Source organism: Giraffa tippelskirchi, chromosome 11 (genome assembly GCF_054371585.1).
Source record: "Giraffa tippelskirchi isolate mGirTip1 chromosome 11, T2T-mGirTip1v1.2.pri, whole genome shotgun sequence".
In the NCBI taxonomy this organism is placed as follows: Eukaryota; Metazoa; Chordata; class Mammalia; order Artiodactyla; family Giraffidae; genus Giraffa; species Giraffa tippelskirchi.
The window spans coordinates 96,799,005-97,036,643 of record NC_137285.1 but is presented as its reverse complement, the minus strand read 5'-3'; the positions used below and the strand labels follow the sequence as shown (position 1 = coordinate 97,036,643).

Here is a 237,639-nt window from a genome sequence, read left to right as displayed (position 1 = left end):
AGAGTGAAGGAGAAGACAGAATCCTACAGCATTTGTTTTACACTCACAGGAGTGAGCAAATGGAGAAATGCAAAAAGAAATGCAAGAAGGCAAAGTGGTTGTCTGAGGAGACTTTAAAAATAGCTGAGGAAAGAAGAGAAGAGAAAGGCAGAGAAGAAAGGGAAACACACTCAACTGAATGCAGTCTCAGAGAATAGCAAGGAGAGATAAGAAGGCCTTCTTAAATGAACAACACAAAGAAATAGAGGAAAACAATAAAATGGGAAAGACTAGAGATCTCTTCAAGAAAATTGGTGATATCAAGGATGAGCAGGATAAAGGACAGAAATGGTAAGGACCTAACAGAAGGAGAAGAGATTAAGACGAGGTGGCAAAAATACATAGAAGAACTATCTAAGAAAGATCTTAATGACATGGATAACCATGATGGTGTGGTCGCTCACCTAGAGGTGAACATGCTGGAGAGTGTGAAGTGAAGTGGGCCTTAGGAAGCGTTACAACAAACAAAGCTAGTGGAGGTGATGGTATTCTAGCTGAGCTGTTACAATTCTAAAATATGATGCTGTTAAAGTGCTACACTCAACATGCCGGCAAATTTGGCAAACTCAGCAGTGGCCACAGGACTGGAAATGGTCAGTTTTCATCCCAATCCCCAAAAATGGCAATGCAAAACAATGTTTCAACTACTCTACAATTGCACTCCTTTCACATGCTAACAAGATAATGCTGAAAATCCTCCAAGCTAGGTTTCAGCAGTCCATGAACTGAGAACTTCTAGATGTACAGGCTGGGTTTCAAAGAGGTAGAGGAACCAGAGATGAAACTGTGAACATTCACTGGATCATAGAGAAAGCGAGGGAGTTCCAGAAAAACATATGCTTCATTGATTAGTAAAGCCTTTAACTATTTGGATCACAGCAAATTGTGGAAAATTCTTAAAAAGATGGGAGTACCAGCCTATCTTACTTTTCTCCTAAGAAACCTGTATGTGCATCAAGAAGCAACAGTTAGATGGAGAACAGTGTGGAAATTCCTTAAAAAACTGGAAATAGAACTGCCATATGACCCAGCCATCCCACTGCTGGACATATACACCAAGGAAACCAGCCTTGAAAGAGACACGTGTACCCCAATGTTCATTGCAGCACTGTTTACAATAGGTAGGACATGAAAGCAACCTAGATGTCCAATGGCCAATGAATGGATAAGAAAGTTGAGGTACATATACACAATGGAATATTACTCAGCTATTAAAAAGAACGCAATTGAGTCAATTCTAATAAGGTGGATGAAACTGGAGCCTATTATACAGAGTGAAGTAAGTCAGAAAGAAAAACACCAATATAGTATATTCACACATATATATGGAATTTAGAAAGATGGTAACAATGACCTGTGTGCAAGACAGCAAAAGAGACACAGATATAAAGAACAGACTTTTGGACTCTTTGGGAGAAGGCGAGGGTGGGATGATTTGAGAGAATAGCCTTGAAACATGTATATTACCATACGTGAAATAGATGACCAGTCCAAGGTTGATGCATGAAACAGGGCACTCAAAGCCAGTGCACTGGGATGACCCAGAGGGATGGGATGGGGAGGGAGGTGGGAGGGGGGTTTGGGGTGGGAGGGACACATGTAGACCCATGGCTGATTCATGACAATGTATGGCAAAAATCATCACAATATTGTAAAGTAATTAGTCTCCAATTAAAATAAATTAATAATAATAAAAAAGAAACAACAGTTAGAACTGGGCATGGAACAACTGACTGGTTCAAAATTGGAAAAGGGATACGACAAGGCTGTATAATGTCACCCTGCTTATTTAACTTATATGCAGAGTACATCATGCAAAATGCCAGGCCTGATGAATCACAAGCTGGAATCAAGATTGCCAGGAGAAAGATGAACAACATCAGATATGCAGATAATAACACTCTAATGGCAGAAAATGAGGAGGAACTAAAGAGCTTCTTGATAGGGGTGGGGGGAGAAGAGGAAAGTGAAAAACTGGCTTGAAACTCAACATCAAAAAGAAAACTAAGATAACGGCAACTGGTCCCATCATTTCCTGGCAAATAGAAGGGGAAAAGTGGGAGCAGTGACAGATTTTGTTTTCTTGGGCTCCACAATCCAAAAAGTGACTGCAGCTATGAAATTAAAAGTCACTTGCTCCTTGGAAGGAAATGTATGACAAACCTAGACAATGTATTAAAAAGCACAAACATCACTTTGCTGACAAAGGTCCTCATAGTCAAAATTACGGTTTTTCCAGTTTTCATGTACAGCTGAAGGCTAAGCGCTGAAGAACTGATGCTTTTGAATTGTTGTGGAGAAGACTCTGGAGAGTCCCTTGGATAGCAAGGAGATCAAACCAGTCAGTCCTAAGGGAAATCAATCCTGAATATTCATTGGAAGGACTGATGCTGAAGCTGAAGCTCCAATACTTCGGCCACCTGATAGGAGGAGTCAACTCACTGGAAAAGATCCTGATGCTGGGAAAGACTGAGTGCAGGAGGAGAAGGGGGCGGTAGAGGATGAAGTGGTTGAATAGCATTGAAGACTCGGTGGACATGAATTTGAGGAAACTGTGGAAGTTGGTGAAGGACAGAGAGACCTGGCGTGCTGCAGTCCATGGGGTCACAAAGAGTCAGGCATGACTGAAAGACTGAACAACAACAATGACAAAATACTTCTCCTCCAAGAAGGAGAGGCCAGAGAAATAAAAGGAGCATGGATCAAGAGGGAAAAATATTTTTTAAATCAAGGGAAAATTGAGCTTAGAGGAGGAGAATTTCAAGAAGGAGGGAGTACTTTCAATCCCTGAAAAGATGTCATGCAAGATCAAGATGAAAAGAATTCTTTAGATTTAGCCATGAAGAGATAATGGATGATCTTTGCAGAGGATTTCAGAGTACTGAGGGTGGAAGCCAAACTAGTGTGAGTGGGAAGAGGTGAAGAAAAGTGAGTATAGACTGTTCTTTCAAGAAATTTGTCTGTGAAGGAACGAAGATAGAAGAGGATGCAGAGTCAAGAAAAGTTTGGTGTTGTTCTATTTTCACTGGTGGAAGTTGAAGCATGTGGGGGGAAGAGTAAGAAGAGAGAAAGATTGAAATAAACTGATTAGGCATCATCTGTAGAAGGCAATGAAATTTGAATGCAAGAGTCAGGAGATGAGATGCCTCCTGTACTCTGATGTGGGGGGTGGGGAGGAAGCAGGGGCAACTTTGGCTGCAGGTAAGTGGGTAGTTGGCAGTCCAGGAAGTTTCCTCTGTGAAGTAGAATGCAGAGTGAAAGTGGAGGAATAGAAAGGTATCTATGAGTTGTGAGAGCTTAAAAATCTACTCTGAGAATGGGAGAGGAAATTGATTAGGACCCTGAGCAATATGAATCTCCAGTGGAGGTGAAAAAACCATAAATTGGTAGAAACATCAATCCACATGGTCATGGGACTTTGTTTTCTTTAATTAATTCATTCATTTTTATTTTACTTTTGATTGTGCTGGGTCTGTTGCTGCACATGGGCTTTCTCTAGTGGCGGTGAGTGGGGGCTACTCTTTGCTGTGTTTCACTGGCTTCTTTTGTTGTGAAGCACAGGCTTGAGGCATGTGGGCTCCAGTAGTTGTGGCACACAAGCTTAGTTGTTCTGAGGCATGTGGAATCTTCTTGGACTGGGGATCAAACCCATGTTGTCATGGGACTATTTGCAACCACGTTTGGTAGCATTGTTGTCAGATTGATATAGGGCTTGAGTTTGCTGGGTGAATCTTACAGAATGTCAAGGGAGTTGAGGATTTGGCAAGAAAATTGCTAAAAACAATTATCATGTAGTTGGGATATATAGGAAAAAAACAGGAAGACTGGTGGGCCAATGGAGGGCTCAAGAGTCTGGAGCATAAATGAGAGCGGAGTCAGTACACGAAAGATCTTGAGAAAGAGTTATGTCTATGCTGATATGTTTAAGCTAGATGTTGTTTTAGATGAGCCTAAGATCCAGGGGATATCTTCAAGAATGGGTGATTAGAGTGAGGAGAAATGATCTACCTCTTTCCCCGCTGTATTCCCAGTTACTTCACACAATGCCTGGAACACAGTAAGTTTTTAATATATATGTGTTAAAAAAAATGAATACAAATTCTTTATTTTCTATTCCCAGTATATTATACCAATTGTCTTCCTCACATATTTCATTAGTTAACTATAATTATGATAAATTCTCTGAAAGAAAACTACTGCTTGCTATGAGATTGTATAACATGGGGTCCTGATTTAGTCTGGGAGTGGGGGTCAAGAAGTTTTCCTAAGGAAGTGATATTTAAGGTAGGATCTGAAGAATCAGTATGAGTAAGTCAGGGGATTACAGGTGGGGGGAATCCTACCACTGAAAGTGAAAAGATGTCTAAATATCTTGAGGTGGGAAAAAGCTGAAAATATTCCAACTGAATAGTAAGAATGGAGATAGAGGAATGGGTCTGAAGGGGTAGGTTAGGATCATATCACATGAGGTCCTATATATGTAGATCTTGAAGTACATTTTGATCCATTAGACTTGAATTGGGAAAAGTTGACATGCTATTGTTGTTAGCTTATAAATATTAAAAAGAATTATAATGTTACATGGATGTGTGATTTTACACAGTGAAATTTGAAAGCTGAAAGATTACATTCGTCTAAGAAGTCTCCCTCCAGCAGCCACCACTTCCTTCTACACCAACTTATTCCTTTGGATTGAACAAAGCACATGAGATAGCCTTCCAAAAACCACTATCAAAATGCGCTTAGGTTACCTGGAGAGAAAGTCTCTAGGCCTTCTTTGCTATTTTTTTCCCCACTAGCTTTCATGATTGGGTTAATTAGGTTTTTGCATAGGGAAAATATAAGCATATTAATGGAATGCGAAGAAGGCAAGGAGGAGCAGAGACCTTTGGCTGACAACAGGGAAGCGAGGCTCAGGCAGGCAAGCATTGTTAACCGAGATTTTGAATTTTGGGCTGTCCTGTTGAAGCTAAAGTTTCAGGGAATACTTGTTTTCACAATTTGTCTAATATAAATCTATGTAACCTCTAATTTTGCTAGAATAGAGGATTACCACAGGCTGGCTGCTGATCCAAGATCATTTTGGAGGAACTATACGAAATAACAGGGAAAAAACTCCAGAGAAATTCCCAGGGACAACGAAGCCTGTTTAGAACAGATATGCGTGTGTGTGTGTGTGTGTGTGTGTGTGTGTGTGTGTGTGTGTGTGTGTACACCTGAAGCCTGGGGCAGAAGACTTGTGTGGAAATTAGCAGTAGAGGCCCAGACCTCTGGTGTAAGTATTCTTGAGGATAACAACCAGGGCATAACAGAAGCCAGAGTATAGAAAACTGGTGGACACTGACTGACTCTGAACATTTACTCACATCTCCTTCTGCTCCCCACTCTCTCTAGCACCTAGGAGTACTTCCTTTTAAGGCTGCTTCTCCCTTTGGGGTGCAGGGTGGGCTGAGTCTAAAAGTAGGGACCTGGTCTTAAGAGTTACTTGGCAGCATGGAACCCAGCCTAAGCAACTAATCAAGTAGTTTAGTGCTTGGAACTCTCTGACCCTAAGGTTACCCCTTTTCTCTCCCCTTGATCTTCCTGGATGTTTACACAGACTGGAATCTACCCTTTGGTCTTTTCTCATGCCAAATGTGAAGACAGAACAGCTGATACCATCAGAGAAATATATGCTCAAAGGCCAAAGCAATGAGATATTTCAAGAGCATAACTATGTCAAAAGAAAGTAACAACCTGGATTACAGATGCCACCAGAAGAAAATACATTAAATCCAATGGTTAACAGACATAAAATAAGCATAATAAGTAATTTATAAGGAAATCATAAAAGTCAAGAGGAAATACTGGACATGAAAAATATGTATGTAATAGTAGAAAGAACAGAATAGACATAGCTAAAAAAAATTAGTGAGCTAGAAGGTCAGATTAAGGAGCTCTTCTGGAAGGAAGGAGAGAAGAATAAAGAAAAATGTAAAATAAAAACTAAGAGATAAAGAAGACTGAATTGGAATGTGACCTTCAACTTACAGAAAATAGGATTGTCAGAAGAGAAAAATAAAAATGGAGAAGAGGAAATATTTGAAGAAATGTAAAAAATTTATCAGAATTAAAGAAAGATGAAAGATCTTATATGTATGCAGTTCCATAAGGAAATGGAGGTTTTACAGGCAAAAATAAAATTCTAAAAGTTTCTAGAGAGATGGAGCAGATCAACTACAAAGGAACGAGAATCACCAGGATCTCAGGTTTTCCAAGAGCAACAGGAGACAATGGTAATATTTTTAAAGTATTGAAAAGATACTTTAAGCCTAAATTTATGTCCAGCCAAATTGTCATTTAACTTTGAGGGTATCATAATATTTTCAGGCATATTAGGCCTCAAAAGTTTGTCACAAAAAGACCCCATATTTAAAACAGTGTTGGAAAAAGTCCTCAAATAAGGAAAGAAGCAAATCCAGGAGATGCTACTAGAAGTGTATGAAGTAAAGATAATTAAATACCTGGATGAAGTTTGGTGTTGTGTTTCAAAAATAACCAAAGACCAAAGAAAAGAAAACGAGAAGGATGTCTACCATAACCTAGACTTAAATTTTATACAATATTGAAGGTGGTGTCTTTAAGTTAGACATTTTTAAGATAGAAAAAATAAAACAATAAATTTAAAGAAAGTAGAAGGAAGGAGATGAGAGAACAGCCAAAATTAATGAAATAGGAAATAAAAATTATACAGATCAACAGGACTAAAAGTTGGTTCTTCGAAAAAAACTAATAAAATAGGCAAGCCAATGGCAAGAGTGTTCTAGGGAAAAAGTAATTTAAAAACTAGTATTTTCTTATCACCTTTAAATCTCAACTCTAAAACCTCAGATGACTGGAGCATGAATGAGATAAGAACAAAATGTGTCATGTTATTGTTTACAATATCATCTCCATACTGTACAAACACATTTGAAGAAAATGGGCAAATTCCTGGAAAAATATAGTCTACCAATTGAATTAAGAAGAAAGAGAAGGGCTTCATAGTGTTATAACTTTAAGAAATTAAAGCAATTTTATTTATTTTTTTTTTAGTTTCTTTTTTTTTATTAGTTTTATTTATTATTTTCTATTTTTTAACTTTACAATATTGTATTTGTTTTGCCATACATTGACATGAATCCACCATGGGTGTACATGTTTTCCCCTTCCAGAACCCCCCTCCCACCTCCCTCCCCATCCCATCCCTCCAGGTCATCCCGCTGCACCAGCCCCGAGTACCCTGTATCATGCATTGAACCTGGACTGGCGACTCGTTTCACATATGATAAATTACATGTAAAGCAATTTTATTTATTTATTTATTTTTCTTTTTAATCTATTTTTTATTTTTTATTTATTTATTTTTTTTTTTACTTTACAATATTGTAGTAGTTTTTGCCATACATTGACATGAATCAGCCATGGGTTTACGTGTGTTCCCCTTCCTGGACCCCCCACCCACCTCCTTCCCCATCCTATCCCTCTGGGTCATCCCATTGCCCCGGCCCTGAGCCCTTGTCTCATGCATCGAACATGGAATGGTGTTCTGTTTCACATATGATAATATACATGTTTCAATGCTATTCTCCCAGAACGTCCCACCCTCACCTTCTCCCTCAGAGTCCATAAAATTGTTCTATGCATCTGTGTCTCTTATTCTGTCTCGCATATAGGGTTATCGTTACCATCTTTCAAATTCCATATATATGCATTAGTATACTGTATTGTTGTTTTTCTTTCTGGCTCACTTCACTCTGTATAATGGGCTCCAGTTTCATCCATCTCAGTAGAACCGATTCAAATGTATTTTTTTTAATGGCTGAGTAATATTCCATTGTGTATATGTACCACAGCTTCCTTATCCATTCATCTGCTGATGGACATCTAGGTTGCTTCCATGTCCTGGCTATTGTAAACAGTGCTGCAATGAACATTGGGTTACACGCGTCTCTTTCAATTCTGGTTTCCTCGGTGTATATGCCCAGCAGTGGGATTGCTGGGTCATATGGCAGTTCTATTCCCAGTTTTTTAAGGAATCTCCACACTGTTCTCCATAGTGGCTGTACTAGTTTGCATTCCCACCAACAGTGTAAGAGGGTTCCCTTTTCTCCACACCCTCTCCAGCATTTATTGCTTGTAGACTTTTGGATAGCAGCCATTCTGACTGGTGTGAAATGATACCTCATTGTGGTTTTGATTTGCATTTCTCTAATAATAAGTGATGTTGAGCATCTTTTCATGTGTTTGTTAGCCATCTGTATTTCTTCTTTGGAGAAATGTCTGTTTAGTTCTTTGGCCCATTTTTTGATTGGGTCGTTTATTTTTCTGGAATTCAGCTGCAGAAGTTGCTTGTATATTTTTGAGATTAATTGTTTGTCTGTTGCTTCATTTGCTATTATTTTCTCCCATTCTGAAGGCTGTCTTTTCACCTTGCTTATAGTTTCCTTTGTTGTGCAAAAGCTTTTAATTTTAATTAGGTCCCATTTGTTTATTTTTGCTTTTATTTCCAATATTCTGGGAGGTGGGTCATGGAGGATCCTGCTGTGATTTATGTCGGAGAGTGGTAAAGCAATTTTAAAAATCATCTCACCAATAAAATTTTGGGCCAAGTGGTTTTGCAGACAATTCTACTAAACTTTAAAGGAACATATTATATTAAACTTGTACAAACTATAGCAAAAACTAGAAAAAGAGAGAATACTCCCAACTCACTTATGAGGCCATATAATCTTGATCTTCAAATAAGGAAAGGGCAATATGAGAAAAGAGAATTATAGATTATTTCCTTAGGGTTATAAGTATAGAAAGCCTATTTGCCAACTAAGTCCCAAAGTATACAAAGTAAAATATATCATGTAATGTTTTCCCCAAAATGCAGGTAGATTCATAGAAAATCCATAAACATAGTTCACATTAACAGTTTCAAGGACAAAAGCAGTATAGTTGTCTTTAAAGATTTGGAGAAATATTTCATAGAAAATGAGCATAAATTCATGATAAAAATTCTTAGCAAATCAAGAATTTGCTTAACCTAATGAAGGACAGTTATGTTATGGAAAACATTATACTTATGGGGAATCAATAGTAGTATTTCATTTAACATCAAGAATGATTAAGGGTGCCCAGTATCATCGTTTCTATTCAACTTGGTATTGACAATTTTAGCTAATGCAATAAGGCAAGAAAAAGAAAGCAGAGGCATAAAGATTGAAAAAGAAATAAAATTGCCAGTTATTTGCTGATGACATGATTGCCTCACAGAAAATCAAAGACACCAGGGGCAAAGTATTATATTATTCGAAATAATAAGAAAATTTAGCAAATTCAGTATATTTCTATACCCCAGCATCAAATAACCATAAAATGTATTAGTAATTTAAAAGAAGACATTACTTATGATGTATTTCAAAAATCAGATATATAGGAATAAAATTTCTTTAAAAGATGTGAAGGACCTCCTTGGAGAAATTTAAAACTATTGAGATTCATTAAAGAAATCCTAAGGAAATGAAGAGCAATACTATGATATATATTTCTTATTTCTTAAATGGAAAAAACTTTAATATTGTATTTCAATTCTCCTCATATTGGCTCATAGACTTAATGCAATTCCACAAAAATTTCAGTAGAATTTTAATGAAAATTCATAATTTATTCTAAAGCATACATATAGTGTGATGTGCTAAGTCACTTCAGTTGTGTCCAACTCTGTGCCACTCTGTGGACATAGTGTGCCAGGCCCCTCTGCCCTCGGTATTCTTCAGGCAAGAAAACTGGAATGGGTTGCCACGCCCTCCTCCAAGGGATCTTCCCAACCCAGAGGCTGAACCAGCATCTCTTATGTCTCCTGCATTGGCAGGCGGGTTCTTTACCACTAGTGCCAACTGTGATACTTGTTCAGAAAAATTAACTTTGGGGCGGGTAAAAACTCAGAAGATGGCCCATGTACTATATATGTGGTACTTCTGTATATGATAGATGTGGCATGACAGAGTAATGGGGAGTGGAGAAATTGCTCAATAAATAAATTTGTAATAACTGGTTACCTATAATGGAAAAAAATATTGATTACTACCTCATGTCATTTGAAAAAAATGAAATCCAGATAAATTAAAGACTTAAATGTCAAATGTTAACTTTTATAAATTTTATTAGAAAATATAGGTAAATATATTTCTGAACTTGAGGTAGGGAAGCATTTATTAAAGACACATAAAAAGCCTCTAACCATAAAAGAAAATATCAATAAATCTGGCTGCATTGAAATTAAGACTTGAACACCAAAGAAAAGATCAGTAAATCTGGCTGCATTAAAATCAAGATCTGAACACCAAAAGATATCTTACAAAAAGAAAAGAGAGCAGGTACCAACTGGAAGAGGATGTCTGCAACCCAATTAACCAACAAAGGACTAATAACAAGAATATATAGAGGTTTCCTCAAATTAGTGAGGAAACCCAGACAATCCAATAGAAAATGGGCAAGAAATACAAATAAGAATTTCACAGAGGAGAAAACACAGATTATCAATGAATCATTATGAGAAGGTCAACTTCATTATTTATTGGAGAAGGCATATTAAAATCACAATGATACCAACTTATACCCATTCAATGGGCAGAAATTAAGAAATGGGACAATGCCACATATTGGAGAGAATGTGAATTAAATGGGTGTTTCATACAAACTGTTGGGAGTGTAAATGGGTATTACCACTTTGCAAAGTTTGTCATTATCTAATATTGAACATTTCCATATCCTGTAACCCAGCAATTCTACTGTTAGGAATATACCCAAGAAAAACTATGTACAATAGGAGAGTTAAACAAGAATGTTCCCAGCAGCACTTACTGTATTCTTACTACTAGTAGGATAAATATCTGCAACAACCCACATACTTCTCAATAGAAAATAGAAAAATAAATAGTGGTAATTTCACACCATGGCATGTTATATAGCAAATAAAAAACTGCAAGCAAAATTATGAATAACCTGAGCAATAGACTTTTTTAAAAAATGAAATTCCCTAAGATTTTGTAGAACTGACACTTTTATAATGTTGAAAATAAAACTAAAAAATATAATTATTAGGAAATACATATATGTGATAAAGCTATTAATTTCAAAACAAATTATAATAATAACTGCAAGATCCAAGGAAGGGGAAGTAGAGGAGTAGACTGGGGAGAAGTCCAAAGGTGGGCGTAAATGATTGTTAATGTTCTAATTCTTGTATTTGGGTGGTTGGTTCATATGTGTTTATCTTATTAATAATAAACAAATTCATAAATGGGTACATAGTTTATATAAATAAAAACAAAAGAGGACCATTTTTAGACCAGTGATGAGTTACGAATCAAAGATAATCCAATTCTGGTCAGCTGAGAGCATGAACAACGTTAACTCCCTCACTATGTTTTGCTTTTGTTGTTAGTTATCAATAATCCGCCTGACAATCCTATTTTGAGTTGCTACTATGATCTCCTTTTTATGGATGCACCAAGCTAGCATGTGGTAGATTCCAGAACTTGAAATCTCATCTGTTTGACTCTAGGGCCTAGCCCTTAACAACGGGGTTAGGCTCCTGGTCATGAAGATTGTTTTAATCACTAGGATACCAACCTCCAGTAATTGTTCTGCTGAGGATAACAGTCTCTAGATATGTGAAGGTAAGAGTTCACCAAAGAGTTCATTTAAGCATTTTGCCAAAGTATGCCATGGCAAGTTGAGGAATTTGCACATGTGTGTCATAATGGAAAAACCACGCTAAAATGAAGTATCATTGAGTGTGAGGAATTTGAATGCAAGAGAACTCGAGTGAGAACTGTCCTGCACTGTTGGGAGGGAGTGATTCACTCCGCTAGTCTGCATAATGCTCCTTCCTCATATGCCCACGCAGGAATGTAAAGATACAGAGAGAACGTTCACAAAACCTTTTAGTAGTTCTCAGTGTCCCCTACACCTGATGTATTCTGCTTTGTGACCTCACCCAGGCGCCCTTCTTTCTGGTTTCTTGTGTTTTTGAAGAATGTCAAATATGAAGCCCAGGCCCCCTCTGCTGGTCGGCCACATTTTGACATATTGAGTAAATGCCTTCCTAAATAGGGATCCATCCATCCTGTCAGGGAAGATAATTTGATGCTTATTTCAAGTGCCCCGATTTTTTGGAGGGCAGAGCTGATAGTGAGAAAGAGAGAGGAGTATATATATTTTTTGTGAAGAACACAGAATGTCACCAAGAAGCTGGTTTGTGGGCAGATGTCATAGAATGACTTGTACAGAAACTTTGGGGGAAGAAGACTGGAGGTGTGGAGATCAGCTTTAGAGGCAGCATCTGTAGTCTTTGCTTTTCCACTTAAAAGTGTATTAATTTTCTTTGACTCATCATCAAAGTTAAATTTATTAGGTAAACCCACAGACAGACATCTCTTTTGGGTATATCTCTACCCCATTGCCCTTGAGACTGGTGTTCTCCTCTCCTTCCTGTGTTTACATGCCAAATCTATTCATCAGAGTAAAATGAGGACTTCTGAGGGCAGAAATCACATTTAATTTTCTGTCAGGTTCAGCCCCTAACTCCCAAATAGTGCATACCACATGGTAAATAACAATTATGCTACTTAGCTACCCTTCTCAAATTGCCATGTAAGGACAGAAAACATCCCCATCCAGTAGCCCAGAGAAATCCAAATCAAAAGGATGAAAGAAGATGCTGACCACTCCCCAGAAGACTAAATACAGTAATTTTATTGTTGGGCCCATAATCACTATTTGACCGGAAACATTTCAGGATATGTTAGTTCCAAGATGTTGAAGTTCAATAATCAAATTCAGAAAACATCTATTAAAACGACTTCCCTTCTCCTCCACCCTGAACCTCCAAATCCTTAAACACTAAAGAGGGCAAAACAAGGTGGTTCTTTTATTCTTTTGGATTCACAAGACCCTAACAGAAATTCAGAAGCAACTCTGAGCATCAAGAAGCAAACAGAAGGCTGCAGGTTCTGTGGGCCAGGAGCCAGGAGTCCCAGGTTCTGGTCTCAGCTTCACCAAATGGTGGCTAGGTTAGCACTGCAGAATCACCTTGGTTTCTTAGTGCTTCAGTCTCTTTACTGGTAAGCTAGTAATAATCATATCTGCAGTATCTACTAACCTCACTGGGTAGGTAGGTAATGCATGAGAAAGCATTTTGTGAACTCTGTCCCTAGGTTCTCTTCTCATTCTGTATTCTCTCCAGAACAGAGTGGAGGGGATCACGTCACACCCACTCTATTCCGTCACGTCTACATACTGGAGACTTCTGACAGCTCTCTGACTGGGCCAAGCGAGGCCTACCCTGGCTTTAGAGGCCTACTCTGGCTTTCAGAACCTCGCCCCCACCGTAAATTATTAAAGAGCACGTGGCACTCAGCGTTGACATAGCATGGCCATAAGCCTACATATCCACTTCAAAATATTTTTATTGGAGTCAAGTTGATTTACAACGTTCTGTTTATTTCTGCTGTACAGCAAAGTGAATTAGTTATATGTAAACGTATATCCATTCTTTTTTATATTCTTTTCCCATATAAGCCATTACAGAATACTGAGTAGTTTCCTGTGCTATACAGTAGGTCCTTACACGTTATCTATTTTATACCTAGTAGTGTGTATATGTCAATTCCAATCTCCCAGTTTATCTCTCCCATATCCCCCTCCCCCCATGTTTGTTTTCTACATCTGTGACTCTACTTGTGTTTTGCAGATAAATTCATTTGTATCCATTTTTTAAGATTCCACACATTAATGATATCATGTGACATCGGTCACCCTAAATATCCACTTTTATAACTAACACTGTTTGTGTGTGTGTTAAATTAGTCATATCTGACTCTTTGCAGCCCCATGAACTCCTCTGTCCATGAATTTTCCAGGCAAGAATACTAGAGCGAGTCGCCATTTCCTGCTCCAGGGGATCTTTTTGACCCAGGGATCGAACTTGCATCTCCTATGTCTTCTGCATTGGCAAGTGGATTCTTTACCAACAGCACCACCTGGGAAGCCCAGCTAGCACTGTTTGCCCCCAGGAATATGTTTTCCGACATCTCTGGCCTTGTGTCATCACAACAGAAGATGGCTCCCTTGGAATGTTTGGAAGTTTTGTGGGTTGTGCTTTCCCAAAGATGGGGTCCCACAGTGCTGGGAAGTGTGGGGAGCATAGGGTGATGGAAATACTTGAATAAGAGGAAATACAAATTAATCAGTTTTTCAGACTTCTCTTTCAACACGAATGAATACATTTTTCCATATCCAATTATTGGTCTCTAATACTGCTATATCACCAGATGGTCACCGAAATCCGATTGATTATATTCTTTGCAGCCAAAGATGGAGAAGCTCTATACAGTCAGCAAAAACAAGACCGGGAGCTGACTGTGGGTCAGATCATGAACTCCTTATTGCCAAATTCAGACATAAATTGAAGAAAGTAGGGAAAACCATTAGACCATTCAGGTATGACCTAGATCAAATCCCTTATGACTATATAGTGCAAGTGAGAAATAGATAGAAGGGACTAGATGTGATAGACAGAGTGCCTGATAAACTATGGATGGAGGTTCGTGACCTTGTACAGGAGACAGGAATCAAGACCATCCCCATGGAAAAGAAATGCAAAGAAGCAAAATGGCTGTCTGAGGAGGCCTTACAAATAGCTGTGAGAAGAAGAGGGGTGAAAGGCAATGGAGAAAAGGAAAGATATTCCCATTTGAATGCAGAGTTCCAAAGAATAGCAAGGAGAGATAAGAAAGCCTTTCTCAGCAATCTATGCAAAGAAATAGAGGAAAACAACAGAATGGGAAAGACTAGAGATCTCTTCAAGGAAATTAGAGATACCACGGGAACATTTCATGCAAGATCAGTTCAGTTCAGTCGCTCAGTCATGTCAGAATCTTTGCAACCCCATGAAGTGCAGCACGACAGGCCTCCCTGTCCATCACCAACTCCCTAAGTCCACCCAAACCCATGTCCATCGAGTCAATGATGCCATCCAGCCATCTCATCCTCCATCATCCCCTTCTCTGCCTGCCCTCAATCTTTCCCAGCATCAGGGTCTTTTCCAATGAGTCAGCTCTTCACATCAGGTGGCCAAAGTATTGGAGTTTCAGCTTCAACATCAGTCCTTCCAATGAACACCCAGGACTGATCTCCTTTAGGATGGACTGGTTGGATCTCCTTGCAGTCCAAGGGACTCTCAAGAGTCTTCTCCAACACCACAGTTCAAAAACATCAATTCTTCGGTACTCAGCTTTCTTTAGAGTCCAACTCTCACATCCATACATGACTACTGGAAAAACCATAGCCTTGACCTTTGTTGGCAAAGTAATGTCTCTGCTTTTTAATATGCTATCTAGGTTGGTCATAACTTTCCTTCCAAGGAGTAAGCGTCTTTTAATTTTATGGCTGCAATCACCATCTGCAGTGATTTTGGAGCCCAGAAAAATAAAGTCAGCCACTGTTTCCACTGTTTCCCCATCCATTTCCCATGAAGTGATGGGACCAGATGCCATGATCTTAGTTTTCTGAATGTTGAGCTTTAAGCCAACTTTTTCACTCTTTTCTTTCACTTTCATCAAGAAGCTTTTTAGTTCTTCTTCACTTTTTGTCATAAGGGTGGTGTCATCTGCATATCTGAGGTTATTGATATTTCTCCTGGCAATCTTGATTCCAGCTTGTGCTTCTTCCAGCCCAGCGTTTCTCATGATGTACTCTGCATATAAGTTAAATAAGCAGGGTGAAAATATACAGCCTTGACGTACTCCTTCTCCTATTTGGAACCAGTCTGTTGTTCCATGTCCAGTTCTAACTGTTGCTTCCTGACCTGCATGCAGGTTTCTCAAGAGGCAGGTCTGGATCTGGATCTTCACGACCCAGATAATCATGATGGTGTGATCACTCACCTAGAGCCAGACATCCTGGAGTGTGAAGTCAAGTGGGCCTTAGGAAGCATCACTGTAAAGAAAGCTACGGGAGGTGATGGAATTCCAGTTGAGCTATTTCAAATCCTAAAATATGATGCTGTGAAAGCGCTGCACTCAGTATGCCAGCAAATTTGGAAAACTCAGCAATAGCCACAGGACTGGAAAAGGTCAGTTTTCATTCCAATCCCAAAGAAAGGCCATGCCAGAAAATGTTCAGACTACCACACAATTTCACTCATCTCACATGCTAGCAAAGTAATGCTCAAAATTCTCCAAGCCAGGCTTCAACAGTATGAGAACAGAAAACTTCCAGATGTTCAAGCTGGATTTAGAAAAGGCAGAGGAACCAGAGATCAAATTGCCAACATCCGATGGATCATCGAAAAAGCAAGAGAGTTCCAGAAAAATATCTATTTCTGCTTTATTGACTATGCCAAAGCCTTTGACTGTGTGGATCACTATAAACTGTGGAAGATTCTGAAAGAGATGGGAATACCAGACCGCCTGACCTGTATGCAAGTCAGGAAACAACAGTTAGAACTGGACATGGAACAACAGACTGGTTCCAAACAGGAAAAGGAGTATGTCAAGGCTGTATATTGTCACCCTGCTTATTTAACTTATATGCAGAGTACATCATGAGAAACGCTGGGCTGGAAGAAGCACAAGCTGGAATCAAGATTGCCAGGAGAAATATCAATAACCTCAGATATGCAGATGACACCACCCTTATGGCAGAAAGCAAAGCGGAACTAAAAAGCCTCTTGATGAAAGTGAGAGAGGAGAGTGAAAAAGTTGGCTTAAAGCTCAACATTCAGAAAACTAAGATCATGGCATCTGGTCCCATCATTCCATGGGAAATAGATGGGGAAACAGTGGAAACAGTGTCAGACTTTACTTTTTTGGGCTCCAGAATCACTGCTGATGGTGACTGCAGCCATGAAATTAAAAGACGCTTACTCCTTGGAAGGAAGGTTATGGCCAACCTAGATAGCATGTTTAAAAGCAGAGACATTACTTTGCCAACAAAAGTCCGTCTAGTCAAGGCTATGGTTTTTCCAGTGGTCATGTATGGATGTGAGAGTTGGACGGTGAAGAAAGCTGAGCGCCGCAGAGTTGATGCTTTTGAACTGTGGTGTTGGAGAAGACTCTTGAGAGTCCCTTGGACTGCAAGGAGATCCAATCAATCCATCCTAAAAGAGATCAATCCTGGGTGTTCATTGGAAGGTCTGATGTTGAAGCTGAAGCTCCAATACTTTGGCCACCTCATGCGAAGGGTTGACTCACTGGAAAAGACCCTAATGCTGGGTAGGATTGGGGGCGGGAGGAGAAGGGGACGACAGAGGATGAGATGGTTGGAGGGCATCACCGACTCGATGAACATGGGTTTGGGTGGACTCCGGGAGTTGGTGATGGACAGAGAGGCCTGGCGTGCTGCAATTCATGGGGTCGCAGAGAGTCGGACACGACTGAGCGACTGAACTGAACTGAACTGAACTACTCCTTGGAAGGAAAGTTATGACCAACCTAGATAGCATATTAAAAAGCAGAGACATTACTTTGCCAACAAAGGTCCATCTAGTCAAGGCTATGGTTTTTCCAGTAGTCATGTATGGATGTGAGCATTGGACTGTGAAGAAAGCTGAGTGCCGAAGAATTGATGTTTTTGAACTGTGGTGTTGGAGAAGACTCTTGAGAGTCCCTTGGACTGCAAGGAGATCCAACCAGTCCATCCTAAAGGAGATCAGTCCTGGGTGTTCATTGGAAGGACTGATGTTGAAGCTGAAACTCCAATACTTTGGCCACCTGATGTGAAGAGCTGACTCATTGGAAAAGACCCTGATGCTGGGAAGGATTGGGGACAGGAGGAGAAGGGGACGACAGAGGATGAGATGGCTGGATGGCATCATTGACTCGATGGACATGGGTTTGAGTAAACTCCAGGAGTTGATGATGGAGAGGGAGGCCTGGCGTGCTGTGATTCACGGGGTTGCAACAAGTCAGACACAACTGAGCGACTGAACTGAACTGAATACTGCTAAGTGTACACATGTCTTACTTCTTTTGTGTTCACAGATTTAGGATGATTTCACACCTATTTGTGAAGAGGTCAAATCAGTCAATCCTAAAGGAAATCAACCCTGAATATTCATTGGAAGGACTGATACTGAAGCTGAAGCTCTAATACTCTGGCCACCTGATGTGAGGAGCCAACTCATTAGAAAAGACCCTGATGCTGGGAGAGATGGAGGGCAGGAGAAGGGGGCATCAGAGGATGAAGTGGTTGTGTGGCATCACCAATCCAATGGACATGAGTTTGATCAAACTCTAGGGGATAGTGAAGGACAGGGAAGCCAGGCATTGCTGCAGTCCATGGGGTCGCAAAGAGTCGGACATGACCTAGGGACTGAACAACAAAGGTTCTTTTGAAATAAAAGTCGCTCAGTCATGTCCGACTCTTTGTGACCCCACGGACTATACAGTCCATGGAATTCTCCAGGCCAGAATAGTGGAGTGGGTAGCTTTCCCCATCTCCAGGGGATCTTCCCAACCCAAGGATCGAATCCAGATTTCCCACTTTGCAGGCGGATTCTTTACCAGCTGAGCCACAAGGGAAGCCCTGGGAATCTCCAAACTTGGAACTGAAACCAGAAGTGAGAGGTGTCTTCGGACAGCTAAAAGATACAGGCGAAAATTAGCAGTGCTCCCTTTGCACAGGTCTGTGCTCTGAGTTCTCACTTTCTTTGAGGCACTATGACATCCTAAGTGAACTCCATTCTCCTTTCTGTTCCTCTCTGCTCTATTTTCTCAGTTCTGCAACATGAGAGTGGTAACCCTAGGGAGAAGAGTCAGGAAAAAAAAACAAGCATGTTAGGAGTTAAGCGGCTTCACCCCAGTTCTGCCTTGGTACTGAGTAATTGTGAAAAACTCGGCACAAATTCACTGAACTTTGCTTGGCCCCCGTTTCCTCATTTATAAATGAGAGTTTTGGTCTCTAGATGATCCCTAACTTTCCTTCTAATTCTAATGTTCTGGATTATTTTTGAGCACTTTCCTGCAAAGTTTTCCTTTTCCACTGAAGAGTAAATGGAAGCACTACTCACCCACCTTCAGTAGAAAACACTTGTTCGGTTGCTCTTCCAAAGCACTGTGTCCTCCCTCCTTCCTTTTTGCCAATAGCCAGGCAGCCTCACACTAGGTTGGCCAAAGTAGGGCCATCTCAACAGAGTAGAAGAGTTCAACTAGCCAACCCCCTTAGAAGAGAATTGACCTGGTCTCATTTGTGCCACACACAAAAACAAGCCATCAAGCTGGTGACATGGTGTAACTCCTCACTCCTCTTCAAATGAAGGATTTTAAGAGAATTTTGTCAGTCCCTCCCCAGGCATACTAACCTTGTCCAACCATCAGTTATTATCTCTGTCAGTGCTTCTTAAACCTTTCCATTGAAAATGCACATAGCACCACACACACACACGCACACACACTCACATACCTGTGTGTGCAAATGTACACCCCTGGGAAATGGCCCAACACAATCTATAGGAAACAAACATTCTCCAAAGTCCTGTGTCTATCTTATTTGTTTTAATCTCACAACTACTCTGTTTTTCATATATAAATAAAAACTTAAGGGAAATTTTGTACTCCTGAAGATATAGTCTATTCAAGAAAGACTTTAAGAAAAATCTCCCCCCACTCCTCAATTATGGAACATCTCTCACATTTCCATTTGGAAAAACTCCACTTGAGAAAATTATGTAGTAGATTTTTGCTCTGAGGCAGAATTCATACTCTTGAAGGTGATTTATTATTTTTTAATTTGCATTTTCTCTACTCCATCAATCAATATTTATGAAGCATCTATTATTTTTCTTGCTCTCATTTTAGTAAAGTCACTAAGCTGTTATAATGAAGATATTCACAAGATTTGTGCTTTTGTGACAATAATGACATAAAAGTAAAATGTAAGTGTATTCAAACTGTATAAAATGTTACTATATTTTCACCATAAAAGTAAACTAACTGTAAGAATAAAAATGTAGAATTATTTTTCATATATTATCAAATAAGTTACATCTCTTCTAAAATATTCAAAAGCATCTATTAAAAGAAAAACATAAATTAAAAAGGATAAATGTCAACTTTTTGAGGGAGGCATTTGCAAGATCTTAGCTGCTGAACCAGGTGGAATCCAGGCCCTTGGCAGTAAGAGCACAGGGTCTTAACTACTGGACTGCAAGGAAATATCCAATGTCAACATTTTAAATCAAATATTTTAAATTTAATTTTTGAAAATGTAATTAAATTTTACTAAACGGTTTATAAAATGATTCTTCATTCAGAATTTACTGTCATTCTAGTTGCCAATGCAAATTATTGGTATCATGCTTCATAAATGTTTTAATTAGACCTTCACATATACAATTTAAGAGGATATAAATCACATAACATTGCAAAATATTTCTCAGCCACCATGTGCATACAAGTTTCTCAGGAGGCAGGTCAGGTGGTCTGGTATTACCATCTCTTTAAGAATTTTCCTCAGTTTGCTGTTATCCACACAGTCAAAGGCTTTAGTATATTCAATGAAGCAGAAGTAGATATTTTTTGGAATTCCCTTGCTTTCTCCATGATCCAATGAATGTTGGCAAATTTGATCCCTGGTTCTTCTATCTCTTCAAAACCCAGCTTGTACGTGTGAATTCTTGGTTCAAATACTGCTGAAGCCTAGCTTGAAGCATTTTGAGCATAACCTTGCTAGCATGTGAAATGAATGCAATTGTATGGTAGTTTAAACATTCTTTGGCATTGCTCTTCTTTGGGATTAGAATGAAAAATGACCTTTTCCAGTTCTGTGGGCACAGCTGAGTTTTCCAAACTTGCTGACATATCACGTGTAGCACTTTCACAGCATCGTCTTTTAGGATTTTAAATAGCTTAGCTGGAATTCCATCACCTCCATTAGTTTTGTCTGTAGTAATGCTTCCTAAGGCCCACTTGACTTCACACTCCAATATGTCCGGCTCTAGGTGAGAGACCACATCACTGTAGTTATCCAGGTTATTAAGACCTTTCTTATATGGTTCCTTTGTGTATTGTTGCTGCCTCTTCTCAGTCTCTTCTCCTTCTGTTAGGTCCTTACCATTTCTGTCCTTTATCCTGCCTATCCTTGCATGAAATGTTCCTTTGATAGCTGCAATTTTCTTGAAAGGATCTCTAGTTTTTCCCCTTCTGTTGTTTTCCTCTATTTCTTTGCATTGTTCATTTAAGAAGGCCTTCCTATCTCTCTTTGCTATTCTCTGCATTCAGTTGTTTCCATTTCCATATATGTTTCCATTTCTTTCTTGCCTTTTTCTTCTCTTCTTTCCTCAGCTATTTTTTTAAGCCTCCTCAGACAACCACTTTGCCTTTCTTACATTTCTTTTTCTTTGGGGTGGTTTTGGTCACTGCATCTTATATAATGTTATGAACCTCCATCTGTAATTCTTCTGGCACTATGTCTACCAGATCTAATCCCTTGAATCTATTTGTCACCACCACTCTATAATCATAAGGGATTTGATTTAGGTCATACCTGAATGGCCTAGTGGTTTTCCCTACTTTCTTCAATTTAAGCCTGAATTTTGCAAGAAGGAGCTCATGATCTGAGCCACAGTCAGCTCCAGGTCTTGTTTTTGCTGACTGTAGGTGTACATTATAATGTTATGTTAGAGTAAAATGAACATGTTTCAGCAATCTTGTGTCTTCAGGATGGGTAGAGCATACTCATGCTCATATGCAAAGACAAGCATGATAACTGTCAACAAAATTTATTCACAGCTTTTTATCTATTTTAAAACACACTTTAAGGGATAAATTAAAGATCCCTGGAGATCTGTCAATGCCCCAATTGTCCATACTATTACTACTCTCAGGGCGATTGTTGATTAAATCTCTATAAAATATTTATGTATTATGTCTCACTTGCCTTCTTGTAGATACTGTTAGTTATTATAGTACTTTAATCCAAGCCATTCAGTCCTGTCATGAAGAGATGTTTTCCTCTTTCCTTAACAGTTGTCTAAATACCCCTGTTATTACGCTATTGACCAGTGATGGAATCTTCTGAGAGAAACATTGAAAGAATCATAACCTCAGGAAAGGCCTGCAGCTGTACTCTTCACTGTTGATACTAAGTGGGATAGATTCACAGGTATAGGCTTTCCACTCTGATGTCACCAAGTGTGTGATTAAATGATGACTGAGGATTTCCAGGACTTTTTTTTTTTTAGTTTGAAAGCAGATGATTTTGTGACAGTAGTTGCCCAATTATACACGAAGATTATAAAATAAAAAATTAATTATCTAGTCTCTGTTCATCGCTCAGTTGTGTTTGACTCTTCGTGACCTCACAGACTGCAGCATGCCAGGCTTCCCTGTCCTTCACTATCTTCTGGAGTTTGCTCAAACTCATGTCCATTGAGTCGGTGATGCCACCCAAACATCTCATCCTCTGTCACCAACTTCTCCTCCTGCCTTCAATCTTTCCCAGCATCAGGGTCTTTTCCAATGAGTTGGCTCTTCGAATCAGGTGGCCAAAGTACTGGAGCTTCAGCTTCAGCATCAGTCCTTCCAATGAATATTCAGGACTGATTTCCTTTAGGGTTTACTGGTTTGATCTCCTTGCTGTCCAAAGGACTCTCTAGAGTCTTCTCCATCTAGGATGGAAGAAAATTAAGATTAAAAGGTTGTTTGTGGATAGTGTTCTATTTTCTATTGGGCAAATAAGAACATCCTTTTCTTCCCGATTTACCACTAATTTTTGCTTTAACGAGTTAACTCTGTTCAAAGTAGAACAAAACATTTTTAAGGGGTGTCCTATTGCCACTGGTTCCCCAGAGTTCAGAAAAAATCTATAAAATATCTTAGAAAATGGATAATATAATAATAAATCAAGAGGAAAATCTAAGAAAAATATTTTTTAAAGTTACAACAGTTTATTTTATGTAAAAGATTGAAATATAATTGACATATAACATTCTATTAGTTTTGGAGTACAACATAATGATTTCATATTTGTGTAAGCTGCAAAATAATAACCAAAAAAAGTGATTCTGAGGACAATAGTAACACATACTGATTGGCTTTGTCTGTAAAACTACACAGAACAATGATTATTTCTCAAAGTGCCATTTACTTTTACTTTACTTTTTCATGACCACGTCATTATTTACACAGGTTCAGAACAAATCTATCCTTTTCCTATGGAGATTTGATAAAAATTTGTAACAGAAATGTCACATTCAAAACCAAATCTCATTTAATTAGGTATGATAAGGTCACTATTAAGAAACAAGGACTGCTCTGGAATATTTGGAAAAGATGCCTATAGAATCTTTCCAGAAAACTTTCCTGACTCATGCTCTATGACTAGTGGAATCTCAGCCATATGGTTAATAAAGAATGTTACCTCCTGGACTTCCTTGGTGATCCAGTGGTTAAGAATCTGTCTGCCAATGCAGGGGACACGAATTTGATCCCTGATCTGGGAGGATTCCACAAGCCTCGGGGCAACTAAGCCTATGCTCCGCAGCTACTGAAGTCCTTGTTCTAGAGCCTGTGCTCTGCAACAAGAGAAAAGAGAAAGTGAAAGTTGCTCAGTCATGTCCGACTCTTTGCGACCCCATGGACTATACAGTCCGTGGACTTCTCCAGGCCAGAATAGTGGAGTGGGTAAACTTTCCTTTCTCCAGGGGCTCTTCCCAACCCAGGGATCGAACCCAGGTCTCCCGCATTGCAGGCGGATTCTTTACCAGCTGAGCCACCAGGGAAGCCCACAAGAGAAGCCACCACAATGAGAAGCCCACGAACTTCAACAAAGAGTAGCCCCAGCTTACTGCCTCTAGGGAAAGCCCGTGCATGCCTGCGTGCTAAGTGTCTTCAGTCGTGTCTGACTGTGTGACCCCATGGACTGTAGCCAGCCTCCTCTGTCCATGGGATTCTCCAGGCAAGAATACTGGAGTTGGTTGCTGTGCCCTCCTCTGGGGGATCTTCCTGACCCAGGGAGCAAACCTGCATCTATTATGTCTCCTGCATTGGCAGGTGGATTCTTTAGCACTAGCGCCACCTGGGAAGCCCAGAGAAAGCCCAAGCATAGAGAAAAATACACAAATAATTAAAAAGAAGGCTACTTCCTGACAGGCCAGGAACACTAGCTTACTTGGAGATCTCAGAGAAGGAACTGCACCTCAGTTATACAGCTACTGAAGGTAAAGATCCATAGAGGCGAACTGGGTGCCTTTTGTTTTTAGACATAGAAAGGACAAGAGGATAACAGCGATTCAAATACAACACTATAACACCGATAGGATCAAAATATGACTAGGGGCTTTATGAAGCCTCTAAAGTGAAGTTGCTCAGTCGTGTCTGACTCTGTAACCCCATGGACTGTAGCCTACCAAGCTCCTCCGTCCATGGGATTTTCCAGGCAAGAGTACTGGAGTGGGCTGCCATTTCCTTCTTCAGCAGATCTTCCCAATGCAGCGATCGAAGCTGGGTCTCCCTCACTGTAGGCAGAAGCGTTTACCGTCTGAGCCACGAGGGAAGTATGATGCCTCTACATAGACATTAATGCACCACAAGGCTTTAGTTCTTTTGAACCATACAATAAGGAAACCTTTTCATATTAATCAACATCTCTTGTGTGCTGGGTGTGCTCAGCTATGTCCGACTCTTGCAACCCTATGAACTGTAGCCACCAGCCTCCTCTGTCCATGGGAGTCTCCAGGCAAGAATACTGGAGTGGATTGCTATTTCCTCCTCCAGGCGATCTTCCTGACCCATATCTCTTATGTCTCCTTGCACTAGCAGGTGTATTCTTTACCACTGAGCCACTTGGGAAGCCTCACACTTCTTATGACTCCTATATAAATTACACTGGCCAAATAGGAAAAATCCACCAAGTTAATGACATGAATCAGAAAGTCACTGAACAAACCTGTATGCTCAAGTTTATGCTTCAAGGGCAGGAACTCGCCAAGCAAGCGGGAGTAATACTCGTCCTGCTGGTCTCTTGACTTAGCACATCATGTACCACAGTCACAAACTCACCCCCAAACAAATCAAAAAAGAAATCCCAAATATTTGGCATTCTTAAACTAAAAAAAAACGCAGGTTATCTTAGCACTAGCCTCTGAACGAAGACCTAAGTAGGCCCTTCTTGTAAGCTGCTCAGAACCTAATGCAAACAACTTTATTCCTGAATTTTGCAATATTGATATCCACAGATCAAGGACAACCCTTGCAATATGATACAAACCGATAGTAATTTTGGCAACTTCTCATTTTTAATCTAGATACCTGCTATGTTCTTTGTTTGGAGAACACATTTGTTATGAAGTATCTTCTCCCTTGCTAAATAGTGAAAGCAAAAAGTCTTTCTTTAAGGGTTCTATGTCTTGAGTTCTCCTTTCACAATTGGTAAATGTTGAAGCTGGGCAAATGAATTCTCTCTGATTTGGTATATGCTTTTGAAGTGTTAGTCACTAAATCATGTCCGATTCTGCACAACCGCTTGGACTCTAGCCTGCCAGGCTTCTCTGTCCATGGGATTTCCCAGGTAAGAATGCTGGAGTGGGTTGCCATTCCCTTCTCCAGGGGATCTTCCCAACCCAGGGATCAAACCTGGGTCTTCTGCATTGCAGGCAGATTCTTTACCGCCTGAGCCACCAGGGAAGCCCTGTATATGCTCTTAGACTGTCATAATAAAAGTCAAAACTGTGCGAAACGGCTATACACCATATTAAAGAGATATTGTTGGTGCTTTCATGCAGAGACACAGGGCTTAGTCTGATTTTAGCTAGTTTCCAAACTTGAAGGCTACTTGGAAGCTGTGTTCAATTGTAAAGCACATGCTGCTGGTAGAAATGACAGATCATCACAACGATGGCACTGGAGTTGGCATCCTGGATCCAAGGAAAGTTATCTTTGTGGTAGTGAAACTGGTGTTTTCTAGCCTCCCTAGTGAGGTTAGGTTCTTTAATGTCAAACAAAAATGAAAGGAGCCAGAGTTTCCATATTATTTTCGGTGTTCAGTGTGCTTGTCAAAAATATATCCCAAAGCTATGGCAACTGAAAAATATTTGTTTTAATCAGTGTTTGGGAAACAAATGCTGGTAGTTGGCTTTAAGATTGGCTTCTTCAGCATTGATATTGGCAGATTTAATTCACAATAAAGTCCTACAGCACTTGTGTTGTTTTTTTAAAATCCCATATGGACTTACTCTGTAAAACCTCTTGGCACACTTGCTCATTTTTGTTTCCTGGAGGTTTCTTTGGATTTGTTTGGCTTGGTATCATGATTATTTATTATATTTTTCCTTGAAATACAAAAAGAAAGGACAAACTTGTTACATTTTGTGATCTGTATATTTAACAAGTATTTATTGATCTCCTACTGTGTACAAGACTTTATTCTTAGCATTCTGGAAAGATATAAAAATCCATCAGATAAATATTGTTATCCCAAGGTACTTTCAGCCCAGTCAGGAAGCCAAGTTATGAGCCAGGCATCCAACTAGGTGCTGGGAATGCCGAGGTGAACATATAAAGTTCCTGACTCTGTGCTACTCCACATAATTAAGACAGTACAGAAATCAGAGAAGGCCTTATGGAAAACGTATCCTTGATAATAGAGTCTTAAAAGACGTAGAGTTAACTAGGCAAAATTGAGTGGGGTGGAAGGTGTTTTTTTAGGGAGAGGAAACAGCTAATATGTATAGAGGTGGTGGGGTGGAGAAGACTCAGTGTCGTGTCTTTGCAGATCTAGAATCCGGACCTTCCCTGGGTTTCAGCGGTCTCAAGATAACTTTTCTGGTTGGTTGGCTCATTTCAGTAACCAAACAAGGTCCTCACAGTTCCTTTTAGTTAAGATTCCAATCCAACCCATTAGCTCACAGGAAATATTCACTGTGCTCTCTTTATCACACACACAAAAAAGGCAGCTCCAAGTTCCCCTAACGGCTGACAGCCTCCCAGCCCATCCAACGGGGCCAAGTCCCTTCTCTGAGCCTGAGGAAGGGATGATTCAGGGTGAGTTCTGTGTCAAGTGTGGCAACCTGCTGTACTGCCTTTTCCAGCTCACTTTATTCAAGACTCTTTTTCAAAAAAATATATCACTATTTTAAAATTTAAATGAAATTAAATTATTTTTGGGTGTGTTGGGTCTTTGCTGCTGTTCGGGCTTTTCTCTGGTTGCGGCAAGTGGGGGCTACTCTCTGGTTCTAGCGCACAGGCTTCTCATGGCGATGGCTCCTCTTGCTGCAAAGCACAGACTCTGGGGAAGGCAAGCTTCAGTGGTTACGGCTCCCGCGCCCTACAAGACAGGCTCAATAGCTGTGGTGCACAGACTGAGTGCTCTGGGGCAAGTGGGATCTTCCCGGATCAGGGATCAAGCCCGTGTCTCCTGCATTGGCAGGCAGATTCTTTATCACTGAGCCACCAGGGAAACCCTATTCAAGACTCTTTTATTCATTGTCTCTGGGGTAGGGCTTGGGGTGAAATATTGAGGACATATGTGGACAGGGGGCTTAGGGGTAGTTCCTCAGCCTTCATACCCCATAACTGATCTCAATCTTTAATAAAATTGGTTTTTAGAGATTCTGGATCTTGACAAAAACAAACAAAACAAAACTACCACCAAGCTTCTTTCTTTGCCCCTTTCCCTTTCCCATCTTTTATAGAATAAAGGGAAATGACCAAAACTCATGGCCTGAGATGAAGAGGGAGGCTACAATTTTTAGATTCAACTCTCCAGCCAGCAGAGGGAGGCCCTCTCTGGTATGAAGAACTAACGCCTTTATAGGGCATGCCTGAGAGTCTCAAAACTATAGAGCTCCAAATCCTGACCCTCCCAAGGGGTCATGTGGCCTCTGTGTGAGCTTTCTCAGAGACTGAAGACCTTACATATCTCATTGTTAGCAGCTATCCTCCTGTGTTTCACTGAAATCCCTCTCCCTGATCTCTCTTGCTGCACAGAATGTCTTGATTTGGGTGGTGTGCATGTGTATGTGTGTGTAGGACATATTCAATAAATCCATGACAGCTGGAAAATGCACTTTATTGCAGAAACAGTCTTGTTGCCTCATACAATTATATTAGAAGTGTTCAGCGCTCCTAACAGCTAGTATGCATTAGTCCTTCTCCACATGCTGTTCATTTCCCAGGGCTGCTGTAACAAAGTGCCACCGACTGGGAGGCTTAAACAACAGAAAAGTATTGTCTCCCAGTTCTGGAGGCTGGAAGTCTGAGATCAAGGTGCTGGCAGGCTTGGTTTCTTCCGAGTGCTGTGAGGTAGAATGTGTTCCCTGCCTCTGCCCTGGCTCCTGGTGATTGCTGGCCGTCTCTGGTGGTCCTTGGCTTGTAGAAGCATCACCCCAAGTCTGCCTTCCTTTTCACATGACGGCCTCCCTCTGTGAATGCCTGTATCCAAGTGTCCCCTTTGTATAAGGACACTGACCATATTAGATTAGAGTCCACCTGAGTAACTTCATTCGTGTGAACTAATTTTGTCTGCAATGACCCCATCTCCAAATAGGGTCACAGTGTGAGGCACTGGTGACTAGGACTTCAACATACGAATTTTGGACACAATTCAACCCATTAACATATGTCTATGCTTTGCATATATTTGTGATTTTATTCTCACAACACTTTTAGGTACGTAATGTTACCCTCACCCTTTCCCTTATTGTTTCAGAAAGTTACTTGTCAGAAACCAATAAATGTTAGCAGTAAGTAGAATTTCTATGCTATCCTAACACTGCCATCTGGTGGTGCAAACAATTAAAGCGGCGTCTAACTTCTAGCAAAAGTTGTTCAGTTGCTAAGTCGTTTCTGACTCTGCAACTTGCCTTACAGGAAATGTTCACTGACTTTTTTTCTGTAATTGCAACAGTTCAGCCAAATAAGTATGAATTCTGCTTGATATTGCTTTGCATCAAACACAATCCATATGAGAAAAATTAAGAACGGAATAGCAGAAATTTTGAGTCCTTGATGGGCTCTAAATTTTGCTAATTGAAATACATAGCTCATTATAGAAAACTCTTGAGTGACTAGCCTGTGATAATACATATTCAACAGCTTTGTATTTTTGGAAAAACCTATTTTGAAAAACTGGTTTCTCCTGATGCCCTTCCTCTGGTGAGTCAGTCTAGACACTGTTTCATTCTGCTGTTCAAACTCAGAATTCAAAAATAACTTTAATTAGCAATTATTGAGCTTCCCTGGTAATCCAGTGGTTAAGACTCTGCATTCCCAATGCAGAGGGCCCAGGTTCGATCCCTGGTTGGGGAACTAAGATTTGTGCATGCCTCATGGTGAGGCAAAAAAAGAAATTGGTAATTTCTAACCATTTACTGTTATTTAAAGGAAAAAAAGAGGCTGTAAAGAAGAATTGGCTTTGTTGCTTTTCCATCTCTGGGTGTGTAATTTCCTAGGCCTTCATTTGGTACCTCTCTCTGCAGTTTGCTCTCCACTATTATGTTATTCATTTATTATTTTATACTAGTGTGGTCTTCTGTTTATCCAGTGGGTTATAATGTATGACTATCATTATTTACTATTCTGATGCTTAAATTATCCCACATTTGGCCAATGCTGGCTGCTGTAAACTGGCTACTGTGATCTATGACCTATGACACATATCCAGGCCCCTCATTCTTGGATACTTCTTTGCTTTCCTGAAAAAAATCTTTTTTCCCAAGCTAATCAAGTATTTTTCCTACTCTGGACATGGAATCAGGCATTTTTTTCAAAGAGCCCTTTTGTAAATCAGCTATACTTCAATTTTAAAAAGGAACCCTGGTGTATTTTAGTGGAGAATGTTATTTAGAAGCCAGCTAGAGAATATATGTATGTGTATATATACGGTACGTTGGAAATCATGAAGTCACACCAGTATTTCAATCTAATACAAAAGCCCACTCCAATTTTTCTTTTTTTTTTTTTTTGTATCTGCAACTCCTTTCTCTTGTGGTGAGAAACTGGGCCCTTCTTACACTTCGTCTGCTTATTTATTTCATCACCTCCCTGTGTAACCCATCACTCATTGTCCCTGCTGCTCCATGGCACGTGTAGATGGCCTTCTCATCACTCGGGACACACCTGAGCCAGGTTTCTGCTCTAGATTAACCTCTTTCTTATCCTGCTCCGGCCTGACATGCCGATCTAAGCCACCAAGTCTCCCCATGTCCGTGGACATGGATGCTACCTTCCTCTGACTTACCTAATGGCTTTAGGACCGAAGTGCTCAAGAATAGGAGGGAAGGGAAAAGGAGGGAGACCAGAAAGGGCTGCACACAATTAAAAAAAAAAAAATTATAGCAAATTCTCTTTCACTCACCTGTGTTCTGATATAGCTTCGTCCCCTACTAGAATGTAAGCTCCATGAGAGGAACGTGTATCTGTCTTACTTACCATTTTATTTCTAGCACTTAGCATACATCCTGACACAAAGTAGATATGTGAAAACATTCTGAATAAAGGAATGGATGAATACCATGAGAAAATGAAGAACTTTATAGCTACCATGCTGGAAAATGTACATAATTACCAACCAACTTGTCTAAGCCTTAGCCTGACATCTGGCTGTGTGTCATGTCTGGCACAGTGTGTGGCAGGCACATAGTAGGTACTCAAGAAATTATTTAAAAAATAAAAACAATTTTTTTGGTTGCACTGTGTCTTCATTGCTGTGCTGGGGCTTCTCTAGTTGCAGCAGCGAGGGTTACTCTTCATTGCAGTGCACGGGCTTCTCACTGAGGTGGCTTCTCTTTTGGAGGATGGGCTCTAGAAGCATGGGCTTCAGTAATTTCGGCCTGTGGGCTCAACAGGTGTGGCTCACAGGCTTAACTGTTCTGTGGCATGTGGGATCTTCCCGAACCAGGAATCAAACCTGTGTCTCCAGCATTGGCAGGTGGATTCTTATCCACTGAACCACCAGGGAACTCCAGGAAATTATTTTAAAATGGAAAGACCCAAGGAATTATCTGATATATCCATTTCATCCATTGTGTGTCACAGTGAAGAAAAAGTTGGGAACTACAGCTTTAAATGATGAAATAGATCAACTAAATTTTCAAACAATACCAGGATGAGTAAGCTCAGTGTTCAATTTTTTTCAAAAGACTTTTTAAGGGACTTCTCAGATGGCACAATGGTAAAGAATCCTCCTGCCAATGCAGAAGATGCCAGAGACTTGGGTTTGATCCCTGGGTTGGGAAGATCCCCTGGAGAAGGAAATGGCAACCTGCTCCAGTATTCTTGTTTGGAAAATTAAATGGACAGAGGACCCTGGTAGGCTATAGTCTATGGGGTCACAAAGAGTCAAACACTACTGAGCATGCAATTATGCAAGATTTAAAAAAAGATATTTATTTGACTGTACCGGGTATTTCAAATCCTAAAATGTGATGCTGTTATAATGCTGCACTCAATATGCTAGCAAATTTGGAAAACTCAGCAGTGGACACAGGCTGGAAAAGGTCAGTTTACATTCCAATCCCAAAGAAAGGCAATGCCAAAGAATGTTCAAACTACGACACAATTGCACTCATCTCACATGCTAGCAAAGTAATACTCAAAATTCTCCAAGCTAGGTTTCAACAGTACGTGAACCAAGAACAACCAGATGTTCAAACTGGATTAGAAAAGGAAGAGAAACCAGAGATCAAATTGCCAACATCCACTGGATCATAGGAAAAGCAAGAGAATTCCAGAAAAACATCTTCTTCTGCTTCATTGACTATGCTAAAGCCTTTGACTGTGTGGATCACAACAAAGTGTGGAAAATTCTTCAAGAGATGGGAATACCAGACCACCTCACCTGCCTCCTGAGAAACCTGTATGCAGGTCAGGAAGCAACAGTTGGAACTGGACATGGAACAATGGACTGGTTCCAAATTGGGAAAAGAGTATGTCAAGGCTGCATATTGTCACCCTGCTTATTTAACTTCTATGCAGAGTACATCATGTAAAATGTCAGGCTGGATGAAGCACAAGCTGGAATCAAGATTGCTGGGAGAAATATCAATAACCTCAGATATGCAGATGACACCACTCTTATGGCAGAAAGTGAAGAGGAACTAAAGAACCTCTTGATGAAAGTGAAAGAGGGGAGTGAAAAAGATGACCTAAAACTCAACATTCAAAAAATGAAGATCATGGCATCCGGCCCCATCACTTCGTGGCAAATAGATGGGGAAACAATGGCAACGGTGACAGACTTTATGTTCTTGGGCTCCAAAATCACTGCAAACAGCGACTGCAGCCATGAAATGAAAAGACACTTGCTCTTTGGAAGAAAAGCTATGACAAACCAGGACAGCATATTAAAAAGCAGAGACATAACTTCTAGTCAAAGCTATGGTTTTTCCAGTAGTCGTGTATGGATGTGAGAGTTGGACTATAAAGAAAGCTGAGTTCCGAAGAATTGATGCTTTTAAACTGTGGTGTTGAAGAAGACTCTTGAGAGTCCCTTGGACAGCAAGGAGATCAAACCAGTCAATTGTAAACGAAATCAGTCCTGAATATTCATTGGAAGGACTGATGCTGAAGCTGAAACTCCAGCACTTTGGCCACCTGATATGAAGAACTGACTCACTGGAAAAGACCCTGATGCTGGGGAAGACTGAAGGCAGGAGGAGAAGAGGGTGACAGATGTTGAGATGGTTGGATGGGATCACCGACTCAATGGACATGAAATTGAGCAAGCTCCGGGAGTTGGTGATGGATAGAGAAGCCTGGTGTGCTGCAGTCCACTGGGTCTCAAAGAGTTGGACAGGACTGAACGACTGAACTGAACTGAAGCAGGTATTAGCTGTGGGCCACATGAGACTTTTAGTTGTGGCATGTGGGATCATGTTTTTTAGTTGCAGCATGCAAACTCTTAGTTGCAGCATGTGGGATCTAGCTCCCTGACCAAGGCTCAAACTCAGGCCCCTGCATTGGGAGCATGTAGTTTTCGCCACTGGATCACCAGGTAAGTTCCTCAATGTTTAATTTGAACGTAGCACTTAACATTTAGCAAGCCCTTGTTAAATTTGCGTGTGTGCTCAGTCATTCAGTAGTGTTTGGCTCTCTGTAATCCCATGCTAGGCTCCTGTGTCTGTGGAATTTTCCAGGCAAGAATACAGAGGTGGGTTGCCATTTCCTTCTCCAGGGTATCTTCCTGACCCAGGGATCGAACTTGCATTCCTGCAGGTGGATTCTTTACCACTGCGCCTCCTGGGAAGCCCACTTTCTCAAGGAGGCAAAAACATAAAAACAGGTACAAAGTTTATTATTAGGGACATAGTATGATATGTGGTAGAGCACATGCTTGTCGGCTTAGTCGCTAAGTCACATCTAACTCTTTGTGACTCCATGGACTGTAGCACACCAGGCTTCCCTGTCCTTCACTATCTCCAGGAGTTTGCTCAAACTCATGTCCATTGGGTTGGTGATGCTATCTAATCACCACATTCCCTGCCACCTTATTCTCCTTTTGCTTTCAGTCTTGCCCAGCAACAGGGTCTTTTCCAATGAGTCAGCTCTTCACATCAGATGGCCAAAGTATGGAGCTTCAGCTTCAGCAACAGTCTTTCAATAAATATTCAGAGTTGATTTCCTTTAGGATTGACTGGTCTGATCTCCTTGCAGTCCAAGGGACTCTCAAGAGTCTTCTTCAGCACCACAATTCAAAAGCACCAATTCTTCAGCACTCAGCTTTCTTTATGGTCTAACTCTCATATCTGTACATGACTCCTGGAAAAGCCATAGCTTTGACAATGTGGATCTTTGTTGGCAAAGTGATGTCTCTGCTTTTTCCTTCCAAGGAGCAAGTGTCTTTGAATTTCATGGCTGTAGTTACTGTCTGCAGTGATTTTGGAGCCCAAGAAAGTAAAATCTGTCACTGGTTCTGCTTTTTCCCCTTCTATTTGCCATGAAGTGACAGACCCAGATGCCATGATCTTTGTTTTTTAAATGTTGAGTTTCAATCTCACTTTTTCATTCTCCTCTTTCACCCTCATCAAGAGGCTCTTTAGTTCCTCTTTACTTTCTGCCATTAAAGTGGTATCATCTGCATATCTGAGCTTGTTGATATTTCCTCTGGCAATCTTGATACCAACTTGTATTTCATCTAGCCTGGCATTTTGCATGATGTACTCTGCATATGAATTAAATAAGCAGCATGACAATACACAGCCTTATCATACTTGTTTCCCAATTTTGGACCAGTCTAACTGTTGCTTCTTGACCTGCATATAGGTTTCTCAAGAGGCAGGTACAGTGGTCTGGTACTCCCACACTGGCTGTGAATAAACACAGAATAAGAGGAATAAACACAGAATAAGAGATCTGGGGGTCCCAGCAGAGATGACACTAATGAAAAGGGGGAGATGCAGAGCGTTATCTCTGATTATAACCTTAAGACTGAATCCTCATTTTAAGTTTTAGTGACGTGTGTGTGTGTGCGCACATGCACACACTCAGTTGTGTCAGACTCTTTGCGACCCCATGGACTGTAGCCCGCCGGGCTCCTCTGTCCATGGGATTCTCCAGGCAAGAATACTGGAGTGGGTGGCCATTTCCTTCTCCAGGGGATCTTCCAGACCCAGGGATCGAACCAGTGTCTCTGGCATCTCCTGCATTGACAGGCAGATTATTTACCACTAGTGCCACCAAATAAGTTGTTAATTCGCCAGCTTCTGTTTACTTGTCCCTATGCGTCCGTTTTCCCAGGTAGTGGGAGCACTTCCCAAACTAAAATAACTCAATTATCTTCCCCCAACACCAAGGTGGAGTGTGAAAACCACGTCCTCCAAACTTTCAAGCTGAAATATTTAGATGGATTGTACTTCACTCTGAAAGATGAACTGCTCATCCATCCAAGAAGTATTGATGGTTTAGTCTGCTCACAGCACTGCCTCGGGTGCAGGAAGTACTCGTCTGGCTGGGTGGATTGGACCCCAAGCTTCATGGAGCTTGCAGTCTAGTAGGGACCAGAGGACAGGGGGAAAGGGGAGGAAAAAGGGACACATCACTGAGCCAGGAAGTTTGATGCAAAATAGGAACTTCGATGTTTTGGACAATGGCTCGGTCCTTCAGACAATATGGTCACTCTTTCTTTTCTTTAACTTTTTACTTTATATTGGAGTATAGCTGGTTAAAAATGTTATGATAGGGTCACTCTTTTTACTTGAAATAGTGTTAACTGCACTGAACACACGTCCCTGAAGCAGGCATGAATGATGTTTTGTTATCCACCCTGCTCTCTGCCTTGGTAAGTCAGGCAATTGGCCATGATTAAAATCCACTACATTCGATACCACTCTGACCCAGATGAGCTTACTCTCTCTAGTTTGGGGCTCCATGTGTTAAGCAAAGTTACAAACCATTCAGAAACGAGATATATGAGGAATGTAAAAATAATAAAATTACTAAGTTGATGGTAGGATACTGCTGGTGTTTTAAATAATGACCTTCAGAGTTTCATATGGTAAATGACTGGTGTTAGGCTACTTTTCTCTGCATTTGAGTCTTAAAGTGTTTGAGATAGTCAGCTCCCCCAAACGAAAAAAAGGTAAAATCATTAGCATTATTTCTAATATTAATGCTGAGGCTGCAGTGAGACAAACATACAAACAGGACAGTGTGCAATATCAGGATTGGGAACACAGTTAAGCCGAGAAGCCTAGATTCAAACTTCATTTTTAGTTTCTAAATTGTTTCCAAGTTACGTATTTCTAAGTTTGGATGTCAAGAGAAAGAAAAAAAGGTCCCCGGAGGCCCCATGCAGAGGAAGGGCTGTAGACACAAACTGACTAACATTCTGCTTCTTGCTTTTTATTTGATTTGATTCTTTGGGAAAGAAAAAAAAACAAACAAACAGAAACAGATATAAGAATTGCTACGCGTAGGCCGGCCTGATGCTAGCATACGCCGGCTTTGAAAAGCTTATGAGATTTCTGTCTTTGTAATGATGTTTGCCGCTGTACTGAAGAAGAGGAACAGAACCCAGAGGTTAGTTTCCCAAGTCCCATAGCATCCCCGCCAAGGAAAGCACTCTCTTTTGAAAGTCAGTTATAACAATCAGGTATTTACTTTCTACCACGTGCCAGCCCCTGGGCAAGGTGCTTCTTAGAGGTTCCAGCCCGGTGAGGAGCTGGGTTAAGTGCCACAGCCCAAACCAGGACTCCAGCGGGGGCTCAAACCGTCTCATGCCCACCCCCAGGACCTGATCTGAGCCGTTTCAGAGATCTTTGAGTGTTTCTCTTATAGGAAAATCGCTTCTCTCTCCCTTCCCATTCTTGTCAGTTCAGGGTGCCTTCGAGCCTCCTAATAACCATATATTTCATTTTCCACCCATCCGGACTCCTTGCTCCTCCCCGCTCGGCCCGGGGAGAACCCGTACACGTCGTTGGTGACGAAGCCACTCTCCATGCTCACCAGCGTCACGAACCCGCTTTCAGACGGGTTCACGGCCACGTTTTCATAGTCACAGGACACGGCGTCGGGCGTGGCCTCTCCCGAGCGCGCTCGGAAGGAGATGTTCTTTAGGTCTGGGCGGGTCTCGGCCAGATCAGCTTCGCTCTGCTTTCGTATGACGTTGTAAACCTCCAGGTCCGGGCTGTTCCCAGGCTGAGGAGCCGGCCAGGTGGGGCGCTGCTCCTTAGCGCTGGGGTCCGGCTGCCCCCGCTTCCTAGGAAGACAGAGAACCAGGGCTGAGCAGACAAGGGGCCTGAGAATGTCCCCGGGCCCCTGTCCAGGCAGGAGAGGGTCATCCCTGCGCGGTCACTACGCTGCATTTCTCATCTGTATCAACCTACAGGGCAGGGTTTCAGGTGGGGCAAGAATGAACGAGGGAAGTGTTCTATCTGTCATTCACCGTGGTCTGAGTACAGAGCAGAACTGGTGATCCCAAGGTCCCCAGAGCCCCCAGAGGGTCTATGGAGAGAACTGCATGGGAGAAAAAAATGCCACATTAAAACAAATCCATCTCTAAGGGAAGTTGTCCTTTAATTCTGAATGTGGACAATCAAGCTGAGAAGAATAAGTAATATCTTTGACTTGCTCAACGGAAATCATAGATATTTTCATATTACATCACAGTTAATTTTTAAGATGCCTTAAAATATTTTGTGCTCATCTCGACTTCAATATTATGATAATTATACCTAAAGAAGCATTAATAAAGAAGACATTCATTTTTGGAAATATTTTGCTCATATTTTTGTGTTTGTGGCACAAAACGGTTAAAAGTGAGTAGACTCCAGCTTCAAGCCACAATTCCCAGATTGGGGTGAGCTGCTCAATAGATAGATAAGGAAGGGAAATCAAGAACCAACCACAGAGTAAGCAGTTAGAAAACATATTAGCAATTTTTTTAACCGAATTTTGGTTTTTTGGCCATATCAACATTTTTAAAATTTAGATTGGAAGATAATTGCATTACAATATTGTGTTGGTTTCTGCCATATATCAACATGAACCAGCCACAGGTATACCTATGTCCCCTCCTTCTTGCACCTCCCTACCACCTCCTATGAACTGAATTCTATTGATATTTTGGATTAAAAGGAATTGACTAATAAAAGTGATTAAAGGAAGAGATATTTTTGAGTGCTTATAATATACTCATTCTGCATGTATTAACTGCTTTAATTCTAGTAATTCTATAAGGAAGTTATTATTTTTTTTTATCTTTTGGCCACGCTGCATGGCATGTAGAATCTTAGTTCCCTGAACAGGGATTGAACCCCTACCCTCTGTGCCCGCAGCACAGAATCTTAACCGCTGGATCACCAGGGAAGTCCCTAAGGAATTATTATTAAATGAAGTAAGTTCTACATTGAAATCTTACTAGTTTATCTTAAGTTGGTCAGCAAAGGGAGTCAAGTCTTAAAATGTACCTTTGGTTTCCTGTCGTGAAGTGGCAATGCCACTTTCTTCTATGTAGACCATGATGATGGGGGATAAAAAGGTAGCTGAGAAGAGCTCTGGGTACCTCCAAAATGGTGGCTCCACGATCCACTAACAGGGGTGCTCTAAGCCACTTAAGGTAGCTATTTTGTAGCCATCTATACTTGTGTATTCAGGTAAAAGTCAATTAAAAGAATTTGGCTATTTTATTTTGAATGAAGTGGTTTAGTTTCAGAGGTTTGTCAGGAGGCTTTGGTACAGTCATTTTCATATGGCTCACTATTTATCCTTTACTCACCCAAAAACATTTCTGGAGTAAGAATGTACATGCATGAGAAAACTTTGCCGAGTGATGTGTGGATACACAGATGAATAATGCAGCCTCACCCCTCAAGTCATTTAAAATCTTCCACACTAAAAAATTAAAGAATGTAAGATCACTCTGTTAATTACAACTGAGTACAAATGCTTAGTACTTCTGAGTGCCCCGAACCCATCAGAAGATTTATTCACAAATCTGCAGAAGAGATTCTCTTGGAGCTGCCTTGCTTTTTAATGAAGTCCAAGTTCAGAAAACACAAAGGTTTACAGGATTAACATTTTACTTGCCTCCTTCTACAGATCCAAACCCAACATACACCTGTGGTGACCACAAGGAGGAGGAGAAGGAGAATGCTGGGGATTAGGATGTAGGCAAGATTCAAGGCAGCTTCTGAAAAGAAAAGCGCAGATAAAATGTAGTTATGGGTATGGTGTTTTCCTGAGTTCTATAAGTTGTTCTAGTGAATTACTGATTGTGACTCCTGGAATTGCAGTCAGTTGATTAGAAGTGCGGGTGACCTGGGGACCCCTGATCTTGTGGCTGATATCTGAAGCAAGGGCAGTCTGGGTGGGGACTGAGCCCTTAACCTGTAGGGTCTGTGTTAATTTGGGGTGGCTAGTGTCATGGCTGAATTGCAGTACTTCAATATCTTATTTCATTATATGGACACAGTAGATGCTCTTAGGTAGGTGAGAAAAATACTGTTACTTCTATTATATAAATAACTAAAGTGAAAAATTAAGTGTTTGTTTTCTTAAAATTACCCAGTGACAAAAACTCAGATCTTTCTCTTTTTTGTTTTGATTGAAATATAGTTGACATACAATATCATGTTAGTTTCAGATGTATCCTATATCGATTTGACATTTGCACACATGATTAAGTCTAGCTACCAGCCCAGATCTTCCTCTTGAAACTCAAGGTGAGAGTTGAGGTTGAAAGTCCATTAGCACTCCAGTTTATCACCCCATTTTCTTTTATCTTATATGTCCATTTCCTCTATTTGTCTTGTAAAGAAATATTAATCATGGCCTGGGTCTTTCTGCTCTTATTTCTCAACATTCATTCTCAATTCCCACCCCCTCCCCTCACCCCAACCCAAACAACTTCTAGGAGGTTCTCAAGTCTCTGACTGTCTTCCTGAAGACTTTTTACCTCCTGTCTCATCCAATCGCCCCAACTGTCTCAGGAAAACTCCCTTTGTATATTTCAGTGACAAAATCTAACATTTAATACAGTTTTCACAAGGCCGCAAGTGCGCTGTCTGTTTTCATATTTAAGCAGCTGTGGGAAGAACAAAGCAGGGTGCGTAACCATGGGGAATTTGTAATCAGGAGAGTCCCACTGTCTATTTTTCCCTGGGAGAGCTCTATATATACCTTTGCTTTCTTTCAGTGTTTCTGTGGCATCTTCTTTCTCTGTGTCTTCTGGAAGTATGGGGGTTGCTGGCTCTGTCCCTTCACCTGGAGAGAGACACAGGCACTTAGAACCTGGAGAAAGGCATTAACATCCAGATATTCTCTGAGGTCCTACCAGCTTTGGGGGGAGGTCAAAAAGCACTAGCTAAGTGACCAGTGCAGTCTATAATCACAGAAAGTGAAGAACTGAATTTGCTGACCGAGAGGTTTACTTTTCGTGATCTTTCTGGTATGACTCTTGCTGCCAAGAATGAAGTAGGAACACAACCAGCAGGCAGCTGACATCAAGGCCCATAAAGTACTGCAGAACACAGGCGAAGGGCCAATGATTCACTTTCAGGACCACAATGATCAGTTTGACTCACTTGTCTCATTAGATTGAATTATTCCTTTCATACTGTCAATAAGGATAAGTAACATCCCAAACTGATTTGTAATTGTTCCTTTTCACATAGTTGAAAGGCAACCCTAGAGAGTGAGATTAAATGAACCACGTGTCGTGTCTCGGTGTGACTTATACCCATCCAAAGAGTCGGTGTCTTTCCTTTGAGTAATCTGGTCTAAAGGGCATGTGACTCTAAACCTATGGAGAGGTTCTAAACCTGTGAAACAGCCCAAATGAACTCAAATCGCCAGTGACAGTCTTACCTCCAGTCCTTGTAGAAGGAACTGTTGGTTTCTCTGCAGCAGAAAGGAATGAGAGTAATAGGTGAATTGCCACACCATCTGAGTGAAACTGGCCAGGGCACAGTATACATTTAGCTGTTCATTCCGTCTTCCAACAAACTTCATTTCATGCTGTCAGACTCCAGAACCTGGTTAGTAAGTCCAAAGAATCCTTTCTGCACAAAGACTAGCCTTTCCCCAGCTTTGCTTGGACACTTTTTTAAAAAGCATTAAAACTTTTAAACACGAGAACTTCCAAATATACACAAAGGTGGAAAGATTGGTATAATGAACCCCTATGCAGTGTCAACGCTTATCAACATATGGCTAATCTGGTTTCAACAATAATCCCTATTCCTCCCTGGCTACACCCAGGCCTAAATATTCTATTCTATTTTATTCGATTCTGTTAGGCTGCACTGGGTCTTAGTTGTGGCTTGTGGGATCTAGTTTCCCTGACCAGAGAACAAACCCGGACCCTCTGCATTGGGAGCATGAAGTCTTAGCCACTGGACAACCAAGGAGGTCCCCTGAACTGTTTTAAAGCAATCCAAGACATTTTATCAGTTCCTACTGGGGATGTTTTAGAGCAATGAATACTGATCTCCAAGCAGTGGAGGTGGCTGGGGACTAAGTAGACCATGGCTGGCCCCAAAGCAGAGCGGTGATCTAGAACCTGAGCTATTTAAAATATTTCTAAGAGTCTCAGGATAGTCAGGCTCCACAACCTACAGTAATGTTTTTACTTCTGGCTTAAATTGTATCAGTCTTTTGTACTGGCAGTGACTCTTACACTGATCAGATACTCTGGGATCATAGAGTCAGAGTCTTTAAGGTCAGAATTTTAGAATTTATAGTCCTAAGGCTGGGATGGGCTTCCCTGGTGGCTAAGATGGTAAAGAATCTGCCTCCAATGCAGGCAACCTGGGTTCGATCCCTGGGTCGGGAAGACCCCCTGGAGAAGGAAATGATAACCCACTCCAGTATTCTTGCCTGGAAAATCTCATGGACAGAGGAGCCTGGTGGGCTGCATTCTGTGGGGTCGCACAGAGTCGCACATGACTGAGCGAATAACACGCATGCACAAGGCCAAGATGTCAAGGCTATTCTGAAGTTTTATTCAGAAGGGAAACTTTCAATCATATGTGCGTGTGTGCGTGTGTATGTGTGTAGAGGTGATGCAAATGCATTTATTTATTAAAAATGTCTGCTATATGATAGAAACACCGTTATGTTCTAAATGTTTTTATAAAAACAAACACAATGTATCCTGGTAATAGCCTTGTGAGTAAGTGCTATTCTGAATTTGTTCACAAGGAGACTCAGGTACAGGGAAACTAAGCAACTTACTCAAATCTCACAGCTAATTTGTAGCTGAACTGGGATTTGAATTTAAAAAATTCAGATGAAAATTTAAGATCACAAGGAGACAAACTCCATGCTAGATATTAGAGATACACTAGCAAATATAAATCTGTCCCAGCTCTCTAAGGAACTTACACTCTGCAGGAAGGCAATAAAATATAGAATTACAGGAGAATATTCATACATATTAATTTTGTGATATTATATTTCAATACAGCGTATATTCAATGACCTTACAGAAAATGATGCAGTCATTTTGTTGTCCCTCCATAGTTCAATTCACTGGGCAAAACTGCAGTGAACATGGCAAATTAATGCAGCATTTCCGTCAACGGCTGCAATGGTCTGTGACATTGCCTCAGATGATTTGTCTCTGATTTCCACTGAATGTGTCTATGCTTTTAGCCCACCCTGGAAGGAATCAAGCGTTCAGATCTGGCTGGCATGCTATCTACTCTATGTGGTCATGTTGTCAAATTTAGTTTTAGATGCCGTCTATGGGCGGACACGACTGAAGCGACTTAGCAGCAGCAGCAGCTGTCTTTCAACTGGTCACTTGCCCTCTGGTATAATACAATATTGTGCCATAATGTCGGAGCCATACCGGGTGACCTTCCCCTAGTCCATCAAGTGCAGGGTCAAACGTGTATTTCCAGACCTCATGCCAACCATATAGTGAAATGGACAAACTTGTCGACAGGCAGTGTATGTACTGTGTGTGTGAGGTGTTATGATCCTCATAGGAGGAACACTTAACCTGGTTTTGAGTTAAGCCCTGGAATGCTTCCCAGAGGAAGTGATTTTTTTTTTTAACTTATTTGGAAGTAATTTAAAATTTATGAAAATTTGAAAGACTACTGCAAAGAATTCTCATGTATCCTTCACCCAAATGTTATCATTTTATCACATTTAATTTATATAACTATTCTCTCTGTCTCTCTCTTTATAGATATCTTGATATATCTATGTTTCTATATCTAAGTCTATATATACACAGACACATATATATATTCACATACAGACACATGCATAACTTTTTTTCGGAGAGTAAATTGTAGCCATAGTTACCCTTTACTCCCTAAACACCTCAATGTGTATTTAAAACAGGACCGGGAGGGGCATACTCTATCATAACCATAGTACAATTATCAAAACCAAAATATTAACATTGATATGTATAATATCATCCAATCTACAGATCTTATTCAAATTCTGCCAACTGTCCTAAAAATGCCCTTTATAGAAGATTACCATTGTCATCATCAAAGATCCGACCCAGGACCATCTACTGTTGTTATGAGAGAAGGTGAAGCTTAACCTGAACCAGAAGGCTGAGAGTGAGTTGACTGGGAAAGAGGGAAGGATATTCCAAGCACCGGAAACAGCAGTGAAGGGATCATGGGGAATTTCACAAAACACAGAAGGGAACTGGATGGGGGAGGGAACAAAAGCGGTGAGAACTGGGGCTGCAGCGAGGCAAGGGTCCGATCGAGCCAATCCTTTCGTGGTGTGCTGAGGTACATGAACTTGTCCTGAGAAGGAGGAGGTGGTCTACAGAAAGGCAGTGTGTTAGCCTTCTTCCATGAGAAGGAGGAGGTGGTCTACAGAAAGGCAGTGCGTTAGCCTTCTTTCATGTGCCCACATCCCTCTGCTCAGTCTATTCTTGGTCCTTCTCTGTGTCCTGCGAGGCTGACCTCTGGGGATGTGTCCTGGGGCTCCCTTGTCCTTTGGTTCTTGATTGGACTTAACTAATAGGAGGCAGAAGCAGATTAGAGGGTAGGAGAAGAGACAGGTCCTAGCACTATTCCCCGGACCTCTCTCCCACATCATGGTGGTTGGACAGGACTGTGTTGTCTGGTTGGAGCTCCTGTTGGGTGGCTCCTCTTGCATGACTCTAAGATTTCTCTGAGTTCTGCTAAAACCATCCCCTCCCTTCACTCCTTGAAGCCTAGGGGTAGTAATAGCTTCCCACTGTAGCTGGTCCCTGGGCACGTCACCATCTCATGCTCTGTGTCCACACTTTGGTAAATACCATTTTACTATACTCCTCTCATTAAACCCTTTGACTATGCCATCTTTTTCCTGCCAGGACTCAGTCTAATACAGCCAACAGCACAATTAATAAACAAAATTATTTTTTAAAAAACTAACTGGTTCTAACCCCAAAATAAAAGGCTATGAAAACAAGTGCCAAAATCTCACATTTCAAAAAATGTTTAAGGTACAAAATTTTAAATCATGGCGATAATAGGATATAATGAACAAAAGTGATGGCGGCCAGTTTGTCATAAGTGCCTTGCTTTAATTGCTCTAAAAAAGTGCCCTGCCAAGTCAGCCTTGATCCTTGCAACCTCCCTGCCTGAGACAACTCTATTGTGGGGAAGACCAGGTCTCTGGAGAGAAGAATTCGTCTGAAGGGGTGAAGAGGGAGGAAAAACAACTTTAGCAGCAAAGGCACAGTCAAGCTCCAACAATTTTTAAATGACAGGATTGTTTAGTTCCCAATTAGATGTAACTAACAAGTCATTCTGCTCCTGTCAGGAAAAGATGCAGAATTGAGATCAAGTAGTTGGCTTCAGGGTGGTGAAAAACTTCAGTAACAGATCAAGAATCACTTCATGTTTAGATTGAAGTCTATCATAATGGAGGAATTTGGGAAACCCCAGAACAGTGAGTTTACAGGCTTGTAGCCAATTCAAAACCCTTAATAGATCTAGAAGAAAAAGCTAGCTAAGTTTGCAAGGTATATATAGAGGGTGGCCTAAGGAGTTTAAGCCTGCTCATCAAAGTGACTGCTATCTGCCCAGGATCAGTAAAATTGGCATATTTTATCATCTACCTCCTGTGGTCATTATCCTGTTTCCTTAAAGCCCCAGAAAATGGCTGGCAGGAGACAGGCAAGAAAAATGGCCAGCTTCCTTTCATATTTCTTCCATATTCCAAGCTCCTACAGTGTACAGCCTCACATATGGAGGGAATAAGAATTGTAACTGTCTACCTGGAAGGCTTTTTATTTCTTGAAGTTCTTATAATTCTTGCCTTATCATCCATAAATTAGACCCTTTCATTTCTTCATCTCTTAGCATCTAATACCCTCTCCTTTGCTAGAATTCCTCCTCAGTCAAGACATCTCCCTTTACAAGAATTCCCAAAGTTTAACACTGCTGGCATTTGCAACAAGCTTTCTCAGAGACTATGTGACAAATTCTTGGAACCAACAGCTGATTATGAAAAGAGAGAGGAGGCTGAGAATTCAGCCACATAACTTGGGAGAGGATTCATTACCATCAGAATATTTGCAGATGAAATTGTTCTTCATGGTACATCGGTCGTCATTCCACTGGAACATGTAAGGGCCCCCGATGCCGGCGGGGGCCGACGGCTGATGGTACATGACCACGCAGACCTCACTGCCGCAGGAAGGCTCATCCACATACCAGTTCCTGTAGGAAAGGGGTCAACAGTGGAGGCAACTGGAGAAAGATCCCGCAAGACTTCAAAGCCTTTGCTTTCCTATCAAGTTCCACCGAGCCAGGAACTTAAGAGAGAGGGAGGAATTGAAGTGCGGCCAATAAGGAGAACCATGCTTTCGAATATGGACATCACAATCAATCATCTGACATTTGCCACAGCCTCTTTGCAGGGAGGAATATATTACCATATGATGTCTGCAAAGTTATTATGAGAAAAAGCAGCCAGCAGGGCCAGTCTGGACAATCTTATTTCTTGTTTTGCTAACTGGGTTTTGTTTCTCTTTTTAAAGAAATCAGATGCACTGGGAGAGGCATGGCTTATTGCATCCAGAGCTCACCCTGCTTCCATCTCCCCATGCTTTTCAGTAGCCACAGCTGCCTTCTGAACTCTGAGGAGTGGATAGAATATTCAAGCATCTGAGGCTTCAAAGCAGGAGCCAGAGTTTGGGAAAAAGCAGGAGGCCCAGCTAGTCTTTTTCAGTTTTTAAGTTGTTTCTACTTCATCAGGCTGATGAGACCTTTTGTTAGCCTCCGCTGCGTGATTTCTTGTCTGTATCTCCCAGTTACCTGGATGGGGTGCACTGCAGCCCCAGTGGTACTTGGAATTAAATGGTGCTGCTGCCCAGTTAGATCTGTGGGTGCCAAGTTAAAGCCTTGGATTCCATAGATAGTTTAGAAGATGTGAGCACCCCGGCCATGTGCTGACTCAGGGCTGGGCTTTGTACTCTGCCTGGTTATTCACCCAAGCAGGTTGCTTCCAGGACCTAGCTCTGCCCTGATGCTCAGACTGTTTAGATGAGCCCTGCTGCTGTGCCTAGCTCTTGTCACAGCCCCTCCTTATGGACACCTAAGAGACAGCTCTCCGTGTACTACCCCAGGAGAGCTCTGCTTGAGTCTTGTGCTGCAGTTCACCAGAAGGAAAATCCTCTGCTGAACTCATTGGGTTGAATTTGCCTGGACGATAGCTGAGCTTGCAATGCTGTTTGGACACTGTCTGGGCAGCTGGGGTTCCTGACCAGGGCTGGGCTCTGCACCTCACTAGTCACCTCCAGGCAATTTTCCAACCTTGTTGATGGGCCTCCCACTTGTCTGTTCTCCTCCCCACTGGCCTTATGGCTTTATGTTAATTTATTTCACAGATAATGGAATGGATGGAATATGATGCCTGGCATCTAGTTTCTGGACTTGAGCCAGCTTTCAGGCTTGGAACTCACTGCTAGAAAGAGGAAGGACCCTGTGACACCCCAGTGGATGCAGATGGTGCGTGCATGCGAGCTAAGTTGCCTCGGTCATGTCCGACTCTTGACCCTGTGGACGGTAGCCCACCAGGCTCCCCTGTCCATGGGATTCTCCAGGCAAGAATACTGGAGTGGGTTGCTGCGACCTCCTCTAGGGGATCTTCCCAACCCAGGGATTGAACCTGAGTCTCTTACATTTCCTACACTGGCAGGTGGGTTCCTTACCACTAGTACCACCTGGGAAGCCCCAGGCGCACATGGTATTTTCCTCTATTCTGTCCAAGGGACCTATAGCCATTTATTCAAGGAACCATACACTGGGGGAAGAGGAACACCCTGATATCACACAGGCGGTTGGATGGAGTGTGCAAATTAACACCGTTACCCAAAGACTTGAAGTGCCATTAAGGTTACCCATTTGAGAGGGAGCGTAATGAGGCCAAGTATTAAATAGAGTTCTGGCTCAGGACTGAGGTAGGAGATAGATGGGTCCCCAGGCTGAACAGCTGGTGTTTGTCAAGCAAACTTGTGTTTGCTTGTGGCTGTGTTCTCACCCAGACACTCCAAGCACAAAGCTAGTGGCAGAAGCTGCGCTCTGCTGGAATGAAGGGATAAGATGACCACTCTTGAGGTCAAGGCAAAGTTCCCTGTCTGCCCATGGAAAGCTCATTGCAAAGTGAAAGTGAAAGTGAAGTCACTCAGTCGTGTCCAACTCTTTGCGTTGCGACCCCATGGACTGTAGCCTACCAGGTTTCTCTGTCCATGGGATTTTCCAGGCAAGAATACTGGAGTGGGTTGCCATTTCCTTCTCCAAGAGATCTTCCCAACCCAGGGATTGAACCCGGGTCTCCCGCATTGTAGGCAGATGGTTTACCACCTGAGCCACCAGGAAAGGCTTATAGTTGGGGGGGGGGGGTCAACGAAGGAGAGGGCCTATAATAAGTAGGTGTGTGGGGGACCACACACACCTACAGGCATCTGCGGTAGGATCCATCTTAACAAAAAGTTGTGCATGCATCTTGGGGAGGGTCCCAGGACCTGTCAGGTGTGAAAAAAGAAATAAGATAACTGGCCAAAGGTAAATTAAGACCCAGAAGGATTATCCTATATCAGTGATTTAAATCACATTTTTACTTCACCCCTCCTCATTAGAGAGGATTCCCACATCTTTTCTCTCCGGGTGTGTATTTCTGCCTAGCTGCTGACTTAAATAAACAAATTGCTTCTCTGTGTGTTTACCCATGCTTCCGTGGTAGCTCAGCGGTCAAGAATCTGCCTGCAAGGCAGGTGATGCAGGAGATGTGGGTTGAATTCCTGGGTCAGGAAGATCCCCTGGAGGAGGAAATGGCAACCCACTCCAATATTCTTGCCTGGAGAATGCCATGGACAGCGGAGCCTGGCGATCTACAGTCCATGGGGTCACGAAGAGTAGGACACGACTGAGCGACTGAGCACGCACCCATGCGCTCTCCCACGTGTTATGCTGTGTTTCTAATAATAAACCTGGTACCTGTTTTTATGTTTTTGTCTCTGTGAAAATGTACTCTTCAATGGGCCAGGGGAACTTTGCTTTTAGCCTCTAATCTCTGGTGGACTAGTGGCTAGGATTCCTGGTTTTCATCCAGGCTACGCAGGTCCTATTCCTGGGTAGAAAACTAAGATCTGTTTTCAGGGCTGCTCAGTGCTGTCTCTCTGAGATCAGGACCAGCTCACAGGGGGACCCATCCAGTGGTCATTCTCCAGTCTCAAAATATATGAATTGAAAACTTATGGGGTAAGAGTTATAATAGTGGAGAACGTCAAGTGGAAGCCTTGAAAACTGCATTCTTCCCTGTCTCTCCAAGATAGTAAACAGAAAACAATATCTTATCCAGGCAAACGTGACAGAAAGTAGTGCCGCCTCTAAAGACCTAGAAAATGCCAGGATGGTATTCCCTGTCACATCTCTATATAATTCACTAGTCTGGCCCCTGCAAAAATCAGGCAGATTCTGAAGGATGACGCTGGAGTAGCACAGACTCAACCATTGCAAGAAGCCTCCATTGCAGCTGCTATGCCACATGTAGCATCTTTGCTAGAGCTGGTTAACACGTCCTTGGGTACCTAGTATGAAGATTTGGTGAGTACATTCTTTTTCATCTGTATCAGAAAGAGAATCAGAAACAATCTGCATTCATTTGGAATGGACATCAATATATATTTATGGTCTTGCCCCAGGACGATACTACTTTTCCTACCCTCTGTCATAATATGACATGAAGGGAGACTTCCTGGATATCTTGCAGAAAATCACCTTGGTTCACCATATTGTTGAAAGTGAAAGTCTCTCAGTCAAGTACCACTCTTTGTGACCCCATGGACTATACAGTCCATGGAATTCTCCAGGCCAGAATACTGGAGTGGGTAGCCTATCCCTTCTCTAGCGGATCTTCCTGACCCAGGAATCGAACTGGAGTTTCCTGCATTTCAGATGGGTTCTTTACCAACTGAGCTATCAGGGAAGCCCCAAGGTTGGAGATGAATGCTATGAAGATTCAGGGGCCTGCTACTTCATGAAAATGTGTAGGTGTTTTGTAGTCTAGAGAATGCTGTAACACCTCTTTCAAGTTAAGGTTAAATTATTTCATCTCACAATAATTTGAAGCATCTTGCAATCATTTGAAGAAGGAAGCCTAGCATGTGGTGGGTCCCTTTGGGCTCTAGAGGTGGCTTATTTCATACCTGGGAATACTGTTCTGGTCTATATACCTGTTGACATGAAAGGCAGCTGTCTTTGAGTGGGGCAGAGCAAAAAAGGACTCTGAAGCAGTTCTAGGCTGTGATGGAAGCAGACCTCCCACTTGGGCCATATGATCCTATTATAAGAGGCATTGGTGGTGAGAAAAACAATGCCATGTAGCATCCGCGCAAGCTCCAATGAGAGAATCACAATGCAAACCCATAAGATTCTGTAGCAAGGCCATAATACCTGTAGCTAAAAAAAAAACACCTTTTGCAAGGAACTCTGGCTTGCTACTAGGCAAGGAGTACCAAGAGACCATACAATCCAACCTGCTCTGTGAAAGTGAGGTACTGTCAGACACACATAGTCAAAAGATTAGGTAGGAATCAACTCATTATAAGATGGAAGAGGTATATTTAGGACCAAAAGGCATGTACAAACAGAGCAGACCACCATGACATCTTCCTCTATTGTACCAGAGCCTATCCCTCAGCTTATACCTATAGCTGCATAAGGGAATCCCTTATGACCAGCTGGTAAAGGTAGCCTAAGCTTGGTTAGGTCAGCCAAGCATGGGGGGACAACTCCAAATGGGCAGCAGCGGTACTACAGCCTCACTCAGAGGTGGTTTTGAAAGGTCTAGTGGTAAAGAGACAACCTCCCAATGGCCAGAGCTTTGCTGATGTACCTACTTACCCACTTGGTATGGAAAGAGAAATTATTGGACATTAGACTAAGGCAAAGAGCTTGGTCAGCTGATCAGGAGTCTAAAAGGAGAAAGAGTGGGAGGCTGAGGACAAGGAGCTCTTGGATAGAGTGACGTGAACAGACATATGGGAGTAGGTATAAAGTATGAAAATCTACCATATGTTAAAGCCCAGCAAAAAGCCTCTAGCACAGAAGAGGCACTGACTAACCAGGAGATAAAACAGCTCAACCCGTGAGCAGCTGCCCCTGTGCTATGTAACAGACATATACTAGAGTGGCCATCGTGGCAGGAGCGAGGCCATGCATGGTCTCAGCAGTAGCTGTTCCCACTAACCAAGGCTGATCCAGCTACTGCCAAATCCAGCCTGCCAGGAACAGAGACTGGCCTAGCACTTGGTGGCAACTTGACCCCACTGGACCCCTTTCACCCTGAAAGGGGCAATGATTCATGTTGACAGGAATAGATAATCTGGATGTTGGTTTGCCTTTCCTACCTCAGGGCCTTAGCGTCACTATCCAAATACTTACACGGTCCTTGATCTACCAGCTCAGGATTCTAAATAAGATCTAATCAGACCAAAAAACCTAGTTTCTAGCAAAGGAGATGTGGGAGTAGGCAGGGGATTTACTAGTCGGACCACCTACTTTGCTCTCCTAAAGCTGCCAGTCTGACAGAATGATGAATGAGCTTGTTGAAAACACACCTGAAGCACTAACTTAGTGGCAATACTTGTGAGGAGGGGGCAACATCCTCCCAGATGCAGTGAAGACTTTGAATCATCGACCTTTGCATCCTGTGTCATGCAGGACTATTCTGTGGTCTGGAAGCCGAGGGGTGCAGAAGAAAAATTTGAAGCTAACAGAGGTTGGTTCATGAAGTTAAGGAAAGAAACTCCATAACATGAAAGTGCATGGTGAAGCAGTAGGTGCTGATTAGAAGATGAAGCAAGTTATCCAGAAGATCTAGCTGAAGATAACTCACAAAGGTGGCCTCACTAAACAACAGATTTTCAGTGTAGAATAAACAGCCTTTTAATGGAAGATACCATCTAGGACTTGCATAGTTTAGAGAGGAGAAGTCAACGTTTGGCTTCAAAGCTTCAAAGAGCAGGATGACTGGAGGGGATGTATGCGTGCATATCTGCTCAGGCTCCTCTGTCTGTGGAATTTTCTAGGCAAGAATACTGGCATGGGTTCCCATTTTCTACAACCCAGGGATCGAACCTGAGTCTCTTGCATCTCCTGTATTGGCAGGCAGATTCTTTACTACTGATGCCACCTAGGAAGCCCGATATATGTATACTTACAGCTGATTCACTTCGTTGTACAGCAGAAACTAACACAACATTGTAAAGCAATTATAGTCCAATAAAAAATATTTTTTAAAAATGTTGACACAGGGAATTTGCTGTATGGCTCAGGAAACTCAAACAGGGGCTCTGTATCAACCTAGAGGGGTGGGATGGGGAGAGAGATGGGAGGGAGCTTAAAAAGGGAAGGGATATATGTACACCTATGGCTGACTCATGTTGAGGTTTGACAGAAAACAGCAAAATTCTGTAAAGCAATTATCCTTCAATAAAAAAATTAAATAATAATAATAATAAAAAGCTGACACAGCCAGTGACTTTAAGTTGAAGCTAGTTTTCACCGATCATTTTGAAAATTCTAGGACCCTTAAGAAATATGCTAAATCTACTTGGCCTTTGCTGTATAAATGGGACAACAAAGCCTGGATGATAGCACAACTGTTCACAGCGTGATTTACTGAATATTTTAAGCCCCCTGTTGAGACCTACTATCAGAAAAACGATTCCTTTCCAAATATTACTGCTCCTTGACGGTGCACCTAGTCCCCCAAGTGCTCTCATGGAGACATACAATGAGATTATTGTCATTTTCATGCCTGCTAACACAACATCCATTCTGCAGTCCATGGATAAAGACGTAATTTTGATGTTCAAGCTTTAATCTTTAAGAAATACATTTCTCAAGGCTATAGCTTGCAAAAGGCAGAGAACCCTTGCTTACCATCCCTGGCAGTACCCACTTGGGGAATTTGTGCCTCTTGTCTCTGCAGTGTTGAGGCCTGTGGGTTTAGAGGGCCGGTACCCAAAGGAGAAATCCTTCCACCAGAAGATACACCACGAATGTTGTTGAACCAATGGCTGCCACTTGGACACCAAGGGATCCTTGTGTCCAAGAACCAGTAGGCAAGAAGAGTCATTGTCTTTGCAGGAGGTACTGACCCTAATCATGAGGTGAAGGTATCTCTGCTGTTATAGGCAGGGAGGGATACGTTTGGCACTCGGGTATCTGCTTGGGTACCTGCTGGTACACATGCGCTCCATTTTGATGGTAAATAGAAAAGTGAAATCACTCCAGACTGAGAAATTCAAGTTGACTAGGACTACACACTCCTCAGGAATAAGGGTCTGGGTCTTGCCACAAGGTAAGCAAGCCATTGAGGCTCCCCAAGAAGAGGTGACGGGAACCTAGACAGGATGGAGGAGGTGGGGGGGGTCAGTAAGTATAAGTCATGGCTCTGGGGACCAGCTGCAGTGGTGGAGAGGGTAGTTCCTCCTGCTAAGCTTCTTTTAAAAATGTTTCCCAGGGACACTTCCCTGGCATCCCAGTGGTGAAGAATCATGCCTTCCAATGCAGGGGACACAGGTTCGATCCCTGGTTGGGGAACTAAGATCCTGCATGCCACGGGCAACTAAGCTTGCCCTGACAGCTAGAGAGCCTGTGTGCCACAACTGGAGAAGCCTGAGCGCCACAATGAAGACCCAGAGCAGACAAACAAAAAAGTTTCTCCTGGAAAGAGAGGCCCATGAGAATCTTGGAGCAGATACTCCTGGAACTTAGGCGAAGGTGTGGATCAGAATAGCCAAATGGGTGGGCTTTGATAAATGCCGACATGCTGTCTTAAATGGAGTAGGTAAAAAGAGATATATTCTTATCTTCATTCTTTTGATTGAAAATGAGTTTAAACTTTTTCTCCATACGATTGTTTACCAGTTAGAGTGTCTATTTTGTGAACTGTTGGCTCAGATCTTTTGCTCAGGGGTTTTACTGACATTTAAACATTTAGTGTTTTACTGACTTATATATACTATTTATTGTAAAAAGATAATAACTGTTGAATTTGTTACAGCACATTTCCGGTCTTAAGTCTGCCTTTCAATTTTGATATTTTTTGACCTTTTTCCATGTCACTGCTTCCCTCAGGGAGGGATGATGGCAGTGCCATGGTGCTAGGGCGAGTATGTGAAGTGAGTCTAATACTGGGGGTTTAGAAGGGTCCTGCAAACCGCAAGCTTCTTTGTGTCCCCTCTTGGCCAATCTGGAGAATTAGATCTGGCTCTAATTTCTTGCCCGTCATCATAATTCCCTATTGTCTAAAGCCCTTCAGTCCCACAGGCCTTTAGTCTCTCACTGGGTCTGCAATCACACTCCTGGGCATATACTCAGAGAAAACCATAATTCAAAAGTATACATGTACCCCAGCGTTCACTGCAACAGTAGCCAAGACATGGAAGCAATGTAAATGTCCATCAACAGAGAAATGGATAAAAGATGTGGTACATATATGCAATGGAATATTACTTAGCCATGGAAAGAACAGAATAATGTCATTTGCAGCAACATGGATGAACATAGAGATTGTCACACTGAGTGAACTCAGTCAGACAGAGAAAGACAAATATCTTATGATATCATATATATGTGGAATCTTAAAAAAAATGGTACAAATGGACTTATTTACAAAATATAAATAGAGTTACAGATGTAGAAAACAAACTTATGGTTACTAAGGTGTAAGAGGGTGGAGGGAGGGAAAAAATGGGAGATTGGGATTGACATATACACACTGCTATATATAAAATAGATAACTAACAAGGACCAACTGTGTAGCACAGGGAATTTACTCAGTACTCCTTAATGACTTATAAGGGAAAGGTCTGAAAAAAGGGTGGATATATGTGTATGTATAACTGATTCACTTTGCTGTACATCTGAAACTAACACAATGGAAATCAACTATACTCTAATAAAAATTTAAAAAATCTCTCATTAGGGTTCTGGTTCAAAAGGCCAGGTAGCCAGAACTGCTGACATCATGCATTGTGTGCTATTGAAGCAGTGCTTCTGGGCCACCCTCCTGGGCAGAGCTCTCTGGATGTGAGCTGGGCCCAAGTTAAGGCTGATTTATCACCCTTGCCACACTGTTTCAGTCCGTGGCTGTGCCAGTGCTGCTATTCCCTTGGGGCTCTGCCCAGCTGGGCTTCTCTTCCTCCCTGACTGGCACCAGGAATCTAGCCTGCCTCTTTCTTGAGCTATGTCAAGTGAGCTAGCCGCTGTGAGTTCTGCACACTTACCTAAATGCTGCTGTGCTTCCATCGATCCAGGCATAAAGGTCCTGGCAGGCTGTGCCATTGCTTTGTTTGTCCTCACGCCTCCTGAGCCCAATCCAGAAATCGCCATCAGAAGCCAAGAGGTTTTCAATGAACTTTTCTATCAGTCTCTGTTCATCTTCAGACTCAATGCTCACTAGCTGGCCCCCATCCCTCCTGCAGGCTGCTCTGGCTTCCTCAAAGTTCAGTCTTCGAGAAGCATCACGGAAGTAAACGACTTTATAACAAGGCTTCTGGGTTCCTAACCGGCAGACTGGCTGACCTGGAGAAGAAAAGAAGCCTATCTATTTTAGTGGCCCCCAACACATGCTCAGATGGTAAAGAATCTGCCTGCAATACAGGAGACCTGGGTTCAATTCTTGGACAAGGAAGATGACCTAGAGAAGGAAATGGGTACCCACTCCAGTATTCTTGCCCGGAGAATTCCATGGACAGAGGAGCCTGGCAGGCTACAGTCCATGGGGTTGCAAAGAGTCGGACCCCACTGAGCGACTACCACTTAAAATATACCAGAGCGGAGATGCTTGGAGACATCTGAATGAAGCTGAGCAGGAATTCTGATACTGATCAGTGGACTGTTTTAGTGTCATTTAGGCTCTCAGAGCAAATTAACACCCCTTCCAGTGTGGAGACGCAGTGATTTAGACACTGATGCCTGAATCGTGTAGGACCTCCATGCTTTGTTTATTCCATTACAGATGATTGAAAAACATACACTTAAAATTAATCTTTGAAAGAGAGGTGGGTGAAGATTCAGTGTTTCATTAAAGGGACACAAACAACACTTTCATGCCATGTGGGAGTCTGTGGTTTAAAGTGAGTTATCTCTGTTTGGGGTTTCCTTCAGGTAAAAGAGGTATTCTGAAGTAAGGTATGGGCTTCTCAACCCTGGAACCCTCTGCCTAGGTAGCAGGACTGGGAATTCACCCAGTCTGTGGTATAAGCAGAAGCTATGAGCATCAGCTCCAGGGGGTTTTCTGCTACTGGTCTTGCTTAAAGACAACAGCTAAGGTTTGGTGAGCTCTTACTGTGTGTCCTGCATTACGCTAAGGGCTTTTACATTTACATACATACCTTATCTCACTGAACACCCATAGCAGTCCTCTGCTGCAGATGTTATTTATGCCTCATTTTACAGATGAGAAAACTGAGGCTCAGAGAAATTTGCTTGGCTAAGGTCACATAGGGCTACCCAAGTGGTGCTAGTCATAAAGAACCCGCCTGTCAATGCAGGAGACATAAGAGACAGGTGTTCGATTCCCCATGCCAACGCAGGCTCAGGTTGCCCTGGGGGCCTGTGTAATATGTCTCATCTGACTGACACCTGAACGGCTGAAGACAGTTAAAGACAAATGGATGGAATTCTACTGAGGACGGATTACAAACCCTTCACCAGTACACACTACCCTAGCTTGTGTCTGGGCTCCTGAAGCCACTTCTGATCTGTTCTGTTCAGTCACTAATTCATGTTCGACTCTTTGCAACCTCATGGACTGCAGCATGCCAGGCTTTCCTGTTCGTCGCCATCTCCTGGAGCATGAGTTGCTCAAACTCATGTCTATCGAGTTGGTGATGCCATGCAACCATCTCATCCTCTGTCATCCCCTTCTCCTCCTGCCCTCAATCTTTCCCAGCATCAGGGTCTTTTCCAATGAGTCAGGTCATTGCATCAGGTGGCAAAAGTACTGGAGATTCAGCTTCAGAATCAGGCCTTCCAATGAATATTCAGGATTGATTTCCTTTAGGATTGATTGGTTTGATCTCCTTGCTGTCCAAGGGACTCTCTAGAGTCTTCTCCAGCACCACAATTCAAAACCATCAATCTTTTGGCGGTCAGCCTTCCTTATGCTCCAACTCTCACACCCATATAAGACTACTGGAAAAACCATAGCTTTGACTATACGGACATTTGTCGGCAAAGTGACACGTCTGCTTTTTAATACACTGTCTAGGTTTGTCATAACTTTTCTTCCAAGGAGCAAGAGTCTTTTAATTTCATGACTGCAAATTCTACACCCAAAACATTAGCCTCATCGCTCCTGCATCCAGTCAGTACGTACTGAGTGTACACTTGGTACCTGGTGCTGTGCTAGGCACTGGGAATACAGAAACACATATGCTTCTGAGCCCACAGGAACACACAGCATATGTTTCTGGATCCAGCTGCGCAGTGAAAATCAGATTTCAACAAGGAGAACCCCTTGCAATGGAGAGCCAGTTCTTGGGCTCTGGATGTTAATTGCTGCTGCAGAGCGAGGAGTTGAAGATTTGTGTTTGGAAAACTCTTTCCAGCTCTCATAGAATGTTCTCATTTTCCTAACTTGTTTTGCAACTGTGCAGGGAGCCAGATAGCATTCGTTATTCCCCAAACTGCCCAGAGTATAGGGCAAAAGGCCGCAGACAGTGAACTGCATTTTCAGTGCTTAAATGGAAACAGGGCACATACAGATAATCCAGAGAGCTCTTGTGAATTCTTATTTTAAATTTCTTCTTTCAATGCTTTTGTAAAGAAATTCTTAATTGAAACACGTAAAAGGTTTGCATCTTCTCCTTTTCTCTGCCATTTTTCTCCTGTTGCTAACTAGAGAAACTCTAGCAGGACTGCTCCATCGGAAAATTAGGAGGCCTCAAAAGAGGAACATTCTCACTGAGGAGGTGTTCTGGAGACCTGATGACCACTGGCCAGAGTGGCTGTGCTTGGGATGCTCCCTGGGGAGAAGGCTGGGCCAGCTCAGCTTCTACCAGTCCTTAAAGGTGGCTCCAAATGAGGAAGCAGAGGAAAAACAAATGAGTCCCAGGAACCCCAAATCTGGAGGTGAATTTACTGGCAGCCTTCACTTTTTCATCGATGGATCATCAAGGTGACCATCATAATCCCCTAAACGGGGTTTCCCGTATGGCCCAGCCTGGCCACACATCCCCAGTCAGCCAGTGAGTGCCAGAGTGACACAGAGCTGGAAGAAGGCCCAGGGCTCATCTGGTCCCCTTGCCTTCAGGAAGTGTCTCTCATCTCTCACTTGCAGGAAAGGGAAGGGCGGGAGGGACTTCTGTTCCTCTCCACGGAGGACAGAGCCCGGGGAAGCGGTCACCCAAACAGCTGAACTCGGTTACCCTCCCATTTGCCGCGCGGCACCCCACCCCATCCTGAAACCAACTTTAGAGTCTCTCAATCAACTTCGGAAGCATAGTTAACTGATCGGAGGTTTTCTTTCTCCTGCATCCCTCGTGACTCATCTGTTGCCTACAAAGGCTACGAACGAAACCGGGGAAAGGGACACGGACATCGCCCTCCGCCGTCCTCCCCTCCGCCCCCGCCGGCCCCCGCCACGACATGCGGAACAAACGCAGGAGGCCAGAAGCCAGAGCCCTGTACCTCTTCTGAAGGCCAAGTCCGCGGCTGCAGTCACACGACAGGAGGAAGGAAGCCGAGAGTCATTCCCCTGAGTAAGGCGGGGCTTGTCCCGCGCTAACTAGGCTTCTTTCCGATCTAAGCGCTCTTATTCCGGGCGCGGGATCCTGCCACCCTCCCTACCCTCCATCAGAAGATACCAGGAGTAACAGGCTGGGTTCCCACGGCAGAGCTGAGCTGGACTCCCTACTGTACGCAACCCCCCACCCCACCCAGTCCGCGGGGACAGGAGACCTCCTCCCGGGGACTACTGAGACTCGCTCAATGGAGCAGACCGAGGGGCGCCTCCTGGAGCCGTTTGCTCACTGTCCCATCTAGCTTCCGTCTCCCGGTATCTGGTAACCCTGGGCGGGGAGTGGACGTCGAGCTGTCCAGGACACGCAGGGAACCGGCGCTGGGCTCAGCCGCCCGGCGATTGCTCCTCTAGAAGCAGCGGAAGCCGGTGGGGCTGAGTCCACTGGTGGGCCGGGGGCGCCGCCTCTCCACCCTCTCCTCGGAGGGCCAGAGAAGAGGCGCCGTGGCCCTGAAGACAGTCAGCCGCGGCCGGGGGGGCCGCGGGGGCCGCAGCCGAGCACGCCTGGGAACCAGCCCCCGCCCCAGCGCGCGCACTCACCGCTGAGCAGGCGACCCGTCGCGCCCCGGAGCCCCGCCAGCAGCGCGGCCAGCAGCACGGCCCGCGGCGCCGTTCCCCGCGGCATCGCCCGGCTCGGGTGCGCCTTCGGACCCCGGGGCGCTACGGCGGTGGAGCTGGCGGACCGGCAGCGGCGCGCTCCGCAACGCCAACGGCGGGCGGCTGCAGCATCTCCCCGACACCGACGGACCCGGCACCCGGAGGAGGCGGGGAGAGCGAGGAGCCAGCCTGTCGCCCCTCCGCCCCCGGGGACGTCACTGCGGAGAGGGCAGCCCCGCCGGCGGGCCCGCCCCCCAGAGCCTCCTCCAGCGCGCTCGGCGCCAGACACCCGGCCCGCCCCACTCGGAGCTTCCCGGGGACCTCCTGCGTTTGCCCGGGGAGCTGAGCCGAGAAAATCCCGGCCTGGCTTGTCCAAAATCCAGTGAAGAAGGCACTGGCTAAAAACCGACCGTATCTCGCCCCAACTCCTCGCAGCGTCCTCGGCTCCGCCTTTGGGCCCCGGGAGAAGCAAACTCCGAGACCTGCCGGGACTAAGGAGGCTGCTGTCCAGGCCTTCGGGGCTACGTCTAAGAAAGGAGTGGTGGACGCAGAGAACGGACTCGCACCTAGGCGGGGTGCCCACTGGCCAGGCAAGTTATGCTGCAGCGTGGATACCGTCCAGCGGAAGCTAAGTTGGAGTTTTAGCCGAGAGGAGAATAGTGGCTCTCCAAGAGCGTCCTTGAGACCAGCGAGAAAATAATACCGCTTTTTGCAGAGCACATGGGTGTGGGTGATGGTTCAGCTTCGTGGTAGAAAGGACGTGACCCTCTCCCCGTCCCCTCAGGAATGAGTGACCCTCGTTTCCTGTGGCAAAGCTTTCCTCAGAAACCCAGCCTCATGTGCGCTCCTTCTTCCAAGCTCTCACAATAGTCCTGTTTTACATTTGCACCTTGTTGAAACAAAATGTCTTCAAATATATTAAAATAATAAAAGTAAGACTCCTGTCCAAAAACTAAAGTGCTAAGTGCTGAAAGGTGGGTCTGATTTGCACACTCCCCCCGCCCTGCCCCCAAGCCCTATCTGGCCCACTGACTTCCGAGTTTTGGTCTCAGATGGAGCCATTGCAGTTTGAGACAAACAGGCCAGACTGATCACAGGCTGGGGCATCTGTTTTCAGTATCAGCTGACCTTTTGGGAAGCTCTGCTACTGCAGAAGGAGAAGGCAATGGCAACCCACTCCAGTACTCTTGCCTGGAAAATCCCATAGATGGAAGAGCCTGGTAGGCTGCAGTCCATGGGGTCGCTAGGAGTTGGACAGGACTGAGCGACTTCACTTTCAGTTTTCACTTTCATGCATTGGAGAAGGAAATGGCAACCCACTCCAGTGTTCTTGCCTGGAGAATCCCAGGGACGGAGGAGCCTGGTGGGCTGCCATCTACGGGGTCGCACAGAGTTGGACACGACTGAAGCGACTTAGCAGCAGCAGCAGCAGCTACTGCAGAAAGAACAGCACAGGCAGGAGGAGGGCTGACCTTTAAGGCAAGTTCATTTGCAGCCTGTCCTTATGTCTGAATTAGAATGTTTCATGTCCATCACACATTCTTTCTAGAAATTCCAGATTATCAAAACATCCAAAGAGAGGGCTGATATGGTGAGTAGAAGAACTTGATTTGGCAAGTCAAGATTTGAAATTGTTTCCGGTCCTGCTTTTTCCCACTTAATGTCTGTGGACTTCAGCAAGTTTCTTTGCCTAAATTTAACTCTTGGTAACAATAAAAATCACTTGTAAAGTTTTGATAAGGCAACTGGGTATGTAAGTGTGTAGGTAGCTGGACACTTAATGGCAACTACAAAGGATTTATTTCCAATCTTACAGCGTGTGTTACAGCTTAGAAAGTGAAAAGTGAAAGTGAAGTTGCTCAGTCGTGTCCGACTCTTTGCGACCCCGTGGACTATAGCCTAACAGGCACCTCCATCCATGGGATTTTCCAGGCAAGAGTACTGGAGTGGGGTGCCATTGCCTTCTCCAGGGGATCTTCCCGACCCAGGGATCGAACCTGGGTCTCCTGCATTGTAGGCAGATACTTTTACTGTCCTAGCCATGATAAGAGAGGACATTACAGCTTATAGAAGCTGTTAAACCTTGGCCCAAATAATTAAATTGTGTTCTGAGTTCTCCCTTGGATACCCTGGCCCTTGGTCCAGATAGACATTGTTAAGGTATGCAATTAACCTAATGTAGATTACAACAGTGACCCCAATTCTTCACCCCACCCTATATCCACACCCTTTAACTAGGTGAATTTGCAGTTCTTCTTACCAAAGGAGCAGAGTACATTGCCCCCTACTTTGTCCTTGTGTCTGACCAACAGAATGAGCTTAGACTGGAAAAGGCCTCACATGGTTTTGTTTGTTCTCTTGCTTCTCTGAGAGCTCAGATATCCCACTTGTCCAGGTAGATCCCAAAGAAGACACCTGGGGCAGAGCGGCCTCTGTCAATCAACGGACATGTAGTGAGAAGCAGAGCTGCCCTGCAGCCAGAAGCTGAGCTCTCTGGCCAGACTTAGAGCAGTCAAATCCTCAGCTGACTTCCGGATATATAAACAACAATAAAAGTTTTAGATCACTTTGTTATGCAATGCTGTTGCAGCAATACCTGACCATTACACCTGGTAATACAGAGCAATGCTGCTGGTTGCTGAAAAAGCTCATAAAATGGAATTTTTCTTGGTAAAATTGTCTTGGTCCAGGCTCCTATCCTTAGTTTGACAAGCTCAAGCCCAATCTAAGAGACTAATATATTTACCCACTGAGAAACATAATCAACAGGTAAACCAAAGTTTGCCTTGGTCTTTGGAGCACATACTTGCCCTCTGGAGGAAAAAAGATTTCTCAATGAGCATGGCATCAGAACAAACGGAATCAACTATACGATTTGAAACTTAGGCTTTGATATCCAGCTATGTACATCTTCTCAATAAGAGAGCTGTCCGGCAGACAAACACACCATCCTGACAGGGTAATTTTTAATCTTGGTAATGCTGAGATGAGATTGCCAATTTGTAACTTTCTAAATTTCCCTTCCTATGCCAAAGCCTTTGACTGTGTGGATCACAATAAACTGTGGAAAATTCTGAAAGAGATGGGAATACCAGACCATCTGATCTGTCTCTTGAGAAGCCTGTATGCAGGTCAGGAAGCAACAGTTAGAACTGGACATGGAACAACAGACTGGTTCCAAATAGGAAAAGGAGTACGTCAAGGCTGTATATTGTCACCCTGCTTATTTAACTTATATGCAGAGTACATCATGAGAAACGCTGGGCTGGAAGAAACACAAGCTGGAATCAAGATTGCTGGGAGAAATATCAATAACCTCAGATATGCGGATCACACCACCCTTATGGCAGAAAGTGAAGAAGAACTAAAGAGCCTCTTGATGAAGGTGAAAGAGGAGAGTGAAAAAGTTGGCTTGAAGCTCAACATTCAGAAAACTAAGATCATGGCATCTGGTCCCATCATTCCATGGGAAATAGATGGGGAAACAGTGGAAACAGTCTCAGACTTTATTTTTTTGGGCTCCAAAATCACTGCTGATGGTGATTGCAGCCATGAAATTAAAAGACGCTTACTCCTTGGAAGGAAGGTTATGGCCAGCCTAGATAACATATTTAAAAGCAGAGACATTACTTTGCCAACAAAAGTCCGTCTAGTCAAGGCTATGGTTTTTCCAGTGGTCATGTATGGTTGTGAGAGTTGGACGGTGAAGAAAGCTGAGCACCACAGAATTGATGCTTTTGAACTGTGGTGTTGGAGAAGACTCTTGAGAGTCCCTTGGACTGCAAGGAGATCCAATCAATCCATCCTAAAAGAGATCAATCCTGGGTGTTCATTGGAAGGTCTGATGTTGAAGCTGAAGCTCCAATACTTTGGCCACCTCATGCGAAGGGTTGACTCATTGGAAAAGACCCTAATGCTGGGTAGGATTGGGGGCAGGAGGAGAAGGGGACACCAGAGGATGAGATGGTTGGATGGCATAACCAACTCGATGGACATGGGTTTGGGTGGACTCCGGGAGTTGGTGATGGACAGAGAGGCCTGGCGTGCTGTAATTCATGGGGTCGCAAAGAGTCGGACATGACTGAGCGACTGAACTGAACTGAACTGAAATTTCCCTTCTCTAGGTCTGATTACCCTTCTTTTGTTCAAAGCATTTTTCTCCAAATAGTGTTGTGGCAGAAATGCTAATATCCATTCTCCATTTCTTTTAGTGATAGAGTCTTTGAATTCCAACTAGGCAGATATCCCCTCATCCACTCCCATTAAAGACTGTTTCCCAGACTCCCTTGAAGTTTGGTGTGCCCTCAATGATTAAGTTCTGACCAGTGGGTCACCCATTCTGCTGCTGGCACTGTGGATGGGAGCTGCACTGTGTGAAGTTTATGTTCAGGAGTTGCAGGTGGAGGCCAGGAGCAAAGTGCATGGTGCTTCTAAATAGCGCTTCAAGCTCTGGAATCTCATGTACAATCCTGAGTATGCCTGCCAGTTGGGCAATGCAGAAGGGACAAAGTCTTAACCTTCTCTTCTCCAGCATATCCCACCTTTGTAAGTGAGGTAGGTTAGCACTGGGATTATGTACATGTGTATAAGACATGGGGATGTTGAGCCAGCTATTCACAAAACTGGAAGTAGTTCACTTCTGACTTCAGACATGTCCCAGAATCTGAATAAACCAAATTTTGGATAATGGATTTTTTTTATAGCAAGAAGACTTTAAAGTTTTCAGGGCTGATCTTTCATCTCCATTTCCTTGTTTTTACTTTTGTTGAATATGTTGAATATGTAGTGCTTTCATGTTGTCGCTCAGTCATGTCGGACTCTTTCCAACCTCAGGGACCGTAGCCCACCAGGCTCCTCTGCCCACGGGATTTCCCAGGCAAGAATACTGGAGCAGGTTGCCATTTCCTTCTCCAGGAGATCTTCCTGACCCGGAGATAGAACCCACGTCTCCTTCATTGGCAGGTGGATTCTTTACCACTAGCACCACCTGGGAAGCCCTTGTTTTTATGGTGGTCTACAAGTTGAGGCACATAAAGTCCCTGTTTCTTGTTTATTTGATATTCATAATATAGATCAAGTATAGCAATTCTGAAAATACCCTTCAAATGAAAGCAAGATAAGTTGGAGCTTGAGAATACACAAAGTGAGAGAGATGATAACTGTGTGGTATCAAATACAGTGCTTTTCAATAAGTAAAACAGACACAAGTATTCAATAACTGGTATTCCTGGAAGTGCTGCATATTTAACTTTTGTTTCTTGGTCTAATTTAATTGATTTCAGTGATCCTGATGTAAGAGCCGCTGTTTCAAAAGTGAAGATCTAAGTGAGCCATCCTCTCCCAGGTGCCAATCAGATTAGTCCAAGGCTTTGACTTCTTCCTGGTCTTCTTGATCTGACTCTGAAATCACTTTCCTGTTGGCAGTAACACGAATCAGTTCAGAACTCTGTACAGAACTCTGTAGTTGTGAACACAATGTGGCATGAAAACAACTTTTGAAAGTTTCTCCAATAAAAATTTACTGTGTTGGTTTCTAACTATGGGTTAGATTTTGCAACCAAGTATAAATTTCTGTGTGGGAGGAACAGTCATTCCACTGTGAAGTGACTTGAAACGTTTGGGAGCGGACCTCCTAAAGGTAAATATAATGTGCTCACCTAAGAGTCAAACTTCTGAGATTTTATCACTGGCAACTGATTTCTTTGGATTACCCAGTATTCCTTCTAGTCAGCCCTCTTTTAAAATGCAAATATTCCTGGGCAGATAAAAAACATAATGCCACTAAAACCTTACTGTGTACACACTTTTTAGTTCTTACTTTCTGACAGAATGGGACCTGGAGTAGTCTAAGATCTGGTGAAGGAGTGATGGTAAAGGCAGATCTGTATATGTAGGGAAGTTTTGGGTAGACAAGAAAGGATGGAGGGAGAGGAAAGGGGGTAAAATTAAAATAAAATTAAACTTTAAAATAAATTACAGTAAAATTTTAAGATATTTCACAAATTTAAAATTGTTCACAAATTAATATACAGTATAGGAATACTACTTTCTAAATTAGCTAATGCTGAACAACATGACTTTTTTTAGCTAAAACTTTTTGTTACATGGAATTCCCTGGTGGTCCAGTGGTTAGGACTTGGCATTTTCACTGCCTGGGCCCGGGTTCAATCCCTGGTTGGGGAATTAAGATCCCAAAAGCCATGTGGTGTGACAAAAATTTTTTTTAGTTTTTTTACAAATATTTTCTGAATTCCTACAGGGAGGCAGTGTGCTAGGCATTTTGTGCTAGACCCAATTTCTTTTGGAGCATACAGTACAGTCACAGACAAGTAAAAAATAGGTGAAAAGTTAAACAATAACATAGTAGAGAAGAAGTGAATAATTATAAAATGTGGTCACAGAATAGTGCATGACTAATTGCCAAAAGAACAGTGCAGACAGTAACTGTGTAAGAAGCTCAGAGGAAGAAGATGCCGCAGTGAAACAGAATGAAATTCAAGCTTTAGAACAGAGGAGAGAGGCCAAGCAGATATCCAGAAGGAATTAGGTAAGCACTTGTATCATTAAGGGAATTATCTGCCCAAGTTGTGGAATAACGTTTTACTCTTAGGTGAATCCACATGTGTAGTAACAGGACTGTTCTGATCACCCCTATAAAAATATGCACAGAAATCTAAGGTACCCGGGGCTCGCCTGGTGGCTCAGACGGTAAAGAATCTATCTGCCTGCAACACAGGAGACCTGAGTTCCAACCCTGGGTTGGGAAGAAACCCTGGAGAAGGGAATGGTTAGCCACTCCAGTGTTCTTGCCTGGAGAATCCCATGGACAGAGGAGCCTGGTGGGCTATAGTCCATCAGGTTGCAAAGAATCAGACATGATTGAGCAACTAACACTTTTACTTTCTCTGCAGTACCCAGACAGATCTGCTGATACAATTCAAGTAGCAATCTTTATTATTTAAATCAGGTAAACGAATTTTCTTTGAACTAATTTTGCTCCACCCTTATAAATTAAATCAAATCATCTGACTGAAAAGCAAGAAATTAAGTTGCTAAACATTGTGCAGACAATATTAGGTCATTAAGTGACTTTTCCAATTTTTTTTTCAGAACTTTAAAAAAATCAGGGTAGACATATTCATGTTTTCTTTAATAACATCTGATAACATTAATGAAAGTTGGCCTCAGTACCAATGCTGCTGCTGCTGCTGCTAAGTCGCTTCAGTCGTGTCCAACTCTGTGCGACCCCATAGACGGCAACCCGCCAGGCTCCCCTGTCCCTGGGATTCTCCAGGCAAGAACACTGGAGTGGGTTGCCATTTCCTTCTCCAATGCATGAAAGTGAAAAGTGAAAGTAAAGTCACTCAGTTGTGTTTGACTCTTGGCAACCCCATGGACTGCAGCCTACCAGGCTCCTCCGCCCATGGGATTTTCCAGGCAAGAGTACTGGAGTGGGGTGCCATTGCCTTCTCCGCAGTACCAATGAGATAAGAATAAAAATTCTATTACTTCTTGTTAGTCCATGAATGTAGTATGCAGAGGAACATCTGTCAAGTTAATGTTGAGTTAGCCACATTGGGTTTCAGTCATAATACAAAGATGGAGACATTTTTTATTAGGGATTCTTTAGTCATTAACAGGTGATAGCCAGTTTCCTTTAAACTCTTCTGGACCTGTGCCTGGTGCTGCTCTGGGCAGCAGTATTCTGGGAATAACGTGATTAACCCTGAACTGTGAGGCTAGCCCTTGCTACATGGATTAAGATTTAGCAATCTTAGGTATGCTTGTACCAGAGTTGAAAATCTAGAGGACATGCTGTTTTGCCAAAGATGAGAGGGCTCAGTGTCGGTGGGAGAGAGGGGAGCTGAGAAGGTGTGAGGGCAGGTGTATACAATTCCCTAGGGTGAGAAAGGAGGGGAATAGAATGTGTACAGAGGCTCAAGGTTGATCTCTTCTCCTGTTTGCATCAACTTATGCTTTTGGATTGCAGAGACAGAGAAGGGGACACACACTTCTATGTAGATGAGAAGAAGAAAGTTGTCTCAAAGCAAGAAATCTCTAAAACAGTGGGTGGGTTTTTTTTTAAGAAAATTTGAAGTTAGGGAGAAAATTGAGTAAGGAAAAAAGAAGCACTTCTTTACAGGGAAACCAGAAAGGTGATGGAATTTCAGTTGAGCTATTTCAAATCTTAAAAGATGATGCTGTTCAAGTGCTGCACTCATTATGCCACCAAATTTGGAAAACTCAGCAGTGGCCACAGGACTGGAAAAGGTCAGTTTTCATTCCAATCCCAAGGAAGAGCAATGCCAAAGAATGTTCAAATTACTGTTCAATTGCACTCATTTCACATGCCAGCAAGATTTTGCTCAAAATCCTTCAAGCTAGGCTTTAGCAGTTCGTGAACCAGGAAATTCCAGATGTACAAGCTGGATTTAGAGAAGGCAGAGGAACCAGAGATCAAATTGCTAACAAATGCTGGATCATAGAAAAAGCAAGGGAATTAAAAAAAATCTACTTCTGCTTCATTGACAATGCCAAAGCCTTTGACTGTGAGGATGACAACAAACTGGAATATTCTTAAAGAGATGTGAATACCAGATCACCTTACCTGCTTCCTGAGAAACCTGTATGCAGGACAAGAAGCAACAGTTAGAACCAGACATGGAACAATGGACTGGTTCAAGATTGGGAAAGGAGTACATCAAGGCTGTATATTGTCACCCTGCTTATTTAATTTCTAAACAGAGTACACCATGTGAAATGCCAGGTTAGATGAATTACAAGCTGAAATCAAGATTGCTGGGAGAAATATCAACAACCTCAGATATGCAGATGATACCACTTTAATGGCATAAAGTGAAGAGGAACTAAAGAGCCTTTTGACAAAGGTGAAAGAGGAGAGTGAAAAAGCTGGCTTAAAGCTCAACATTCAAAAACCTAAGGTCATGGCATCCAGTCCTATCACTTCACGGCAAATAGATGGGGAAAATGTAGAAACAGTGTCAGATTTCATTTTCTTGGGCTCCAAAATCAATGTGGACAGTGACTGCAGCCACGAAATTAAAAGATGCTTGCTCCTTGGAAGAAAAGCTATGTCAAACCTAGACAGTGTTTTAAAAAGCAGACATCACTTTGCCAACAAAGGTCCTTGTAGTTAAAGCTACAGCAGTCATGTATGGATGTGAGAGTCAGACCAATAAGAAGACTGAGCGCTGAAGAACTGATACTTTCCAGCTGTAGTGTTGGAGAAGGCTCTTGACAGTCCCTTGAACAGCAAGGAGATCAAACCAGTCAATCCTGAAAGAAATCAACCCTGAATATTTATTAGAAAGACTGATGCTGAAACTGAAGCTCCAATACTTTGGCTACCTGATGCAAAGAACTGACTTATTGGAAAAGACCCTGATGCTGGGAAAAATTGAGGGAAAGAGGAGAAGGGGGCAACAGAGGATGTGATGGTTGGATCACTGACTCTATGGACATAAGTTTGAACAAACTCAGGGAAGCAGTGATGGACAGAGAAGCCTGGTGTGCTGCAGTTCATAGGGTCACAAAGAGTCGGACACAACTTGGCAACTGAACAACAACAACAGAAAGGTGAGACTATTTTCAACAGAGGCAAACTTACTTTGCTTTGTGTACTTTGCCTTTTGGTTTATGCGGAAGGGAAATCAGTTCTTTCTAAAACAAAACAAACATCAAAAAGGAAAATTTTTACTTCTTGCAACGATTGAATTTTACTTACTTGGGAAAAATCTGAAGTAAAATTATCACAAAGTTTATAATCACTATCTTCTTAAATCTGGAGACTGCTGTTAGAAATGGTCCAGATTAAGGCCTTTGGGGTTCATTCAGGAGAGTGTGTTTGTACATCCATAAGACTATGGGATGCTATTGCTTTTATTGTTTATTTACCATTTGCTTTTGTATGATCTACGCAAGATCAATCATTATAAAACAAATACAGTAAGTCCCCTACATATGAACCTTCAAGTTGCAAATTTCAAAGATGCAAATGTGTGTTTGCATGTTCAATCATATAAGGTGTGAGTGAAATGGCAGCTCGTTTTCCATCTCCTGTTGCTGATGATCCTTCAGCTCTACCATCTCCCACCTCCTCTCCCTCCTCCAGCCAGTGACTCCAGCCCCTGTAGGTCAGCTGTTGTACTATACTACTGTGCTTTTCAAGGTAACTGTACTGTAGGGTTAAAAATGCTTAATTTTTTATGTATTATTTGTGTGAAAAGTCTTATAAACCCATTACAGTATAGTACTATATAGCTGATTGTGTTAATTGGGTACCTAGGCTAACTTTGTTGGACTTACAAACAAACTGGACTTACAAACGTGCTCACAGAATGGAACTTGTTTGTATGTATGAGCAATGAAATAGCCCATGTTAATATCTGACAGCTTTATAACATGTGACAATAAGCCCAGTGACAATAGCACCATTTCCGTGCCAGCAGAGTTGCATACTCTGGAGATACCTTTGGTTTATCAAGGATTCTCAAATTATCTGATGTCTATGCCCTACCCCACCTCCAGCATATAGAAGGCTCTGGACCATGGGCATCAAGATTTAAAGGATAAAGCTATAAAACCTCTCAGAATTTGCCACCCTCCAACAAAGATTTATTTGAATGCCTCACTATCAGTCTCACCAAGATCCTTTCTTCTCTTTGTTTTTTTAAGAGCTGGATAATTTCATCTCTCTTTTTAGCCTGTTTAAAGAGAGGAAAAGAAAAGTGAGTGAGTCTTTTGACTTAATAATAAAGCTTTGTGTCCATGGGAGGAGGGATGGACTTTTTCCCATTTTCCTTCTTGTATTTTGGGGCAGAAATAAACAGTTTTCCATGATAGATTTATACTTTCCATCTATACAATTCAGTTTTATTCCAGAGGTGCTGCTTTACAAAAAAATTTGATTTTGATCCTAAATGGAGGGAATTTTTCTTGCCCATATAACAATAGCTTTTACTGATTTTATTACATGAACCATGCTAGAAGCTTGATATATGTATTATATCATTATTTTCTTATAATAAGTTAGAAGTTTGACACCACTCTTATCCATTTTACATATGAGGAATGTGAAGATACTGAGGTTAAATAATTTACCTAAGCTTTAAAGTGGCAGGATTGGATTTGATATCTGCTCTACTTGACAACAAAACCCAAGGTATCAGTCATTACACTAAATTGCCATTAAAAGGTAGCAAGACACATCAGCCAGCTCAAACAGCAAGCCAGCATGTGCTGCGACGGCATGAAGGCTTTCTTGAGCAGCTTATATACAGAACAGAGCCTCACACCCCATCGCTCCTCTGTCTTAGATATTGAGACATGCATATGCTCAGTTAAGTTTTCTTAAGAGTTAAAAAAAAACAAAACAGTTTAGTGCAGGCACAAAGATTTACCAAGATATAGACTGTATACAGTGCTTCCCTGGTGGCTCAGGTGGTAAAGAATCCACCTGCCATGCAGGAGACCCATGTTTGATCTCTGGGTTGGGAAGATGCCCTGGAGAAGGAAATGGCAACCCATTCTAGTATTCTTGCCTGGGAAATATCGTGGACAGAGGAGTTTGGTGGGCTATAGTCCATAGGGTCACAAAGACATGACTGAGCGACTAGCACTTTCACTTCACTTTTTTCAGACTGTATACAAAGAGGCAGATATAGGTACACATTTTTTTTTTTTTTTCCCCATAGAATCTACGTATGTTCAGTGTTGAAGAGGGCCAGGCAGAAAATCGCATCTGGAATACTTGAGAGTAAGAGGAGAAACCAGAGAATCTGACAAATGAAACTCATAGCTTCAAGTGGCCACATACAGTGAGAGAAGCTTAGATCAAAGCTAGAAGGAAAATAAAGCTGAGAATGGACATAGATTTGTCACAGCCAGATAAAAGTTCTAGGTCATCCGTTTAAAGGTATTGCACTACTTTCTTAGGACTCAGTAACAAAGTATCAAAAATCAGGTGGCTTAAAACAACAGATATTTATTGTCACACAGTTCTGAAGGCTAGAAGTGCAAAATCAAACTGTAGCAGGGCCATGCTCCCTCTGAAACCTGTAGGGGAATCCTTCTTTGCCTCTTCCTAGCTTCCGATCATTTGCTGGAAATCTGTAGCATTCCTTGGCTTGCAGCTGTGTAACTCCAATCTCTGCTTTCGTTGTCACATTGCTTTTTCTCCCTGATTCTATTTCCAGATAAGGTCGCATTTCGATGGTACTGGGGATTAGGACTTCCACATATCTCTTGTTTCGGTGGGTCACACTTCAATCCATTGCCAAGAATTGGTCACAAAGAGTTGGACATGGTTTAGCAACTGAACAACAACCATGCTTCAGTCCATAATAAGCACCTATGATATAACATTACTGTGCTAGGGGCTGGGCAAAATAAAAGACCATTCTTGCCTGCCAGGTGGTGGCATACTTGTGGAGAAAAGGACTACAATGAGGTTAGAAGAGGATGCAAATAGAGACAAGGGTGTGTATCTATGGCTGAGACTCAGAGGAGCTGATGTTCAAGATTAGACATGACAGCATAGTCACCAGATAATATCACAGACAGGATGGGGAAGAAAGCTTCTAGGCAAAGGAGACAGGTGTGCAAAGCCCTAGAAGCTGTGTATTGCTAAGTAATTCCTCCGGATGTTTCTTCAGTCCAGATGCAAGAGAAGCTGCAAAGTTTAGGCACACTCCACCCAGATGTGGGAGGGAGGAGGGGTGCTGGGCCTGAGTAGTCAGCGGGGCACCCTGCTGCTTTGGCTTTGTTTCTTCCATTCAAGTCATATTAATCTTGCTTTCTAAGAACCTACAAAGTTTTAGTTTTATTTATTTTGGGACAAGATTTCTATTTTTTACTTGAATTTAAGGCATCATATATCACAGATATTAAAAGAAGAAAAGGCATCATATATCACAGATAATAAAAGAAAAAAATTCAGAGTCCTTTAAAAACTAAGCCAATTTTTTTCAGCTATACATATACATGTATCTATTCTTTTTCATATTCTTTTCCCATTTAGGTTACTAAAGAATATTGGGCACAGTTTCTTGTGCTATTATCTATTCCCTTGCTTGCATGCTTGGCGTGCTTAGTCGGTCAGCTGTGTCCCACTCTTTGCGACCCCATAGACTGCAGCCCACCAGGCTCCTCTGTCCATGGGATTTCCCAGGCAAGAATATTGGAGTAGGTTGCCATTTCCTCTAGGGGATCATCCCCATTCAGGGATCAAACCCACATCTCCCTTGCTCTTTACCACCGCGCCACCTGGGAAGCCCTGGCTAGTTACCTATTTTAAATGTGTGTATGTCATTCCCAAACTCCCAATTTATCCCCCTCTACCTTTCCCCTTTGGTAACCATAAGTTTTATTTTCTAAGTCTGTGAGTCTGTTTCTGATAAACTAAGATAATTTAAAAGTATCTGTCAATTTGCTAAGGATTGAATAAAATAGCGTTTATAGAAAAAGACTTGGGATAGTTTCAATATAGGTATTAGGTGGCGCTAGTGATAAAGAATCCACCTGCCAATGCAGGGAAGGTGAGAGATGTAGGTTTGATCCCTGGGTCAGGAAATGGCATCCCACTCCAGTATTCTTGCCTGGAAAATTCCATGGACAGAGGAGCCTGGCGGGCTACATTCCAGGGGGCCGAAAAGAGTCGGACATGACTGAATGACTGAGCACATTCAATATTAACTTTCTTTTCTAACTTTCCCATTACACATGTAATCAGTGGGAATTAAATGCTCCCATACTGTGATTACATAGCACCTTATACCTTTATTACAGTATTGATCTTACTTTGCCTGCTTTATCTCATAGCTGCTACCATGTCTCTTTCAAAGTCTTACTCATCCTTTTATCCTTCCTTCGAGCTTAGCAGTGCCCTGTCAATGATACTCAATGAATTTCTGCTGAATTGATTGAGTTATGAAATATGAATGAATGAAACCATTACATTGTCTAATATACAATTACTAGTCTAAGCAAAAAAAAAAAATTTTAGAGATTGAAATTAAACAGTAGGAAGTTTAGTCCTTAAAACCCCCTATAAACAAAACTAATATGATTATTTTCTGTGTAATAGAAAATATTGGTTAATCACAGGCAAGATATTAATATATTGTCATAATGCTTCTAGTATAAATGGTCAAATATTTAGTTATAAGATTCTAAATAATAGTAAGGTAAAATTCATTCATTTAAATTTTGATTTCATGTCCTTTTTTATTATAATGCATTTTAATATCTAATCAGTTTTATAATATAATATGATGCACCAGAAACAAAGTTTTCAAATATGATTTGATTTTTGCTTCCTGGATATGTTTCCTGGGAATAAATAACAAAACTATTGTAGGCAACTGTGTCATCAGAACAAAAACATTTCCAACTACTCTAAGAACTCTCAGCCAGGATAACTAAATAAATTCAGTGGTAAGAGAAAATTTGTACAGTTTACCTTATTGGTAGGAATGAATAATTTACTTGGTAATTTCATAACAACAAAAGAATTCTCATTTCTAACCACAGTGCTTTTGTTGTGTTGATTAATGGAATTTTATACGGCATTTTAATCATTTAATTTATTAATTATTAAAATGATAGCATAAGGGGGTCAGAATTTATATTTACAATATTTTTTCTTTTTTTCAGGTTTGTTGCAATATAACTGACATACTACACTGTATAAGTTCAAAGTGTACAGCAGAATGACTTGACATATATATTGTGATATGATTACCACATGAGTTTAGTTACCATCCATCACCTTATATAATTAAAAATTTTTTTTCCTTCTGAGGAAAATGTTTAGGTTGACTCACTTAGCAAATTTCAAATGTAGCAATACAGTATTTTTTTTTAACTACAGCCATAATGTTGTATATTACATCCCCAGGACTTTGTATCTTATATTCATAATATTTTAATACTGGATGTTTTATTATAATCTAAAGTTTAGTTATATTACTTATATTTATATACTACTCCTGAGAAAATAAATTACAGAATAAAAAATAATTTTAGGAAATTAGGATTTGACAATATATAAATGTAATATCTCATAGAAGGTTAATGAATTTTAGTGTCACTTCAAGAATTAAGTTGCTGAGTTCCTATTTTTGGCTTTTCAGAGCCAAACAGTTTGGTGGCAACATAGATTAGTGAAGTCCAACACATTTGGGTATGAATCCCAATTCTGTGTGATTAATGGCAAATAATATCTTAACTAATCATCCTTCTAATTGTAATCACTATCCCATTTGGTTAGAGGTTTGTGACCTTGGGCAAATCAAAGAACCATTTCTCTGGGTATTGATTTCTTATCTGTAAGGAAAGGTGTGAAAACTGGAGATAATACAAACATTGCTTAACAATACATGGCATATAGTAGATATTTATTAAATGGCAGCTATAATTATTATAGAAAAACATTTTTCAATGTTTTTAAAATGTGAAAAGTGGGAAAAGAGGGGAAGGATGGATTACCCGCCTTCTGTGTACAGGCATGAAAGATTTCTGATGATTCAACCTCGGGTGAGTTGGTGAATAGTGTTGGAAGGAAGAAAGGAGAAACAAGAAGGGACATCTAAGGTATTTTTTGTCTTTTATGCAGTAGAAATCCCTCCGTTACAAAGTCTCCAGTATATTATAAACTTTCTTCTCAGTTAAATTTCAGTTATAAAGAAGATCTTAATAAGCTGCTGCTGCTGCTGCTGCTAAGTCGCTTCAGTCGTGTCCGACTCTATGCGACCCCATAGACGGCAGCCCACCAGGCTCCACCATCCCTGGGATTCTCCAGGCAAGAATACTGGAGTGGGTTGCCATTTCCTTCTCCAGTGCATGAATGAGAAAAGTGAAAGTGAAGTCGCTCAGTCGTGTCTGACTCTTAGCGACCCCATGGACTGTAGCCTACCAGGCTCCTCCGTCCATGGGATTTTCCAGGCAAGAGTACTGGAGTGGGGTGCCATTGCCTTCTCCATCTTAATAAGCACTAAACTCTAAAAGAAAAATCCTTTCTTCTCAAGAACTTGTTCTCATATGAAGAATGCATTACTTCCTTGTACTATGCTTAAACGTTTGTACTGAAACATTCATCAAAGATAGCATATGGTAGTGCTTATTTCACTGATTACCTATCTACATTATCAAAAGAACTTTTCTCTTGACTACCATTGTATAAGAGCCTGATTACTGAATTTAATCTTAAGAAGATCTTAGAAGAGTACTGAACTGGTTCCAATTCAATATGCTCTTTGCTTAGTTACCTGGCAACCATCCCAATGCTTAGAGAATCTAGAAACTGTTGAAATCAGTGTGGTGTAGTTCTTACGCACTTTGGCTCCATTGTCAGATGGGTCCAGGTTCAAACTGTCTTTACTATATTTTAGCTGTGTGACCTTGAAAAAGTCACTTACAGGTTTCTGCTTCAGCTTCCTCATCTGCAATAGGGGTAATTATAATGCTTCTCAGAGATTTTCTGATGATTAAATAAGAATGTGAGTAAAGAACTTAGTGTGTATATGCTATGTAGTTAGTTCTCAAAAATATTACTGTTCTCTGGTGAAAGGAGCAGATAGTCGGAAAAGGAAAAAACATGAAGAAAATAGGCTTAGGAAGCACTGGGGGAAATATATTCAGTCAAATACAGATTTAAAAAAACATTTATTCTTTCCATTGACTATCAATGCAATGTGACACAAACATCAACGTATGTGAAAAAAAAGCACAGAGGAAAATTATATTTACATAAATCCATTGCTGAATCTAAAATCTTAGCATAAGTTTAAAATTTTAAAACATGTAAAAATTTTAGAAGAACCCTAAGGGAGCTCTAAAATAAACAATCTAAGGATTTAAAAATAATACATCAAAGGGAGAAAGGCAACTAGGGAAGCAGCTTAATGATCACGATACAAAAAACACGCTCACGGATGAAAAGAGGCTATCAATTCACCCAGTTAAAAATAAATGGAGACATGGAGGCAGGAATGTGCATAAAGTTGGTTAATAACCCTGGCCTGATAGGGCCAAGATGTGTGTTTTGGGGAATAGAGGTACATAGGGTAGGATAGTTGAATTGGCATCATGCTGAGGACCTTGACAAAAAGATAGCTCTGTTTAAATTTACTTAGTAGAAGATAGGAACTATGTTTCTGACCTCAATATTATTAAGTTGGGAATAAAAAACAGATAAGACTTCATAGATTTGGAAATTAAAAGGCATACTTCTAAATAATTCATGAGACAAATTATAAATAAAAATAAAAATTTAAAAATACTTAAAGTGGAATAATAATGAAAACACGATATAGTTTGTGAGTTGCAACTAAAATAGTACTTTGAGGAATATTTACAACTGTAAATACTTGTATCAGAAAAGAGATAAGATGGGAAATTAAGAAACAAAGTGAGAAGGAGAGGAAGTTCGAATGAAAAGAAGAACTAACTCAAAACTGAAGGGAGAAATAATAAAAATCAAGAACTGATAACATAGGAAACAAAAATATGACAGAGGATAATAAAACCAAATGTTGTTTTTTATAAAAGACTATTAAAACAGATAATCCTTTGGTATAATTACTTACAAAAGAGGATATGAATGCTTGAATGAAATGATATGAATGGATATGAATGATATGAATGAAAAGGGGTAATAACTAGAGATACAGCAGAGATTACAAAGATGATTAAAACCACTATAAATCCTTTATATCAATAAATTTGAAAACGTAGATGAAATGCATAATTTCCTAAAAAAAAAAAAAACTTACCAAATTATTTCAAGGGAAAAAAACTATATTTACTCAAAAACAAAACAACCCAATTAGACCTATAGTGCAAATGCATATTAGGGTCATATTTATCATTTCAAGTAATTATTTTAGTCAACATTTAGCTGATAGTTTGGGTTTGCCTTGGATTGAGTTGGGTCTGCTTGCTGTACTATCCACCATTTCTAATAGCCTTGGCTTTTTCTACACTACACTAGAGTCTCTTTCCAGGTTTCCAAGAACTGTTGCAAAGGGTGTATATAGTTGGAATATAGCAATATTCTTTTCTCATTTGATTTTTGACAGGGTTCTAATTGAGAACCACTGATCCAGACCTTTAGAATTATCATGACATTCATGTCAATATATGGCAAAAACTAAAAAAAAAAAAAAAAAAAAAAAAAAAAAGAATTATCATGACATTTATCTCTTAATTTGTATTTGTAGAGAGAGGCATTAAGATAAATTAAATTACATTTTTTAAATCTGCAATGTTTAAATTAACTTTGCCCACACAGTTTGCTCCATAGTTGAAATTTCAAAATATATCTTTGGTGGTAATTTGTCCTTTTGCAGATTATAAATAAAGACAGGATTAAGAGAAATACACGAGGCTCTCTTGAACAGTATGAGCAAGTCAATCTTGACTGTGTCTTTTAATTAGGATGTGGATACCTGGGTGACCATGCCTTTCATAATCTATTCATCATCTTTGAGATTTACCACTTTGGTCAAACCATTTCACTTAATACTAAAGCTTATTTTGTACCTCTTAAGATTTTATTTTTCAATTATGGGTTTAAAAAAGAGGGGAAACAGAGAAGATAAAAACAAACTTTCATTGGGCACCTACTGGATGTCAGGCTTTATGTAATTCATCTAAATCCTGAAGTAGATGGAATTACTATCTCTTAACAGATAGAAGGAACTCAACCAACATAAAAATTAACAACTTTTCTCAGGATCACTTAACTGATTAATTAGGTAATTAATTAGGTAACTAGTAACTGTCAGAGCACAGGATTCAAACTCATTCTCGGTTGCTTGACTCCAGGCTTCTTTTGCTGTACTATTAACACTTAAAACACACACTAGAGACTGCAGTACATTTACACACACACACACACACACACACACACACACACACCCAGTAACAGAATGGTTTCTTTAATCAATCTTGATTATGAAAGTGAAGACTTAATTAGGATTAACCATGGCAAAGGAGACAAATACAGTCTGCTCTCACAGAACAATTTACATTCTAGTGGAAAATGTGTGCTGTGAGAATATACAGCAGGGGAGCTAATCCAGAGTGAGGTCTGCTTGATCAAAGGTGTTTTACTCCATACTATTTGCCACATACAATCCCACCAATGGTGGGATTTTTCAAAAAACTAAACATTCAACTACCATATGACCCAGCAATCCCACTACTGGGCATATACTTGGAGAAAACCATAACTCAAAAGGACACATGTACCCCAATGTTCATTGCAGCACTGTTTACAGTACCCAGAACATGGAAACAATCTAAATGTCCAATGACAGGTGAATGAATAAAGAAGATGTGGTACATATATACAATGGAATATTACTCAGCCATAAAAGGAGTGAAATAGGATCATTTGTAGAGATGTGGATGGATCTGGAGTCTGTCATACAGAGTGAAGTAAGTCAGAAAGAGAAAAATATTGTATATTAATGCATATATGTGGAATCTAGAAAAATGGTACTGATGAACCTATTTTCAAGGCAGAAATAGAGATGCAGATATAGAGAATGGACATGTGGACACAGGAGCGGGAGGAGAGAGTGACTTGAATTGGGAGATTGGGATTGACATATACACCCTATCGTGTGTAAAATAGGTAGCTAGTGGGAAGCTGCTATAAAGCACAGGGAGCTCAGCTCAGTGCTCTCTGATGACCTAGAGAGGTGGGATGGGAGGGGTGGAAGGGAGGCTCAAGAGGGATGAGATTTATGTATGAATATGGCTGATTCAGTTCATTACACAGCAGAAGTTAACATAACATTGTAAAACAATTATATTCCAATAAAAAGCTAATTTACTTATTTTATAGGATCATGTAGCACTTTGCAAAAAGTGGTTCAAGGGAAAGAATAGTTGAACTGTAGGGGTACTTATAAATTGATGAACTTTCTAACATTTTATTTAATGTACCTTAAATATTTATGATAGGGCTTCCCAGCTGTCCCAGTGGTAAAGAATCCACTTGTCAAGCAGGAGACTCAGGTTTGATCCCAGGATCAGTAATCCCCTGGAGGAGAAAATGGCAACCCACTCCAGTATTCTTGCTAGATAGTTCCATGGACATGAGCCTGGTGGCTATATCCATGGGGTCACAAAGAGTCAGACATGACCAAGCGACTGAGCACGCATGCAAATACTTATGATAGGACTTTTGATACAAGTATACAACGAGAATTACATTCCAATTTTAGAATACTATCTAAGCAGAACCAAGGTTCTGTGGTTTTACAGAGATTAGAGAACATTATCAAATTTTTTTCTTGCACCTCTAGAATTTAATTTTTATTCCTATGCCAAGAATTTCAAGTTAAATGCCCAAAGGGATCACTAGAGAATCTTAGTTCTTAGTCTACATAGTCTTAATCTTGAGTAGGTGCCATTTCTATTCTGTTAAAATGCAATTAAGGAAGGTTAAAATTACTATTGGTTTAAGGTAAAACTATGTGTCACATGTGGACTTGATTCCAAAATGCAGTATGGGCCTCTTGGCCTGTTGATTTTGATAACAAAATGCTTCAACTATTAATTTACTACCATCCCTTGTGTCTATTAAGTGAAATCTGCTATGTAGATTCTACAAATTTCATACAGTAAATTTATATCTACTATAATAAGATACAGAAATGTTGGACCTCAAATGGTCTACCATGCACTTTAAAAGATAGCCTGAATAATCAGTTGAAAGGCTTTCTCCAGCTTTAATCTTATATTTAGAAGGTAGACCTAAAGGCAATCATCTATGGGAGTGGATGGAAGGTGCTAGATGATTATTAATTGGAGGGAGGAAGAATGCTGACCTGTAAAAAAAAAATGCATGTCTAAGCACCTTTTCATACCTCCTGGAAATTGCCTGATCCTGGCTCAATTCCCAGCTCTGGCATATATAATTTTCATTTGAAAAATAATGGCTTACAAAAATGAGAAAAACATATCAGTCATTATATAAAAGGGAGTCAATACAATTTTTCTTAAATGTAGATTTTGGTAAAATATGAATTTATCTGTTTTGAAGGAGGAAAATGTGTATTTTGTTGGTTCTGTTACATAGTTTTTCTTAATTTTATTATATATATTTTAATGGGAAACCAATAGTAATTACGTGAAGAGCATAGCTCTCATTTTAAGTGTCACATGAAACAAATGTAGGAAAAAATAAGCATAAATGATTTTTAAAACTGCTTTATTTGTTTATTTTTAAAAAATTTCCCCAGCTTGTTTTATTTTTTATTTCTGTTTTAAAAAATTTTTATTGGAGTATAGTTGATTTACAATGTTGTTAGTTTCATGTGTACAGAAAAGTGAAAAACTGCTTTAATATTGTTTTAAAAGGCACTTATTTTTTTAAAAAGCAATAAGTGAAACTTGAATCTTAATGTTGAGGAAAATATGATCATAAAATGAATATTACATTTTTAAATTCAATAAGTGAAAGTAGCTCAGTCGTGTCCAACTCCTTGCAACCCCATGGACTATACAGTCCATGGAATTCTCTAGGCCAGAATACTGGAGTGGGTAGCCTTCCCTTCTCCAGGGGATCTTCCCAACCCAGGAATTGAACTTCGCATTGCAGGAGGATTCTTCACCAGCTGAGCCACAAGGGAAGCCCAAGAATACTGGAGTGGGTAGCCTATCCCTTCCCCAGCAGATCCCTAACCAGGAATCGAACCAGGGTCTCCTGCACTGCAGGCAGATTCTTTACCAACTGAGCTATCAGGGAAGCCCTTAAAATTCAATAAAGTATAGATATATTAAAGACAACCTGACATTCCTTGGTGGTGTAGTGGTAGGATTTGGTGTTCTCACCACTGCGGCCCAGGTTTGATTTCTGGTCAGGGAAACCTTTCTTCTATGGGCTTCCCTGGTTGCTCATCAGTAAAGAATCCACTTGCCAATGCAGGAGGCTCTGGTTTGATCCCTGGGTCGGGATGATCCCTTGGAGAAGGAAATGGCAACCCATTCCAATATTCTGCCTGGGAAATCCCATGAACAGAGGAACCTGGCAGGCTACAGTCACTGGGGTCGCAAAGAGTAGAACACGAATTAACAACTAAACAACAACAACAATTTTAAAGATATTTCTATATGTGATTGAATTATATATTATTGCTGACTTGGTCCACAATAATCACCAAGATTTGTCCTTAGCAAACAAATAACTACTGAGTCTTCAAGGTGTTTCGGAGAAGGCAATGGCACCCCACTCCAGTACTCTTGCCTGGAAAATCCCATGGACGGAGGAGCCTGGTAGGCTGCCGTCTATGGGGTCGCACAGAGTCGGACACGACTGAAGTGACTTAGCAGCAGCAGCAGCAGCTTCAAGGTTTTTATCATGCTGCTGGTTATACAGATGTGATGAATGGATGAACTGACCTCATCATTCAGGTATGTCTATCCTGTCCACCATGTTGTAACAAGGAGCAGGTGGGGGATTCCCCATCTAGATGAGTCTATCTCATCTCTGGCCCATATTTCTGTAGCTCACATATTTACAGGCCTATTTGACACTCAAATAGACTTATCATTGTTTATCTCAAAGGCACTTCAAACTCCATGGGTCTAAACTGAATGGACTTTTGTAACTCAGTGAAGCTATGAGCCATGCTGTGCAGGGCCACCCAAGACTGACAGGTCATGGTGGAGAGTTCTGACAAAATGTGGTCCACTGGAAGGGGGAAATGGCAAACTACTCCAGGACTTTTGCCTTCAGAACCCCATGAACAATATGAAAAGGCAGAAAGATGTAACACCAGAAGATGAGCCCCTTAGGTCAGAAGGTGTCCCATGTGCTGCTAGAGAAGAACAGAGGGCAATTAGCAATAGCTCCAGAAAGAATGAAGAGGACAGTCCAAATGGGAAATGACACTCAGTTGTGGATGTGTCTGGTGGTGAAAGTAAAGCCCAATGCTGTAGAGAACAGTATTGCATAGGAATCTGAAATGTTAGGTCCGTGAAGCAAGGTAAACTGGATGTGGTCGAGCAGGAGATGGCAAGGGTGAACATCAACATCTTAGGAATCAGTGAACTAAAATCAATGAGAATGGGTGAATTTAATTCAGATGACCATTATATCTACTACTGGGGGTAAGAATCCCTTAGAAGAAATAGAGTAGCTCTCATAGTCAACAGAAGAGTCTGCAACACAGTACTTGGATGTAATCTCAAAAATGACAAAATGATTTCGGTTCTTTTCCAAGGCAAACCATTCAACATCACGGCAATCCAAGTCTATACCCCAATCACTGGTGCTGAAGAAGCTGAATGATTTTATGAAGACCTATAAGACCTTCTAGAACTAACACCAAAAAGAGATGTCCTTTCCATCATAGGGGAGTGGAATGCAAAAGTAGGAAGTCAAGAGATACCTGGAGGAACAGGCAAGTTTGTCTTTGGAGTGCAAAATAAAGCAGAGCTAAGGCTAACAGAGTTTTGACAAGAAAACACACTTATAGCAAACATTGTCTTACAACAACACAAGCGACAACTCTACACATGGACATCACCAGATGGTCAATACTGAATCAGATTGATTATATTCTTTGCAGCTGAAGATGGAGAAGCTCTGTACAGTCAGCAAAAACAAGACCAGGAGCTTACTGTGGCTCAGATCATGAGCTCCTTCTTGCAAAATTCAGGCTTAAATTGAAGAAAATAGGGAAAATCACTAGGCAACTCAGGTATGACCTAAACAAAATCCCTTTTGATTATACAGTGGAGGTGATGAATAGATTCAAGGGATTAGATCTGTTAGACAGAGTGTCTGAAGAACTATGGGCAGAAGTTCACAACACTGTACAGGATGTGGTGACCAAAACCATCCCAAAGAAAGAGAAATGCAAGAAGGCAAAGTGGTTTCCTGAGGAGGCTTTACAATAGCTGAGAAAAAAAGAGAAGTGAAAGGCAAAGGAGAAAAGGAAAGATACACCCAACTGAATACAGGGTTCCAGAGAATGGCAAGGAGAGATAAGCAGGCCTTCTTAAATAAACAATGCAAAGAAATAGAATAAAACAATAGAGTTGGAAAGACTAAAGATGTCTTCAACAAAATTGGAGATATCAAGGGAACATTTCATGTAAGGATGGACACGATAAGGGACAGAAATGGTAATAACCTAACAGAAACAGAAGAGATATGAAGAGGTGGCAAGGACACAGAGAAGAACTACACAAAAATGGTCTTAATGACCTGGATAATGATGATGGTATGGTCGTGGACCTAGAGCCAGACATTCTGGAGTATGAGGTCAAGTGGGCCTTAGGAAGCATTACTACAAACAAAGCTAGTGGAAGTGACAAAATTTCAGCTGAACTGTTTCAAATCCTAAAAGATGATGCTGTTAAAGTGCTGCATTCAATATGCCACCAAATTTGGAAAACTCAGCAGTGGCCACAGGACTGGAAAAGGTCAGTTTTCATTCCAATCCCAAAGAAGGGCAATGCCAAAGAATGTTCCAACTACTATACAATTGCTCTCATTTCACATGCTAGCAAGTTTATGCTCAAAATCCTTCAAACTAAGTTTCAGTAGTACGTGAACCAAGAACTTCCAGATGTATAAGCTAGTTTAGAAATGGCAGAGTAGAGATCAAATTGCCAACATTAGTTGATGCATAGAAAAAGCAAGAGAATTCCAGAAAAACATCTACTTATGCTTCATTGTCTATGCTAAAGTCTTTGACTATGTGGATCACAAGTTGTGGAAAATTCTTAAAGTGATGGCAATACCAAGCTACCTTATCTGTCTCTTGAGAAATGTGTATGCAGGTCAAGAAGCAACAGTCAGAACCAGGCATGGAACAATGGACTGGTTAAAAATTAGGAAAGGAGCATGACAAGGTTGTATATTGTCACCTTGCTTATTTAACTTCTATGCAGAGTACATCATGAGAAATGCCGGGCTGTATGAATCACAAGTTGGAATCAAGATTGCCAGGGGAAATATTAACAACCTCAGATATGCAGATGATACCATTCTAATCGCAGAAAGCAAAGAGGAACTAAAGAACCTCTTGATGAGAGTGAAAGAGGAAAGTGAAAACACTGGCTTAAAACTCAACATTCGAAAACTAAGATCATGGCATCTGGTCCTATCACTTCATGGTAAGTAGAAGGGGGAAAAGTGGAAACAGTGATAAAATTTATTATCTTGGGCTCCAAAATCACTGTGGACAGTGACTACAGACATGAAACTAAAAGTCGTTTGCTCCCTGGAAGGAAAGCTATGACAAATATAGACAGTATATTAAAAGGCAGAGACATCACTTTGCCGGTTAAGGTCTATATAGTCAAAGATATGGTTTCTCCAGTAGTCATGTATACATGCGTGATTTGTACCATAAAGAAGCTGCGTGCCAAAGAACTGATGCTTTCAAACTGTGGTGCTGGAGAAGACTCTTGAGAGTCCCTTGGTCTGCAAGGAGATCAAACCAGTCAATCCTACAGGAAATCAACCCTGAATATTCATTGGAAAGACTGATGCTGGAGCTGAAGCTCCAATACTTTGGCCACCTGATGCGAACAGTCAACTCATTGGAAAAGACCCTGTTGCTGAGAAAGATTGAAAGCAAAAGAATAGGGTGGCAGAGGATGAGATGGTTACATAGCATCACTGACTCAATGAACAAGAATTTGAGCAAACTCCTGGAGATAGTAAAGGACAGGGAAGCCTGGTGTGCTGCAGTCCATGGGGTCACAAAGAGTCAGACATGATTTAACGACTGAACAACAACCCTTTCCCCCTCCCTGCAAAACTGCAACAACCTGATCTTTATTTAATGTTCCCTGTTACATTGAATGGCACCATCTATCATGTTCTGCAAGACAGGATACCATGATACTATCTTCGATACCTTGCTATGCCTCACTGTCCATATTCAATACACAATTCAAGTCCTAATTATTTTTCTTCCTAAGTATATCTCTTAAATCCATCTACTTTTTCCTAATACAAGCTATCATCACCTCCCAACTGAATAATTGCACTGGCTTTCACTCTGGTTTCCTTACTTCTGGCCACTTTCAACCTATTCTCCTAAATTTTTTCAAATAAATCTGTTATTATCCTCCCCCCAATTGAAACCCTACAATGGCTTCTTATTGTTTAAGTACTATGGCCTAAGTTTTCCATCAGCACACTGGCCATTCAGCTTCAGACAGGCACTAAGTTGTTTCTGCTCTCCAGAATGTCCTCTTAATGTTCCCTCCACCCCATCTCTGGCCTAATTAAAGCCCATTCTTCCTTCAAATCTCAGCTGAATCTTTGCAGAAATTCTGCAAAGAAATTTCCCGACTCTGTTGATTGGATCAATAATGCCTGATTAGATCTTCTCCTAACATCACATATAATTCTTTCATAAGTATCTCTCTCACTGATTAGATTACAAGTGTCAGATAAGGGCAGAGTTTGTAACTTTAATGCTTGTTTTTTTGTTGTTGTTCATCCTTGTACTCCTGTGTCTAGCACAATGCTAGACTAACAGAGATTCTCAACAAATATTTGTCAAATGAACCTTGCACAATTTTTTCCAAATCGGATTCTCCTACCTTTTGACTCTGGAACTCACCCTCCTGTTGATGGCTTTGTCTGACCTTTCATGCCTGAGCTGGACACTGCCTCTTCAGTTTCGGCCCTTACCTTGCCTACATCTTTTTATAAGGGTACAAAGTTTTCAGCTGCTTTTGGCAAACATTCTGTAAATTTCAACTTGGCCCCATGACCCCACATTTCAGTGTATGGCCCTCACCTATATTAATGTATGAATCAAGATGCATATAATGTCCAGTTCAACTTCACACATAAAGACTAATTTCTATACCTACACCAACAACTACATCATATCTGTTTGGAACATTTATGGCCAACAGTGATTTTTTTTTCTCTTTTGGCCATACCATGTGGCTTGTAGCATCTCAGTTCTTCAACTGGGCCACAGCAATGAAAATGTAAACTCCTAACTACCAGACTGCCAGGGAATTCCCTATTATTTCATATTACCTTTTAAATGTATCTTATACGTTATCTTTTTTCTTTCTGTTTTTACTTACTCATTGTTCTAAAAATTTCTCCTTTATAATAAAAGTTTCAAAGTTTAGATAAATTGTAACTTTTTTCAAATAAATTACTGAATTAGTGCTACGATGAAAATAAGCCATTTTCTTTCTTAAAAAGTTATTTAACAGATTTTTATCTCAACAATAAAATCAATTGTTGGTAAACTGATTTTTGAACAATATTTTTTGGTTTTGTAAGAAAGAATTACTATAGTTAGGTGAATTTGTTTGTCTCATACATCGATGGCTCTAAAGTAGCTATCCGGGTATGGCAGTAAGGAATGACACAAACGTTTAGGAATGTGATTGGAGTTTGGGTGAAAGATACATGCTTCTAGGAATTTGCTTCCTTTTTTTATAGCCAAGTCTATCTCTGTACCTAAGTTCTAGTATATATTGTCTTGTCCCATGTGTTCAAGTTTTTGTCTTGTGTCTTTGTCCAGTATCTCAGACAGTTGAGGACAGTGACCTTGACTTATTTTCTAGTCCTGATGCTGCACTGCAATTCCCATATCAAGGTTTCTCTTACACGCTGTTGAACCTTGGCACCATGACCTTAAATTTCTATCTACTGCCTTTTCCTGGTGTCAGTTCCTTCAGAGAACAGATAATGCTCATTGACTGTGACTTTATTCTGTGGCTTACAGACTGTATTTCCACTCTGGTCTGTTGCTTGGACATCGTTTTTTTGCAACTGCCTACATGTTTGTTCAGTATTTCTGAACCTGTGAGGCTCTGAGTCTTGGTCAATTCTATTTTGGGCCATCCTCTGATGAAATGAGTACCTCATAAGCTATCTAGCTCAAGGAACTGGGCTATCATGCAGGTGTCTGGTTCAGACAAGTTAAATAATCTATTTGTTCGCTCATAAGCATTTATTTGGTAGGGTAGGAGATGATCTGGTATTTGTCAGTTCCTGTGATTATAAAGTCAGGGAAGTCACGATCTTTTTCCTTAAGGAATTTAGAGCCTGCAGGAGGAACACCTCAGCTCCACCTTACCACCATGTGTCAGGAACTGTGACCAGGGAACGTACAGGGTACGAGGGGAGCACAAAGGAAGGGGCATCTGCATCAATCTGGGGAAGAGTGAGTGTAAGGAAAGACTTGCATGTGATTATTTTTGAAGTGTTTTTAAATACAAGCAGGCATTGGCTAAAGGGAGAAATGGGAGAAAGGAATTTCCAAGCAGAAGAAACTGTCGACTCAGCACAGAGGTGGCCGTGTCTCCTAGGTTCCTAGGTCTGCCTTTGATCTCAACATTTCACCAATGTGAAATGTTTTACCACATTTCATCAATATACAACTTTGTTTTATGTGTTTCTCTTTACAGACACCTTATTTAAAATAGCTTGTTGATTCACCAACATTGAACTCATAGCCAATAGCACTTATAACTCATATCTGAATCAAGCTTATCTAATGCATGTATTTTTTCCGTAAGGCACGTCACAACCTTCTTGCACTTAGGAACACTACACAGTCTTTCAGCATTTGGAGGCTATCAGTGAAATCATTTAAAGAAGTGAGAAACATGGCACTTAATAAACTACAAAAATGACACCTGTTTACAGTATGAGTTGAAACAAGAAGGCAGAACATTGTCTTGTTTAGCCTCAGCTAGGAACATGTGTGTTGGGCAACTCGAAATTTTCACTGGTCTGTGAATTACCCTCCAATGACCACAAAGATGCTACTAGTATTGATTTTGGGGTTACAAATAAACTGTTGCATAGTAAGTGAATTTGCAAATATGGAATTGTGAGTAAGAAGGACTGACTATAGCACCAACACAGTGGCTTGGGGAACTGCAAAATCTCAGAAGCCAAATAGACAAACAGCTGTATCAGGCTTTGAGAGTTTGCGTGACCACACCTCCTGGGACTAAAACACCTCAGCACAGAAAATGATAAAATGAGGAAGTAAATGTAGATACAGAAAAATTTTAACTCTCTTATCTGGCTCCAACATATTTTACCTACAGCTCTTTTTATCTTGCCTCTCGCAGAGGCAAAGGGAAAAGGTAGACTATGGTTTTGATTTCAGGTATGTTGCGATTATTTTCTGAGTGACCTGATCCACAGAATTACCCTGTTCTTCAAAAAATTCTATTTGATTAACCCTACTGGTGGCTCAGATGGTAAAGCGTCTGCCTACAATGCGGGAGACACGGGTTTGATCCCTGGGTCGGGACGATCCTCTGGAGAAGGAAATGGCAACCCACTCCAGTACTCTTGCCTGGAAAATCCCATGGATGGAGGATCCTGGTAGGCTACAGTCCACAGGGTCACAAAGAGTCGGACATGACTGAGCAACTTCACTTTCACTTTCACTGCTTAAAGGGTGTTTACTAATTTGAACAATAAGGCTTCAACGTAGCTGGAATCAAATAGTTCTGACTTTATTTAAAAAAAAATACATGATCTTCCTTGCTTTGTTCTGTGCTCAATAGTTTCATTTGATCATGTTTTACCAGGCGATAGTATGGGTCCTTGCCTAATTGTACTATAGGGCTTAAAATGCTTTTATTTTGTTCTTAAAGTGAATGTATACAGAATAGAAGAGATACAGATCTTTGAAAAAAAAGATGAGATGCATTTGGGTCATGACCTTATCCAACTCTGGGGCTGGGTCTGTCTGGGGCAATGAATTCAACCATTTGATCTCAGATATCATTTCTCACCCCAAGCATCTTTTGGTGGACTCTGTGTGTGTGTGTGTATGTGTGTTAAGTCCCTTTAGTTGTGTCTGACTCTTTGTGACCCTGTGGACTGTAGCCCACCAGGCTCCTCTGTCCATGGGAGTCTCCAGGCAAGAATACTGGAGTGGACTGCCATGCCCTCCTCCAGGGGATCTTCTCAATCCAGGGATCAAACCCGTGTCTGTCTCCTGCATTGGCAGGCAGGCAGGTTCTTAATCACTCGCACCACTTGGGAAGCCTTTGGTGGACTGTAGGTGTTTAGAAGATTAAGAAGGAAACCTTATCTGTCAACCTTAAATGTTTCTCAAGACTGAATAATGTTTGAAGACAAAGTGGTACAACAGAGGATATAAAAGAGTAATTCATATTTATGCAATCTTTTAATTATCATTTGCTACCAAAATATTTGCTTGCTACGGTGAATGCACAGTCTGCTTTTATGATTCTTCCACTTGAATTATTTGACAAATTTGCAACAACAAGAATTTAAATAAGTATTTTGTTGGTGAAGGAGAAACCCACCACTTCCTAATGGTATTCATTTTATGGAGGAAAAGGAATTTTATTATTACATGAGGGCAGGAAAGCAAAATTAAAACAAAGCCAGGTAACGCTGAGACTGAGAAAATTTTGATTTCTCTGGGAAGCCATTCCTGGGCACTTTGATACCAAAAAGGATTTTCTTTTAACTGAACTTCCTGGGCAATGATACTGAGGAAATTCCTTACATCCTTGGTTTGGCTCTACAAAACTGATTAACAATGATTCTGAGTATCCTTTCAAAGTATAAGATAATGGAGGATAACGTTAAAGGTTTCCACTTTTATGATTTGGTATCTAAAAATGCATCTTTGTGAAATTTCTTAAATTCTTCTTCTAAGCATGATATCATAGAATGATTTGCTTCTGGTTCACTGAAGTGTCATATAGCAAACTGACTTTTTTTGTTTAAGAAATAGGAATTTTGTTTTTCTTAAAAAATATTAAAATTTATTTATTTATTTTTGGCTGTGCTGGGTCTTCATTGCAGCGCGGGCTTTCCATTGCAGTGGCTTTGTTTGTGGCTGTACAGGCCCTAGGGTGTGCAGGCTTCAGCAGTTGTGGCTCCCAGGCTCTAGCGCACAGGCTCAATAGTTGTGGTGCAGAGGCTTAGTTGCTCCATGGCATGTGGGATCTTCCTGGATCAGGGATTGAACCCGTGTCTCCTGCCTTGGCAGGCAGATTCTTTACCACTGAGCCACCAGAGAAGCCTGCAAATTGACTTTTGAGGCAGACTTACCCAATAGTTAGCATTGGTGGTACACGTTGTGAGACTGAACAGATTTAAATGTTAGTTGCTCAGTCATGTCTGACTCTGCGACCCCATGGACTGTATCCTACAAGGCTCCTTTGTCCATGGAATTCTCCAGGTGAGAATACTGGAGTGGGTTGCCATTTCTTTCTTCAGGGGATCTTCCTGACCCAGGGATTGAACCCAGGTTTCCTGCATTGGAGGCAGACTCTTGACTGTCTGAGCCACCAGGGAAGCCTGATAAAGGGTATATCTTTATTGCTGATTCGCAGATGGCATCTTTTCCTTCTAAAAACCCTTAGTTTATATTCACTCACATTAAACTCTGATTCCAGATGGATGTTTATGAATATGTTATCTATATACATGCCTTAAAGTACTGCTCTGATCTTTTCTTCCCCTCCCAGAAAATGAATTATTTATAATCATTTTCATAAAGAGATAATCAGGTAAAGAGCTTTCTTAAAGGTGGCAAAACTAAAAAGCAAATTAGTTTTATGATTTCAAAGAATTAGCTGACTATTCATTTATTATAATGTTTTCAGACTACTTTAGAACCCTCATAGGAAGAATAATGGGCCAGCACAGAGCTATAAGGTTTCCTTTATGGACAGAGTAAGCCATTTAATCTTGATGGACTCAAATTGTTCTTGATTTTCTGCCATGGCTATCCATCACAGAAATAGTACTTGTGATTAATAGCACTTTTTCCACTAACCAAAGTATTTATAATGTATACCTGGAAGATATTCCAAGATGGAGGATAACATTAAAGTTTAAAAAAGTTCAACAACTGAAAAAATCAATCAATATCAGTTGGGGAGAAAAGCTATAAAGGTATTTTTAGGAGAGAGAGATAAATTTTTAGATTTTCATTAATTTTAAGGAGACTGTGAAAAAAAAAACTTTAAGAGACTTAATGGGGAATATTGTTTCCCATTTTAGAACGAAAATTAAACCAGGAATTTACTCACAAATGTATATGTTCAAAACATGTTGAAGATCTGCAAATTAAATAGATCATTATAAATGTTTTATTAGTTAAATAGAACCTCCCACTCCCATTTATTTTCTGACATCAAGCTGAAAATTTTAGAATGGTGGTGGCAGCAATGTAAAGAGAGTACTACAATCTTAAAAAAACAGTGTCATCCAAAAATAGTCTAAGTTTTAGTAATTACAAAGAGTCACAGTTCCTCCTATAATATATAGACCCATGAGGTAAAAGCAAAACTGAGAAGGGAGGGCATGTGCTAAATTGATCCTAAAGCAGATTTGCAAATAGACTAGCTTTGAAGAACATTCTTGCAAAAACTGTTGGCCTAGAAAAATTTGTCAGGTGTATATACATGCAAAAGGCTAACCAAAATGACATTATCACTGTATAGAGCATATGTTCATTCATTCGTTAACTCAATTATGCCATTATTTATTCTATCAACAAATATTTATTGAGTTTCAATAGGTAGACGAGCACCAGGGTCAAGCAAGTAGGAAATGACCTCTGCTCTCATGGAGGAAAAGAGAACTGGCATTTGTTGAGAGCAAATGATGGTCATGTGTTTTACAGATCTTATACCAACTGGATGAGGGGGATATTTTTATCACTGCTTCTTCTCTGTCTGAGGAAGCTGAGCCTTACAGGGGTTAAGAAGGCTTCTCAAGGTCATTGAGATAGTAAGTGGCAGAGTCAGACTTCCAAACCCAGCTTGTCTCCGAAGTCCACTACACTATGGTGCCTGGAATCTAGCAGGAGAGAGAGAAACGTCCACACGCAGCTATAACACAGATCATGACTTGCTCTGGGAGCACAGAGAAGGGAGCTATTCATTCGGTGGTGTCCAAGTCACCTCTGGGAAGGCTTCAGAGAGAAGGTGTATTTGAGTTGAAACTTGAAGGTAAACGTGGGACAGTATTTTAGGAAGACACACAAAAGTGCACTGCAGGTTGAAGAAAGTGTACAGCTCCACAGGGCTGGAAACACTGTTTCTCACACTTGTATTCATACCACAGTTTTGAATTTTAGGATCTTCAGCAGCATACCTGAACAATACCATGGCCATCAATCAGTGTTATAAAATGAGACTCACAGGCTTTGGAATTAGGATACAGGCTTTGAATTTAGACTCAGCCACTTTCCAGTTGTAGGAACTTTGGAAGATCATTTAAGCTTTGTTTGATTAAATGGGAATAATCATCATGAGGTTATTGTAAGGAGAGTATAAGTTGATGCATATACAGTGCTTAGCTTAGTATACATACCACATGGTACGCACTCACTAAATTGGGTGTTCTGAGTACTATATCACAATGGTATCTGAGGACATCTATTGTTGTTGTTCAGTTGCCAAGTCGTGTCCAACTCCTCACAACCCCATGGACTGCAGCATGCCAGGCCTCCCTGTCCCTCACCATCTCCTGGAGTTTGTCCAAGTTCACATCCACTGGCCTCCCCAGTGGCTCAGATGGTAAAGAGCATATCTTTAAGAGCATTCAATTATTACATGATTCTCTTAATTGTATCGCATCATACTGACTCAGCTCTCCTATATCCTCACAAAGCAGTTTCAGTAATATTCTCTTTCTGCCCTGCTGGTTTGCTGCTTGGTTAGGCCTCTTCTACTCTCAACAGATAGAGTCTTGTTTATACTGAACTGAAGAACCCACTTGACTTAATGTACAATTTGGCAGATATCACAGAATAATGTGTATGTTTAGGTTTAGCAAAAATATATTAATATTTACCCAGTTTTTATCTCAGCACATAGAGCAAAGGGTACACAGTGTGCCCTAGCCTAGTGGTTGAGAACCAACTGTACAGAGGAGGCTGCTTTTGGGGTAGGGGCTGGTGAATAGGGGAAGGAAGGAGAGTGGTAGAAGACGGTCAGGTCATGGTCAGTCTGGGAAAGAACTTGAATACCAAGCTGGAGAGTTTGGTCTCCATCCTGCAGAAAAGCCAGGGAGAAAAATGAAACCAGATATATAGACTGAAATATATCATTCCCATCCCCACTCCTGCAACTTCTATGTTGAAGCCCTAACCCTCACTGTAACTCTATTTGGAAACAGATCTTTTAGAAAGGTGGTTCAAGTTAAAAGAGGTCATAAACGTGGGGTCCTAATATAATAGGACTGATGTCCTTATAAGATGATGAAGAGACGCCAGAGCTCCTGCTATCATGTGAGGATGCAATGGGAAAGTGACCATCTATTCCAGAAGCCTGGAAATGAGGCTTCATCAGAAACCAACTCTGGAGGCACCCTGATCTCAGGCTTCCAGCCTTCAGAACCGTGAGAAAATAAAATTATGTTATTTAAGCCACCTGTTCTGTGGTATTTTGTTATGGCAACCCTAGCAGACAAATACAGTAAGAAAGCAGCATAACAGGACTTGGGTTTTAGGAAGATAACTAGTTCAGCATGGAGGATATTACTTGATTGGTCAACTCTATACATTCTTTGAAACGAAGTTCCTTTGGGAAGAGTTCTTGAATACTTAAGCTTCACTTTGATGTCCTTCAATGTGTTCCCATAGTTCTACCTGTGTATCTCTATCATAATAATGTATTATGTGCATATATCTATCATAATAATGCATTATTTAATTGGCATTCTCCCCCGCCAGATTATAAACTCCTTGAAGTCTGGGAATACATCTTTATATTCCCGGCATCTAGGATAGTACTTGGCATGTGACAGGTTCTCAGTAGATATCTGGGTATTAATTAATTAATAATAGAAGAACCCGAGGAAAAGGAAATCAGTTCTAAGACTACTAATATATAATAGTTTGTTAACAGAAAATTCACTTGTAACTCCTCAAATTGTCTTAAATTGTTTGACAAAAAATGATAAAAATTGGAAATAGTTTGCCTTTAATCTTTTATTTCTAATCCCTTCCAAAAATGAAATTAAAGTGTGCTGAAGAAGTAGAATTTTAATGATTTTTGCCTCACTGAAAATTAAGTTCTCTTCCCCCTCATTAAGTCCTGGTATAAATATACAGTATATAGTATCCCCAGGAGAGGAGAAAATGCTGACTATTTGTAATCACTTAATTTGTTTGGAGGAATCACCAAGAGTCCATAAAGGGAACTAATGTGATCAGCAAACTCAAATGCATTGTTCCATAATTTATGTAGAATTCCCAATAAGTCTTTTGCAGTTTGCCAATATATTTGGTGATTAAAGACATTAGGTCAGACAAATCCTCTATCTTTGCTTTTATAGTACAGGAACAGTTTCAGGAATGGAATTTCCCCATTAACCAAACAAAATGTTTCTATAAATCACTGTACTAATTATTGAGTTAAAGTCTGTGCCTGCAACAGGAAAAGCAAACAAGGGATGTCACCAACAAGAGACATGTTCAGTTGATTTGACAACACCAATGTGTTGAATTGTGGCCTTCAGTCAAAATGCTTCTAGATGACAGCCTCATTCCTCTGATCATTTAATTTTGACCTATTAAGACAGTCGGTTCATCAAAGAGTCAGACATGACTGAGCAACACAGCACAGCACAGCAAGACAGTCAATTCTCTTCACTTTTTCCTGTTCTTACACTATTTCTCTTTTATATGATTTAGGGCCTTATTGGATGGAAGGTGTGTGAATCCATCTTTCCCCACTTCCCTCTGATTTCATTGTTCTTATACATCCTTGGGCTTTTGCAGAGACTGAGAACTGCCAAAGTTTAATAGAATTCCTTAATCTTCAATTAAAGTTCTAATAAAGGTTTTTCAACGCTCAAGCTGATACACCAGAAGCAGAAAATTTCTATATATGTATATTAAAAAAAAGAATATTGGGATGATTTAGAAAATAATGGAGAAGGGCATGGCAACACACTCCAGGATTCTCGCCTGGAGAACTCCATGAACAGAGGAGCCTGGCAGGCTACAGTTCATGGAGTCGAAAAGAGTCAGACACGACTGAGCCACTAAAACACACACAGAAAATAATAATGAAATTTTAATGAAAATCAAATAACTTTATGAAATATTGGCCTACCTTTTGGAGATACTTTTTTTTCTCCTCGGATTCCTGAATCTTTAGGGTTTCAGCAGTGACATCTTTATTCTCTAAAGAAAACAGTCAAATTCAATCTGAAATAATTTTATCATGATTTTACAATAATGTTGATAAAAATTAAAGGTTAAAAGGTAACACATAGAGTAGGAAGGTAACATAAATGTGTACTGTCTTGAAACTTTATGGACCAGATTCATAAATAACTGGAGGCTGAATTAATTAGCTCTGACCGCAAGGAACCTTTAATCTCTTTAGAAGAGGAGTAGCCTGAGTCCAAAGATAAGAAAAGGTTTCTAAACAGAACAAACTTGCCGTATCAGATATTACAATTCCTATTCAAAGTGTTACAGGAATTTAGGCATTTTCCTCTGGATAAATGAATTGGTCCCTGAGGCAGAGTCCTGGTATGCTTTCAGAAAGTTACGCCAAAGTATGAAGTTGTATCCTTATACCTATTACCTATATTTTTTTAATTTTTAAAAAAATTCTTAGATTTTTTAAAGAATCTAGCAATCAGTATGTTGAAAAGCATAAAACTTTGTACTTACTGCTTTCCTCAAGGAAAAAAGGCTGGAAGTAAATTTTCTCTAAAAAATACAAAAGAGAAGTAAAGAGATTACTGGAAAAACCATAGCATTAAAGGTATTTAAGTTTTCTATACCTATAAAAATTGCAGCTTCCCCATCTTAGGCCTTACAGGTCAGGGAACTTGTTTCCTAATATTGACTCTGCCTTCCACTTTCTCTAGGGCTTTCATGTTTGAACTCAACTATGTAAACGACTGTCTTTGATATCCTTTCAGCCAACATATAACATTTGCCCAGACTATTCTACACCGTTTAGACAAATAGATGTCATAACCCAAGGGATATTTTCAGATGTGCTTTTAGATAGAATAAAGATACCACTGATCATTTTGGGGTGGAAAAATTGCAGAGATGATTTTAAAATTATTTGTATAGAGGTTTAGACATTTGAATGAAAGCTTCTTTAGAACTAGGTTCAGCAGTTTCTCCTGGGTGGGGCTCTGGTATCTTCCCCGTGGGTTACAGAGGAGTTACTCACCCGGTGCACTGCTCCTGGAAGGCCGCGCCACCGGCAGACGCTGGCTGCTACCTCTGGACAGCACCAGCTGAGATTCGTTTGGGGGGTACATTGACGCCCCGATCCAGAACTGCTTAGCCAAGTTGGCATCGCGATCCGAAGAGCCGGTGAACACTAGCAATCCTTGGGGAAAAGCTTCACAGGACTCCTCTGGGCTGCTAAGACTGCTGCTGGGCCTCGTTTCCATGGCAACTCAGGACGCTTCTTCAAGCTCCTTTGCCCGTCTCTCAGCCCCGCCCCCCCTCCACTCCGGAAACCCGCCAAGTTGGCAACCACCACGGCCGGAAGCCCTTGGTTTGCTCGGTAGATGTTGGGGTCTGGCGCGCGCTTGTGGGTCACCTGAATCCCATTTCTGCAGTGATCACAGCCTTCGGGACCTGTCCAAGCCTTGGGGTCCAAATAGGAGAGTCAAAGCATCCACTCTGGGGCGTCTTGTCCTGTTGGAGTCAGTGCGAGAGCACTTCAGCTTTTTCATCCTCAGCCTCCTTACCCCCACCCTCCCTCCTCGTATCCCCGCCAGACCAGCTTCCTTTCCCCCAAACATATCTAAATAAAGCTTTCAGTTCCTTAGTTCCACTGTCCCAAACCCTTTTCCACACCAGATTGCTGTAGCGCAGCACCCTCTATGGGGACGTTCTGGGCCTGCATTGGTTGATGAATTCAACAGGGCAGCTAACATCATAGCCTATGGTAGCTAAAGGTGGGAACTGGGCTGATAGGTACCCTTGTGTATAGTTTTTTACACGTTTACCCCCTGAATCTGTAAGGCCAATCTTACGGAAGCTTGATTTAGACTGCAAGAGTTGTAAATGATTACTTAAGTATACCGGATAAATGGGATGAAAAATACACTATAAACATTTTTGTTAATGTATTCTTATAAAAATGTTTACAAATGTTATGTGTAGCTTTCCCCGGAGATCTGGTTAATCTAGGAACAATTTAACTCTTTCAGCAATAAGAAAGTAGTAATTACTGTGGGAGGAATTGAGATGGAAATCATAAAACCAATTTAGGAAAGGACATGAACACATTGGTAATAACCACAATTTCGTTTCCTTAAGGCACTTTATTTTTTCAAGATATTAATACAGTCTCTCACAGAAATAGTTCAAAAGTTGATAATTACAAACCTATACAATGACAGCTAAGGAAAAAAATTCTATTCTCCAATATATCTGAACATTTTTTGGTTCAGAGACTGAAGGAATATTGAAAAATCATATATATTCATATATATTTATTACATACGTCATATATTTAGCACCTAAAATGTTGATTTTTCTCTTGGTTAAGCTACTGATAAATAAGCAAAGGGCAATAGCAGCAAATTCCAATCCCCCTCGCCAATCCCCCTCCCCACATTGATATGTACATGCAGTTCATTTGGATGAATTCCCAAATCTTTTTACCTGGCCGTGTGGTTAGTGATTGGTAGTATTAGCAATCAGCTAACTACACTGCCTAGTAACTAGACTCACAGGAAAAAAGGTTTACATTTATCACAAACTGCGTCTCAGGTTGGTGCTCCATACGCTGTAATAGGCAAGGTACCGGTTCAGTAGTAGCTCACTTGGTGACCTGGTGAATACCCTACAAAATAATGAGAGGATGAGCTGGTTGGATGGCATCACTGACTCGATGGATATGAGGTTGAGAAAGCTCCGGGAGTTGGTGATGGGCAGGGAAGCCTGGCGTGTAGCAGTCCATGGGGTCACAGAGTCCGACACGACTGAGCGACTTAACTGAACTACTAAATAATGAAAAACAGGCCCAACGAATCACAGCAAACAGCATTAAAAGCTACGTGGGGGCTCCACCCAGCAGTTAAAAAGTCTTAAGGCTATTCAACACCACGGATTTCGCTTTGTTTACATGGGATTACACCGTCTTGCTTTTACTCCTCGAGATGGCTAACAGTTTAACAGTATCTAGAAGCAGCAGCTTGCAGGAGTTTGCAGGGGAGTTACTAGCAAGCTGACAACGTGCTCTGCCAGCAGCGCTAAACGCTGACGCATCAGATCTCGAAGCCCTGGGTACTCTTCTTGAACGCTTGGGGTCGGCGGTTAGCCGCCGAGGGTGGCGTCTTCCTCCCGGCAGGGCGGCGGGTGATGCTGTGCCTTGTTTTGATGGCAGTGGAACTAGTGATTGTAAGCACGAGAGTACAATCAGCTAATTACACTGCCTACAAACCGAGCACCGGGCGCCCGCGGGCTCGAAGCTCCCAGACGGTTCGCAGCGCCGACGCGGTGTCCCGGAGCAGGCGGGCGGGAGGGATCGGGCCCGCCGCGACTCCACATTTCCCCGGGGGAGACACCCGACAGTGCCGGGGCGTGAGGCCCAGGACGCGGGTCCCCAGAGGACGCCTCCGAACCGGTCCCCCAGCGACTCTCGCTCGGCCCGTGGGGCTGCGCGGGGCCCCCGCCGGACGTGCCGCGCAAGCTTGGCAAGGCCGGCGGGCGGCGCTCCAGCGGGAACCTGCCGCCCGCCGGTTCGGCCCCCTCCCCAGGCCCAGGTGACTCCCGGGGGCGCCCAGCCGGCTGGCCCCACCTGGGCCCCCGAGCCCGCGTCCCCGGCCCGCAGTCTCCTGCACCTCCCGGGGCTCGGCTGCGCAGGTTCCCTTCCTTCCCTTCCCTTTCCCCTCCGCTCTCCTCGGGCCGGCTCCCACCTCCCTCAGCCGGGCCGGGCCAGCCCCAGGAAACTTCTCTTCAGTTCTGGGCCCCAACCCTTAGAGCCGGCTCTTTCGACCCCGTGCGCCCCGCCGCTCCGAGTGGCCAAGTGACCGTGGCCGTGGCCGACCAACTGCCCTCGGAACCCCGCGGGTGGAGGGGGCGGGGCGGGCGCGAGGGGGCCGGGTGGGGGAGGGGCGGGTGGGGGAGGGGCGGGGGTGGGGGCGGGGAGGACGCCGCCTGAAGGGGCGGGGGGCGGGCGCCAGTCCGGACGAGGCCCAGGACCTGGAGGCACGGATCTTGGGAAGTCGTTTTTCCTCATCTATCGAAAGGGACGAGGAGCTCCTTCTCTCCGACCCCCTCTCCCAGAAACCCCAAGCCCTCCTCCCAGTTTTCAAAACCGATCCCCGTCAGGGAAAACAGCGTGCTGGAGTATCAGCTTGTTGGCTCCAGTTTTCTGAAGAGCGGTTGGCCTGAGTGGCCTGTAACATGCCGGCGGAGTGCCTGGGAGGTCCCGTCTGCCCTCTTGTGTTCCCGTTGGGTTCTCTTACCGGCCGTTAGTTAGATGGGAGTGTGGTCCTCTTAAGGTCGAGGCCGAAGTTTCGTACCCTCTCGGTCAGCTTTGGTGGTTTAGTCGCTAAGTCGCATCCAACGCTTGCGACCCCATGGACAGAGGAGCCTGACAGGCTACAGTCCATGCGATTCTCCAGGCAAGAATACTGGAGTGGGTAGCCATTTCCTTCTCCAGGGGATCTTCCCAACCCAGGAATCGAACCCGGGTCAACTTCAGGCAAAACTATTCCTACTTCTGGTACATTGTTTATTTCAATCCCTGCTATGTGTTCAGCCCCTTGGGTCGTTCATTCCACTCTTCCTATGTACAACCTAGATGGTAACACAAAATGAACACACATTATTTACTATACAGGACAGTGCCTAATAAATGTCCAAGGTGGGTAGAAATAGAAGTGAGCAGGGTGGGGCATGAAGGAGAACTATAATCGGTTAGGGAAGTGTCATGGAGGAGACAGTACTAGAGTAGGTCCTTGACGCAAGAGTCGTTTTGGACGATCAGGGTGAGGGCTGTGGAAGAAAGACAGTGTTTTGTGACCAGTTCCATTTTCTGGTTCTCCCAATTCCACATTTGAGGATGTAGATGTGTTTATGTGTGCATTTGGAGTAGATTGAGCAAAGAGGATAGTGAGGATTTCTGGGAGACCTCTACTAATAATTCTTTCCCTTAGTTACTCGTTCCCTTTGTTCAGTGCATGAATCAGGAGAGAATAAAGAATATTGTTTGATTATACACTTTCTAGGGCTCAACTGGAAGTAGCCCTCCCTTTGATCTTTATGCACCCAGGATGGAGTACTGCATTATTGACCCAAATATCTTAATTCTAAATGATTGTCCACAAAGGAAAACTCCCAGCTATAGTCTGATTCCCTAAACCCAGCAAGTGGTCTCACAGATGCCACTCAACATGGATAGGCCCAGATGATCTAAATCATTCAACACACATTCCAAACTCACATTCTTAAAACACCAGAAGAACATCTTCTCAAGGATGAATTTGAGTAAGTTATAGCATTATCTTTGAATATGAAAAACAGTACTTTTTTTGGTTGTTGTTAAATGCATCATTTGCTCTGTGTACACCAAAGTGAACAGTAAGAAACCAAGGTGTAAAATGCTCAGTACAGAAAATGTTAACTGCAAAAATTAACTTGTTAAATTGCAAAAGGTAGGTTATTTACAACTAACAGTGATTTGTATTCATCATATCTTTGGGAGAGTATGACATTGTTGAACACATTACATAAATCCTTCATAAACCTTTAACATGTATAGTATACCAAGTCATTATCAGGCAACATGCTGTAATCAGAGTTAGCTAACCTCTAAACTCTCTAGAGATAACTGTAGAGTTCAATTTGTACTTTCTAGTTAAATATACATATATAGATAAAATAGCTTCCATTCCATTAACCATATGCAATCTTATAAGTCTTGGTTAGGACATGGTTACAAAGGCAATTCTTTCAAATTGTTAGTCATTTTTACCCAATACAATATTTAATACCTCCTCCTGATTGATATTTTATGATTATTAGCTGCATCTTACATATCTTACCTGAGCTGAATTGCTGCCATCCAAGGCAGTGGTTGCAGGTAGATGCCTTGAAATTTAGATTTTTAAAACTTTTCTTCAAAGATAATAAAAAGAAAATTCATATATAAAAGTCATCAATATGCATTGCCTACTGAAATCAAACATTTAAAATTCAGTTTATTTTGTAGGTAGCTGCAACTAAAAAAATAATGAGACAAACGTGTGTGGACTAATTTTGCTTAAAAAAAAAAAGAATGCTTGTTCTTAGGGTTGCTGTTGGTTTGGCCTGCAGTTACTAGAGAAACTCCAAGGCTCTCATTCCCTTTATGGTTCATGTCTAGACATGCCTGGAGACCAGGGAGATCCATGATTTAATCTAAGTAAGAATGCTTGTGGTGTTTTTAAATGCCCAAACAGAAGATTGCCATTTGTTTTATACAGTACCAGGAAGGTACTATTCAGGGGCTTGTTTACTGTTGTATTTGATTTCTGGGCATTTGGTGATTAGGGAGATGGGGACGGTGCACTAAGGAAAGGAGGTGAGATTGGTTGTTAGGAGGAAAGCAAGAAGAGTGTAGAAAACAAATACATCCTGCTTTAGCAAATTTATTATATTGGCTAAACTTACCACTCCTAAATAAAAACTAGAGTGATGAGAGTTGGGAATTACAAAAGATGGTGAAAGCTTATTCACTGCTTTCAACATACACAGATATGCCGTCTGAACATTTCCTAACTTCCATAGCTTTTTTTTTTTTCATTTAATTTTTAAAAAATGTTTGGCTGCGCTGGGTTGTCATTGCTGCACTCAGGCTTTCTCTAGGTGTGGTGAGCAGGGGGCTGCTGTCAGGTTGCAGCGCAATGGCTTCTCTTGTTGCAGGGCATGGGCTTTACGGCGTGTGGGCTTCAGTAGCTGTGGCTCAACGGCTAGTAGCCCTGTGGTATGTGGAATCTCCCTGGACCAGGGATTGAACCAGAGTCCCCTGCATTGGCAGTGGATTCTTAACTACTGTACGACGACGAAAGTCCTCCATAGTTTTTGTCAGGGAGAAAGACATGGTCAGGCTGAGGAGAAATGACAGGAGTTTAGCAGCTTCTTTTTTTTTTTTTATTAAATAAATTTATTTATTTTAGTTGGGGGCTAATTACTTTACAATATTGTAGTAGTTTTTGCCATACATTGATACGAATCAGCCATGGGTCTACATGTGTTCCCCCTCCCGGACCCCCCTCCCACCTCCCTCCCCATCCCACCCCTCCGGGTCATCCCATTGCCCCAGCCCCGAGCATTTGTCTCATGCATCGAACATGGAATGGTGTTCCGTTTCACATACGATAATATACATGTCTCAATGCTATTCTCCCAGAACATCCCACCCTCACCTTCTCCCTCAGAGTCCATAAGACTGTTCTATGCATCTGTGTCTCTTATTCTCTCTCGCATATAGGGTTATCGTTGCCATTTTTCAAATTCCATATATATGCATTAGTATACTGTATTGGTGTTTTTCTTTCTGGCTTACTTCACTCTGTATAATGGGCTCCAGTTTCATCCATCTCAATAGAACCAATTCAAATGTATTTTTTTTTTAATGGCTGAGTAATACTCCATTGTGTATATGTACCACAGCTTCCTTATCCATTCGTCTGCTGATGGACATCTAGGTTGCTTCCATGTCCTGGCTATTGTAAACAGTTAGCAGCTTCTTTTTAAACCTGTTTTTTTATATGGTAAATTTTCTCTTAAGAAATATAAAACCATGTTTTGATTTTTATATAGATCAGTAACTATTAGAATATTTTATTAATATTCATGATACTATAAATAGGAACTAGTTTATTTGTTGAAGCAAGACTAGATTGAAGTCAGCATGGTGCCTTTGAAGAACTAAAAATCAATGAATCTGTTTAATTATGAGAGGAGATTTTCTTTCAAGCTAAAATGAACTGCTAGCAACTTTTCTAATTTTATACTTCTGATTCCATTCCATTGTACTCTCATTAGTAAGAGTGCACCAGATTCTTGATTATCTTAAGTTTCTATTTATTGATTAATCAATGCTGTTGCCTTCTATATGAAAATGTTGAATTGATTTATCTTTTAGTAAATCAGAAACAATCTAAAATATAAGCTTTATAATTAGAGTTGCGTGAACTCTTGGTTATGACTTAGCAGCAGGATCAAGCTTGTTGCATATTTATCATCTTTAGAGAACACAGTCTAGGGATCTATGGTCTATTAATAGAGAGACAATTTCTACACATATATAATTAAGGTAGTGATAGTATATTAATTTTATTAATATATACAATATAACAAGTCGTGTATTATTTATATACTTATATAATAATTATCTTAAGTACTAAGACAGTTAGATAAATAGGTGTTTCAAGACTCCTGAATACTAATGTGAGCTTTGATGTTGCCAAGCATTTAGGAAAAAGGAAAGAAAAACACCAATGATTGGCACACAGAGAAGGTCTGAGAAGGAAAAGTAGGACATAGATAAAGGGAGAAGATGGAGAGGATGCTCTTGGTAGTAGGAGCAACTTATGAGGAAAAAACAAGCAAATTCATGGAGACTGTAATACACATGGTAGATGGGCAAGCAGTGAATGTATCCCCATTAGGGAAATAGTAATAAGATCAGAGAGGCAGTTAAGTAGGAGATAGATCTTGGAGGACCCTAGGTATCAGGCCAGGGAATTTTAATCTTATTCTTCTGTCTGAGGGACCTATGACTTACATGACGTGTTGTTTTATGGAGATTAATAAAGTGACATAGATTAGAAGAGGGAGAGACAGAGGAGACTGAAGGTCCATTTAGGAGATTATTTTAATAGCCCAGGCATAGAGTCACATAGAATATATGGTCTGAATGAGAGAGGCTTTGTGAAGGGAACTTCACAAGACTTTGGTGACTAGTTAGAGCGAAGAAGGAGAAGACAGAATTAACCTCCAGGTTTCAGTGCCAGGTAGAGGTGTTGGCAGGCAGACCTACTTAGAGGAGAATTATGAGATATTTTAGGTTTAGGTGTGTATAGTTGTAAGTAATGGAAGGACATTGTGATGGAGTTGGGTATTTGGAGGTGGGACTCTGGAAAAAGACCAGAACTGAAAGGAGAAATTTAGTAGTTTTTATGAAGCTGTAGTAGTTGAAGTTATGAGGATAAATTAGATCGCCAAGAGAGAGGTATGTTGTCTTATTTTTCACTGAACCTCCAGCACGTGCTGTGGTTCACTCAGGAGTAGGTGACTTCAGCAATGTGCTTTTTTTTCTTTTAATTTGCTAAAATTGTTTTTTTTTTTTTTTAAACTTGGCTGTGCCAGGTATTGGGAGTGCAGAGTCTTAGCCACTGGACCGCTGGGAAGTTCCAGTAATGTGTTTTTCTTGAATAGAGAACAGAATGAGGAAAGTGAAAGGCTCAGGACCAACTTTGAGAGCATCCATTTCATATTTATGGGCTGGCAGGCGGAAATAAACCTTGAGGAAGTTTGGTCCACAAGAGAAGCAGAAGAGCGGACTCTCACAAAAGTCAAGCTGTTTTAAACAGGATCATAGACACATATGAATTCAAAGGAAACTGCTGCCTTGACACCCCACGTCCTAAAGTTTATCAGTTGAATTAGCCAGAGGGCAGAGGATGACCACACTGGCTCCACCAGAAGGTTGCTTTAGGGCTTGATTCAGTGGGACTTTCAAGGGGCAATGAACTTCTCTAGGCTATTACTAAACAGATTAACTTCCCTGACTGCTTTTCACCACTGATTGATCTCTGTCACCTCTCAAAAAACAAAACAAACAAAAAAACCTCAGGTAGATTTTCAAGATTTTTAGAAATCACTTGACAATTCTAGGGATTCAGTATACCCAACAAGTAAACAGAGTGCACAGCTGAAGAAAGTCTGCTCTCTTTAAGAGCTCTATGAAACCAAAAGGAGGAAATTGGCTATCTTGTTAATTGGTTTACAAGAAGGAAAATACTTTAAAGTATGATTCTCTTAAGCATCCCTCTATGTCTACTTATTCTTGTTTTTGTTTCTACTCTCCACATTTGGTACTTAAGCCTTTTTTCTAGGCAGAATTTATATCCTTTAGTTTTTAAGAATTACATAACATTTATTATCTTTATTTCCTCTGCAAACATGGAACATATCATAAGGATTTCATCTTGCTTACATTTAGTAAAGTTCATATTGTCCTTCTCTTAGCTCATCTACTGCTGGTTTAAATCTCAAGCTCAGCTTTTACTTCCTGGGTAAAATCTTTCCTGGTGCTTTTAGTTAATTTTGGTATTTCCCTTTTCTAACTCTTTGCACTTAATGTATTCACTCTACGATTTATATCTTTCATTAGTAAGATAGTATTATTATTCAATACTCAAATTCAATTTTTAAATTAGTCTGTAATTATAATGTTGCAATTAATATTGCAATGAAATGCAGCAGTTTATTGTAATATCTTATGGGAAAACCCAAATGAACTTTTTGGCTAATGCAATATTAGAGAATGCTGTTCTGTATAACACACATTTATTGTATTAGCACAGAATCTTGTCTATACAGTTTCTTACACTCTGAATTATTTTTAGTGGGCTGACTTGGTTTCTAACTTGATACAGAGACTCCCATGGACATAGAAGACTGGTGGGCCATAGACATTTTGTGATACAGACATTTTTGTGCTCTCCAGGACAATGCCACTTAACCATTACGTGTGCTTGATCGTGCACATGGAAAATACAAATAAAGTAGGAAAAAGGCTTGTGGTAAATAAAACACTTATAGGTAACTTTATCAAAAAGAAGCATCATATAGTTTAAGATTCATTTAGTTGATCAGTAAATGAGTTTCACTTATTAGTGGATTAGGCAGCTCTACATTTCTTTTGGGTTCAAATGAACATTACATGACTGCAGATTTTTATTAGATAACATTTTAGCATATGCAGTTTCATTTCCACAATTAATGTGACTTCCCTTGTATGTAATTCAAATGTAACAGGAGTGACTTGCTGTGTGGGTTGTAGGCTAGTTCACTGCTTTAAAAAATGGTGCTATTTAGTTGCCTTTATCAAAAATATACTTTCTGCTTGAGTGGGAGTTTTGCTAAAGCATCTGTATTTTTTCCCTTGTTAGCAATGATTTGCCTTTGCAAACAGCTGGATGAGTCTATGGATGTAATTTTCAATTTAAGGAAGGGAAGCTAATGAAATCCGGAGTCTGATTATAAAGGCTACTATCTATGACATCAAAAGTCCAATCAATTTTATGTCCAATTTAGATGATATTTTAAAATTATTTTGCCTATTTGAAAACTTATATGCACAAATAGTTTTATTTTATAGCTGAAGTTCAGCTAAAATTAGGAAGATTTCAAGATTTCAAGATTTTATTGGTGAACCTTGGGGCTTGAAGATACCTTAGCAAGCGATTTGAATTCCCTCATGTTAAAATGAAGAACTGTGATTCTGCAAACTTTATTCTAGAAGATCATTTGGGTTATTTTCATGTCTTAAACTATTTGAATCTGTGTTTCAGGTTTAATAAAGTAAAATCTATCTTTGATGCTCTCTTTTCTTCTGTTCTTCATCCTTTTCCTGCATGACCAGCAACTTCATGTAGCTCCCATTTTTTGTGGTGCCTCCTCCAGGCTTTCTCTGCTCTCCCAAACTTTGCCAGGTGGAACACAGTTCTTTTGTTCTGCTATGAGTGTGTGTATGTCTGTTGCTCAGTTGTGTCCAACTCTTTGTGAATCCATGGACTGTAGCCCGCCAGGCTCCTCTGTCCATGGGATTCCCCAGGCAAGAATACTAGAGTGGGTTGCCATGCCCTTCTCCAGGGGATCTTCCTGACCCAAGGATTGAACCCAGGTCTCCGGCATTGCAGGCAAATTCTTTACCATCTGAGCTTCCTGGGAAGCCCCCTCTACTCTGGGTAACCCATCTGGAAATCCTGGAAAGACAATATCTAAATCAAAGGAATGAACATCTGATAGTGGGAATTTTATACATTACACAAAAATAATGACAGCTGATTTTTTTTGCCTTCAAAACTCAATAGCTATTTTCTATTCCACTTAAATATGAAGTTGACTTTGGCTTGCCCAGGGTGAACCTTCCACCAAATTCTAGTGCCCTTTCAATGGACATTACTATTTATGTATTTAATTGCTGTAAAGAAACTCAGGAGACCTCATTCTGAACCAACCATTCTTTTTTTCTGGGCTATTCTACTGAACTCAGTTATTTCAATGATAACATTATTGTCTTGGTCACTAATGCTTGAAACTTGAAATAATTTTTGAGTATTCCATTTCTCAAGCTCTGCATCCAAATGGTCTTGGGTGATTTCTTTCTCTAGAAAACAAACCTGTTGAAAGTTGAAATTTTTTTAAGCCCACAGCAGTGTAGCAGTGCTACGTATGTAGCAGTGCTAATATGTAGTGGATGGTCAGTAGATAGTCACTGAAAACACAAAGTAAATGTTAGTTATAACAGAAAGTATAATTGTCATTAATGCGTAGGAGGTGATTTAAATATGGTGTTTAAGATCATCATAAACAAGTAACTGAAGGAAGTCTTGCGTGATGTTTAAGTTTCTATTTGATTGTTCTTTCCTGAAATCTAAGTACATTGTTGTTTTACTGTTCTATTCATAACTTCCAAGGCCTGCCTGGACCTGTTGCAGAAAGTGATGCAAGGAAAGGGTTCAAAACTTCATCAGCTAATGTGTTTCACCAACTCAGCAAGCAATAGAATGGCATGTCATCCGGGAAGGTGAAATAATGGAAGAATTATTCAATACCATTTTAATATTGTAAATGCAAACCAAACTATTTGAAAAGGAAAAATGTGAGTATGCGCTAATACATAGGTTACCTTTGATTCTGAAGCAAATTTTATTTCAGCAATATATGTATGAGTAACCATCCTAATATTCAATTCTGTCACCTCTAAGTTAAAAAAAAAAACTTTGCAAAAGTTATCTCAGCAAAGGCTAGAAAAGATGAGAATAAATGATGCAAATTTGACACAGTAATCTTTGTTAAACTTAAGGCATTACTAAGCATTCAAAAGTGTAAAATAAAGCTAAAATCTCCTTGATAGCTAGGAGAGATCTATCTTAATGATATTTCAACTTGGCTGCCCATTAGAATTACTTGGAGATTTTTAAAGAATCCTGATGCCCCAGGTTGCACTGCATACCAGTTAAATCAGAATATCTAGGGGTAGGAGTTAGGCATCTGTATTTTTAAAAAGACATTCAGGTGATTCCAAGTACAGCAGTTTGAGAACTGCCATTGAGTAAGGGGAATGAGTAACACATCATGGCAGCTGAAATAAGTAATATACTGTAGAAATGGAAGGACTGGTCTCACCTTTATACGTTCTGAGTTTATAGTGAAATGAAGTGTTAGTCACTCAGTTGTGTTCGACTCTTTGTGACCCCATGGGCTATAGCCCACCAGGCTCCTCTATCCCGGGGATTCTCCAGGCAAGAATACTGGAGTGGGTTGCCATTCTCTTCTCCAGGGGAATTTCCCGACCCAGGAAACGAACCCGCGTCTCTTAAGTTTCCTGCACTGGCAGGTGTGTTCTTTATCACTAGCACCACTTAAATACTCACTGAATTGAACTGAACTAGTCTTATTAAATCATGTTATTAGACATCAAGGTGTTTAACCATCTGTTTCCACAGTTCTTGTATTATCATTTCACATACCTCTTCAGCATCAAAGATATTACAATAACCAACGCACCTCCTATTATCTGTATTCCATCTCAGTTTATCACTGGCGAGGTTTGTAACAATCATACCACTCCAGCATGCCTGGAGCCAAATATATCCATATTCTGCTACCACCAGGGATGAGGTTTTTATTCCAGTCAGCAAGTTTATAACGTACTCCCCAAATCCCATTTTAGAGTCTGCTTCCTTAAACATTCCTGATACAAACTGTCTTAGACTGAGCTTCTTAGAAATAGAGTCTGAGTTAGGGAGTTTCATGCAGAAGGTTTATTGGGGAATTTTGTTGAGAGATATACCCATAAGGGAGCGAGAAAGAGGATTGGGCAGAGGGAGAGGAGGGCCAGTGATCTGGTTGTTGTTGAGGCCTCTGCCTATCTTATGGGAGCTCTGGAGATGAGACGGCTCTTCAGAGCTGTTGCTCATTGAGGCAGGAGGGCCAGGTTTTTTTCCCTCACACCACCCAGTCAATGATTGCAGGCCACCCTTTGGGCGAGGAATAACTTTTAAAAAATAAAGTTGATTAACATGATTTAATAAGTAAATCAACATATTTAATGATAAGAAAGGCACTTTTGAGCACTTACTATATCCAGTAAATTCAGCTACATCTGGATCTGCTGCCAGGATCTACATCTTGCAGTCTGATTTCAAGGCCTTAGGTACACGTCTTACCCACCTTTTTAGGATAAAGATTTTTTTTAAATTAGAGAAGTTGAGAAACTGCTCCAGGTTTCTAGTCAGCTGGAGAACTGGGAGTCAATCTCATGATGCTTGATTTCATGGCTTATTTCTTAACTACTCGGCTGCACTGCCTTCCTCTAACAACTGCTAGGTAGGCCCTAGAAAAGATGCTTTAATACAAAAGGTTATTAATTGTAATCTCACCAACAACCCTATGAGGTCGCTATTGTTCTTTTCAGGAAACTGAAGTTTGAGAAGTTAAAGAAGTTGCCCAACGTTACATGCATAGTGAGTTGTAAAGTTGCAGTTTATACCCAGGTCTGCCTGACTCCAAAGCTCATTATTTTTTAAAAAATTAAAAAAAAAATTAATACATTTTAAAAAGATTACTTTCCATCTACAGTTATTACAAACTATTGGCTAGATTCCCTGTGTTGTACAATACATCCTTGAGCCTGTCTTACACCCAATGGTTTGTGCCCCCCAACTTCCCCACCCTTATATTGCCTCTTCCCCCCACCTCACTAGTCTGCTGCTTTTTTTGTGTATTCACTGGTTTGTTGTATTTTTTAGATTCCACATATAAGTTATATCATACAGTGCTTATCTTTATCTGCCCTCCAAGTCTACCCATGTTGCTGCAAGTAGCAAAATTCTGCTTTTTTTTTAAATAACTGAGTAATACTCCAGTGTGTGTGTGTGTGTGTGTGTGTGTGTGTGTGTATGCCACATCTTCTTTATCCATTCGTCTATTGATGGACACTTAAGTAGCTTCCATATCTTGGCAATTGTAAATAATGCTGCTATGAATATTGGGGTGCATGTTATCTCTTTAAATTAATGTTTTTTGATTGTTTTTTGAATATAGCTAGGAGCAGAATTTCTGGGTCATATGGTAGTTGTATTTTTAGTATTTTGAGAAACCTCCATACTGTTTTCTGCAGTGGCTATATCAATTTACATTTCCACCAACAGTATACAAGTGTTTCCTTTTTTCCATATCCTCATCAACATTTATTTGTGTTCTTTTTGATGATAGCCATTCTGATAGGTGTGAAATGATAACTCACTGTAGTTTTGATTTGTCTTTCCCTGATGATTAGCTATGTTGAACATCTTTTCATATATCTGTTGGCCATCTGTATTCTCTCTTTGAAAAAATTTCTACTCGGTTCTTCTCAAAGCGCATATTCTTAAACATTATGTTGTGTAGGAGGGAAAGATGTGACAAAACAATAGCATTAGTGAAAAAGACTGCTTGCCTGTTAATAGTTCAGTGTGAAGCAGAGACGTGATGGCGCTACCACTAAGGCAAATGCCACCTGAGGCTGTGTTCTAGATACACAGTTTTCAGAGCAAGGTAACAGTCCACTCTATTCTATCAGGCAGAGCACACTTGGGCATTGTGTGGGATTCTGGGCTCCAGCCTTTAAAAGAGGATTACTGATGCACCTGAAACAAATCCAAATGTGAACGATGAAATGTCTGAGTAACATGTCTATGGGAAGAACTACTAAAAAGCTACGAATGGTTAGCTCTCCCCCTAAAGAGGAGGCTCAGGGGAGGCTCAATAGCTAGTATTTGAAATGTCTTCCTATGGAGGAGAATTAGATAAAATCTGTATGGTTCAAGAGGGAAAAACTAGGCTGTACAAATAGAGAATCAAAGAGGTGGATGTAGCTTTTCAAGGAGAGGGACTGCCTGGTATTTGGGGCTTTTTCGAAAAGAAATGGGCTTCCTTATAAGAGAAAACTCCTTTTTCACTGACAAAGAACCTGAATGACCACTTACCATGGGTGTTAAAGACATATTCTGGGTATAATGGTTCTTAAATTTAGTGGGTATAAGAATCACCAGGGGGGGCTTGTTAAATACTGATTCCCAAACCTGCCTTTGGAGGTATTGATTCAGTGGATCTGGGATAAAGTCCTGGAATCTGCATTTTTAACAAGCAGCTCAGTGGCTCCAAATCAGGTGATCGGTGACCTACCCTTTGAGAACTAGTCAGACTAGATATACTTTGAGGTCTTTTCCACTTATTTTACAGTGAAAAATGTGTGGAGTCAACACAATGACTGTTCAAAGAAAGTTGTGTTTAATTTTCGAAATGATCCAAGACAAAATGCTTTAATATGTTGACAGTTACGAGAGACAAAATGAGAGACAAAAACACTGGAATGTAGGCTCTAGGATTTGGAAGGAGAAGGATTGATTCTCATCTATGTCATAAAAGATAGGACTTTAATAGCAAAACAGAAGACAGAAATCCAGTTTAAAAATCTTTAAACACTTTACGTAACGAATATCCTCTACCTTTGCCAAGGAGCAATTTGATGGGGACCTGGAAAGAGCTGTCAATTATGATAAAGGGCAGCACCTGTGCACGGCGAGGGCCTATGGGGCCTCAGGACCCAGGTTTATATAAACTGCAGGCTGGAACTGACAAACCAGGTGTGGTGAGAGTGACTTCTGACTCTGGCCCCTTTTCTGTTGGGCTAAAGATCTTTTGCTGGCAAGTATAATAATATATATTTGATTAATCTTAACTTTCGAATGTGCAACCTGAGAGCCACATTTTAGGAATGACTATATCCTCAAATGTTTTTGCTCTTTGTAAATATGTTTTTAAATAGTAGTGCTTGGTGTAACTTACTATCCCGGATCTAGACTTTAAAAACATTTAATTTGCATAATCATTTGTTTAAGTATATTACAGTATTTAAAATTTTTTTTTTCTTTGAGAATCATTAAAGGTTAGTTGAGAAATTCGTTTGCTTGGCTGTTTTGTTGATAGTATTGATGTGCTTTTTTAAGTTCATTGAGGACTAGCAAGTGACTTCTGTTTTAAATTTAAGGTACATATATAAAATTTCCAAATGGTAATTACATGTTGATAATAAGTTAGACCCTTGTTTCTGTTTAATTTCTTCTTGCTTCCTTTCAATGGTTTCAGACCTCCTTGTAGGCTCCTCTTGAATCATGAGAGATGAAATAGCAACAACAGTCTTCTTTGTGACAAGATTAGTGAAAAAACATGATAAACTGAATAAACAGCAAATAGAAGACTTTGCAGAAAAGCTGATGACAATCTTGTTTGAAACGTACAGAAGTCACTGGCACTGTGATCACCCTTCTAAAGGGCAAGCCTTCAGGTGAGAGCTAGGATGTGGTATTCATGGCAAAGGGCAGTAACAAGCCAGCAGCTACCGCCTGCAATGACTGTTGGCCGCCTGTAAATAATGAAAATTTATTTGTTTGAACTTGGGATTGAAAAAAGGAAAGTAGTAGATGATAGCACAATTTGAAAACTATAGAGCAAACCTCCTTATGCGAAGTGGATTAAACAATTTCTAACTTGTGTTTACTGTGAAGGATATACAGAGAAACTTTAGTCTTCCCAGGTGGCTCTAGTGGTAAAGAATCCACCTGCTAATGCAGGAGACAGAAGAGATGAGGGTTTGATCCCTGGGTCAGGAAGATCCTGTGGAGTAGGAAATGTCAACCCACTCCAGTATTCTTGCCTGGGGAATCCCACGGACAGAGGAGCCTGGTGGGCTACAGTCCATGGGGCCGCAAACAGTTGGACATGACTGAGCACACTTGGTGCTCACACTAATTGTGTGATTTAGTAATGGAATCTGTATTCTGAGTTGTGTAAAAATTTGATAGTTTACTCTTACTGTAAAACTTCAGAGGGGTGGTGAAGGAGTTGAGGGAAGACGGGAGTGAGGTGGGAGCTGTGTGTATTGGAGGCCCTTGCCAGCAGCACGATTCTCCAACTATCACCACGTCATTTCCCTTTTCTTGTTTTTAAAGGTGTATCAGGATAAACAATAATCAGAATAAAGACCCTATTCTAGAAAGGGCTTGTGCTGAAAGTAACGTGGATTTTTCTCACCTGGGACTTCCAAAGGAGATGACCATATGGGTAGATCCCTTTGAAGTGTGCTGCCGGTGAGTGATCTTATTGGAGCCAGTTTGTGTGGTCTGTGACCCTTGGAAACCTTAGGTTATTTAGTCTATGCATCTTTGTGAAAGGTGATGCTACAAATCCCTGGATTAGCAATGAGGGCACAAGCTGGTTAAGACTAGAAGCAAGCTATATCAGACAACACAGACCTCATTAGGGTGGATGGAGTGGGAAGCACAAAGATTTTTCCATAGTATTTGAAATTTGACTTTAAACATGGCATCCTATTGCCAATTGCATAAAGTCCAAGCATTTTAGTCAATGTCAAGGGGGAAGAGGAATTATCTTTCATCAGCAATTCAGTCCATTAGTTGAATCAAAAGAAGTTAGTCTGTCTTTACCTTAGTTAATTCCTAGAAAGCTTTTACAGAATCCTTGACTTCCACCAATTATGACAGTATAGTAGCAGAAGGTCATAATGTCTTTCAATTTGCTTTGCTGACAAGCCATTTCAATTTGTTTTTTTAAACTATAGCTGATTTACAGAATTATATTAGTTTCAGGTATACGTCATAGTAATTCAAAGTTTTTTACAGATTATACCCCATTTAAAGTTATTGTAAAATATTGGTTATATTCCCTGTGCTGTACAATATATTCTTATAGCTTATTTATTTAATACATAGTAGTCTGTACCTACCCCTATCTTGCCCCTTCTCACTTCTCCCTTTTCTACCAGTAACCAATAGTTTTCTATATCTGTTGAGTCAGCTTGTTTTGCTATATACATATATTGTATTTTTTTTAGGTTCTACCTATAAATAATATCATGCAGTATTTGACTTTTCTCTGATTTATTTCACTAAGCACAATATTCTCTGGGTCTATCCACGTTGCTGCAAATGGCAGAATTTCATTCTTTTTTATGGCTGAGTAGTACTCTAGTGTGTACATATACCACGTCTTCTTTATCCAGTCATCTATTGATGGACATTTGTGTTACTTCCATGTCTTAGCTATTGTAAATAGTGCTGCTCTGAACATTGGGGGTACATGTATCTTTTCAAATGAATGATTTTGTTTTTTCTGGATATATACCCAGGAGTTGAATTGCTGGATCATATGGTAATCCTATTTTTAGTTTGGGGCATCTGCATATTCCATAGTGGCGGCACCAATTTATATTCCCACCAGTAGTGTACAAGGGGTCCTTTTTCTCTGCGTTCTCACCAACATTTGATATTTGTAAACATTTTAATGATAGCCATTCTGACAAGTGTGAGGTAATGTCTCATTGTTTTGATTTGCATTTCTTCAAATAGTATAAGAGATTGAGCATCTCTTTATGTGCCTGTTAGCTATTTGTATGTCTTGTTTGGAAAAATGTCTATTCAGGTCCATTTTTAGATTGGAAATTAAATGTTTTTGATGTTAAATTTTGAAATAAATTTTGAATTAAAATTTTAAATGAAAATTTTTTGATATTAAGTTGTATGAGCTGTCTATATATTGTGGATAGTAACTCCTTGTCAGTTATATTTGCAAATATTTTCTTCCATTCAGTAGGTTATCTTTTTGTTGATGGTTTCCTTTGCTGTGCAAAAGCTTTTAGGTTTAACTGGGTACCATTTGTTTTTGTTTTCTTTGCCTTAGGAGACATCCAGAAAATATTGCTACAGTTTATATCAGAGTTCTGCCTATGCTATCTTCTAAGAGTTTTTATGGTTTGCAGTCTTACATAGAGGTTTATGATCCATTTTGAGTTTACTTTTGTAATGGCATGAGAAACTGTTCTAAGTTCATTCTTCACAAGTAGCTGCTGTGTTTTCCCAGCACCACTTATTGAAGAGACTGTCTTTTCCCCGTTGGGTATTCATGCCTTCTTTGTCATAGATTAATTAACCATAGATGCATGGGTTTATTTCTGGGCTCTCTATTATCTTCCATTGACTTGTATCTTTGTTCATCAATGTTATTGGCCTGTAATTTTTTTCCTGTTATATCTTTGGTTTTGGTATCCGGGTGATGTGGCCTCATAAAATGGGTTTGGAAGTGTCCCTTCCTCTGCAAATTTTTGGAAATAATTAGAGAAGAATAGATGTTCACTGTTCTCTAAATGTTTGTTAGAACTCACCTGTGAAGCTGTCTGGTTCTGGAATTTTGTTTCTTGGGAGTGTTTTTTTCATTACTGATTTAATTTCATAACTTGTAATTGATCTGTTCATATTTTCTATTTCCTTCTGGTTCAGTATTGGGAGATTGTACATTTCTATGAATTTGTTTTTTCTAGGTTGTCCATTTTATTTGCATATAGTTGTTCATAGTAATCTCTCTTTACAATCTTTGTATTTTGGTACTGTTGGTAACTCTTTATTTTTGATTTTATAGAATTGGGCTGTCTCCTTTTCTCTTGATGAATTTGGCTAAAGGTTTATCAATTTTGTTTATCTTGTCAAGGAACCAACTCTTAGTTCTCTGTTTCTTTCTTTTTTTTTACTGTTTTTTTCTCTGTTGCGTTTCTGCTCTGACATTTATAATTTCTTTCCTTCTACTAACCTTCTACTCTTTCCTTCTACTAGCTTTGTTTTTCTTAAAGTTCCTTTACGTGTAAGGTTATGTTGTCTTGAGATTTTTTTTTATTTCCTGAGGTAGGCTTGTATCACTATAAATTTCTCACTTAGGACTACTTTTTGCCATATCATATAGATTTTTGAATCATTGTGTTTTTGTTTTCACTTGTCTATAGGTATTTTTTGAATTTCCTCTTTGATTTCTTCAGTGATCCACTGGTTGTTTAGAAGTATATTGTTTAGCCTTCGTGTATTTGTGTTTTTTGCAGTTTTCTTATAGCAGTTTCTAGTTTCACAGCATTGTGATCAGAAAAGATGCTCAATATGATGTCAGTCTTCTTAAATGTCCTGAGAACTGATTTGTGGCCTAGCATGTGGTTTGTCCCAGAGAATGTTTCACACACACTTGAACATGTATTCTGTGGCTTTTGGATGGAAGGCCTGTAGATATCTATTAAGTCCATTTGGTCTATTATGTCAATTAAGGCTAGTGTTTCTTTCTTGCTTTTCTGTCTGTATGATCTATCCATTGATATAAGTGGGGTGTTAGAGTCCCCTACTATTATTGTGTTACTGTCAATTTCTCCCTTTATCTCTGTTAATATTAGCTTACATATTTAGGTGCTCCTATGTTGGGTGCATATATATTTATAATTGTTAGTTTCTTGGATCGATCCTTGATCATTACATAATGTCCTCCTTTGTCTGTTGTTACAGTCTTTGTTTTAAAGTCTACTTTGTCTTAGAGTATACTTTTTCTGGTGTAAATATTGCTACCGTGGCTTTCTTTTCATTTCTGTTTACATGGTGTACTTCTTTATATCCTCTCACTTTCAGTCTGTATGTCTTTAGATCTAAAGTGAGTTTCTTATAGATAGCATGTATATGGGTATTATTTTTGCATCTTCACTCCATGTCTTTAGAACACTTATTCCAGTTGCATTCAAAGTAATTATTGATTGGTATGTACTTATAGTTGTTCTATCAATTGTTTTGGTGTTTTTGTAGTTCATTTTGTTTTCTTCTTTTGCTCTCTTCCCTTGTTATTTGACTATCTTCAAATTATGTTGGGATTATGTTTAGATTTCTTTCTCTTTTTTTGTGTGTACCTATTATAGATTTTGATTTCTGGTTACCATAAGGTTTATATATAGCAATATATATTTTATGTGTATTTTTGTTGTTTAGTCTCTAAGTCATGTCTGTTTCTTTGTGACCCTACGGACTGCAGCATACCAGGCCTCCCTGTTTTCCTCACCATCTCCTGAAATTCGCCCAAGTTCATGTCCAAGTTCAAGTTCATGAATTGGTGATGCTATCCAAACATCTCATCCTCTGCCACCCTCTTCTCCTTTTGTTTTCAATCTTTCCCAGTATCAGAGTCTTTCCCAGTGAGTCAGCTATTTGAATCAGGTGGCCACCAAGTATTGGAGCTTCAGCTTTATCATTAGTCCTTCCAATGAATAGTCAGGGTTGATTTCCATTAGTATTGACTGGTTTGATTTCCTTGCTGTCCAAGGGATTCTCAAAAGTCTTCTCCAGCACCACAATTCCAAAGCATCAATTCTTCGATGCTCAGCCTTCCTCATGGTCCAACTCTCACATCTGTACATGACTACTGGAAAAACCACAGATTTGATTATATAGACCTTTGTTGGCAAAGTGATGTCTTTGTTTTCTAATATGCTGTTTAGATTTGTCTTAGCCTTCCTTCCAAGAAGCAAGCATCTTCTAATTTCATGGCTAAAGTCACCATCCGCAGTGATTTTGGAGCCCAAGAAGAGAAAATCTGTCACTGCGCCCATTTTTTCCCTTTCTATATGCCATGAAGTGATGAGACCAGATGCCATGACCTTTGTTTTTTAATGTTGAGTTTTAAGCCCGCTTTTTCACTCTCCTCCTCACCCTCATCAAGAGCCTCTTAGTTCCTCTTCACTTTCTGCTATTAGGGTGGTATCATCTGCATATCTGAGGTTGTTGATATTTCTTCCAGCAATCTTGATTCCAGCTTGTAACTCATCCAGCCCAGCATTTTGCATGATGTACCCTGCATATAATTTAAATAAACAGGGTGACAATATACAAGTTATACAGCCTTGTTGTACTCCTTTCCCAATTTTGAACCAGTCAATTGTTCCATGTAAGGTTCTAACTGTTGCTTCTTGACCTGCCTACGGGTTTCTCAGGATTCAGGTAAGTTGATCTGGTATTCCCATCTCTTTAAGAATATTCCACAGTTTTTTGTGATCCACACAAAGGCTTTAGCATAGTCAGTAAAACAGAAGTAGATGTTTTTCTGGAATTCCATTGCTTTTTAAAAAATGTGCCTGTGTGTATAAATGTGATTATTTAAGTTGCTGATCCCTTACTTTTAAATGCATTTTAATAATCCTTCACTTTTACTCTTCTGCTCTCATGCTTACTGTTTTTGACATCATATTTTATATCTAATTGTTTCATGTATCCTTTAATTACTTACTGCAGGTCTAGGCAATTTTACTACTTTTGTCTTTTAGTCTTCCTATTAGGTTTGTATGTGGTTGATCTTGCTGCTTTTAGTGTATATTTTCCTTTAACCAATAAGCTTTTTCCTTTTGTAATTTTCATGTTTCTAGTTGTGGATTTCCTTTTTCACTTAGAGAAGTCCCTTTTAACATTTCTTGCAAAACTGGTTTGGTGGTTCTGAACTCTTTTAGCTTTTGCTTGTTTGTAAAACTTTTGATCTCTTTTTCAAATCTGATAGTAAACTTTGCCATGTGGCATATTCTTGGCCATAATTTCTCCATTTCGTCACCTTAAATATACCACATGATACTCGTCTGGCCTGCAGTTTCTGCTGAAAAGTCTGCTAATAGCCTTGTGGGGATTCCCTTACCTGCCACTTGTTGCCTTTCCCTTGCTTTTAGTATTTTCTGTCTTTGCCATTTTAATAACAATGTATCTTGGTGTGGTCCTCCTTGGGTTGATTCTGTTTGAGATTCTCTATGCTTCCTGGACCTGGATGTCTGTTTCGTCTCCTAGGTAGGGAAGTTTTCAGCTATTAGGTCTTCAAATAAGTTCTCTGACCCTTTCCTTTTCTTCTCTAATGCAAATGTTAGTGTGCTTGGTGGTGTTCCAGAGATCTCTTAAAGTATCCTAATTTCTTTTTTATTCCTTTTTTCTGTTCAGGTTCAGTGATTTCTATTAATCTGTCTTTCAGCTTACTGACCTGTTCCTCTGTATCACCCAACCTACTTTTGAGTCCCTCTAGAAGGCAATGGCACCCCACTCCAGTACTCTTGCCTGGAAAATCCCATGGACGGAGGAGCTTGGTAGGCTACAGTCCATGGGGTCGCTAAGAGTCGGACACGACTGAGCGACTTCACTTTCACTTTTCCCTTTCATGCACTGGAGGAGGAAATGGCAACCCACTCCAGTATTCTTGCCTGGAGAATCCCAGGAACGGCAGAGCGTGGTGGGCTGCCGTCTATAGGGTCGCACAGAGTCGGACACGACTGAAGCGACTTAGCAGCAGCAGTGTATTTTCATTTCAGCTACGGTATTCTGCTGCTCTGTTTGATTCTTCTGTATATCTTCTAACTCTTAACTTGTCACTATTTTCCTCCATTCTTCTCCCAAGTTCTTTGTTTATCTTTATGATCTTTACCTTGAACTTTTTATTGGGTAGATTGCCTTTTTCCACTTAACTTCTGGGGTTTTATCCTGTTCCTTCATTTGGAACATGTTCCTTTGTTCCCTCATTTGTGGCCTAATTTGTTTTTATTTCTATGTATCTGGTTGGTTGGTAGTATTTCCTGACTTTGGAGAAGTAGCCTTTTGCAGGAGACATCCAGGGCATCCCAGCAGTGTACTCCGCTCTGGTCACCAGAGCTGTATGCTCTAGGGGTGCCCGCTATGTGGACCTTTATGCTGTGGTGGGCTGACTACTGTGGGTGGTCTGGTAGGTGTGGCTGGTCCCTGGTCTGGTTGGTTGCCAGGCCCTGCCTTGTATGGAGGCTGCCAGCTGGTGGTTTGCAGGGTTGGGCTGAGGCAGTTGTCTATGGAACCCTGAGGAAGGGGGTCCCGGGGCTAGTGCTGGCTCACTGATGGGCAGAGCTGGGTTCTGGGGCTGAGGGGTGGAGGTGGTGATGATTGCAGGGCTGAGGTTTCTAATTTTAATGTCAGCCTGCTGGTGGGTGGGGTTGCTTTCTGATACAACTGGTGGTGGATTCTGGAATGTCCCCCAGCTGGTGGTGCTGGCTCATTGGTGAGTAGGGCTCGATCCCACAGAGGCTGGCTGAGGGGGTTCAAGATGTCCTAGAGCTGGTATTGGCCTGATGGTGGGTGGGGTATGGTCGAGAGGGTTCTGGGTCTTAGTGCTGGCTCACTGGTGGGCAGAGTTGTGTCTTAGGGTCTCTGGCTGCAGGGTCTGGGGGTCACAAAACTGGTGTCAGCCCACTGATGGGTGGGATTGTGTCTTGGGGCTGCTGGATGAGGGTCCCAATGTATGCCAGAAGTGGTATTCACCTGCTGGTGGGCAGGATTAAGGCCCAAGGGATCCTGGGGCTGGTGCCCAACCGCTGAAGTGTGTAGCCAGATCCTAGGGCTGGTGCTGACCTAGGGGGTGGGACTGTTTCCCCAGCTGGCTAGTTGTTTGGCCCGAGGCAACTCAGCACTGGTGCTGACGGGCTAGTGGGCGGGTCTAGGTCCTAGTACTAGTCAGCTAGAGGGAGGATTTCAAAGCGGCCCTCGCCAGCACCAGTGTGCATATGGTAGAACAAGCTCCTCGAATGGTTGCTGCTAGTTTCTGTGTCTCCAGGGTGAGCTCCAGTGCCTCCTGCCTCTGCGGGAGACTCTCCAAGATCAGCAGGTGGGTCTGACTCAGGTTCCTTTCAAATTACTGCTTCTGCCCTGGGTCCCAGCACATGTGAAATTTTGTGTGGGCCTTTTGAGAGCAGTGTCTCTACTTCCCTACGGTCATCTGGCTTTCCAGAAAGTAAGCCCCTTGGCCTTCAAAGCCAAACATTCTGGGGGCTCATCTTCCTGGGGTTGGCTCTCTGATCTGGGGAGTGAGATGTGGGGCTCACCCACTGAATATTCTTTGGGAGAACCTCTGTCTTATCCCCCTGTTTGTGTGTTGCCCACCTGCAGGTATGTGTCTGGACCATACTGTGATTCCACTCCTTTTACCTGTCTCGTTGTGGTTCCTTCTTTATAACTTTAATTGTAGAAGATCTTTTCTGCTAGATTTCAGTCTCTCATCAATAACTGCTATCTAAATAGTTGTAATCTCGGTGTGCTCCTGAGAGAAGTTAAGCTCAGGGTCTTGCTGCTCCACCATCTTGGCCTAATTCTCACAATTTGTTGTTTTTTTTTTCTTCAAGTAACTCTTCTTGTAAGTTCCTGAGCTGTTTCCAGAAGAGATTAGAAATAAAAACCTGTGAGAATTTGAGTCCCTAATGAATGCTTTATTTTCCTTTCTTTCTTAGGTATGGTGAGAAAAATCATCCATTTACAATTGCTTCTTTCAAAGGCAGATGGGAGGAATGGGAATTATCCCAACAAATCAGTGATGCTGTTAATAGAGCCACATTAGACTACTCCTCCGGCACTTCCTCTGATGAAGAAAGTTGTAACAAAGAACCTCAGATAATTCCTAAAGTCAGCAATCCAAAGAGTATTTATCAGGTAAAGTGTTTGCATTTCTCCTCTGTACTTTTTCCTTCTTTTTAAAATATAGTTTTATTTATTTATTTGTGCCGGGTCTTTGTTGCCACGCAGGTTTTTCTCTAGTGCTGGGAGTGGTGCATGGGCTTCTCATTGCGGTGACTCCTCTTGTTTTGAAGCACAGTCGCTATAGAGTGTTCTGGCTTCAGTAGTTGCAGCACATGGGCTCAGTAGTTGAGGCTCCCAGGCTCTAGAGCACAGGCTTAGTAGTTGTGGTGCAGGGGCTTAGCTGCCCCCAGGCATGTGGGATCTTCTCAGACCAGGGATTGAACGGGCGACTCCTACACTGCAGGCAGATTCTTCACCCCTGAGCCACCAGGGAAGCCCACTTTTTTTTTTTCTGTTTTAATCCTAAAAAGAGTAGGCTCACTGTAAAAGCAAAGAGACAAATTGGAAAACATGGAAAAACAAATTATGAAGATTTAAATCACAGTAATAATATTCTGGCAAAACTTTTCTATTTTTTTCTTCCTTCTCTCTTTATTCCCTCAACTTGGCTGAGTGCTTAGGATATACACCATCTTTTCTAGTCGACTTTCTCCATATAGTATTTGAACATACATAAATTTCCTTTCAGGCTTCACTAGTGGCTCAGACGGTAAAGGATCTACCTGAAATACAGGAGACCTGGCTTGAGTCCCTGGGTTGGGAGGATCCCCTGGAGGAGGGCATGGCCACCCACTCCAGTATTCTTGCCTGGAGAATCCCCATGGACAGAGGAGCCTGGTGGGCTACAGTCATAGGTCGCAAAGTGTCAGACATGACTGAGCAACTAAGCACAACACAACACAAATTTCCTTTCACCTAAATTCCTTCAGAATTAGATATTAAAATTAGTAGTTTTTGACAATGGAAAATAACATACCACCTGTAGGACATTTGGCATATTAAGTGATGATCAAAGATCTGTGAGTCCACCACCAGAGCAGTTTTCCAAAAAAAAAAAACAACCAAAATTTTTTATTTTTTAAGTCACAACCATGATCATAGGAAGATATACATATCTATCTATTGGAAATAGGTTTCATGACATACTTATCCTTACTAGGCACAATGCCTCAAATCTTTGATAAATTAAATTAATATCAACCACTTAAACTGATTTTATGACCCACTAATGGTGACAACTTACAGTTGAAAAAACACTGATTTAGGGAGAATCTCTGACACTTTGTATGTAATTTGTTTTCTTAATCACTCATGTATGGGCATGTTAAGGCAATTTAAATATTTAACATTTTAAAGCTCTTGCTTCCCTTATAGTTTATTTAGCTAACAAATTATTGGCAGACATCTAGGTTGCTTTCACATTGTTGTGGTATTAAAAACACTAATTTTTACAGAGATGTCTGAATCTTAAGTTGTTTCTGGAGATTTGATTCTCAGACATGGAATATTTAGGTCATTGAGTAAGGGCATTTTATAAGTTAACACACAGCAAAGTACTTTCTAAAGAGAGGTCTTTATTTGTAGTCTCACCGCTCTATGTGAAAGTGCTTGTTTTATCATTTTCCCTAAAATTGGATATTCTCCTTGAAAAATAGCATTTTATTATGTTGTTCTGTCGCTCAGTCATATCTGATTCTTTGCAACCCCATGGACTGCAGCACGCAAGCTTCCCTGCCCTTCACTATCTCCCTGAGTTTGCTCAAACACATGTCCATGAGTCAGTGTTGCCATCCAACCATCTCATCTTCTGTCGTCCCCTTCTCCTCCTGTCTTCAGTCTTTCCCAGCATCAGGGTCTTTTCCAATAAGTCAGTTCTTTGCATCAGGTGGCCAAAGTATTGGAGCTTTAGCTTCAGCATCTGTCCTTCCAGTGAATATTCAGGGTTGATTTCCTTTAGGATTGACTGGTTTGATCTCCCTGCAGTCCAAGGGACTCTCAAGAGTCTTCTCCAGCACCATGGTTTGAAGGCATCAATTCTTTGGCGCTCAGTTGTTTTATTGTCCAGCTCTCAAATTCATACATGACTACATGAAAAAACATAGCTTTGACTATTATAATATTAATTATATTACTAATTAAATTAAACATTAAAACAAAAATTCCATGTACCTAAATGTTGTAGGTACTGTCTAATGAATTTTTTCTTCACCCACATATCATTTGAGGTCCTAATGTGTTGTTGTTATAGGCTTTTCAAGGGTTAGGAATATTTTGGGGGCTTCCCAGGTGGTGCTAGTGGTAAAGAACCCAGCTGCTAATTAAGGTGGAGAAGGCAGTGGCAACCCACTCCAGTACTCTTGCCTGGACAATCCCATGGATGGAGGAGCCTGGTGGGCTGCAGTCCATGGGGTCGCTAACAGTCGGACACGACTGAGCAACTTCACTTTCACTTTTCACTTTCATGCATTGGAGAGAGAAATGGCAACCCACTCCAGTGTTCTTGCCTGGAGAATCCCAGGGATGGGGGAGCATTGTGGGCTGCTGTCTTTGGGGTCACACAGAGTCGGACACGACTGAAGTGACTTAGCAGCAGCAGCAGCAGCTAATTAAGGAGACATAAGAAATTGCTAATGCAGGGGACGTAAGAGACACAGGTTCAATTCCTCTAATCCTTTGTCATATTACTGGCAAATTCTTTTCTCCTAGCTTGTTTAATTTTCTAAATTATAAATATTGTTTGTATTTAGTTCTATATGTGAAAAGTGAAAGTCTTTCAGTCGTGTCTGACTCTTTGCAACTCCATAGTCCATGGAATTCTCCAGGCCAAACTACTGGAGTGGGTAGCCTTTCCCTTCTCCAGGGGATCTTCCCAACCCAGGGATCGAACCCAGGTCTCCTGCATTGCAGGAGGATTCTTTACCAGCTGAGCTACAAGGCAAGCCCAGGAATACTGGAGTGGGTAGGCTATCCCTTCTCTAGGGGATCTTCCCAACCCAGGAATTGAACCGGGGTCTCCTGCATTGCAGGTGGATTCTTTACCAACTGAGCTAGGAGGGAAGCCTCTATATGTATAAAAGTTTAAAATTATGGAGTGAACTATTTGCCCTTAATTCTATTCTGATCCTTAGAAAGATCATATTCATCTAAGGATCAGATCTGTAGTCAGCTGTGTTCTTTTAGAGCAATGTCCTTCCAAAGTGTGGTCTGCAAAACATTTGTTATCGGCCATCTGGGATGTTTAAGATGGGTGTTTCTACACCTCAGCCCCAGAGATTGTGATTAAATGGTTTTGGATTTAGTGAGGTGGGGGTTGGATAGGGGAGAGTACAGAATATATACTAATTTGAGTAAATGTGTTTTTAAAAAGTTTGAGTTGGAGTAAAGAATTTTGTTAAAAGACATGAAGTAACTTATTTCATAACCTCCATCAAGTCAGTTTTCCAAAGATGATAATTAACTTGATTTCTATTCGTTTGTATTTCCTATGCTTTTAAAAGTTTTAACACCTGTGAGCTATGGGTTTATAGTTGATCCTTAAAGCTGGCTTATTAGATGGTTAGAAAATCATCATGTTCCTTTTTATTTTCTCCCCAGGTTGAAAACATGAAACAGCCCTTTCAATCTTGGTTCCAAATTCCCCGAAAAAAGAATATGAGGGATGGCCGGATGGGCCTCCTAGGAAATGCTTATCTTGCGTTGCATAAGACCCCTAAAAGTCACAGGCCTGCTGCTGGGCACCGAGTGGACAGGTACCACTGGGTCAGCACACACTGATAGTGCAGCGGCTGGGCCCTCGTGGGCGAGAGCTCAGTGGAGCCACTTTTATTTTCTCTGAAATGAAAATGAGTCTAAGCTGGAGAGGCCCAGGAAACAGAAAAAATAACCGCATTAAAGACTAGGGTACATGATGGTGAATCCTCTCATGCAGATCGACTATGTTCTTAACTGTACTTTTAATTGTTTAATTTTACATGAAGTTTTATGTAACACTAATGAATGTACCCAATAAGGTAATAGAATGAAGATACTGACCTGTCATAAGAGTCAATGAATTATCAAAAGTAACAGTTTAAATAAATGTGCTGTGTTTTTAATACCTTCCTAGTTGAGTCTGTTGCAAGAAAGTTTTAAAAGTTCTTGTTTTTCATTAGCCATTAAAAAAAAAAGTAGACCTTCATTTAGGGAAGAGTGATCCTCACAATATATGAATAGTATTCTGGTTCTACTCTTTTATGTGCCATAACTCTTCTGTTTCATAAGGTCAGTAAGAGCGTGTTTGAAAATTACATTTTAAAATACAAAATTCCCTTTAAAATTTTTGGTTTATTACTAAGCCTCTTAATAGCCTTAGTTATGACATTTTATGAGTGCTATATCTCATTATGAAGAATTCAAGTGAAGCAGGAAGTAAAAATACCAAGGAAATAAAAATCCCTCCCACCAGCCAGACATTACCATTGTTAACATTAAATGATGACCATCTTTCCAGTCATTCTTAATATACATACAAATGTAAGAATTGATATACAGACAATTTAACCAGAAAACTATACTACATGAGCTATTTGTTAGATATTTGGATTTAATTTTACTTGATCTTAGAAAAACGAAGAAACCTAAAGTGAAACTGAAGCTGTTGAAATATTCGTATGATTGTCTACCATAAAGTATTTTATTTTTTGAAAGATTTCTATTATGATTTTAAAGAAAGAAACACCAGAAGGCCAGAAGAGTCTTTAAAACTTTGAAAAGAATACTGTATTGCTTATTTGTTACTATGAAAGCTGCAGAATGAGCATTCTTCATTTTTTCCTTGCCCCTTATTTTCCATGTCACTTTAAAAACTGAGGTATAATTGACATATAGTATTATTAATTTCAGTTGTACAACATGATTTCCTATTTATATACATTGTGAAATGACCACCACAATAAGTCTAGTTAACTGTCAGCCTAAGTACTTTTTTTTTTTTCTTGTGATGGGAACTTTTTTTACTCTCTTGGCAACTTTCAAATATGAAACTTTTTAATGTCAAGGTTTAACATTTATGTTCTCTCCTGGAATAATTATTCTCCACAGTTGTTTTTCCTTAGTTGTATATTTCAACTGATTCAATAAATGCTCATCAGTCTTTTCTATATGTGAAATCTCTTTTGATTCATCTTTGATTAGCTGCATTTTATTGTTAAGCAACTTTTCCACAGATGACTCATAGGTGTTCTATTTTGGGGTTTATTTATGCCTGAGGTTCTTTATTCTTTTATACTTGAAGGACAACTTGTCTGAGTATTAAAATCTTAGATAATGGACTTCCTTGATGGTACAGTGGATAGGAGTCCTGCTTCCAATGCATGGGGCATGGATTTGATCCCTGGTCCCGGAAGAACTCACATGCTGCAGACCAACTAAGTCTGTGCACCACCATTACTGAGCCTGTGCTCTGGAGCCCGTGTGCTACAGCTACTGAAGCCTGTGTGTCTAGAGCCTGAGCTCCGCAACAAAAGTCACCACAATGAGAAGGCTCCCACTTGCCACAACTAAAAGTCCACGTGCAGCAATGAAGGCCCAGTGCAACCAAAATATAAATACATAATTAAAAAAGGTCATGTTTTCATTCCCTTGTAGCCTCATAGCCATCACTCTAATCTAGTGATTGTGGCATTATACATTGCCATGGAGAAACCCGACAGCTGCCTGATTTCTGCAACTCCCCACCACTCACACAAACGTGCATTTATTTTTGTAGGTGACTCCCTTTGCCTGATAGTCTGAAAAATTCTTTCTCTGTACTTGGAGTCTATGTCTCAGTCATTCATTCTGTATCATTCTTTTCCTGAAGCATTGTGCCTCTTTCTGATCTGTAGATTTTAATTCTTCTAAAGCAATCTTTTGCAATACTATATTTGAATGCTTTCTTTGTCCATTTTGGGGATACCAGCTCTTTATGCTGGATCCCTTGCTTTGTCATAACTATTATTTGACTGCTTTCATATCTTTCTTTTTTAAACCATGAATATTTTAAGCCTTCTTACTACTAATTTGATTCTCAGTCCTGTCTAGTCTTTTTTGTTTGTACCTTATATATTCCATAATGATGTTATTTTGGATTTCACATAACGATTTTTTCTGTAGGTTTTATTCACATGTAAAATTTGTTGGATTGATAAATGAAAGAGAACTGTGTAAAAGTTACTCTATCTAAAACATAATATAATACATGGCTGTGACAGAGAATGGGTTTCTAAGAACCTTTACACAGAGAATTTTACTAGCAAAGTGTCTCTTGAAATTTGTGAGGTTGTTTTGAAAGAACTTCTTCTAGTGAACAGAGATGGTAAATCTCTGTATTTACCGTCACATATATTACTGCTCCTGTACCTCTTGCCCATGATAGACGTGCTAATCAATCACAGTGTTCTAGTTTGGTTGCAGAGATTGTTTCACAGTTCTGTGTAACATAGTACCAGAGACAGCCATTGAATGAATTGTTCCGAGTCAGTCTTCAAGAAGAAATCAATTCTATCATTACTTTAGGACTTGACCCAGAATGAGCCATCTGTGAGCTTTTCAGCCCTATAAAATTCTCTAGAGTTTCTCATGTGGCCCAGAAGCAAATGTATAGGGGAAAATAAAAGGAACATATATTTTTTCTATGATTAAAAGTAGTCAGTATAGCTCAAGTCCCAAATAAGTGAATATATCTATTGGTATATCGGTGTACAATAACCAGATCAGGTCTTTCTAATCTGCATTTTGAATTTCTCTGAGTATGTACCTAGACAGCATATTAAAAAGCAGAGACATTACTTTGCCAACAAATGTCCGTCTAGTCAAGGCTATGGTTTTTCCAGTGGTCATGTATGGCTGTGAGAGTTGGAGTATAAAGAAAGCTGAGTGCCCAAGAATTGATGCTTTTGAACTGTGGCGTTGGAGAAGACTCTTGAGAGTCCCTTGGACTGCAAGGATATTCAACCAGTCCATCTTAAAGGAAATCAGTCCTGAATGTTCATTTGAAGGACTGATGTTGAAGCTGAAACTCCAATACTTTGGCCACCTCATGTGAAGAGTTGACTCACATGAAAAGACCCTGATGCTGGGAAAGATTGAAGGTGGAAGGAGAAGGGGACGACAGAGATGGTTGGATGGCATCACCGACTTAATGGACATGAGTTTGAGTAAACTCGGAGTTGGTGATGGACAGGGAGGCCTGGTGTGGTGCAGCCCACGGGGTCGCAAAGAGTTGGACATGACTGAGCGACTGAACTGAACTGAGTATGTACTACATTTTCTCTTAAAAAATTAAAATTCTTGAGAACTGTAGATTCACTTGCTGTTAAGAAATAGAGCCTGTGTGTCCTTTACCCATTTCCATCAATGATACCATTTCATGAAACTGTACTATAACATCACAAGCAAGTATGAACATTGATGTAGTCAAGATGCAGAACTTTCCGTCACCACAACCATCACACCCACCTTCCCCCCACATTCATCCCTTCCTTATCCCCTGGCAGTCACTAGTCTGTTCTTCCTTTCTATAATTTTGTCATCTCAAAAATATTATAAATGGATTCATACTGTAACATTTTGGAACTGGCTTTTTTTCACTATGCCTAGTTCTTTGGAAATTCATCCAGATTGTTGTGTGTAGCAGTACTTCATTCCTTGTTATTGCTGAGTCATATTCCATGGTATGGATGTACTATAATTTGTATAACCATTTACCTCTGAAAGATGACAACTGGGTTGTTTCTAGTTTTGAGGACTATGAATAAAGCTGCTGTAAACATTTGTGTACATAATGTGTAACATAAGTTTTTATTTATCTTTTATAAATGTATCAGAGTGCAATTACCATTTATAGAGTGGCTGTACCATTTTATATTCATGCCAGCAATGCATGAATGATCAGTTTTTCCACACATCTGTGCCAGTCTGTGGTATTGTCACTACACATATCAGAATGGCTTTAAAAATGTATCTCACTGTAATTTTAATTTACATTTCCCTGATGGCTGGCGATGTTGAACAATTTTTTTCATGTGCTTATTTGCATCTGTATCTTCTCTTTGGTGAAATGTCTGTGCATATCTTCTATTTTTAATTGGATTGTTGCTTTTTTATTTTTAATTATTGAGTTTGAGAGTTATTTGTATTCCCTAGATGCTGTGTATTCTAGATATTAACAGTATCTTTAGAATTTTTACATCTATACTATAAAGGATATTGGTCTGCAGTTTTTCTTTTTTGTGCTGTCTTTGGTTTTGGTATCAGGGTAATAATGATAATAATATATACATATATAAATGTAACAGAAATATATAATTACATGTATAGACACTGTGTTGTTCAGTTGCTAAGTCATGTTCAACTCTTTGTGACCCCATGAACTTCAGCACACCAGGCTTCTCTGTCCTTCCTACTTCCTGGAGTTGGCTCAGATTCATGTCCATTGGGTAGGTGATGCCATTCAACCATCTCCTCCTCTCCTGCCCTCTTCTCCTCTTCTCCTTTTGCCTTCAATCTTTCACAGCATCAGGGTCTTTCCCAATGAGTCAGCTGTTTACATCATGTGGCCAAAGTATTGCAGCTTCAGCTTCATCATCAGTCCTTCCAGTTCAGGATTGATTTCCGTTAGGATTGACTGGTTTACCTTCTTGCAGTCCAAGGGACTCACAAGAGTCTTGTCCAACACCGCAATTCAAAAGCATCAGTTCTTTGGCATTCAGCCTTCTTTATGGTCCAACTCTCACACCCATACATGACTACTGGAAAAACCATGGCTTTGACTATCTGGACCTTTGATGGCAAAGTGATGTCTCAGCCTTTTAATATGCTGTCTAGGATTTTCAGAATGATCTCTGTTTGTTTAGAAGGCAAACCATTCAATATCACAGTAATCCAAGTCTATGCCCCAACCACTAATGCAGAAGAAACTAAAGTTGAATGGTTCTATGAAGACCTAACAGGACCTAGAACTAACACCAAAAAAGATTTCCTTTTCATCATAGGGGACTGGGGTGCAAAAGTAGGAAGTCAAGAGATACCTGGAGTAACAGACAAGTTTGGCCTTGGAGTACTAAATGAAGCAGGGCAAAGACTAACAGTTTTGTCAAGAGAGTGCTCTGGTCACAGCAAACACCTTCTTCCAACAACACAAGAGAAGACTCTACACGTGGACATCACCAGATGGTCAATACCGAAATCAGACTGATTATAATCTTTGCAGTTGAAGATGGAGAAGCTCTATACAGTCAGCAAAAACAAGACCGGAAGCTAACTGTGGCTCAGATCATGAACTCCTTATTGCCAAATTCAGACTTAAATTGAAGAAAGTAGGGGAAATCACTAGACTATTCAGATATGACCTAAATCAAATCCCTTATGATTATACAGTGGAAGTGACAAATAGATTCAAGGGAGTAGATCTGACAGATTGCCTGAAGAACTGTGGACGGAGGTTCGTAACACTGTACAGGACGGGGGTGAACAAAACCATCCTCAAGAAGAAGACATGCAAAAAGGCAAAATGGGTGTCTGAAGAGAACTTACAAATAGTGAGAAAAGAAGAGAAGTGAAAGGCAAAGGAGAAAAGGTAAGATATATCCATCTGAATGCAGAGTTCCAGAGAAAAGCAAGCAGAGATAAGAAAACCTTCCTAAGTGATCAATGCAAAGAAAGAGGAAAACAATAGAATGGGCAAGACTAGAGATCTCTTCAAGAAAATTAGAGATAACCAAGGGAACATTTCATGCAAAGATGGGCACAATAAAGGACAGAAATGGTATGGACCTAACAGAAGCAGAAGATATTAAGAAGAAGGGGCAAGAATACACAGAAGAACTATACAAAAAAGATCTTAATGACCCAGATAATCACAATGGAGTGACCATTTACCAAGAGCCAGACATCCTGGTGTGTGAAGTCAAGCAGACCTTAGCAAGTATCACTATGAACAAAGCTAGTGGAGGTGATGGAATTCCAGCTGAGCTATTTCAAATCCTAAAGGATGATGCTATTAAAGTGCTGCACTCAATATGCTAGCAAATTTGGAAAACTCAGCAGTGGCTACAGGCCTGGAAAAGGTCTGTTTTCATTACAATCCCAAAGAAGGGCAATGCCAAAGAATGTTCAAACTACCGCACAATTGCACTCATCTCACACACTAGCAAAGTAATGCTCAAAATTTTTCAAGCTAGCCTTCAAGAGTACATGAAGTATATGTACTTCAGCTTCATTGACTACAATAAAGCCTTTTACTGTGTGGATCACAACAAACTGTGGAAAATTCTTAAAGGGGAATACCAGACCACCATACCTGCCTTCTGAGAAATCTGTATGCAGGTCAAGAAGCAACAGTTAGAATAGGACATGGAACAATGGATTGGTTTCTAAATTGGGAAAGGAGTACATCAAGGCTTATTTAACTTGCTTATTTAACTTCTATGCAGAGTAGATCATGTGAAATGCCAGACTGGATGAAGCACAAGCTGGAATCAAGATTGCTGGGAGAAATATCAATAACCTCAGATATGCTTCCCTGGTGGCTCAGAGGTTAAAGCATCTGCCTGCGATGCAGAACACCTTGGTTCGATCCCTGGGTTGGGAAGATCCCCTGGAGAAGGAAATGGCAACCCACTCCAGTATTCTTGCCTGTAGAATCCCATGGACAGAGGAGCCTGGTGTGCTACAGTCCACGGGGTCCAAAGAGTCGGACAGGACTCAGTAACTTCACTTTCACTTTCACTTTCAGATATGCAGATGACACCACCCTTATGGCAGAAAGCCAAGAACTAAAGAGCCTCTTGATGAAAGTGAAAGAGGAGAGTAAAAAAGTTGGCTTAAAACTCAACATGCAAAAACTGAAGATCATGGCATCCAGTCCCATCACTTAAGGGCAAATAGATGGGAAAACAATGGAAACAATGACAGACTTTATTTTCTTGGGCTTCAAAGTCACTGCAGATGGTGACTGCAGTTATGAAATTAAAAGATGCTTGCTCCTTGGGAGAAAAGCTATGACCAACCTAGATAGCATATTAAAAAGCAGAGACTTTAGTGATAAAGGTCCATCTAGTCAAAGCTATGGTTTTTCCAGTAGTCACGTATGGATGTGAGAGTTGAACCATAAAGAAAGCTGAGTGCCAAAGAATTGATGCTTTTGAATTGTGGTGTTGGAGAGACTGTTGAGAGTCCCATGGACAGCAAGGAGATCAAACCAGTCAATCCTAAAGGAAAACAGTCCTGAATATTCATTGGAAGGACTGATGATGAAGCTTAAGCTTCAGTATTTTGGTCAACTGATGTGAAGAACTGACTCACTGGAAAAGACCCTGATGCTGGGAAAGATTGAAGGCAGGAGGAGAAGGGGACGACAGAGGATGAGATGGTTGGATGGCACCACCGACTCGATGGACATGAGTTTGAGCAAGGCTTGAGAGTTGGTGATGGAGAGGGAGGCCTGGTGTGCTGCAGTTCATGGGGTCGCAAAGAGTTGGACATGACTAAGTGACTAAACTGAACTGACTCTGCATATAAGTTAAATAAGCAGGGTGATGATATACAGCCTTGACCTACTTCTTTCCCAATTTGGAACCAGTCCATTTTTCTATGTCCTGTTCTAACTGTTGCTTCTTCACCTGCATATAGGTTTCACAGGAAGTAGGTAAGCCAGTCTGGTATTCCCATCTCTTTAAAAATTTTTCAGTTTGTTGTGATCCACACAGTCAAAGGCTTTAGCGTAGTTAATGAAGCAGATGATTTTCTGGAATTCTCTTGGTTTTTCTACGATCTAGCAGATGTTGACAATTCGATCTCTGGTTCCTCTGCCTTTTCTAAATCCAGCTTGAACATCTGGGAGTTCTCGGTTCACGTACTCTTGAAGCCTAGCTTGGAGAATTTTGAGCATTACTTTGCTAGTGTGTGAGATGAGTGCAATTGTGTGGTAGTTTGAACATTCTTTGGTATTGCCCTTCTTTGGGATTGGAATGAAACAGATCTTTTCCAGTCCTGTGGCCACTGCTGAGTTTTCCAAATTTGCTGGCATATAGAGTGCAGCACTTTACTAGCTTCATCTTTTAGGATTTGAAATAGCTCAGCTGGAATTCCACCACCTCTGCTAGCTTTGTTCGTGTTGATGTTTCCTAAGTCTCACTTGACTTCACACACCAGGATGTCTGGCTCTAGGTAAGTGATCACTCCATTGTGGTTATCTGGGTCATTAAGATCTTTTTTTGTATGGTTCTTCTGTGTATTCTTGCCACGTCTTCTTAATATCTTGGGCTTCCTTGGTAGCTCAGCTAGTAAAGAATCCTCTTGCAATGCAGGAGACCCTGATTTAATTCCTGGGTCAGGAGGATCCCCTGGAGAAGGCATAGGCTACCCAATCCGGTATTCTTGGGCATCCCTGGTGATTCAGTCAGTAAAGAAACTGCCTGCTATGTGGGAAACCTGGGTTCAATCCCTGGGTTGGGAATATCCCCTGGAGGAGGGCATGGCAATCCACTCCAGTACTATGGGGCTTTTCTGGTGGCTCAGAAGGTAGAGAATCCACCTGCAATGCTGGAGACCTGGGTTTGATCCCTGTGTTGGGAAGATCCCATGGAGGAGGACATGGCAACCCACTCTAGTACTCTTGCCTGCAGAATCCCCATGGACAGAGGAGCCTGGAGGGCTACAGTCCATGGGATCACAAAGAGTCAGACATGACTGAGTGACTGTTTACATTATTGTAATTATAAATAGTTCTTAAGTCTGCTGTTTAATTTTTGTTTTCTACTTTTTCTATTTTCATTTGTCTTCTTGCTTTCTTTTTTCGTTTGTTGCTTTAGGTCTTGCAATTATAAGTATATAACTTGTCACAGTCTATCGTTATCAACTCAAATGAAGCATAGAAATCTGAACCCCCTTCATTTCTCATTATCCTGTTGTCAAATATAATTTTAGAAAACTCAGAGAAGGAAAGAAAGATTGTTTTTATCCTTATTTTTGCTCACTGTGTTCTTTCTTCCTGCTGTTTCAAGGTCTTTTCTTTTGTTTCCTTTATTTTTAGAGAATTTCCTTTAGCCTTTCTTTTAATATGGTTTGGGTTAGTTTTTCTGCATCTCTGAATGTATTGATTTTTTTTCTCTTCTTCCCTAAAGAATATGTTCATCAGGTGTAGAACTCTGGTTGATAGTTCTTTTATTTCAGTGTTAGAAAAATGTGCCACTTCTTCCTGGCTTTTATGGTTTTAATGAGAAGTCTGATGTCATATAAATTTTTTTCCCTCTATAGGTAAGGTATTATTTTTCTCTGCTGCTTTCAAAAGTCTTCCTCTGCTTTTAATTTTCAAAAGTCTAATTATGGTGCATCTTGGTATAGATATCTTTGGATTTATCTTGTTTGGAATTCACTCAGCTGTTTGGATCTGTAGATTTCTATCTCTTTCCAGATTTGAGGAGTTTTACCCATTATTTCATTGGAGAAGGCAATGGCAACCCACTCCAATACTCTTGCCTGGAAAATCCTATGGACGGAGGAGCCTGGTAGGCTGCAGTACATGGGGTCGCTAAGAGTTGGACACAACTGAGCGACTTCACTTTCAAGCATTGGAGGAGGAAATGGCAACCCACTCCACTGTTCTTGCTTGGAGAATCCCAGGGACGGTGGAGCCTGGTGGGCTGCCGTCTATGGGGTCGCACAGAGTCGGACACGACTGAAGCAACTTAGCAGCAGCAGCAGCCATTATTTCTTTGAATACTTTTATAGTCTGCCTTCTTTCTCTTCTCCTTGTGAGACTTTGATGACTTGAATGCTAGATTATTTGTTATGGTAACATAGGTCCCTGAGGCATTGACAAATTCATTTGTTCAGTTTTTTTCTCTCTGTTGTTCACATTTGGTCATTTCTATTATTCTATCTAAAAATTCACATTTTTTCCTCTATCCCTTTCATTTACTGTTGAGCCTATCCATTGAGGTTTTCATTGGCTTTTATTTTTCAGTTCTAAAAGTTTCATTTGATTCCTCTCCATCTTCTATTTCTTTTGCTAACTTTATAGTTCCTTGCTGAGACTTCCTTTTTTTTTTTTCATTTGTTTCAAGAATGTTCATAATTGCTTGTTGAAGAATTTTTATGATGGCTCCTTTAAACTCTTTGAAATATAATTCTAATATTTTGCCAGTTGGGTCTTGGCATCTATTGTCTTTTTTTTTCACTGTTTTATATCTTTCTGGTTCTCTGACTGAAATCTGTACATGTTTGATATTATAAGGTTTGAGAGCTTATTTAAACTTGGTTTTACCTGATTTCCTTTGACACCATTCCACCCACTGTGGGTGATGGGTAGATGATGACACCTTGTTACTGCCTGATTAGAGATAGAGGACCAGGTTCCCCATTTGGTCTTCACTGATATACAGGGAAGGGGTTTCTCATCCCTGCTAAGCAGGTATGGGAATTCCAGCTCCTCATGCAGTAGCCATTAATACTTTAATGAGGGTGACCCCATTACCAATGTGCAATGGTAAAAGTCCTGAGTCTCCAGTCCTCCAATTGGCCTCCACCAATGCTACTCCAGCAGGGAGGTGGTGCCATATGTTGGTAGATGTAGATTCCCCATGTGGTCACAACTGATAACATAGGGTATAGATCGGCTCGTTACTGCCTTGAGGGGATGAAAAAACCTCCTAGTTATCTGCTTTGTCTTCTCTGGCACTATCCCAGAAGGAGACTGGGGTACTTCATTACAGCCTAGCAAGAGTGGAAGTCTGGACTCCCCACTCAACTTTTGCGGGCATGGGTGGAGTCAGTTTTTTTCTGATATTTAACTGGAGTAAAGCAGTTACTGTCTCAAAGTTTTCTGTCTTGCTAAGCTGCCCCTTTCATAGTCCTTTGGCTGGAGAGAGCAGGCTTTTTGGTCTGTGCTCATTGGTATTTATAGGTTGCTGACTTCTTTATTTACAAGTCTGGAATATTAAGGGAAAAGGGAATCTGAGGAGTTCACCACCATATCCTACCTTGAGTTATGAAGTCCCTAGCTGGTCTATTTTCTTCTCTACACATTTCAGAATCCTCTTGTTTGTTTTCATAAATAATGTCCAGAGGCTTTAGTTGTTCTTGGTGGGAGGAGTAGGGAAAAATTTATCTGTTTCATCCTTCTGGAAACAGAAGTCTGTGTACCACTTTTGAAATAAAAATTGTTTTAAAAAGAATTATTTTAAGCATTGTATTTTTTGGGAAAGTATTCTTTTTGTTGGTAGGTGGTAAAATATGGCTTCTATATCTATTGAGGTTTTCTTATTCTCTTTCTGATCAGTGGGCTGTGCACGTGTGTGTATGTGTGTGCACACAAACTAATTCTTTAAAGATAATTAGAGTCTCAAAACTTCAAAAATGTAGTATTGATTTGATTCAGCAATAAACACACATAAGGCAGCAGGAAGGAGAACATGATCCCTGCCTTACAATCTGTGGCATTTCCATTAAAAAGCATGTGCTTAGTAAAAGCCCACAGCTGTTAGTATACTAATAGAATCAAATGGAGGACCCAAGAAGTCAGCCAGGAAGCTAATAGTAGGTGCTTTGTTCAGCAAAGAATGAGGAATATAGGTAAGCTGGATGCTTTTTCTTTGCCACCTCTCTGAAGACTTGGACTTTCAGTCTAACTATTCTAAATAGTCTTGTATGTCTGACTTAATTAATGTTTACTATGTTTTCTGGGAAATACATTTCATAATTTATGTGAGTAGATGAAGTTCTTGACACATACTGAATATTTATCATATCAAAATAAAATTTACCTTCTCAAAGTATTGGGGAAGTCTTTAATCTTATAAAGTTACTATGCAATGTTTTGGGGAGTATGCTTTACATAAGAATTCCCAGTTCATGAAAGAGATAGGAAAGTTGCCACAGTCCATTATTAAAGGTGACTTATCATTTTATCGGTATCTGATCTATGAAGGCAGCATGGAATTTTAATTGAGATCGTAACTAATTAAACAGTTTTAAAGGCTGACAAATTTTGTACTTACTTTGCCTGATGGTTAATCTAATGATTTAAACTGAATCATTTAGGAAGACTAAGTGACCAGTCTCTAGCAACAAATAATGAGAACTCAATGATAGCGTAAGGTGGAAGAAATGGAGAAGCTACATACAGTGAGCTGATTCTGAGCAGATGTTCCTTATGGCTTGATTTAGAACTTAATTGTAAATTTTCTTGTCATGTTGTCTGTGATTTGATTTTTCTCTAACGTAATTTACTATTAGTATTTTGATTGGTTAGATATAGAGCTAAATCCTTAGCCATATCTGAACATGTTGTAATTAGGACAAAGACCTGCAGGACTAAAAATATTGACTATAAGATAGTCACTGAATTAAATAATCCACCCATATAATACTTGTTTAAATTAGACTTTTAATTTTGTACTCGTCTGCCTTCCTCACATTGCTTCAGAGACTCAATTACAGTTTAGATATTAAAAAAAAAACCCTTTTGCTACTCATCTTGAAATACAAGGAGAAATTTATCCATGTGAGAAACAGCTTGAATTGCAGACATTGGATTTGTAATCTGAGGTTTGGAGTCTGTATTAAAATTTTTTGGATTCCATTGAATTAATGTCATGGTTGTATATTTCCTAATTAGCATTCAAATCTACCCTGAAGCTTCAGTTTTAGATAACTGCTTATCTCTTCGAAATTTTCCAGTCAGGGCCTCCAAAGTAAATTTTGCACATGCCACAAAGGCTATATTTTATGTATTCTCATTACATATCACCAAATGTTTTATAAATACATCCATCTCCTTTTGTGTGACTTGGTAACAAATAATTTTAAGTAAGTTAGTCGCCTGAAAATTGATGATATATACAAATTTTACATTTTATAAAGAGGTTTAGCCTTTAAATGAATATAATAATAATATACATGACCTAATCTTTTAGTCACAGTGAAAATATCAGCATGTTTTTCTTCTCTGTCAAGAACTAGCCCATTATGTTATATATCTACCCCAAATTATAATATATATTTGTGTGATTTTTACATTCATGTTCTCTTATCAGCTTCATTGGATGTCATACTGACATATTTAACAACTTTTAAAAGTGCAGACTTTTATTTTTATTTTTTATTTTTCTAGATATAAAAATAAAACAGTAAAAGAAACACGTAGTTATTTCTATAAAAAGGCAATCTACAGAATGAGGAAAAATAGTTGCAGAATAAAAAATTCCTGCAAATCAATTAAAAAGAGGTGATCCAATGACAAATCGCAAAAGACTTGAACAGGCATCTCTAGAGAGAGGACTTTCAAATGCTGCATAAATACATGAAAGATGCTCAACTCCACTGGCCATTAGGAAAATGCAAATTAAAAACACACACCCAGGAGAATGGATAAAGTAAAAAAGATGGAAAATGCTAGTTCTGATAAGGATGGAGAGCAGTTAGAACTTTGATCCGTGGCTGGTGGCCGCATGTGATCACTTCAGAACTCTGGTTGATAGTACATACTAACGTTGAGCATACCCATATCCTCAGACGCAGCACTTGTCCTAAGTCAGTACCTGACTAGGTATAGTCATCAAAAGGTGCACAAAACTATTTATTTAACCCCAAGCTGGAAAATACCCACCTGTAGATCAGTAGATGGTGAATAAATTAAGATATGTCTGTACTACAGAATACTTTACAACAAAGAGAATCAACAAACTACAATACCTGCAACAATATGGATAAATCTCACAAACTTGAAGAACAAAGAAGTCATATTTTATGATTCTATTGATGTAAAATTCATGAATAAGCAAAAACAATTTATGACATTTGGAGTCAGGATGGTGGCCACTCTCAGGGGATGGGTGACCGGGAGGGGAGACGTGGGTGCTGCTGGGAGCTGGTGAAGTTCTATTTCTTGGTCTGGATGCTTACATGGAAATGCTTACTTGGATGGTTTCATGAGGTGTCCATTAATGATATGTGCACTTGTAAAGTTGTATGATATTGTAACAGTGCAATAAAATAATGTAATAAAAATGTAGTTTTCACCCCAGATCCTGGTGATAACTTTGAAATAGACTGGGGCCCAGGATTAGAGTCAGTGCTCAGCTACGTCTCTAGGTTGTTTGTTTCCGATCTTGATCTCATCATGTTTAGGTCACTGTTCTGCATGAGAATAATGAGTAAAATAATGCTTGGGGTTTTCTCTTTGCTAATTATATGTGACAAAATATTAATGTGTGTCCTTTGGAACCAAAGTATTTGGTGGTTTTTAAAGATATAACAATGTTTTAAATGCTTCAGATTAAAAACAAAACAGTAGTAGGTATCATTATGGAATAGCGGGAGAAATCCCGAATGAGAAGGCAGTAGATCTGGTGACTATTTGTTCTCTTCCAGCTGGGTGAACTGGGGCAAGTCCAAGTCTCAGTTCCAGTTCTTTAAGATTAATACCTGACCTGCCTGAAAGCAGAGGGATTAACTCTGGGATCTAAGATCCACCATCTGTTGATAAAGTTTTTAAATAAGTGACTGATGATATTACCTGTTCATACCACCATTGATTTCCAATCTTGTGTTCTGCTGACATGTTCAATGATAAACATGGCCCCAAACACACACAGAAAAGTTGCAAAGTAGACAGCAAACTATGGTCTCAATGCTGTAGGTCATCCGAACATCTCACCTTATCTTCATCCCCAAGCTGATCTCTTGTTTCTTTTGGGAGTTTTTGCTCTGCAGCAAGGATGCTTTTTAGGAAGTGTTCCATGTTGGTAAAATGGAGAAGATCTTTGTTTTTCTTAATATACTGTAGAGAGTATGAAAGATAAATTATAATAAACTTAACATCTTTGCTCTCATTTCTTCTAAGTATTCTTGAATCTTCTTTGCCAGTACCTCAGAGTACTATATACAGTTCTGTATTCTTAAAATGAAAGGAGACCTCTTCATAAATGGTGGTTGGCAGAATACTAATTAATACAAGCTCCGCAACTCTCTCTGTCTTGGAAAAGAGGCTTTTAATACTTCTAAGCTTCAGATTTCTCATCTGTAAGTTAAGAATAAAAGTAACATCTACCCTATAAGGGCATGGGGAAGGTTAAATGAGATAATGTATGTAAAACTCTCAACAGAACACCTGACACATGACAAGTGTGTAATGTTTCCTAGTATCTGCCTCCTAGATTGAAAAGTTTTATTACATATCATCAGTGTCCACATAAATCTATTCATTAGCACAGTAAACATATAAAAGCCTGCTCTGAGGCTGGAATGTGGGTTATATCAGAAAAAACAAAGCAAACAACTCTGACCTCATGGAACTTATTCTATATTAACTTATATTCTATATATATAGATATATAATATATATCTATATTATAATATAGATATATATTATAATATATATATAATATATATCTATATATAATATAATATATTATATATATAATATATCTATATATAATATATAATATATAACATATATATTATATATATAATATATATTATAATGTATATAAATATATATTATATATATTATATATAATAATATATATATAATATATATAATATATAATATAAATTATATTATATATATTATATATTATAATATATAGTAATATATATACTAATTAATATTATATATTATATATTGTAATATATAATATACAATAATAATTATATTATATATTATATATATATTATAATTATATATATAATATATAATAATATATAATATATAATATATTAATATATATATTATATATTATATATTATATATAATACATATATATTCATAATTGAATATAATTCATATAATTATACATATAATTACATAATAATTATATACATATAATATACATATGAATATACATATAATATACATATGAATATACATATAATTCATAATATATATTCATAATTAATATATATTAATTAGTATATGGTATTATATATTTATATAATATATATAATTATATATATTATATTATGTTTATAATATAATATAATTATATTATATATAATATATGTTGTTATATATTTATACTATATTATATATATAATATAGTATATTATATTATAATATAATATAATATAATATTATATATATAATATATTATATTAATATATCAATTAATATATATTATTATATATTATATATTATATATTATGTAATATATATAATATATATAATATATAATATATTATGTAATATATATAATATATATATATTATATATAATATATTATATTAATATATTAGTATATATTATTATATATTATATATTATTATATATTATATATATTACACATATAGTATATATGTGTATTATATATAATATATAATATATATTATAATATATTACATAATATATTATAATATATATATTATAATTATAATATATATTATAATAATATATAATAATATGTATTTTATAATATATTAATTAGTATATATTATTATATATTTATATAATATATATATATAATTGTATATATTATATTATGTTTATAATATAATATAATTATATTATATATAATATATATTGTTATATATAATATAATATATAATATAATATGATATGTATATATGTATATATGTATATATGTATTATATATATTATGTATTGTATATATAATATATAATATAATATATATATTATATAATATATAATATATAATATATTATATAATAATATATACTGTATATAATATATAATAATATATATTAATTAATGTGTTAATATATTATATATTATATTGTATTATATATTATATTATATATAATATATATTATAATATATATAATATAATATATATAATATATATTATATTATATATTATTATGTAATATATATATTTTATATAATAATATATAATATAATAATATAATATATATAATATATCTATAATATAATATATTCTATATTCTATATTATATTATATAATGAACTTATATTCTAGTAGGGGAAAAATGGAATAAGCAAATGTAAGTAAATCCTGAGTGGCTTCCCAGGTGGTGCAGTGGTAAAGAATATGCCTGCCAATGTAGGAGACAAAGGAGACACGGGTTCAGTCCCTGGGTTGGGAAGATCCCCTGGAAGAGGAAATGGCAACCTACTCTAGTACTCTTGCCTGGAGAATCCCATGGACAGAGGAGCCTGGCGGACTGCAGTTCGTGGGGTTGCAAAGAGTTGGACATGACTGAGCGACTAAGCACACACGAAGGCAAAAGTAAATTCTGTAATATGTTAGGACATGATATAGAATAAAGAAAAGCGGGGCAAAGAGAAGCTGATGAACAAGTTAAAGAGGGTGGCAGAGTAAGACAGGCTTGTCAGGATGGTTACTGAGGTGACACTTGAACAAAGACATGAAGAAGACAAGGGAGTCAGGCGTAGACAGGGTTTCTTAAACTCGGTGCTACTGACATTGGGGATGGGTGGCTTTTTGCTGCGGGGCTGTCCTATCCACTGTAGGCTGTTTAGGAGCAGCCGTGGCCTCTACCCACTAGTTAACAGTAGCACCACCTCCTCTGAGTCAGACAATCAAAAGTGTCTTCAGAGGTTGCCAAATGTCCTGTCAGGTATAAAATTGCTTCTGTTTGGAGCTACTGCCTTAGAGGAATGAGCATTGCAGGTGGAACCCTTAAGATCAGTTTCCCTGGAGTGTCTGAAGAACAGCAAGGAGGAAAATGTGGTTGGAGTTGAGTGAATGAGGGGGAAGAGTAGAAGGTGGCAGAGTGAGACACAAACGGGACTTGACTTCTTAGGTTTTTACCCAAGTGAACTGAGGAACACAGCAGGACTTTGAGCAATCCTAACTTCCGTCTTCAAAGGATGACTATGACTACTGTGCTGAGAACAGACTGAAGTGAGACGAGCCTGGGCTCGGAGATGAGTGAGTAGGTCTGATGGTAGTCCAAGCAAGAGATGCCTTGCATCAGGTTGGTAGCGGCACAAGTGATGAGAAGTGATCAGTTATAGATACACTTGAAGGTACAGTTTGTGAAGGATGAGTTTCTGAAGAATTTCCTGACGGATTGGTTGTGGGGTGTATGTAACAGAGAGAGAGAGAGGTTTGGCCTGAAGCGAAGATTTTGGCTTGAAAAATCAGAAGAACACAGTTGCCATCAGTGGAGATGGGGAACGTTTTAAGTGGAGCAGGTTTGGAAAGAAGATTGGCTTTGGGCATGGTGAGCCTGAGCTACTTATAAGACATTCCCCTGGAGATGGTTAGTGTGTGTGTTAGTCACTCAGTCATGTATGACCCTTTGTAACCCTATGGACTGTAGCCAGCCAGGCTTCTCTCTCCATGGAATTCTCCAGGCAAGACTACTGGATTGAGTTACCATTTCCGTCTTCGGGAGATCTTTCTGACCCAGGGATCGAACCTGGGTCTCCTGCATTGCAGGTAGATTCTGACTGAGCCACCAGGGAAGCCCAGGTGGTGAGTAAGCAGTTGGATATATGAGTTGAGATAGAGTTGGGTTGAGGGTGAAGAAAAAATTTAAGAGTTGTTGACATTTAGATGAGATTTAAAGCTAGAAGACTGGACGAGATCCCCAAGGGGAGTGGATATAGAAGAGGACAGGACTGAATCCTGTCCCTCAGACATTGAGAGGCCAGGGAGAAGAGGAAGGATCAGCAAAGGAGACTGTGAAGGAACAGTCAGAGAGGCAGGAGGAAGCTAGAGGAGGCCAGTGTCCTGGGAGTCAAGTAAAGAAGGTGGATCGAATTGGAGAAAGTGATCAGGTATGTCAAATGCTGCTATTAGCTGAGCACAGAGCGTTGCCTGTTTTCTGAGATTTGTGCTAGACTGTAACAATTTTGTAATCTGGATGACCAACATCATCATCACCACAAACAGCCACAAGATAAATCACTAACTAATGGAGATTTAATTACAGGGACATGTATATGGACTATTTCCTTAGTGTTCAGGTGATCAAGAATCTAGTCTCAATTCTACCACTACAAATAGCTGTATGGTTTGGAGCAAACTGCTTAATCTACCTTTAAATACAAATGTGACTAAAAATACGTATGCTACCAAGATTGCTGGGTGGTTTGAATGAGACTATGTGTGTGTGTGTGTGTGTGTGTGTGTGTGTGTGTGTATACACATATATATGCCTTGAAAATGTATGAAGGTTTATATACATAATGAAAAAAAGATATGCTCTTATTTATAACCCAAGAATGAATTGACCTTTAATGGAAGAATAGAAGATAGTCTTTTTAAGATTGTAGATTTAAATTTTATATAGTTAAAAAGCTGAGATAATATTGTTATAAAGTACTTAATAAGTATTATGAATGCCACTGTCAAACTTGTGCAGAAAAGAGCATACAGTAAGTTTGGGTAAACAAGCTATCACTTGGGCATCTAAATGTAGTCTCTAAGTCACAGTAAGTTTTATAGATGAAATTCACTTATTTATTGATAATATGTTAATGGGACATGAATGAACTGTGGAGCCATATTTGCAATCCCTATGAGCTAGGTCCCCACTGTCTGCCCTGTAGAACATAGGGTTTAAAAATACTGTCATATGTGGTTTGAGAAGCAGCCTGAAAGTCAAGGCAATGTGCCATCTAGGGAGGCAAGAAATACCTGAATAGGTCATTCACGGAGGCAATTACTCTGTGAGGGAGTTAATTTTAAAACTATGTGCTACCCGGGGAACTTTGCTCAATGTTATGCGGCAGCTTGGATGGGCAGGGAGCTCGGGGGAGAATGGATTCATGTATCTGTATGGCTAAGCTGCTCTGTGTGCACCCGAAACTACCACAACATTGTTAATCAGCTATGCTCCAACATAAAATAGAAAGCATAAACAAAAACAAAAACAAAACCATGGGCTACACAAGTTAAGGTCAGTTACCTCCTCCGGAGACTCTGGCTCCAAGTGGGACTCATGCTTTCTTACAATGAGCTTAGAGAGAAGGTCTCTCCCTCTTTCAGAGATGGGCTGCTCTCCCAGCAGAAGAGCACTTACGCTTTGGCCAAGTTTACTGTCCTGGGAAACTGTCGACATTCGCAGAGTGAGAGAGAATGCTTCCCTGAAATAGACCTTCAGCCCCTGGCCAGGAAAAGGGAGAGCGGCAGATCAGTCTGGCCTCTAGGAAATGGGTAGTGAAGCTTTAAAATAACAGTTGAAAGGGAAATGGGGCTTGAGATGGACCATCTTTACTAGCCTGCACCATGGGTTACTATTATCATTTGTGATTCTGGTGAGGTTCAAATATTGACAATGAAATATCCACAGAAAGGGGTGATGCTGTTCTCAGAAGAAGGCTGCTTCTCTCCAGAATTCTTAGAGAGGTGTATGCATTTTTCATATGCTGCCATGGGAAATCTGGTCGGGAAAATCTTAGCCAGGCAGTAGGAACCAAGGGCCACCAGTGGGACTTAAGTAGATCTGAAATATTTCAAAGCTTATAGCATTTACTATCTTGGGGAATGGGCATGAGTCACAGAGTAAGAGAAGCAAAAAGCACTTTGCATGTTATAAATACCTTGTAAAATGACCTCAGAAAGGCGGGGTTGGAGTCCTGGTGGAGGTCATCGGCAGCGATGTGGGCCAGACAGTGGATCAACAGCAGAACAAAGCTTCCCACAGACGCCAAACACTCTCTCCCAACAAACAGTATGTTTTCAGCTCTCTGAGTGGAGAAAATACCCAAACAGGAGTACGTCAACCTCAGGGAATATTTCCATTGCCTCTCTCTTTTTCTAGTTTTATCTGATCTAAAACAACTTCGGGAATCATAAAGTTAGAGACTCCCTGGGTTAAATGGAAATTTATTGAAGGGAAGATTCAGAGGGCAAGGGAAAATTGTTTTAGCTCAACTGTCTGAATATATCATTTTCTCCATTGTCTCCCATCGGTTTTTTTTTTTTTTTTTTGCTACCCCTGGCTTACAGAAATACAGAAAACAAACCTGCAAATTCAGAGAAAACTTATTCATGTATCTCTGTTTATTTATTTTTTTTAATCCATGAACTCCAATTACTGTTTCCTTACTCAGTGGTTCTCATACTTAGTGTGAATAAGGATCATTTAGGCATGATTCTATTTTGGAGACCCATCCCAGAATTTCTGGTTCTGTGGGCTTTAGGTGGACTCGCCATTTCCATTTTACCAAACTCTCTAGGTGGTTGATGCACAAGGGTCCAAGGACCACAGTTTGAGAAGCATTGTCTTATGGAGCTCTCAGGTTTTCTTTGTCTTTGATGCCTTTTTTGTAATCAAGTTCTCAAATCTCTTGTCTTGCCTAATTGATTTGAAATAGCTCCTTGTTAATTCTCTTAAGAGGTGATAGGTTGGCATGGAAAAACCTTAGATAATTTGGAATCAGACAGTCTGAGATCAGTTTCTGGAATCAGCTGTGGGTGTCAGCACAGATGCGTGGTTAAAAAATGTGTGTGGTGTAAAGTTCATCTGGACTTGAGTTTTGACTCTTGCTTCACTGTGATCTGGGACAAGTAACTTGGCCTCTCTGGGACTCAATTTCCTAATGGATAAAATGGAAACAACAGGAGTACCCTCCCTCAACCCCACTTGGGGTTAGGTGGCTATAGTTATACACGAGATAATGTATGTAAGACATATGGCCAAGTGCCTGGCACGTAACACTCAATGACTTCTGAGTTTGCTTCCCCATCAGTAAGATGGGAGTAAAGATTGCTTACTTCATAGATGCTTTGAGGATCAAGTAAAATAATACCTGGAGAATATCAGACATGGGTAATTTTTGGTCTTATTAAATCCCCTAACAACCTACTAGCCAAGTATAAGCCACTTGCTTGTTCTCTAACCTTGGTTAGCAGGTGTCCTCTCACAATCACTGTTTTCTGTCATAGTGTTTAAGGTCCATGTACACCAGCTGAGAGGACCCCACAGCACTGCCAGTTTGCATGTGTTTGAGGAACTCCCAGGACAGAAACAATTTAGATCCTTCCCCATAGAAAGATGCTGACTGTGCAGGATTTCCTGAGCTTGGAACCATGCCGCTTACGGGAAACACCAGTCTGGAGCCACTGGCTTCGATAAGGACAGATTCATTAATGGGCACAAAGCCACTGTGATTCTCTGGGCACGAGCCAGGACATAGTCATTTCACTAATTAGAGAAAGCTCTTACACGGGAACATTTATTATGCCTTAGCCAGATGACTTATTACCTAGAGGGAATAAAACATCTGAGGACTTAGAGAGAAAAATGTTCTACAACATTTGCTCTTTTTGCTCCTGTCTTTGCGAGACCTAGAATTTGACAAACCTCACACCTGGGATTGGGAATTTGAAATACCTGATAGAAGAAGGAATCTTGGAAGGCATTGTCTGAGGCTTCCATGGCAGGAAGACGAGAAGCAATCTGCAGGGTGATTTCTGGAGCCTGAAAAGAATAAAAACAAATAAAAACAAAACTTATCCCTTTGCTAAAAAATTCTCATGCAGCTCAGTTATATAGCACCAACCAATAATGGGAAGTAAATGAACTGGGGTGTCAATTTAAATTATAACAGGATAAGTGGATTCAGTATAGACTACAGGAGAGTGGAAGGAGTATTTATTAACTTGGTGTTTGAAATTTATGCTAACAAGATTTGACTTGCCACTTTTCTAAACAGAGGTACAGTAGCAGGCAAGCATGAAGGCTCTCAGGCCATGATGCCTGCCTTCTAACCCTTATGGTTGTGTGTTCTTGGAAAAGTTTACTCACCCATTCGGTATCTTCTTCCCTCCACTTCAAAATGAGAAAAAAATTAGTAACTATGCCATTTGGGTTTTGTGAAGATTAAATGAGTTAATTCATACAGACTAATATAACAGTGAAATGGCAACTGACTCCAGTACTTTCACCTGGGAAATCCCATGGACAGAGGAGCCTGGTGGGCTACAGTCCTTGGAGTCTCAGAAGAGTTGGACATGACTGAGCATGCATACGCATGTGCAATAAAACATTTTGTGTCATGTTATTCATTCACTCTGAGTATCAGTTATTTCACCTATAAAAAAATTCCATTGTCAAAAAAACATTCCGCTGTCTCATAGAATCAGAATTCAGGTTACTAGGTGTAAACAAAACAACGTATACAAAATTGTTTTCTACATTATAAAGTCAACATAGACTTCATTATAAAGACAATGAGTGTCGAAGCGATGGTGGGAACTGTCAAATCAAAGGAGAGCCCACTCTCTGCCTGTATTCTTCTTCCTATTATCCTATCATTTTAGAGATTAGGCTTTCAATCGGTAAATTAGAAGAGAGACTTAGAAAGTTCTCTGTTCCCAGTGCTTCAGCCTAAGGAATATCCACTACCTCAAAGCCTCCTTCCTGGTGACTCTGCCCTTCCAAGCCCCGTGGATGATGCTCCACAGAGACCAGAACCAGACTCACCTGAAGCTGGGGGATGAGGAGGTGCAGGATGGAGAGGCCGTGCTGGTAAACCACGAACTCCCTGGCAGAGAGGTCTGTGGACGGCACAGTTATCAGCTCTGCCTTCTGTGTTATCTGAGGTTTGGGGAGACCTTGCAAAGAGCTTTTGAGGGCTGCAGGGAAAACAGCAAGACTTCACTGACTATTCTGTGCAGTAACAATACATTAATTAAACAACAGCAACACAATTCAACTTAGGAAAAGGTGTATTTGATGTATCCATCCATCCATCCATCCATCCTCCTGTGCTAAAGCCTCCTATATATACATTGTGGCTCAGGCCCTCTGCCAGTCTTCATGGAAAAGAAACTGAGTCCCAGTTATTAGAAACAGAGGCATCAGAACAACAGAATGAGGGTCCAGAAAAGATGGCTACACATTTTCTTCTATTTCATAGGGTTGTTTGGAGCATTAAAATGTAAGGTACTCAGAACAGTGTCTGGCATCCAGTAAGCATTCAGTTAAATGTTAGCTGTATTAACAGGTTCACTTCCCCACAAAATTATCTCTAATGAGCCTTGAGTCTTTAAACATTTTCTATTGTCTTTTTATTCTTGAGAGGACAATAAAAAAAAAAGACTTAAGTAGCATGGTATAGGAAAGAATGCTGAACTCGCAGTCAGAGGACCTGATTTTTGGTCCAGGTTTGGTAAGATTCTGGGAAAGTCACTTAACCACTTTGAGTATCAGTTATCTCATCTATAAAAAAAATTCCATTGTCAAAAAAATATTCCACTGTCTCATAGAATCAGAATTTGGGTTACCAGGTGTAAACAAGACAATGTATACAAAATTGCTTTCTACATTATAAAGTCAATATAGACTTCATTATAAAGACAATGAATGTTGAAACAGTGGTGGCTACTCTCTGCCTATATTCTTCTTAGTTTACCCCAAGGGGAGGCAGAATTTATTGAGAATGGTCAAGCTCTAGGGACAGCAAATTTTTTCTGTAAAGGGTCAAAAAGTAAATATTTTAGGCTTTTACAACCAAGAGACAAGATTGGGGTTCACATTTAGTGTTCCTGATCATCATGGTAGAAGTGTGGCTTTCAGTTCAGTTCAGTTCAGTTGCTCAGTTGTGTCCGACTCTTTGCGATCCCATGAACCGCAGCACACCAGGCCTCCCTATCCATCAACAACTTCCAGAGTTTACTCAAACTCATGTCCACTGAGTCAGTGATGCCATCCAACCATCTCATCTTCTGTCGTCCCCTTCTCCTCCTGCCCTCAATCTTTCCCAGCATCAGGATCTTTTCAAATGAGTCAGCTCTTCGCATCAGGTGGCCAAAGTATTGGAGTTTCAGCTTCAACATCAGTCCTTCCAATGAACACCCAGGACTGATCTGCTTTAGGATGGACTTGTTCGATCTCCTTGCAGTCCAAGGGACTCTCAAGAGTCTTCTCCAACACCACAGTTCAAAAGCATCAATTCTTCAGTGCTCAGCTTTCTTTATAGTCCAACTCTCACATCCATACATGACTACTGGAAAAAGTGTGGCTTTATTCCCTTACAAAACCTTCCCTTGCTTCTCTGAGACGAAGATCTGCCCTCCTAAGAACTCACCGAAATTGCTGCCTTCATCTCCTTGCAGCACTGCCTTTAGAATGTTGGATAATTTTTCATTTGGGGAAGAGGTTAAGAACACAGGCTTTGGGGTGAGACTCTCTGGGCTTGAATTCCAGCTGAGCTCCTCATTAGCAATATGATTTTTGACTGTTCACTTGACCTATTCAGAAGCTTCAGTTTCCTTATCTATGAAATGGCTAACAGTGCATACTTGGATGGGTTGTTTTAAAGATTTAACGAGCTAACAGAACCAAAGATTTGGAATACCACAGGGTATATTGTAGAGCACTCCGTAGAAATGTGATTCTTCTTTTGACAATTTCTCTAATCCCTGGAGAAGGGATAGGCTACCCACTCCAGCATTCTTGGGCTTCCCTGGTGGCTCAGCTGGTAAAGAATCCACCTGCAGTGCGGGAGACCTGGTTCAGTCCCTGGGTTGGGAAGATCCCCTGGAGAAGGGAAAGGCTACCCACTCCAGTATTCGGGCCTAGAGAATTCCATGGATTGTATAGTCCATGGGGTTGCAAAGAGTCGGACACAACTGAGCGACTTTGTAATCATTTAAAAATATAAAACCACGCTAAGCTTATGGACCACATGAAAACAGATCACCAGCTGGAGTTGGCCTGTGGGCAATGGTTTGCTGATGTGAAGTCAGATTCAAAGATGTTTTTGGATTTGTTCTTACTAGTGGCCTGCATCATGGTCAGCTGAAAGACATGCACTCATTTCCTGTTAATCCTCTTCCACCTGGGATGTAGGTGAGTTGAAACAGACTCGAGTCTTCAGTTCAGGCAGGCCAGCCACGTTCCCTTGCCAATTTCAAGGGGGGTGGATTTGGTAAAGTAATCTGGAGTCCCTTTCTGGGACAAGGTCTTCTTTCGCTCTGTCTCCTCTATCTCCCTGTATCTCACACTCTTCCATTAATTGCTTGTAACACATGACTGGGACAGAATCTCAAGATTTAGATTCCGTGTTTAGTGGGTAGATAGAGGGCCTTTAGGAATTCCCTTTGGGGAAATGGCCAAGTTGTTATTACAGTGGGACATTTGATTTCTATTCATTATTCCTCATATGGAAAATCCCTCGGATCTTAGGACGGGGGTGGGGAGAAAGGGATGATTGGTTCGCTGGGATTCTGGTACTTCTGGTTCTGCGGGTTACACCACTGAACACCTTCAGTGTGTCATGGCCAGTCTAAACCAGGGCCCCAGGGCAAGGAGGTCACCTGGTATGTGATGCACCTGTCCCTGCGGTTCAGCTTCATCCTTGTGAGCTTGGGACCTGATGTCTACTTTCCTCAGGGCAGAGAAGAGTGGTGAGGTCCATGTGAAGTCAATTTTATCTGCATCTGAACAGAGGAGAAGAAGGTAGCTGTTGTGAGTAAGGCCAGAGGACTGTGGCCAAAGTCAAAAAGAGCATCGGGTGTGACAGGCAGCTCTACAGTGGCCTCCATGCACCCCTGTGTGTGTCCATGCCCCTGGGTTATCTCCTCCCCTTGAGTGTGTGCTGCATTTACTGATTTGCTCCTAATGAATAAAATATGGCAAAAGTGATGAGATCAGGATGCAAAAAGGCTGTTGTTTCTATTTTGGGGGGGCCTCTCTCAGTTGCTCTAAAGGAAACCAGTGGCCACGTTGTGAACGCCTTATGAAGTCCATGTGGCAAGGAACTGATGTCTCTGGACAAAAGTCAGTGAGGTCTTGAGTTCTGCCAAGAGCCATGAGAGTGAGCTCGGACTGTGCAGCCAAACCTGGAGATGACAGCAGCTTGGCCTGATACCTTGATGTAGCTGGTATGAGACCCTGAACCACAGGCCACTAGCTAAGCTTCCTGACCCACAGAAAAACCGTGAGATAATAATGTTCATTGTTTCAAGCCACACAGCTTTGGGGCAGTTTGTTACACAGCAATGTATAAGTAATACACTGAGTTTCTTCACGTTCTTGAAGAACCTGCCATGGCCACGCTCTTACGGAGCTCGAAGCTCTAACTGTTGTGTTAGCACTTTATCACACATGATCAGGACTGGCAGCAGCAGGGGACACTGACCCGTGATCCACCTCACCTGTTCCTGGTCCCCCATGCTCCAGTCCTAGGCCATGGCCTTGATCTTCCACTAGCGCTGCAGTGAGGCTCTTCAGGAAGGGAATCAACAGGGGGCAGGCAGCAGCCTGGTCCCTGGGAGAAGTGGTGATGGTTCCATAAAATCTGTCTCCAGGGTAATTCTCCAAACATACAGGGGTCCCCGAGGCAACAACCTAGGATGAAACAGTCAGAAGCTAGTCCTGTGCTCGGTTCCACGTGGTTTCTCTGGAGCTTCTCTCTGTTGGGGAGCCTCCGACAAAAGTTGGACACACACATCTCCTTGGCCAAGGCCAGAGGTCAGTACCTGGATGTGCAAGAGTTGGAGGCGGCTCAGCTCCCGCTGGTACTGCAGCTGACCAAGGGCCCTATCCAGGGCGCTCTGCCTCTCCCTCACCACCTCCTGAAGCTCATCGGAGAGATGCTGGACCACCTAGGACACAGGAAGTGAAGTGCCCTAAGTAGAAGGGAGAGTCTTTCTCTTTCTCCCCGCTCCCCTCCCAGCCCACCTGCTGAAGAGCCACGTCTGATGTCACGGGTGAACGTGCTATCGCATGTGATCCCCTGGTCAGCCTCTGAGTCTCACCTTCCTGGAGCGGCTCCAGACCTCTGGGCTCTGATCCCTGCTCCACTGTAGCCGCATCTCCTCCTCCTGGCCCCGCAGCCGGCCTACCGCTTGCCTGAGCTTTTCTGCTGCCTGCCCTAAACTCTGCAGGACTTTCTGCAGGCCCAGCATCACCTGCGCCTCCTGCTCCCACTCCTCTCTGTCTGCTGCAAGGGGCAGAGAGAAGAGCCACGTGGCAGCGCCTACCTCTGGAGGGAGGGAGGAGAAGGAAAGACAGGGTGGTTTACTGGAGCCCAGGGAAGGAACCTGCTGGGTCAGAGCCGGAGACTGGCTGGATACCTGGGAGGCCGAGAAGCACATGGAGAGGGCTGGAGGGACCCCGGCTGGGGACCTGGGGCTGGCGGCACCCCTCCCAGGAGGTTTTGCTCCGAGGATCGGCGCCCCACCTTGAGCGAGCAGGTCCCGTTCTTTCTGGCCGCTCCCGCCACTCAGGGCTCCAGCTCTCCTCTGGGCCTCCCGCAGGCGGCGGGCCTCCAGGGCTGCGCAGGCCTCCTCAGCGGCCCTCAGCTGAGAGGGGGGGATGAGGGGCACAGAGGGATGGGTCCAGGAGGGGAAGGCAGGAGCTGGGGGCTAGGCCAGCTCCTGCCTGCTCCCCCTCCCACCCCCTGCAGAGACACTTAGGAAAGAAAAGTGAAAGTGAAGTCGCTCAGTCGTGTCCGACTCTTTGCAACCCCATGGACTGTAGACCACCAGACTCCTCCATCCATGGGATTCTCCAGGCAAGAATACTGGAGTGGGTTGCCCTTTCCTTCTCCAGGGGATCTTCCCGACCCAAGGATCGAACCCCGGGTCTCCCGCACTGAGGGCAGGCTCTTTACCGTCTGAGCCACCAAAAGCCCCAAATTCTGGGCTTGGAGCTGGGGAATGAATCCTGGGACATTTTCTGCCCTGAGATGGACTCCATTTCTGCGGTTGGTGGGAGAAAAGGGCTCCCCGCTTCCAGGAGGGACCTGTGCGGTCTGGGGCCGGGAGGAGGGGCCTCTGGCCTCACCTGCAGCCCCGGGTTTCCGCGGGGCGTGGAGAGCAGCCCCTGGCTGGCGGCGCCCAGCTGTTCCGCCAGCCGAACCTCTTCCTGCTCCTGGCAGCGCCAGTATCGCTCCCGCGCTCTCAGCTCCTTCTCCAGGGTGTCCACCTACAACATTCAGCTTGTTTAGGGCCCAGACACTTTCTCTCCTCCCAGCCTGGGGTCTGGCTTCAGATCCGCCAAAGCCTCTTAAGCCTTGGGCTTCTCCCCTCCCCTGAGCATCCATGACCAAGCTTGGTGAGGCAGTTGCCTCGGTGGGAGATGGAAAAATAATCACCACACACCTTCTGCAAGCTCCCAGACCTTCCCTCCCTATTTCTAACACCTAGACTCTCCCGGGTCACTGCCCCCTGCCCATCTGTCTCCTGGGGAGCCAGGGATGGGCACGATGAGGGAGCGGGAAACTTCTCGGATGCTTGTACTGCCCCTTCATGCTCGTCTGTGACCCTGGGAGTAGGGGCTAGAATTTAAATTTCTTGACTTCTAACCAGAATCTTTTATAACGTATCCATCTTTGTTTCTGAAAGTGTAACTAGGCTGAGAATGCATGGGAGGACCCTAAATCATATTCATTTGGGTGGAGAACCTGCCAAAGGCTGAATTACTGCAGGGACCTCCTGCTCTAGTCTGGCCCTGCTCCCATCCATCCCCTGCACTGCTGCCAGAGGGAACTTTCTAGAATGCTGACTATATGTACATGTGGGCGTGTGTGCTAAATTGCTTCAGTCATGTCTGACTCTTTGTGACCCTATGGACTGTAGCCTGCCAGGTTCCTCTGTCCATAGGAGTCTCCAGGCAAGAATACTGGAGTGGGTTGTCATGCCTTCCTCCAGGGCATCTTCCCGACCCAGGGACTGAACCCACATCTCTTATGTCTCCCGCATTGGCAGGCAGGTTCTTTACTACTAGTGCCACCTGGGAAGCCCCATATATACATATATCAAGCATAAAAACATATCAAGCATAAAAATGTCTGGAAGGAGGTGTGCCAACCTGTTAACAGTGGCTGCATTTGGAGGAAGAGACGGGAGGAGAGGTGTGTAGTGTCTGGATAGAGGAGCAAACTGTGGGGAAGGAGTTGTTGATGGCAGATGGAGTGAGAGGAACTGGGAGCAGGAAGTTCTTTCATATTTATTTGGATAGTTTAACAAATGTATTAATAGTAGCATTTTGAGTAATTTGTTTTCTTTTTGTATTGTCCCCAAATTTCCAAATTTAACAGCCTTGAAAACATGCATGTCTGGTCATTTCACTTGGATTCAGATCATACCAACTTCGAATCTTTCAATGGCTTTCATGATAAATCACATTTCTTGGCTTCAGCCAAGCACTCAAGGCTGCTTATGCTTCATTTCCTGCCTTCCCCATTGGCCTCACCTGCTGCCTTTGACCCTCTGCCTTCCTTATGCTCCTGGAACACTCATGGTCTCACACCTGCCACCTTTGGCCTTGCTGGTCCCTTGCTTTGCCCTTGCTGGCCTTTCTCTGAGTTCTTCTTCAGGTTTCAGCAGGGCTGCCCCTTTGGGGAGCCTTCCTAGAACCCTCACCCTGTGATTTAAATGCCCCTCCTCTGTGCTCCCTTCACACCCTTGTAATCCATGACCATGGCTGGCACCTATGGCTGCCCAGTGCCCTGTCTAGCTCTAGCTGTCTGCTTCTCAGCACCCAACACAGTGCCTGGGACACAGGAGGTTCTTCAGGTGTATTTGCTGAGTGAACGAAGAAATAGAAAAAATGCCTCCTACATACCAGACCAGGGTCTCTCACTCCCCGGGGTAAGGCCTCCAGCACCTGGACAATGGGCACCACAACCCTGGCAGAAGGGTCTGTTTGAGCGCCAATGACGGGACCACGTTCCCCAGTCAAGGGGTCTATGCCTTGCGCCCCAATTGCAATTGAGACCAGACCTGTGGGATGCCAAGCCCACCACTGGTTTCTGGAACCAGAGATGGGGAAAGAAGGCAGGGGTAGTCATGGGAAGAAGGAAACATGGCTGTGAGGGAGCTAAAGGAGCCCCAAGAAACATGCTGATCCTTCGAGGGGCTCTGAGCTGGATTAGAGGGTTTCCTGGAAGCCACAGGACCCTGAGGTTGAGGGGGGATTGGGGTTTCTGAAATGCTCATCTTTGAATTTTCTAAGTGGGGGGTAAGTGATCTGTGGTACCAGGGTTCTAGAATCTCTGAGCTCCTCTATTTTGGGTCTCATCAGCCCTGGTGGTAGCATCAAAATGACCCCATTCCTTGGCTCATGAGTGAGTGGGCTGCAGGCACCCCTCCCAAGCTTTACAGTGTCTTCAGTCACATTCCTAACCACCCCCCCAGGGCTTTCAGAGACCCCCAGGTTCACTCTTACCTTTGCCGTCTGCATCTTCCATTGAACCTGCCACAGGTGTGGCATTGCCAGCATCCCTGTCACTCTCCATGCCCAGGATGGGCACCATGAGCCCTGAGCCCTCAGGGTCTGGGATCTCCATCCCATACAGGGCCGGGACCCACAGCGCTGTCCCTGGATAGCGCATCATCCCTAACACAAGGCAGGGGACACAGGGAGGAGGAGATGAGGGCGGAGGGCCACACCGAGGTTTGAGGGGCTGTGTCTCTGACCAGAGAGGCTTCCCTGCTAAGACTGCCTCTGTTTGCCCACCTTAGCATTTTGAATTCATAAAGGAAGGACTGAGTTCTTAAAAAATAAGGCAGCAGGTCTTTGGGGGAAGCTGAGAGCAATTTCTAGGCTAGGCTGAAAAGGTGGAAGACAGAGGACAGACTTTCCTGAGCACCTACATGTGCCAGAATCTAAGCGCAGAACTCCATATAAAATGTATTTTATTTGGTCTTACAACTAAATCTCTAAAGGATGTACTATTTGAATCCTCATTTTAAAGATGCTGTAAACAGAGGCAGAGGGAGGTTTAGTAACTTGCCCAAGGTCAAAGAGGTTATAAATGGTGGGGCAGGTCTTCAAACTCAAGTCAGTTCTGATCCCAAAGCCTGGTTCTTTTCTGACACATCCTGGGCAGAAGTTTTTAGAAGGAGTGTGTGAGATAAGTTCCAGGAAGATGGCACTTCTACTTCCTTTCCCTGTCTTTCCTTGTGCTGATGCTGTGGGAGAGGTAGAGGAGTTGGGTGGGCTCCTTCTTGAGTTTATTCTCGGGAAGTTGAAGGCTGTTGACAAGGAGATTGAGGACTCTGGAGACTCAGGCTTTAGGTCCGGCTGTGCGGTTAACTAGCTACGGGACCCTGGTGAGTGAGTCTCTTAGCTCCCTCGACTTCAGATTCTGCAATGTAAAGTGGGCGTCATCACATGTTATGGTGCTTGGGGGTCCTATGAAATTATCAGAGAATATCCACTTTACTAACATCAGGTATAAGACCCAGTGGAATCGGCCAGAGTTTAAAAGACTGAGAATGAAAGCCAAGCATTCATGAGCTCGGGGCATGAAGTCATCAAATTCCTTCTCTCTTCCCTTGATCCCATGTGTGGCTGGCCAGTGGGGCTTCAGGCCTGTCCCTGAGCTTATGGGCTGAGGGGCAGTGAAGCACCAGGTCATTCTGGGTCTGGGCTTTCGGGGCCGGGGAGCCATACCTATCCTGCCGCCGCTGGCCTCCAGGCTCTCCGCTGCCTCCCGTTGTCTCTGCAGCCGCCAGACCTGCTGCAGGAGGTGGTGCAGGCTCAGGGCCAGCGCCTGTCTCATGTCCTTGACGGCAGCCTCCAGGAGCCCCTGTACCCTCGGCTCTGGCCTATCCTGGGAGCTCTGGAGTACTGCAATCACTCGCCTCTGGGCTGCCAGCACATTGGCGTCCAGCAGGTCCTGGGGCCCTCCTGTATGGGGCACGGTCCGGCCCTCCTGTCGGGAAGCCCCCTGGAGCCGGACTGGCTTCCTGCTCAGTGGCTCCACAAAGCTGTCACCAGGCAGCAGGAGGTTCCCTAAGGCATCTCGGAGTCCTCCCAGTGCAAGCACCTGACCTGGAGGCAGGAACCAGAGAGAGGGGAATGCAGGAAGGGATGGAGGTGGATGGGGCAAGAGAGAGAACAGTGGGGGGGGGCAGGACAGAGTGAGTGACAGGGTGGGGGTGGAGGTTGGGGGTGGGGCAGAGTCTGGGGGGAGTACACAGTGCAGGTGGGAGAAGGAATGTCTTTCTTGATAGAAAAACATCCATATGCTTTTACTGCAGAAGCAGCTCAGTTCTCTTCCCTGCACCCCACCCTGGGTGGGGCGGGGGGCAGACTGGACCAGCATGTGGGGGTCTGGGGTGCTGAGGGGAAGCGCTTGGGAAGCCAGACCAGAGGGAGGAGGGGCAGAAGAAAGGCATGAGGGCTGCCAGGAGACCTGTGTTTTCATCCAACCCGACGCCCAGGATTGGCGAGATGCCTCCTGTGACCGGATCCTCCATGGGGCCCCCCAGCTCCAAAGGGGCCAGGGTCTGGGTGAGCGGATTGCGGTATGTCCCCCCAAGAGTGAGCCACTGCCTCGTTTGTGGGTGCAGAGTCACAGCCAGCACGGGAACCTCGATGCCCGTTATGGGGTCCGTCATGAGAGCCCCTAACTGTGACGTCCTTCTCAGCTGCAGGACAGGCAGGCGGATGGCTGGCAGGGAGCCTGTGGCAAGACAGGTCGGGTAGGGCACGTAGGGGAGGATGGCAGCTTCTGAGGTTCGGACGCCACCTGGACAGGGAGATGGGGAGGCGTTAACACGCGCTGGCCTGTCTGCATCCCTCCTGAGCCCAGCAGGGCAGGGGCAGAGAGCCTCTGGCATGAGTTTCATCTGACTGCTCTCTCCAGCACGGCACTTTTGTAGCAATAATGTTAAAGGGAGGGAGGGGGAGAGGGTGTTTACTCCTCTGCTGGTCCCCAAGCCCCACTGTCCAAGGCCAGAGCCTTGCTTCCCATGCTGTGCCCCTGGGGAGTTCATTGCGGACAGCCCACGCTGGGTGGAGTTACAGAATGGTAGGAGTCTCACCAGAATTGCAGTCAGTGGTGGGCACCAGAGTCGCTTCCTGCACATCGTAACCCAGATTTCCAGCCTCGGGCAGCACCCGCCCCGTGTCAGGGTGGATGAAGTAGCCTGGGGGTATGGGCCCTGCCTGTCCACTGGCTGGGAGCATCACACAGTCCGGGCCAGGGACCATCAGCTTGGTGACCGGATGCACACTGATGTTTTTGGCGCCCCCTGGAGGGCTTGCTGAGGCTGCAGGAAGGCAAACACCAGCTTAGCCCTGGGTCTGAGGCCACATCTGGCGGGTCAGGGGCTCCCTTGGCTGGGTGGACTGGAAGGAGCTGGTGAAACCCCCTACCCAAACCAGCCCTGGTAGGAGGGTGTAGCAGGTGCTTGGGAAGGACATTTTTTTTTTTTTGGCCGCGTCCAGTTCAGGGCTCCACATTTGGGATGTGAACCTGACATCATCAAATTGTAGGATCCTAGCCCCCCCCCCATCTCTTTCTTTCCTGGAAAGTCCAGCATTTTCCAAACCCGACCTTTTGCATTCAATAGTCAGGCTTTTGCTCTCAGGAAGTGCTACCTTATATGTAAAGCTATGCTTTGTGGCGGTTTTGTCTGTCTCCTCCTCTGCTGTTGCCCTTGCGAAGGTTCCCTCTTCTGTAACACAGCCGTTTGCCCAGGACGCTGCGCAGGAAGCCCCTCCCAACCTTGGGGATTTCCTCTTGGTTTAGCCTTCCTCCTGTTTTCCTCCCACCTGATATAGGGCCAGGTTTCTTGAGTGGTCCTGGCTGAGTCCGAGCAGAGCTCACCTGGCCGCAGCAGCTCCGCCCCAGTGCCTGTGCCCAGGACGCCCCAAGCTTTCAAGCGGTGGCCCTCCTGCAGCACGACCTGGGACAGGCGGCCCAGAAGGGCTTCCAGCTGGGGGACTTCTCTGCGGGTGTGGGGGTGGGGGAGCACCAAATCAGAGGGAGGGACAACTAGGGGTGGCAGGACGCTTGGCGTGGCCAGCCCTGGGACCCCACGATACCACGCGGCCCCTCCCTAGCCCTGATGCCACGCAGCCTGACTCAGTTACCAGGTACACACCCTTCTGGGTTCTGCCCAGCCTGAGAGGACTTTGTGGGCCTGGAGCCTGAATGTGCCTTCAGCAGCTGCCGAGCGGCCATCAGCGCCGAGCAGAAGGAGCCCCACTGCTCCTTCCTTGCACGAAGGTCTTGGCGAAGGAGCACCAGTTGGCGACCGAGGCTTGCTGCGTACTCGCCTGCCAGGCGCTCCCTCCGCCTGGCCTCCTCCTCCGCGGCCCTGGCGGCTGCCTCCGCAGCCTGGGGTCAGAGACCACCCTGCCTGCTTATGGCTGCAGGTGCCACAGCCTCCGGGCACCGCGGCCTAGGGGACTGGACGCTGCGGAGCGCTGCTGGTGCAGCAGCGGCTCCGAGGGCGCAGCAGGAGGGGCTAAAATCCCGGGAGCCCCGGGAGATGGGGAACAGGTGCCGAGGGGCTTCTGGCCTCAGTGAGGAGGGGGAGTTGCATGTGGGCACAGGGACGAGGTGGGAAGCGTGAACACGGTCCGACCTGTTGTCGCTCTCTCTGGTGACCCCCCAGAAGCTGGTCCGCGGAGGCTGCGACGCGATGCTCAGGATCCCACAGCTGCTGGAGAGACCGCGCTTCGCTCCCCAGTTTGAGGCAGAGGAGTTTGAGCTGTGCGAGGGAGCGCTGAGTTCGCGCCGAGGCACCAAGCCGCTTTCGCGGCTGTGGTCGCAGTGCCCCCTGCTGCCAGCTTGTGGAGGGACTGCAGGGGACAAAGTGCCCTTCCACTGGGAGGATCTGGTGAAGACCCGCCCCGGGCAAGACACAATTCGTACCTTCCCCCTAGGGACCCCTGGTCCGGCTTGGGGACTTGGGCTCTAGTGTGCTCATTTTGCCCCTAATACCTGTCACCTACTGGTCTGCATTTGCTCACTCGGGTGGGCTACTTGGTTCAGGAGTGGGACTCTTAAGACACTCAAGAGGTGGCCTGGATAGATTCCTACAGGGTGATGTGAGGGCCCAGGGCTCAGCCCTAAATTTAGTCTGAAATCTTCTGTTTCCCCTCCCTGAATAATCCCCCCCCCCACCCGGTCCATTATGGATTCACTAAGGATTTCTTTAGGCTCTCTGTCCCATCACCAGCTCTCCCAGAGACAAATTCTCTGGCTTGCCCAGCTTCCCCACTCACCTCCTCCTTGGTCTGGCTGAGTTCGGTCGTCACTGACAGAGACTGCCTGAGCAGGATCCTGAAGAAGGTTTCCGTGTCAAACCCCTCCAGATCCACCTGCTCCTTGGCCTCCCAGCTCCCACCTATGGGCAGGGGGTGGGAGGGGACAGGGAGCAGGATTATTCCCCCTGAAATGCAATTATGACCTTCCCTACAGAGTCCCAGTGTACTTGCCTCCTCAGATCCTCACGGTCTACTGCTTAAAGTGTGGAGAGCGCTTTGCTGAAGAGCTTCCTAAAAATGTAGAATTACAGGCCCCCGTCCCAGACCTATGGCAGCAGAAGTTCCCCACATAATTCATCATCACCCTGAAGTTGAAAAGGGCAAACTGCTTCTCTCTGAGGCCCATGCTTGGAGTAGCCAGAGTAGAAGGTGGAACACCTCCATATGACTCATAAAGCCATCTGTAGAGAGACTGGTCATTCCTTAGCTAGGTGTTATATGTGGTTACTGTACATTTCTCTTGGCAAGCTGTGCTTAGATGTCTGTGTGCTCTTCTACACTGTGCACCTCTAGAACCTGGCAGTGTCTGGCATACACTGGCTACCCAGTAAACATTGACTTATTCATTGAATGATTGAATGAGTGGAGGGGAATGGAACAATGAACAAAGGAAGCAGGAGCTGGCCAGTTGAAGGTGGGGGCATCTCCGGGATTCCAGCCCAAGCCTTTCACTCACCGTGACCTCCCTCAACCCTGGGGTCATCAGAATCTTGGTGTGGTCGGCCTCTCCTCACTGATGTTATCCTGGTTCTTGGGGAAGTGTAGGCATCCAGGTTGTAGCCCTGCTGATGTTTCCTGAAGATGGGCTGGGGAGCAGCCTTCCGGGCCCAGCTCAGGCTGTAACATTGAATCTACAGGGTGCATCACGGGCGATGTGAAGGGAAGGGAGGAGCATCCTTTCCTCGGACTCTCAGAGGACGAGGATCCTGATCAGTGTGCTTAGGGAGCACCCCGTCTTCTGTTGTTGGACGATTCTAACAGCCTCTCTCTCTCTCTAATCCATCTCTCTCCATAATCCATCTCTGTCTTCCAGCGTATTGCTAGAGTAAGTGTAAAAGTCCTACCAGGTTTTCTCCCTTGCTCAAAATTCTTAATTGATCCCCACTGCCTAGAGGGTAAAGTGCATGAGATCATCCACAGTCTGGTCTCCCTCCCAGCTTCAGCCTTATCCCTGTCCTTGTGCCCAAAGTTGCAGGCCCAGGGACCCAGTGTGGTTCCCCGGGCAGGTGAACACTGTTTCATGCTGCTTTGCCTGACTCATAACGCTGCCTTCCTTACCCCCACCTTGCCTCCCAAGAGTATTACTCTCCTACCCTCAACTCACCAACCCGTTTGTCTGTATAGGAACCAAATATGTTTCAAGCCTCTTTCAGGGATCACTTCCTTAGGAAAATCTGTCTTTACCACCCAGGGGGAACAGTCATGCCCCTCCTTTGTGTAGCCAGGGCCCCTTGGCACACTCTCACTGGAGCTCTACAACACTCGCTGGCATTTGTTTGTCTCCTTGTCTATGTTCTCTTTATTGAGGCTAGAGGCAGGACCTTTATCACGTCGGTATCTTAGCAACCAGGATAATGCCTACTGCAGATGGGAAGTGGAAGACCCATTTCCATAGCATTGGAGAGGGAGTCCTGCATAGTGATTAAGATCATCTGTCCAGCTTTACTCACCAACAGAAGCAGGCAGAGCCCCAGGAGCAGGATAATCTCCCCCAGGACTCCTGGCCAGTTGGACCTCTTCAGTGGCCTGGGGATCTTGGCGATACCAGTTTGGATGAGGTACCTGGGAGTTGTGGGGACAAAGGGCCCTTCCCCAAAGCACTGGCCACCTGGTGGGAGGGTGCGGACGTACTGGGTGGAAAGAAATCTGTTTAGTCTTTGTCCCACTGTCTGCCAGAGCCTGGTCGGGGGACAGAGTGGGAACCCAAGCCTGTTAACATTCACCAAATAGCCCAGATCTTTGTGCATGTTTGCATTTTCCCTGGGAAATGCATTCATATCAGATAGGTGTCTGGGGGAGCTGTCTGCATGCTCTAGGGCTACGTTAGCACAACCTCTTAGAAGCTGAACTGACAGGTCGAGATACTAAATCCTGTGTATAACCAGCTCTGGCTCAGTGGTGGCGTCTTGCACAGGTCATGTAGGTACAACCCTGCATAGACTGGCCTGGGATATGAAGTAGATGGCTGTGAGAGATGGCTAGATATTCTGATGTCCTTTGAGACACACTGTATTTTCAGCATCCTCACAATCATCCCCTCCTTACACACACAGGTTGGGTTGCCACGGGATGAATCTTGGCATTCCCAGAATTATCAGTTAGGGCTGTGAGACCACGAGACGTTGTAGGGGCATTTGGAGCACCTCCTTCCCTAGAGTGCTGTCTGGAGGTGGTTAGTAGTAGCAGTTTAGTTGCTGAGTCGTGTCTGACTCTTGCAACCCCATGGACTGTAAACCCACCAAACTCCTCTGTCCATGGGCTTCTCTAGGCAAGAACGCTGGAGTGGGTTGCCATTGGTCATTATGAGGCAGTATTTTTGAAAGAGATAGAGGGGAAATGTCAGGATAATGTCTTAAACAAGGCAAACCATCACAGACAAACCATCTTCCGATGCCAGTTGCTGTTCAGACGAAAGACATAGACCCCAGGCTCCTGGAACTGCTGCAGAAAGAGGTGGGGGCTTTGATCTTGGAGCTGGGACTCCTCAGCCAGGGCCCGGAAGCGCCCCCAGTCAAACTGCCCTGGCGTGTTGTAGAAGTGGCCCCTGGGGTGGAGGAAGGAGGGGGCATGTTGTCTCCTGGCTGGAGGCACGAGGAGCATTTCCGGTGGGAGCAGAGCCGGGGCCTCTGACACTCACAGGTCATACTCAGGGTAATGCTCACGGGTCACCAGGAAGGCCAGTGTATCCCTGGTTTGGAGGCAGACCGTGGGGTTTCGGATGCCCGCTTCTGGGGATGACAGATTCCCAGGGTGCGAGGAGTTGAGGCTTAGGGATGAAGGAGAGCTCAGGTGTGTGTCCCTTGCCTTTCCTGGGCAAGATTCAGAGTGTGAGGAAGGGCAGTCATCCTTCAGGGGTCTGGAGGGGGGTGGAGGAGGGAGGGAGGAGGGGGAGGAGAGGCAACAGGCATCAGCCTTGATGCTCACCTGCCTCCTGGCCCGGGAGCCCCAGGTCCCTGAGGGGCAGGCCGAGAGAGCGCAGCAGTTCCCCGCCAGGTCTGGTCAGGCCCAGGAAGCCGATCCCTGGAACAAGACGGGCATCTCCCTGAACCTGCAGGGTTAGGGAGAGAGCTGGCCCTGGTGCGTGGATACAGCAGAAACTGTCCATCTGTGACTTGCACGAGGCAGGAGTCAACTTTCTATAAAACCAGGGGAGGCATGTCAGGATCCCCATGCACTTCTTGGGGAGCCATCTCTGGGGTAGGAGTTGCCCACCGCGCCCCAGCTGCAGCATGCAAGGGCCACGCTCATGAGGTAGAAAGGGCGAGACTTGCCCACGAGGGCCTCCCTGGGGCCTCCTTCTACCCTGCTCTCTTACCGTCCACCCTGATCACATACAGAGGGACAGGATTCTGCCTTTGGTCCGAGTGGCAGGGGTGGCCCACAGCACGGGGTGAAGAAGGCCCGTCTGGAAGGAAAAATCCCTGGGAACAGGGAGGTGCGGTGTCAGCTCTTCCCTTAGGACCCGGCAAGTAACCCCCTAGCCTGGCGGGGAGGCAGGGAGAGCACAGGTCCTTCCTCACGTTCTGTCTGAGTGTCCTGAGGGGGTTGGAGGGGAGGCCGAGGTGGAAATAAGTCTCTGAGCCCTGGGGGTGGCAGGAGTAACCTTGAGTCATGACTCTGGGTACGGTCCCTTGCTTCCATGTGGGAAGATTTCCATAACACTTTCCCAATGACTTTTTCAAGACGTCTTCTAGGATGACATCAAATCAACAATAGGGACTTTTCTCTGGCACCAGAGGCTGGGTCGGGGATGTGGGTCAGTGGGCAGGGCCGCAGACCCAGTGCACAAGCATGTCACCCATCCGCTCTTAGGAAAGAGGCAGGGCCTGCCGGGCTGGGTCTGTGGCCTTCAGCCACGTGAGCCCTGGGGCGTTGTACCTGGCTTCCGGTGTCTTCAGTGATGGAAATCTGCGGGTGGCCCTCGGGGCAGCTGAGCTGCAGGACCTGTGTCTGTCTCTTGGGGCACAGGGGACCACACATCTCACGTGAGTGTAGTCCCCAGCACAGACAGAGCCCCAGGCCTGGGTCATAGCCACGTGCGTCCTCTGGAGTGGCACAAACCTGCCGGAAGACTCAAGCTTCTTGGCGCCATGTCCCTGGGGGAGGTTGCCCCCAACTCTCTCCAGCTTCAGAGTGCAGAGCACAGGTCTCTGGCTTCCCAGAGGGGGACTAGAGGAATAAGCCTCCAGTGGCTAGGAGCTTGGGCGGGTGGACAGGTGGGCAGAGGTGCAGAAGTGGGCAGGTGCAGTGTATGGACGCCTCCTACCTCATGGGCACAGTGGTCAATCCACTGATCCTTGGTCAGACAGAGCCCCTCCTGGTTCCGGGCGGCCCCATGCTTGCAGCTCTTGTATTCCCGCTGGACACAGCCCCTTGGCTCTCCAACATCTTGGTAGCCCGGGAGGCAGGGGCACTGCCCGTCACTGGGCTGGAGGTTAGGTGGGAAGGGATGCAGTTTCAGGTTGGCTGGTGGTACTTGGTTGCTGTGGAACCAAGGGACCACACAGGACCCTTTGCCTGTGACCCTGCCCGAGACAGACCAGAGAATAAGGGCAGGGGGAGGGGAGGCAAGGGATCACCAGGGTGGAGGGGGGTCGGATCAGAGGGGAGGTTACTGACACAGGCTTCTTAGGGTCCAGGTGGTGCTATCATTTCGGTCAATAAGACATGGAAAGTTCAGGAAAGGAAGAATTCACATGCGTATTTGTTGGCTTACAGGGCAAATTCAACTTGGAAGGACTTGGGCCCCGGTGTATTTTAGGAGTGGTTGTGGCGGAGAGCAACAAAAAGTCTGCCCTTTTCTCCAAGCAGGGTTGTCAGATTTAGCAAATAAAAATATAGAGCACTCTAACTTGAATTTCACCTAAGTGTGTGCCATTCAATGTTTGAGACACACTAAAACTGTATCCATAATTCGTTTGAAATTCAAGTGTTGCAGAACACCCTCTATTTTACCCGGCAACCCTGTCACATGGATACCTGAACTATCAACCCTGATCAGGTTACTCCTGAGCTGCCCTTGACTCAAGAACAAAACAGTCCTGACAATGCCGCCTGTTCCTGGGTTCCCTGCCAGAGGACATACCTGGAACACTCGGCCAGACCCCGGGCATACACAAATGTCCTTGCCCTCGTCCGGCTGGGTGGCCTCTGAGCCACAGGGGAAGCAGGCCTCCTGGCCAGGCCAGGGGTTAAAGAATCCCCGAGGGCAGAGGTGGCAGAAGGAGGCATTGTGGGGACTCGCTCCAGAAAAGAATGTTCCTGGGGGGCAGGGGGCAGGTGGGGAATCAGGACAGAGTCCACCTGTGGAGTGATGGGCAGACAGGAGTTAGGGCTGAGACTAAGCTTCCAGGGCTGGGGTCCCCTGCTGACTCCCCCCAGGGGCTCTCTTCCCCCACTAAAGGGCTTCTGACCCCCGCCCAGCCCAGGGGTCAGTTGAAGCCATCATCTTCCCTTAGAGCTGTTTTTCGTCACCCTCTTCAACTTCAGCCCCAACTCCTTTGGAGCAAATGCAGCCCCAGCCCCTACCCTCTGGGCACCCTGGTGGGTCCGGCTCTTCTGCACAAGGCGTCTGGTCCCCACAGTCCGAGGGATTCGCCCCGCTCAGCCGCATGGAGTTCTGGAGGGTGGAGCCAAAGAGAAGTACGCAGGTCCATGTCCCTGGGATGCTCCTCAGGGGGAGAATCTTCACCTTCTGGGCCAGAGCGATAGTGGCAGGGAGGGAGGCAGACATGGAGGTGGGCGAGGAGACACCAAGGAAGACCCCTGGGGACACAGGTGGAGAGAGAGGGGAGCACAAGGCACAGACACAGTAATAGAGCCTCCCCAGGACAGGAGAGGCGTAGAGAGACCTGGGCCTGGACCGGGGAGGCAGAGAGAAGTGCCCCGGAGGGCCAGCCTCTGCCACTCACAGGAGCTGTGGGAAGCGCTCACTGAATATTTCATGAGAGGAAATCTGAGATACCGGTCCTCTGGGAGGTTTTGGCTCAGACAGCTGATATATTTCCACCCTCTCTTTCCTCTCTCCATACAATTTTCCTTCCTAAAGCAGCCTGGTGTGTGTGTGCGTGCGTGTGTGTGTGTGTGTGTGTGTGTGTGTGTGTGTGTTTAGAACTGGGCTCTATGCTGGGGAGGAACACTTCAGCTCCTTCCCTTTGCAAAGTAAAGCCAGTCAACCTCATTTAAGCACTCTCCGTGTGCAAAATCCTGCAAGAGGAATGAAACACAAGGGTTCTGTCCAGTTTCATAGATATATACCATTTTAACATTATAGATCATTTCATTCTATCCTCCCAATTTACAGATGAGAAGACTGTGGTCAGAAAGATAGAAAATTTGAACAAATTTACACAACCTGTCAAACCATGCGCTTAAGGAATGTTCATCCATGAAGCGCTTGAAACCTATAAAACAGCAGGTGAGCCCTTGGAAATAACCGAGAGATGTGATGGATAAAGCACACAACATATAGTGGAGAGAAAGGGCCAGTCCTGGCCTTGTAGTTAATTACCCTTGGAAATCAGATACTTAGTTGACTTAAGACTTATAAAAAAACAGTGGAAATAAATAGTACTCCGAGGCTTTCTTCCTTACAGTTGTGAAAATCAACCAAGCTAACAGGTGAGGAAGTGCTTAGAAAGCCCTAAAGTGCTAATGAAAGTCAGTTGTAAGATGAGGTGTGGCTTCCAGGGAAAGGGAACTGAAGCTCCAGGACTTCGAGGCCACCCAGCTTGTCCTTGTAACTTAAATTGTTAAATAAAATCCCTGATCTCAAGGTTGAATAGTGCTGCATTGGGAGAGCCTTCAGAGAACTTGTTGCATGGATTTGTAATCAGGCCTTGGTTTTGAAAATAGTAAATCATATATCTGATATAATTCAGCAGATTTTCCACTGAATGACTTCTGGCTTGGTTGCTTCGTTTTCTAGGACAAGGTGTCCCTGTGCGGTGGAGTGCCTTCCTCCTTCTCTTATTTATTATTCATTATTCATTCCAGAGATATTTCTTGTGTCTTAACTGTGTTCCATACTCTCTTCTAGGGCTCCTGGGCTCCTAGTGTCTAACAGAAAGAGCTGCAAACTCCAAAGGATTGTTGGATGCTGCTTGTGGAGCTGGGGCTGAAAGGAGAATTACTGGGGTGCAGAAGCAAAGGCTCTTTTATAGATATATTGAAGGTGGAAGAAATTAAGATTCCTAGGAACATGTATTCTGAAGCAACATAGCTTACATCAATGCTGTGCAATAGAAATGTAATGGGAGTGAAGTACTGTACAGGTTTCTAGTAGCCACATTATGAGTAAAAAGTAACAGATAAATTGAATCATAATATGTTTTACTTAATGTATCTAAACTGTTACTTCAGCATGTAATCAGTATAAAAACTAATAATATGTTATTTCTGATTTTTTTTTTTTTAGTATTAAGTCTTTGAAATCCATTTTATATTTACAGCACACTCAATTTGGACAAGTTCAAGTGCTCAGTAGCTTCATGGGGCTGCTGCTGCTGCTGCTAAGTCGCTTCAGTCGTGTCCGACTCTGTGCGACCCCATAGACGGCAGCCCACCAGGCTCCGCCGTCCCTGGGATTCTCCAGGCAAGAATACTGGAGTGGGTTGCCATTTCCTTCTCCAATACATGAAAGTGAAAAGTGAAAGTGAAAAATGATAGTGAAGTCTCTCAGTCACGTCCAACTCTTAGCGACCCCATGGGCTGCAGCCTACCAGGCTCCTCCGTCCATGGGATTTTCCAGGCAAGAGTACTGGAGTGGGATGCCATTGCCTTCTCTGTTCATGGGGCTAGCGGTTGCCAAAGTGAACCGAGCAGGATGGCATCTTCCAAAGTCACTTCTCTCAGGGGTTCTGAGGGCCTGTGAATGACCCCTGCCCAGTACTTCCCTCTGCCATCTGCTTTGCTCTCTGCTGAATGGCACAGTCCTCCTGCCCTTTTCTTTCCAGAAGGTGGCACTGTGAGCTCACGGGAAAGTGTGTGTGTGTGTGTGTGTGTGTGTGTGATGGGGAGTGAGGAATGGTGAAAGTGTGTGTGTGTGTGTGTGTGTGTATGTGACGGGGAGTGGGGAGTGGTGAACATGGAAGAAATGCAGTCGTAAGGGAGACTGTGTGTGCATCTGTATATGTAAATTAGCATCACTACTTTAATTATCTTGGTGGAAATTAAGATTAATGTCTGTACAGTGCTTTACAATTCTTCTTAAAGTTGACTATCCTTACCAACCATCTGGTGATCTTTATATTTATTTAAAATTTTAATTTTCATTTACTTACATATTTCTCTTTTCTTTATATACATATATTTAAAATAAAATTGTACGTAATTAAGATGTACAAAATGATTTGATACACACATATAGTGAAATGATTACTAGAGTTAAGCTAATTAGCCAAAAGAATCCACCTTCAATCCGGGGGACCTGGGTTCGATCCCTGGGTTGGGAAGATCCCCTGGAGAAGGGAGAGGCTACCCACTCCAGTATTCTGGCCTGGAGAATTCCATGGACGAGTCCATGGGATCGCAAAGAGTCGGACACGACTGAGCAACTTTCACTTCACTTCACTTTCCCTGACTTAGTTCCTTTTTTTTTGGCTGTGTGATAATGGCTCTTAAAATCTACTCTCTCAACTTGTCTACAGTACTCAATACAGTGTTGTTAACTATAGTCATCCTGCTGTGCATTAGTTAGACTCATTCATTCTATGTAAGTGAAGCTTTTGTACACTTTGACCAACATTTCCCAATTTCTCCCACCCCTTATAATCACCAGATACTTTCTGCTTCTATGAGTTTGACTTTTTTTAGACTCCACATGTAAGTGAGATCATGCAGTATCTGTTCTTCTCCATCTTGCTTATTTCACTTAGCTTAGTGTCCTCCAGGTTCATCCATGTCACAAAAGGTGGGATTTCCTTTATTCTCTTGATTGAACAATATCCCATTATTATTTCAATACTCTAATATACATATCACATTTTTTAAAATTGAAGTATAGTTGATTTATAATATTGTGTTAGTTTAAGGTAGATAGTAATGTGATTCAGTTATATATTATTTGAGATTATTTTCCATCATAGTTTATTATAAAATATTAAATATAGTTCTCTGTGCTAGATAGTAAATCCTTTTTGCTTACCTATTTTATGTATAGTAGTCTGTATCTCTTAATTCCACACTCCTAATCTACCTCTTCTCTCTTCCCCTTTGGTAACCACAAGTTCATTTTCTAAGTCTTTTTCTGTTTTGTATATAGATTCATTTGTATTATTTTTTAGATTCCACAAATAAGTAGTATCATATAATATTTATCTTTCTCCATCTGACTTGCTCTATCTCTATTTCACCATGATATTATCTAGGTCCATCCATGTTGCTTCAAATGGCAATATTTCATCCTTTTTATGGCTGAGTAATATTCCATTGTATATGGTATGTGTGTGTGTGTGTGTGTGTGTGTATGTGTGTGTGTGTAAGGGTGTGTGTGTGTGTGTGTGTACATGTGTGTGTGTGTGTGTGTATGCTGCTGTGCTGTGCTTAGTTGCTCGTGTCTGACTTTTCAACCCTATGGACAGGGATTTCCCAGGCAAGAATACCAGAGTGGGTTGTCATGCCCTCCTCCAGGGGACCTTCCCAGCCCAGGTACTGAAACCAGGTCTTGCCCATTGCAGGCAGATTCTTTACTGTCTGAGCCACCAGAGAAGCCCAAGAATACTGGAGTGGGTAGTCTATCCCTTCTCCAGGGGATCTTCCTGACCCAGGAAATGAACTGGGGTCTCCTGCATTTCAGGTGGATTCTTTACCAGCTGAACTACCAGGGAAACCTGTATATATATATGTACATGTATATATATATATCACAAATTCTTAAGGCAGTTAACTTAGATTATTTTCATGTCTTGCCTATTGTAAATAGTGCTGCTATAAATGTTAGGGTGCACATATCTTTTTGAATTAGGGTTTTTATATCTTCTTGCTATAAGTCCAGGAGTGGGATTGCGGGATTGTGAAAGTGAAAGTGAAAGTCTCTCAGTCATGTCTGACTCTTTGAGACCCCATGGGCTATACAGTCCATGGAACTCTCCAGGCCAGAATACTGGAGTGGGTAGCCTATCCCTTCTTCAGTGGATCTTCCCAACCCAGGAATCGAACTAGGGTCTCCTGCATTGCAGGTGGATTCTTTAGCAGCTGAGCTAACAGGAAAGCCCGCTGGATGGTATGGTAGCTCTATTTTTAGTTTTTAAAGGAACTTCCATATTGTTTTCCATAGTGGCTGCACCAATTTACATTCCTACCAACAGTGTACAAGGATTCCCTTTTCTCTACACCCTCTTCAGTATTTATTATTTGCAGATTTTTTTGGTGATAGCCATTCTGACCAGTGTGAAGAGATAACTCATTGTGGTTTTGATTTGCATTTCTATAATAACTAGCGATGTTGAGCATCTTTTCTTGTATTTGCTGGCCATCTGTATGTCTTCTTTGGAGAAATATCTATTAAGGTCTTCTGCTCATTTTTGATTAGGTTGCTTTTTAAAATACTGAGTTGTATGATCTGTTTGTATATTTTGGATATTAAGCCCTTGTCAGTCATATCATTTGTAAATATTTTCTCCCATTCTGTATATTGTCTTTTCATTTTGCTGATGATTGCTGTGAAAAAGTTTTTAAGTTTGATTGAGTCCCATTTGTTTATTTTTGCTTTTATTTCTTTTTCTTTGGGAGACTGATCTAAGAAAACGTGATTTATGTCCGAGAATGTTCTGCTTTTATCTTTTCTAGGGGTTTTATGATCTCACCACTTGTATTTATCATAGTATTGAAAGTCCTAGGGACAGCAATCAGACAAGACAAAGAAATAAAAGTTATCTACTTTGGAAAGGAAGAGGTAAAAATGTCACTACTTGCAGGTGACATGATACTCTATGAAGAGAACCCCAAAACTAGCCAGCTAGCTGATTGTTCTCAGTTGTGTCCACCTCTTTGCAACACCATGGATTGTAGCCCAGCAGGCTCCTCTGTCCATGGAATTTTCCAGGCAAAAATACTGGAGCCGGTTGCCATTTCCTACTCCCGGGGATCTTCCCGACTCAGGAATCAAACCTGCATCTCTTGTGTCTCCTGCATTGGAGATGGATACTTTACCACTGAGCTACCTGGGAAGCCCCAGAGAACCCCAAAGACTCCACACAAAAACTATCAGAACAAATAAATGAATTCAACAAGGTAGCAGGATACAAGATTGACATACAGAAATCTGTTGCATTTCCTTACACTGACAATGAAATATCAGAAACAGAAAGTAAAAAAAAAAAAAAAAACATTTAAAATCATATTCCCTCCAAAAAACAAAAAACCAAAAACCCTAGGAATAAACTTAACTAAGGAAATAAAAGACTATATGCTGTGAACTATAAAACATTGATAAAGGAAACTGAAGGTGATGCAAAGAAATAGAACTTCTCAAGCTCTTGAATTGGAAGAATTAGAATTACTAAAATGATCATACTACCCAAAGCAATCTACAGATTTAATGCAATCTATATCAAAATACCCATGACATTTTTCATGGACTGTAGCCCACCAGGCTCCTCTGTCCATGGAATTCTCCAGGCAAGAATACTGGCATGGGTAGCCACTCCCTTCTCCAGGGTATCTTCCCAACCCAGGGATCACACCCAGGTCTCCTGTATTGCTGACAGATTCTTTACCACCTGAGCCATCAGGAAAGCCTCCAATCTAGAACAAATAATCCTAAAATTTATACAGAACCACAAACCTAAGGAAAAAGAACAAGGCTGGAGGGAAAACCTTTCCAGGCTTCAGACAATACTACAAACCATTAGTACCAAAACAGCATGGTGTTGGCAAAAAACAGACATATAGATCAATGGAGTAGAATAGAGAGCCCAGAAATACCCACGTGTCTATGGTCAATTAATCTCCAATAAGGAATATACAGTGGAGAAATGGGAGTCTCTTCAGCCAGTGGTGTTGGGCAAGCTGGACAGCTACATGTAAGAACATTCCCTCATACCATATACAAAAATACACTCAAAATGCTTTACAGACCTAAATATATCACATTTTCTTTATCCATTCATATTGTTGATGGACATTTAGGTTGTTTCCATACCTTGGTTATTGTGACTAATGCTGCAGTGAACTGGGAGTGTAGCTGTCTCTTCAACATACTGATTTCATTTCCTTTAGACATAAACCCAGAAACAAGATTGCTGGATCTTATGGTAGCTTTATTTTTAGCGTCTTCGAGAAACCTTCATACTGTTTTCCATAATGTCTGTACCAATTTACATTCCACCAACAGTGCACAAGGCTTCCCTTTTCTCCATGTCCTTGCCAACACTTGTTATCTTTTGTCTTGTTGATAACAGTCATTCTGACAGGTGTGAGGTGATATCTCTTTGTGGTTTTGATTTGCATTTCCCTGATGATTAGTGATGTTGAGCATCTCTTCATGTGTCTGTTGGTCATTTGTATGTCTTCTTTGGGAAAATGTCTATTCAGGTCCTTTGCCCACTTTGTAAAATTGGGTTGTTTGTTTTCTTGCTACTGAGTGGCCTCCTAAAAGGGAGATTCTGAGTCAGTGCTGTAGGTGATCTGCGGTGGGGCCCAGCAGTCTGCATTTCAAACTAGCTCTCAGATAAGGTGAGGTAAGTAGCAAAGTATTATAAGGAACTTTGACATGCAGCATCATTTCTGATATTCCAACCACCTTGTGACATAGACATTGCAATTAACCCATCTTATCATGTAAGAAATGGAGGCTCAGAGACCATTTGCCTGAGATCATCCTGTTAATAGGAGGGGGTGATCAGGGGGTAGAATTCAGGTATTTTGGTTCTCGAGCATGCTCTTTTATGCACAGTTCCCAGGCGGCAGAATGTGGGTTCTTTTTGTCAACCTTCCTTTCTCTGTGAGAAGATAGATGAGCTTCTTCCTGTTCTGAGATCTTATGGAAAATTCAGCCACCTTCTGAATTCTCTTCATCCTGTGTCTCTAACAGTACAGCTAGTAGCCCTCCTCATTCTACTTCCTGCTTTGAAATCAACCTTGAAGACCTTTACTTTCTACCTGGTGAATGGGGCAGTATGATTGTATTTGCCTGGTGAGACAATCCTGGGGGCCTAATTAGCATCAGATTACTCCGTGTGGGTAAAGACTGTTAGAAGGGGTTCTGGGAGTTATGTCTGTTAATCCTCTTATTTTGCAAATGATGAAATTGAGGCCCACAGAAGGAAAGTGGCTTATCTTGGGACAAGACAAGGTGGGAAATTCCTGTGAGGCCAGGGTACTGGATTGGATTCTAGGAATAAGCAACTGGAAAAGGGGAAAAAATTTCAGATTGCTCCTCAGATAAAAGTTTGAATAAAAAATCTGATCCTAATTGTAGAGAACCACTTTGGGAAGACTGGCCTTAGAAGCTTTAGCTACTGGGGATATTTGGGGCAAACTAATGAACCCCTTTCTAAGGCCCAGTCCTGAGGGGCTACGGAAGGAATGCAAGACGTGAAAGGATTCTGCCCTCATAGGCCTTGTGTGCGACCAATGAAGGCACAAGGAAAGACGTACCGCTGAGTGCTAAGTTGTGTGAGTGATGATACTCGCTGAGAGGGCACAGAGAGAGGGCCTTCCCAGGACTTCATTGGTGTGATAAGCAAAAACAGCAAGAGAGAAGTGACGAAGACCCGAGTAGGAAACCAGCTGCGGTCGGGTAACGCAACTAATCTTCCTTCCTGCCTGAAGTCACAGATGTCACTCACTGTGGAGTCAGAGAAGGGAGCTTGGACACTACTTCCAAACCCCCATTTTAGAGATGAGGAAACTGAGGCTCAGAGAGGTTGAGATTTCCTCAAGGTCAAATAGCTGGTCACTGTCCAAACCCCCACCAGTGTGCTTTCACAAGACCCTGATTGGATCCCTGGGTTTTCTTTTGAGCTCCCAGTCTCTCCTTTTAGCCACAACTTCTTCTCAAAAATATTTTGTTGTTGTTGTTGTTCCTTAAAGCTTTCTGAGCTGACAGGTGACTTTGATATGCTCCCCTTCCACAGAGAAACCCCAACTCGTGTTAGGCGCTGTGCTTGCCTGCCTTCCTTCCCAGGCAGAACCACCCTCTGCCTTCGCATGATTTCTTTCTCTTCTGCCTTTCCTCCAGGTTGGAGGAAAACCTGATTCCTTTACCTGTTCTGTTTTCCTTCCCTTTCTTCACTCTCATCAGTCTCATTCTCTTTCTCTCTCTCTCTCACACACACACATACATATACATCCCTGAGGTTTAAAGATCTGATTTAATTATACTCAGTTTATGGCATATTTTCATTGCTAGTTTGGGCAAGAACACCTTCCTGTTTTATTTATTAATTTTCCCCCATTTATTCTCATTCTCTTCTCCCCATAGACAATCATTCCAATAAATTTAAGACGTATTTGTGTTTTTGCAACACAAGTATTGTTTATATGCATGTACTTTATTTACTTAGAAAGTTTTTAAGAAGATCTACTCATTTTATTTTTTTGGCTGCGGTGGGTCTTTGTGGCAGCATTCAGGCTTTCTCTAGTTGCAGCACGCAGAGGTGCCTCTTTGTTGCACTGTGTGGGCTTCTCCTTCTGGTGGCTTCTCTTGTTGTAGAGCTCGGGCTTTAGGCTCTTGGGCTCAGTAGTTGGGATTCATGGGCTCTATAGCGCAGGCTCGATAGCTTTGGTGTATGGGCTTAGCCGCGCCTTGGCATGTGGGATCTTCCTAGACCAAGGATGGAACTGGTGTCCCCTACATGGCAAGGTGGATTCCTAACCCCTGTACCATCAGGGAAGCCCAGTGCCTGCACTGTAAAAACATCTGTAAAATTGTTTGTGCCATCTCATCCTGCTTTTCACTTCTCCCCTCAGCACTGTTTTAAAGCCTGTGATGTTCAGGGTGTACCTGGTTTGTGGCTTCTAACTGTGGAAGTGTGCTTCCTCCCTTCCTTGGCCCGTCTTTAGGGACACTCTCAGATGGTGGTTCGCAATTGCTGCCCCAGGGTCCTGTACTGCCTCCGCCAGGTCTCTGATTTCCACGGTCACCATCTCTCAGCACCGCCCTCTCCCAGGCACCCAGCAGTGCCCCTGGCTGGTCGACATCTTTCCTATTTGATTTTACCTGCACTGGTTCTGACAGGTTGTGGACTTCTTAACTTCAGTGAGTCCATAGCCCCCTCAGGTTTGTACTTTTTCCCTCTGTTTTTACAGTGTAATTTTTTTTCTCCTGGAACATGCTGTTTTTTTAAAAAAGAACCATTCTAGATTTGTAGAAAAATTGCAAAGGTAATATGGAGAGTTCCCAAACACCTCACACTCAGTTTCCCTTATTATAAACATCTTAATTAATATAGTACACTTGTTATAATCAATGAATGAATATATTATTATTAGCTAACATCCACAATTTGTCTAGATTTCCCCTAACGTCCTTTTCTGTTGCAGGATCCCATCTAGAACACCACACTCTGCTTAGTTGTCAAGTCCCCTTAGGCTCATCTTGGTTATGACACTGTCTCAGACTTCCTTTGTTCTTGATGATCTGATAATTTTGAGGAGAGCTCATCAGGTATACTTCAGGAAGTTCCTCCATTGGGATTTGTTCGATGTTTTTCTCATGATTGGTTAGGAGTTATACTTTCTTGAGAGGAACACCACAGAGTTCTGTTTGCATCACTTTACAGCAAGGATGCATACCATCACCATGACATGTGAGCTCCCATTCGTGTTGAACTTGGTCACCTGGAAGAGGCTGTGTTTGTAAGATTTTCTCCATTGTAAAGTTATGCTCTTTTCTCCTTTCCATACTGTGTCCCTTGGAAGGAAGTCCCTAAGTACAGCCCACACTTAAGAAGGGGAAAGCTATGCTTCCCTCTCCTGAAGGTTGATCACCTACAATAAGCTTGTGGAATTCTTCTGTGTGGGAAATATTTCTTTTCTTTCCTAGTTATTCATTCATTCAATTATTTATATCAGTGTGGATGGACTCATGGATATTGATTTCTTACTTTGGGTTGAAAGTTTTGTTTTTCTCAAAATGATCCAGTGGTGAACAGTTGAAATCTCGCTCAGCTGGCTCCTGGGTCCTTTGATATAACCCATCCTTGTGGGTTTTAGGTTATTTTTAAACATTTTCCTTTGTGGCACTCTCAGATGCCTGAGGCTCATCTTCTCATCTTGTGTATTTCTTTTCCTAGTCTTAGAAACAGTCATTTCTCCAAGGAACTTTTGTTCCTTTTACGGGAGAATGGCCTTAGATACCGAGATCTGAGTGCTGAGTGTGCTCTGCGCTCTTATGTTTCAACCTACATTTTCTTTCCTATTCTGTTAAGTCTTCCCTGCCCTGTCCATTGACCATGAGGATCACCCAAGAGTTAATTACACATTCACGTTAATAACAAAAGAAATCCTGAGTCTGCACCAGAACTTTGAGAAAGATCAAAAATGAATAATGCACAGTCATGGAGTTTAGTCGAGGGTGGGATGTAGATGGACATAGAGACATAAAAGTCAATCTCTAAAGATTCCTTAAGGAGCTGGTGATTAATTCAGACTGTGGGATGTGGGAAGTCTCTGAGCTGGGTGTTGGAAAGAATGTTCTAATTCTTTACAGTCTATTCCCAGATTCTTATAAAATATCCCTTGATGCTATAATTCCTTATTGTAATTAGAAGCCCTTTCTAGTTGGAGAAGCGGTTGCTAATGCCAAGGTTAGCTTCCCTCTTCCCCACCAATGCTCCTTCCTTTCCTGTGTAGAAATTTCCTCCCCAACTCTCTAGAGTCCTGAAAATATATGTGGGACAGGGAACTTCAACGCTATTGGTAACATTTTATTTCTGAAGTTAGGGGGTGGGTGAATGGGTGTTTGCGTATTAGTTATTCCTTTTTGTATGGTGTGGATACTTCATAATAAAATTTGAAACATATTAGTGAAGAAAATTGAAAAAAAAAAGACCTGTGAGTTACACTGGCCTACGTGACCTTGCACCCTTGCTCCTGGGGTGATGACTGCCCTGCCAGATGCCCGCCACTCCCTGCCTGGAGCTGGAGAGAGTGCAGCTGGTTCGGGCCAGATAGGTCTGCTGAAGCCTGTCTGAGCAGGAGTTGCTTGAGGTTGATGTGACTAAGCACCTCGGTGGTGCGGCAGATAGAACCCTGTCCCAACCCTCTATCCCCCATTCACCTTGCCCTCTCCATCTCAAGGCTCACATCTGACCTAGAGCAGTGACAGAGTGACATCTCTTTCCCTCTGCAGGGACTTGCTGCTGGGACTGTCCTGAAGGGGCCAGAATGGGACCTGAAGTCGGAATTAATCCCCCTCTCTTGTGGCAGCATCTTTGTCTCTATAAAAATGGAATCAAACTTCCTTATCTCCCATCCAAAGTCATCTGTGAACAAAAACCTGAAAAGGGAAGCTTCAGGTCTGGCAGCAGCCAAGAAAAACTAGAAGTCTTGCCAGCGGCCACGGCAGGTGAGAGGCAGGCCGAGCAGGGGGTCAGCTGGGGACTCTGCACCAGGTCAGGGTTGGGATGCTTGCTTGAATCTTTGGGGGAAGTGATACAGCACCTAGTGTGTGCAGGCTGGTAACTGGGATGTTTTATTTGCAAGGCTAAGCTATTCAGCCTTTAGGTCCAGGATATTGGTCTCATACTGGTTATTGGGTTGGTGGCTCTTGTGAAGACCTTTTTAGCTGGTGTGATAAAGTGTTAGTTGCTCAGTTGTGTCCAACTCTTTGTGACCCCATAGACTGTAGTCCATCAGGCTCCTCTGTTCATGGAATTCGCCAGGCAAGAATATGGAGTTGGTTGCCATTCCTTTCTCCAGGAGATCTTCCCGACCCAGAGATCAAACCTGGTCTCCTGCACTGCAGGCGGATTCTTTACCGTCTGAGCCAACAGGGAAGCCTGGTGTGATAGATTAAAGTTGCCTGCCGATTCCCTTGTCTTGAACTTGCTTGACCAATAGACTTTTGTAGAAGTGAGATTCTGGGAGTCCTGAGCCTAGGTCATGTGAAGACTTGAAGCTTCTGCCCAGTTCTTTTGGAACATTCTCTCTGGAAGCTTTGATCTGCTATGTAAGAAATACCATTATCCTGAGATTGCTGTGCTGCAGAGACCACACGGAGGGCCTTTGGTCAACAGTTCCAGCTGAGCCAAACTTTCCAGCTGCAGCTACCAGGGCATAAGACCTCTAGATCAGCCCATTTGCCAGCTGAATACCACAGAGTAATCCCTGTTGATGCCACAGAGAACAGAAGAATCGTCCTGCTGAGCCCTGAACAAATTTCTGAACTGCAACTTTGTGAGACAGATTAAAATGGTTGTTGTTTCATGCTTCTAGGTTTTGGGGTTGTTTGTTACACAGAAGTCGATAACTGAGATAGCCAGGGCACCCCCATCTAGGCCACCTGTCTGATTATTGACTTTGAAATCCTGCATCAATAAAAGAGATGGGGGATCATGGCTCATTCTCAAAATGACCTGGCAGAAGATTGGAGCCATGACTAAAGATAGTAAGCATTTCTCTGAAATAGTGTCTTAGAGGGTCACTGCTGGGGCAAACTCTGAGTCCTAGGGGCGAAATGTTGAAGTAAGAGAAGTGATGTTCAAACTCCTAGATGGCTGGGCAAGGAGTGGGTAAGTGGAAGGGCTGGGTGAGCCTGGGAGGGGAAGTAGGAGGGGGCTGAACCCTGGAAGAGGGGGACGGTTAACTTGGGAAGCTAGTAAAGAAGGGGCTGGATTTTGAAGGGTGTGTTAGGGTGAGTGCTTCCTGAGGGGAAGAACAGGGGGCTCCGGGAGTCCGGGAAGCCTAGCGTCGGTGTCTGACTGGCACCTCCTGAGCCCCACCCACCCCTGCTGCTGCGCTTGGCTCTCTTGAAAGAGTTTTGCTGGGCATCCGGTGATCTCACACAAACACTGCAGGTGCAGGCCTGGCCCGTAAACCACAGCAACCGGGGCCTGGGCAGCCACAATGCGTAGGGCAAAGACTCCAGAGGGGAATAAAGGGCGATTATTTGTTTAGCATCATTAGCAAGAGTCCCAGAGCCCATCCAAAGCAAAGCAGAAACTTTTTGTATTAAGGAGATTAAACCTTAAACTCAGCTGAGAAGGCTCTGCTGTGTGGAGTGGCTTTGTTGCGCCTGGCATTGTGTGTGATTATATGCAAATCACCGGGAGGCCTCACTGGGGTCCAGACCACAGAGGCTTAGCTGTCTGCCAGGATGGATGTGTGGGAGAGGGGGCCAGCCCCACAGGCTGGACAGGCAGCACCCAGCACCCCAGGCAGGGGAAGTCTGTTTTTCCTCGAGTTCAGGAAACTGGGGTTTTGAAAAAGTGTTTAACGTGTCAACCAAAGGTTTTTGTTGGATGGGTAAGAGTGAGGGACAGAAGTGTCACCAGGAAAGTATAAGAGGAACTTTAAGGTAATGTCCAGTGAGGATGGGGGAAGAGCTTATGTCCGAGGACCCTCTGACTTTGCCGCCGACGTTCTGTTTTGAAACTTCAATCAGAGTAATACACGCAGTTGCCAAGGAGATGGAAACATGCCTTGTTTTCTTCTCCTTCAACCTTTTGCCAGGATCCCTTAGTGGCCGATCAGAAGGGTAATTATCTTGGATTTTTGATCCAGAAAATGGTTAATGTCTGCTGTACGCAAGGTACGGGGCTAGGAGCTGGGGGTGGGGAGCAGTGGGTGGTCAATGAGCACAGATGTACAAGATATCTCTGTTGTTCAGAAGTTTACAGATAAGATGTGTACCCAGATAACTAAATACCTGGTGGAATTTGGGAAGGGCTAGAAGAAGCACTCACACCCAAGAGAGTGCTTGGCTTCAGTTAAAAGAGGTCAGGGGAGGCTTTGTAGAGCCAGACCTTGAACGTTTGGAGACTTGGATAGGCAAGGGGTGGGCCTGTGTGAGCCCAGAGGTTCAGGCTGGAAAGCTCAGGCTGGCAACGTGCAGTGGGTCGCATTGTGTTTCTAGGGGACTGGGCAAAGCACTTTTGCACACCAGGCCCAAGTTTTCTTTTTGTTCTGGAATTTGGTATGCACAAATTGGAGTTAGCCATCTAACCAATGAATGGATCTTGGGAGTCTGGGACCCGGTGTTAGCACCTGCAGAACTACAGAACTGCCAAAGGGCAGCCAGGGAGACTTCGATGTCCCATCTGCTGACTCCTCTGTGGGTGCCCCGGCAGGCTCCTTTGCCTTTCCCCTTTGCAGCATCTTTGGCTGCTTCTAGGTTCTTGTAGACAGAGTCAGCTTGGACATCTCCAAGGATATACTTTCACGTGGACGTAATATGTTGTCCAGCAGGCTCAGGAGTGATAGCCATGTTTCCCTTCTGGGCCAGGTCTGAGCATGAGGATAGAATGAGGTGGGCCTTGGCCAGTGAGCTGTAGATGATGGGAGATCACTCAAGACATGACCGGGGCTGAAAAGAATACCCAAGAAAACTGGGTAGCTGAGTCATTCATCTGAGAAGCTGGGCAGAGCGGTTGAAGCAGGGGAGAGTTCATGGGATGAGAATGGGGGAGTCCAGCTGGAGTCGCTGAACAGTGGAGAGAGTGCAGGGGAGGGCGGCAGGCTTGCCCCCGGAGTTCTAGCCTCAGGCACAGGAAACGAGGACCCCCGGGGCCCTTCCCAATCCCTGTATTTGCAGAAGGAGCCGCGCTTGTCTCCAAGTTGAGCACAGCTCTTAGGGCCACATGGGAATACTGAGATTTGGGAATGAGAAACCTTTGCTTTAAGAAAAGAGAAACCACATCCTTCTCCAGCACTCCTGCACCCCAGTCCCCACAGGAGCACCTGTCTGTCTCATCAAGGGGCCTCTCAGAGGCAGTAAAAGGCAAGACTTACTGCCGAGGGGAGTTCTGAGCATGAGTGTTATCTTCCACCTTCTACAGAGCAGTACCGTCCTTCCCTTTTGTCAGCGAGTTCCTGTGAGCATCGGGGCTCTGAGTTCTGAGGGGGCATAATGGATGGAAGCCAAGAATCCAAATATTAATAACCTCCCGTCCCCCTCAATACCAAAGTGCTTTTTGCAATAATGTGTCCTGCCCCATCAGAGGAGCAGATGTGTTCTGTGAGGGTGGGGGAAGTGTTGGGGGCTCCAGACCGCTGGGAGCCAGGCCGGAAGAGTCCCAGATGCTGGAGGAGTTAAAAGGAATTTTGTCAAGATAATGTCTGGACTTGGATTGGATAAAAGATGCCGGCAGACGGGCTGTTCAGCTGCTAGGCTTTTGTTCTGCCTGCAGCGTCGGCTTCCACAGCCCCCGGGGTGGGGTGATGGCAGGGAGGTCACGCTGTCTGCCATCTGCGGGAGAAGTACAACAAACACCCACACTCGCGCCAACGGAAACCCTCAGCAAAACAAACAGCGCGCGGAGGGCGCGGGCCTGGCCGGGAGTGTGGCAGGGAGGGCAGCGGGGCGAGGTGAGGGGGCAACTGCTGGGGGCGGGGGCTGGGAGCCCAGGGGTCAGGCAAGGCCTGAAGCCCTCGGGTTGCCAGGTGAGAGCCCCTCATTCATCCAGCTGCCGGCTTCGAAAAGCCAGGGCTGCAGAGCCAGCGTCAGTTCTAACCCGTTCTGCAGATCACTGACACCAGCGATTAGGAGGAGTTAAAACCCAACAGGGCTGGATTTGTGGATGGACCATGAGACAGAGTCCGGTGGCTTAGGTTCAGATTCTGACTCGGTCACTTCAGTGACTGCCTCCACCAGCCTCTTACTTTCCTAGCTGTAAAATGGGGAGATGATGATGCCTGACTTAGAAGGTTGTTGTTGCTGTTCACTTGCTCAGTCGCATCCGACTCTTTGCAACCCTATGGACTGCAGCGCGCCAGGCTTCCCTGTCTTTCACCATCTCCTGGAGTTTGCTCAAACTTGTGTCCATTGAGTGGGTAATGCTGTCCAACCACAATAAAACTGATATCTGTAAAAAGTATTTTGTAGATGGCTGAATTCTGCAGGAACGCTGGTTGCTATTAACATTTTACTGCTGTGGCTGACTGTTTGGATCACGGGTGCTCAATTCTGGCTTGTGAGGTGCAGAACACACGTCCATCAGTGGAGGGGACGTGGGTGCTCCCAGCCTGAGCAGAAGCTTTTGGGGAAGAAATCCTGGACTGGAAGCTGGGCTTGAGGGCCTGGGCCAGTGGGGAAGGTGGGAACCGAGACAGCACGGGGTGGGAGTACAGAGTTACATTTGGTGGTTGGTGGCGTTGAACCCTGGGCCTGGCTTTCCTCTGGAGGTTGAGGGCTGGACTGCAGTCTTTCTTCAACATCCCTAGGAGAGTGGGGGGAGTGGGGCGCTTCCCCTCCCCTATGTCCACACCCCAGGGCAGTGAGTGGCAGCTGGAGGCTGGCGTCCACAAACCTGCAGGGACAGGGTCGCCAGCTTGTTTGCTCTTCCCAGGGCCAAGCCTTGTGGGCTGGACCCAGAGGTATTGTGTTACTCAGCCGAAGAATTCCTCTCCTCCCCTGCCTCCATTTATAAAGAGGAAATAAAACCCCGGAGCTATATGCTCACGTGGCCCTGAGCCAGCTCCTCAAGCGTCATTCCTGGGGAGCTGCTCTTCCAGGGCAGGGCACAGTCTCTGGGAGAATAATTATTCTCTCTCTCCGGGAGAATTCTCTCTCTCGTGGGCCTTTTCCAGTCACCACCTACCCCCATGAGGCCCTGGATTCTCCATCACCACCCTTGGGTATCCCAGGTCTGAGTCCTTGAGGGCGGAGTGGGGCGTGGAGCTCCTCTTGGCCCCGTGGAGATGACGGGCTGGTTTCTGGGTCTCCATTCCAGCCCCGGGTGGCGCTGGTGCATTCCAGCAAAGGGAGCCACCAAAAGACGCCTTTTGCCCTTGTCCGTGGCCTGGTGTCCTTGCCTCTGTTTGCTCTGAGAACCTCAGACAGGTTTTGGATTCTTCAGGGCTCGTCTTGCAACCCTCGGGTTCTGGTTAGAACTAGGCAGCCCTGGGGAAGCCGTCACCAGCCTCTCTGATTTGCATCTTGCTGGAGAGTCAGTCCTAGGACCAGGCGGGGTCTGAACTTGAGAGGCCTGCCAAGTGAGATCCCAGAGCTGGGCTGGCGGATGCAATGGGAGCGATGAAGGGCACGCAACAGGGGAGGGGGTGAATAGTGATATCGTCCCGGGACTGGGCTGGTGAGGACCTCAGAGGCTCCCTGCCTCCCGCCCCTTCCTGGATGCACGGTCCTTTTTCTATCTGGAGGAAGAGGGATCTCTAGGAAACTGGGATTTGAGTCTGCCAGCAACTGAAGCGACTTAGCAGCAGCAGCAGCAGCAGCAGCAGCAGCAGCAGCAGCAGTGGCTACTAATTTACCGTGGACAAACCATTTCATGTTCCCACCCCTCAGTTTCTTCAATTGTAAAACAAGAAAATCAGGCTAGATGATCAATTAGGTCCCTCCTATCACTGATGTACATTTTAGGACTGCTTTATATCCCTGGCCCATTGTGAATAATAAATGCTGGCTTATGAAGGATGGACACCATTTCTTTCCTGCCTCCTCTGCCAGGAAGTCTGCCTGGCTTGGCCCAGCTGAGATGACAAGACTCTAGAACTACTCCTAGGAGGGACACCTATATCACTTGAGAAGTAGTGGTAGTAAGATTCAGTTTCTGAGGAATATGAAAGTCTACGTTTTTTAAACAGCATAAAGCAGGGTGTAATTCAGTTTGGCTGGTATACCTCCCTGCCTCCAAGCGTGTTCCTGTCTCTTCCACCCGGCAGGACAAAACTTTGACTTGTTAGTCTCTTTCTTGTCTGTTATTCTCTTCACATTTTATTTGAATATTGGATTGCAGTTTAGCTCACCTTGTGTTGGTTTAGAATCTATAGGCCGGCTTTGAGTGATTTGGGCGTAGGGACCATGATTTCCATTCTTTCATGTCACCCACAATGAAATGTCCTGCTCATAAGCTTTGTCCAAGAGTGTGAGTGTCCAAGAGCCAGGCTTTACCTGTGTGCTCACCTCGCTTTCCAGCTCCAGGAACAGTGCCTGGCTGACAGTAATACTCAGTGGTGTTTGCTGAATGAATAGAATGTCAAATGCGTGAAGAGTAAGTGATCACAAGTGCTTCCTGACTTGTGCTGAGCTGTTCTCTCTTTTGCTGCCATCCTTGGACTAACCGGTGTTAGAGATTCCTTCTTCTCCCCCCACCTCCTCTCCCCACCCTCTTTTTCTTCCCCTCCCCGCCCCCTCCCTTCTTCCTCCTCCTCCTTCTCCTCCTTCCTCTTCCACAGACTCCTTGGCTCTCGGATCTCTGGCTTCTGCCCCGACCCCTCTCATGTCCTCCACTGGGAACCCTAGCCATGCTTTGTGACAACATCTACCTCTTTCATGCTGATGGTATAACGTGTGCCCTAACCTCTGAACTTCGCTAGAGTTAAGTTCCTACATTTCCAGTTAACAGAATCACAGAGTTATCAGCTATGGAAGGAAGCTTAGAAGTTGTCTAATCAAATCCCTTACCTAAACTTCCCATGCTTTCCTCCACTCCCATCCGTTCCCTCACAAGGCAGCCTTGTTGTCCAGACCTACTGGTTGTCCTGTATCTTCCTTTTTTCCCTTCATCTGTCCTCTTGTCTAAATTATAAGCCTCTCGACTGTAGTGGCCATATCTTATGTGAGTCAATTCACATCTGTTTAGAAATAGTAAATATTTGATAATGTGAAAAGTTTGAATATTTGAACTTCGGTGAGAGGTGCTGTTCCCTAAATAGGTTTTGGGGGTCCTTCCCTTCCCTCTAGTTTTGGAATTAGGAAGCCCTGTGTTAAATTCCAACTCTACCATTTAGCAGCTACAAACCTTTAGGACAGTTTCTTCTCTGAGTCTTTATTTCCTCATCTACAAAGTGGTGATAGTAGCAGTACCTATCTCATAAGCTTGGTATGTGGAGTTAGGAGCTATTATATATTAAGCACTGACAGGACCTGACATATACCAGGGGCTCTAAAGATCGGAGTTGTTCTTATTATTAATTAGGTGGACATTAACAGCTGACCGGAGTTCTAGGCCAGCCACAAGGCAGTCTGTAACTCTTGCCCTGTACTTTCCTCTCCTCGGTTCATCTCTCAAGACAGTACCGAAACCCCTGTGCTCCGACTCCGTCACTCGTGTCTGACTCTTTGAGACCCCTTGAACTGCGGCCACCAGGCTCCTCTGTCCATGGAGTTTTTCCAGGAAAGAATATTGGAATGGGTTGCCATTCCCTCCTCCAGGGGATTTTCCCAACCCAGGGATTGAACCTATGTCTCCTGCGTCTCTTGGCATTGATAGGTGGATTCCTTACCACTGAGCCACCTGGGAAGCCCTACTGAAACCACAATGCTCCTTTATTCTCTGGGTCAAGGTACAAAGATCAGTTAGTCTTCCCTTCATATAAGTCCATTAATTTGTGCTTCTGGATATGAAAATATTTTGTTACTGATGTAGACACTACAGGGGAACAGAAGAGAAGGAAAGGAATCTGAATGTGAGGCTCTATGCTGAGCTGCCTTATATCATGGTGCCTGTCCTTGGAGAGCTTGTAGTCTGGTGGGAAGGAAAGGTCTGTATGTGGGGAGTAAGGAAACATTTGCTCCCCATGATGGAGCTGCACTGTGATGGCCAAACACAGCTGAGAGGCTCTTTAATATGGTGGTTGAGAGGTTAGTGGCTTACCAGGTGGCACCAGTGGTAAAGAATCCACCTGCAGATGCAGGAGACACAAGAGACATGGGTTCGATCCCTGGGTCGGGGAGATCCCCCAGAGGAGGGCATGGCAACCCACGCCAGTATTCTTGCCTGGAGAATCCCATGGGCAGAGGAGCCTGGTGGGCTACTGTCCACAGGGTCACAAAAGAGTCAGACATGACTGAGCGACTGAGCCCTGAGGGTCAAGAGGTTAGTTCTGGAATCACAAAGACCAGGATTCTCATCTTGGTTCTGCCCCCTTGGCGCTTGCGTGACTTTGCAGAAGTCGTCTCTCTAGATCTCGGTTGCCTCACCTGGGCTCCTTGGTGAGGATAAAAGGTGGTCATGCCCTGGAAAACGTTTGGCACCGTGCAGGCCACGTTAGGAAGGGCCTCCTAATTGTCGGTCCTGTTGTTATTATGCACTTTCTGTCTTCAGAAAAAAGACCTCACTGAGGGCTGTGCTAACCAGCAGGAATGGGGTTTAGATAAGTTAAGAGGAGAGGAGAATGCTATGTAGGTGGAAAACAAAGCGAAAGAAACAATGGCAGGGAGCCGAGAAAGACTAACGGGATGTTCCAGGACTCCAGCAGAGAACGTGAGCTGGGAAGTTACGAGACACAGCGGGACCAGCTGGAGAAGAGCTGAAGTCGGAGGCGGTTCCCTCGTCTTCTCCGCCTGCCCCAGCAGTCACTTCCCTCAGCCAGGGCTGATCATCTTCTCCTGCAATTCTTGGCCTAATTAGATGAACTGTGACTTTCACGGCTAATGAATTTCTGAGGTTTCCTCTCTTCCTGAGCGCCTCCATTCAGTTTCCTGGTTCACAGCGCTAGAAATGTCCCTTTCTCCTAAGAGCCTCAGATTTGGTCAGCGAGTTCGTGGAACCTTATCTGTGCTATTCACGAGAAGCTATGCAGCGTCTTTGCTGTCAGCCTTTATCTTTCAGACAGAAAAGTATCTGCCTCCTTTTGGAGTCAGACAGCCTGGCTTTGCCAGTAACTGCATGACCTCGAGCAAGTTACTTAACCTCCCAGCTCCCTTTCCTCGTGTGTAAAATGTGAGTAATGTGCCAGTAATCCGTTTACTGCCAGTCAGCAACACGTCCACCTTCCCTACCCGCTCTGCAGCTCTGCCTGGACTCCGAGCCTTTCTCGCTCTGGTAAGTGTGATATGAAGCTTTGCCAATAGAGGGCGCGAGCTCAGATGTGGGTTCTTGAAATCATTTAAAAGGTATGTCGAGGTTTCTTTTTGGGGGTGATAAAAATGTTCTGCAGTCTGATAGGGTTTGTAACACTGTGAATGTCCTGAATGTCATGTAAATGTACATTTCAAAGTGGTTAAAATGGTGAAGTTTTTATTTTGTGACATTTGCGTGCGTGTGTGCTAAGTCACTTCAGTCCTGTCCGACGCTTTCTGACCCTTCGGACTGTGCCCTGCCAGGCCCCTCTGGCCATGGGAGTCTCCAGGCAAGAATACTGGAGTGGGTTGCCGTGCCCTTCTCCAGGGGATCTTCCCCACCCAGGGATCGAACCCACTTCTCTTACATCTCCCATTTTGGCACGCAGATTCTTTACCACTAGTGCCACCTGGGAAGCCCGTGTGACGTTTACTTCCACCCATTAAATAAGAAGGTTGTTGTGAAGCTGGGACTAATTAATTAATAGAAGAAGTTTAGAACAGTGCTCAGTACAGAGTGAGTGGTCTACCACGGTGACTGTGATTGTGATGAATTATTTAGCGGGCTGTCACAGGACGGGCTCTCCTCTGAGCTACGGAGGCCCTCGCACGTCTTCCTGGCTGCAGGGCTCTTCCTGCAACTTCTGCTGGTGTCTTTCCAGTTGACTCTTCGGGGGATGGAATGAATGCTTGTCCTCCCACTCCTCTAGAATTGCTCCAGACAGCTGATGTCTGGCTGGGAGTAACCCCCTCATAGTTGAGAACAGCAGAGGAAAGTCAAAATAAAGGGTCAGATTCTGGGCTCTGTGTCCCAGGGTTCTGGGCCTCTGGGCCAAAGTTTAAATGTATAATGACCAGCACTGATGATGCCAGCGCTCCCCACTGGTCTGCTGTCCCAGCATGGTGACTATGGACCACACCCACAGTCCCCAGTTCCTCCTGAAGGGAGGAGGGGATGCCTGGTTGGAGGCTCCCAAAGCTCCGTGGTCAGTGCGGGATGGGTTGGCTCACGGGACAGAGATGCAGGGAAAAGCAGCAGGAGCAGTGTGATAGGGTTTGGAGAAATCCTGGGGGCTGGCATGGGGCAGACCTTTCTGTAGGATATAATCATAGATGATGACGGAGGAAGGAAAAGTGGAGAAAGATGTAGAGGTGTAAAATCTATGGAATAGTCCTTTTCATATCACTTAGCCTAGAAGACCAGTGTTTCCATTCTCTGTTCTTTCATTCATACAAAACCCAGAGTTTTCAGGACAGGCCTAACTCGGAAGTGTTCCGTCCTGACTGCTCCATCTTACCTGCCTTGTTGGGTCACTTGTCCTAACTCTTGGTAAGGAAAACACAGCCGTCGGTCAAATCCCTCTGCCTTCCGCCTCACCTTTGGTTGGGGCTGCTTGCTGGGGGCTTGTCAGGGAGCAGGAGAGAAGTGCTACTGCCTTGGGCTGCCTCCCTGGAGACGTGTGTGTCTTCAGCCTAATGCTGTGGTGGGGTGGGGGAAGTAACAAAAGCATGTGCCTTGCTGTGGGATTCCTCTGTCACGTTGTATCCATTTTGCATTAAGCTGACTCAGGAAGGTGCAGGGAACCAACCCCTGGGCAGAAAGTTAGAGAAACTAGCTGCCTGCTCTCAGGACCCGCGCATCTGACCCCTGTGTCTGTGGGGCAGCCCCGACTTCTGGGTGGCATTGGATTTGGGGTCCTGGAGCTGCCAGGATAACTCCTCTGAAGACTCCTCTTGGACCTCCCCTCAGACACAGTTACCAAACATGTTTTTCATCTTTATTAATCGGCTCCTCTTCTCACATTTCTCAGGTCGCAGCTGTATTGTTATCTGATGGGCTCAGTGCCAGCTCCATGAAGCCTGACAGTTACAAAGGGTGGATTAGCAGCAAAAGAATATTTATTAGAAAAAAACCAACCCTCTTTTTATTCTTCGGTCCTTTTATGTGGAGTTTGCCATGTATTGCCTGGGTGAAATAGGAACAGCTCCTCTGCTAGCTGTGAGCAGAGGTCCCATATCTGGGCTATTGGCGATGCTGGGCGAGTGGTGATGGTTCTCCTTGCCAGCTGTGGAGGACCCTTTTTAGTCACTCCTGGAGAATCTTGCTCAATATCACAGCCCAGAGACATCTACAGAGTGACTGACTTTCTCCGGAAAGAGGAGCATCCTCTTGCGAATGGGTCTCATTTCTCTCCCTAATCTCCAGAGCCAGAGATGAGTAGATCGTTTAATAATTATTTTTCAACTTAGTAGCTCCCCTTTGCTGGGATGTATTGAATGGTATTATGGGAGAAAACAGATGTTCCAATAAAAAAAAATTGGAGGCAGTAGTGATTTTTCTTACTCACTTAAGAAGAGACCCTGCCACGCAGGGAATTCTCGCTCTCCAAGGAAGATTTTAATTCTGTTCTTGAGACTCTGGTGGTGGGATTGCAAGTCAGAGGTGTTTGCATCTGGCTGCTGCAAGCTTGAGAAGTGTCCTGATTGGGCCCCAGAGTCCCTGTGATGTCTCAGAGAACATGCTCTGTCAGGGTACATGCATTTTGAGTAAATTCTCAAGAGATGTCCACTTTTTCACCCTGCCTGGGCCTGCCTGCTTCTCATGTAGTGTGACACTGGGGGGAGGTAAGAGGCACCAACTGCTGGCCAAGAGGGTGACTTCTGACCCAGTCTTTCTGATGCCAGTGGTGGTCATTGTCTAGAATCTGGGCCAACCTGGACTCTGGGAGTCATGGGGAAACAGACAAGTCAGGATCTCTGGACCAGGAGTTGGGTTTCTGGAGTGTGGAAGGAGAATCACTGTCAGAGGAGAAACCAAGAAAGGTATTTGGGCTATGAGGGACACTGGAAGTGAAGACCCCAAATCTTGCCTCCACCAGCATCCAAATTCCCTTCTATATCCCCACTTCATTTGTCACACATACTCCTACTGTGTTCTCTATTGCGTGGTCTCCTGGGGGACACCACAAGGAGAGGTGTCTTTCTTTTTTTTTAATTTTTTTTTTACTGAAGGATAATTGCTTTATAGAATTTTGTTGTTTTCTCTCAAACCTCAACATGAATCAGCCATAGGTATACATATATCCTCTCCCTTTTGAACCTCCCTCCCATCTCCCTCCCCATCCCATCCCTCTAGATTGATACAGAGCCCCTGTCTGAATGTCCTGAGCCATATAGCAAATTCCCGTTGCCTATCTATTTTACATATGGTAATGTAAGTTTCCATGTTACTCTTTCCATACATTTCACCCTCCCTCCCCTCTCCCCGTGTCCATAAGTCTATTCTCTATGTCTGTTTCTCCATTTGCTGCCTTGTAAATAAGTTCTTCAGTACCATTCTTCTAGATTCCATATATATGTGTTGTTGCTGCTACGTCGCTTCAGTCGTGTCCGACTCTGTGCGACTCCATGGACTGCAGCCTACCAGGCTCCTCCGTCCATAGGATTTTCCAGGCAAGAGTACTGGAGTGGGGTGCCATTGCCTTCTCCAAGCACTTCCATACATGGGGTCTAAGTAAAAGTACATTGTAACAGCATGGATCACAAGTCCCTTGAAAGTCTATTTCTGACAAATTATGTTAATAGTTCTAATTCCTCATGCAATTATGGAATGGTCAAAGAGACCAGGAAAAAGTGACCAAGAAAGGAAATTTCAGTCCACATGCTTCGCCCATTTCTGGCTGCTCCCCTTGCAGGGATGTTGGGGTCTCTTGGCATTGGCAGGTCCGTATAAACCCCTGACAAGGCTCCCCTTTTGGGGGCTGCCTTCAGGCACTATGAGGTTGGAAGATAAATATTATTATCTTTCTCTTTGTGACTCACTTCACTCTGTATAATAGGTTCTAGGTTCATCCACCTCAACAAAACTGACTCAAATGCGTTCCTTTTAACTGCTGAGTAATATTCCATTGTGTGTATGTACCACAACTTCTTTATCCATTCATCTGTCAATGAACATCTAGGTTGCTTCCATGTTCTAGCTATGGTAAATAGTGCTGCAATGAACAATGGGATACATGTGTCTTTTTCAATTTTGGTTTCTTCAGGGTATGCCTAGGAGTGGGATTGTTGGGTCATATGGTGGTCTTATTCCTAGTTTTTTAAGGGATCTCCATACCATCTTCCATAGTGGCTGTATCAATTTACATTCCCACCAACAGTGAGGGAGTGTTCCCTTTCTCCACAGCCTCTCCAGCATTTATCATTTTGTAGACTTTTTGATGATGCCCATTCTGACTGGTGTGAGGTGACATCTCATTGTGGTTTTGATTTGCATTTCTCTAATAACGAGCAATGTTGAGCATCTTTTCATGTGTTTGTTAGCCATCTGTATGTCTTTTTTGGAGAAATGTCTGTTTAGGTCTTTTTCCCACTTTTTGATTGGGTCGTTTATTTTTCTGGCATTAAGTTGTATGAGCTATTTGTATATTTTGGAAGTTAATTCTTTGTCAGTTGTTTTATTTGCTATTATTTTCTTCCATTCTGAGGACTGTCTTTTCACCTTTCTTATAGTTTCCTTTGCTGTGCAGAAGCCTTCAAGTTTAATCAAGTCCCACTTGTTTACTTTTGTTTTTATTTCTGTTACTCTAGGAGGTGGGTCATAGAGGATCTTGCTTTGATTTATGTCATTGAGTGTTCTGCCTATGTTTTTATCTAAGACTTTTATAGTTTCTAGTCTTGCATTTAGGTCTTTAATCCATTTTGAGTTTATCTTTGTGTATGGTGTTAGGAAGTGTTCTAATTTCATTCTTTTACATGTAGCTGCCCAGTTTTCCCAGCACCAATTATTGAAGAGGCTGTCTTTGCCCCATTGTATATTCTTGCCTCCTTTATAAAAAATAAGTTATCTATAGGTGCATGGGTTTATTTCTGGGCTTTCTATGAGAAGTGCCTTTCTAAAGAGCTTTGGAAGCATCAAGAGAAAACAGTAGGTGTGGGGATCTTGAGGAGATGTAGCTGCTCACTATCTAGCCCTCCTTTACCAATTTTTTTTTTCATTTACTTTCCTTTCCTGCTAGCAATCTTCCCCTTTCTCATTTTAAATTGAAATATACTTGATTTACAATGTTGTGTTAGTTTCTGGTGTATAGAAAAGTGATTGTTATACCTCTCTCTCTCTATATATATACATATGTGATGTTGAAGCTGAAACTCCAATACTTTGGCCACCTGATGCGAAGAGCTGACTCATTGGAAAAGACCCTGATGCTGGGAAAGATTGAGGGCAGGAGGAGAAGGGGATGACAGAGGATGAGATGGCTGGATGGCGTCACTGACTCAATGAACATGGGTTTGGGTGGACTCAGGGAGCTGGTGATGGACAGGGAGGCCTGGCGTGCTGCGGTTCACGGGGTCGCAAAGAGTCGGATACAACTGAGCGACTGAACTGAGCTGATGTATACACACACACACACACACACATATATATTCTGGAGAAGGCAATGGCACCCCACTCCAGTACTCTTGCCTGGAAAATCCCATGGATGGAGGAGCCTGGTAGGCTACAGTCCATGGGGTCGCTTAGAGTCGGACACGACTGAGCGACTTCACTTTCACTTTTCCCTTTCATGCACTGGAGAAGGAAATGGCAACCCACTCCAGTATTCTTGCCTGGAGAATCCCAGGGATGGAGGAGCCTGGTGGGCTGCTGTCTATGGGGTTGCACAGAGTCGGACACGACTGAAGTGACTTAGCAGCAGCAGCATATATATTCTTTTTCATATTCCTTTATTTTGTTTCTTATTGTCCTAGTCTTGGTCATAATCTCTCATCTAGGTTACTACAATAGCTTCCTAACTGGACTTTCAATTTTTTCCTCCTTTCTAAAAAAAATTGTTTACTTATTTATGGCTGTGCTATAGTACTTTGGCCACCTGATGTGAAGAGCCAACTCTTTGGAAAAGATCCCAATGCTGGGAAAGATTGAGGGCAAGAGGAGAAGGGGACAACGGGTGGTTGGATGGCACTACCGACTCAATGGACATGAGTTGAGCAAACTCTGGGAGATAGTGAAGGACAGGGTAGGCTGGCATGCTGCAGTCCATGGGGTCACAAAGGGTCAGACATGACTTATTGACTGCACAGTGTCTACCCTGGGTCTTCATTACTTTGCGTGGGCTTTCTCTAGTTGGGGCGAGTGGGGGGGCCTGCTCTCCATTGTGGTGCGTGGGCTTCTCTTTGCGGCGGCTCCTCCTGTTGTGGAGCACCGGCTCTAGGCGTGCAGGCTTCAGTAGTTGCGCTTGTGGGCTTGGTTGCTCCGCGGCATGTGGAATCTTCCTGGGGATCGAACCCATGTCCCTTACATTGGCAGGAGGATTCCTATACACTGTGCCACCAGGGAAGTCCCACTTTTCTCCTCTTCTTAAATTTACTTTTTAATCTGGGGCCAGATTAATCTTCCCAAAGTCTCTAATCATTAAAAACTGTCACTAACTCCCCAGGACCAAACCCCAAATCTCCAGTCTACACAGAAAGGCAGAATTGGAGGTTCCTCAATCTTCCTTTTTGGCCTTTTCCTTGGAGGGACTGCCAGCGCTGTGAGGCTAAGGGCTCCGTGTGTTTTGTTTTCTGGTGTAGCCCTGTGGTCAGCGTGGGCCTTGCCCACAGCACAGGGCCTGGCCGGCAGCAGGGCTGAGCGGTGCTGGTGAACGGCTTCCCAGTCACGCATGCTACCGCCTACCAGAGCCTCACTGTCTCCCCAAACACCCTCCCTTTCCCCCTCCTCTGCCACTGCACATGTTCTCCTCAGCATGCATGTCCCACCACGTATGTTCTATTCCTACCTACTTTTCAAGGTCCAGCCAAACCATGCCTCTTTCGTGAAGCCTCTGTGACTCCCTGGAGAGACAAGACCACCCCTCTCTGAACTGCAGTGGCAGTTTGTGCCCTCCCATGGCACTTGGCATAGTTTACCTTTATTCTCACATCTCGCTCTTCTAAGGTTTGAGCTACTTGAGAGTAGGGTTTTGTTTTTTTTTTTCAATTCATTCTTTGAAGTACCTGAGACAGTGTCTTTCTTTAAAGGTACTAGGTGAATTTTATTGAATCAATAAATGAATACCTAGGTGACTGGTAAATCTTTTACTCTTATCTGCAAGCCTGGTTGATTAGTAACCACATAGTCTTACCGCTTTAACGGTGATAAATGACTTTGAGGCCAATTAGCATTCACCTACGTGGCTGCTGCTGGCTTGACTAATCCGCTCTAATAAATGTGAACAAATTAGCATTTGTTGTCTTACAGCAAAAATGACATCAAAGTGAATCCCATGCCAAGTTCTGAGGGTGCTGGATTGTATAAGTTTGGGCTGCGGATGGGAGACGCTCTGAAGTTTTATTCACAAGGGCCTCCAGCATTCCCCCAGCTGACTGCTCTCCTGGATCCTACCAAAGATGCATTTCAAGGTCATGGACAGGACAGGGAAGGTCAATCAAATCCTTGAGACTGTGATAATTCCCTTTGTCTATCTTGCTTCTCCATTAAGTCTTTTAAAAAATCTTATTTATTTGTATTTGAAGCATAATTACAATATTGTGTTGGTTTCTTCCATACATCAACATGGATCAGCCATTGTTGTTATTGTTCAGTCACTCAGTTGTGTCTGACTCTTTGCGACCCCATGGACTGCAGCACACCAGTCTTCTCTAGCCTTTACCATCTCCTGGAGCTTGCTCAAACCCATGTGCATTAAGTCAGTGATGCCATCCAGTCATCTCATCCTCTGTTGTCCCCTGCTCCTCCTGCCTTCAATCTTTCCCAGCATCAGGGTCTTTTTCTAATGAGTCAGTTCTTTGCAAGCACCAAGTGCATTATTACTCATTTCATGGACATCATCAGGTCCCTTAGATATTGTAGGCTTGTGTTTAGCTGCCTGTGGCATGAGAGATGGGCAAAGTGTCTAAGGTTTCCCTTGGGGAGGGTAAACCAGCCCTCTGGGTGGCAGTCGGTATTGGCAGTTGATTGAATCACCTGGCACACATGATTCTTTGGGCTTGGTGCAGTGAGGACCCTGGAACACGTCCCATCAGTCTGGCCCAGCGCTAGGTTAAGGGCCTGTCCTGGGTGTCATTTCAAGTTCTTCTGGAAGTTCTGTGCTGTCTGGGGAGCCCTGGCATGGATATAAAGGCCTTTGCTTCTCAAGATCTCCTAGATAAAGCTGTGCTCATTTATGAGCAGTGGACTGAGGGGCAGAACCTAATTTCACAGAAGGATATCTTAGGGGAAGGTGACTCAGCCCACAAACCTTCCTGGACCTGCCAACACTGTGAGCTGTCAGCAGGGGGAGCTCTGTCACCGTGGTGCCTACTTTTGCTGCAGCTGGTGTGAGGGTCTGTCCGGGGTGAGTGTCCGGGATGAGGGTCCGTCGGGGGTGAGCGTCTGTCCGGGGTGAGGGTTTGTCTAGGGGCCTGAGAAGGGGCTTGAGGACTGGCCAGTGGGGATTCTCTTCTGCAGGCCTGTGCTGAAGAGCCTCATGTCCAGAGTTGGGGCTGAGAAGCTGCAGCTGGAAAGGAAGTGGAAATCCATGGTGCCTGGCGCTCCCAGTTGGGAGGATGCACAGCACACAAAGAAAAAGCATGAATGTCTTGACTTGGGGAGGCTTAGAGGGAAAGGAGAGAGGGGTGAAGCTTCATAAGAAGCTGCCACCGCCCCTACCTACTAGGATTGCCCTCTCCTCCTCGCTTGAGCAGGGCTGCCTGTGTGGACCAGCTGCAGTGGGGGCCCAACGTGTGGAGCCCAGAGCTCCCGATTGTTCTCTAGGTGGGAGCCCCAAGTCCATGCTCCCTGAGTGGCCCTCGGGGGGGGTGCCCGCCCTGGCCCCAGCTGGTCTGCTGCACCCAACGACAGAAAGGCTCTAAATGAGAGGGTTTCCAAGTGGTAGTAGGTCCTCCTTGACTCAGGCTGACTGTCTTCACATGCACGCAGATGGGGAAGAGGTGAGAAAGGGTCAAAGGAGAAATCCTTCCTTTCCAGGGCTTGCGGTGGCCATGTGAGCACGTAGGGGGACCGTCGTGTGTGTGCACGTGTGCTCAGGACTCCTGTGGTGGAGGGCGGCAGCATAGACGTCCATCTCCTGCAGGTCTCAGGCACAGATGGAGCTTGTATTTTCCTTCTCTCAGGAGACCTCAGGATCACTTCGTCTCCATTTTCATGCTAGGTGAAGCCCTTGAAGCCGAGGTCAGGACAACATGTTTGTTGTCAGTCCTGCATACATGTGAGATGCGGCTGTGTGCGGTGAGTCCAGGCTTTGGAGCAGGACAAGCCTGGAAGGTGTGAGAGGCTGAGCCTGGAGCCATTTCTCCCAGGCGGGTAGGGGAGAAGTTCAGTAGAAGTGTGGCCCTGTGGTCTTGTCCAGAACCTCCCAATCCCTACTGGCGACTTCTGAGTCAAATTATTTATGCCTTAACACTGAGACTGAGGTTGACATTGGGGTGCCAGGGAGGGCTGTTGGCTCAGAGGTGGAGGAGGGGTTTGCTAGACACCCTACTGATGTTCCCTGGGACCAGAAGAACATTCCCTGCATCCTTTCTTGGGGTCAGAGAAAAGACTGCCTGACTTGGGGTGTCTTTGGAGAATCCTACTGGACAGAGGGATTAGAGATTCCCTTTGAGCGAATGGAGAAGGAATCAGCTTCCTGTTTGTGATGGAATTTGCAGCTTGGAACCACAGAGCTTCAGAGATGAAGAAGGATTGACTCTTCAGCTTCTGTGCTCTGTGAGTCCTTGCGAGTTTGGTCTCAATGGTACCTTGAGGAATTGCTGTGATGCGCCACCAGTCTAGGGCCTCGATGTAGCATTGCTGGCCAAGCCAGCCTCACTTTCTCTTTCTTGCACGCTGGGTGGTCTAGACCCTCTGTGGTGTGGGTACCATTTAATGTGTGGCCCACGTGGGAGCCCACAAGGACAGCCTACCCTTCAGCACACACACATGCAAACTTGAAGTTTACAAATCCGTCGGCTAGCTCTCTTCAGTAGAAGCAGAGTAACTCTCTTGAATTGTCCGGGTTAGAGTTTTCACATCATGATGAATCCATACTCAAGATCAAGCCTCCCTATCTGCGTCTACAGTAGGTAAGGAGACAGGGCTGAGGGCTCAGGTCAGCATACTTGATTACATCATCTCTTTCTGCTCTAAGCTCTTCTATGGCTCCCTACTGCTTCTAGATAAAGATCAAAAGTCTTTAGAAAGTCTACAAGGCCCCCACGTGGCATACTTTGTGGAGAAAGGTGCTCTTTAGACCTATCTTACATCATTCTCAGGACTCCAGACAGTCAGGATCTCTTAGTTTCGTTTTTTACCATTTCTTCCCCAACTTTATTAAGATATAATTGACTTAAAACCTTGTCGAAATATAAAGTGTACAATGGGTTTCCCTGGTGATTCAGTCATAAAGAACATGTCTGCCAAGCAGGAGATGCAGTTTCAATCCCTGGGTCAGTAAGATCCCCTGGAGAAGAAAACGTCAACCCACTCCAATATTCTTGCCTGGGAAGTCCCATGGACAGAGGAGCCTGGTGGGCTATAGTCCACGAGGTGGCAAAGAGTTGGATATGACTTAGTGACTAAACAACAATAACAACAAAGTGTACGATGGGTTGATTAGATTTCAGTTCACTTCAGTTGCTCAGTCGTGTCTGACTCTTTGCGACCCCATGAATCGCAGCACGCCATGCCTCCCTGTCCATCACCAACTCCCGGAGTTTACCCAAACTCATGTCCATAGAGTCGGTGATGCCATCCAGCCATCTCATCCTCTGTTGTCCCCTTCCCCTCCTGCCCCCAATCTTTCTCAGCATCAGGGTCTTTTCCAATGAGTCTACTCTTCACATGAGGTGGCCAAAGTATTAGAGTTTCAGCTTCAATATCAGTCCTTCCAATGAACACCCAGGACTGATCGCCTTTAGGATGGACTGGTTGGATCTCCTTGCAGTCCAAGGGACTCTCAAGAGTCTTCTCCAACACCACAGTTCAAAAGCATCCATTCTGCGGCGCTCAGTTTTCTTCACAGTCCAACTCTCACATCCATACATCACCACTGGAAAAACCATAGCCTTGACTAGACGGACCTTTGTTAGCAAAGTAATGTCTCTGCTTTTTAATATGCTGTCTAGGTTGGTCATAACTTTCCTTCCAAGGAGTAAGCATCTTTTAATTTCATGGCTGCAGTCACCATCTGCAGTGATTTTGGAGCCCCCAAAATAAAGTCTGAGACTGTTTCCACTGTTTCCCCATCTATTTCCCATGAAGTGATGGGACCAGATGCCATGATCTTAGTTTTCTGAATGTTGAGCTTTAAGCCAACTTTTTCACTCTCCTCTTTCACTTTCATCAAGAGGCTTTTTAGTTCCTCTTCATTTTCTGCCATAAGGGTGGTGTCATCTGCATATCTGAGGTTATTGATATTTCTCCCGGCAATCTTGATTCCAGCTTGTGCTTCTTCCAGCCCAGAATTTCTCATGATGTACTCTGCATATAAGTTAAATAAGCAGGGTGACAATATACAGCCTAACATACTCCTTTTCCTATTTGGAACCAGTCTGTTGTTCCATGTCCAGTTCTAACTGTTGCTTCCTGACCTGCATACAGGTTCCTCAAGAGATAGGTCAGGTGGTCTGATATTCCATATACTTGATGTCATATACTGCAAAATGATGACCACCACAGCATTAGCTAACACCTCCATCATGTCACAAAGTTACTGTCATGTGACAAGAACATATAATATTAACTCTCTTAGCAACCTTCAAACTGCTATATTTAATATATGTATAACATGGTTCTGTTAAATACAACCATCCTGCTGTATGTTAGATTCCCAGAACTTTTTCATCTTATAACTGGAAGTTTGTACCTTTTGACCAACACCAACATCTCCCCATTTCTTTGAATCCTCATCCCCCAATAACCACCATTTAACTCTGTTTCTATGACTCTGACTTTTTTTAGATTTCACATCAAAGTGTGATCACACAGTGTCTTCCACTCCCTGACATTTCACTGAGCATAATGTCGTCAAGGTCCATCCATGTTGCCACAACTGGTAGGAGTTCCTTCTTTCTCATGCTGAATAATATTCCATTGTGTATATGTCTGTGTCTATCTATCTATACAGATATCTGTTTATCCATACATATATACACTACATTTTCTTTATCCATTCATCTGCTGATAGACACTCAGATGGTTTCCGTATGTTGGCTATTGCAATGAATATGGAAGTGCAGCTATTTCTTTGAGGATCTCTTAGTTTCTTGATTTTGTCATTCTCTTTCCAACCCAAGCCTTTTTGCACATGTTACTCTTATTGCCTGGCATGCTCTCTCCCATCCCCAGCCCCCCAGGCTTGGAAGCCTAGGTGTCACTTAGAAAGAAAGCCTTCTCGGACCCCCCAGATTAGATCATATTATATGCTCTTAAAGCTCCAGCAGCATTTTCCACAATCATAAATACTTAGAGTTGTGTGATTATTTTCTCTTCCCCCTGTTACAATTCAAGTTTCATGAGTGTGAGGCCTATGAGTTAATTTTGTTCACCACCCAACATAAACTAGATAGTCAACAAATATCTGTTGAATGAATGGATGAAGAGGGGATAGCCAGGTTGCCTATAGAATCCCTCTCATCTTGTAGCACACTCACTTCTGTCTTAGATTGTGTGGATGATTTTCTACCTTACTACCTGTTGAAGGGGAGAACCACAGCTAAACTAAGTAGCTCTACTTGATGCTCCTGTGATGTTTGAGGCTTGGCTCTTGTGAGATATGATCACTAGTCTCATCTCCTCCTGTTTTATTAATATCTCTTTGCTAAGATGGAGTCCAATCTCTGCCATGTCCCTTGCCTTTTCTCCTCCCTGTTCTTAGCCTTATAACCATTGTGTGACGAATGTGGCTTTCTCTAGGCAAAGCCCAGAATGCTATCTGGTCCAGGGAAGGATGTTGGCTCTTATCCCCTGAGTTCTAGCTCTAGAGCTAGACTTCTTAGATTGGTCTACACTGCCTCACAGGAGACCGAGGTGCAGGTCATCTGAACTGCCTGGGATGACATCAGAAGAAGCTTTAATATCCCCTGGAGCAATCAGCGTTTGGTTTCTGCAAGTCCCCCAGGACGCTGTACCTTGAGATCTTGATCAGGGGCAGCTGAGAAACCTGCCTCGAAGTATCCCATCCCCCAGAGAACTAGACTGTGGATTGCTGGCTGAGCTCTGCGCATCCCTGGGCCACCCCAGCTGGCAGCAGTGGGTGTGCTCCACCCAAGCCACCCCCTCACCTGCCTGTCCTTGGGCTTCCCTGCGCTGAGTCAGCGACATGCCCCCCGTGGCCATCTTGGCGTTACACAGCCCAGCCAAGCCAAGTCTGGTTACAATGAGTCGGTTCATCTGGAAGATCACATCCTGTACTCTTTTCCAATATGACATTTAGCCAACTGGCTCCCAACAGTGAAGAGCAACCCTGGGAACGGAGGCTGCCCAGGACTCATGACCCTGCACAAGCCAGCAGACAGGGCGGTGCTGGGGGCAAGGCCATCTTGCTGCCAGGCCTCCCCTTTTGTTCCATCCTGGTTCCTGTCTAGCAGCCCATGGCTCTGGCTGGCAGTCAGCAGTCCACCGCTGGAGCTTGCTGGTGGCTTGGCTCTCCTCCATCTAGCCAGGGCATTTGGATCTTTTTCTATGTTCTGCTTGGGAGTTTGGGAAGTGAGCCAGTGGGCCTCCTTAGAAACTGCCTCCATCGATGTCATTTTCTATCCTCGTCCTGAGCGAGACATGTTTTCTTTATTTTTTCCACATGGACACCTTCTCTTGCCCTTGGCTCAACCCTGAAAACCTCACATAATATCTATACTGGGGTGAGGGAAGGGACATGTAGGAGGTGGGGGCGGCAAAATTGGGTTCTGTTGGGTCACCTGTACTGGATGAATCCCCAGGCTTCTAAGTCAGTCAAGAGAGGAAGTGATCACAGGCCTATTTCTTGGCTCCTGGATTGATAACCTTGGCTTTTATCAGGAATTCTCTGGTGCTTCTGTGAACACCAGGGTTGGCCTCTGTCATGGGCTGAATTGAGTCCCCACTCACCCTAATTCATATGTCAAAGTTTTAACCCCAGAATCTCAGAAAATAATTGTATTTGGTGAGAGAATCTTTTCAAAAGGTAATTAAGGTAAAATGGGGCTTCTCTGATGGTTTGAACGGCGAAGAATCCACCTGCAATGCAGGAGACTCGGGTTCAATCCCTGGGTTAGAAAGATGCTCTGGAGAAGGGAATGGCTACCCACTCCTGTATCCTTTTCTAGAGAATTTTGTGGACAGAGGAGCCTGGTGGGCTACAGTCCATGGGGTCGCAAAGAGTCGGACATGACTGAGTACACGCACACACAAGGAAAAATGAGATCATATAGATGGACCCTAAACCAGTATGACTAGAGTTTTTATAAAAAGAAGGGATAAGAGGGTATTCCATGGCAGTCCAGAGGTTAGGACTCTACGCTTCCACTGGAGGGGGCCCGGGTTTGGTCCTTGATCAGGGAACTAAGATCCCAAAAGCTGAAGGGCACAGCCAAAGGGAAAAATGAAGAGCTTAGAGAAAAGGTAATGTGAAGACAAAGAGGAGAAGGCAGTCATTTGCAAGCCAAGTAGAGAGGCTCTCAAAGAAACTAACTCTACTGACAGCTTGATCTTTAACTTCTAGCCTCCAGGATTGTGAGAAAACACATTTCTGTTGTTTAAACCACCCAGGCTGTGGTAGTTTGTTATGGCAGCCCTAGCAAGCAAATACAGCCCCCTCCAGACATAGCAGACAAAGTTTGCAGAAGGGCCAAGCCATGAGTGCAGCAGGTGGGATGATCTGGTTTTGACCGGCTTCTTCACTGGCTGCCCAGATTGGTGGGAGCTCTCTGGCTTTTCTAGTTCTTTCTTCTTCAGGCAGCCGCCAATCTCATCTTGTTTTGGTTGTTGGCCAAGTAGCCACTATTACTGACGGCTAACAAACAGAACATTTCTCCTCTTGTTTCCTTATGAAAACCTAATGATATGAGTCACAGAATCTCAGCATCACCAGCATGTCTGGTCCCGCCCTCTGGAAGCTCACATTCTGTGGGGGAGAAAGTCATGGAGATCATTTCACTGCAGCATAGTAAGTGCAATGCTAGTGGTCAGCGGAGGGATATGGGAGCACAGAGGAAGGCAATCTGAGCCTGCCTGGGGAGGTCCTGGAAGGCTTCTTGGAGGTGATGGCAGAGCTGAAAGTCTGTTACTTCTGTGATGATAGGAACTTGGTCTTGCTCACCTGCCTTCGCCTGTGGAATCTGACACAGTGCTTTGTATTATAGTAAGTGCTTATCTGGGCTTCTCCTGTGGCTCAGCAGTAAAGAATCCGCCTGCCAATGCAGGTGACTCAGGAGACGTGGGTTCGATCCCTGGGTTGGGAAGATCCCTGGGAGAAGGAAATAGCAACTCACTCTTGCTTGGGAAATTCCCATGGACAGAAGAGCCTGGAGGGCTACAGTCCACGGGGTTGCAAAAAGCTGGACTCGACTTAGTGACTCAATAACAACAACAGCAAGCGCTCATCTAGGTTGTTGGGTGAATGACCCTCTTGAAGTGCCTCCCAGCTCTTTGAGTCTATGATTTTGTGGTCTCAGAGGCCCACAGCAGTAAGATGGTGGAGGGTGCTACTGGCAGACAGCACGAGGGATGAACAGAGATGGGGCTTTGGCATATGCAAAGTCACTTATGAGCAATTAAACTGGGAGGAGGGTGGAGGGCATCATGAGCGTCCCTCCCGTCTCAGCGTCTCTGGGAGAATCCTCGGGCGTAACAACATGAGCCCGGCCAGAGCACCTGCCCCAAGTGCATGATCAGAGGCGACGTCTCCCTCTCCACAAAGCGAGGGCTGGTCAAGCCCCCTTGCAGCTGTTTCCCGCGGAGAGGAAAGCCCCTAAGTTCCCAGGCAGTGTAAACTGCCCATGTGTTTATACAATATGCCCCGTGGCCCGAGAACACGACAACGCCTCAGATGCACAAACTGGCAGCTGGTGCAGCAGGGATTCAGGGTGCTTGGGAGCGGGGAGGAGGGGGTGGGAGACGGGATGCTTGAATGCCAAATCAGCGTGGCTCTCCTCTGGAGAACACCCAAATGGATCTACAACTGAAGCTCGGAAAATAACAAACATCCAAGCCTTTTGAAACCCAAGTTGTGCCCAGACATCTTTTAAAGCCGAGTGGCTGACCCCCAGATGGTGCACTGAGAGGGTGGGCGCGGACGCACCCATAGAACTGGGGCAGCTTCTGCTCCCTGCCCAAGGTCTGCAGGAGCTTCGCTAAATGCCCACCTACCTGGCTGTTGCAAGAGGGAGCAGAGAGCCCACCGGTGAGAGGGCGGGAGTCGAGGAGGGCTGTGTCTCTCTCCCTGTAGGGGGGTGTGGTGCCTTCAGATGAGCTGTTTTGTTTCACGCTGAGCTGAGCTCACCTGGGCGATGATGACCTTGTGACAAGAATACCCGGCTGAGTCCAGATCAGCAAAGAAAGGACAGGAAGAGGAAGAGGAAGACAAGCGGAGGCAGCCATGCGGAGCAGTGACTGGCAGAAACCTGGTCACAACTGCTGGTTAGCACCGTCTTTAGTCCTCCAACCAAAGTCGATAAAACTCCAATAAGGGCAAGTCCTTTAGTTAATCTCTCGGTCTCTCAAAGTGCTGGTTGAGACCCCAGGGAGTGTAAGACAGGGGGATTGGAGTCCCCAGACTCAGTCTGAAATATAAACCCACTCTGAGGCTGCCCTGGGGCTGGAGCCCCTCAAGGCAGTATGTTAGTTCAACACCCTCAAGGGCTCGTTGGGACTTGGGAAGTGCTGGGGCACCGGCTGCCTCAAAAATCTATTTTAAGAGAATTCACTGGAGGCCCAGTGAGGCTACCGATCTGGGGGAAATCCATGATAATAGTAATAAAATTAATAAGAACGACGATTAGTTACTGAGTGTTTGATCTGCTCAGGTGCCGTGTGAGGTGTCACAGCAGCTCATTTAGTCCTATCGAGACCATTAGGATCCTCTTTCTACATTTGAGAAAATGAGGTTCAGAGAAGTCAAATGATTTTCTCAAGATCACAGAGTATGCAGAGGAGCCAGAATGCAAATCCAGGAGCCTTAACCCGAAAGTCTGTGGCTCAGTGTGACCTCTTAGTGGGCAGAGACCTTCTGTTCCTTCGAAGGGTTCCATGCTGGGAGGAGGCATGTGTATTAAACTAGAATCAAGGTGCGCTCTGGATCTACACGGAGGACTCAAATCATTACACTCCACTGGGGTGACCAACAACTTCTCGAATCTATTCTTCTGACCTGACCTCAGGAAGCCAGGGTCCCCCCAGGTATAAGCTATGTATGTCTGGGGACCCCGAGTGAGGAACACACCTTACCTAGGAATCAGTGTAATCATATAACCAAGAAGTGGTTAGAGAGAGAGGGCGAGTCAGTTTATACCCAGAGGCCAAGAAAGGAACTGAGGAAGGTCCTATAGACTCAGTGTCTACACCTGACCCCCAACCAGGCCACCCCATAAGCTCCTCTCCAGCTTTTCCTTCCCCACACTTTCTGAGCCCTTCTCCCTTAACAGCTAGATGTCTCAGATTGCCTGGAATGAAAAATATCCTGAAACTTAACAAAGGGAGCTGCCAGATTCTATCATACCTCCAACCTTGGGGCCTCTGGTTCCTCTACCTGGTCCCCCCTCCCCACCCCCTCCCCCCAACCCTAACCCCTAGACATCTACCCCTTCCAGCTCTGTGATCAGCTTACTTCCTTTCTGGAAGCCAGATTCTATGTCTTGTTTAATGTGAATGTGTCTTGGGAGGCTACTGGGCTGCCCGTCTGGAGAGGACATGCCTGGGCCCCATAGGGCAACAAGCCATAACCCCAATTCATCCCCTCCTCTTCCTTCCAGGAGACATGTGAGAAATCCCAGTCTCTCCTTCCCCAGCCTGGGACGTCAGGTCAGGAGGGTGTGATTCTTTTCATTAGTAAATTAAGGGAGACTCTCTAATCCTGTTACCCTGTATGCTCTCAAGCCTTCTACCCAGTGCTGCCTCCTAGTCTCTCTCTCTGATTTCTCAGGAAACAGCCTCAAGGTGACAAGTGTTACCAGCTCCTCCCTTGTATGACCAGGAGGTCTAGAGTGGAGTGGAGGAGAAGGAGAAGCCTGAGAGGAAGGAGGAGCGATCACGGTGAGATTTTCCTCTCCTGGAGCTGGCGGAGCTCGCTGGGAATCAGCAAACCAGGCACGGGTTGTCCTGAGTGAGGCCCGTTCTGCTCTGTGCCCTGGGTGAGTGTCTGAAGGCACCACCTCGGCTTCCAGCTGGGTTCCAGAAGAATGAGTCCCTCTCTTAGGACATTTTGCAGCTGGAATCCTAGCTCAGAGCCAAGGGTTTGGGTGTATTGCCATGAATTCTTTTAGCTGTTTCTCTCTCTCTCTTCTCTCTTTCCAGAGCCGTCTGCTCTCCTCATCCCAGGGCCCCCCAGAGACCCCCACCATTGGTTCCCTTCTAAGTACTCGTCTCCCCGCAGCCCTTAGAGCCAGGAAGGTGGCAGCATCTCCCCAGCCCCGGGCTCCAGGCTCCCTCTGTGAGGTAGGAGTTGGCAGCCTATGCAAATCAGTTTTGCCTGGAGACCTTCTGAGAAGAAAGGGAAGCTCAGAGACCTTGATCTTCTTGCCCTGTGTTCTGGGAAGCTGCGTTTTTCTTTGCTGCTGCTTTCAAGCGAGCTGGATCTCATCACAGATATTGAAATGGGGCGTGATTCTGAGGAAGCGCCTGAGAAATGGGAACTTGGCTTGCCCGCTGCCTTTGAGGGTCGGTGGGGGGAGAACCACAAGCTGGTCCAGATCTTATCTCCTGAGGAAGGGGCAGGAAAACAACACAGCAAAACAGCTGCCAGCCGAGAACGCCACCCCGTGTCTTCACACCACACACCCACGTGTGGTGAAGTTGCCGTTTCCCATGAAGATGAAAGTGGAGGGTGAGGCCCGGTAGGGATTCCCTGAGCCCCGGATGGGGAGGCTCAGCTGGACGAGGAGGGACCATCCGGCTGGTCCACGGGCATGGACTCAGCACTCAACACCCATCACCTCCACCTGCCTGCTCTCCCTGGAGGGACCTGAGAAAAGCTGGGTTGCTTCTGCTCTCTGGGGGGAAGGGGCGGTCCATCAGCCCACACTTGTAAAATACGCATGGTCTCTGCCAGGGCTCCAGGGAACCCAGTGAAATCCAAGATAGTCCTGGTCCACGGGGGACTTAGGAAAAAAACCAGTGAGGAGACCAACCGCAGAGAGAGGAAAACTTAAGTAACATACAGCACACTCACATATAGAAATAACACACAGGAGCGGTTACAAGGTGGCACATGACTAATTGGCAAATTAAAGACACGTTCACTCTCGGTTTGCTCCCACACTGACATTTTGCTGAAGAACAGAACGGAAGGAGGACACAGGCTGCCGCTAGCTGAGTTGGGGGAGGGGGGGGTGCCCCGAGAGGGGGGGGCAGCAGGTCACACTAGAGCTACCTCCACAGGCCCCCTGTTATGCTGTCGAAGGGGATTGTTTTCCGAAAGGGATTCAAGGCCATGTCTGCCACCCTCTCAGGCGTCAGTAATATCCGCTCGCCTCTGCCCTCACTCTTTCCACTCCTGTGACACCTTCCCTTCCTCCACTGTCCACTGCAACACACACTAACATCTGCCAGCAGCAGCTTCTCTGTTTGTGTCTTGGCCAGGCCGCTCTTTTCTCAGCCCCTAGGATGAATTTCCATCAAATTACTCATAGAAATGCAGACAGAATTTGAATTAAATCGGTTTGGTAACAAATCCCAGCTCTGCATTCATTAGGCATGTGGCTGCGACTGTGGGCCTCAATTTCCTCATCTGTAAAGTGGGTACAAAAATGATATCTTTATTGTATTATTGTTTCGGGGATTGAAAGGGGTTGTCAATGTGAAACACCTGGAGTGTGTTCCGAGCCTCTTGCTGTGTGGAAATTCACCAGGCTATGCTAAAGTGGTGCTTCCCAAACCTGCAAGTGCCTTCATCACCAGGGGATCTTGTTAAAAATGCAGATTCTGATTCAGTAGAACTCAGTGGAGCTTGAAATTCTACATTTCTGGTAAGTTTCCCACTGATGCAGATGCTGCTGGTCCCAGGATCACACTGAGTAGTAGCAAGGTACTAAAAGACTTCTGGTTAGAATCTTGCATTTCTAGGATTTCCCTGGATGTTCACTGCTTACACTGACTCCTGACTTCTCTGTATTTGGAACTTCTGCCTCATTGTTCTGGGCTCTGTTTTGTCCCATTCCTGTTGCTGACTTTCTTGGCTCTTTGACCCCTTCAGTCTCCAACTCTACACTTCTCTCTGCTGGACTTTGCCCCCTAGAGTGGCATTGCTCCCACAGATACCCCTTTTTAGTGTTTCTGGCTTCCTCTCACAAAATTCTCTTACGATTTGCCAGAAGTCACCTTTGGCTAAACCTCATCCCATTTTCCTTTTCCCCTGGGCTGCCAGGAAACTTACAGTTAAGTTTATGGTGTGTTTTATCAGTTCTCCCTCCAAGTTTTATGATAAAGTTAGTTTCTTCCCACACCATGTCTTTTCTTCTTTTATGACTTGGTTCTTAAATAATTTATTTCTTAGTTTTGCTGTATACATTGCTGTTGGCTAGCAGAGTGATCTTGGATAAGTCACTTAACTTCCCTGAGATTCAGTTTTCTCCCCTATGAAGTAGGGATAATAACAGTACCTATCTCAAAAAATTTTGGGGATGATTAAATGAGTCAACATCTGTAGAGTTCTTAGAAGAGTGCTTGGCATATGGTAAGCACCATATGAGTGTTATTTATTGTTGTTGTTATTTTATAAAGTGCTTCAAATCCTTTGACAAACAAGGTGGGTACAGTTGTCATCACCATCATCAAACATGTTGACATTAAAGTGCTATACAATAGACCATGAAATTATCTTATTATCTTGGAATACTTGAGTTATGGTACAACTTATAAGCTAGAAAGAAATAAATTTAGAACCAATTAAATTGTTTATAGTACTTATTTCTTGTAATCTAAAATCAGGTAGTTCCAATGGAGAAATAGAGAAAACAGACTTATGGACATGTGGAGAGGGGAGGAGAGGGTAAGATATATGGAAAGAGTAACATGGAAACTTACATTACCATATGTAAAAGAGATAGCCAATGGGAATTTGCTGTATGGCTCAGGAAACTCAAACAGAGGCTCTGTCTCAACCTAGAGGGGTGGGATGGAGAGGGAGATGGGAGGGAGGTTCAAAAGGGAGGGGATATTTGTATCAGTTCAGTTCAGTCGCTCAGTTGTGTCCAACTCTTTGCAACCCCATGAACCACAGCATGCCAGGCCTCCCTGTCCATCACCAACTCCTGGAGTTTACTCAAACTCATGTCCGTTGAGTTGGTGATGCCATCCAACCATCTCATCCTCTGTTGTCCCCTTCTCCTCCTGCCTTCAATCTTACCCAGCATCAAGGTCTTTTCCAATGAGTCATCCCTTCACATCAGATGGCCAAAGTATTGGAGTTTCACCTTCAGCATCAGTCCTTCCAATGAACACCCAGGACTGATTTCCTTTAGGATGGACTGGTTGGATCTCCTTGCAGTCTAAGGGACTCTCAAGAGTCTTCTCCAACACCACAGCTCAAAAGCATCAATTCTTCGGTTCTCAGCTTTCTTTATAGTCCAACTCTCATATCCATACATGACCACTGGAAAAACCATAGCTTTGATTAGATGGATCTTTGTTGGCAAAGTAATGTCTCTGCTTTTAAATATGCCATCTAGGTTGGTCATAACTTTTCTTCCAAGGAGTAAGCGTCTTTTAATTTCATACCTATGGCTGATTCATGTTGAGGTTTGACAGAAAACAACAAAATTCTGTAAAGCAATTTTCCTTCAATAAAAAATTAAAGAAAAAATCAGATATTTCCAACATGAGTGAAATGGAATAGAATTTGTCCTTCCAAACTGTGTGCCTTTAAACCAGCACAGTCCATGGAGGTACCATATAGCCTCCACCCCCCAGAGTGGGCTTTAAGCACTGCAGTCGTGCCTGAAGCAATTTTCTTGAACTTGTTGGCTTCTCTTTTGCCTTTGCTCTATCGTTATAGTCCATTTCAGCTTCAGGCTGTTGGGCCTCACCTCTTAAAGCTGGCCTAACTCATTCTGTAAATCTAATGACTGGATCAGCTGAAGTGATATGATCCTGTTGCCCTCTTGGTCTCATGGTGTTTCTGTCTGCTTCTGGAAATCAGCCTGTTGGCTTCCACTTGAACTCCTAGGACTTTATTAGGTGGCTTTCTGGGGTTTTCTCCATGCCTGCTTCATACCCTCTTGCTCCCCTCGTTCATTCCCTCCGTGGAATTTATTTTGTGTCTTCTCTGTGCCAGTCACTGACACAAGTCAGTAGGGAATGTAGAAGTAAACAAAGTTCTGGCCCTCATGAAGCTTGAGTTGGGGGAGAGAGAAAATAAATTAATGCATACTGTGTACTCTATCTCCTTGCTAATCAAAGTATAGTCTATGGGTCATGTTAGGTTGGAAATGGTGTCTAGAAAATCAAGTAGACATACTGAGGAGGCAGCTCCTCAGTTCAGATTTATGCAAGATGTTTACTTGCATCTCTACCAACCACATCATTTCATAGTTGAACAAGATGAGTTTGTGTGATGTGAACAGGTCTTTAACCAAGGGCACACAATTAGTTGGCTGTAGAGCTCAATTTTGGTCTTTTCTACTCGTGACACCCCATCTTTTCTTACACGATGTCTAGGTCAATGAATTACTAATGCAAATTGGTTTATTTAGGGGAATTCCCAAAACTGATGGGGTTGTGGAAATTTAGGAAAATCTATTTCTGATATTTCCTGTTAAAACTTCATTTCTAAGTCAGAGGGCTTATGGGTTGGCTCCCACTAGGCAAATCCTGAATCTCTAATCATATGTGTCCTAAACAAGGAGCACTTAGGGATGAGGGAGAGTGATGGTGCAAGTTCTTTTCTAAAACTCTGAAAGAGGACTCTAGGCAAACTGAGATTAAGAAAGGGTTTCAGAGAGACTCATAGATTCATATGCAAATAAGGAAATTGAGGCTTAGAGAAGTCAAGTGACTAATTCAAGGTCCCACTGCAGGTTAGCAGTTGGCCAGAGCCCAGAGCTAAGTCTCCTCAATCACGACAGAATTTAAGATCCAGAGTTGGAAGATCTAAGTTTGCCTCCCATCATTTCCATTAGCCAAGTTCCTTACCTTCCCCCATAGACCTCAGCTTCATCATTTGTAAATAAGGGTTAATCAGATGAAATGATTTACATAAGGTTGTTTTGTGAAATTGCTTTTTTTCCTACCATAACATATGGCATGTCTTATGCCAAAACTTCCAAAAGAGAGGAAATAATCATTATCCAAATTGCTTCTGCATTAGGACGAGGACACTGGCCCGGGAGAAATGCATGGACCTCACACATGTATCCGGTCAACTCCTTTTTCGGCTCTCTCCATCTCCTGTGTGTGTGCGCTCAGTCGCTCAGTTGTGTCCAACTCTGTGACTGCATGGACTGTAGCCCGCAAGGATCCCCTGCCCATGAGATTTTCCAGACAAGACTACTGAAGTGGGTTGCCATTTCCTACTCCAGGGGATCTTCCTGATCTAGGGATCGAACCCACATCTCTTGTGTCTCCTGCACTGGCAGGTGGATTCTTTAACACTGTGCCACCTAGGATCTAGTCAACTGCCTTCTCAGCTCCCTTCAGCTCTTAAAGTGGTGATTTTTAAAACTTTCTCTTTTCCATCACCTCTTCCATTGTTCTCAGAGAAAATATTGGCTGATGAATGAGAGTTCAATCTCCCATAACCACAGCAGACAAACCTCTATATAAACTTTCATCTTTACCTTCTCCTGTTTCTGAACTGGCATTATCATACCCTTTCTCCCCATGGTTAACTCCAACCTCCACATAGACTTCATAACCCAACTCAGAAGTCACGGCATCTATCATTATCCACCTTCCCTTGACTGATTGGCACCCCCTGCTGTTCTCCCAGAGCACCCTGTATCTCCTTGACAGGCATGAATCCCATTGTCTTACATATTTGTTTACTTGGAAACCTCACTCATGAGAACACAGGGATTCTATTTACTTCTCTATCCAGATGGTGTCTGGTACATATATGTTCTCACTAAATCTTTTTTGGATGAATGAACGTACATGTGATGCTTACCTGGGTTACCCTACAGATGACTTTATCAGTTTCTGGTTTATCATCCCTTGTGGGCTTGAATCTCTTGGTGAGAGAAACGTCTGCAAGTTGCCTGGGCCCTCTGCACCTTCCAGCCTCAGGTGGAAATGAATGGAAACAGAGGTGCTCTCTTTGACTCTGCCCCACTGTGCACCCGTGCCTTGTGTCTGAAATCTTCTTTTGGATGGTGGAGGTGAGGATGTTGAGAACGGCTTCTGGAGGAGGCAGGCCTGCCCTGGCCAAGTGTTAGAAACTCTGGTTCTCTCAGCTGTGAGCCTGCTCTTCTTCTTTCTCCTGCTGGGAACCTCCCATGAGGTGCTACAGGAGCCTCTGCCCTCAAAAAAATCTCTCCCCAGGGCCAGCAAGTCAGGCTCATGGGCCTCTGAGTAGGTGGTGGTAATTGGTATTGGTGATTGGTATCAAAGCAACCAAGAGACAGAGGCAGAGGGGGATGTAGGAGAGACAGATGAGAAGGGGATGGGGCTGGCTTCTTGCCTCCTACCACCCTGTCAATCAAGTGTACCAACCCCAGTGACTCTGTGCACCCATTTCCATTTGCCCTCCAGATGCCCATCTGGGGTACCATAAGAACTTAGAGGTTTTAGATGGTGAGGGCTGAGTATTATAAAAGCCCGACCTCAGTAGAGGTGAGACTGCAGTGGGTATGTGAGACATTTAATGTTCTTTCACTGCCCTGACAGCACCTCTTTGCCCCAGCACCATTCTCTGGCTGTAGAGGCCTCCCTCCCCGTCCCTTTCCATCCTAATTCCCTCACACTACACTCTTCCTGCCTTCTGACCTGCATCAAAAGTCACACATCCCGAGGAATAAGGCAGGGTGGTTAAGAACTTGAACTCTGTAGGCAGTCTGACCCAGGTGTGAACCTGACCCCGCCACAGACTGCTGTGCAACTTACTCACCCTCTCTGAAGATTAGTTTTCTCATCCAAAATATGGCAAATATTATCCACTCATGGCATTTTGTGAGGATTATATTAGATAATGCTTACAAAGGGCTTAGCATATTTTGAGCTCATAACAATTAGTAACTATTGTTGTTTTATAGCTATATCTCTTTCAGATATACCTTAGAAATAACCACTCTTTCCTTGCTGTTACTAAAGAATATTGTAACAAAAATATATAGTAATTGTAATAACAGTTTATATTATAATAATATGCTGTGTATAGGATATATGCTCTAAAGTATATGTAGATATATACTTATATGATATTAATATAACTGTATATAGTATACTATAGATAGTATATACCATTATATATTTAGTAACATATAAATATACAATATAATACGATAATACTAATAGCAACTAACTTTTATTAAATGCTTACTATGTGCAGATGTTGCTCTATTAGCTTTATATGTATTAATTCACTGAATCTTCTCAAGATATGCATAATTGTTAGCCAGATTTTATAGACCAGAAACTGAGGAGCAGACAAGTCAAGAGACTTGCTTTAGAATATAAAGTTAGTCAAGAGGAAGACCAGCATTGGAAATGAAGCAGGTGGTTCCAGTATTAGAGTTTGCTGTGTGTGTACTTCGCACCCATCCCTGGCCTGTAAGTGTCATGGGAGTGTTGCCTGTGTTTGATTCATCTTCATAGCCTCCCCAGGGCCTTGATCCAGATTTGCATTGGTTCTGGGAGCCTGTACAAAGGAGATACCATGAGTGAAAACACCAGCTCTTCAGTAGCTAACTGCCAAGGGAGGAAGGGTGCTGGCTTTCTGGTGCCCACGTGCTTGCAGCCCAGTGCCTAGTTCCCAAAGCCCCCTGGCATGTCTCTGGCCTAGCTAAGCTGGCCAAATCTGAGCTTGGAGCAGATTTTTATCCCCAGGGAAAAAGCACTTAGAGTATACCAGGCTTTCAATAATGGGGCAAAAGAACCATCAAATTAATTAAAGCAAGCAAAATAGAGGTTCATTTTGCAGCTAGGGACTGTGTTTGAGGAGCAAGCAGAGGTAAGATATAGGGCACAGGCATGGACTTGATTACGTGGGGGTTGGTCCACCTATAAAGAGAGATGATTCTCAGGAGTCTATCCAAAAGAAAAACCTATTGGGGCCAGCGAGGCCCTGCTAAGCCATCTGCCCGTGCCCCTCTCCAGCAGGACCTGAGGTCATCTGAGGACCACTCTCTGCACCATCATCAAAAACCGAAATTGTGTGGCCAAGTGAGTATAGCATTGCTAACAGATCACTTAAGTCTTCTGACTTTATTTTTTCTCTTTCAGGTAGTGAAGATGATAACAAAATCTGTCTCCTGAGTCTGTTGGGAGAAAGTGAAATGTTTTCATTGTGAAGAGTGGTAAAAACACCTTATATCTGCAGAATGTTTTGATAATAATAAAAATCATAGCAGTAATAACATCTAACCTGTATACAGCACTTGCTGTATGCCAGGAACTCTTCCAAGTGCTTTTCGTATACGAATCCTTACAACAGTCTTTATGAGATATTCATTTTATGGAAGAAAAACTAAGGCACAGAGAAGTCAAGTCAGTTGTCCAAAGTCACACAGCTGGTAAGTAGCATGGCCAGGATTCAAAAACAGGCAGTCTGGCTCCAAGTCTATGCTCCTGATTACCGTTTGGTGAAAATGAATGAGAGAGTTTGTAAAGTATGCCTGTGTCCATCATCTCAGATGATCCTCTCTGCTCCCTGCACAGCACAACTCCCTGGAACTGGGGAAATGGGCAGATCTTTACACTGAACTGAATCTGCCTGTTGGAGAAATATCCTGAGTCTGCTACAGGTCCCAAAGCCTAGGAAAGCTTGCTTGATGCTTGCAGAAGTATATCGATGGTCATCTTTGTTGTTATAGGTAGAACAGATAGTCTCCAAACTGTCTGGGTTCCCATAGTTCTCACCTCTCAGTGCTGACTCTGGCTGAGTGGAGGTTCCTCAATAAATCAGAACACAGGTATTCATTTGGCACCTACACCATGCCCAGCATAGGGGCATGGGGGCATGCTGTATAAAGAAGCAGGGTATGGTCTCCATTTGCAAAGCATTAGCAGCCTAGTAGGGAGGATCAAACAGATGAAAGAGTAGATCAATTAATAAACAAGATAATACCATTAAGTAATAATGTGATAATATAAAATCATTTTTATTGACAATGAGACCACAGGAGATGAACAGAACATGTCACTAACTGTGTCTCATTCATCTCCTGGTCTTTTTCTCAAAGGTCTGAGTTTTTGTAGAGACACGTATGCAACCTGAGTGACCTGTCCTCCCTTTCCAGGGAAGAAAAGAAAATTCCATGTAGAAGGACATTTTTCTCCCAGCCACTCATGCCATGTTCACCAAGATGTATCTTTGTCTTCTCCTATTTTTTTTTTTTAGCATAGATGGTAGAGAAGTCAATATGAGGAGTCTGTTATGCCTGTAATAACTGTCATAGTGACATTAGAAGAGGAGACTGGAAGTCAAGGGGTTAAGTCAGAAGATGCTCTTCCTTCTCCTCCTTTTGTGGTGTGCTCTTACTTCTCCAAGAGACTTGAACCTCCTTCCTAACCCTGGAAAAGTAAAGTGCTTCAGCCAGGGCACCATCTGAAATCTTTGGGGAGCTTCAGCCCTTTATCTCCTAGCTGGGTGACTATAGGCAAGACGCCTAATCTCTTTCAGCTTCATTTTTTTCTCTTCTGTACAATAGATACATAAAAGTGAATGTGAGGATGGGAACTTCCCTGATGATCCAGTGGCTAAGACTCCAAACTCTCAGTGGGGCCAGAGTTCGATCCCTGGTCAGGGAACTAGGTCCCACATGCCACAGTTAAAGCTCCTGCATGCCACAAAGAAGATCTTGAGTGCCACAATTAAGACCCGGTGCAGTTGAATAAGTAAATATTTTTAAAAAAGTGAATGTGAGGACGAAGTGAAATAATTAACATAGAGTGCTTATTGTAGTGAATGGTACATACATTTTTCAAAAATGATATTTTTTTGTTAACAGCTCTACTACCAATATCCTCAACCATTATCTCCACCATCATTGTCCCCACCATCATTTGTCGTATCACTGCTATCATCTACATTCTCCTCCTCTTCCTCATCGTTGCCATCATCACCATCAGCATCATCAGTAGCAGCATTGCCATCATCTAACCAGTACATTCCCCTGTCCCTTCTCTTTGTCATTGTTGTTCAGTCTCTCAGTCATGTCCGACTCTTTGAGACCCCACGGACTGCAGCACATCAGGCCTTCCTGTCCTTCACCATCTCCCGGAACTTGCTCAAACTCATGTCCATTGAGTCAGAGCTGCCATCCAGCCATCTCGTCCTCTGTCATCCCCTTCTCCTCCTGCCTTCAATCTTTCCCAGCATCAGGGTCTTTTCTTATGAGTTGCTCTTTGCATCAGGTGGCCAAGTATTGGAGCTTCAGCTTCAGCATCAGTCCTTCCAATGAATATTCAGGGTTGATTACCTTTAGGAAAAGGAAATCCCTTCTCTTAAGACCTTTTAAAATGACTGTTTGGCTAATATGATCAATATGAACCTCTTCTCGCATGACAATGGCTTAATTTGTCATCCCCCTCAGATAATATCTTTATTCAAGTTTTCAGTGATGAGGGACTGACTTACTGAAAATGGATGGACCTTTGGATACTCCTCAAATCACCTCTTCTGCAGCTGTTAGATCTGTTCTGGAGATAAATTCTTTCACAGAGTTCTCTGTTTTCCCATGAATAACAAGGGAGACAATGCAGGTAAAGGAGGCCTTAGCCCACTAAAATCATTTTCTTTTTCTCCACTAACTACAGTGTCCTGGTGAAGAGAGGACACTTCTTTTCAATTTTAGCCCCTATTAGTGGGATTGCCTGGAGGAGAACAACAGAAACGTTTGAGGTTGTGATTCTGAAGCAAAAAAAGCAATCAATTACCTTTGGCTTCTCAAGTAGATTTCTATGCACACAGTTGTGTTGCCTTTTTGGAACCTGTGGCTGTACTTTGAGGGTTCCTGAAGCCGAGAATTACCTGTGCTGTATCCAGAGTCAAGAGTTCACATGAGTATGGAAATAAACACCACTTGAAGACCCCCACGAGAGAAGCCCTGCCCTGGAAAGATGTTTATTTGGTAATTGAGAAGGGAAGGGGGACTCATTCTGCAATTTTTGCTTGGGGGCTCTCCTGTAAAGTTCCACTCTGCAAAGAGCTGTTCAGTTCCGTTGAATTTCTTCACCAAGTCAACAGGAATGGCAATGTGGTAATGAGTGCAGAGACATTTCCGATGTGGCATTTCTTTCCTTGCCTTTGAATAAAAACACAGTCAGACCTTTGTGTACAATACAGATTCTGAAAGGCCATGGAAGGCAGAGTGGGAGGACCTCTAAGGCATCCCAGGGGAACATTGAGCACAAACACAGCACAGGCCAACTTGCCTCAAGGCTGGGAGACCGAGGGCTTCTCTGCAGCAACCCCGCTCTTCCTACACACTCAACTGAAAGGAACTGGAAGGCAGCCGCTTGGCATGTACATGAGATTTGATCCATTCATCCAATGAACAAATATTTATTGAGTGTCAGCTAATGCCAAAGCTATTCTAAGTACTGAGGATTCAGCAGTGAGCAAAATAAGGCAAAAATCCCACCTGACATAAATTCACTTCTCAGATTGCTTAATATTGTTGCTGTGTTCTCTCTGATTATATATGTAACAAATTACATGTATGTATATTCATATATATAACATATATATGTATAGTCTTAGATTTTGTATGTATATCTTAGTTTTCTCAGGTTTATATACAAATAACATATAAGAAAAATATAAATAAAATATTTTAAAATATATTTTCTTAGATTGCATATTCCAAGAATTTAGGGATTGAGTTCATTTATAATCATCTGCATGCAAAGCCTGGAATCACATCATTCATTCACCCAACACATTCTTTCTGAATGTCTACACTGAGATAGATGATGGGGATACAGTGATGAATAAGATAGAACGTCTCTTATATAGATTATAGTGTAATTTAGTGAATATGGAGACAAAGATAGTGATGCTATGGCTTTTGGGCATTTCATTCAGGTTTGCTGCTGTTGCTGCTAAGTCGCTTCAGTCGTGTCTGACTCTGCGACCCCATAGATGGCAGCCCACCAGGTTTAATGATGCACAAATTTAAAGTCTTATTTTTAAAAAGGTATGCCTTACATCCAAAGAGTAATGCCATATTCATTGCTAGTTGACACATTTTTAGCTTTGACAAGTTTCTCCACTTCTTGTATGGTCTATTTTTTAGCTTTTTATTTCGAGGTAATTTTAGTTCTATAGAAGAGTTGCAAAAATCAAGTACAGAGAATTCCTCAATACTCTTTACCTAGCTTTCCCTAATGTTAAGATCTTGTATAACCATGGCATATTTATCAAAACTGAGAAATGAACATTGGTATAATTATAATGCTATTAACTAGATTATAGACTTTATTTGCATTTCACCAGTTTTTCAATTAAATTTTTTTTTTTCTGTACCAGGATCCAATCCAGGATACCTTGTGGCATCTAATTATCATGTGTCTTTAATCTCTTCCAGTCTGTGACAATTTCTCAGTCTTTCCTTGTTTTTATAACTGGACAGTTTTGAAAAGCACCATTCAGGCATTTTGCAGAAGGTCCCTTAATTTGGGTTTCCTGATGTTTCCTCATAATTAGACCAGAGTTATGGATTTGGAGGAAGAATGTCACAGAGGTGAAGTGACTTTCTCATTTCATCAAGGGTGCACAACATCTACATGATTTCTTACTGGTTGTATTGACCTTGGTCGCTTGCTGAAGGCGGTGTCTGCCAGTTTTCTCCTCCATAGTTATTCCCCCTGTTCTATTCTCTGCATGCTAGAAGTTAATCACTCAGGCTGTACTCAGGGGGACAGGGGATTAATCTACCTCCTGAAAGAAGGCTTCCTTCCTTCTTCAGTTTTCCTCACGTGTCCTGTCTTTTGAATTCAGGGTTTTAGGGATCATGGTTTTATTTCCTCTTTAAGTGACACCAAAGTTTATAAATCGAATCTCTTTGCACAGGACCTTGTTGAGAAAATCCTTCTTCATTTTACACAAATTTTTATCAGAGAGAGAGAGAGTGTTTTCACGAAGGATTCTGAAGTTCTTATTACTTATAAACTAACTCCAGTACTACATATGAAACATTTTTTCTTCAGTTTAATGCAGCTTTACCAGAAGCTTATTGTATTTTAGGGTAAGTGGCTTAGTAACAGTTCAATAGTGGAATCATAGAACTCTGGACCTGTGTGATAAAAGAATCATTTCACTGAACCTCCTCAATTTACAGATGAGGAAATTGAGACCTTGCAAGGAGGCATGGCTTTTCTTTGTCTTTTTTTTAAATTGAAGTATAGTTGATTTATACTATTAGGTTAATTTAGATGTACAATATAGTAATTCAAAATTTTTATAGGTTGTTCTCCAGTTAAAATTATTACAAAATAATGGTTCTATTTCCCTGTGTGGTCCAATGTCTTTGTTGTTTACTTACGTATAACTTGTGGCTCCCCTGGTGGGTCTGATGGTAAACAATCTGCCTGCAATGCGGGACACCCAGGTTTGATCCTGGAGAAGGGAATGGCAACCCGTTTCAGTATTCTTGCCTGGAGAATTCCATAGGCAAGAAATCTGGTGGGCTACAGTCCACGGGGTCACAAAGAGTTGGACACGACTGAGCAACTAACACTTTCACTCTCACCCTTTTTTGTCTCTTAATTCCATCTGTCTGTCTCACCCCTCCCTCTTCCCTTTCCGCACCGATAACCACTAGTTTGTTCTCTGTATCTTTGTCCGTTTCCGTTTTGCTCTATATACATTCATTTGTTTTATTTTTTCTAGATTCCACATTTAAATGATTATATGGAGTATTTGTCTTTCTCTGTTGACTGATTTCACTAAACATAATGCTCTCTAAGGCCATCCATTTTGTGCAAATGGCAGAATTTCATTCTTTTTTTATGGCTGAGTAATAAAACCAAGTGAGCTATCACCTCACACCTATCAGAATGGCTGTCATAAAAAATGACAAACCCTGGGAGATGGTGCAAGACAAGGAAGCCTGCATGCTACAGTCCATGGGGTCGCAAAGAGTTGGACACAACTTAGCGACTCAACAACAAGTCATCAAAAATAATACAAATAAAGAATGTTGGCAAAGATGTGTAGAAAGTGGAACCATAAATACACCATTGGTGGAAACGTAAAGTGATGTAGTCACTAGGGAAAGTAGAATGGAGTTTCCTCTCAAAACTAAAAATGGAGCTATCATATGGCCCAGTAATTCTGCAGCTGGGTATATATCTGAAGAAAAGAAAACACTAATTTAAAAAGATATGTGCACCCCAATGTTCATAGTGGCATTATTAGCTAAGATATGAACTGGAGGGTTTCTCTGGTGGCTCACTCAGTAAAGGATCTGCCTGCAATGCAGAAGACCTGGATTCGATCTCTGGGTTGAAGAGATCCCCTGGAGGAGGGCGTGGCAACCTGCTCCAGTATTCTTGCCTGGAGAATCCCCATGGACAGAGGAGGCTACAGTCTGGCTACAGTCCATGGGGTCCCAAAGAGTTGGACACCCAAAGAGGGACTAAACACAGCACATATGAACTGAAGTGCAGCCTAAGTGCCCATCAGCAGATGAGTGGATAAAGATGTGGCATATCTATACAGAGGCATGGCTTTTCTGAGGATGTTCAGCTGGTCAGAGGGGTTCTCAGGGATCTTTTCCCCTGGGTGTTCCGCACCCACACGTCCCACCCGGGTCTAGGGTCTTCAGGACTCAATCCCTGCCCTTCGTTAAAACCTCTCAGGAAATCATAGGAGCTCATTCACACTAGCATGTAAATCACTGATTCCACTTCTACTTCAGCCCTTTAGAGAGATGATTGCCTCTAAACAGGGATAAACATTTACTTGGGGTTCTCAGTTTTGGCTGTGCATCAGCATCCCTGGTGGTTCATTGAGAAATGAGGAAGCCCAGGCCCCACTGGAACCCTGAAACATTAAAAATCATCCCAGGTGATTCTCATGCACCACCAGGCCTGGAAACTAGTCCTAGTTGAGTGAGAGGTTCTGTGTGTGATCCCTGGACCAGCATCATCAGCACGGCCTGGAACTTAGGCATGCAGAGCCGGAGGCCTGAGCCAGGATTCCTGAACTGGAGACTCTGGCAGTGGGGCCCAGCCAACTGTCTTATGTTAAACCTTCCAGGTGATCTCAATGTGCATTAAAGTTCCACTGCTTTCAAGCAAAAGGACCATGGTCTAACTGGTGCTTTTGATCAGGAGTTGGGGTAACGTGGAGGGAGGCCAAAGGTGCCCTCTGAAGCCACACTGCATAAATGCGGGGGCTAGTCTGTGGACACATAAAGACATCTCTGGTTATTTTTTCATCAACTGACTCAAGCTGTCTGAGATTCACAGACCATTAGCCATGTTAGAACCTTTTCTTCCAATAGAAGGGCAGTTTTACTTAAAGTGACAGCAACACACTGGGTAGTAGTATTGATCGGTGGTGGTTATGTTGGTGGTCATGACTGGCCTCCTTCCTTCCTCTTGTACACCCCAAGCCACAAACCACAAGTGAGGCTGGTGGACAGGGCAGAGGCAGAGAATAAGGTAGTGGTAGGGGAAGTAAATGATTTGATTTGTGAAGGTAAATTGGACTGAATTAGAGGCCATGGAACTCTTCTGCACAGTATTTCTTTAATTATAAACTTTCTCTCAAAACCAGTGATCCTAAACTGCTCACGTGAAGGGTAATGTCTTCATGGCCTAAAGTTTGCAAGTCCTGAGCATTGACTGAAATGTGAGGGTGTTTTGGTTTTCCAACCACTTAGTATTGGGTATATATTGATGAACAAAAGGGACGTGTTCCCTAGCTTCAGGGAGTAGGATGAAAAGCAAACAGGTGCAGAGCCTGTTAATGAAGAGGAGACATAGGATAGACACTGTGTGAGCAACTGGCCGTTTCTCTGCTCTTAGGTCTGGGCCACAGGTAGGTCCTCTCTGGGTGAGTGATGTTTAATCTGAAAACTGAAGGTTTAAGAGTAATTGATCAGGTGAAGGCATGCAGAGGAGGGAAGGAAAGAGTGAGAAGAACATGGAAGAGCAGAAGAGCTCACGTGAAAGCCTGAAGTCGAGAGAGGGCATGGTATGGAAGTTTCAAGAACTGCAAGTCAGCTATGCTAAGCCTAGAAAGCACAGGCCACCCGACAGAAGGTGAGGTGAGAAAGGCAGCGAGTCCGGGTCTCCGAGGGCCTAGGAAGTTAGATGAAGGATTTGCACTAGGGCCTAGGGGTGATTGGAAGCCTATGAGAGGTTTAAAGATGACAGTGGAAGAAGATGACAGATTTGCATGAAAAATAAATCTCTTGGCTGCATTTTGGAAAGTGGATTGGAAGGGAGAAGAGGGGGTGTGTGTTACACAGACCAAACTTATGAATGTTTGCTTAGGAAAAATCTGAAAGGAACTAGGAAATTATGAGATTAAAACTGTGTTTGTGCTTATATGCTTTTTTTCGGTTTTGTGTCTTGGATGGAGCAGGTTTATGGCAGCTTTCTTCAAAAAGTGCATAAGTATCTAACATGTGATGGACCTAGACAGCGCAGGGGTGACACAACCAATGCTAGTTAAATACTAGTTGCTTGCAAAGCACAGTATAAAACATGGTGCTAGACATCATGGGGGATTCCAGGAAGACTTGGCCTTTGCCTATGAGAAACCAATAACTGAGTTATGGAAATAAACAGGAACACTTCAATGACCATGGAAAATTCGAGCAGTAAGGGGTGATCACAACTGAGAATGGAGTCATACACTCTAAAAGGAGTGTGTGAAGTAGTTTCATGGAACACATAGGTCTCAGGCAAGGCTTTGAGGATCCTGGGAAGTGAGCAAACAGACAAGAATGGGGAGGACATTCCAGGTCGGGGGAGTAGGAGCAGCAACGTGTGCAGTGATTGGATCCACATTTGTGGTTTCAGCTTGTCGTGGTTTTTAGGGAAAGTCGACCCAACCTCAGATGTAACAGCAAAGCACACTAGCTTTTGGCAAAGAAGAAGGGAGTGGTGAATGTTGCCATCTTAATTATTGGTCAGTTTTCTGCTAAACCTGCTGGAACTGCAGCAGAGTGGGGCCTGTGGGTGGACTTGCTGAAAAGGTGTTTGGGGTTGACTTGAGGCCTGGGAAGGGTGGGTGGGAACACGAGGCTTTGCCACAGAGGAGCACGGTGGGCCTTCCCTAAGTGACCACTCAGCCTAGAAACCAGCATGCTCTAGTTTTTAGAACATTATCTGATACTAAGGCAGTTTAGAAGTTACATCTAACAGAAGGGGCCATTTCTGAAGCCCACCCCTCACTCTCCCAGAAGCCCTCGTGCGTTGACTCTTAGCCCTGACAGAGTCTACTCTTGAGTGGGAAGTTCAGCTGCTCTGAGGGGTAGGTTCGGCTGAGTTGCCCTCATGTTTCAGGGACAAGTTGCCACTTGATGGCCACCTGCCACCATCCTGGGCCAGGAGTGAGGTGGTTGAAGAGCAGAGGGACAAATGGAACCCTGTAACAGAACAGTCAGGTCAGAGCCGGGCTGAGAGAAGACAGGCATGTCTCTGAGGTGGCTCCTGGGAAACGCGTGTTAAGGCCAGTGGGCCAGGATAAGAGACTGCCAGGTGATCGGGTAATACAGGAAGTATCTCAATGTCCTCAAGGTGAGCTCAAAGAGGATGTCCAGGGGCTAGCCTTTCCAAATGTGTGCTTTCTGTGCAGATGCCCTGGGGCTGCCTGGACTGAGGGATGGGGAAGCTAAAAAACGGGGAGACCCAGAGACAGCCTATGGACCCCACCCCATTTTCCCTGGAGCTGGTCCTCTTCTATTTGTTTTATACTTTGGGGATCTGCTTAACAATTCACTCGGGGATTAAAAAAGGACTCTGATGATAGAATTCAGTTAGTGAAGTGAAAGTCGCTCGGTTGTGTCTGACTCTTTGCAACTCCATGGACTATATAGTCCATGGAATTCTCCAGGCCAGAATATTGGAGTGGGTAGCCTAACCCTTCTCCAGTGGATCTTCCCGACCCAGAAATCTAAGCGGGGTCTCCTGCATTGCAGGTGGATTCTTTACCAACTGAGCTATCAGGGAAGCCCAGAAATCAGTTAAACTTTTATCAGTTAAATGACTTTCCACAATACGCTGTTTTGGTTCCTGCTTGAAAGAATGTCCCCCAAAGAGGAGGGTGCTTTTTGAGCACCCTGAATCTGCGATGCCCGCTGGTGTGACAGTGATGAGCCCCCAGGACCTACTCAGGGGTCGTGGGGGCCAGCAAGCGGGAGAGAGAGGCAGAGAACTGCCGAAGGAGGAGGAACAATGGGCCAGTGTGAGTGCGCCCGAGGGCCCACGGAGGTGACGGTCCACCAGGGCTGTGGAGGCATGTTTGTCCAGGCAGGAAGCCACAGGGGATTCCGAGCCAGCCTGCCTTGGCACATCTCCTGACCACACCTGAGGCAGAGCCCTGGGCACCTTGAGGATGGCAGGAGCTGAGCTGGAAAGCCCGCCCCAGTCCACCTGGCAGGGCCAATCCATTTCTGGTTTCCTGGTTGCCCTTGATTCCCCCCCCCCCACCCCTGGTCCGCCCCCCTCCCCCCCCACTGTGCTCAGGTTATCCCACTTTCTCTTTTTGTCACCTCAGAGTTTCACTGTCTGGGACACAGCTTGAGCAGGGGTGGAAGTGGGGCACTAACATCTAATGACAACTGTCCAGGGCAAAGGGTCCCGCGAGGACAGAGGTCCTCATAGGTTCTCATTGACACAAGTACAATAGATGGTTTTAGGAGCTCTTCACAGCTCTCCAACTGTATGAAGACCCTTGGGCCAACACAGGTATAACCATATTTCGGTGGGTAATAGTAACTGTATGACAAGACGGCACCATTTCTGGTGTTGATGACTTGGGGAGGAGGCCTCTCAGAACAGGTGGTGGGTTGGGCACAATTATCTGTGAAAGAGTCGGGGTGAGCCCACGTGGAGACACACAGTGGAAATGAGTGGGCAGTGGAGGTGGAACATGGCTCTGGCGTTCATCTGAACATTGTGTATGGAAAAGGCAGGGCCTGTGAGCCAAGGGAAAGAGTTGATCATGGTGAGTTCTGAAAGCCAGAGTGTTGGCTTGACTTCACGATGGCTGGTGTTGTACATGTATGTCTTACATATAACTAATCTAACCCTCACAGAAATATTATCATCTATGTACTCAGAGATGATAAGTAAACCTGCCCAAAGTTGGTGGAGCCAGGATCCAACCTAGGCATTTGGCTTCTGAGTCTGGACTCTCCATCACAAGTTATAGATACACCATTGCCCAGGTTGGATGCCTGCTCTCCCCAAAGTTCACAGCCAAACCATGAGGGATGCAAGAGTCAGGCCAGGCCCCCCTATTTTTGGAAAAGACAGCTAGGTATTAGTGTCAGGAAGATCCCCTGGAGAAGGGCTTGGCAACCCACTCTAGTATTCTTGCCTGGAGAAACCAATGAACAGAGGAGCCTGGTGGGCTACAGTTCATAGGGTCGCAAAGAGTTGGACACAACTGAAGCTACTTAGCATGCACACATTGTAGAGGGCAACTGGGTAAAGGCAGAGGTTCTCAGATGTAATCCCTGGACCAGCAGCTGTAGCATCACCCTTTGGAGGTTGGAAGAAATGCAAATTCTCTGGTCCTATCTCAGATCTACCACATTGCAAACTCTGAGAGTCATGATTTTGACATGTGATAAAGTGAAAATCACTAACTCGTGTCTGCCCTTGTCTATCTAAATGATTGTGGGAAGGTAATTTCGTCTCTCTGATTCTGGTTTCCTCATCTTTAAAATGAAAGGCTCATTCCAGATTCATTTACTTTTTATTAATCCAACAGGTACCCACCATGTGACAGATTCTGAGACTACAAAGACACGTGGCCTCTAGAATGGAATAAAATGACAACCAGGTGGCTTGGAACCATCAGTGGTCACCACTCTAGATTCAACCTGAGTTAATTCTTGCTGGAATAGTTGTCAGAAAGACTCTCTCTCTACACATCCCCTTTCTCCTAACTCCAATATATCTCCCCACTGGTGCCAAAACCACATTTAAAGGGAGTATAACTCTGACCCTATTGCTTCTCAGTTAAAAATCTCCAATGGCTTCCTGTTGTCTATGCTTTCCAAGAGGATTGCAGTGAAGGACCAGACTGCTTGTGATCCTTGGAAACGTCAGAGGCTTCGATACAGCTCTGCTCAGCACATGTAAGCCTGCATGATGGTTAGGAGGAAGGATTCCTGGCCAGCAGAGGTCCTAGGTTCTACAGCACATAAGTTCATAGCTGAAAGAAGGAAAGGATAAGATTCTTAGGCAACGTTTGGCAAAACTCTGCTCTTTCTTGGGGCTCATGTGACATTTCCCTAGACAAACCTGGTTAAGTTTCCTGCCTGCATTTCAAAACCTACAAAACATTCAGAGCAGAAGGAAATAGATGTGATGGCTCAGGACTATTCATGGTGTGAGTTTTGTCCGTTGTGGCAACTGGAGCCATTGTGCTCACCGATCAGCAGCCTGAATCAGGCCCCTGGGACTTGGGGACAGCAATTAACCTCTATAGGCTTGGAATTTGCTCAGGTGAAGCCGCTACTGTCTACATGGTTGTCTCACCCTCTGAAGAACAGGAGACCAGTGTCAATGAATCCATGAGAGTTTAGTGACCACACACTCTACAACTGGCATTGTGCCAATTTTTCTGGATACAAAAGAAACCTGAGATGCTTCCGCAAGGAACTCAACATTTCTTCCACCAGAGGAGGTAGTCTTCCAAGATTTCTTCAACCCACAAGCTTGTTGTCGTCTACACACCGGGCAAGCCACACTCAAGGTGAGGTGGGTCTGGGACTGCTTAGCATCTGTCTGGAATTTGCTCTGATTCTGAGCATCTTCCCATGAAGGCCGCCTCACTGGTACAAAATAGTCCCATTGTTTCAGAAAGGTAAGTGTTCTGAGTTGCATCCTTGGCTCTGCATGTAGGACTGGAAGCCTTTGGAGAAAGAAGGAAGGCAAGGATGTCTGGGTCATATTAGATTCTAGGCTTTTGGGCTCAGCACCCCCTGGTAAAATCTTTTTAGGCATCCATGGCAGAGTGGGAAGCTCACCAGAGCCTTGACCCCACTTCCTGCTTATCTGATTGAGTATGGGCCTCCCTGAGTTTAGTTTCTACTTTTCCACTGTGAAGGCAATGGCTGGTGCTTAGTTGGTATTTGCTGAATGTAGACTATCTGGGCTTAATGTCATTGATGATTTTATCTGTATCCCTTAGCTGAACTTTTTACTGTGCCCTGTGTAAATATCAGGCTGGAGGCCTCAAGATGTTTATTCGAAGAGATTCTTTTTGATCCACTGCTTTTGCTGTTGTGATGAAAAGAAATTTGTGCTGACTCTCTCTCCTCCACCTCCGCCCCTTCCCCAACTCCCACTAGAATGAAAGCTCTTTGAAGTCAGGGACTTGACTTTTTTGCCCACTGCTGTATCCTCAGTGCCAAACACATACTGGATGACAACAGGGGAACAGTCAACAAATATTTGCTGAATGAATAGATAGCTGAATGGATGGTGGGTGAATGGATTGAGGGATGGGAAATGAATCACCGATTTCCTGAGACTTAACTCTCTTGGGAGGTAGCGTCATTGGTTGATTAAGAGGTGTGGAGTCACACTGCCCAGGTTGGAACTCCAGCTCTTTTGATGAGCTGTATGTTTTAGTCAAGTTTCTTAACCTCATTCTGTCTACTTCTTCATCTGTAAAATGAGGCTAATACTTCAAAGCATTGCTAGGAGGATTAGATGAAATAATACATACGAGTATTTAGAACAGTTCCTGGCATATAGTGAGTGTCCAAAATCTTGGCCATCATTGGCTTTGTGAACAGGAAAGTACATGTGCAGCTCTTTGAGTTGTTTGACCTCTGTCTTCTGCCCACCCCTACTCCAGTGCTTTTTTGGTGTGTGTGTGTGTGACTGTATCTATTTGTGGAATACTGTAACTAACCAACATTTATTTATTTATTTATTTTAAGTTCTCGTGCCAATCAGTTTATGGTTATTGTGATCCTGTTACACTTCTTGCCCTCCTTTTGTTTTGTATTTGCTTCCCTACATAGTGGTAGAAATGCTGAGCTCAAGTCAAAAGCTCCCATATTCATTGTTAATAAACGTAATACTAACAGTGATAATAACTACCCTTTGTAAAGTCTATGTGCTGGGCGCTGCATACTTTGCTGGCTAAGTAATTGCCTGGATTAGGGGCCGTGGATATCCAAGTATTGACTGACTGTCGTATCTGACTATGTCTCTGGGTTTGCAGAGTCCAGGCTTAGCTTTGTTCACTAGTTTCTCTCTTGTGTTACTTTGACCACACATGCCTCACTTAGAGTTACTGTTTGAATTAACTGTTCTGTCTCTGGAGGCAGATCTCTTTCCCTTTGGATCTTTGAGATGTCTAACCTTCGGAGTGATCTTTCTCCCTTTCTTGCCCTGTTCCCTCTTCCATTTACATTTCTGTCCCCTCTTCTTTCATCTGCTCCATGCGTTCATTCATTCATTCACGTTGCTCTCCTTCCAAATTAGAGAAGTGGTGGCTCAAAAAAAGCAGCACAGCTGCTCACCCTGCAGCTCCACCTGTGACCGAAAGTTGCCCAGGAGCACGGCACGCATGCAAGTAGACTTGTCTTGACATGCTGGAGCCTTTTCCTTTTTGTAGTAAACCAACCTTTGAGTCACAAGGAAATGGACTTTGGATTTATTGTAATTCCTATTTTGATAGTGTGTGAGTGCAAGTCATGAACGACACTTGGTGAAAGTCCTGAGTCACTGGAGGGCTTGGGGTTTCAGAAACAGGAAGAGGAGGAGGTGCTTTGTTGCATTTTCAGAAGGAAGGGTGGGTGACAAGCATCACCTCAATCGCTGGGCAAACTCCCTTCACTTTACTCCTCTGAGCCTTTAACTCAAGGGAAACGGGGTCTGACAGCATCCCTGAAATATGTTGTTTGGGGGCCTCTGGTCACTTGGGGTCTTTTAACACCACACACAGAAGCAGTGAGACTGAGCAGTTTGCATCACGGGCATGCAGAATGGGTGCCAGGAAGGTCACAGGGTCCTGATCACTATTCCCTGTGGTGGGAACTACAGGAAAGGAACGGTCTCTGGGCTCAGAGTGTTCATGGTGCCAAGCTCCCTCTTGTGTGCGGGAAGTGATAGTTATGTGCTTAAGTAGACAAGGGATCTTCCATGCTATGCTTAACCTGAAGCTTTTTGTTTTTCTTCTTAATTAGCTTTTTAAGGGCATTCTAATGAATAAGAGTTGAAAGAAGATAGAAAAAGAAATCATGAGAAAAAAGGAAGGAGTACATTTTGATGGCCTTTGTTAGTGCTTCCTAAATCCCAGACTAATGTCACCTAAATTTTTTTTCCACAAAAACCAACTGATCAACCAACTGAGTCATGGCTCCTCCAGACCTATTGAGCCAGCCTTTCTGAGGTTGTGGCCCAGAAATATCTCTTTATAATTATTCTGTATAATTGGATGGGAGCTACTCTCTAGGAACTCTTATGGGAATTTTCATTATTAAAAAGTTAGGTTTTTCATACCAGTGACAATTGCTTGAGCACAAGGCCTGTGTCTTCCTCACTTCGAAATAACATAAGCATTTGTACAAGTATTAAGGAAGATATTTCTCGAAGGTGGCCATCAAATGTGCAAGTCTGTGGGGGAAAGTATTGCAGGTGACATGGAGGTGACATTAATTAAGTCTATTATTCAATGTGTAGTGCCAAAGGTTGGAAGAAACACATGGTGGATAGAATAATCTGGGACATTTTCTCTTGCAAGTGCTGTTTTCCACAAACAAGGACTTTTGCAAGTGCTGTTTTCCACAAACAAGGACTTTTGCAAGTGCTATTTTCCAAAGCTCATGGCTAGCTAGTCCCAACTTAGTTTTTATGACTATCTTCCAGGAATTTTTATGACAGTCTTGGGCCATCGATCATAGTTATAACCACCTGACCCTTGGTTTTCTCATCAGCAAAATGGGAGCATGAACACTTGCCAGTTGCCTGTATTGAAGAGAGGTTGTTATTATGACTAGAGTCCATTCATCTAGTGCCAGAGGCATTCAAGTATAGCCATAAAGAGTTGGGCATCCTCCAGCCTGCCATGGAGGCCAGGCTCTTACACATAATAAAGCCCTAGCTTCTAAACATTGGCATCCACCCAAGGCATTCAGACATAGGTCTCTGCAATTTTTATTTGATCAGAATGAAAGTAATTTCCTTTTATCATTGACCTTAATCATAATATCTAGTTATTTAAAGCACAATAAAGCTGGAAATCTCAATCATTAAGACCATTCTTTGATAAGGACCTGCCAAGTAGCTGTCGACCATATTTGTAGATGGTTCTGGGAATTGGGCGTGATGTGGTGTGAATCCCACTACTTCTTTGGCAGGACCTGCTCTTCTCTTGGAAAAGTAAAAACTGATGAAACTCACCGGGGTCCCTAGTGTGACTGAATTTGAGAACAAAAATGTGAAAGAGAATTCAATTATGTAGTCTCTTGATCAAAGTGAAACAATGAAAATAAGTATATATAAAAGGCTGTATACTAGGCTATTACATTTAATCATTATGAGTAATATTATTATTTTTTGATGTGGAAGAAGAGAAAACTAAATCTCGGAGAGTTTAAACAATTACCCAAGAACACACTGCTCTCAGTGTAGCCATATTTCAAACCAGATTCTCTTAAATTATCTCGCCACAGGGCCCTGCTGTCTTGCCCAGAGGCAAATTCTGTGGAAGAATGCAATGATATTCATTTGTAGGAGAAATGGATTTAGCTGACTTGGTGTGTAAAGAAAACACAGGAGATGGAATATAGGCAGCAATAGAACTTGATATTATACACAAGGATTACTCATATCACTTGGGGGTCTCATTCTTATTCCAGCTGAACTGTTAATTTATCTCAAATATGTTAAAAAATTTTATCTCATAGTATTTATTTAAAATAAACAGTGGTTCTTAACCTTGAAATTCTCATGAACTCTATGGATTGTGTCCCAAGGAAAATGAATATATGCATGTAGGAACCCTCCCCATCCCTCTTTAAAATCACCCAGGTCCTTCCTTCCCCTTCTACCACACCTCTAATGTCAAGAAATCTTTCTTTAGATATATAACTTTACAAATTGCTCCAAATTTCTGGGCCACAGAAAATTTTTATAGTCTAGGGGTTGTTTAACCTGCAGACATCAGATTTTCCATGCTCTAGTCTGTTCTGGGTTCTTATAGAAGTATTTTCTCTTTTTTGTTCCAGCCTTAAAAAAATTTCTATAATAAACTTTATCCAGGTGTTTGACCACCTTTTGCTCCCATATTTTTTGCAGTATCCTCATGGGTTGCCCCTTTTATCTGATTGCTTCCTCCAAGAGCAATTTAATGTGAGGCCTTGTACGCTTGAGGACACTTTTGTTATGCTATAACACTTGAATAACAGTTTAGTTGGCTTTAAAGTTATAACTTAAATGGTCTTTTCTTCCATACTTTAAAAATATTATTTTCATTGTCTATTTGCATCATCTAGTTTTGCTGTTGAGAACTATATTAATCAGTATGATTCTTGTTTCTCAGCTGTTAATATGAACTTCTCAATAAGTTTTAGACTTTCCTCTTTGTACTAACTTTTTAAAAACTGCATTATAGTGTCCAAGTTTAGTTTTTCTTCCTTTTATTTTTTTGGCCCCAACCAGAGATTGAACCTGTATCCCTGCAACGAAAGCACAAAGTCTCAACCACTAGGCCCCCGGGGAAGTTTCCCATTTTTCTTTACTTGGATGGTTTCACTGTTAATAAACCTTTTTTAATCTTAGATTTTTCATAATGTTTCTTTTTAATTTTAGGGATTTATTTTCAACATATATCTAAGAGAAGGACAAGATAAGAATAACAGCTATCACCATTGCTGTTTATCATAGATTCTCCAACATTATAAGGAAAGGAAAGAAGCAAGAGCTGTAAGGATTGGAAAGGAAAAGATAAAAGTCATTATTTTCAGAAGAGATAATCATCACGCTAGCATAACCATAATGATCAACAGACAAACTATTAAAGCTAAGAGAGTTCAGCAAGTTTGCCAAAAATAAAATACCACAAATATTATTAGAATTTTTCTATATCAAAAATAACCACCTAGAAACTACAATAAAAAGTAAGATACTATTCAGAATGGCAAGAGAAACTGTAATTTCAAGACTTTACTTATCTAAGAATTCACTAGATTTCTGTGGATAAACATTTAAAACTCTAATAATAAAGAATGTAGAATATGATCTCAGTTGATACTAACAGAAAGCTATCTCAAGCTTATCAGGGCCAAATTATTCTTATAACAATATCAATCCCCTCCTTTAAGCAATCAATAAAAGTGAAAACCAACCAAAATTCCAGCTGGATTTTTTTTGAGGGGGTTGATAAACTTATTCTATACTTTTAAGATGTACTGTAATAAATAAAAATGAAAACTATAAAGTGTAAACACAAGTGTAAAACTATAAAGTGTAATGAGATCAATGAAATAAAATAGAATTCAAAGTCCAGCCCATATCTGAAGTATTTCTATTTAAAGAAAGGGCATTGAGAATAAAGTTAAATGGCAGGTTAGGAGAAGAAAATTTCTATTGAGTAAAACTGATAATACCTAGAATTGTACATATAAAATATATAAAGAACTTCTGGCAATCAGCATGAAAAACACAGCAACCCCAGTAGATTAACTGGCAAAGAAATGAAGGGCATTTTAGAGAAGAGGAAATCTAGGAGGTTAAGAAACATATGAAGAGATGCCCAAATTTATCAGCATTAGTAATATAAAATAAAACTACGATGAAATAGCAGTACATCTATTAGTGTGGCAAAAATTAAAAAGCTGGATGATACCAAGTTTGGTGGTGAGATAGAAACATGCAAAGCCTCACAAACTGCTAGTGGGAGTCCAGGTTGTATTTGGTTAACTTAAATATATGCATATCCTTTGACCTAGTAATCGTACCTCTGGGCATATAATTTCCAAGGAAATGTTCACATGCCTTTGTAAAAGGACACATATCAGAATGTTTATTGATGCTTTGTTTGTGGAGGGAGAGGTTGGAGACAATCTAGTTAAGTATGATGCAGTGCTGCATTCCACTGAATACTTTCATGTCATTGGGAATGACAGATGGAATGTATACAGAGCAATGTGGATGGATCTTACAACATAGTTCTGAGTTGAAAAGGAAGAAACAGTATGAGCTTTGTATTACAGCACCACTCACATGAATTAAAAATCCACATGCACAAAAGAATACACGTTTTGTAAGAACAGGTACAAATGCCTACAGAAAAAAGGATAGATGTTGACCAGATGAAAATAGTTGTTTTGACTGGAATGGTGGGTGTCTGATGGAGGTAAAGGAAGTCAGAAAAAAGAATAGGCATGGAAGATAGGAAAGAGATAGGAAAGTGAATGGATGGATAATGCAATGAATGAATAAATAAGAGAAGGACTTTTCATGGACCAATGACGATAAAGTGCCATGGATGAAGAGGATGATAAAAGTCCAGATGAAGATGGAAAAATAATCTAGTATAGACGATGGTGCATAATGAGCACTTAGTAAATACTTGTTGAATGAAGAAATGCAGTCTGTGGTGAATCATTTTTGCAAAGCTAAGAGGTTCTTTACTGAATTATTTTAGGAGCTTTAATTTTGGCTTATCAATTTGTTAAAAAATGTGAACCCATGTATTTAGAGACATCTGGATGGCATTAACAGAATTTTTTTTCTTCTACTTCTTGAGGTATAACATAAACGTGGACACCTTGTCCTTTTCCAAACTATGGCATGTAGTTTGACTTTAATTCTGACGTATGGAAAATGTCTTCCCAGCAAATATTTGCCATTTTGATCAAGTCTTGATTTCCAAATACCTGCCTATACATGGTCAATGATATCCACTTTGATACATCTAATTTCTTTGCTGGAAGCACTGAACTGGATTCTGCTTCTGAGCTTTGAGTCTGTCAGCCATCAGTTCAGTTCAGTCGCTCAGTGGTGTCCGAATCTTTGCAACCCTATGGACTGCAACACACCAGGCTACTCTGTCCATCACCAGCTCCTGGAGCTCATTCCAACTCATGTCCATTGAGTCAGTGAGGCAATACAATAATCTTATCCTCTGTCATCCCCTTCTCCTCCCACCTTCAATCTTTCCCAGCATCAGGGTCTTTTTCAATGAGTCACTTCTTAGCATCAGGTGACCAAAGTATTGGAGCTTCAGCATCAGTCCTTCCAATGAACATTCAGGACTGATTTCCTTTAGGATGGACTGGTTGGATCTCCTTGCTGTCCAAGGGACTCTCAAGAGTCTTCTCCAACACCACAGTTCAAAAGCATCAATTCTTTGGCGCTCAGCTTTTTTTATAGTCCAACTCTCACATCCATACATGACTACTGGAGAAACCATAGTTTTGACTGCTGCTACTGCTGTTAAGTTGCCTCAGTCGTGTCCAACTCTGTGTGACCCCATAGACGGTAGCCCACCAGGCTCCGCCATCCCTGGGATTCTCCAGGCAAGAATACTGGAGCGGGTTCCCATTTCCTTCTCCAGTGCATAAAAGGGAAAAGTGAAAGTGAAGTCACTCAGTCGTGTCCGACTCTTAGTGACCCCATGGACTGTAGCCTACCAGGCTCCTCCGTCCATGGGATTTTCCAGGCAAGAGTACTGGAGTGGGGTACCATTGCCTTCTCCTATAGTTTTGACTAGACGGACCTTTAAACCTGGACATGACAGTGGACTTGCCTACTAACATTTTTTTCTTCTACAACTGTATGAGATTTGATTTCTTAGAGCATCTCTGGGTTTGTTTTCTCCCTCCCCTCTTGCCAGAGGACAAGGATTTATCCCAGGGGATATAAACTTCTATTGATCTGCTCCAGGTTTTAATATTAGTGATCATATATTTCTACTAATAAGCATAGTTCATATTCAGCTTTCACTGATTTTAACTTAACAAATAAAGTGTAACTATCTAAAGCTCCAGTTCTAGACAGAACTTGTGTCTTACACTTAGCTTATTACCTAACAGCCTATGTGTGCTCAGTTGCTCAGTTGTGTTCGACTCTTTGAGGTCCCATGGACTGTAGCCTGCCAGGCTCCTCTGTCCATGGGATTTCCCAGGTAAGAATATTAGAGAAGGCTGCCATTTCCTACTGCACGGGATCTTCCCCACCCAGGGATCAAGTCCACATCTCTTGTCTCTCCTGCATTGGCAGGAAGATTCTTTACCACTAGCGCCACCTGGAAAGCCCCAATAGCCCTGTGATGCTGGGCAAGTTAAATTTCCTAAGAATTTGTTTGTTCTGAACAACACGGGTTGAAGTTTTCTCAAAGAGTTGTGGTGACAAGATAATGTAGCTAAGGCTCCACACAGAGCTTGGTGCATAAGTAGTTATTATTACTTCATGGAAGTCATTATGCTAGGCCTGTGAGGAGAGACAAAGATGAATAAAAAACTGTTCTTAACGTCATGGAACTTGGACAGAATGAGACAGATGCCCAAACTATAGAGCAATATGAGAGGGGACAAGTGAGGTCACATTCCTCCTAAGAGACATCCAGAGAACTGCTTCTTCATTTTATGAACAAGGATTACTTGACTTGATCAAGGGGATGCAGTCAGTGAGTGCCAGAGCCTTGAAGCGAACCCATGTCTCATCTGACGGAGCCAGGCCTGATGGTCGTGTCCCCGTTTCCGTGGACACTCCTCAGGGTGGCCCGAGGCCTGTGGCACTGCTGCCTGCCAGGCCACTGACTGTGGGCGTCCGTGCCCTAAAGTCCAGAGGCTTTGTGTTGAGGGATCATAACTCATTCAGGAGATAGACTTTGCTGTTTTTTGAGTGAGTAATTCATGGGGATAACATTTCTTCCCAAGGCTTGCCCTCAAATCAGTAACCCACTAGAGACTAATTCATTACTTTCATTTCATTTGATTGAAATTTTAATGAGAGATAGATATGCTCCTGGAGAAGGAAATGGCGACCCACTCCAGTACTCTTGCCTGGAAAATTCCATGGATGGAGGAGCCTGGTAGGCTACAGTCCATGGGGTCGCACAGAGTCAGACACGACTGAGTGACTTCACTTTCTTTCTTTCTACAGTTCCTTTTGGAGAAGGAAATGGCACCCCACTCCAGGGTTCTTGCCTGGAGAATCCCATGGACAGAGGGGCCTGGTGGGCTGCAGTCTATGGGGTTGCAAAGAGTCGGACACGACTAAGCAACTAACACACACAGATATGCTCCAGGTTCTTTGTTGGCACTGGGAAGACAAAGATAAAAACCTCGTGGAGTCACACAACAACTTACTTCCATGTGACAGAGAACGTGCTCCGGCACCTGAGGAAAGAGGGACACATATTTTCTGAACCAGGAGGTTTGGTGGGTTAGAACATTTTTCACCAGAAAAAGTACTATTTGAGCTGGATCCTGAAAAAGGAGGTGATGTTCAGGTGACGACCTGGAGAAGAGGAACTGAGGGAGAGAGGACAGGGAGAGTCAAAGACAGGGAGCTGCATGGGGGCAGAGGTGCTTAGAAGACCACTGGGGGCCAGTGGTGGGGTGGGCGCAGTGGGCGATGAGCTGGGAGAGGCCAATAAGGATCAGATCGCCAGGGGCCTTCTATGCCTCCAGCTTTGTGCTTGAAGGCAGCAGGTGAAGAAGGCTTTTTAAGCTGGAGAATGGCATGATTCAATCTAGATTGAGTGAGAGGGTTTTGAGCCAGTGTGGAAGGAAGAGCAACAAGGCCCTAGACCTGCCCTAGGGGGCCCTACTCAGGGGGTCTTGACCCCAAAAGGATGGGGTCATCAGGGCCTGAGCATGTGGACTCAGGAACCTAATGGCAGACAACAACCCAACTGGGAAGGAGCCTGCGGCCTGACACACCAATCACTATCCGAGGGTGTACCCCACTGCTTTTCCGTCCTGAGGCTTCTCGCTAACAGGTGGTGCAGGCTGGGAGGGAGACTCCCTTCACAACTCCTCAGCAAGCTCTCTCCGAGTAACCAGCTCTAGACCAAGAGCCCGGCCGCCAGTCTTCCTTCTGCCTGGAGGGAGCTGGCCTCTTTCTCCATGGGCTCGCGTGGACTAGCAGGGCTGGTGTTCCCCTGATTTCAGCGTGACTAGGCCTGGCCACTTTGGTGGTGGTTGGGGGGCAAGGGAAGGGGCTAACGGGGTTCAAAGTGGAATACACA

General features: G+C 42.9%; 4 protein-coding genes and 3 non-coding genes across 35 annotated transcripts; 3 read left to right on the top strand and 4 right to left on the bottom strand.

Annotated features, from left to right (window-relative positions):
* Nucleotides 1-21,270: 21,270 nt before the first annotated feature.
* LAYN (layilin) lies at nt 21,271-58,532 on the bottom strand. Of its 8 annotated transcripts, XM_081543278.1 has the most exons (9): nt 58,317-58,532; nt 54,259-54,556; nt 45,021-45,178; nt 40,353-40,385; nt 39,666-39,749; nt 38,574-38,676; nt 36,492-36,744; nt 23,473-23,626; nt 21,271-22,720 (listed from the first exon to the last, which is right to left on the bottom strand). In XM_081543278.1, the coding sequence occupies exons 1-8, from the start codon at nt 58,399-58,401 to the stop codon at nt 23,501-23,503; spliced, it is 1,140 nt and encodes a 379-aa protein (XP_081399404.1). In that variant the 5' UTR covers nt 58,402-58,532; the 3' UTR covers nt 21,271-22,720; nt 23,473-23,500. The 8 variants fall into 8 exon arrangements, with proteins under 8 accessions (XP_081399404.1, XP_081399403.1, XP_081399406.1 ...); XM_081543277.1 differs by lacking the exons at nt 21,271-22,720; nt 23,473-23,626 and adding an exon at nt 33,323-35,034; XM_081543280.1 differs by lacking the exons at nt 21,271-22,720; nt 23,473-23,626 and adding an exon at nt 57,668-57,691 and having other exon boundaries at nt 35,873-36,740; nt 38,570-38,676.
* TRNAG-CCC (transfer RNA glycine (anticodon CCC)) lies at nt 29,285-29,357 on the top strand. Its single transcript has one exon. It is a non-coding gene; the product is annotated as a tRNA-Gly (tRNA).
* A 4,877-nt stretch (nt 58,533-63,409) lies between the features above and the next one.
* HOATZ (HOATZ cilia and flagella associated protein) lies at nt 63,410-98,422 on the bottom strand. Of its 2 annotated transcripts, XM_081543309.1 has the most exons (8): nt 98,281-98,422; nt 97,110-97,205; nt 95,574-96,049; nt 95,057-95,095; nt 94,488-94,558; nt 69,038-69,097; nt 68,002-68,054; nt 63,410-63,787 (listed from the first exon to the last, which is right to left on the bottom strand). In XM_081543309.1, the coding sequence occupies exons 3-8, from the start codon at nt 95,797-95,799 to the stop codon at nt 63,730-63,732; spliced, it is 507 nt and encodes a 168-aa protein (XP_081399435.1). In that variant the 5' UTR covers nt 95,800-96,049; nt 97,110-97,205; nt 98,281-98,422; the 3' UTR covers nt 63,410-63,729. The 2 variants fall into 2 exon arrangements, with proteins under 2 accessions (XP_081399435.1, XP_081399434.1); XM_081543308.1 differs by lacking the exon at nt 97,110-97,205.
* TRNAE-UUC (transfer RNA glutamic acid (anticodon UUC)) lies at nt 64,485-64,556 on the top strand. Its single transcript has one exon. It is a non-coding gene; the product is annotated as a tRNA-Glu (tRNA).
* TRNAC-GCA (transfer RNA cysteine (anticodon GCA)) lies at nt 80,083-80,154 on the bottom strand. Its single transcript has one exon. It is a non-coding gene; the product is annotated as a tRNA-Cys (tRNA).
* Nucleotides 97,765-126,038, top strand: BTG4 (BTG anti-proliferation factor 4). 21 transcript variants are annotated; one of them, XM_081543302.1, is made up of 8 exons: nt 98,517-98,588; nt 99,598-99,856; nt 107,062-107,246; nt 111,152-111,337; nt 111,779-111,977; nt 112,642-112,779; nt 120,774-120,972; nt 124,495-126,038. In XM_081543302.1, the coding sequence occupies exons 5-8, from the start codon at nt 111,805-111,807 to the stop codon at nt 124,672-124,674; spliced, it is 690 nt and encodes a 229-aa protein (XP_081399428.1). In that variant the 5' UTR covers nt 98,517-98,588; nt 99,598-99,856; nt 107,062-107,246; nt 111,152-111,337; nt 111,779-111,804; the 3' UTR covers nt 124,675-126,038. The 21 variants fall into 21 exon arrangements, with proteins under 21 accessions (XP_081399426.1, XP_081399432.1, XP_081399413.1 ...); XM_081543290.1 differs by having other exon boundaries at nt 111,149-111,337; XM_081543304.1 differs by having other exon boundaries at nt 111,149-111,341.
* A 12,440-nt stretch (nt 126,039-138,478) lies between these two features.
* LOC145525236 (uncharacterized) lies at nt 138,479-166,287 on the bottom strand. Its single transcript, XM_081538049.1, has 27 exons — nt 166,142-166,287; nt 165,323-165,581; nt 164,855-165,012; nt 163,981-164,192; nt 163,694-163,865; nt 163,438-163,600; nt 162,507-162,686; nt 161,513-161,687; nt 160,795-160,916; nt 160,152-160,277; nt 159,666-159,901; nt 159,389-159,510; nt 158,601-158,828; nt 157,970-158,305; nt 157,225-157,605; nt 155,995-156,165; nt 155,392-155,549; nt 153,610-153,750; nt 152,805-153,125; nt 152,301-152,426; nt 151,977-152,169; nt 151,137-151,259; nt 148,300-148,451; nt 147,208-147,294; nt 145,412-145,558; nt 144,778-144,975; nt 138,479-139,699 (listed from the first exon to the last, which is right to left on the bottom strand). Exons 1-27 carry the CDS (start codon nt 166,285-166,287, stop codon nt 139,547-139,549), a joined length of 4,986 nt encoding a protein of 1,661 aa, XP_081394175.1. The 3' UTR covers nt 138,479-139,546.
* Nucleotides 166,288-237,639: the final 71,352 nt, after the last annotated feature.

Excerpts from the sequence above, each read along its gene's own strand:
- LOC145525236 (XM_081538049.1), bottom strand. The coding sequence starts at position 166,287 with ATGCCTCCTTCTGCCACCTCTGCCCTCGGGGATTCTTTAACCCCTGGC. Across the intron at positions 148,452-151,136 it reads ACAGGTGCATCACATACCAG|CCCTCAAAAGCTCTTTGCAA; the intron begins GTGACCTCCTTG and ends TTTTCCCTGCAG. Across the intron at positions 144,976-145,411 it reads TTCTGAGGTCATTTTACAAG|GGGCTGAAGGTCTATTTCAG; the intron begins GTATTTATAACA and ends TTTCCTGGCCAG.
- LAYN (XM_081543277.1), bottom strand. The coding sequence starts at position 58,401 with ATGCCGCGGGGAACGGCGCCGCGGGCCGTGCTGCTGGCCGCGCTGCTG. Across the intron at positions 40,386-45,020 it reads CATCTGCAAATATTCTGATG|AGAAACCAACAGTTCCTTCT; the intron begins GTAATGAATCCT and ends TTTCTGCTGCAG. Across the intron at positions 35,035-36,491 it reads AAAGCGGGTTCGTGACGCTG|ACTGCAAGCTCCATGAAGCT; the intron begins GTGAGCATGGAG and ends GGTCCCTACTAG.
- HOATZ (XM_081543309.1), bottom strand. The coding sequence starts at position 95,799 with ATGGAAACGAGGCCCAGCAGCAGTCTTAGCAGCCCAGAGGAGTCCTGT. Across the intron at positions 95,096-95,573 it reads TTCCAGGAGCAGTGCACCGG|AGAAAATTTACTTCCAGCCT; the intron begins GTGAGTAACTCC and ends TGTATTTTTTAG. Across the intron at positions 69,098-94,487 it reads AAAAAAAGTATCTCCAAAAG|GCTAAAAAGAGAGATGAAAT; the intron begins GTAGGCCAATAT and ends CTCTTTAAACAG.
- BTG4 (XM_081543291.1), top strand. The coding sequence starts at position 111,805 with ATGAGAGATGAAATAGCAACAACAGTCTTCTTTGTGACAAGATTAGTG. Across the intron at positions 112,780-120,773 it reads CCCTTTGAAGTGTGCTGCCG|GTATGGTGAGAAAAATCATC; the intron begins GTGAGTGATCTT and ends TTTCTTTCTTAG. Across the intron at positions 120,973-124,494 it reads ATCCAAAGAGTATTTATCAG|GTTGAAAACATGAAACAGCC; the intron begins GTAAAGTGTTTG and ends TTTTCTCCCCAG.